The 288,358-nt window shown below is 38.5% G+C and overlaps 6 protein-coding genes and 1 long non-coding RNA gene across 29 annotated transcripts; 4 read left to right on the top strand and 3 right to left on the bottom strand.

Annotated features, from left to right (window-relative positions):
- Positions 1-14,107: 14,107 nt before the first annotated feature.
- PPP2R5C (protein phosphatase 2 regulatory subunit B'gamma) lies at positions 14,108-78,712 on the top strand. 9 transcript variants are annotated; one of them, XM_034418483.3, is made up of 16 exons: positions 14,184-14,663; positions 16,409-16,474; positions 31,447-31,606; positions 49,941-50,140; positions 51,996-52,106; positions 53,618-53,710; positions 53,795-53,925; positions 59,558-59,617; positions 59,983-60,091; positions 62,008-62,061; positions 63,650-63,820; positions 64,420-64,547; positions 69,384-69,485; positions 71,059-71,131; positions 71,761-71,877; positions 75,528-78,425. In XM_034418483.3, exons 1-16 carry the CDS (start codon positions 14,631-14,633, stop codon positions 75,657-75,659), a joined length of 1,740 nt encoding a protein of 579 aa, XP_034274374.1. In that variant the 5' UTR covers positions 14,184-14,630; the 3' UTR covers positions 75,660-78,425. The 9 variants fall into 9 exon arrangements, 8 of the variants coding, with proteins under 8 accessions (XP_034274376.1, XP_034274374.1, XP_034274375.1 ...); XM_034418484.3 differs by lacking the exon at positions 75,528-78,425 and adding an exon at positions 73,043-73,348; XM_034418485.3 differs by lacking the exon at positions 71,761-71,877 and having other exon boundaries at positions 14,108-14,663; positions 75,528-78,712.
- Positions 78,713-87,645: 8,933 nt separating this feature from the next.
- DYNC1H1 (dynein cytoplasmic 1 heavy chain 1) lies at positions 87,646-150,564 on the top strand. Its single transcript, XM_034418488.2, has 78 exons — positions 87,646-88,024; positions 92,501-92,588; positions 93,897-94,070; positions 95,041-95,296; positions 96,023-96,209; positions 96,304-96,575; positions 96,979-97,206; positions 97,594-98,670; positions 99,404-99,583; positions 101,066-101,215; positions 101,841-101,987; positions 102,123-102,263; positions 102,524-102,700; positions 102,960-103,070; positions 103,371-103,490; positions 103,800-104,039; positions 105,734-105,889; positions 106,074-106,187; positions 107,574-107,684; positions 107,769-107,978; positions 108,152-108,298; positions 108,909-109,075; positions 110,108-110,281; positions 110,472-110,637; positions 110,719-110,907; positions 111,008-111,202; positions 111,329-111,611; positions 111,700-111,800; positions 114,891-115,050; positions 115,534-115,777; positions 116,075-116,258; positions 117,442-117,654; positions 117,800-118,038; positions 118,151-118,307; positions 120,450-120,677; positions 120,795-121,025; positions 121,184-121,324; positions 122,696-122,929; positions 123,537-123,743; positions 124,007-124,128; positions 124,934-125,099; positions 125,204-125,367; positions 125,793-125,922; positions 127,141-127,274; positions 127,563-127,677; positions 127,784-127,945; positions 128,193-128,407; positions 128,492-128,696; positions 128,841-129,014; positions 129,138-129,257; positions 129,344-129,464; positions 130,103-130,298; positions 131,003-131,120; positions 131,778-131,993; positions 132,912-133,124; positions 133,531-133,658; positions 134,898-135,051; positions 136,018-136,164; positions 136,249-136,399; positions 137,104-137,357; positions 137,493-137,627; positions 137,722-137,816; positions 138,308-138,482; positions 138,860-138,935; positions 140,278-140,438; positions 140,787-140,898; positions 140,986-141,046; positions 141,156-141,279; positions 141,779-141,892; positions 142,399-142,569; positions 143,087-143,304; positions 143,415-143,518; positions 143,959-144,170; positions 145,140-145,293; positions 146,273-146,415; positions 147,544-147,712; positions 149,642-149,769; positions 149,874-150,564. The coding sequence occupies exons 1-78, from the start codon at positions 87,769-87,771 to the stop codon at positions 150,000-150,002; spliced, it is 13,941 nt and encodes a 4,646-aa protein (XP_034274379.2). The 5' UTR covers positions 87,646-87,768; the 3' UTR covers positions 150,003-150,564.
- A 7,614-nt stretch (positions 150,565-158,178) lies between these two features.
- LOC117665997 (uncharacterized) lies at positions 158,179-174,035 on the bottom strand. Of its 3 annotated transcripts, none has more exons than XM_034418491.3 (7): positions 173,906-174,035; positions 171,097-171,162; positions 169,898-169,948; positions 167,019-167,082; positions 163,391-163,494; positions 160,540-161,077; positions 158,179-158,334 (listed from the first exon to the last, which is right to left on the bottom strand). In XM_034418491.3, the coding sequence occupies exons 2-6, from the start codon at positions 171,148-171,150 to the stop codon at positions 160,541-160,543; spliced, it is 810 nt and encodes a 269-aa protein (XP_034274382.1). In that variant the 5' UTR covers positions 171,151-171,162; positions 173,906-174,035; the 3' UTR covers positions 158,179-158,334; position 160,540. The 3 variants fall into 3 exon arrangements, with proteins under 3 accessions (XP_034274382.1, XP_034274381.1, XP_034274383.1); XM_034418490.3 differs by lacking the exon at positions 173,906-174,035 and adding an exon at positions 171,853-171,958; XM_034418492.3 differs by lacking the exons at positions 171,097-171,162; positions 173,906-174,035 and adding an exon at positions 171,853-171,950.
- Positions 174,036-174,089: 54 nt separating this feature from the next.
- On the bottom strand, positions 174,090-180,604 carry HSP90AA1 (heat shock protein 90 alpha family class A member 1). Its single transcript, XM_034418489.3, has 11 exons — positions 180,523-180,604; positions 179,184-179,342; positions 178,731-179,097; positions 178,241-178,374; positions 177,584-177,892; positions 177,094-177,259; positions 176,513-176,703; positions 176,286-176,433; positions 175,457-175,725; positions 174,887-175,220; positions 174,090-174,792 (listed from the first exon to the last, which is right to left on the bottom strand). The coding sequence occupies exons 2-11, from the start codon at positions 179,340-179,342 to the stop codon at positions 174,683-174,685; spliced, it is 2,187 nt and encodes a 728-aa protein (XP_034274380.1). The 5' UTR covers positions 180,523-180,604; the 3' UTR covers positions 174,090-174,682.
- A 2,648-nt stretch (positions 180,605-183,252) lies between these two features.
- LOC117665998 (uncharacterized) lies at positions 183,253-186,605 on the top strand. Of its 2 annotated transcripts, XR_015731202.1 has the most exons (4): positions 183,253-183,332; positions 183,436-183,496; positions 184,920-184,988; positions 186,515-186,605. It is a non-coding gene; the product is annotated as an uncharacterized LOC117665998 (long non-coding RNA). The 2 variants fall into 2 exon arrangements; XR_004591555.3 differs by lacking the exon at positions 183,253-183,332 and having other exon boundaries at positions 183,411-183,496.
- A 14,630-nt stretch (positions 186,606-201,235) lies between these two features.
- On the top strand, positions 201,236-273,611 carry WDR20 (WD repeat domain 20). Of its 3 annotated transcripts, XM_060687316.2 has the most exons (6): positions 201,236-202,166; positions 248,511-248,693; positions 250,843-252,123; positions 263,072-263,206; positions 272,271-272,327; positions 273,413-273,611. In XM_060687316.2, exons 1-6 carry the CDS (start codon positions 201,903-201,905, stop codon positions 273,431-273,433), a joined length of 1,941 nt encoding a protein of 646 aa, XP_060543299.1. In that variant the 5' UTR covers positions 201,236-201,902; the 3' UTR covers positions 273,434-273,611. The 3 variants fall into 3 exon arrangements, with proteins under 3 accessions (XP_060543299.1, XP_087738249.1, XP_034274388.1); XM_087882123.1 differs by lacking the exon at positions 273,413-273,611 and having other exon boundaries at positions 272,271-272,434; XM_034418497.3 differs by lacking the exons at positions 263,072-263,206; positions 272,271-272,327; positions 273,413-273,611 and adding an exon at positions 260,654-261,996.
- MOK (MOK protein kinase) lies at positions 265,801-285,466 on the bottom strand. Of its 10 annotated transcripts, none has more exons than XM_034418500.2 (12): positions 285,397-285,466; positions 276,353-276,467; positions 275,733-275,822; positions 273,712-273,782; positions 272,615-272,693; positions 272,251-272,299; positions 270,957-271,135; positions 269,934-270,035; positions 268,674-268,847; positions 268,298-268,409; positions 266,865-267,068; positions 265,801-266,779 (listed from the first exon to the last, which is right to left on the bottom strand). In XM_034418500.2, exons 1-12 carry the CDS (start codon positions 285,440-285,442, stop codon positions 266,699-266,701), a joined length of 1,302 nt encoding a protein of 433 aa, XP_034274391.1. In that variant the 5' UTR covers positions 285,443-285,466; the 3' UTR covers positions 265,801-266,698. The 10 variants fall into 10 exon arrangements, 8 of the variants coding, with proteins under 8 accessions (XP_034274391.1, XP_087738264.1, XP_034274392.1 ...); XM_087882138.1 differs by lacking the exon at positions 285,397-285,466 and adding an exon at positions 284,621-285,366; XM_034418501.3 differs by lacking the exon at positions 285,397-285,466 and adding an exon at positions 285,143-285,349.
- Positions 285,467-288,358: the final 2,892 nt, after the last annotated feature.

Raw genomic sequence — 288,358 nt, 5'->3', positions numbered from 1 at the left:
TTCCACACACATTTCCATACATGCCTATCTTGCCTTCCTTTGGAGGTGAGCAATGTTATGCAAATTGCTGGAAGAGAGTAAGAAATAGTAATCTAGAGAAATTACAAGCCTGAACATGAAATATCTTGTCTAACCTAACTTATTATATAATCTGATAAACATCTAATCTAATTTACAACACTGTTCAATATATTTGTCAATATTTTCCTGTCCTGCATACCAGTCATGCTTCCATCAGAGTCTTATGCAAAAGTGCGGCTACCCCAGTCAAATGCTGTGCTTCAATTAATCCCTAACAGAACAAACAATATCACAACCTCTACATACTGTAGTGTAACATTTTTCTGCAAATGTGAATGTGTACTTACTACTGATTGCGTTTTGTTCATTAAATTTCTTAGCACTTTCTTTTGAGGATACCATTGGTTACAATCTTCAATCAAAACTTTCTAAGTTATTGTTCCTTAGGTCCTTTTGACTCCCGAGAGATTTTGTTGGTGCCTTCTCCCTCATTATACCAGGGACATTTTAGCTTTCCCTTAACTTGAGCTCCAGGCAATTCATTCTGTCCATCTAGGATCTTTGCTTCCTCCCCATGGAAATAGGCTTTATTTTCTGTTCCTTGAAGATTTTGTTAGATCTGAATCCCACTCTTCCTCACTTCTAGTCCCAGGGAAATGCAATTTTGCTCCTATATCATGTCTTAAGATAATGTTTTGCTTGTAAGGATAGGTCTTAGGACATCCTATTGGTCAAGCCTGGTTTTAGGACATCCTATTGGTCAAGCCTGGTCTTAGGACATTCTATTGGTCAAACCTGGGGAATCTGCTCCACCTACACCTCCGCCTCCCCCACTCCCACCCCAATCCCAATTTGGGTTTTGCATTCAATATGGATTCTACTCCCTTCCTACTGAAGTCTGGAATTTTGATTAGCTGTCAGGTTGAATCTTATTTATTTCACTTATATATTTCTTCTTCTATGTCCACTCTTTCCCAAGTTCTACTTTTGACAATACCAAAAATGGCCTTTTTCTCTTTCACCATAATTAGTCAAATTAATCATGCTCTTTAATATTCATTTCTTTCTCATCTTACCTTATGAATAGATCCAGGCATAAATTTCAAATTCCAAAGAAAGAGATATTTTTCTAAGAAAATACTGACTGAACAATTACCATTGTCATTCGTTTTGGGGTCCCCAATTGCCTAATTACTTTTTCAGTACAGTAGTCCTTGCTTAACAACCGCCACTTATCAACCAACAACTTCATCCACTAAGCTACTTGGTTGTAAAGTGAAATGTCACATGACCACACCAACTTATATCATCTGTTCCGGCTGTGGTCATTAAGCAAATTGGCCATGGTCTTTAAGCGTAATGCCACATCTCCACTGCTTCCTGCTGGCTTCCTCATTGACTTTGCTTGTGGGAAGCCAGCTGTGTAGGTTGCAAATAGAGATTACATGACTGCAGAATGTTGCAACCATCATAATTGCAAGCCAGCTGCCATTGCCTGAATTGCAATCCAATGACTATGGGACATTGCAACAGTTGCAACTTCAAGGACCAATCATACATCTCCATTTTCAGCATTGTTGCAACTTTGAATACTCACTGAACAGGCATTCGGTAAGCAAGGACTACCTGTACTCTCTTGTCATGTTCCCACCCATCCATTCACATCATCTAACAGAATTTTTCCCCTCAGAATGAAGCACATTTTTGAAGATTTTGCTTCTTTCCTTCTGAGGTGTTAGATGCCACACTACTGCCAATCTATGATGTCATATGTACTCATCATAACTTAGATGACACAGATCAATACTTTTTGATATACAGTTGATTCCTGTCCTCATAGTTAGAGAATTATTATATCCCAAAGGTGCTTTTTCAGGAGGCAACTGGACTTTCTTGTTTTTTCTTTGAAGACATTTTGCTTCTCGTCCAAGAAGCTTCTTCAGCTCTGACAGGATAGTGGGGAATGGAAGAGCTGAAGAAGCTTCCTGGATGAGAAGTGGAATGTCTACAAAGAAAAAACAAGAAAGTCCAGTGACCTCCTGAAAAAACATCTTTGGGACAACAATGACCTGGATGACTGAGAATCTCTACAGACTTTTAGCATTATTATATCTTTTTCCTTTTTTATTTTGTAAACGTGTAACATAGCTATTTTATCTTATTTGTTAAATCATGTTGTTTACCAAGATTCGAAATCAGTTTTCTATAGTATAGAATCATAAAATGTGAGAGTTAACAGCATCTTGATATTCATCTGAACCAACCTGCTGCTCAGTGCTGGGATCCACTACTACATCCCTGAAAAGATGATAATCTAAATTCTATTTAAACATATCCAACCAAGAAAAGTTTATCCATCTACCAAAGGCAGCAGGTTCTATTTTTGAACAGGAATTTTTCCTGATGTCTAACCCCTTCTCAGAGTATGAGTATTCTTCAGTTCACTTTGTTTTGCACTCCCTTGATCTCAGACCATTCAATGTCTTTCTTATTATTATTTTTATTCTATTTTAAATTAAATAGTACAGGTAGTCCTCGACTTACAACCGTTCATTTGGTGACCATTTGAAGGTACAACCACACTGAAAAAAATGACTTATGACCCTTTTCACGCTTACAACCATTGCAGCATCCCCATGATCACGTGATCAAAATTCAGATGCGTGGCAATTAAATAAATAATAAATAAATAATAAATAATTTTATTTCTATACCGCCCTTCTCCCGAAGGACTCAGGGCGGTGTACAGCCAATTTAAAAACACAACACACAACAATAATTAAAAATTAAAATAATTACATAGATTTGGCCGATTTAAAACCCCAAACATTTAAAATACCCCAATTAAAATTATTAAGTTGATAGCCCTGCCTGGCGGAACAACAGGGTCTTCAGTGCGCAACGAAACACTCGGAGGTCGGAGATCTTGCGTATTTCCGGGGGCAGTTCATTCCACAGGGCTGGGGCTCCCACAGAAAAGGCCCTCGCCCTGGGTGTCGCCAGCCGACATAACTTGGCTGATGGCACCCTGAGGAGACCCTCTCTGTGGGAGCGGACTGGTCGGTGGGAGGCTATTGGTGGCAGAAGACGGTCTCGAAGGTACCCGGGTCCTATGCCATGGAGCGCTTTAAAGGTGGTAACCAACACCTTGAATCGCACCCGGAAGACCACTGGGAGCCAGTGCAGCTCGCGCAGGAGGGGTGTCACGCGGGCACAACGAGTTGCGCCCATAACCACCCGCGCGGCCGCATTCTGGACCAGTTGGAGCCTCCGAGTGCTCTTCAAGGGGAGCCCCATGTAGAGAGCATTACAATAGTCCAGCCGGGAGGTGACAAGGGCATGAGTGACCGTGCGCAAGGCGTCCCGGTCCAGAAAGGGCTGCAACTGGCGGATCAGGCGAACCTGATAAAAGGCCCCCCTGGCCACGGCCGTCATATGCTCTTCTAAAGACAGCCGTGCATCCAGGAGGACACCCAGATTGCGAGCCCTCTCTGTGGGGGGCAAAGATTCACCCCCAATAGTCAGCGATGGCACCTGCTGACTATATCGGGACGCCGGCAGCCACAGCCACTCGGTCTTGGACGGGTTGAGTCTGAGCCTGTTCCTCCCCATCCAGACCCGCACGGCCTCCAGGCAGTGAGACATCACATCAAGGGCATCGTTGGGGTGGTCTGGGGTGGAGATGTACAGCTGAGTATCATCAGCGTACAGATGACACTTCACCCCAAAACCACGGATGATCTCACCCAGTGGCTTCACATAAATGTTGAACAGAAGGGGCGAGAGGACCGACCCTTGTGGCACTCCCCATGCGAGATGCCTCGAGGTCGACCTCTGCCCCCCTGCCAACACGAACTGCGAGCGGTCGGAGAGGAAGGAGGAGAACCACCGCAGAACGGTGCCCCCTATTCCTAACCCTCTTAACCGCCGCAGCATGATACCATGGTCGATGGTATCAAAAGCCGCTGAGAGATCTAATAGGACTAGGACAGAGGAGCAACCCCTGTCCCGAGCCCTCCAGAGATCATCCACCAACGCGACCAATGCCGTTTCTGTGCTGTGCCCCTGCCTGAAGCCCGACTGGCACGGGTCTAGATAGATAGCTTCATCCAGGTGCCCGGGCAGTTGTCGTGCCACCACACTCTCAACAACCTTCGCCACAAAACGAAGGTTGGAGACCGGACGGTAGTTAGCTAATTCAGCCGGGTCCAGGGAAGGCTTCTTGAGGAGGGGCCTCACCACCGCCTCTTTCAAGGCGGCGGGAAAGGCACCCTCACTCAGAGAAGCAGTTATAATCCCCTGGAGCCAGCCTCGTGTAACCTCCCGGGAGGCCAGTACCAACCAGGAGGGACACGGGTCCAATAAACATGTGGCGGCACTAATCCTACCCAGAACCCTGTCCACATCCTCGGGAGCCACAGGATCAAACTCCTCCCAGATAATATTCTCAAGGCCTGCCCCTGTCTCCTCCCCTGGACTCATCCAATCGGAGTCCAAGCCATCCCGAATCCGAGCGACTTTATCATGCAGGAATTGCACAAAATCCTCAGCGCGGCCTTGCAAGGGATCTTCCCGCACTCCCCCCCGAAGAAGGGAGTGGGTCACCCTAAACAGGGCGGCTGGGCGGTTCTCTGCAGATGCGATAAGAGCGGAAAAATGGTTAGATTTCGCCGCTTTTATCGCCACTAGGTAGGTCTTGATATAAGACCTCACCTGTGTCCAGTCGGAATCAGATTGACTAGTCCTCCAAATGCTCTCTAGGCGTCTTTTCCGACGCTTCATCTCTCTCAGCTCCTCAGAGAACCAAGGAGCCAATTGAGATCGGCATCGGGTCAGAGGCCGCAAAGGCACGACGCGGTCCAAAGCTCCGGTGGCCGCACTCTCCCAGGCGGCCACCAGCTCTTCAGTCGAGTCGTGTGCCAGAGTCTCAGGAAACGGCCCAAGCTCCGTCAGGAACCTTTCGGGGTCCATCAGGCGCCTGGGACGGAACCATTTGGTCGGTTCCGTCTCCCTGCGGCGGGGGAAAGCGGTAGGAAAGTCCAAGTGAAGGAGCGAATGATCTGTCCATGACAAGGGTTTGATGTCTAGGTCCCCTCTACCAAGATCATTCAACCACTGACCAGAGACAAAAATCAGGTCCAGAGTGTGTCCCCCTATGTGAGTCGGGCCTTGAACTAACTGGGTCAGGTCCATGGCCGTCATGGAAGCCATGAACTCCCGAGCCGCCTCTGACGCCTCACCCGCAGACGGAAGGTTGAAATCCCCCATGACAATAAGTCTGGGGGTGTCAACCGCCACCCCGGCAATGACGTCGAGTAGCTCGGGCAGGGTCGCTGCCACGTGGCAGGGAGCCAGGTACGCAGTCAGCAAACCCATCTGCACCCCACGGCCCCACTTCACAAAGAGGGACTCACATCCGGCTATCTGAGGAACAGTGGTCTCCCTCGGACAAAGACTCTCCCTAATAATCACCGCCACTCCCCCACCCCTCCCCTGGGCCCTTGGCTGATGAAATGCACAGAAACCTGGTGGGCACATTTCAACGAGGGGGAGCCCCCCCTCTTGGCCCAACCAGGTCTCCGTAATACCTGCCAGGTCCGCACCCCCCTCTAAAATAAGATCACAAATGAGGGGGGCTTTATTAACAACCGACCTGGCATTACACAACATCAGCTGCGGACCCTGGGCCTGAGACTCTGCACAACCCAGGACACGAGTCGCGCATTGGGGGCCGGGGTGCGTAATTACTTGTAAACAGCGTGTGCGCACCCCCAGCACATGATATGGCCCCCTGCGCCCGTCATACCTGCCCCTCCCACTCATTGTTTCAATTACACAGCCCTTCCTATCGTCCCCCTGCTCCCCGGTTAAATTTCCTTTCACGACCCCTCTGTTGCAGCCAATCGACCCATCACCCCGCTCAGTTGCTATCTGAACCCCCCCGGGTCCACTTTTACAACCCCCTCCCTTCCTCCCGGGTCCCCTTAAAATTTTGGTTAAAAATTTAGCTAAAAAACCCCTCAACCCCCTTCTCGCACCATGCCACCTCTCGGGGTTCCAAAGCCCGTCATTAAGGTAGGCCCTCGATAGAGTGGAGGGCCAAACCTGCGAGAGGGGGGAGTCTCGCAGTGCACATAGCTCCGCCGCCGAGTACATCAAGTAAAATCAGAATGGGAAGGCAGTTTGGTAGGGTCCACAGAGTCCTAGGACAGAAGGTCTTTTTATAAGCAGCAACCCGGAATCCCCTGCTCTCTCACAGCAGCGGAAGGAGTTGGTTTATACAGTCAGCGGGAGAAAAGTTTTTCCCAGCCACCCTCTCACAGTGGTTGGCCAGATGTCCAAAGGCAAGGAATTTGATGGTATCATCCCTTCTGATAAAAGATGGTTCAAACAGCCAACTTCCCTCAGGGTCCACAAAATACTGTCCAAGTCCCCATCTGCCGGGAGTTTCGATGGAAGTAATTAATATGATTTGATTTGAAGCGGGGTACAAATAAAGCTGCCCAGTAGTTGCCCAGTAATTCCGTAGGAGGATAGATGTATACACAAGGGAGAGGAGAGGGGGAGGGGGGGAGGAAGGCTGACTCCCAGGCCGATAACAGGGCCAGAAAGGGGGGGGAGGAGGGGGAGGAGAGGCCACCCATGGAGGCCCCATCCCAGAGCCATCCACCGGACTCTCCAACCCCAGATCTTTCCATCCCCTCGTCATTTGAGCCATATCATGCCTCCGTTGGCGACCTCCGCTTCGCCTCTCCGCCAGCATCGAATGTCCAACAACCTCCACCTCACCCTTTTTCGCAGCCATTTTTATCCAGCTAAACATCCCCTCCCAATCGCTGCGCAGCGGCTGCCATTGCCGCTGCAACTCTGCAACTCCACCGCCAGTGCCAGAACGCCCTCAGTCCACCATCGGCACCATTGGTCCTGCCACGTCGTCGCCGCTGTTCTGACAGCCGCCGACCAGCGAGCGGGGAAGAAGCCGGCATCGCTGCAGCCAATTTCCCTAATCCTCCTCACGGGGCGCCTCGCGGCGCGCCTCGCAGCGTCTTGCAGCCTCCCGCGGCGTTCTTCTTTGCCTTCCCCTCACCCAAGCATTCCGGAGGGCGAAAAAGCCCTCAACGGGTTGAGGGGAAACTCTCCCGGGCGGGGGTGGGGCTGCCGATGGTACTGACAGCCCCAGGAGACTCCGAAACCCCCAAAATGCTGCCCGTCCTGACAGCGACTCAGGCCGGCATCGCCATGTTGGAGCATGCGCAGATAGTTTCATCTTTATGACGGTTGCAGTATCCTGGGGTTGTGTGATCATCTTTTGAGACTTTCTGACAAGCAAAGTCAATGGGGAAGCCAGATTTACCATATTTTTCAGAGTATAAGACGCACTGGACTATAACGCACACCTACCTTTTTTGGTGAGGAAAAGAAGAAAAAGAAATCTCCCTCTGCCTTTGCCTCTGAGCAATTTTGCCTCATTGCAGCAAACAGCAAACAGCCTCCTTTACTTTCGTTTTCAGCATAGCTTTATTAGCACAATTTACTTCCTTGCAGCAAGCAGCAGAGCCCTGCGCAAAACAGCTGAGAGCAAAACAGCTGAGAGGTCCAATCAACTTGTGCTAATTAGGCTGTGCTGAAGCTGAAAGGAGCTGTTTTTTCTTGCTGTTTGCTGCAAGGAGGTAACTGCTGGGAGGCAGAGGCCAAAGGGTGGGGGCCAGTGGGTGGGCGGGGCTACATTCGGTGTATAAGACACACCTAAATTTTCACCCCCTTTTAGGGGGAAAAAGGTGCGTCTTATACTCCGAAAAATACGGTACTTAACAACTATATTACTAATTTAAGAACTGCAGTGATTCACTTAACAACTATGTCAATAAAAATCGTAAAATAGGGCAAAACTCACTTAACAAATGTCTTGCTCAGCAACAGACATTTTGGGCTCAATTGTGGTCGTAACTTGAGGATTACCTGTAACAGAAGGATTATCTGTAACAGAAAAAGAGAACAAAATAAAGAAAATTATTATGCTAATACATTCATTTTCAAGAAAAAAACATAAAAATAATTTTTAATGAAACAAAGTAGAATGTTATAATAGTTACAATTCCGTATGTATCTTTACCTAATGTAAATATTATTCAAGTAGGTATATATTTATATCCAACTCTTATATACTGTGTCTTAACCAGGGGCAGGTTTCAAAACCCGTCGCTTCCAGTTTGCTCATGGGCACGCTCGCACTTGCATGTGCACGTCCGGACAGGTGGGCGGAGCCTCCCACTGCGGTCACTACCGGTTCGCCCGGTCCGGGGCGGAACCAGTAGCAACCCACCACTGATTTAACAGCTCAATACCTTCTTTAGGTCAGTATGAAATCTCACCGAAGTTGGACTGATTTGTGAATGAAGCTGTCAGATAGTTAATTTTACATGGCCTGCTGTCATAAAGTCAGTTTCATAAGCTAGTTACTTAGAGACAGAAATCTCTGTATCCATTATCTAGAGTTCCCTTGAGGTCTGATTTGCAGATCCAAGAATAAAACAACATCAATAATTCATTTGCAGTTTGCAAACCAAACTCATTTTTTACACAAATCTTTTTGGTTCTACACAGCTGCTTACTCGTTTTTCTCATCTATATACTGTATGTTATGGGTGTTTAATATTTCAAGCATCTTTAAAACAATAACATTACCCATTGCCTGAAAATAAAAATAAATCCTTTGCACAATGTCCTAGCAACAGGTAAAATATCCATTTTCTTTGCATTTCATGCTGTGAATGTATGATCAAGAGTAGAAATAATAAACATGCATTATCATCTTATAACTTCTGCAGAAAAGAAGAGTGGAGAACACACCTTCAACATTAATTGGTTGGCCTGAATAAATTATAATTTATTCAACTGTAATATTCTATTATGTTATTAAAAGTTTCTATGGCGGCTCCACTCTAATACCGTGTTTCTCCGAAAATAAAACCCTGCCTTATATTTTTTTGAACTCTAAAATAAGCGCTTGGCCTTATTTTCAGAGAGGTCTTATTATTTTGGGGCACATGGAGCAAGATGGGGCTCCTCTTGCCGTCTTACCTGATTTCCAGCTCTGTGTTTTAAATATTTTCGGGGAGGGCTTATTTTCAGGGGGAGGCTTATTTTAGCACAAAAGCCCAATTGGACTTATTATCAGGGGATGTCTTTTTTTCAGGGAAACGCGGTATACAGTATGTCCTTTCTATCATCTACTGTTGACCTGGCCAAAATATCAAACAGGATCATTGTCTCTGAGTAATCTTGCTTCCTTATCACTACTGAGAAGGTGTCATAGAATGGGAGTGCTTAGATCCTCTAAGATCCTTAGGATCCTAATAAGATCCTTATTTTTAAATCCAGAGATCTGGATTTAAAAATAAGGATATCAGAACAAATCTTAATTCTTGTTTGTAGAATAAACCACAATTGTCTGGATTGACATAGCGTGCTAAACCAAAGAAGCCATGAAATGGTTATAATAGTGTGAAGTATAAACCACACCTCAGTTGGAACTCAGTTGGAACTTGATAACCTAAGGTCCACTAAGGTTCTCCATTTTTAAAACATTTTAACACCTGTAAACCACCCAGAGTCTCTGGAAATCAGGTGGCATATAAATGTATTATTATAATTATTATTATTAGATAAGTAAAGATTATTCTTCTTGGTTACATGGTATTACTGTTGATTTTCATACTAAAATGGCATGCTTCAACAGATAATGAAGAGATGCATAATATCCCTTCAAACCTCAAACCATTTTAGATGATAAAAGTGTGTGTGTGTGTGTGTGTGTGTGTTTCTAATCTTCAACGTTTTTCTAATCTTCTGCCAATCTTCTGTAGTGTGACTAACAGTTGAATCTAGAATGGCCTTATGCAGAAGGAGGAGGATGGATTATGCCCATACATTAAGGTTTACTTCCTAAGGATGGAATCAGAATTAAGAGAAAGTAGAATTAATCCTATACATCCTTAGTTGTTTGTCCATGTTCCTTGCTGTTTGGTCTCGTCTGTTACATGGTATTGCTGCTTCTATACAAAAATAATATAATTGTTGTATCTGATTTTGAAACCAATGCTATAAGGGTTCAAGACCCATTTTCTACTCCTACATTAAATGTCAATGCTTTATAAAAAATTAGAAATTAGAAGCAAAAAAATGTGACTTGGGTATAGAGTTGATGCATCTTTGATGTCTAGTTGCTTTGAAAATGCGATTGATTTCTCAAAATATGTCTCCTGTTATTTTGCTAAACATCAGATAAATGCACAAATGGATTTTTGTACATTTATACAAGCAGAGGGTCAAGTGATTCACAGGATCAAGTGATTTCTCTCCCTGAAGACTTTTGAATTCACATTGGGATAAATCGTGTTAGAATCTTGAGATCCACCCCAAGGGCAAAATATGTCACAAGATGCATTTAGATTCATGTGTACCATGACCTTAATTTTCTCTGCCAAAGCATACCTTTTAACAACAGGCTACAGTATTTAAAGAGACAATGATTCAGCAATGTTTTGTGCCATATGCTATACCCTGTTAGATCATTATGAGTTGTCATGGAAGAGAGGGATATTTTTGCATTGTTTTTCTCCATTTAACTCAATGGGACAGACATTTCTTGCACCAGCTTTCTCAAACCTGGCACCTTCCTTATATGTGGAGATTATACCGGTAGTAAGACTTTCCAGCCACTGCAGTCCCCCCATAAATAAAGGATATCCAACCGGAGAAGATTGCCTGTTTTGCTATTTTATTTTTCCTGGGGAAATTACAGAATATTACCCACTAGATTGTTCAGGGAATTGCATTGTATTTCATGACAACAGTGGTATATAATTTGTCCCACCACTGTAAAAGAATTGCTGTTGTAGCAATTATATCCCAAATTCTCTCAAGAAGGACTTAATTTCCAAGCATGAACAAATGTCTCTGAACCAAACTACAGAAGATACAGAAGACTTTGAATTCTGGACTTGTTTGGGAGGTTATTTTAAACCTACAAGGGAAAGAAGTTAATTTTCATTTAGATACCTAGCATAGAATTTCCCAAAACTGATAGAAAGCAAATCAGGCTATAGGGCCGTGATGGCGAACCTATGGCACGTATGCCGTCTCTGATGGCACGCAAGCCATCACCCCAGTTCAGCTCTGCTACGCATGCGTGTGCACCTCCTACCGGCCAGCTGGTCTTCGGGTCTCTGCCATGCATGTGGGGGCGCAGGGCAGGGCTGAAATGCTCCCGGTTCAGACCGGATCACCCGATCCGGTAGCGATGGAGGCGGGTGGTTCGGAGAACTGGTAGTAAAAATCCCTGCCCCCCCCCTTTCCCAGCTGAGCCGCACAATCATCAGAAGCTTTTTTTTTTACTTTTAAAAGCATTTTTTCTACAACCTGTTCGGCCAAAAAAATGCTTTTAAAAGTAAAAAAAAAAAAGCCTCTGATGATCACGTGGCTCAGCTGGGATCGTCAAAGGCTTTTAAAAGAAAAAAAAACCTTGGCCTGATCTCTTCCCTTTTTAAATATGTAAATTTTAATCTGTTTTTAAATTATTGGGGTATTTTAATTTGTCTGGGCCAAAAAGTTTAATTTGATTTTATCGGGTTTTTAAATTTTGTGTATTTATGTATTTTATTGTTGGCTGTTCACCGCCCTGAGTCCTTCGGGAGTAGGGCGGTATACAAATCAAATAAACTAAACTAAACTAAACTAAATGCCTCTGACGATCCAAGCTGAGTTGCCTGATCGGCAGAGGCTTTTTTTAAAAAGCTGGGATCATCAGAGCCTTTTGAAAGCATTTTTTTACAACCGCTTCGCCGAAGAGATTGTAGAAAAAATGGTTTTAAAAGTAAAAAAAAAAAAAAGGCCACGCCCACCCAGTCACATTCCCCCCACCACCACGCCCACAGAACCGGTAGTAACAAATTTTAGATTTCACCACTGGCGCAAGGGGGGCGCATGCCAATCTAGGTTTTGTTTAGGAAGATTGATGGGTATATTATCCTGGCCAGAAATCTTTCCAGATTTTACTTTATTTAAAAATCACAATCTCTCCCTTAGACACTGGTTCTCACTGTACAATCTGCTTTGATTTGATGTTACTTGAATTTTCAGTGAAGATATTCAATGCCTTCTCTGAAAAACATATATTCTAAGCAGTTACGCCAGGAAAGGAATACAAAACAGGTAGTCGTCAACTTACAACAATTCATTTAGTGACTGTTCAAAGTTATAATGGCACTGAACAAAGTGACTTATGACCTTTTTTCACACAACTGTTGCAGCATTCCCATGGTCATGTGATCAAAATTCAGATGCTTGGCAACTGACTCACATTTATGACTGTTGCAATGTCCTGGGGTTATGTGATCACATTTTGCAACTTCCTGACAAGCAAAGTCAATGGGAAAGCCAGATTCATTTAACAACCATGTTACTAATTTAACAACTGCAGTGATTCACTATTTATTCATTTATTCATTATTTAATATATGGAAAATACATGGACTTATAGTAGTTCAATTGAAAAAATCAGACATTGGGCCAGTGTAGGCTCTTGATGGACATTCAGACACAATGTGATGGATATTTTGTTGAGGAGCACAAGTGTCACACTGAGGGGTAGAGACAAGACCCCACTTGAACAATGAGTCCTGGCCATGTTAGTGTGTGTTGATGTCAAAGTTGTTAGACAGCTGTTAGAGATTCACTAAACAACTGACAAGAAAGTAAAATGGGGCAAAATTTACTTAACAAATGTTTTACTTAGCAACAAAAATGTTGGGCTCAATTGTGGTCGTAATTCAAGGACTACCTGAAGATGTATGCAAGGAAAATATATGGGCATCTATTTCTGCCTCTTAAAAGCATCCAGAACTGGGAAAACCAATTTCAACAGAAGAGTATTCTCTTCTGTTGAAATTGGTAAGCAGAAGATATGTAATTTTTACTGAATTCCACTAGTGCCAACCTGTTACATGGAAAATTGCAAGAGCCCTGTGATACCTTAAAACATTTACTGCAGATATACAGGTAGTCCTCAATTTACGTCCACAATTGAGCCCAACATTTCTGTTGTTAAGTGAGACATTTGTTAAATGAGTTTTGCCCCATTTAACGACTTTTCCTGCCACAGTTGTTAAGTGAATCACCAAAGTTGTTAAGTTAGTAACATGGTTGTTAAGTGAACCTGGCTTTCCCATTGACTTTGCTGGTCAGAAGGTCTCAAAAGGTGACCACATGACACGGGGACATTGCAATCGTCATAAATATGAGTCAACTGCCAAACGTCTGAATTTTGATCACGTAGCCATGGGGATGCTGCAATGGTCATAAGTGTGAAAATCGGTCATCAGTTTTTTCAATTCCGTTGTAACTTCATTTAATGAACTGTTGTAAATCAAGGGCTACCTGTAATCAAATTACATTATTAAATGCAGATTGCAAGCCAGAGGAAGGCCTGTTGGGTAATCAAATATACCCTTAAATTGTATTTTCCACATATTTCCTACTGCAGCATCCTCCTGTAAAGTATAAGCGTCTGTTTTCAAGGATTACTGTAGCCGGGCCAGGTCTTCACAACAAAATCAAGACATTTTTAAAAACCTAACGAATTGATCTTCGGGTACGTTTCCCAGACTCCACAGGTAGATACGGCGGGCAGTGAAAGAGAAGCATTACATCCACATCCCAGCTTGGCAAGTACTGTTTTCTGGAAGCTAAGATGCCTTTTTATTTTCCCCTGAGAAAGGAGAGAAAGAAGTCTGGAAAACAATGCAGGAACCGCTCAGAAAGGAGAGGACAATTCCCAGTGTGGACAATTAACCAGTGGGAACAGCTTTGCCTTCAGAAGTTGTCGGTGCTTCATCACTGGAGGTTTTTAAGAAAAGACCGGACATCCGCCTATTTGAAAATGGCATAAGGTCTCCTGCTTGAGCAGGGGGTTGGACTAGAAGACCTCCCAGGTCCCTTCCAGCTCTATTCTGCTTGAGAGCGGGAATCCAGCCGGCCGGCTTCCACCCCGCCTCACGCTGGAAACCAAACGTCAACGTCAGTATTTAAACCACGCCCTCCAGAAAGCGGCGGGATGGGCGGGGGAGAAAGGTGTGAGTGGGAGGAGGAAAAAGAACGTTAGAGCCACGTGATGCGGTCAAGCCAATGGAGAGGCGGCCAAGCCAGCCCCGCCGTGAAGCAGGCAGGCTAAGAGGACTCTTGGCGGCGGCTACGTTCTCCTCCTCCTCTTTCTGCCAGCGCTCCCGGTAGTCGGAGAGCAGGGGGCGGGGGAAGAGGGAGACGAGTTCCGCGCGGGGTCTGAAGGAGGGAGCCAGCCAGCCAGCTAGGTAGCAAGCAAGTGCGGGAGGCGGGCGGGAAGGCGAGCCCGGCTGGCTGGCTGGCCGGCCAGCCGGAGGAGTAAGAGACAGCTGAAGAAGAGGGAGAAGGAAGGAGACGGGAGGGAAAGAAGGCAGAGGCAACGGGGCCGGCACCACTGCCACCATCACGCTTCCTCCTCCTCAGCTACCGTCCTTCCCGGGAGGCTGCGACTCCTCGGCCTGGCGGGCCCCCAGACATCCAATCGGTCGGCCATGCCGAATAAAAACAAGAAGGAGAAGAGTCAGGTCAGGCCCGAGAGAGGCAGCGTCGGCCGCGGAGTAGTCCCAGGCAGGAGCAGGCCCTTGGGGGGGGGGAGGGGGCTGGCTGAGATGTTCTACCTAACTGGTTGGGTGGAGGCAGACTGGTGGGCCTGGAGAGCTTGGGGAGGGGGCGCCCGAAGGGAAGGGCTACAATGCTGAGTGGGTGGGTGTGTATATATATATATATGTCCCGATTTATTGGGAATCGGCTAGGTTGGGAAAAGGTTTTGACGCTCCCCTGCACATTAGTGGAAGGTATTACTTGGGAATGAGTCCTTCCCACCTGTAGTACTTTATATGGCACTATTCATGTATGCATACACACACACACATATATACACACACACAGGTATTTCTTGTGTAAAGTCACCGCCCCCCTCCCAGTTCCAGACTTGGGTGGAATGAGGTGTGGGGAAGCAAGAAGCACGTGTTTGTACTCTGCGGAGAACGGGAGTCTCTTGCCTTTTGGAGAGGAAAAGGCTTAGCGCGGCATAAGCTCTAAATCTGACAGTCCTTTTAACCACAAGACTCTTTGCTGCAACAAACTTGACACAAGCTGCCCCCCCCCCGTTTTTGCAAGTGGTGTTTTGGAATGGTTTCTGGATGTCCTAAGTGTTCACTGATGAAAGAGGATGGGCTTATTTTGGAAAGTGACTTAAACTCTAGATGCTTAGTTTTGGGGGGGGGGGCAGTTCTTGCAACAGACTGGCAAACGTGTGGAAAGCACTAACAGAGGTTGATGTAGGGAAATCAGTCTTGTTATAATAAACTCACTTCAGGATTCACTTGTTATTTTTCTGTCTTTCGTTTTGACATGTGTTTATGAAAGTGTCATTGAGCAAGTGTTAAGATTTAAAATACTGTTTTCCTATTGGAGCAGTGTGCAGGCATCATTCTATCTAGGCAATGGCGCAATCCTGTGCTTGTGTACTTTGGAATAAACTTTATTGCTCAATGAGTCTCATTAATTCAAGTATGCATACCAACAGGCTGTATATGCATTAAAGCTGTATACTTTGTCTGGTAACTGGCAAATAGAGATCTAGTATCTTATTGTTTAATATTGAGTGAAACAGGAAGGTTCTCTTGTTAATTAATCCTATAGTGTTGAATTCTATGGTAGCATCTCCATATATGCTCATAAATGCAAATGTTTATTACATGTATTTTATTACTTTTATTAAAGTACTTTATATACACCAGGGCCTTAACTGGTTTGCTACAATTCTGCTTGCCCTTATAAATCTCAAGAATAAATATCTAGGGAAATTTGTCTATTGGCTGAGGGCCTAGGTTCTTGTTGGCACTTGCATTCTGAAGTGTTTTAAACACATATATGAGTACAGCTCATCATTTGGCATAACTTTTTAAATCCTATACATGGAAGCTCCTTGGTAAGATACTTGAACTCATGTGACCTCTCCATATTACAAATTTAATTAGGCCTTACAGAGATTTAGTCTGCCTTTGCTTTTTAAAAACTATTTCATGTTTTCTGTCAATGACAGAATGTGCTTAGCACATTGTAAGCCACCCTGAGTCTCCGGAGAAGGGCGGCATATAAATCAAATTTTTTAAAAAAAATGAACAGTGGTTTCAAAACTACTGTTTTGAAACAGTATTCTGTTTGATGTAATGCCCATTTTTAAATGCCCATTTACTAAATAATGACTTTTTAAACAAAATTATTCTGTGTGCGCTTGAAATTTTCTTATCTCTGTCAATTTTAGGAACCTCCAAAAGCAGGCAAAAGTGGCAAAAGCAGCAAAGATGTACAAGATAATCTGGATATTGAGGTGAGTTTTTAAATACTGGAAAAGTATGCTATGTTCTATAAGATTTGAAAGATTTAGAAGTCCCTTGTTTTGTGACATCTCAATCTGAATTTTCTGAGTAACTTTAAACCATTTCTCGCATTTCCCTAATCATATGGATTCTAGGAATGATTATATTGGCTTACTTAATTGAAAGAATTATTACAATAATATATTATAAGTGTTTTATAAGTTTAAGAAAAATTACTGTATAAAATCTAAGTTTATTATTGAACATCTGGAGTCTCACCATATTTCAGTAGAACTGCTAAAGTATGAGTTAATTCACCTGTTCATATTTTAAATTGTTTATAAGCTTACAAATTGCAGTGACAAAAATTTCTTAATTAAATTAAAATTCTACCAAACAAAACTTTTAGAAATCTAATTGATTTAAAAACTAATATCCTGTTTTAACTAGTCAGTAATTGTCTTACCTGTTTTGTGTTTCTTACATAATGTAGAAACTATTCCTATAACCCTAGGGCTTTTCTATTCCATCATTCATCTCAGAAATACACGAATTTGCTTGTTAATATTAGAGTAACGATGTTATGAAAAGGATCAGGAAGATGATATTTCTGTAATTGATAAAACATTTAAAAGCTTGTTATATTTCATTAAGCAGGAATCCCTTTACTAAAAAGCAAACTATAATCATTCTGAAAGTTAGCCAATGTTAAGAAATGGTCAGTAATTCTAAAGTTCCCTCAATTAGACCTAGCAGCTCCTTGACAAGAGATGAACCTCCCACATTCTTCTTGTAACACTACTGCAAAAAGGATTCTATCTAATTATCAATAAAAATTGCTAGTACTGTAGAGACAAATAAGGGTCCATTCAGCAGGAAATGGCAAATGCTGTGTCAGGGGAACATAATTCTCCATACCACCAGTCATGCCTTAGTTAAACTAACCTTAGTTGTGCATTTTGGGGAAAAAGTGAAAGTTTTATGATAGATGCTAATGTTCATAAGATATGCTATGAGAGCTTGGGGAGTTATTTTTAAGAAATATATTGAATTTGAACTAGACATGGCATTACGGTATTTATTTAACTTAGATGCTGCTCATCTCCCTGCCCCGTGTGACTCTCGGCAGCTTACAGTAACACAACAATTACGAATTAGATATTGAAATTAAATAAGATGCTGTTACTTTATGAATCAAATAAAGTAATGATTCTCTGTTTTAAGATGAAAGTACATTTCCTTTAAGAAAAAATATTATAAATGATAGAAATGTTTTGTATCTTGGATTCAAAACAAAGGATTTAGAGCAGCTGAAGATATGCATGCTGCACCTCTTGGCACCTTAGAAAAACAGTGTCTGTTCCTGGTTTCACCTGATAGCCATACAATCGCATAAAAGTCATATTTGAAGTAAGGAAGAGCCAGTACATTTTTTGGCCTCCTATGTATACAGTATTTTTCTGTAAGAACATAGTTACCATGTGACTTCAGGAAAAGATACATCATCTTTAAGGATGTGCTGACAGATATATTCATGCCCACCTCTGTTCCAAAGCAGTTTTTCTGCTTCAGATTCAAGTGCTATGCATACCTAGTAAGGATGAACACCGTATATAAGTTTATTCTCAATGTTTTCCTTTGTGGAGCTTTCTTGCATTAAACATTATCAAAAATATTTGATAATATTTTCCCTGTTGTTCTACAAGTTAAAAAATAAATAAATAAATAAATAAAAAGTCATAGAAAAATTTTCTCTGTTGCTGGGGAGAGTAGAACTAAGGAGATAGGAGCATGCACAGAGATCTGATTGGATGTATATTTGGATTAGCTTCCATAGCTGCAATTCTTAAAACCACAGAATGGTTAAGAATTGAATGTCATTTAGTATTGCAGGGCATCGTACATGCTGAATTGTGAGAAGCTGATAAAGTGATGATTTAACATTCTAACACAAGTATTTTAAACATGGTACATATTTTATCTTTTGTAGAAGTACATTGTACATATGTACATGGGAATACTAATGGGGAAGCTTGTTGCCCAGTTTGAAATTAAAGTTCTATGAAAATAGAGAAGTTGCATATTCAAATGCAGCTTATCTCTGGATATATATATAGAGAGAGAGACCTTAAGAATCCTTTTCCAAGTAACAGATTTCTAGGCTATACAGTACAAGCATTTGACCAGAGAGTGCTGTTTATAATGGGTGAAGAATAATAGAATTAATTGAATGTATGTATAGATGGGCTGCAGACAGTAGAACTAAATGAGGTAATGATAGGAGAGCTTCTGGATCCAACAAAGGGGCCATTTACTATATTATTGGGTGAACCTTGTGATCAATCAAAAGCATTTGGGAAGCAGTGGTGTACAAAATTCAGATACTCATTTTCCTGAGCTCAAGAAAAGGCACAGCCCTGAAGTTTTCAATAGATATAGCAAAGGTACCTGCATTGAATCGGGTGAAATCTAAAATTTGTTACTACCGGTTTTGTGGGCTTGGTTTGGTGGGGGTGGGGGTAATGTGACTGGGTGGGCGTGGCCAACTTTTTTTTTTTTTACTTTTAAAAGCATTTTTTCTACAACCTTAAGAGGTTGCAGAAAAAAATGCTTTGAAAAGCCTCTGACGATCCCAGCTGAGCCGCGCGATCATCAGAGGCTTTTTTTTTAATTTTTAAAAGCATTTTTTCGGCCAAAGAGATTGTAGAAAAAAATGCTTTGAAAAGTAAAAAAAAAAACAGCCTCTGATGATCCTGCGGCTCAGCTGGGCATGCGGGGGGCAAGCATTTTTGCTACCGATTCTCCAAACCACTCGCCGCTATCGCTACTGGATCAGGCGATCCAGCCGGAACCAGGAGCATTTCACCCCTGCATTGAATCCAAAACTCTTGCCTGCTTCATATCTAAACGCCACACATTTCTAACTGCAAGCAATGTTTTATAGTTGTTCATAATTATAGATACAGTAGGATGTAGTATATAAGAATTGTTACTACCAGCAGTGTCATTAATTTGTTTAGCCTTTTTTTAAAAAACAAACGAACATGTAATTAGGGGTCCTCAAAAATTCTAGGGAGGAGTCACGAGCAATTTAGAATAGAGTTGTTTTTTTAAACTCATCAAGCTCATACAGGCTTTCACTGGGCAATCCTGGAGCACACTTACATAGGTAGAGCAGAGAACAGGGGCATATGCAGAGGGAGAGCAAAAAAGTAAAGATGATAGCTTCAGTTACAAAAAGGTGGGGCTTTGCTCATTTACCCTTAGACACAATGTGGTTGTTTGAACACTCCATAGATGCCACTGGTAGAGAGCAGAGTCTTGATAAGGTTTTGATAGCAATCAAGTTTGCTTGTGCAGACAAAGTAGGATCGTGGTAAAATTCATTCCTGCTGTGCCTGGCCAAACCTGCAGTGGACTCGCAAGGCAAAGCAAGGAGCAAAACCTGGAACAACTTTTTATATATAGCTTTGTATCCCGTCTACCCATCTAAAAATGAACTCACCAGTCATATAGTAGCTTTATTATTTATTAATCTATCAATCCAGGGGATTACAAATTCTTACAGCATATACTGGTAAATTATAATGCCTGAAAATGTAAAGACGTATTGTCTTTCTAAGACACCCCATAAGCCTTTGTGTGGCAATAGGAGTTGAGTTGTTTCATGATCCATTTTACCTTGCCTCCAGTGCTATGATATGCTGTAATTCTGCCTTGTTTAATTTTGTCTAATTTTTGTAAATTCAATCTGAAACCCTTGTCTGAAAATGTACTAGCATATGTTATTTTTTCCCAAGTGTTAGTGAAAAATGCCAGATTATAAAGTCTAAAGATTGTCCGCAATTCAAAGGACAGAAAGAACAAATAATAGTAACTTAATGTATTTTATTTATAAGTATCTTTATAAATGATCACTCTGTTTCAATTTTAACATCACTTTCTAACAATATTTGTGCACTAGTGAAAGAAACTATTTCAGACATCATGCAGTTATATAAACATTAAAATGTAGGTTTCTAAGACCAAAACAAAAGAAGATTTATAGCCAAACTTGCAACTCAATTTGGATGGCGGGGCAGGGGTTGGAACTACATATGATGAGATGTAATCCTGATAGCAGTAAACTTGGTATCATCATCATTTTCTTAACAGTATCTAATAAAACAAAATATAAGGCATCATATGAGATGGTTTCTAATCAGGAGTGACATGCTCCTGTTTCGGACCGGTTCGGCCAAACCGGTAGCGATGGCGGCGCAAACCTCCACCCAGTCGTTACTTCCTGGTTTTAACTTCCTGTTACTTCCTGTTTTTTACCCTCTGCGCATGCGCAGAAAGGTCCAAGCGTGTGTGCACACTTCCGAACAGTAAGTGTGATTTCCCCCCTGTTTCTAATACTTAGTCAGCACTAATTAAGTAAAGCTGAATTGGTATAAACATACATAATACAGTATATATTTTGTCAGATGAGATACAGGACTACAATTTTTGGTAGCAGTTGAGCAGCTACATCTATCCTGGTTTCAGAAAAATTTCTGCATACTTCATGAAATGAGATTGTCATCACTTTGTTTTTTGCATCTAAAGCCAAATCTTCCTGTTATAATGGATACTGTTTTGTTTTATTTAGCATGGTAGTCTCTTAAAACTAGTATATTTTTGGGGAGATTTGACAAACTGTTAGAAATAGAGAATGGTTAATTTTCTTTTTCTCTGCAACTATTATTGCATTATAAACTTGGATCTCCATATAGTACCATTTATTGCCTTGCTTTGGATTCTAATTGAGATCATTCTATCATTTTGGCACTTGTGCACAAGCACTGACTTCAACTGCTGCAGATCTTCTTTGTCTTGTCCAAAGAAAATCTGGTGTTCCTCTGATGTGAATTGACCCAATCCAGGCCTTTTACTTCACTGATTCCCAGAATGCCAATATTCAGCCATGACATTTTTGCTCTGACAGCATCAAGCTTGCTTTGGTTCATATCCTGATATTCCACAGACCAATGACATATATATCTTGGCAGATCTATCTTTTCTTTTGCCTGTGGATATATCAGTAGGTGGACATCTTTTCAGCTGGCCAGCTATCTGGAAATATCTAGATGCCCAATATTAGCTTACACAAAATATAAAACGTGTTATTGTTTTCTGGCATAGCTGAGAAAATGCTTAGGTCTTTTTCTCTGCAATCTTACTTCTCTTGCAGTAGATTTATTAAGAAGAAGCTAGTAATAAGCAAGAGATTAATTCATACATAAGATGTAAATGCCTAATTATTTATGTTAGATTATTTCACAAAATATGCCTTTGCAGAATACTTTCACATCCAAACTGCCAAAGGAGCCATTGAGATCTTGTGCAGAATGAAGAATATTGGGAGACTTCATATTTGTGAGATATTTAGCATTTACAATAAAGCATTTAATGTAGGGTTCTATGGGTTACTTCTGGAGATATTATCTGTATTCTGGCATTTGCAAGCATTAAACCATAAACCTCTGGCTTATAATTGCCATATTTTACATATACATTAGACAAGACCCTAAAAATCTAATATTAAATTCAATATTAAATTAAATTAAATCACTATTTTTATTTCCTTTTCTAGATAAGCAAAGGAGAGAGAAATTTGTAATCATGTACTAAGACTTCAATATTAGAATTGGAATTTCTATTAACATGGATATTAGTATGTCATTATGTCAGGGATGAGGGGACACAGTGGCTCAGTGGCTAAGACAGTCAAAAGGTCGGCAGTTCAGTCGTTCGAATACCTAGGGCCGCATAACGGGGTGAGCTCCCGTTACTTGTCCCAGCTTCTGCCAACCTAGTAGTTCGAAAGCACATAAAAAATGCAAATAGAAAAATAGGACCCCTGTTGGTGGAAAGGTAACAGTGTTCCATGCGCCTTTGGCGTTTAGTCATGTCGGCCACATGACCACGGAGATGTCTTCGGATAGCGCTGGCTCTTCGGCTTTGAAACGGAGATGAGCACCGCCCCCTAGAGTCGGGAACGACTAGCACATATGTGTGAGGGGAACCTTTACCTTTACCTTTACCTTATGTCAGGGATAAATTATGATAGGGAAATAGTTTTCATCTGGAATCTTAGGTTGCCTCCTGCAGTATCTAGCAGGGACTGCAAATTACAGATCTGAATGTTTAAATTGTTCATGACTTACAGTATAGTTATCTAGCCTATTCTTAAAAGCTTTCAGTGATGGAGAACCCACAACCTCCCTAGAGAGATTGTTCCTCTGGAGTACAGATCTTATCAACAAATTATCATCATACTCCCTGAAATTCTACCCCTATACTGAATAGCAATCTGAGAACAGAACAAAAAACTCTTGTTTTTTCTTCTATTTCCACAATCTTGTGTCCACAATATAAGATCACAAGATTCTGTCCTTTCTCTGCACTGTATTCAAAATAATTCAGCAATCCTGCAGTAGGGAAACAAAAGCTCTTACATTTATATTCCGGACACTATTTTTATGAGGGTAATTGTTAAATTACTTTTTAGCTCCTGTAATATCTTACCGTTCAAGAGCTGATAGATGTTTATTTCTGAAGAACTTTTATTCACACCATATCCAGTTCATTTTGAAGTAATATAGTGTATGTTCCATACAGGATGACATTATTTCTGGTGTTTGTATAGGCTGATACGATAAACATACCTTTTTTCTGGATAGCTTTGGTTAGCTAGTGAATATTTTTTGTGAATATTTTTACCATATTTTATATGCCTCTGAACCAGCATATATTTCATTTTTTATACTGAAATGCTTTTTCAATTCTTTCATTCATGATTATAGCATTGCTTTATTCAATTTTTTAGTCTAACGTAAATGTATTTTTTCACAACAAATTGGTCAGAGTTAAGTGTGGTATAAAATTCTAACATGTTATTATTTATTTTGTCCAACTCAAACAATTAGTAATCAGATCTTTTTTAATGCTGATTATTTATTTATTTATTTATTTATTTATTTATTAAATTTATATACCGCCCTATTCCTGAGGGACTCAGGGCGGTGAACAGCGAACGATAAAAATACATGTAATACAAACGTTAATAAAAAAACCAATTAAAATATACTAAACACTCTGGTCCTAGATAATTCAAGACATCCCAGTTTAAAATAAAATCAAAAGCAATATAAAGGGAAAGTTAGGCCAGGCTGGCCTGCTGAAACAGGAATGTTTTGAGGGCACGGCGGAAAGTGCGCAGATCCGGAATCTTCTGTATCTCTGGGGGGAGCTCGTTCCAGATGGTGGGTGCCCTCACAGAAAAGGCTCTCCCCCTGGGGGCCACCAGTCGACACTGTTTGGCTGACGGCACCCTGAGAAGCCCCTCTCTATGGGAGCATACTGGGTGGTGAGAGGCTATTGGTGGCAGAAGGCGGTCTCGTAAGTACCCCGGTCCTAAGCCATGGAGAGCTCTAAAGGTGGTAAATAAGACCTTGAAGCGCACCCGGAAGATCACAGGGAGCCAGTGCAGCTCGCGCAGGAGGGGAGCCACATGGGAGCGCCATGCTGCTCCCATAACTACCCGTGTGGCCGCATTCTGGACCAGCTGGAGCCTCCGGGTGCTCCTCAAGGGGAGCCCCATGTAGAGAGCATTACAGTAGTCCAGGCGTGAAGTGACGAGGGCATGAGTGACCGTATTTAATGAGTCCCGATCCAGAAAGGGACGCAACTGGCGAATCAGGCGAACCTGATAAAAAGACCTCCCGGCCACAGCCGTCAAGTGTTCTTCTAAAGACAGCCGTGAGTCCAAGAGGACGCCTAAGTTGCGAACCCTCTCCGTCGGGGGAAATGACTCATCCCCAATAGTCAGTGATGGCACCAACTGACTATATCGGGACGTCGGAAACCACAGCCACTCAGTCTTGGATGGGTTGAGCCTGAGTCTGTTCCTCCCCATCCAGATCCGTACAGCCTCCAGGCACTGGGACATCACTTTAAGGGCATCATTGGGGTGGTCCGGGGTGGAGATGTATAGCTGAGTATCATCAGCATACTGATGATACTTCACCCCAAAACCACGGATGATCTCACCCAGTGGCTTCACATAAATGTTGAACAGAAGGGGTGAGAGAACCGACCCCTGTGGCACCCCGCATACAAGGGGCCTCGGGGTCAACCTCTGCCCCCCTGTCAACACAGACTGCGACCGATCAGAGAGAAAGGAGGAGAACCACCGCAACACGGTGCCCCCCATCCCTAACTCTTCCAACCGGTGCAGCATGATACCACGGTCGATGGTATCAAAAGCTGCTGAGAGGTCTAATAGGACCAGGACAGAGGAGCAACCCCTGTCCCGGGCCCTCCAGAGATCATCTACCAATGCGACCAGTGCCGTTTCCGTGCTGTATCCAGGCCTGAAGCCCGACTGGAACGGATCTAGATAAGCCGATTCATCCAAGTACTGAGGAAGCTGTCGCGCTACCACACTCTCAACAACCTTCGCAACGAAGCGAAAGTTGGAGACTGGACGGTAATTAGCCAACACTGCTGGGTCCAGGGAAGGCTTCTTGAGGAGAGGCTTCACCACCGCCTCTTTCAAGGCGGCGGGGAAGGCACCCTCTCTCAAGGAAGCATTTATAATCCCCTGGAGCCAGCCTCGTGTAACCTCCCGAGAGGCCAGCACCAGCCAGGAGGGACACGGGTCCAATAAACATGTGGCCGCGCTCAGTCTGCCCAGTATCTTGTCCACGTTTTCCGGAGTCACAGAATCAAACTCTTCCCAGGTAATATTCTCAAGACTTGCCTCCATCCTTCCTCCCGAATCTACCCAGTCAGAGTCCAAATTTTCCCGAGCGATTTTGTCATACAGATATTGTACAAAGTCCTCGGCTCTACCCTCCAAGGGGTCCTCCCGCACTTCCTGGTGGAGCAGGGCGGCCGGGCGATTATCTGATGATGCAATAAGAGCGGAAAAATAGTTACACTTTGCCGCTTTTATTGCCACCAGGTAGGTCTTAATATGAGACCTTACCAGTGTTCGGTCAGATTCAGAACAGCTGGCCCTCCAACTGCTCTCCAGGCGTCTTTTCCGGTGAACCAGGGAGCCAGGTGAGATCGACGCCGGGTTAGAGGCCGCAAAGGTACGACCCGGTCCAAAGCTCCAGCGGCCGCCCTATCCCAGGCAGCCACTAGGTCTTCAGTCGAGCCGTGTGCCAGAGCCTCAGGAAATGGCCCAAGCTCCGTCTGGAACCTATCCGGGTCCATCAGGCCCCTGGGTTGAACCACCTCATCGGTTCCGCCTCCCTGCGGCGGGGTGTGGTGGTTCGAAGGTCAAAGCGAAGGAGGGAGTGATTTGACCATGACAAGGGCTCGATCGCTATATCCCCTATCTCGAGACCACTCAGCCACTGACCAGAGACAAAAACCAGGTCCAGCGTGTTTTCCCCCGTGTGAGTAGGGCCATGAACTAATTGGGTCAGGTCCATGGCCGTCATGGAAGCCAGGAACTCCTGAGCCATCTCAGACGCCTCACCGACGGATGGCAGGTTGAAGTCCCCCATGACCATAAGCCTATGGGTATCAATCGCCACCGCGGCTATAACGTTGAGTAGTTCAGGCAAGGCCGCTGCCACGTGGCAGGGAGCCAGGTACGTAACCAGCAGGCCCATCTGCACCCCATGACCCCACTTCACAAGGAGGGACTCACATCCGGCCGTCTGAGGAACAGTGGCCTCCCTTGGACCAAGACCCTCTTTAATGATAATTGCCACCCCCCCCGCCCCTTCCCTGTGACCTTGGCTGATGAAATGCCCGGAAACCGGGTGGGCACATCTCTACGAGAGGGATTCCCCCCTCCTGGCCCAACCAGGTCTCCGTAATACCCACCAGGTCCGCTCCCCCCTCCTGAACAAGATCACAAATGAGGGGGGCTTTATTTACCACAGACCTGGCATTGCATAGCATCAGCCGAAGGCCCAGGACCTGAGGGTCTGTGCCACCTGGGGAACGAGAAGAGCATTGGGGGCCGGAGCGTGCCACCGCTTGAAGACAGCGAGCGTGCACTCCCGCAACTTGATGTGGCCCCCTATTCCCGCCATATCTGCCCCTCCCACCTACAGTACTGATGTAATGTCTATCAACAGCACAAGCTCTAACCCTCTCCTTGGCCCTGGATTCTGCATCTCCTCCGTCGTGCTCTTCAGATGGACTAGATCCCATCCCTCGCGGGTTAATCCCTGAACCCATACAACCCACCCCCCTCCCGGGAGGCCCCCCAGCCTCATTATTTACATTGGAAACCACCCTTCTCCCAGATCCCCTTAAAATAGAATTTGAAAAACTAACTAAAAAACCCCAAAGCTTCCGGTTCTTAGCATACCACCTCTCGGGGTTCCAAAACCCGTCCTCGAGGGCGGCCCTAGATAACTGGGAGGGCCAAACTTGCGAGAGGGGGGAATCTCGCAGTGCTAGGAGCTCTGTTATTGAATACATCGGAGGTGAGATAGAATTGGAGGCGATGAAAGGCCATTTTCTTCTTAAGGTGTTAAAGATGGTTTAAAACAGATGGTTAAGACAAAAAGGGTAAAGTAGATAATTGTACAAGGAAGCTAATATAATAGAACATCGGAATACCATCTCCCTCTTACAGTGATGGGAAAGTCTTGTGATTATCAAGAAAGAGGGGGAAAGTGTTACCTTCATGTCCAGGATGGAATTTTATATTTTAAATAATCCATTCTATTAATGTAATGTTTTCCATTATGAAAGAAACCAATGTTGTGATCTTTAATTTGCATTATTTCCTGGGCAGCATATATCAGTTTTGACCTTGATAGAGGCAGAATTGCACCTTTTATCTTATGTTTTATAAATAATTTCTCATTGTTATCCTCCAAATTATTCAATATTTGGAACCTTCTCCATTAGTTCCTTAAACTTAGTAACTAGCACAGCTGAAAAAACAATTAGATCAGAGCCATCTTGGAATCTTCACTTTTGCTAAAATGGAGCTGACTTTTTTTTCCTTATTCTTGGTACCAAGTTCTTATACATTTTACCCAATTCAAATCCAGATCCAGATCAAAATAGAGGGGTTATTGTTTCTTCATCCCAGAATGCAAGAAGAAAATTGCAAAGCCACCCATGTTATTACAACTTATTATACTTTAACATGTCAAAGCAGTAGCAATATCTAGCCATCCTTTGCTGATGTCAAAAATATGAAAAGGGGTCAGATCCAGTCAGAACCTGGATGAGAGAATACCAGAGCTTTCCAGAATAAGCTATAGATTAAAGTAGGATATGTGAAAAGAAAATCTGAAATAAGGTAAAATGGTAAAAAAACAAAAAAAATGGTAAAAAAACAAAAAAAAAAACCTATATTCTTGCAAAAAATGCTGTTCCTGGAATTTAAACTTGATTTGAAGGGAGATTTTATGGACTGTTTGTTCTAAAACACTATGGCTATGTGTAATTTCTTGTATCATCTTAATATGGTTTTTAATAATGTTCACTGTCCAGTGTAGAAGTTCTTTTGGGTGTGCCAGTTACATACCCTGTTTCTCTCAAAATAAGACATCCCCTGATAATAAGCCCAATCGGGCTTTTGAGCGCATGGCAATAAGGCCAAGCGCTTATTTCAGGATTCAAAAAAATATAAGACAGGGTCTTATTTTCGGGGAAATATGGTATTGGCAGCTAACTATGAAGTACATTTGAAAAATATAGTATGTTAAATAATGTTAAATAATGGTAGAGTTTTTGTGAGCATTTAGTGTTTCTGTATGTGTCATGATTGCATGTGAGATTAAAAAAAGCGAGCGGGTCTTGTGTGTGCTGTTTTTGAAGCCTTTGTGATATTATAGGAGGCTATAACAAGGGTAAGGTGAAAAACTGCTTTTTTTGAGTGGGCTTTTTGAGTGTTTGATGGTAGATTTATAGGAGTAATGAATGATAATTCAAACTAATCTTGTATAATGAAAACAAATTATCAAGAATGTAGAATCTTGACTAAGATGAGTTCAAATTCATCATTGTCATATTTGTCTTGATATATTTACATTTTTGTATCCATAGTTGTGAATTTAGTTCCACGGTTATGGAAATTAATATTTTAAAGAATTAGACTGAATGGTCAGTACCTGTAGTTTTACTTCTTATAAATAAACACACACATCCTCAGTCTTTAAATTAGAATTTATTTTATTTATTTTTATTTGATTTATTTGATTTATATACCGCCCTACTCCCGAAGGACTCAGGGTGGTGAACAACCAAACAGTAAAAATACATAGATACAAAATTTAAAAACAAAGTAAAATCGAATTAAACAATTTGGCCCAGACAATCCAATCATTTAAAACCAATTAAAATTTGCATAATTAAAAAGAGGGAAAAGATTAGGCCAGGCCCGCCTGGTGGAATAAAAAGGTCTTAAGAGCGCAGTAGAAGGTGCACAGATCCGGGATCCTCCGTATCTTCCAGATAGTAGGTGCCCCCACAGAGAAGGCTCTCCCCCTGGGGGCCGCCAGTCGACATTGTTTGGCCGACAGCACCTGGAGGAGCCCCTCTCTATGAGAGCGTACCAGCCGGTGGGAGGCTATTGGTGGTAGTAGGTGGTCCCGTAAATAACCAGGTCCTAAGCCAGAATTTAAGTAGTTATAAACTTAAGTATCTCTAAGTAGTTTATCACTTAGAGTTTATTACATTTAAGTTATAAACCAAACACCTTTCCTCAAATAGCTGAAGATTAGGAAAGAGGAAATGGTTTGGAGAATAAGTAATTTTTCTCAGCAATTTCCTCAAGATATTCCTTTCTTGAGCACATATACAAAAATCAACTTTGAAGTAGTAATATTATTTTAGCACTTTGCTCTATAGTTTGCAATAACATTGCACATAACATTAGAAAAATTCCCATTTTCGAATATAAAATTCATTGTTTACACTGTTTACAATTATAAACAGTTGTATATGCCAAAATTTAATATATTGTAAATCTAGTTTCCTCCACTGGAGGTTATTCAGTTTTTATGTCCAGAGGGATATCTAGGTTTATTGTGAAAGTAAAGTCATAGTTTTGAAATAAGTACACTAATGCAGGGATCCCAATCCTCTTTGAATCACTGGTGCTTTTGAGAATGTGTTCTGGGCATTCTCTCAAAAATTTCACCTTGGAAGACATGGCCAGTCACAAAATAGGTTGAAGTGATTTAAAGAAAATATAAAAACAAAAAAATAAATCAAAAGGAAGAGATGAAATCTGAATGATAAAACAGAAATTTATGGTTTGTGATCTGCATAATGTTATAGCCAAATGCATTTTGTTCAAGGCTTAAGGATAACACTAGGAATAAAGATGATTCTAGAGCTAGTTAGCAGCAAGAGAGGTGCCTATCAGCACACATTTCAGCACTTACGACTTATTAATGAGAAAGTAATATCTATAGGAAGAAAAATTGTGCAATATACCGTATAAGACACACTTTTGTCCCCCCTAAAAGAGGCTGAAAATTTGGGTGCATCTTATATTCCGAATGTAGCCCCACCCACCCTTCAGCCTCCGCGCATCCTCTTCCTTGCTGCAGAGATTGTCACCGACAATGGCTTAGCCATTTTGGGCGCTGCGTGTCGCGTTTTCAGCCTCCAAACGCTCCGTTTGAGAGCCCTTCTAGGCTGCAGGGATTGCCAAAGCACATCACCACTGATCGCCACCTGAAAACATGACACGTTTGGAGGCTGAAAACACAACGCGCAATGCCCAAAATGGCTACCTGGAACAGCTCCTGCCTTCTCTTACCCTTTCCACGCTTCGCCTGCTTTAGTCACTGGAGGTCCCTCCGATGATCAGCTGTGCTTTTGAAGCTGTTTTTTAGCCCCAACCAGGTGCACGCGCTCAAAATCAGCGAACTAATGTGCTGAAGCTGACCAGGCTAAGGACACTAGCCAGATGAATACCTGGTAGGCAGAAATTTTTTTTCCCTATTTTCCTCCCCAAAAACTAAGATGCCTCTTATACTCCAGTGCGTCTTATACTCTGAAAAATATGGTAAATAGCACATTGAAAGGCTTCTCTGAAAGTTAACATTTTTAAAATACATTTTTCAAAGGAACCCATGAAGGCAAGAGCCTTCACTTTTGTAAGGGGGTAGGGAAGGAATGTCCTGTGATTTCATCCAATTTTCTCTTTGATAACTACTGGTAGGTAATATTGCTGCTGATGATGATGTTACCTAGTTTAGTAATGAAACAATTCAAAGAAAACCATCAAGCTCAGAACACCAAGAACTCCACAGCTATAAGGTTTATTTCTAAACAAAAAGCTTGGGAAAGTGGAATCTTGTTGGAATCTTGCATGAGCAGCAAACCAAGTTCTTGTAGCTTCTGTGTAACCATAATTTTCGCCTTCCTCTAAAGTTGTAATTTTTTTTGAAACTCAGTAAACCAGCTACTATAGATATTAAACACTTCCAGTAACTTTAGTAACTTTCTTGTCTGTTTTTAAAAATTTGAATAAAAGAGAAAAAGAAATCAAAATACATTAAAAGCAGTTTGCAGACATTTAATCTCCAAAGTTTATTTGGATGGTTTATTTTGTAATCCTGAATTGCAAATAGAGAAAGCTTAAAGAAAACCAAACATAGGATCATATTAAAAATACTTCTTTTCTAAAGAAAAATGAACAGTGGACATCACCATCTTTCTCAAGAACCTTTATCTTATGGATTTTGATGATAATATGGCATTTGTTCATTTACATTAAAGCTTCCTCACTCTGCTTCCTATCACTATGTACCATTTCCTTTTAGGCTTAGGCACAAAAGCCAGTTGGGTGATCTTGGGCCAGTCTCTCTCTTGCCTCTAGGAAGATGGGAATGGCAAACCATTACTGAAAAACATTGTTAACAACATTAAGTGAAGTTTGCATCAATAAAATCTGTTGCTGCCTAATTAACATTCTTTTTAAGAAGTCTCATGATGTTTTGCTTTTTAAAAACAGGTCTCATGCAAAAAATCGAATACTGTATCATCTGCAACACAGTTATCTAAAATCAAAGCAACCTCTACACAAGCTGCAGCAAAGAAAGAAAAACGGCAGAGTTCTTCAAAATTTAGTATTACGAGTAATAGAGAACTCCAAAAACTGCCAGCTTTAAAAGGTATTTGCATTTTTTTTCACACAAATCATAATACAGGTGGGGATCCCAAAGGTGTGGGTTCACACAGTTAGTCAAGCCTGTAAAATACGAATTTACTGTGGATTATTTTTTCCTTAGTTGTCTTTTTTTTTCATTTTGCTTTCTTTGTGTTATGTTTATATGTATTTTTTATTACTTCACTAATGTTTTTTACTTGTTCATCACTCAGCATCACTTTGGCATAAGGGGCAGGCATAAAAATTGAAATAAGTAAATGTTGGTTGTAAAAAAATTGGCAATATAATGTATTGTTTAAGCTTTTTTAGCAGAGCTTCTGACCTTTTTCCTTCAAAGATCAGATCTTCACACTGCATCACAGAGCATTAACCAGGTTGTTCATACATTATTGCTAAGGAAATATAGCAAGATTATTGCTTTAGGGCAGAAGCAGCAGAGGATGATCCAAAATTCATATAACATTATGCTGTGATAATGTCCAGAAAAAAATAGCTGAGAATTTATGCTCATCGAGGGGTTAAATTTAAAGTAACATTCATTCAAGCAGTTTATTGTGAATCTGTAGAATTTTAAAGCATACTGTATGCAGGTGTTGAACTTGAGAGCAGAACGTATGATCACACTCCCTTTTGTTATGGAGAACACCTATGAATACATTTTTGATTGACTGCCATCAACTTGTTTTAATAGGAATATTGTAGAATATGCAAAACTCTCAAATTTCCAAAAATCCTTACATAGAGGAAAGCATTACTTGCTATTTCGATGTCTATAAATAATTTTATAACTATGAATTACAAAATTAAAATTTCTAGAAGTTTTAATTTTACATTTCTAGAAAGCATGTTCTCTTTCTGCACAGCATCTTATTTTAAATAAGCTAAAAATTTATTTTGTAATTCTTCAGAAAAAGAGGCACTGCCCTTCCATGAAGCGGCCAGGTTTTTAAACATAGGACTAGCAGCAAATAAACACAAGATAACACTTGACTAGAAACAGCATAGGATCTAATGATATTATATCCTATTTTATAATTAACTATTTTAGAAAGGCTTGATGGTATATGCTAAGAGACTTGTCACTTACAATTTCATGCACAGAATTATGCTTTCTGAATTTCTTTACTATGCTGACATAGCAAGTTTGAGATACACAGATGCCATTATTAGGATTAAAAAGCTTTTATATATTGGGCTGATAATCATGGGATCCTTTCAAACAATGAGAAAAACAAAATTAAATAAGATCTAGTGGAAGCATTTTGTGTAGTTTGTAAGGCATTAATTTCTACAACATGCCAAAGTGAAAAGCAAACATTTGATAATGAATTATACTACCCTGTTTTCCCCAAAATAAAACATCCCCTGATAATAAGCCCAATCGGGCTTTTGAGCACATGGCAATAAGGGCAAGCGCTTATTTCAGGGTTCAAAAAAATATAAGACAGGGTCTTATTTTCGGGGAAACACGGTAATTGCCTGATTTCTAAATTACTAATATTATTATTCATATTCAGTATTCATATTAAATACTTGTAATAATGAGATCTTATTTTGAATGAACCTAAAGTGCTGGGATATACCGGTACTTGCTTTGTGAGGTACTTTCTATACCAGTATTATACATTGCAAATTCCCTCTTGTTCATGACTGCTTATGTGATTTTGAAAGTGGACAACATCATATTACTGATATAATCAATGAACTGTGGTGCTGTTTCTTGATCACGACAAACTTCAATGTGCTGTCTAATGGGTATTTATTTATAAAATATATTTGCCCTTGTCATATTTGCTCAGTAAAAATAATCATGGTTTCTGAGCATGATTGTTGATTTCCTTTTTAAAAAAAACAAGCTTTGATCAGAAAATAACAAATGGGAGAAGGAAGCAAAACCATGGATTACACACAACTTCATAGGAACAGTGAAGTAATCATAATGTATCACTATTCTACAGAATGTTTTCTCTGTATAAGTTTAATACTTCAAATGTTGTGCTTTTTCAGTTAAAATAAAAAATAGGTTTGATTTATCTCCTGAGGCTGTAATTGATATTATCTTGTGGGATGATATTGGTCTGTTGAACCTAAAAACAGTTTTCATTTCTTCATGTTTCAGTAATGCTTGACAAGTAGTACATGTGGCCTTCAGTTTTAATGATATAACATGACTATTTCAGATAGCTTATCTGAAAGAGATAGAGAACAGTGAATACAAAAGGAAGAAAATGTGTCGAAAATATCTTTATAAAATATCTTTATAAATATTCTTGTTTCTTTTGCAAAAATCCTGCATCTGGATTATCATTAACTTTACTCTGTTTTTGGAAAATGGGTGCAGAGAATGAACTGGAGCAACTTTCTTCTAGTTGCTAGTATTTTAGACAATCCAAAAATGTACTGTGCATTTTTTTTCATACAATTTGATGGAATTGCTGCTACGTAACACCAGTTTTGCATGTTGAATAATGGACATATATCTCCTACATTATAAACCCTTATTAAATCAATTTTAATGTTTAATTATTAGAGAGTCCGTTTTAGGACTGATTTTTGCCTTAAAAAAATAAAGGTAATCACCTGGCTCTAAAATGTGTGTTATATATCCTTCAAAGTCCAGCTCACTTTTTTTTCAATTCAGGACTTGAAAAATGGATGCACCTTTCATAGAGGTCAATTTTAAGGTAGGCAGCCATTGAATTGTGCCTCATGGACATAAGCCTATATGTTGATTTTAGCTCTGTATTTTAGCCTTTTTAAGTATAGGCTAACAGTTGAGCTGAGTTATCTGGTGTGTTTTTATTAGAACGGCTGCATGTGACATGCAAATGACTGATAGCCTATTTAATTCATTTTTGTTAGAAAGCCAGCATTGCATGTGCATCAACTCTCTTTTTCATCTGGATAAAAAAAATAATTGGGAAGTGGTGGAGACAAAATGGATATGCACTTTCTAAATTTTGACAAAATGTTCAGTGTACATGATACTGAAATGCTGAGTTTCTTATTTCTATGTGCCTTCATAGAGTTTTGTTATTGCTCAGTTAAATGCTGTTATCTGGAATAATATATAAAACTTGAACCACATTCCAAAAAACTTCTAATATATATAAGGTGTATATTTTTGGTTGTGTGTGGCTTTTGAGACTACTAATATCTTGACAACACTAGCTTTGCTTGATTATGTTTTTAAGCAGTGAACTCTTTAAAAGTCAATGGTATTTTATTTCACTTCAGAACTTTGATAAACAATGAAATTTAATTTGTAATGTAGCATACTTAGGAAGAAAACTCATATTTACTATAAATGGTTTACTAGAAAATAAACTGAAATACAAGGGATATTATTTTAAGTTGCTGCACATTTTCAAGAAGCCTAAGCATAATTTAATTTTTGACCATTGAAAAGCAGATAATGGCTGGATTTTTATATCATGCTAAGCTGTAATAGTGCTAAGGTTTAGCATAATGTGGTTTCAATGTGTGACCCAGATTGCTATTGTTTATTCAATAAACTGTGATTCAAAAATCTGGTTTAACACTGATTACAGGTAATGTTAAATTTAAATTACAGTATTCGTTCTCATTACTCAGATTGTATGAAGTTCCTGATTGATAGCATCGTACCCGCTACAAATCTGAATAGACAAATGTAGTTCTGCAAACATAGCTATCCCTTGCTAAGTCTCCATAAGTGTAGAGTTGTCCATGAACAGATTACAACATTGTTGAAGTATGGATTGTACATTGGAAGAGAATTACATAGAATATTTAGTATTTAGGAATAACACTAAATAGTTTTTAAAGGATTCCTAAGTGCAAAGTGGAATGAAATAGTGGAAATACAACATTCTTGAGGGAGAGTACAGAAATCTAACTTTACATAAGAGCATATTGAAATAATTCAAATTTACTCTGTGTCTCAATGGGCAACAGAAGAAGACTGAATAAACTCTCCCAGCAAAGAATTCCACAGCCTGAATGAAGAGGCTGTCTGCTGTGTACTTATATATAGGTAATCCTTACAGTCATTCATTTAGTGACTCTTACAAGTTACAACAGCACTGCAAAAAGTGACTTATGACTGTTTTTCACACTTACAACCGTTGAGGCATCCCCATGATCATGTGATTAAAATTCATGTGCTTAACAACTGATTCATACTTATGATGGTTGCAGTGTCCCAAGGTCAGGTGATCACCTTTTTGCAACCTTCCAACAAGCAGTCAGTGGAGAAGCCAGATTCACCTAACAATTATGTTACTAATTTAACAACTGCAGTGATTCACTTTACAAATGTGGCAAGAAAGGTCATAAAATAGGGCAAAACTCACTTAACAAATCTCTCGCTTAGCACCATAAATTTTGAGCTCAATTGTGGTCATAAGTCGAGGACTACCTGTATGGTTGGACATACTCTCTAGAACAGGCCTGTCAAACTGGCAGCTCACGGATCGGATACAGTCTGCACAGGCCACACCCACTCTGACTCCGCAAAGGCAAAAAACATTGCAATACGTCACGATCCGGCTTGCAACGCGATCGAGTTTGATACATCGAGTTGGATTGCTGTAACATGCTGTATGTGGGGCTATCCTTGAAGAATATTTGGAAGTTACAACTCGTACAGAACACACTGGCATAGATAGGAGGCCCCTAAGGTGGCATATATAACATCCCTGTTGCTCAAGTTGCACTAGTTGCCAGGTGGCCTGTCCCACTCACACCAAGAGAATAGGCTTTTCATGGATCTCATCTGTCAAGTAATTTCGGCTAGTGGAATCCAGGATAAGAGCCTTTTCTGTTGTGGTCTCCGCCCTTTAGAATATTCTGCCACCAGAATGAGGAGAAATCTAGACCCACCCTCTTGGTCTTCCAGAAGAGGCCTTAAAACCTTGCTCGTCAGGCTGACCTGGGTCTCCACTTTGGGTGCTCTATGTTGGGGATAGCTGACGGGGTAGAGAGAAGATCTCACCCCATGCTGCCCATCCTCTTGATTTTTAGTTTCTGTTTAATACTTGTTAATTTTAATTGCTTTTATATTATCATTTTGTAAGCCTTCCAGAGTTGCTTCAACAGTGATATGGGCAGCATATAAATTTAATACACGAAATAAATGAGGCCTGTGCACGCTTACCTAAATGAATATGAAATTGCACCCTAAACAATAAAATACTAAGAAGGAAACTACCTTGCAAAGTTAAATTAATTCCTAAAAATGATACTTATGATGAAATGTGCCTAATTCTTGAAAGAGTGATTTTTATAAAATTGCTTTTACGAAATTAAAGGGATGTTATAAGCATAGTATTTTTCACCATTTAGATTATTATTGATTTGCTTCTAACATAATATCCTCTTTCCTCCCCACCATCTTCTTAAAATCCCCATCAAGTCCTCATCTCATAATGTATGATATTGTACATGTATACATACATACAAGTAGTCCCTAACCCTCAATAAGCTCTTTGACCTCAGTTAGAATCCTTAGGCCTTGTTGTCTGAAATAAGACCCTAATCAGTTTCACACTGAAGGCTTTCTTTTGCCTCCTAAGCATCCAATGTGCCAGCCCCATGCTAGTGAATTCCTTTTGATGTGTATGCTTACTCTCTTCCCTTGTAATTTCCTTCTTTACTAATTATCCCAGTGCCGGGGTGAGCATGGCAAATGGCAGGAGAGTGGGGGAAAGGTTTGCTCTTTTACTGAGTTCTGGAAACCTTCCCTGCTATTTGGGCTCATCTGGCTGTTTGGGGTTATATCCTTCTGATGCTGTAACTAAATTCAGGAATGATTTGTCAAGATTTACTACCCTCTGGCATCTCCTTTGGTGTTCTTCTTTGGTATCTGTCCTGCAAATTTTAAATTGTCAATGCACAAATTAATCGCAACATATTTTTAAACTGTTGTTACTTTCACTTGCTTATTTACCCCATATCAAGGGAGGGAAAGGAAAAAAAAAACCCAGTTTCCTTCATCTGAAGGCAGTAGCAAAAAGTAAACAAAGGTGAAGTAAAATTGTAAATAGTTGCAGTCACGTGATTTTCATTTAGCAACCACTTTGTTGAACAACTAAGTTGCCAGAGCCAATTGTGATTGCCAAAGGAGGACTACTCATACAGTCTGATTTGCACATTTTGAAAATGATTTTAAAAACTGCTTCAGAATGGAAGTGAATGCAGTGTTTTCCTACTATTTACAGATAGTCATGCAAGTGACGGATGCTTGCGCTCCTGCATGGCCCAGTTCCAAACGATAGTGGGCCACAGCTTGGGGATTGGGCAAATACCACCTCTGGCTGGCCCCAGAGTGGGGTGGGAATGGAGATTTTGCAATATTCTTCCCCCAGGAGTGGAGAGGGAATGGCGATTTTGCAGCATCCTTCCCCTGGAGTGGGGTGGGAATGGAGATTTTGCAGTATCCTTCCCCTTCCATGCCCACCAAGCCACACCATGCCCACCAGGCCACGCCCACAGACCGGTAGTAAAAAAAAATTGGATTTCACCACTGATACAATGAGGCAAAAATGTGTAAAACCATGTGCTACCAAACATGTAATCTAGAGGTAAGATAGATAAACAAAATATTACCTCAGGCCAATAACATTGAGAGCTTTGCAGTAAAACCTATAGCAATCTTATTTTCTCAATCATATGCATACTATCTTATCCATCTGCCCATATTCATGAAAAGAGAGCCCATTTGTACATAAATTATTTTCTTTCTCCCTCTCTCTTTTTAAATTCTGTCTCCTGAGATTTGCATTATTGAAGAAAAAAAATCTCAAATTCAATTAATGAATTGAGTTTTAGTTGCTTTTAAATGCTTGATTGTACTAGTCAACAGTAAAATCAATTGCTCTGTAATAGATAAGCAGAAGACCAACAGCAGAAAGGCAAATGTGATAAAGAAACACAATAATTTTTCTCTATGTCCAGAAAAAGATCAGGTAAAGATTCGTGAAAAAAGAAATGACTTTTCTGCAAACAAACTTTGTGTGCTCCCCATGCCATAATTGTTTTTTTTAGATGTATGAATAAATTCAATGTAACTGTTGCTTTCAGACTTTTCAAAGAAAAGTACAGTACAGTACAGCTTTCAGATACGCTTTAATAATAAAAAAACATAATTAACTAATGCTTTATGTAGATTTTGGCATTTGGTTGGACTTTGTAATCAAGTGGAATATTGTGTCTGTAATCAATTCAAAAGAGCTTCAGATGATTTGGGGAGGCTAACCAGTGAGGACTTTATTTTAGAAGGAAAAGTCAGTTCATGATCGTTCTATCAGATTAATTTCCATTGTGTTCTGGGGGCTTGTTTTTAGTAGGGGCAGAAGAACTCTCTTTACCTTCTTTTATTCTAAACAGATAGATTCTTTAACCTCGGATAACCTCGATCTTCCTATATTGAGTGACTATTGATGCATAATATGTATATTTTGGGGATAGCAGAAAAATTGCATTTTTTTCTGAACGGTGTTATAGAAAATTTTGTTAGCATAATGTTTGTATATTTGATGTAAGTTCATTAGAGAGAAGAAAGAGAAATGTTTAATATTTATGTCAAATGCGACTAAAGTATGAACATATTAATCTTCTGAATGTATGAAAATTCTTTTTCATTCCTACTATACTTAAATAAATATATTTATCATGTTATGCTGCTATACGCTGTCTTTTTTGCTAGCATTTTCAAAGAGTGGTTTAGATTTTCATTTACTAGCGATGAATAGAAGTATGAGCAAGCTGACAATATACACGCTGAATGCACAGTGACAGTCACACAGAGAGCTCTTTTCATTTGCGGCTTTCTAGAGTCATTTTAAGTTGATGTAGATAGCCAATCAGCTTTCTCATCTCTGCTGACATCACTAACTAGCCAGTTCCCTCCAGCTGCAGAGAGCTTCAGTTTCTTTTTTTTTTTAAACTAAAATGGAGGCTGGTTTCTTGCCTTAAGGAGTACACCGCTTTCTCTGCTGAAGCCTAAATGTTGACATGTAATAAAACTGGCAACAGAATGGTGGTAGAAGCAGCCAATTCAAATGGGCCGTTCCAGCCTGTGGCCCTTTTACATATTCGAGGTGAGTTATTTGTGTTTGAATGAATTGTAACCTTCTGTGACTAGCTATTGTGATTCTCGGGTAAGGAAAGCAGGAAGTCTTTTGTGGAAGAATCCATTTTTGTTTTAATGCAGATTTATTAAAGTTGCAAAATTAGATAGCAGGTTTATACCTTATTTTTAAACGATTGAACAATTGGGTGGGCTGCTTGCAATGTTAAACAGGTTTTACTGCTTTCGACCCTAGTGCTCCCCTCCCCTCTTTCAAGCTATGCTGATGTCAAAGGATGTGAAGTCACTATCCCAGAAAGCTGTTTGTGAGGAGTGGATGAAAGAGAAGCCAGGACTCTTAAGTTATATTACAGATTTTCCAGAAAATTGCGGTTCTTTAGGACAGAAATAAATCATAATAAATATTATTTTTGTGCGTGCAGTGACACTTTTATAACCAATAATAGAGTTTGTCAAAGTGCTGAAAGACACTTTCCATTACATTATCAAAGATATGTAAAATACATCCAAAGAAATCTGTTATTTGTGCAATTTGTCATTGATGGTGATTTTGCATTCCCGTCTATTATGCTGATTAGTAAAGGATGAGGATACATGTTGCTATTTTGGAATCTTAGCTACAGAATGCTGCATGTGGCAGAGTTACTAAATTTTCTTGGAATTATTTCCCATGTATTCTATTTAAAATACTTACAAGATTGGTGGTAGCTTTTGAAGATATGAGACGTTATAATAGTTCTCTGTTATAAATGTATACATTTACAGCATTGTTTATAGATTATACTTTGAATTAATTAGAAAAATGTAATTATAGACTGTTACCTTTTTGTTCCTTATATTTTTGATGTATTCTGAAAAGGGAAGCTTTTGAAATGCTGGATTATACTGTGGAGTTTTCAAGAAGTAAATTTACAATTTGAGTTCTGGATATTTTGATCCTATGTTAAATTTTGTATTTCCATAATATGGAATGCAAAAGGCAGTAATATTTCTGATACTCTGATCTTAGATTTTAGTTTTCATAATTCATTTTCATGGAAGAATATACATTTATATGTGATAGTGCTGAAGAAAAGTTGTTATTTATGGTTATTTATTATTAACGAAGTTAATTCCAAATTTTAATGTCGTAGTAGATATTTTTAAAAACCTTTGATGTAGGATTTTTATTTTAAAAACTGCTACACAGCATAAAACATTTTTCTAGAAGATAAAGTATATGTTTGTGCCCCTTCCCTAATTAGTTTCAAATACTTAATTTGAATTCCTCTCATAAACCTATTGACTTAATTCTGTCCACCAAAATATGTACTATATTGTAATATGACTCTACAATTATAGTTAGCTTACTAAATAATTTTCAACATGTAGAATAATTGCTGCTGCACAAGTAGACCCACCCTCTTCTACTTGCAGCACAGAGGTATGACCTCAGATTCTACACTCTAGTGAGTTTGGGAAGATGAGATGGCTACATAACAGTCAGAGAGAGCATGGAAACTGGTTATAGGTAGCACTTTGCAGCAAGTGGATACAATTGGATTTCATCCACAGGTTGAAGTTAGCTGAACTAACCAAAATGCTGATGCTTTGAGATTAAAAAGTTGATCAAATTGTTGCCCAGAGAAACGGCTTCATTTTTATTACCCAAGAATATGCAACTGCAGAGAAATTACTTTTTTTAAAGCAAATAAGCTAAAAGTTTAGGTATTAGAAATATGGTTTGTTGATTCAAAAAATCTTTATTGTTTCCTGTTTCTATTGTACTATGTATTACGTAAATAAAATGTTTAATATAGAAAAGATCTTGTTACAAGGTTGTAACTTGTCACTAACAATTTTGTTCTGTAGTAACAGAATGGTTAACAGACAGAAAAAACGTATTAAAAAATAAGGAATCTTGTAGAATTTTGTGGATTGCTTGAAATGGGTGGCTTGCAATGGTATGTTTTAGGATTTGTAACTTTAGAAACAAAACCTTATCTGCTCTGGATCTATTCTAGATAGATCCAATCCTCATGTAGATTTTCAGTGTGTGTATGTGTGTGTGTATAGAGGGAGAACACAAAATAGTTGAAAATGCCGTTCTTTTAGGAGATAAACATCACTGGTACATTTTTTATGATTTCTCTGATGTTGTTTCTGCCATATTATGATAATATAAATAATGTCTACTGTTATTTAAGATTAATGGGATTTAATATATTGCAAGGACACTTGGGTTATACCTATGTAAATAGGCATAGTTTAGAGAGCTATCAAGCCACTATTGTTATTGCTTGAAAGGAGGAAGAGCTTTGCTCCTAAACTTTCCACTTTGGGTGGGGGGGAAAGTCCTGTAGAAGAAATGTTTATGCGCTCTGGAAAAAAAAAGTACTTATTATTAGGCTGGCATTTAAAGTAGACCCTTGGCAATCCTAGCTACTGAGAATCAAGATGCTTTCATATTCAATATTTTTTTTTAATTCTTCCCCATCAAATGTTTCCTTTTTTTTTTTTGCAGAAAAGCTTTTCATGATTGATTTCAAGTTCACTAATACTATCTTTTTATTTTATATAAAATGCAGTACATTCAGATTCATACACAAACTATTCATATGCTTAATGTTACTGAATTCTGATTTCTGTCAAGCTGTGGTTGTCCAATGCCTCTCCACATTCCAAAGTAACACACGTTTAAACAAAAATACATTTTTGAATTAATGGATATATATATAAAATAAATATAAAAATAAGCATCTGAAATCCATAGTTGACAATAGCTTATATTAGAAAAAATACAAATGTTACAAAAAGGGGTACAGATTATCAAGTTTCTTTGAATGCCTCATGAAATACAAAAGAGTGTGGTAGCTTTATCTCTGTGTAGAGTAGACTCTCTGGAACTAAAATGTGTGCACAGATACAAACACACACAGTCACATTCAACAGTTGAAATGTAAACACATAGTTCAAATTGTATCTTTAACAAGATTGATGAGGATTACTTCATATTATGTATTATATATTATAATTATATATCATATTATATATTATAATTATATATTATTATATATTATATATATTATATTACGGTGCATAAGAGCACCAGCATGCCTACCGTCCCTGTCCTAAGGTTCCCTTTAATTGTATTCATTTTATGTATTCAATTCATGCTTATATTTATATATATTATCTAATACATACATACATACATACTAAATAAATAAATAAATAAATAGGAAGTAGAGTGGGAAAAATGTCTTATTCCTAGTTGCTTATAGAGGATTGATATCAATTAAACTTCTGGTCATTTATCAGTTTGTGGTAACTTCAGCTGTAGGATAGTCTGTATTGAGCTTGCTGACGTGCATTGAAAAGGAGTTTAATAAGCAATGTGTGTGATGTAATATTAATTGGGGAGTAAAGATGAAATTCCCAGCCCAATGCTGAGAAAGATTGAGGGCAAAAGAAGAAAGGGACGACAGAGAATGAGGTGGCTGGATAGAGTCACTGAAGCAGTCGGTGTGAGCTTAAAGGGACTCCGGGGGATGGTAGAGGACAGGAAGGCCTGGAGGAACGTTGTCCATGGGATCGCAATGGGTCAGACACGACTTTGCGACTAACAACAACAAAAAATGAAATTGCATCCCTACAATGATGGCAATTTAAAAATGAAAACTATATGCTACACAAAAAGCGTTCACATGACATTGGAAAATAAAGGATTTAAGTATTAAAAAGATAAATATGAATGCTTCTAAAATTGTTATAAGGTATTAAAATTTGTTTACTATAAATTACAATTTGATATTTTTATAAAATATTGCACAGTACAAGAATTCTTAAGAGATTCAATTTTCGCTTTAAATATCAGGTGTTAAGTTCTATACATGTTTTAATAAAACAATTTATCATGCTCTTTTGAAAATGTCTGTTATAAAATGGGAATAAATCGGCAATGTCCAGACTCTTCCAAATAAACCACAGAACAGTACTTTCCCAACATTTTATTTTATTATGAAATAATGAAGGATTAAGAGGCTTTCTTGGGAGTAAAATCAATGCTGATAAATGTTATATTTTCCTACATATCAGCTTTTCATTTAAAATTAATAATAAAAGTTACTGTTGTACAGAGCTTCCTTTACACAAAGTTGTATACTTTCAGCATTGCTGTAACTTTGTTAAAGAAAAATTTAGAAATCTATGCGATTCCTGTTTTCTCAACTGCCTTCAATAAATTGTGGATAATTTCCATAATGTATTTAGTTTTAATTTAGTGTGCCTGACTCTATCTGAAAGTAAGTTAAGGTGGATACTGTTAAATGCCCATTATTCTTAACCATGTATTGAAACTTGATATTCAGTTCCCAACAATATATGTTCCAATCATTTGGATTTTACAATCATATGGCAGTATGCTTTGAGGTATATGTTTGTGGTATATGTTTCATATTCTGATAGGAATAGAAATTGGTGTCCACAATTCCAAGATAGTGGCCTAAAGTGGAAGTTGAAAAAATATCTTAGAAGAAGGTAATGAAAAATAAATAAAATAAAATAAAATCACATAACTGGAGTTACTTGGAGCTGAACTTGTTGGAATCTTTATTTTTTACTTTTTGCTACACATACAATTCTTTTAAAAGACAGTGCTGGCTCTACCACTGTCTTTTAGTGATTAACCTGCAATCTTTACTTAAAATAGGACAGTGATGATTATTCAATATCATTTATACAGAATTTGATGCAACTGGGGAACCCCGAGCGGGATGGAACCCATTAAATGGCTCATGTGATCTGTCGCTTGGGTGGAGGGTGATTTTATTATATTATACAATTGTTGGAAGAAATGTCCATCTGGGTTCAGTTCCAAGTAGGAAGAAAGACACTGAAAACATGGAGAGTGCTTGGAAAGATGGTTTAATAGTGGATAAGACTACATGGTTTGAGGTCTTGGGCAAAAAAAGAGCACATGGATGAGAGAGAGAGAGAGATTTATACACTCCCTTGGGCCTCGCCTTGGAGCTTCCTGTTCCTGTGTAAGAAATGTACTTTGGTTGTCAGACTCCCATGGGGCCATTCAGGGGTAACTTTGTAGGTTGTCAGACTCCCATGCCTGGTTGAATCTTGCTGGGTGATGATGTAATGAAGGGGCTTTGGGCAATTCCTATTATGGCTTAATGGCTTTGTCCTGGTTTGGATTTTGAGTGGGGGTCCTATCATGTCCTGAAGGCCATGTCTTTTGTTTTGTAGATAAACTGGCCCAGTCTTTGCCTTATAGATAGGTTGGTACCAAAATATCTGCTGGGGGGCAGGGAGCTGAGGCTCTGAATTGGTCTTTAGAAACATGTTTCTCCTTTAGGGAAAATATAATATTCTGCCTTTTTAATATTTCCTAGAATATTTCATTTTCCTAGGAGAGGGGTGGGTGCTAACTTCCTATAATTCCCCCTTTTTGCCAAAATATGTGGGAGGAACACACATGTTATTGGCAAAAGATTAAAAATTGATCAGATTAGGGAGATATCACTTTCTGTGAACTTCCAGTCAGGTTTTAAGCAAGCACAAGTCCCAGAATTCTTCACAGCCATGGTTTTGCTTTAAATTACAGGCTGCCCATTTCCAAGTGTTGGTTACTGAACCTGCCTTAGCTCTTATTTTAGTGCATTGAGGACTTGTGAGTCCAAATTGAGGTTAGCCAGTGTGCAATCCAAGCTATTTAGTATTTTTAAAATTATACACAATGAGCCTTGAGACTACTACTAATGAGACCACCAGTGCAGCATATCCTGCTTTACTGGGCAACTGGGCAACATCATTTGTGAGTCACAGTCAGGGGTTGGGGTTTGGAGATCTTTCTTGCTATTTCTTCAAGTGAGGGAATTGCCTGAGGGGGATGCCCCTTCCCCATGGAATTAGCAGGGAGTGACTGCTTGGGCCTTAGCGCCATAGAGCAAAAAGGAGAAGCTTTGTGAGGAGGTAGGTGAAGGGGATAGTTTCAGTCTGAATGGAGTGTCTCTGTGTGCGTGCATGTCTATGCAGCTACTTCTAGAATACAGGCAATACATGCTGGACAAATTTCCCTCCCACCAGACAAAAGTCCAAGGTGTTCAGAACTTGCTATGGCTTCTCTCCTTGATTAGTTTCCACCCATTGCTTTTTGTCCTGCCCTCAGGTGCTTTGAAGAATAGCTTGACTCCCTCTGCTTTGTGGCAGCTCCTGTAAGCCATCTTGAGTTGCCATGGGTAAATAGGTGGTTATATAAATAAAATAAATAAATAAACTCTTACAATTCATCGAAGAATAGTAAACATTTATTCAATTTCCATCATTCAGTCTGATGTAAGAAGACTATCATCAGTTGTATTTTTATTGTGTATGCTCAGGAATACACTGATTGTTCACACTCTCAAGAAATAGTCACGGGATGGCAAAGCATCAAAGATAAGAAAGAAGCATGACAAAGCAGCCCTTTTGTATGTGTGGTATGATACCAACTTAGCAACTAAGGAGAAATTTCCTGGCAGAACAATTAATTAGTGGACTTAGTTAATTAGTTAACTTGCCTCCAGAAGTTGTAAATGCTCCAACACTGGAAGTTTTTAAGAAGAGATTAGATAACCATTTGTCTGAAGTGGTGTAGGGTTTCCTGCCTAAGCAGGGGGTTGGACTAGAAGACCTCCAAAGTCCCTTCCAACTCTGTTATTCTATTCTATCATATATATAATTGAAAGGGTGGGATTGATGGCCCTACACACAATCACTCACGCCCTCATCACTTCCCAGCTGGATTATTGTAATGCTCTCTACATGGGGCTCCCCTTGAGGAGCACCCAGAGGCTCCAGCTGGTCCAGAATGCAGCTGCGCGAGTAATAATGGGGGCGACTTGTCGCTCCCATGTAACACCCCTCTTGCGCGAGCTGCACTGGCTCCCGGTGGTCTTCCGGGTGCGCTTCAAGGTGTTGGTTACCACCTTTAAAGCGCTCTGTGGCTTAGGACCTGGTTACCTACAGGACCGCATTCTGCCACCGATTGCCTCCCACCGACCAATACGCTCCCAGAGAGAGGGCCTCCTCAGGGTGCCGTCAGCCAAACAGTGTAGGCTGGCGACCCCCAGGGGGAGAGCCTTCTCTGTGGGGGCCCCAGCCCTATGGAATGAACTGTCCCTGGACATACGAAGGATCCCCGAGCTCCGTGCCTTCCGTCGCGCTCTGAAGACCTTATTATTCCAGCAAGCTGGTCTGACAGGATAAAGGTTTTTTAAATTGGGTTTTGATAAGGGGTTTTAAAATGATTTTAGTTGGATATTTTAAATTTGGCCAGATGATTGAATTATTTTAATAAGCTTTTAATTTTTGTTGCATATTGTTTTTACCATGGCTGTTCACCGCCCTGAGTCCCTCAGGAGAAGGGCGGTATATAAATATAAACTAACTAACTAACTAACTAACTATAATGTGTGTTTTTGTCATCCTAGCAAAAGCAGTAAGTCCTGAAAACACTGCTGAGTGGTAATTTTGCCATCCTTTTAGTAGTAGTACAGTTAGTTGTTTAAAGAAAACATTTATTTGTAGAGTGATGTTTTTAATTAATATTAAATTAGACCATCTTGTATAAAGATGCTATACAATAGAAGTTATTCTGGGATTGGGATCAACATAAATTGTATTCATAATAGACAGCCACAAGCACAATAACAAAGCATAATGTATGGTACAGTAAATCTGATCTAATAATTTTCCATGATTATGTTTTATTATTATAATTGACAACATTGCCCTTATAGTTTTTATACTTCCTTAAACTGAATATGCAAACTCAATTTTAGCAATTTATGTTACAAGAATAATATTTGCATTAAACAATGTTAGGAAAGATGTGAAGAACACTCTTTAATTTCATTTTAAATTTCTGTAAAATAAAGTTGATAATTTTGTCTAAACCTAGATTATTTGATCAAAATATATTGAATAAAATCACGGTGGGTTCAAAAAACAAGCTAGGCTAAACCAAATCAACAATACAATTTAAAGTGATGTGTTAACACTAGTTTCTCTTTATATTTAAGGATCTTAGAGCAAGCCAGTTGTCATAAGAATGGTATTCTGTTCATAAATAGCTATCATTTAGCACTTCTCTGTGATTACTAAACTCTTTGCTATCACTGGTCTCCTAGTAACAATGACGAAAGCAGCAACTGAATTTCACTTAGCATTGTATCTCTACTTGTCTGTGCTCCTGTGTTAAGTTAGTCTCGGACATTTTAAGCCACATCAAATATCTAAAATCTGAACACACAGTAGCAAACCCTTTTAATGTAATGTTTAATTGACTTTTAAATGTTTAATCACTTAATATTAATCTTAAAGTCATCAGTTACCCACTACAGTTGTGTCTTCTATTTATGCTTAAAGACGTCAGCGTAGGAAGTATATTTCCTGCAATTTTAAGAAAATATATTCTTTCAAATCTTTTCATTTTAAGCTTGCAAAGCAGAACAGAATCTGCATGTTTACTTCTTATTAATATATTCTTACACAATAATTATCTCTAATGACTTACTTAAAGTCCTACTCAAGACTTTATTTAAAAGTAATGTAAAGGTGTTGGAATAAATTAGTAAATTGCGTTTGTAGACTACATCGATGATGTAATTTCTATAAATGTCCGTTTGAATAAAAATATTTTCCTATCTTTAAAAAAAAAGAAATAGATCAAAAGCCTTAGGAATTCCTTTGAGGAAGTTTTTGCAAATGTATTAGTGGTATAATTGTTTTTTTCTGATCCCCCTTCAAAAAAATATAATGCTATACAACCTATCCTTGTAGTTCCAAGATGCATTAGGAATACTGCCTTACGGCTAGAGAGAGGGTTGGTTTCTATGAATGCCAGAGCATTCATAGAAACCAATTCTAGTCTGAATGTTCTCAAAGACCATTTTAAATCAACTTGGCTTAACAAAATTTTAGATTCCATGTCTTCTACTGGAGACTCTTTGCCCATTACAATTTGAAAATGCCAGGAATTACCTCAAGCAGTATAGCCAGGATATTGATTTCCAAACTAATCTAAGTCTAACATCCCTGTACATCAGTGCCTATTACTATGTAATAGTACAACTCCATGGAGCCCCTGAACCACATATTCTTTTGTTGTTCTTTTTTACAGAGAATGTCAGGTGACATTTTTATTCTAAATAAATACTTGCCAGAGACTACAATACTTACATCTTTTTTCTTCTTCCTCCTCCTCTTTTTCTTCTTCCTTTTCTTTTTCTTCCCTCCTCCCTCCTCCTGATACTTTGCTACTTTAGCTTCATGTCTGAGTAATGTATGGCAATTAAAACAACAGCAACTCCATTTTTCTCCCATGGATATAACAGATCATCATGACTGAGCTCTTCTGTAATATTGCCACAGCATTTTGCAGCTGGTTTCAAAAGTCCTAACATTTTGTTAGGGGGGGAACATGATAGTATCGTGTTTCTCCGAAAATAAGACCCTGTTTTATATTTTTTTGAACCCTGAAATAAGTGTTTGGCCTTATTGCCATGCGCTCAAAAGCCTGATTGGGCTTATAATCAGGGGATGTCTTATTTTGGGGGAAACAGGGTAATATTCTAGTATTTGAGAGGCTGCCACAAAGGGGGGGGTCAATTTATTTTCCAAAGCATCAGAGAGCAGGACAAGAAACAACGGGTGAAAACTAATCAAGGAAAGAAGCAACCTGGAATTGAGAAACTTCTTAACACTGAGGACAATTAGCCAGTGGAATAGGTTGCCTTCAAAAGTTGTGGGTGCTTCATCACTGGAGATTTTTAAGAAGAGCCTGGACAGTCACTTGCTTCAAATGATATAGCAGGAGGCTGGACTAGAAGACCTCCAAGGTCCCTTCCAGCTCTATTCTGATTTATTTGTTTTGCTTTGCTAACTCTGTTGTGTACAGTCCTTTCTGAGGGAACTTTCACATGCTGAGTTTTGAAAGGTACACATAAAACAGTCAGTGCACTATTGACTGTTCTATGTGATGGATATAACAAATATCAACTTTCTAGGTCAGGTAAGAGAATTTTAAATTGGGAGGAAAAATCAAATTTCAGGTTAGGTGATGTATATTGTAAATGATGAATATTTAAACCCAAGGAAAGAGGACTATGATGTATAAGCATTAAACAAAATGTCAACAACTGAATGAGTTTGTCTTCAGTAGATCTTGTTATATTCATTATAATGCAAAGATTTACAAGCAAAAGAAGTATAACAATTTAAAAAATCTTTTCAGATGTTCCCCCCGCTGAGCAAGAAAAGCTTTTTATTCAGAAATTGCGACAATGTTGTGTCCTTTTCGACTTTGTTTCTGATCCACTAAGTGACCTGAAGTGGAAAGAAGTAAAGCGAGCAGCTTTAAGTGAAATGGTAGAGTACATCACGCATAATCGCAATGTAATTACTGAGCCCATTTACCCAGAAGTAGTACATATGGTAAGTTATTTAAACTTAAATAAACATTTTTAAAAACCCTTCCTTTTGACTTATTCTGCTAAAAAGATTTCTCATATGTAACAATAACAGAAGAGGTTTGGCTTTTGGAAGCATATAGTATTGTACAATCAAATACGTACTAAATAATTAACTTCTAATAACAGTTTATGTTCAGTTATTAGTACCAGTATGAAGAGTGGAGTGTTTATTTTGGTCCTATAGATCCTGATGTTAATTTTATTAGAATTTGCATGGTACATAAATACATTCTAAATTTATTATTTAAGTTTAAGCTTATCATTGACCCTGGGGTCTTCTTCAACCCCAGTAGTATTTTAGGAGAAGTTAAGGTTGGGAGACTTGCTTGCAAAATAAACAAATAACATCTGCATTTATTGCAAGGACTATTAGAACACAGCTTTAAAGCTAGCATAGAGTCATTGAGGTCTTACTTCAGATAGTTCTCAGCCCAATTCCATGATAAAGAACAACATTTTAGATGGTGGTTCTTTTTTTGTTGGGAAATGGAGGTTCCCATTCGTTGCAATTAAATTTGTGAAGAGACACTGCAACTTATGTCTGAATAACATACAAATAAGCCTAAATAGGAGGAAATGATGACCAAGAGATGGATCCCAAACTTTGAAAACAGATCCTTGAGTTTCATTTGTCTCCAATAGCAGTCTGACAGGTTATTTTGAATAATTTCTGAACAGTTTTCATAGGCAGTCTCATACAGGGCACTTTTAAAGAACCTGTGTATTACAACAACCAGAAATTATTTTGGTATCACTGTAGACATATGCTCTTTGTCTAGCAAGTGGTGAGGTGTTAACCAGAGCTAGCAGAGAAAGTTTCTCATACTACCACTGCTTGGGCACATTGGATCCAAAACAATTCTCCATCTTCCAGACTGGTTCGTAAGTGAACAACATACCAGTAGTTCAATTCACCCTAAATTATATATTGGGAATAAGCAGCATGCAAACCACATATAGCATTGAGCTTCCAGTTAATGCCCCCTAGAGATCTACTGATCATATTGCCAAAATTTAGCAATCGTGTGACTTTTCTTTGGAGGGTATGACGCTGGAACAAAAAGATGGAATCATTCATTCAATCATTAAAGCTTCAAGATGCTCACTATCTCTTCGGAAGTTGATGTACAGTAGAAAGCCAGTACCAAGACACTGATACACTGCAGTTCAAAACTTAGTACATTTTATTAGGAAGATGATCTGCTAGGGATAATTTTTGAAGATTATGGATCTTCGTCTGCCAGTTTTTATCTAATTATTACCTACAAATTCATATTAAAATGAGATTTTAATCAAAGTCTTCCCATACTTCAACTTTCTTACACCAATAGTTTAGGATGAAGTGCTTCTCTCAATAAGTGTTGTTCTAATGAGCACAAGAATAATTTTTAATATGAATTAACTTTAATGGAGAAAGAGATATTTTGTGCAAGAAAATTTGAAACAGATCATTAACAAAATCTTTTTTTTTTTTGTTAGCAAATCGATGTAGCTGCCCACCTCAAAAAACATAATTGGGTGGTGCACAAACAATGCATCACTTCTATGATAAATTATACTTTTCTTGTAGTTAACTATGTTTTAAATTGACATTTAATTTCATTTTTTCTAAATTGACATTTTCCTCTTAAGATTCTAGGTTGTTTATTTTTCCCCCCTCTTAATAAATTAGAATTTTCTGAGAAACTTCTTAAAAGAAAAGTTTCTGTAATAGAGGAGAAGTTATCATACATTTGTATTTTCTTAGTTGTTTTTAAAAATATTTATGCAAGAACATATTTTTAAAAATACTTTTGCTTAATCAAGTGTGATTTTAGTTTGCAGTTAACATGTTTCGCACACTACCCCCTTCATCCAATCCAACGGGAGCAGAATTTGACCCAGAGGAAGATGAACCAACTTTAGAAGCTGCCTGGCCTCACTTACAGGTAGAACTGAAATACATACTTTCACTCTAACTCAGGAATAGCAAAATTAGTACAAACTGTGGAATGAACATGTACATCTAGATATTGAATTTTTTCATCTGGTTGGGTCTAAAGTCTGCATATTAATGTATTCTAACACTGCTGTTTCATTGTGCAGTTAGATTAATGTTTAAATAAGTAAAATATTAGTATGTTTTAATGCAATGTTGCTGATCTTAATAAGATTATAATTTTGAGATTTAAGCTTTAAACATAGGTAAGATTTGTGGTACTTGTGGTTCATTGAACAGAAGGTATAAATGCAATTGTAAATATTCATATAATTTTAAGTAAAATAGTTTGGGTTTCACATCAAACCCACTGACCCGCTGTGATACTCCATGATTAAAAGGTCAATCTTTTTTCTCTTCCCATCTCATAGTTACTTTTCCAAATTTTCCTAAACTGGCATCTTCCAGATTTGTTGAAATTACAGTTCCATAGGTTTTAAACTTCATAATGGATACCTTTTCTAGCTCTGAATACTAGAATTTCTAATCCCAGTATCTCTGGCATGTGTCAGGTAGTCTTAAATGGTGCAGCAAAGTAGTAAATTCACACCAACTACAATAGCGATTATATTTTTACATAAAATACAATGGGAAATCCATCTAGCTTTTATTTATATATAATTTTTATTTCAGATAATATTTGTTAAAACCAATTCCAGCACATCCCAGATACATGTATTGTCCCTAGTTAAACCTCTGTTGGAGAATGTACATTTTTGCATTCATCTTCCAACATTTTATCTACAATTCAGAGTAGTCACTGCATGTTAATTGGCTCAGAACTGCAAACATAATGAAATTAATATAGTAAATGTTTATTGGGAAATGGAATTGAACAACTTCCTGCCAAGCCTGAGTAAAATGAATGGTTCAAGATGGTTTATGGTCTAAAACAAAACAAAACAAGAAGAACATAGAAAGCTGAAGGAATTAATCTTGCATGTACAGGTAGTCCTCAATTTATGACCACAACTGAGCCCAAAATTTATGTTGCTAAGAGAGAAAATGGTTAAGTAAGTTTTATGACTTTTCTTGCCACATTTGTTAATTGAATTACTGCAGTTGTTAAATTAGTAACATGGTTGTTAAGTGATTCTGGCTTCTCCATTGACTTTGCTTATCAGAAAGTCACGAAAGGGGATCACATAAGCCCAGGACACTACAACTGTCATAAATGTGAGTCAGTTATCAAGCATTCAGATGTAAATCACATGACCATGGGGATGCTGCAATGGTCATAAGTGTGAAAAATGGTCATAAGTCACTTTTTTTAGTGCCGTTGTAACTTCAAACAGTGACTAAATGAACTGTTGTAAGTCGAGGATTACCTGTATTCATCTTGTTATGATTTTGGGTCTGTCTTGGAAAGTGTTTAAAACTTAGTATTGTCTTAACAGCTTTTCAAAATTCAAGTTGATTTACATTGTAAAACTAATTTTTATTTTTGTGGATCTTTTTCAGCTTGTATATGAATTTTTCTTAAGGTTTTTAGAATCTCCAGATTTCCAACCCAATATAGCTAAGAAATATATTGATCAGAAGTTTGTATTGCAGGTGAGGTTAAAAAAGAATATATCTTCAAACAAAGTTCCATTTAATTTGAAATGGATTAAGCAAATAAATGTTCATCTTTTGCAGCTTTTAGAGCTTTTTGACAGTGAGGATCCTCGTGAAAGAGATTTTCTTAAGACTACTCTGCACAGAATATATGGAAAATTCTTAGGCCTAAGAGCTTACATCAGGAAGCAAATTAACAACATATTTTATAGGTATGTCTATATTCTGTGCTGATGCTCAGTAATAGGTAAAGTATTTTAATCATGTTACAACTTTTTTGGTAGAAAACAAAAATGTTCTTAAAATCAAACAAGTATAAAATTCATGAAATGTCTGGTCAATCCCATAGCTAGTAATGTAATTTTCTTTCTAAAAGGCAGGCCAAAGCATTTTTTATTTACTTAAAACTGGAGTTCCATGACTTTTAACAATACTGTATTACCTCATTTTGGTATGTGAATTAATAGCAGGATAATTTTTTTTATGTACAGAAGATATGTAGACAGTATATTGCAGAGTGCTTTACAAATAGTTGTTCATTCAAAGCTGTAGAAGCACTATCTTTTATCATTTTTCTTTTGTACATTTTCCCCATTGTCAAAGTTTTCCCAAAAGAAAACATATGGCAGAACCCCTTTAAAGAAAGTAGTACCAGCTGTGCCACAGCTTTGGCCAATCATCTATAAAACACAGAAGTACCAGCTGCAGATAGATGAGTTAGAAATGGAAATAAGAGTGAAAAAGTGTTATCTGTGTGATCCAGCTTTTGTCTATGTACCAAAGACAGAAGTAAAGATTTCTCCTGAAAGAAGGAATGTCAGTTGCAATTATGACAATAATGCTTGAATGTACAATATCATCCCATCAACGTCCTTGTTTGAAAAAGATTTAAACTGAAATGGGATATATAAATGACTTAATTATTTATAAGGTTTATATTCTAGTTTTCAAGTAAAGATAATAATCACATTATAATTAGGAGGTTAGGTTTTGGAAAACTAATGCTTCAATTATAAGATTTGATTAGGATAAAGATAAATCTTTTCAGGCTTTTACTTTGGAATGGCCTTAACTACCTGTCTGGTTCCATTGTCCTCAAATGAGTACTCTAGTATTTAAAAAGCTACAGAAACAAGGGAAAAATTGACTAAGCCTGAAAATCTTATCACACAAAAATAATTGGGTCCTATTTACAAATTATTAATACAGTCTAACTCAGAAACCAAACAAATTAAATACTGTATTAATAAATCAATGCAGAATGTAAATGTAATAGTATGCAACATTGGTACTTTCAATGGAAGAACATGAAAATTAAATTAAATATCATAGAGAAAACTAACGTTTTATCACTGATATATTGCTCCAATTCTGATTGTTAAAGTAGACCATTTTCTAACAAATATAATGATCAATTCAGATTATTCTTCCATCTTTGGCAACAATGTTCCAGCAATTCTAGAAAATTATATATACTAGAATGAAACAAATGTTAGAAGTTATATTTCTTTTTCAACCTGCAATATTAAATTTTTCCCATATATTCCCACAAAATATTCTGACTTTTAAAACTAACTACTGATTTTTTTTTATATAACTAACCAATGAAACCCTGAAAAGCTTTAATAGCCAACATTATATAAAATAGCCTTTGGCATATGAAAAAAAAATAGTTCTACAATTTTAAAAAATCTTAAATCAAATAGCAACTCCTGTAGTAAAATTTGCCACAGATATATATCAGTATGTTACCACAAATGTTTCCATAAAGAAAACACTATTTTTGTAGCAATAACAGAAAAAACTACTTAGGTTTCAATTTGTTAAAAAAAAAATTCTCTTCTTTGATATTTACAGTTTAGATCTTAACTTTTCATGAAAGAATTAAAATTGTTCAAAATAATGAGAGTACTCAAGATGACTTGGATCAAGAAAAAGATAACTATATTCAGCGACTCAGAGCATACTTATGTACAGTATATTAAAAATTAAATGGAAATAAAAATAAGAAACATTGCCATAGCCATACAAATAAAGAAAAAACCTAAAAGGCTAAAGAAAGCCTCCCAAAAATGACTTGTGAACGAGATTAATTTACAGTATGTTAATTACACTTCATTTTTTCTTTCTCATTGAGCTGCTCAAAAACTATACTTGAATTGTTTGTTAAAAAATGGCAAACAAAAAATGTTACTTATATCATCTAGTGAGTTTTGATGTTTGGGGAGGAAATATGCCTCATCAGGGGAAAACAAACACAACTTCCTTCTATCTTGCCTGTCAGCATAAGCTAACTCCTAGTTTGTGGCTGTTACAAGGCTAGTTCCTGAGAAACCTGCTCCGTCTGAAGAGGCTATTGACTCAGTTGATAGATTATGATTTATATGGTTCACATGCAGCTATTAACTCCAGAGCTTCCATTAGAGGAAGAGAGCCAAGAGAGTTATCAAACATTGAACTATACTTTTAATGCAATCGATAAGCAGAAGTTACAATATAGGTCCTTAACACTGATATACTCCAACAAAAGTTAATTTTCAGTTAAAAGGAAATGAAAAGGCTTCAGAAAAATTCCAATTGAATTTCATGAAAACAGACTTTACAAAAATGGGGAAAAATGCATTCTGAGGAGTTGGCACACTAAAGTGAGCTTATACAGATTCAAGACCATTTATGGAAGAAGCTCAGAGTTTTCTGTCTTCATTATATTGCTGACGAGAAGCTTCTTGTAGACATTGCAAAGAACCATCCCTGTGAATCAATTCCAGCTCTGTTGGAATTAATGCAATATGTCAGGTTTCATCAAGATTTCAACCTTATCATAAGTCCAATTGTAATAAAGTTATTTAGGAGGATCTTAATATCCTGCAGTGCTCTAGAAAATCAAAACTGCTGGAATATACAAGTAAAAACCTAATGATCCTCCCTGATTTGCCTTCCAAAATAGTTAGCAAATATGAAGAATTTAATCATCTTTGTGAGACAGCAAAACAATATTTTTCTTTATCCTATGATTTTTTTTCTTTTGCTTGCCTTTGTTGGAAACCAATCTTAATGTAGCTGCCAAATATTTAAAGATAAGGGTTGAAATGCATTCTGATGCCAAAATGCAATAATAGACCTCCCAGTAATTGTATAAGATTCAAACCCCGCTTCCCCACAATATATTTTAAAGAAGATAATCAGTTCAACAGCAAAGAGAGGTTAAATACGTCTCCAATGCTTGTAGTTTTGGAGGGTATTTTTTTCCCCTTTTTAAGAATTAAAATTGTATTTAAAAAAAAAAAAATGATTTATATGCCACCCTTCTCCAGAGACTCAGGGTGGCTTACAATGCGTTAAGCAATAGCCTTCATACTTTTGTATATTTTATACAAAGTCAGCTTATTGCCCCCACAACCGGGTCCTCATTTTACCTACCTTAGAAAGAATGGAAGGCTGAGTCAACCTTGAGCCTGGTGAGAATTGAACTCACAGTAATTGCAGGCAGCTGGAAGCTAAATACTACCTTTTAACAGTAGCATTAGTCTGCTGCGCCACTTAGGCTAGGAATTTTGAGATTCCTAGAAGGCTTACTTTCCTTAAATCATTGCCCCAAACGTCTTCTTCTAGACCAGTGATGGCTAACCTTTTCTGGACCGGGTATCCAAAGCACGCACGCCTGAACCCCCAAAATGCAATGTGTGTGCGCCCCCATGCATATGCCCCACGCATGGCACGCCCCCCCCACACATGCTCTCCCATGCATGTGTACCCCTGCATGCGCCCTGCCCGGCACGTGTGTGTGCCCCACCCCCTGCACGTGCCCCACCCCTGCACATGTCCCTCCCTGGTGGATGCGCGCACGGCCCCCCACATGCCCCCCGTGCATGTGCGGCAGAGACCCAAAGACCAGCTGGCTGGCAGGAGGCATGCTCGCATGCGTGGCGGAGCTGAACTGGGGTGACGGCTCACATGACCACAGAGAGGGCGTTGTGTGCCACCTCTGGCAGGCGTGCCATAGGTTCGCCATCATGCTTCTAGACCTATATGCAAAAAAAATAGCAGCAGCTATAAAATAGATCCAATCTTGAAATAGTATCTCTGCTTTTCTCTACTTTTCAGTTTATTCTTTTAAAAATGTGATATAGGTCGTTTTCTTTTATTAACATTTTTATTAGATTATAGAATAAAATACAAAGATAAAATACGAAAGCAAATAATAGGACACAGTGGGGACAAAAAGGGGAAAGAAAATGAGGTGGGGAGGGAGACAATAAAATAAAAAAAGCATTGACTTCCAACTCCCTCTGTTGTACTAGAATAAAGCATTAACATCGAACCTCAACTTTTTACTTTTCCAAAATAACATAAACTAGCCATGTCTATAACAACACATCAATCTAATCAATAAAACCCAAAATCAAAGTTTCATTTTTTTTCCACCTCAAGTAGAAAGTCCAAAAGTGGTCTCCATATAGTCCTCGACTTACAACCATTCAAAGTTACAACAGCACTGAAAAAAGTGGCTTATAACAGTTTTTCACATGACCATTGCACCATCCCATGATCATGTGATCAAAATTCAGATGCTTGGCAACTGACTCATATTTATGACCGTTGCAGTGTTTCAGGGTCATGTGATAACTTTTACAACCTTCTGACAAGCAAAGTCAATGGAGAAGCCAGAATCCTTAACAATCTTGTTACTACCTTAACTGCAGTGATTCTTCTCCCACTTAACTGTGGAAAGAAAGGTCATAAAATGGGGCAAAACTCATTTAACAAATGTCTCACTTAACAACAGAAATTTTGGATTCAGTTGTGGTTGTAAGTCGAGGACTACCTGTATCAGCCAGCCAGGTATGCAGCTATTTAGGCTATGTCTGCATTTTAGCACATGCTTTACTTTTGCAAAAAGAATGAGTAGGTAATCCTATTTAAGATACTAATTTTTATTACATTTTGAGTCTTAAAGGTTGAGGCATTACATACACTTGCATATCTTTTTTTTTTTTTGTTCAAAGTAGTAACTCAATTTATATATAACTCAAGCCTGTTTCATCTTTTTTTTTTTTTTTTTTAATTTCCTAATAGGGCCAAATCCATTTTCAATGTCTCTTCCTTGTATTTTTCTAGTGGTGGTATTTCTCACACTGGTTCTGTTCTTGGCTGTCATCATCTGGTGGAATTTGATTGAAATTATTTTGTTTTAATTTCGAGCATTGAAAATAATGCTTACTTTCTTCCACATAGTCTGCATAGTATTCATTATTTCTATTAAAGTTTTTTCATTTTATTTTTTCTAATGCCCTTTGGATGCTCCTCAAAAAACAGCTGGTCCTTCAATTATCTTTTCAAAAATATAACATTTTTATTTACTAGAGCTATATATTCAGCATATGATTTGATAATTGTGTCCATGCACACCAAAATCTATTTCCTTTAATGTTGTGACTATCACAAGTCTTTTATTTCCAATCTAGAAATAGTTTCCATTGTGTTCAGAGTGCTTTATTCAAAGCAAGTACTGGATTATAATCTAACTTCTATTCTCTAATTCCATTATAGTCAGACAAGTTTAAAAATCCAGTTTATTGATATCCCTTGTTTTCCTTGAATTTAAAATAACCTTATGTAACACTGTGTATATTTTTCTGATATCTTTCCCTTTGTTTTCCTAGCTCTCCTCAATTATAATAAAAAAAATTAATACAAAATTCAATTGAATAAAAATTCTGAATCTACAAATATGCACAATATGGTTTTAAATTGATGAAAGTAAGTTGTGCTTGTGCCTTTTATCCAACTAAGCATATTGTTGAATAAATTGCATCATTGATGATAATGAATTTGTTTTCTCAGGTTTATTTATGAAACAGAACATCACAATGGCATAGCAGAATTACTGGAAATATTGGGAAGGTAAACTGCTTAATAGTTATGCTTCATAATAAATACTGCTGCTTAAACTTAAAGCTTTTTGGGTTTTATAAAGAGTAACAATGGATCTTGGACTGAACAAAACAATAAACATTTTGCATAGCTTCTGTCAGTTATAACTGAAAAAGTTATTGGAATTGGTGTAGCAAAATGGGGTCATGCTTTACCATTACAGAAGTCTGGGAAATAATTCCTAAATTGTTGCCTTTATTTGTATTTGTAAGCTATTTGAGAAGTCTAACAAAAGCACTTGAATTAAAACACATGTTTTTCTTTTTTAAAAAATGAAATTGAAATGCAGCAATACAATATATTTTCTGATTCTAAAGCACTTTTTTCTTCTTCAGTATAATCAATGGATTTGCCTTACCATTAAAAGAAGAGCACAAAATTTTCCTTCTCAAGGTATTATTACCTTTGCACAAAGTAAAATCACTCAGTGTCTATCATCCACAGGTAAATAGTTTGATGTGTACTTGTTGTTTTCATATTATTGATGAATTACATAACTGCAAATTTTAAGTAGGAAACTATGAAATAAAGAAAATGATTTTTAATTCTGAAAATGTATGTTTTCTTATGGGATTTATTTTTTTACTTAATTGTTAAATTGCTTTGTTTAAGTTGAAGATTTTTTAATTACAAGCATTTTAAGCTTTCTCAAGAAAACTGCTAAAATAGATGAATATGCACTTCTTGGATAAGTAATAAAATGCTTCTTTGTGGGTATTTATTTGGGTATTTTCTCTGTCCTTGGTCCTTAAAAATAAATAATAAAAGTGGTGCAGTGGTCTAGAGATGAAGATGCTTGCCTCCCACTCGGAATGTTACAGAGTTCAATATTAGGCAGCGACAGATGTTTCTCTATTAGGGCGCAAAGAGAAAATATCTGCTTCAAGCTCCACATAGATGTCAGGAAGAGCATCCGGCCAGTAAACACTCGACTCCATTCAATCATCCTGACTCCATCCCAATAAAAGGGATTAATCTGCAATAACAGGCATGGCATTTTTCTAACAAGAAGTAAAGTGATGTGCATTTTTCTACAGACACAGTTTAACGTTCTAATGATTACCTGTAGAATATAATTGAGATTGTAACCTTCAGTACCGTTTCCTACAGCTTCATTTATTTGAATAACATTGTAAATTACTACTGCTTCATTGGGGAATACACCTCACTTGAAGTGATAGAAGTTCATTATGTGATTATGAAGAAATATGCTTCATCTAGTAGAGTACAGAAATCAGAATCTTTGTATGTTAGTAGCTACAGCTTGGTAGGAGTAGCGTGTGGAGTCTAGTATACAAATGCAGGTAGGATTAATGACCCAAATTGAACTGTTGCTAGTAAGAACATAATTAACAGTACTAATTAATGAACAGTACTATATTTATTTATAGAACAGTAGAGAAAGAAATTGAAATAAATGCCTAGTATTTTTTTTAAATAATTTTATTCTCTACCTGTGGCTTATGTGAGTTCAGACAGGCATGGAAAGTAGCATCTCCTCTGCCATATATATTATTTCCACTTCAGCATCGTTAGATTTGCTCTACCCATATTCTAAGATTTTTGTGTGATTTGCTGTTATGTATGAATGTGCATTGCAGTATAATATAATATCTCATAATCTGATGAAATAGATAAACATAATAATAGAAGACACCCGGAAAGCTACTTTATCTGTATGTGAAAACTAAATTTCTCAATTCGAGCTTTAATTGCCATAGTTAGTGCAACATTGAAATGTCTAGCTCTAGAACCTGGAATATTAAATGAGTTCTGTTGTTGAGGTCTGAAATATACAAACTACTTCATCATATTCAGTCAACAATTTATATATGGGGGTGCATATAGAGTACTTTCAGGATTAATCTGAACTTTGAGTACTAAGCTACACTCACAATCCCAGAAAAATGTATTTGCCATGGCAAATACATGCAATGGCATCCCTACATGAGCAGAAGAAAGTTTCTTACTTGACTATCACCTGAGGCCTCAAAAATGTTACTTTAGAAAAATCTATGCAGTTCTGGTACATGTTATTTGTACATGGCATTGCTTTTTCGATTCTAAGTCGTCTTTTATTTTTTATTTTTGCCAGGCATTTTTAAGAACAATTAAGTGTTTGTGGTTTTAGATTTTTCTCTACTGATGATTTTACTTCTATTTTTCAGATATTCCTTTATTGTTATATTTTTCAAACATTCACTAAAAAATTTTCTCAAATTCAGATGTTTTTTTTTCTTTTGTGGTCTTTTGGGTTTGAAATTCTGTTTTATTTATTCACCCTAGATAAACATTCTATATTAATGTTAGATTTCTATTGAACCACAGCTTAATAACATTATTATCTTCTCTCAATTTAGCTGGCTTACTGCGTAGTTCAGTTTTTAGAAAAGGACAGCACACTTACTGAGCCAGTAAGTCTAGTTTTTCTTCTTCCTTTTAAAAATATCTAATTATTTAAACAGCATATTTTTAAAATTGTGATCTTATTACTTCAGCATCTGCAACAGATAACTTGCACAGTGCACTATTCATATCATATGTTCAGAATGATACAACTTGAACAATTTAAACTGAAAGACAATGTGCTTTTAAAAATTATTTAAAATTGAACAATTTGTGGACTGTTCACAGTTAGAGTTTACAGATTAATATTTGTATATATAGTTCTGGTTTTAATCTACTTCTATAAAAGTGATCACATTAATTAGCAAACATAGACACACATATTTCATTTTTAAATTTCTTTTTCTGGATTGCATTGTCTCAGAAGAAAATGGAAATAATAAAAGATACCAGAATAAAAGAAATTTTATTATTTCATAATACATCCCCACATTTAGTATCTTAGAGAAATTTCACACTATTTTATATCATGAACATAACCTGTTTCCCCGAAAATAAGACATCCCCTGATAATAAGCCCAATCGGGCTTTTGACCGTATGAACTAAAATAAATCTCCCCCCGAAAATAAGCCTCCCAGAAAATATTTAAACGCAGAGCTGGAAATCAGGTAATATGGCAAGAGGAGCCCCATCTTGCTCCATGTGCTCCAAAATAATAAGACCTCCCTGAAAATAAGGCCAAGTGCTTATTTCGGGGTTCAAAAAAATATAAGACAGGGTCTTATTTTCAGGTAAACACGGTATTAACTATAAATGTAATTGTTTTAATCTCTTATTAAGCATTGAAGCTGTAAATGGCAACAACCTAAAGCAGCAATAATGCTTTATTCTTTGGTTTTGTTGTTGTTTCTATTATTACGGGTTTTTACCTCTCTGTTGAGCCAGTTTTTTTCTAATGGTTAAGGCACTAGACTAGAAATCACGAGACCATGCATTCTAGTCCTGCCTTAAGCATGAAAGCTGGCTGGGTGACCTTGGGGCAGTAACTCTCTCTCACTCACAGTTTTGTTGTGGAAAAAATAGGAGGAGGATGGAATATTATATATGTTTGCCACCTTAAGTTATTTGTAAACATAAGAAAGGCAGAATACAAATAAATATACATAGAAATAAGTATTGTATATACAGGCAATAAGCCATTGAGCATTACTTGAAGTATTAGTTATCTATTAATTAATTACTGGTTTTAAATACTGCACTATTTGGAGATTTAAAAAAGAATTAATAATAGACATTTTAATCTCCAGAAGCCCCAATCACTATGCTCGATTTCTCTTAACTGACTTGGGTTTATTTTCTGCACATATACAAAAAAGTTCTAAATAAGAAAATAAGAATTTCTCACTTGAATAAACAGTACTCTTCCTTTGAGATCACTCTTTGTGAAAATTTCAAAACTTTGTTCAGTCATGTTTGCTGAAGTCAGTACCTCAAACTAACTCAGTCAAAAGATCAAAAGTTTCCTTGTAATCCCCTATTTACTGGTTATGTATTATGAATTATGAATATGTATTATATATGGCATTAATGATATATAAGAGTAATATTTGAGGCAAGCAATTAGAAACCTAGATATTTGCATATTTTATTTTCAGGTGGTGATGGCGCTACTCAAATACTGGCCAAAGACTCATAGTCCAAAAGAAGTTATGTTTTTAAATGAATTAGAAGAAATTTTAGATGTTATCGAACCAACTGAATTTGTGAAGGTTATGGAACCTCTTTTCAGGCAGCTAGCAAAGTGCGTCTCAAGTCCACACTTTCAGGTTGGTCATTTTAATACATTTAATTCTGTGGTTTTTTAAAAAAAATTAACATGGCATGCCAATAGTCAGTTATTAGTCACTTTGAATTACAGATAGTCTTTAATGACTACTTGTTCAGTGACTGTTTGAACTTGCAACAGTGCTGGATGAGTGGTTGTTACAACTGGTCCTTGGTGTTCTGGGTGATGTAGCAGGCCTGCCAGTCACATGATTATGATCTGTGTGCTCAGCAACCAGCTCATATTTCTGACCAGAACAACATGCTGCAGCTTTTCAAAGGCAACCTCATGGCAGAAAATGTGTTAAATCGGGTGCTATAAATTGTGAAGGCCTTTTCTGTGACATTAGCAAAAGGATATTGTCAGAATATAGTTCTGGCATTTCTGTGAGCAGTAGATAATTGAGTAGTGGCACTTCTAGCAGCTACCAATCACATACCACCATCTATATACAATAGATGTTGCATGCAGAGAACAGATGAACTGCAAGAAATAGCTCAAATAAGATCAAAGCACAATTGCATCATCAAAAAGAGAATATAGTAGAAATTCTGTGGTTTGTATAACATGCTAAATGGCTAACTATCTCATGTATCTTAGGTGGCAGAACGAGCACTATACTACTGGAATAATGAATATATTATGAGCTTAATCAGTGACAATGCAGCTAAGATTTTACCTATCATGTTTCCATCCTTGTATCGAAATTCAAAGACTCACTGGAACAAGTAAGAATATTTCTGTTTTATATTTCTTGATATATAAAATCTAACACAGCTCAGTTGGAAGACTTTTTATAAATTATGGTAGTGTTTGCGTAGTGCCCTTGAATTTCCCATGAATATAAAGAACATGAGACTTCCTTCAATACAATCGGTTAAGCTATATGTTACATCTTATAAGGGACTGAACAAATGTGCAGCTCTTTCTATGTGAAATTTATTCTGAATTTTCAGGTCATCTTCTTCAAGAGCTGACAAATTAAAACAGACAGATTAACAGAGTTGGAAGGGACCTTGTAGGTCATCTAGTCCAACGCCCCACCCAAGTTTGATATTGGCACAACATACAAAAGACTTAAGTATCAGATTAACATGAGAGCATTTCTACACCACTATCTGCCAAATGCTCAATATACATGGGTAATACAAATGCGTGCTTGTACATCCTTCTCCCCAAATCCACTATTTTAAAAATGTTATTATATTTATTAATTTTATTTATAGGGTTTATAAGCCATTCCATCAATTAACTCTGGCGTACAACCTTTCAAATCCATAATTTGTCTTACAGTATAACAAAGGGATTATTTTTTGGTGGATAATAGGTTATGTGGATAAGAATGTGGGTAGACTTTCAGCCATAAAAGAATGTTTTACGTAGAACAGAGGAAATAAAACTTGTTTCTCCTATAAGCTTCAAATAAACTAAGAATTATCTATAGGGTAACCAAGGATAACAAATAAATCTACCATTAAAAAATACAAAGTAAGTGGTATAATTATTACAGGTTTGCGTTTGGGTCTTTATAAGATTATTTGAACAAAATAATTTAAATTCTCTTAAGTGATTGTAGTCTGACTTTTATATTTGCGATGTCAGTTCCTAAATTGCTATATTAGTTTGATATATGAGTTGTTGAAGCAACCTAATTCTTTTCTCCCAAATATGTTTATAATGGAATATAGACTTTTAGATTGTATAGTTGTGTTCATTGGGAATGTTTATCTTGATTGTATTTGTAATATACTGTATATTTCAGTTAGGTATTTTTGCATTGTCAGTATAATCAAGTTACGCTACAGCTAATTTATTGGGGATGAATATATCTTTTCTGCAAAAGTTGCTATGTGGAATTTTGCTTTATGCAAAATTATGCCAGACTTCAATTCTTAAACTTAACTGTATTCAACGGATACAATTGACTATTGCTTAAAGCATTGTAAGCCGCCCTGAGTCTCCGGAGAAGGGCGGCATATAAATTAAAGCAAAAAAAAAAAAAAAAAAAATAGAACTGCAGAAAAAACAATACTATCAACCTGCCTTCCATTAAGGACCTGTATACTGCAGGAGTCAAAAAGAGGGCTGTGAAAATATCTACAGACTCCTCACATCCTGGATATAAATTGTTTCAACTTCTACCCCCAAAATGACACTATAGGGCAGTGCACACCAGAACAACTAGACACAAGTTTTTTTCCGAATGCCAATCACTCTGCTAAACAACTAATTCCCACAATACTGTTAAATTCATTACTAAGACTGTGTTGGTATTATTCCGCTCATCCTTCCTAGTACCTATCTCTTCCCACTTATAACTATAATCATGTTGCTTGTATCTTTACAATGTATATTGTTTTGTTTCCTAGTACAATTTGATTGCTTATTAGTAACCTATGACAATCACTAAGTGTTGTATCTTATGATTCTTGATGAATATATTTTATTTTTTCTTTATGTACGCTGAGAGCATATGCACCAAAGACAAATTCTTTGTGTGTCCAATCACACTTGGCCAGTAAAGAATTCTATTCTATTCTATTCCATGTTAATATGGGGTTAAAATAGGAGTTTGTTTTACTAATAAAAAGTAATAGTTTGTTTTGTTCTCTGTGATCCACACCAATAGGTTCTGTGTCTGCTCAACCATTTGAACTTCCCAGAGTTTGAACTTGTTGTGGTAGCTTCATCTTCCTGTCCAAATCCATAGAGTAATCATACTTCACATTAATCTTTTCAATTCTTTTTTGTTAGACATAAGACCAATATGTTTCATGCAGTGTTTTTTTTCATACAGTGGATATAAAAAATCTAAACACCCCTGTTAAAATGTTTTTTGAGCTGTAAAAAAAATGAGACCAATTTAAATCACTTCCATTTTTTTTTCTACATTTAATATAACATGTAAGCTGTGCAATTCAATTGAAAAACAAATTGAAATCTTTTAGGGAGGAAAATAATAATAAAAACATACAACAACATAGTTGCATAAGTATGTATACCCTTAAACTAATACTTTGTTAAAGTACCTTTTGATTTTATGTCACATTCCATGTTTTGGGGTAGGAACCTATCAGCCTTGGGAACCCTTGCCCACTTTTCTTTGCAAAAACAGTCCAATCTGTCAGATTGTGAGGACATCTCCTGTGCACAATCCTCTTCAGCTCACAGATTTTCAGTTGGATTCAGGTCTGGTTTGATCTTCTGGTAAAGGCATTATTTTGTTGATTTGGAGCAGTGGTGAAATCCAATTTTTTTTACTACCGGTTTCTGTGGGTGTGGTGTAGTGTGGCTTGGTGGGCGTGGCAGGGGAAGGATACTGCAAAATCCCCATTTCCACCCCACTCTGGGGCCAGCCAGAGGTGGTATTTGCCGGTTCTCCGAACTACTCAAAATTTCTGCTACTGGTTCTCCAGAGCCTATCAGAACCTGCTGGATTTCACCCCTGATTTGGAGGAATGATTTAGGTCATTGCTGTGTTGTGTTTGTCTTCAGCATTCTAGCAGAGGCCTAAAGATTTTGTGCCAGAATTGACTGATATTTGGATCTGATCATAATTCCCTCCATCTTGACTAAAGCCCTAGTTCCATCTGAAAAAAAACAGCCCCAAAACATAATACTGCCACCACCATGCTTCACTGTGGGTATGGTGTACTTTTGGTGATATGCAGTGTTGTTTTTGTGCCAAACATACTTTTTGCAATTATGGCCAACCTTGGTCTCATCAAATAATAACACATTTTTCTACATGCTTTTGTCAGGCTTGCAAAATGTAGCTAGGCTTGGATGTTTTTCTTTGTAAGCAGATTCCGTCTTGCCACCCTACCGCACAGCCCAGACATACAAAGAATATGGGAGATTGTTGTCACATATAGTACACAACCAGTACTTGCCAGAAATCCCTGTAGCTACTTTAATGTTCCTGTAGACCTCTTGGCAGTCTCTCAGACCAGTTTTCTTCTTTTTTCATCAATTATGGAGGGACATCCAGTTCTTGGTAATGTCACTGTTGCATATTTTCTCCACTTGTTCATGTCTGTTTTCACTGTGTCCCATGGTATATCCAATACCCTGGAAATTTTTTTGTCCCCTTCTGACTAACACTTTCCAACAGTGAGATCTCTTTGATGCTTTGTAAAGTCTTTGCAGACTCTGGCTTTTGTACATCTTCTATGTTACACTAAAGATATTTTGATCCTCATGCTTGATATATTCCTCATACGAGAGCCAGTTTATCACTGAATTAAAGTTCACTACAAGATTACAAGTTCTAGTCCTACGTTAGACACAATAGCCAACCTAATGTCTTTGGACCAGTCATTTCCTTTCAGCCCTAGAAAGATGGCATACTATTTCCAAAAAGATTTGCCAGGAAAACTTCATGGACTTGTCTATTTATATGGCAGTAGTCAAGTCTGACTGAAAGAAACACATCCAGAAAAAGGTCCCTCATCTGCTGTTCCTTTTATTAAAAGTGAAAAATGCCAGCTTGACTTTTGTTTCATTAATAATTTTCCTAATGGTGATTGCTGAATGCTACTTCTGTGAAGATGGTAGTTCTATGTTTTCTGGTATATAAGCCAAATTTTTATGAAATTGTTCATATTATTTTCCTTTTTCCTTGCTATTTACCACTTGGAATGTATCTAGAATTTATCCTAGAAAATGTTTTATCATCCAGATGAATAAGTGAGCTCTGTATCTCATGTTCAGACCCATCTTATTTCATCTTTTATAGCAAGCTAATTCTTGAGTCAGAATTTTCTTACAAAGTCAATCTCAAAGTTCCATTTGTTTTAGATAATTATTTGGCCGTCCTTCTTTCCATTCTCAAATCATTATTTTAGAACATCATTCCACATCCTGAATGTCCTTCAAGGATTTGCTTCTAACTTTTAAGAGGTTTCAGCAAGCCTCATGTCCATTCTTTTGTTATTGGGAAGCAGACAAAAGATTACTGTTGCCTCTTTAGATTAGTCATACTTATCATCAAGCTGTGCTATGACATGATGAGGCATATTGGATATAAGAATCTTTGCTCTGAAAGGGAGGTAGAATTTGAAAAAGCAGTTTTTTTCATCTGTACATCTCTGAACCACTTCCCATATTCAGGGATGCAGCTTACTATTCCCCCACTGGTGTGAATTTCAGAGACCATGATGAAGAAGAACTAGTTACTGACCTGAATTGTGGTTCTTCAAGTGGTCTTCTGTGAATTCACACAGCCTACTATCCATCCCTGTTAGGTGCTGTGCATCACTGGTTCTGAGGATATCTCCACAGCAACTAACAGAATCAGCAGAAACCATTCCCAGTGCATATGTAGTGGGCAAGATGGCAGTTTCCTGCCAAACATTCTAACTCTGGGATATGTTCAGCTGCACAGATGCAGAACACATTGGTGTGTATTCACAGAATTCGTAAGTATTATATTCCTCATTGAATCTTTAGTTTCTGTGTGCCACTTTTAGCTAATGGAAACATCCATTTGCTTTGGGGGCTTTTTGTGAATATATGCACTGCAAAGCCTGAATCTGTTTTGAATCTATTGTTTTACTTTATAGGACAATACATGGCTTGATTTACAATGCTCTGAAACTCTTCATGGAAATGAACCAAAAATTGTTTGATGACTGCACTCAGCAATTTAAAGCAGAAAAACTTAAGTGAGTTTCTTTTTAACGTGTTCTCATCTTTATTTATCGTTTTTTAGACCTGTGCAAACATCCTGTTGTATTTGTTATAAATTTTGTATTGCACTTCTGTAGATATAGGTAGTTCTCAACTTATGACCACAATTGAACCCCAAATTTCTGTTGCTAAGCGAGACAGTTGTTAAGTGCTCCATTTTATGACCTTTCTTGCCACAACTGTTAAGTGAATCACTGCAGTTGTTAAGTTAATAACATGGTTGTTACATGAATCTGGCTTCTCCTTTGACTTTACTTGTCAGAAGTTTACAAAAGATGATCACATGACCCTGAAACACTGCAACCATCATAAATATGTGTCAGTTGACAAGCATCTGTATTTTGATCACATGACCACAGGACTGCTGCAATGGTCATAAATGTGAAAAATGCTCATAAATCACTTTTTCAATGCCGTTGTAACTTTAAACGGTCATTAAATTAACTGCTGTAAGTCAAGGACTATCTGTACACACTACTTACTCAGTGGTAAGTGAAACCAGTCTTGATTCAAAATGGAATGACTTTTGAGACAAAATTCTTAAGAAAAGAATTTTAATTAACTTTCAATGTCAACTTTTAATATCCTTAGCTTTTTTAAATCCTATATTTAGTTGTTATATTTTTAACATTTTATTTTTACACCAGAGTCCCTCTGTGAGGAATTAATTGATTGATTGAATTTATATTGCCGCCTATTCGCCCATGGCATAGCAAACAACATAGGTGGTCTCTAAATGTCAAATCAATAAAACAAATAGATAAAAGTCTGAGTTTTTTTCTCATTAAATCCCCCCCCCCCCAAAAAAAAAAAAACATTGTGAGAAAACATCTCATCTGTCACCAGGATTGTCAGGATTCCAGTTTGTCAAACAATCTCATCTGCTTTGTCATGCTTTCCCGTATTAAAAGTAGTAAAACAAGCAATTAGTTTGCAAAAAGTATTACTCTCCTTGGCTTCCAAGTTCAAACATCTTTGGAGAATAAAATTCAAATAATTTCTTATGCTATATGAATAAAAAATTCAGGATCATCAAAGAAAATTTTGAGCAGATCAGAATAGAGTTGTAAACATTTAATTACCGGTACTTAAATATATTTATTCATTATATAACATAATATATTGCTTAAAACTAAAAGTGTTGCTTGAAAGATATAATGACTTGATACTATAATTATCAATTAGACAATAGAATAACAGAGTTGGAAGGGACCTTGGAGGTCTTCTAGTCCAACCCCTTGCTTAGGCAGGAAACCCTATACCACTTCAGACAACAGTTGTTCAAAAGTGTGTGTGTGGGCGGGTGGGTGGGTGGGTGTTTAAATCTCTGCTTCCTGCCCTTTTTTCTCTGGGATTATCGTTTATCCATAATTCTAATATCTATTGTTCCCTTACTGTAAAGGAGTTTGTTCTATTTATAATGTATGCAACATTTTTTTTTAAAAAAAGTGAAAAGTTTCCATATTTCCTATCATTTTAATGTTAATTTAATTCCTTTATGTTTATTAAACATTGCCTAATATGTGTGAATGTTCCTTTTCTCCCTAGGGAAAAGCTAAAAATGAAGGAACGGGAAGAAGCTTGGGTCAAAATAGAAAATCTAGCCAAATCAAATCCTCAGGTAAGGCACTCTGAGGATGAATATTTTAATTTAGAGCTCACTGGAAGAATAAAGGTTATCAAAGTAACATTTATTTACTCTTTTAATGACTTCCATTGACCATAGGAACCATATGATAGCCTAGAATTTCCCCCCCCCAAAAAAAAATCCATAAAAACAACCGATTTCACCATTCTTGCTCTGCAGCATATGGAATTCAGAGTATCATTTGATCCTAGCTGCACATAAATCTATAGCCATGGCAATTCTTAGTTATTTTCCACTATTTCTTTATTGCCCTAATTAGTAATGACCAACAAGATCATTTTCCATTATTAAATAACCTTTTAAAACTATCAAAATTAATGGCCATGACAATATCTCTAATAATGAATTTCCATAAATTAAATGCTCTTTAAATTTCTTCCTTTTAATCTCCCTGAAGCTTTGTCAAATCTCTTGTTTTTAAGAAATCGAGTTACATTTTATTTCTGATTTGAAGCCAAAATGCTTTGTTCATCCAAAAATGGACTAATGTTAACATTTCTGGTAATGAAGTGCCTAAATTGTTGTAGCTTCTAACAATTTTAAGGATCTGAAATTTGCTATAAAAAAAAAACAATCTGACTTAACTTTTTGTATTTGGTTAGTACTCAGTATATAGTGACACCTCTCTAGTGAGCAGTCCTGTTGCAATGGAAACAGATGGGCCTTTAATTGAAGACATGCAGGTGCTGACAAAGGGAGTGAAGGAAGAAGCTTGTCCGGTAAGCATATACAGGTAGTCCTCCAGTTAAGATAGCATTTGGAGCTGGGATTTCTGTAGCTAAGCAATGCACTTGTAAAGTGTGACATCACCTGACCACTTCACTTAGCTATGGCAATCCCTGTATTATTGCCATCATTAAAGGAGGGTTATGCGTCATTCAGTGAATACCTCCCTGTAGCTTCTTACTGCCTTCCAAGAACCAAAGTCTGTGGAAGTTGCAAGTCCGAGGTAGTTTGCAAGAAGGCTAGCAAACAAGTAAGTGGCTGCTGCCGGGTAGGAAAAAGTAGGGGAGGCGTGGTGCAAGCACAGCAGGGTTTGAATGGCTATTGCCAGGTGGGAGAAGATGCAAAGTGAAAGGAGCAGTGGGTATGGGGTGGCTGCTGCCAGATGTGTGCAGGTGGTGGAGGGAGGTGAGGCACGCATGCAGGGCTTGCAGTGGCTGCTGCTGGATGTGTGAGTAGGTGTAGCATGAGCTCAGCAACACTTGGGATGCTGCTGTCAGATAGAGGAAGCTTACCGGTGCATGAGGGTGCATGAATAACTGGGGAGGGTGCCCAAGTGACCAGGGAAGAGGAGTGGAAGTGCAGTAAGGCTCAGGGAGGATGCATGGGTGGGGGAGATTTACCCAAGCAACTTGCGACCTTGCCTGCCAGTTTTCCTACTGACTTTGCATGTGGGGAGGACTGCAGGGAAAGTCGCAAATCGTGATCAGGTGACTACGGGATGCTGCAATCATTATAAGTGCAAACTGGTTGCCATGTGCCCAGATTATGATCAGGTGACTGCAAGGGTGCTCAGATGGCTGGAGCTTTTAGGATCAGTCATAATTACCACTCTTTCAGCACCATTGTAACCTTGAATGGTGACTAAATGAGCGGTTGTTAACTGAGGACTACCTGTAGAGAGAGAGAAAGAGAGAGAAATAGATTACTTCTTCCAAATTTGATTCAGAACTATTTATTCATGAATTGTACAATTTGTCTCTGAAATTGCAAGAAATTGAAATGAGCAGAATAATTTTAGTAATTTTTAAATTATCACTTCATTTGCTTGTTAGCAGAATGGTTTTAATACATGCTAAATTTGGTCCCACTTTTGTATTTGAATTGAATAATTGTATATTTATGCTATATCTTATAAACTAACATGCTACTTCTAATTAGTTTTACCCAAGATCATAAAGAAGAAAAGATGGAAAACAACATCGTAATAGCTGAACTTTTCACTCTTTTGCACAAATAAGTACTAAAATAAATGCTTCTAATGGGTATAGCATTAAAGGCTTGTCAAACAACAAACAAAAAACAGTCAAGAATGCCAGGTCTGGGACCCTGGTAATATTCATGTCTCTTAAAATTCTTAAGAGGAAAAAAAAAAGGTTAATAATACACCCATAACTACTGAAACATTACAGTCATAATGTGTATATGGAGCTATTGAATAAATCATTATTTTAAAGCACTTCAAAACTCTGGTTTGTTTTTCACTTGATGACTGATTGTAACTGTGATATCTGAACAAGAATATGTGGTTTGATTTTCTCAGGAGGCAAGGGGGTGTCATTAGCTTTTGTACTTTGTCAGCACAGGTATATGATGTGTTGCCTGTTTTTCACCATGCTTATTGATTGTTCAAAAACAGAAGAGTTAAGGAGCATGCAACTGAAAACACATTCTTAAATTATGGTTCTTAATTTATAAAACTTTGTAAGTCTTATTGGAGTGCAGTGCTTTATAAGAATATTTAGTGAAGAATATTAAGTATTAAAGAGCCATGGTTCTGCAGTGGTTAAAATGCAGTACTGCAGGCTACTATTGCCGGTTGCCAGCAGTTCGACTCTCACGGGCTCAAGGTTGACTCAGCGTCCCATCCTTCTGAGGTTGGTAAAATGAGGACCCAGATTGTTGGAGGCGATATGTTAACTCTGTAAAGCACTGTGAAGTGGTTTATAAGTCTAAGTGCTATTGCCATTTAAATATTTATTTAACCATTTCATAAATGGTAAATAAAACTTGTGAGTGCAACTTAATACAAGTTACACTTGTATGTAGCCAACAAACTGAATATCAGTGCAGGGCATGAGAATAAAGATTAAGTACAGGAGAGAAGAAACAGATGCTTGTAATCTCTTCTGCTTGGGCACATTGGCTCAAATAGTTCCTATTGAGAGGATCTGATAAACTAACTCCCACCACTTACGTTACCAGACCTTGAATTTGCACTCCCCTGCCCTCTTCATTAATTTCATGTATTTTGTGGTTTTCATAAGACACCAGGAAAAGACCCAGCTGACAGATATAGCAAATGCCTCCATCCTAAACCTGAACTGCTTATACCACTTTGTGACCAAATACTACACAATTCTGGCCATAATATATCTCACTATAGTCCTTCTAGATGTACCAGAGTCATTGGGGGCATCCATTATCTCTTAAAGGTTATTATCACCTACATTATACCAGGTACATACAAGTAGTCCTCGCTTAGCAACCACAGTTGAGGCCAGCAACTTGGGTATAAACTAAATGATAGTCTGTAATTGTATCATGATAATAGTGTAAATGTACCCTGAGGACTTACGTTCATATGGTATAGATTCCTGGATAATATAACCAGGGCTTCATTGAGAAAGGCTTTAAGATCCCTTTGCTTGCAGACCATGCCCTCCATATACCTTGACAGGAAATTTTGCAAACTGCCTGTTGGACATCATCTCTATCCTTATGGTTTTGGTCAAGTAGATGACATTATCCATAATGATAATGATAATCTTATTTAAATGATAATCTCATTTAATCTCACTTAATCTCATTTAAAATGAGATTAAGGCCAAATTACTGACAGCAGGTAAATTCAAGGGACCCAACCTTGGAAAATTCAACTATTTTCTTGCACTGATGTGCAAGTTGTTGTTTTGACAACAACCAAGTTGTTGTCAAAATTTAGTAAGAAATATTTAAATTCCTAATTGTAGCTTTGGCTTTGTTTTGCTGTGACCATTTTACATCTAATACTCTTACTAAACAGTCTTAGTATTTTACTGTTATTTTATTGTATTTTATGACACACTGTATGTTATGACCTGTGGCTACAACATAAGCTTACTTACTCTATATGGTATAGATCCATGATGGCGAACCTGTGGCACGTGTGCCAGAAGTGGCATGCAGAGCCTTCTTTGTGGGCACATGTGCTGTCGCCAGCTGCTATTCTGTTTTCTGGCGCGCGCATGCGCACTGGCCAGCTGGTCTTTGAGTTTCTGGGTCTCCGGCATGCACACGTTCCTGTTTGGGCACTCGGTGCTGAAAAGGTTCGCCATCACTGGAATAGATAGAGCAAATAAACTTTGTACTGAATGGCTTCCTGAAGAATCGGAAACAAACAGAAACAATTTCAGGGGAATGCCATAGAAGGTATGGCAAAATCCAAAAATATTGCTTTTTCATTCTTGTTTAAAACAAAACAAGTCTTAATGTTTGATTTTAATCTTTTATGTTTTAACTTAGATGTAACTGTAAGCCGCCTAGAGCTACCCTATGGTATGGTGGGTGGCCCATAAATTTTATTAATAAATAAATAAATAAAAACCAGGCACTTTTTGGTGTAAGAAATCTTTGTTTTCTTTAAACATTGCTTTTTTGATTTCAGGGACAGACTGAGCAAAAAAGGGAACGTCCTATAGTACGGCGCAAGTCTGAATTGCCTCAGGATATCTATACCATGAAAGCCTTGGAGTCTCATTGCCGAGCTGAGGATCTACTATCACATGATGGGCATTAGACTAGTCAAGTGATATCTTATTTGGAGAAAAACAATTTTTTTCTGGACTCTGTTCCGCAGTAGAGAACTTACCTTTTTTTGTGCCATACTGATCAGTTACACACAAGTCATAACTTTTGTTCAACCCCATTCTGTTAGGCAATAATTTCAATACAGTGTAAACAGCTCAAGATAAGTAGTTCAAACAATGGTGAATTACCTAATTCTGTAATAAGAAACTTGAGTTGATTAGTATTAAAGACATTTTCTTGGTGCTGTTGGCATAGTACCAACCAGTGGGAAGCATGCATTTTCTCCAGTTATTGTTGAGAGGAGAGCAAATTATCAAGCACTGCTGCTGAGCAACCATTCAAATATTTCAGGCCTCTTCAAACATAATTATTTGTTTGTATATTAAAAGCAGCTCTATATAGAAAAAGGCATGAAACGATAATGTCTATCATGTTTCATATCCATACATGTGCTAGTAAATTTAAATCGGTTGCAGTTTCAGGTTTTTGTCCATAATATCCACGTGCATACAATGAAATGCATATGTGACAATCTACACAGAAGTTCCATGTTTTTTCCTATTTCGATCAGCTTATAACAAGGATAAGATGAAGTGATCTTGCATGGCTTTTCTTATGTAAGTCCACTGAAATAATGAAGGTTGCACAAGACCAGTGCCAGATGAACAGAGATTATTTTCTTTCTCTTTCCTCTGTCCATCTCTGCCTGCCATTGGTACCATGGCAATGGTCAAATTTCTCAATTCATATATAACTATTGAGCATTTTATAAATATGGGGAGAAAAATACCTGAAGAGAAAAAAAAATTGCATTACTGCCTTAATATATTCTGGCAGTTTGGAAAGTTATAATTCTTTATTACAGAATGGTAATTTTCATGACAATCTTAATCACGTCTAATTTCTAGAGAAATGGTTGAATCCAAATTTGGTTCCAGATAGAAGACACCGTTGGTTGAGTACTTTGTATGGATTGAAGCCATATTTTCTGGTCCGTTAGCATGAAGTACAAAATTAATATTTTGGAACTGAGCGGGTAGAGAAGTTGTGCTCCTAAAAATAAAAATATATCTGCCTGGGCTAAAAGTAAATAGCATTTTTAAAGTAATTGCATCTATTTTTTGGTTTTAGAATTATTTATCAAAATGGCTTTCCCGTTTGTCTCTTTTTTTTTAACGTTTTTAGTGTATGGAATATGTTACCTGCTAAGAATACTTACAGACATCAGGACATAGATTATTTTGGATACATTTCCCTGGATGTTATTGTTTAGAGGGATGCATCTTGGAAAATTTAGCATTGAAAAATCCCCTCTAATCGCATTCCAACAGTTTCAGATACCTATTTTAAAAGCTGAGAAGTTAGTTATAGTAATTCTGCTGTCAGTATATATTTTGATGAAATAAGTGTCTAGACCATGCACACCTCAAGAAAAAAAGAAAATCCATCTGTGTTACTGTTGATCTTCAAATGCTGCTATGTATTCCAAAACAGCTTGCATGTTACGAGTTTTCTTTTATCTCTTCTAGATGGGAAAGCACAAATAAATTTTCAAAAAAAGTATTGTGCTTTGTCTTTAATATTTGATTGCCCCCAGGATAGCCAGTATTTTAGACCTTAGTATCTCAAGAGCAGTTTCAGATCAATTTGATTTAGAATAAGTTACTTTTTTTTCTTTTCTTATCTCTACTACTAACAAAATTTGCAATTTCTTTAAAATAGTTATTTTAACAAATATATCTTGATCCATAATAAATACTTTACAAAGCAGGCATTTTGGGACCAGGGCCCTGGTTGGTCTCAAATATGAAATGTCCAAGGTATATTGTGAAAATTAAGAATAGATCATATCAGGTGAGAATGATGGGAATTAGTGATAAGAAAAAACTGAATATAAATACCACTCCAAGCTTCAAACAAAATACCTATTTTTTGTGAAAATAATACCTGTTAAACTTGAAAATAAATAATATGCTTTGCCATAATGAAATACAAATAATTAAAAGCAGTTTAAATATGTCTTCTCCATTTTGATGAGGGGAAAGGGTGCTTTTATAATTGCATAAAGCAATGTCTGTATGTATTTTGATATGCCATTGTTTGAACTTCCCATCTTTAGCTGATAATTTATCGAATATCTTCTTTATAATTTGGCTGTTCAGTAGGTTCATGAAAGAGGATTTTGAGAAGATGCAGTCTAATTTTAACCTGGGGAATGGGGGATTGAGAAAATATTGTATATCAATGTTTGGTTGACTGTGTAACGCTCAGCATATAAGATCTTTTCACTGTCTAAATTTTACTTTTGCTCTTTACTGAAGATAAACATTCACCAAAAATCAACTATTCTGGAGCAGGTAGCATTATTGCCATCACAATTTGTTCTAGAAATATCAGGCTAGTTCACAAACTTGCCTAAGCAATACTAAGATTTAGTAGTATTCATTTGTTTGGCTTCCTTCTTACCACCATGTTATGCTCTATACAAGTTATGTATTAAATTATTGTTAAAACAAATACATCCCAAATAAAGTGTATAAATAAAATAAAAAAACAGTTTTGGTGATTGTTACTCTTCATAAAGTTCAGTGTTACCTATCTTCCCATGTTCTCCAGAACCTTATGCCTGTACATCAGGAATGTCAAAAGAATTACAAGTGTCTTCTTTTGTGTGGCTTTAGTATGGCTTCATTTTAATATTGTACATACATTGTACTTTGTTTTATTGTAATGAGTAATAAAAATGTAGACTTCATATTTTGTACAGAATGGTCCTATGTACAGAATAAAACATTCCTAGAAACAGCAAAAAAAAATAGGTAAGTGGCACAATTTTTCTTTATACCTGTATCTTTATGCTTTAGTGGAATGCTATGTTAATGTACCAACATATTTTTAATATTTTGTAATTTGGATTTTTTGTTCAGACATTGTTTATGGAAAAACTTCATACACCTGCCATTTAATATGCTCTTTTATCTAGTTTTTAAATTCTACAAATGGTGTATTCTATGGATTAAATAAAGAAGAAATGGAATTTTACCTGCTCATCATAACACTGCTTTTAGCCCTAATATAGAACATTGTAAAGTGAATGTGGATTACATAAGCGTCTAAGAAATACTGAGAAAACATCCAATTTTATAGAATATCCACTCAAACTTCCATATGTTCTTACAGCAGTGGATGAATCTGTACAGGTGGCAGCCATAAGAAAATTATCCTTATTCTTAGAAAGAAATAAAATATAAACTGAAAGCAAACCGCTCTCCTTACTAACACTGATGATGTTACCTAGTTTGGGTAATAAAACATCTGCAAGAAAACAAGCAAGTCGGAGAGCATCAAGGACCCCTCATTTCAACCCTGAGCTACAAATGTTCTCCTTTATTGGAATATTATTCTTACCCTTTCTTTCCCCATAATAAAGCAAACAAGACAACTTTCCAGACAACTTTCTATCCAGTTTCTCCTCTAGCCCCAGTATTCACTGGAAAAAATACTATAATGGTTATCCTGATCCTACTGAATTGATCCTCTGATAATTCTGGAAGTTGAGGAAATTTGTTCCATCCACTAACAGAAAAATTCTGACTGGCATCCTCTCTGATTAATACTGCTTATCACCATGTAAGCCGTATAAACCATTGTCTGAAAAATATGGAATGCATTTTTCCTCAATTAAACTCAAGATAGCTGACAAATTTTCCTGTCAGGGTTTCAGGCATATCTGAAGAGACAATGATAAATAGAGAATATTGATTGTTGCCTATTGCAATTTTTATTCTTGCCCTTCTCAAATTGTCTGAGGGTTACAGGGTCCGTAGCAGTTGTTCGGTATTTTGGTATAAACATGATCTGTTTATATACTTTAGTTTAAAATATGATCTGTCTTCCACTTCCCAAAACTAGATAAAAAGAACCAAATTAAACAAATGAGTCAAAAATATACACAGCACCACTATCTTGACGACATCAAATTGTAAAAAAACCTAGTAGTAAACCAGTATTCAAATAAATTGACAAATTATTTGTCATATAATATACTTAAGAGACCAAAAATGGCCATCTGTGTTAATGTCTGCAGTGACTTAGATGTATGAAACCTCAGTAATGCAGTGCTTCTACAAAATAGTATATTTTTAATTACCATGTTTTGAAGTATTAAGACAGCATATTCCAGAAGTTTTAGAAAACCTAATATGGGATATGGGGTCATGGATAATATTTTATGAAACTTGCACACATCAAAACTTCAGTTTTTCCCCGTCTTCATACAAAATAGAGGATATGAAGCATCTTCATATCTGCCTTTATAGTCTGTCTTCCTCGGTTAAGAGGAAATGCATGATGAGTTATACCCTCCAGCTTTTGAAATGCAGCATCACTTAATTTTTCCATTCCTATCTTCCCCTCCACCCAAACAAGTTGTCAAAGCTCTAGATTATCTTTACAGAAGAAAGCTGCAGTAGCTGTGAAATAGAGAATAAATAAATACTGGTCCTCTGCCTGAGTGAAGTGCCATTATATGTAACCAATGACCTAAATAGCAAGTGAATTCTCAGGACATTTATTGTCATCAATTGTGCATTTCAGGATAGCAGCATATTTATATTATTGCATGGGTATACTACACCGAAGGCTTATACAGTGACATCTTGGTACTCAACTGCAAATTATTACATTACTTTAAAAGATTCCTCTAAACCAGGGGTGTCAAGTGGATTTCTTTGAGGGCCTGATCAGCATTGTTCTCCGCAGGCCAGCTGGGGTGGGGGGAGACGAGATAGACACCTCCTGCAGCATCCTGCCAGCCAAAACTGTGTTATGCAGGGCAAAAACTGCCATCCAGGCTGAAAATGGAGTGCAGGGGACCGTATGTGACCCCTCTGTGCCCCATTTTGGCTGCTAGAGGCCCCGCGGGCCAGTCCTTTGCTATTTCCAGGCTGGCCCCACGAGCTGGATTCGGCCCATGGGCCCTGAGTTTGACAACTCTGCTCTAAACCAAAGCCAAGGATAGAAGTTCAACATGAACAAGATGGGCCAGTGTCCCACCCCCAAAAAATTAAAAGTGACTGAATTAGAGTCCTATGAAAGAAAAAGTATAAAAACCAATCACACAGTATGGAGAGTTCCCAACTACTGCAATTGTCCAATTGCAAAATCTTGATGGCACAGAACTAAGTTTTAACTTTTAAATGCAAATCAGTTTGGTTACAACTATTGAAAGTCAAATGGTACTCTAGCTTGTAACATACATGAAAAAAAATCTATTTGAAAATATTTTCTATGTGAATTAAAGTGCCTTTCTGAAATCCAGTCTCAACTATTAGTAACAAGCTCTGTACTTTTTCGTACAGTGAGCTTATGCTGCTGTTTTTCCACATATTTTATTAAACCTGTATGCTGCCTGACTCCCAACAACAACAACAAAAAAAACAAAACAATAGCAAGTGTGATAAAAGTAAGGTCTCGTTCACCAAAGGCTGGGTAAAAAGTCAGAACCTCACAATTCGTCTAAATATTTACAATATTTAAATAACAAAACAGTTCGTGTATTCATATTAGTAAAATAATGAAGATTGGGGGGGGGTTCCCTTTCCTTATACTGGCATATATTCAAAGAAAATATAAAGCAAGGCTGGGCAGAACACCTGGATTTAGTATATCTTGTAGATTGGCAAGATTTTTTGACTTCTGCTTATTTACCAATGGTAGCAACAGAATAAATCATAGCATAAATTAAATTGCTAATACCAGTATTAAGGAAACTTTAGAAAAAGCCAATACAGGTAGTCCTCGACTTAACGACCACAATTGATGTCTGTTGTTATGTGAGACATTTAAGTGAATTTTGCCCCATTTTATGACCTTGCCTCAGTTGTTAAGTGAATCACTGCAGTGGTTAAGTTAGTAAGTTAGTTAAGTTAGGGGTGGAGGGGTGGCGGTTATTATAAAGGAGAGTCTTGATCCTAGGGAAGCCACTGTTCCTTAGACAGCCGGATGTGAGTCCCTCCTCGTGAAGTGGGGTCATGGGTTACAGATGGGCCTGCTGATTACGTACCTGGCTCCCTGCCACGTAGCAGCAGCCCTGCCTGATCTCCTCAATGTAATAGCCGGGGTGGCAGTTGAGACTCCTAGGCTTCTTGTCATGGGAGATTTCAATCTGCCGTCCATCGGTGAAACATCTGAAGCAGCTCGGGAGTTCATGGCTTCCATGACGGCCATGGACCTGACCCAGTTAGTTCATGGCCCTACTCACATGGGGGGACACACTCTGGACTTGATTTTTGTATCTGACCAGTGGTTGAATGGCCTAGATATAGGGGATATAGTCATCGAACCCTTGTCATGGTCAGACCATTCTCTCCTTAGGCTTGACTTTCTGTCCGCTACACCCCACCGCAGGGAGGCGGAACCGATTAAATGGTTCCGCCCCAGACGCCTGATGGATCCTGATAGATTCCAGATGGAGCTTGGGCCATTTCCTGAGACTCTAGCTCACAACTCGATTGAAGACCTGGCGGCAACCTGGGATAGGATGGCCGCTGGTGCCTTGGATAGAGTTGTGCCTTTGCGGCCTCTGACCCAGCGTCGAAGTTGCCCGGCTCCATGGTTTTCCGAGGAGTTGAGGGAAATGAAATGCCAGAAAAGACGCTTAGAGAGTAATTGGAGAACCAGTCATTCCGAATCTGACCAAACACTAGTGAGGTCATATATTAAGACCTACTTAGTGGCGATAGCAGCGGCAAAATATAACTATTTTTCCGCTATTATTGCATCGGCAGATAATCGCCCAGCCACCTCGTTTAAGGTAACCCACTCCCTCCTCCATCTGGGAGCACGGGAAGACCCCTTGCAAGGTCGAGCTGAGGATTTTGCACAATATCTACACGATAAAATCGCTCAAATTCGGGAAGACTTGGACTCGGACTGGGTAACTTCAGACAAAGTGATGGAGACGAGTCTTGAGGATGTTATTTGGGATGAGTTTGACCCTGTGACCGCTGAAGACGTGGACAGGTTACTGGGAAAGTTAAACGCAACCACATGTTTATTGGACCCGTGTCCCTCCTGGTTGGTACTGACTTCCCGAGAGGTTACACGAGGCTGGCTCCAGAGGATTATAAACGCTTCTCTGTGTGAGGGTTTCTTGCCTTCCGCCTTGAAAGAGGCGGTGGTGAGACCCCTCCTCAAGAAGCCCTCTCTGGACCCGGCTATTCTAGCAAACTACCGTCCTGTCTCCAACCTTCGCTTTGTGGCAAAGGTTGTTGAGAGTGTGGTGGCACAGCAACTCCCGCAGTACCTGGATGAAACGGTCTACTTAGATCCGTTCCAGTCCGGCTTCAGGCCTGGTTACAGCACTGAAACGGCATTGGTCGCATTGGTTGATGATCTCTGGAGAGCTCGAGATAGGGGTTGCTCCTCTATCCTAGTTCTATTAGATCTCTCAGCGGCTTTTGACACCATTGACCATGGTATCTTGCTGTGCCGGCTGGAGGGGCTGGGAGTGGGAGGCCCTGTTCTACAGTGGTTCTCCTCCTATCTCTCTGACCGGTCGCAGTCTGTGTTGGCAGGAGGGCAGAGGTCGACTTCAAGACAACTTATTTGTGGGGTGCCGCAGGGGTCGGTCCTCTCACCTCTTCTGTTCAACATTTATGTGAAGCCGCTGGGTGAGCTCATCCATGGTTTTGGGGTGCAGTGCCATCTTTACGCTGATGATACTCAGCTGTACATCTCCACCCCAGACCACCCCAATGATGCCCTTGCAGTGATGTCCCAGTGCCTCGAAGCCGTGCGGATCTGGATGGGGAGAAACAGGCTCCGACTCAACCCTTCCAAGACCGAGTGGCTGTGGCTGCCGGCGTCCCGATATAGCCAGCTGATACCATCGCTGACTATTGGGGGCGAGTCATTGGCCCCCACGGAGAGGGCTTGCAACTTGGGTGTCCTCCTGGACACGCGGCTGTCTTTAGAAGAGCATACGACAGCCGTGGCCAGGGGAGCTTTCTATCAGGTTCGTCTGATTCGCCAGTTGCGACCCTTTCTAGATCGGGACTCCTTACGCACAGTCACTCATGCCCTCATCACTTCCCGTCTGGACTACTGTAATGCTCTCTACATGGGGCTCCCCTTGAGGTGCACGCGGAGGCTTCAACTGGTCCAGAATGCAGCTGCGCGGGTGATATTGGGAGCGACATGGCGCTCACATGTAACACCTCTCCTACGCGAGCTGCACTGGCTCCCGGTGGTCTTCTGAGTGCGCTTCAAGGTGTTGGTTCTTACCTTTAAAGTGCTCCATGGCTTAGGACCTGGATACTTAAGAGACCACCTTCTGCAATCAATAACCTCCCACCAACCAGCACGCTCCCACAGGGTGGGCCTCCTCAGGATGCCATCACTAAAGCAATGTCGACTGGTGGTTCCCAGAGAAAGAGCCTTTTCTGTGGGGGCACCTACCCTTTGGAACAGGTTACCCCCAGGGATACGAATGATCCCAGATCTTCGTACTTTCCGTCGTGCATTTAAGACCTTTCTATTTCACCAAGCCGGGCTGGCATAAATCTGTTCTAATTGTTCTAAATCTTTATGCTGCAAATTCTTAACCAATGAACCAAATTGGCTTAATCATCTTATATTCACATTTTATATGTATGTTATTTTAACTGTTCACCGCCCTGAGTCCTTCGGGAGAAGGGCGGTATAGAAATTGAATGAATGAATGAATGAATGAATGAATGAATGAATAAATAAATAATAACCCAGTTTTTAAGTGAACCTGTCTTCCCCATTGACTTTGCTTGCCAGGAGGTCGCAAAAGGGGGTCACATGATCCTGGAACACAGCAACCATCATAACTATGAACCAGTTACCAAGCATCAGAATTTTGATCAGGCAACCCTAGGGTTGTTGCAATGGTTGTAACTGAAAAATGGTCATAAATCACTTTTTTCAGTGCTGTTGTAACTTTGAATGGTCACTAAATGAACTGATGTACAAGTTGAAGACTACCTGTAGTGCATTTTGGTATGACAATTATTTTTTTCTTCACAATTTTTGCACCAAACTCAGGCTGGTGGATTTTAGAATAGTAGTGTGTTTGTTTGTTTGAATAGATTCTACAGATCTGAAGTTTACTCACTCCTGATTTATGGAAAAAATTAAAATTCTGGAACAAAATCCTCTTGTTTTAATTTACTTTTTGGGTTAGTGGTGGAGTTCTCCAGATTAGTGGTTCTGGAATACTTTTATCTGCCTTCCCCAGAAATGCCGTCTAAGGCATGTTGGGAGATCATTGCAACCATGGGCTTATTCCAAGTCATCTAGAGCCCAACTCAGAAGAGTGATTACAATTTGATGTTCCCTTTGTCATGATTGGATCACCCCTTCATTCCTATGGGATTCTCTAGCAACACCACCTGCTACCAGTTCGGAAATGCGCGCGTGCGCGTATGTCACATGCGATTTTGGACTCTCTGTGCATGACAAGAGGGTCAAAAACAGGTTACTTCCTGGTTAAAACCAGGAAGTAATGACGTCTGGGCAGGTGGGCAGAGTCTCGTGCTGCCACCGCTACCGGTTCTCTGAACCACCTGCTGCCGCTACCGATTCACCCGAACCGGTGCAAACTTAGGTTGGCTTCAAATTGTAGTCGGGTATAATAAGGGAAAGATTCGGAGGGATAAGAAGATGGAGTAGCAGTAAAATGGGAACAATGTAGCCAGTGGTGAAATGTAAAATTTGTTACTACCGGTTCTGTGGGCGTGGCTTGTGGGGGGGTTAATGTGACTGGGTGGGCATGGCCAACTTTTTTTTTTATTTTTAAAAGCATTTTTTCGGCAGAAGAGGTAGAAAAAAATGCTTTTAAAAGTAAAAAAAAAGCCTCTGATGATTGCGCGGCTCAGCTGGGCATGGGGGGGGCAGGGATTTTTGCTACCAGTTTTCTGAACCACCCACCGCCATCGCTACCAGATCGGGCGATCCGGTCCAAACCGGGAGCATTTCACTCCTGAATGTAGCCAAATCATTATTTCTCCTCAGTTGGAGATGAAGATATAAGTGGAAAGTCAATTTTTCTTCATTTTCTGATCCCAATTTGACTAACATTATTTTGGCTTTGATTTTTTCTTTGTTTTAATTAAAAATGAAATCTATTTTAAAAATTGAAATTTATTTTTTTTAAAGTGTTTCCATTGTGAAGGAATACTGGTCAAATTGGTCAATAGTCAACCAAGTCTGGGTGTGTGTCATGTAAACAAGCTCAAAATATTCTCCTATTGGGAATAAGTATAATTTGGACATTCTGTGTAGTTATCCTAGAATTTAGAAAGAATTCTGGAATTTAGAAAGAATTCCTTGTCATTTACTTGTAAGCGGTTCCCCAACTTCTATTCAGCTTTCATAGTCGCAATTTCATTCAAAAATACATAGCTCAATTATATAGCTATTTTCTTACTTTATGCTAAGCTATTTTTCATAGTTTGCTGAATAAGCCATAATTGGCGGGAGTCACACATGAAAAGCAAGACAGAAATCATAGCTCAGCACAATGAACAAACTTAGATTTTGTGATTTATAAACCAAAGTTTACAATTTGCATTATTGGATTGATCCAATCAATAGTGGTTTATAGTATTTAGAAAACAATGTTCATTTTGCCTAATGCTGTATAAAAGGCCATTGATGCTCCCAGGTATGAATTAAATGTCACAAATAACTGTGCTACAAGTTAATTCAGAAACAAGTCCCATCTCTTTAATTAAGTTTTATATCAGTGCTTAATTACTACTTGATAGTTGCCAGAATACAGTATCTGGCTCTCTTCGAGCTATTCTGCAATTCAGGAAGAAGCTGAGGCAGCAAGAAAATAAAGGTTTCTCCACATACAGCAAAGACAGTTCCAAAGTTGTTCCTAGCTTGTTAACCTTCACTCCGATATTGAGCAGTTGCTATGAATTCTGGGGCCAGCGATTTGGAATCGTTCCTTCATCTTTGTCAAGATCTCTCAAGGAACACTGCATAAAGATTAGTTCTGTGCTTGGATCTCACATCTGTCCCAACCATAGTGATGCAATTACATTTTTCAGAATCCATTAAGGGTTAACCTTTGCTTTACCCTTTTCAGCATAAGCCTATATGAACTTAACAAACTTATTGTGAGATGTGAATTTGGCTGAAGTTAAAGCTAAGCAGAGGTGGGTTTCAGCAGGTTCTGACTAGTTCTGGAGAACCGGTAGCAGAGATTTTGAGTAGTTTGGAGAACCCCTAGTAAAAATTCTGACTGGCCCCGCCCCCATCTATTCTCTGCCTCCCAAGTCCCAGCTGATTGGGAGGAAATGGGGATTTTGCAGTAACCTTCCCCTGGATTGGGGTGAGAGTGGAGATTTTATAGTGTCCTTCCCCTGCCACGCCCACCAAGCCACACCCACAGAACCGGTAGTAAAAAATTTTGAATCCCACCACTGAAGCTAAGGTTAGAGCTGCCTGATCTACAGGGTGTAAGCGTTTCTTCTTCGACCCAGAGAAAAGTCCAGAATAGAAAAAGAAACAATCGCGGCATAAGTTGAAACCTAAGCGATTCCCACACTCCTATAATTAAAATGCAGACTGAAAAGCTAGCAGACTAAGCATTCATCTTTTCTTCTTATGTACACTGAGAGCGTATGCACCAAGACAAATTCCTTGTGTGTCCAATCACACTTAGCCAATTAAAAATTTTTATTCTATTTTGTGATCTTTCCGTTTAGCATGGTCTTTTCTTATTGGCATCGGAATCAAATAATGCCGCGGGAGAGAATTGATTTTAGGATTTTACAAATCCTAACTGCGATTCGCGTGTCTTCGGGTGACTCACTCGCCAAGGACTCGATGGAACTTCGCCGCAGAGAAAAGCCGCTTTTCCGAGCCGCATAACTCCCGACTACACTTCCCAGGATCCTCCGGGGCGGCGCTGTCGCGAGGAAGGCGTAGTTAAAAGAACGGCGTCGTGGACGAGGCGGGGCTCAGTGCGAAGTTTCAGAACTCCGCTGCAGGGAGGCTCGGGAGTGCTTCGAAGTACGCTCCGTCCCCCCCGACAGCCGAGAAGCCCATCATCAGCCATGTCGGATTCGGGCGGCGGCGGCGAGGACGGCGGCGGCCTGGAAGCGGCCGGCTCGGCGGTGCAAAATGTGGCGGACGTGTCTGTGCTGCAGAAGCACCTGCGCAAGCTGGTGCCGCTCCTGCTGGAAGACGGCGGGGAGGCCCCGGCCGCCCTCGAAGCGGCGCTGGAGGAGAAAGGCGCCGTGGAACAGATGCGGAAGTTCCTCTCGGACCCGCAAGTCCACGCAGTGCTGGTGGAGCGCTCCACCCTCAAGGGTGAGTCACCCGCCGCGGGACGCCCCGGGGTGGCGTTGAGAGGGGCTGCCGAAGGGGAATTGGCGGGGAGCGGAGGAAAAGAGCGACGGGATGGGGAAGAGAGCCGGTCTCGCCCAGCGGTTAAGCCCGCAGCTGCGCGGGGTTGGAAAAGGATGGAGAGGGTGTGGCCGCAAGCAGACAGGCGGCGGCTGTCAAAATGGCGGCCCGGCTTGTTTGCTCCTTTGTCTGCAGGCGGCGGCAGGGGAGCTGCCTCCGCCCGGAGGACTCGATGTCAGCAGCCCCTTCCCTTGAGGAGGGTCCCCGCGTCGCCTTGCTCCCCCTGCAGTAGTGGCCGTCCGGCTTTTTGCAGCCCTCATCCGTTAGCTCTAGAAGAAGCCCGACGTCGCCCTGGCCCGAAAGTGTTGTCTCTCTCTCTGCCTCTCTCCCAACTCCCACCCCGGCCTTGAAAGGATGTGTGTGTCCTTCGTTATATGGCTTTTGTCCCGCTTCGTTCTGGCGAATGCTGGCGGTAATTAAATATTTGCCAGGGCCTTAAAAGGATGGAGCCCCAGCTGACATAATAAAACACGGCTGGCCGAATCGGCCATGTTTGTTTTTATCAATACTGTAAATTATAGAGCCTTGGTAGCACAGTGGTCTAAAGCACCCTGTTATTAACACAGCTGCCTGCAATTACTGCAGGTTCGAATCTTACCAGGCTCAAGGTTGACTCAGCCTTCCATCCTTTCTAAGGTAGGTTAAATGAGGACCCAGTTTGTGGGGGCAATAAGCTGACTTTGTATGAATATACAAAAGAATGAAGGCTATTGCTTAACGCATTGTAAGCCGCCCTGAGTACCCGGAGAAGGGCGGCATATAAATCAATTTTTTTAAAAAAATCAGTATTTCGTTTTTGGAAGCTGATTTACCCGCCAGATTATTTTCACCTCCCAGCGTGGAAGTATTTGCTCTGAATGGTACTAACCTTTTGCTCACAATCCATGGCTGCTTCTATGACTCCTTGTATTGCTTCATACATTGAAGCAGGTTGTTTTCCCTGTAAATTTGGGGCATAGCCATCTGGGAGAGTTCCTTTGATCCGCCAAAGCCTGGGAAGAAGAGATCTGCCCCATCGCTTACTATCACTTTTAGGTGTGTCGAAGGATTCTGCCTTCCTTGAAGGCGGAATGAATGTAACAGTTTGATCAGTGTATGGGTACCGGTAATTAAGATGCAAGAGAAAATTGAAAGTGGACAATGGTACCTATTTTGGAATGAATTTTTAATAAACCACTCAGGATTATACTGCACTCTGGCCTTACAGTGAGAATAGTGTCATCAGATAGCTAGGAAACCAAATAATCTGATTTGCTTTGTCAATCTAGAACAGTGTTTCTCAACCTTGGTAGCTTGAAGATGGGTGGACTTCAACTCCCAGAATCCCCCAGCCAGCAGCGCTGGCTGGGGGATTCCGGGAGTTGAAGTCCACCCATCTTCAAGCTTCCAAGGTTGAGAAACACTGATCTAGAATCAGTCATTGACCCTTTCCACCTTAACGCTGCTTTAACTGATGAGTTGAAATATCTGTATTTTGCACAATAACCTCCGTTACATATTGTTTGTGTGCATTTTCATTGTAAAATATTTAACTATAAGATTAAGAAATGTTTGGGGAAACATACTAATATTATGCATTTCCTAATAAATACAAAAAGGTTCTCAAGATGGAACACCAATAAGGCCCCCATAACATTATTGCAGTTGCATATGCGCAGCAGTTTAAACATATATATTTCCATGGCTTACAGATAAGTGTCTTGCGATTAAAAGTATATTACTATAGCATAAAGGCAAACTTTCTGTAAGTAAAATTCAGTTTCTTTGTCCAAACATTTATTGGTTTTATAAAAGGTTAGAAATGAATATAAATCTAAAATCACACATTATGAAAGGCTTGGTTGAAGAGGGGAATTTTAACCTTTCTAAAAATGAAAATATTAATGGCCAAATACAATTACTAATTGATTAAATTTGATAACTTGGGGATGATAAGGAAGAATACAATCCAAATATCTGCAATTTCTTTAGGCAGGTTTAGAAGTTATTCAGGAAACTTCTAAAAGGAGACAGTTCCTTTGTAAAATCAGAAGTAATCATTTGCAGTATTTAAAATATAGATAGGTATTATTGAAATTTCAGAAAGTAGTTTAGAATGTTTTTGCTTTATATAAAAATACTAATTACTCCAATACAGTAAACACATGCTTTCTTCTAAATGTTCTTTGTGGTTGAAGAATTGTACAACTGTTTGTAAGCATTCTCTATTCAATTCCATGCACTGTTAATATGGTCTTTTACGAATAAAATAATTTTGATAAAGTTATTATTGACTTTGTAACTAGATTTACGGATTTTGTTGGAACTATCTTGTGCACTACATTTTAAATCATGGTAATAATACAATTTATTAAATCACCCTTCTTATTGCCAAATGAACCTGTAATGAAAAGTAAGGAATTTTTAGCTTTCAGTCTTTCTGATAATCTAGGAAGAGCCTTTTTTTTAATGTGTTGTGCAGTAATTGCTAATATCACTTAAATGAGATCAACTAATATTAAATGATAATCAAAATAGTGCATTTGAATGCATTTTAATTCTGTTCATTACATCACTGACAAATGGCTATATCAAAAGTCTAGACTGTGTTTTTGTTGTAATTTAATAGATCCTTTGAAAATGCTGCAGAATGAGTTAAGAATCATATCATGCAAAGCTCTTAAGCTTATCAGGCAAATCTAAATTGTATGTCCCAAATTACTGACTTGAGATATAATACAATTTTGTAAAGTTTAAGCTGCAAGTTCTGGTATTATATTCACTCAGTATTTTATTTTCAAATGAACAGTCATGGTAGCTAACAAATATTTAAAAGGTACAGTTAAAACCTGAAATATTTTGTCAGTGCTTAGAGAATTAGGCCAGTCATGAAACCCATAGTAGTAATTTTCCTAGTCTGGGAGCAATTATAGGAAAAAAGTCTTCTCTTGTAACCCAGATAGATTCAATTCTGATAAAACATTTTAATTAACATTTAACATTTCTACAAAGATTCATAATAGGACATGGTTTCTCAGATAATCAGGCTTAAACCATTTGGGGTGTTAAAAATTAATGACCACACCTTAAATTATGACCAATAAGCGATTGGTATGCAGTGCAGATACTTCACTACAGTAAAGACTCACGTAATCCTTATTACAATAGTTAAACCAGTTTCTGCATTTTGCAGTTTTCTGAGACTTTTCAGGAGTAATCTGATAATCAAGATGGGATTTTTGGAAAATTAATATTATCTGAATGACACCAAAATTTAATTCTCTTCTTTAATAAATTTTGTTTATTTTATTTCATTAAAAATTAAAACTTGATTTAGAATAAGCTATAAAACAGAAATAATACCAAATTATATTGGAGCACTTTAAAGAACAGTCTGTTTTTAGACACAAAGTATGTTGATTTCTGACAAAAAGTTGTGCAGAACAATGGAGCATCTTTACTCCCTGGAAAGGCATCTTGCAGGATTTTTTTTTCTTTCTAAAACACAAAAGTCTAGTAAACATTACTAAAAAGTATTTTAGCTTTTTAATAAAAGAATAAGAACATTTGTCAATTACGTCAACTGAATATTCCTTTGATACTATGAAAAATGCTGAAAGTTCACTTAATATTTTTTTCCTCCAGAGATTTATTGTTCAAGCTCCTTGCTCTTTTCTTTCTGTTTCCCCATTTGGGTGTGTCTCAGAGAGCACGTCACTGTGCTGCATTGCAGTGGTGTCATTACTACAGCATTGTCAGCTAAGAAATTGATAATCGAGTCCCATTTTCCTTAAGCTATGTTATTTTCCTGTATGTTTATAAAGAATCTTCTAATATTTGAGAGAATTATAACTTCTTTTAAGTGTAAATGTTATTTGTATTGAATCTTGATAATACAGAAGAAAACTCTTTATTTGTAAACTGTAAACTGGCATAGTTCAGATGCAAAAATATTTAGTGAAAAGACAATTTATGTAAAATAGTATAAATAATAACAATAAACAATTCTAACTTTAGAATCTTCATTTCTGGAGCCTTGTCCCCCCTCCCCCCCCCAACTTCCCAATCTCTTTAGCACTTTCCTGGCTTTTACACTTTTCTGAATTTAAGCCAGTACAAAGCAAGAAAAAATAATAGTCTTCAGTTTTGAAGAGATCGTATGACCCCAAGTTTGAGGTTTTAAATTACTGAAACATACTTGCTTTCTGTGTATGAGGTAATGGAAAGTGTTCTTTTATGCAGTGTGTGCTTAATGATCTCTTTTTAAAAATCACATGACTTCTTGTATTTTTTAGCTTTCTAATGTTTCCCTTTGTTCATTTTTTTTTATTTTTCATATATCAAAATAAAAATGTATTAGTAGAGAAACTGATGGTAGTAAGGTTTCTTAATTCTTTGCAGAGGATGTTGGTGATGAAGGAGAGGAAGAAAAAGAATTTATTTCTTATGGAATAAGCACTGATATTCATTATGGTATAAAATCAAACAGGTCAGTCAAGATACGTCCTGTAAATATGCTGGTCAATATGAAGTCTGTGCCTTTAAATATGTCTAACATACATGCCTACCTGAAAATGACAGATCAGTATTCGGTGCAGATCATAAACAAAATGGAATTAAATTAAAAAGACAGAATTTCTGTTAGTCAATTAGAAGACAAATTAAAAAGCAGGATTATTCTACTCCTCTCCCCTTTGAAGAGTGAACTTTACAGGTTGGTTGTACTCTCATTATTTAGCCTTAAATTTAGATTTCTCGTGCCAGTATTGTAGTTAGATGATTCACCAATACCAATGAAGCATATCTCACTTTCTGACACAAAAACGTTAAAAGTGCCAATCATGACATATGTCATATGAGTAATGATCTTAATTTCCTATAAGGTCTGAATTGAAAAGAGACCTGGATAAGCATCCTGTAATCAGAGACTACATTTATTTGGCTTTTTTTTTTTTTTTTTTGTCCAAGGCTGTAAAGAATTATATAGGAATTATATAATTATATAGAAAAAATAGGGTCAGGATGCTCAATCCCCTCCTTTTATAATGGGAGTCAATTACTTAGTAAAACTGTTAAGCACATCAAAGGCTTACATAATTATTTAAGGGTTTTATTTTTCTCAAAAATTGAAAATTCTAATAATTTGATGCTGAATTGTGCTATTATCATTTTAGGTTGCAGCACATGATGGTTTGGCAATTCACATTGGGAAAGCTTTCTTGTCTGATCCTGGTTTAAATGCTCTTTTAATAGTTTAATTTTTGTGGTCAGACTACCAGAAAATTCTATGGTTCTAGGCTAGATGGGAAGTCAAAACTTCCCCAGAAGAAGGCAGTGTCAAACCATTTCTATATTATGGCCAAGAAAACTGCATGAACCTGTTCATGGAAGTCAGTAGGATTGAGCATGGATTCAAGGATAATTTACTTCTCAACAGACAAATTGCTGTTATTAGACATGGGGCCTTTCAAGTAATTTGGTAGGATTTTATTGTTTCAGTTTTGTTGAATGCCACCCAATCACTTGCTTGTGAGCTGAGCAGCCATATAAATTAGATGATGATTGATTGACTGACTCAGACAATATAAAATAGGTTCTGTGATATTACAAAAGTATTTAACCAATTTTTAGGTTTTGATATCTTTATTTAGTATTGTTATTAGCTAGTTGAGTACATGTTTGAAATGGAAATAAGATACAAACTTAACAAAAAATAAAACTGCCTAGAACTTGAATGTCTTCAAGTTAAACTGAGTAAATGCTCACTAATTTTTTTTTTTTTTTTTGTAATCTATAGTTTGGCTTTCATTAAGCGGACACCAGTAATTGATGCAGACAAGCCTGTGTCATCCCAGCTCAGAGTTCTCACTCTCAGCGAAGATTCTCCCTATGAAACTTTGCATTCCTTCATTAGCAATGCTGTTGCTCCGTTCTTTAAATCTTACATCAGAGAATCTGGCAAGGCAGACAGGTAACTACTCTAGTTGGTACAATTTGTATTTCTGATATGGATGAGTGAATTAAAAAAGAAGAAATATGAGAAGATATGTGGAAAATTATTGATAGTCAAGATCCTAACTGTTAGAAGACATTTTAAGAGGTGGTGGTTTGTTGTTGTTGTTGTTGTTGTTGTTTTTGAAAGATTAAAGTTTTCAAACTGCATTTGATGCTGCTCCCATGGCTCCTTATAGGAAAGAGGCAACTTTCTCAAGTGTGTGATTCCCTGTGAAAACGTCGTAACAGCGGTTAATTGTGTGGCACATCTCATTCTTTTATCAAGTTTATTTTAAATTGTAGTAATATCTTACCTATGTTAGTGTTGGTGGGCAACATATTCTGGATTCAGTGGTGAAATCTGAACCAGTTTGCTATTGATTTGCTGGTTGCTCATGCGCGCCAAAAGGAGACTTGGGAAGGTAAGTAGAACAGTGCGGGAGGGGGGATCAGCTGTTCCGCACAATTTAGCTTCGCTAGAAAGCAGGATTTCCTGCTTTCTAGCAAAGCTAAACCACGCGGCACAACTGATCCCTTCCCCTTCACTGTTCTACTTACCTTCCCAAGCCACCTTTTGGTGCGTGCTGCCCGCGCGTGCATGCGCAGTACACACCAAAAGGAGGCTTGGGAAGGTAAGTAGAACAGCGAGAAAGGAGGATCAGCTGTGCTGTATGATTTAGCTTTGCTAGAAAGCAGGATTTCCTGCTTTCTAGCAAAGCTAAACCACGCGGCACAACTGATTGTCAGAAATACCGGTTCGACTGAACCGGTAGCTTTTTTTTTACTACCAGTTCACCCGAACCAATAGTTTTTATCACTACCGGTTTGCCTGAACTGGAGCGAACCAGTAGCATTTCACCCCTGTCTGGATTGCATGCATATGTATTGTAAATGTCTTAATTATATATGTAGATTTTTATTTAGCCTGTTTTTGTATTTCTCCTAAGGGATGGGGATAAAATGGCTCCCTCAGTTGAGAAAAAAATTGCAGAACTTGAAATGGGACTTCTGCATTTGCAGCAGAATATTGAAATACCAGAGATTAGTTTACCAATTCATCCAATTATCACTAATGTTGCCAAGCAATGCTATGAACGTGGAGAAAAGCCAAAGGTTACAGATTTTGGTGATAAAGTTGAGGACCCAACTTTTCTCAACCAGCTACAATCTGGAGTTAACCGCTGGATTAGAGAGATCCAAAAGGTAAATTGGGAAATGTATTATTATTCTTATACATGCATAAAAATGTGAAAACGCAGTTGCCATTTCTTTAGCTGGTGTTGATCTCCATACTAATCAACTTTTTTTCCCAAGAACCTAGGGTAGCATAATATATTAGTGTAGTTTATATGCAGATCCAAGCAGTGTGGCCTTTTGTAGGTGACAGAAATTTTGTCAAAATGTATAATTTCTAAATGCCATTCAATATATTTATATGTATAATTTCTAAATACCATTCAATATATTCTGTGCCAATGGACAGATCACTATCTATAGTGATCTGCTATAATATTTCAATTTTCAGACCTTGATACTTTGTGATCTTATCCTATTCTTTGTTTTCTATTCTTCTAAATTCTGCTATTGCCACATTAATTCTCCACATTTTCTAGTTTTCATCCACAGTTAAATCTAATGTGTTAGATTTTATCAGTTTGTATTAATATATCCCACAATATTTTAACCTCATTTTTGACTACTTTTTGAATTTTACCAAATTTTTATTACTTGCATACAATAAGTAAGGAAGGTTTTCTGGTATAATTGATTTTCTGTAGATAAGTTGGTGTTCACAAGTTCATATTGTTCTGTTCACTGTTGATATATATTAAAGCGACTGAAGCAGAATAAGGAAAACAAACACTATACACATCACACAAAATTATGGCTTAATTCATTAAATATGCTTTCTTCATTTTGTTTTTCTAGGTGACCAAATTAGATAGAGATCCTGCATCAGGTACCGCTTTGCAAGAAATCAGCTTCTGGCTAAATTTGGAACGTGCTCTTTACCGTATTCAGGAGAAGCGTGAAAGCCCTGAAGTTCTATTAACATTAGATATTTTGAAACATGGCAAACGTTTTCATGCTACTGTTAGCTTTGATACAGACACAGGTAAGAGCTATCCAGAAACAGAATTTAGCAGAAGTATTTTTTTTTACTGCTTACACTTAAAAAAGCAAATCCATATTCTTTTTTTGACACCCAGGTCTGAAACAGGCATTGGAGACAGTTAATGATTATAATCCATTAATGAAAGACTTCCCTCTAAATGATTTGTTGTCTGCAACTGAACTGGATAAAATACGACATGCATTGGTGGCAATATTCACTCATCTGAGAAAAATCAGAAATACAAAATATCCTATTCAAAGAGCTCTGCGCTTAGTGGAAGCCATTTCAAGAGACTTAAGTTCCCAGTTACTCAAAGTATTGGGGACACGAAAACTGATGCATGTTGCCTATGAAGAATTTGAGAAGGTAAGTCTTGCTTACATAAACGTATGATGAGGGAACAGGCCAAACATTGGGACAGAATATTAGCTTCAGCTCAGAAGACACACAGCTTATTTCCTACTGCACAAAAACCGTAGCATTGAAGCGAATTACTCATATTGACTGTGTGGTGATTCTGCATAACTATTTTAAAGATAGCTTTCTCACAGATTTCAATTTACAACATTCTGAAATTTTGGAGACATAATCAAACGGCCCTGAAATAGTATTTGTTCCATAATGGCTGATTACTAGTTATGTCTCTCTGTAAATCAAGAAGATGGATTTTAAGTAAACTATGTAGTGCATAATAAACTAAACAAAAAAATTAATATATTAATATATATAATTAGGATATATTAATTTCCTTTATTCAATACTATTTCAGGTCATGGTTGCATGCTTTGAAGTCTTCCAATCTTGGGATGATGAATATGAGAAATTGCAGGTCCTACTAAGAGACATTGTGAAAAGAAAGCGAGAAGAGAATCTGAAGATGGTATGGCGTATCAATCCTGCCCACAGAAAGCTGCAGGCTCGACTTGATCAAATGAGGAAGTTTCGGAGACAGCATGAACAGCTAAGAGCAGTCATTGTCAGAGTCCTACGGCCTCAGGTAATACATATTGCCATTTTTGTTAAAATATTGATAGGTTTTTCAAACCTTAAGCATGCATTTAATCTTGCAGGTGTTTGTTTCATAGGCTTCTGTGAAGACTCTTTTTAATTGAAAAGGGTATTATAAACCAGCTTCCCAAAAAATTGTTTGAATGGTGAAAAAACCTCTCCCACAATTGGCAAGTGGGGATAAATATTGCAAAAACATAGTAAAATAGATGGTGAAAACTCATAGCAAGCATGCTGGCATCTTGAATTTAAATGAATAGGTCATGGGTATTTTTTAGAAACCTTGTTGAATATTAAGACCCATTTTTTATTTGAGTATTAAAAGCCTACTTTTCTGAATACTGAATATCCTATTAACTGCTATGACTTTAAATAGGTTACCGCTGTGGCCCAGCAAAATCAGGGAGATGTGCCTGAGCCTCAAGATATGAAAGTAGCAGAAGTGTTGTTCGATGCCGCTGATGCTAATGCAATTGAGGAAGTAAATCTTGCTTATGAGAATGTGAAAGAAGTAGATGGCTTGGATGTTTCCAAAGAAGGTACAGAAGCCTGGGAAGCTGCAATGAAGCGATATGATGAAAGAATTGATAGAGTTGAAACCCGCATTACTGCTCGCCTCAGGGATCAGCTTGGCACAGCCAAGAATGCCAATGAAATGTTCAGAATCTTCTCCAGATTTAATGCTCTATTTGTTCGGCCACATATTAGAGGTGCCATCCGTGAATACCAAACACAGTTAATCCAACGTGTGAAAGACGACATAGAATCACTTCATGACAAATTCAAAGTTCAGTATCCTCAAAGTCAAGCTTGCAAAATGAGTCATGTTCGAGATTTGCCTCCTGTCGCAGGGTCTATAATCTGGGCTAAACAGATTGACAGGCAACTTACAGCTTACATGAAGCGTGTTGAAGATGTTCTTGGGAAGGGATGGGAGAACCATGTAGAAGGACAGAAGCTAAAGCAAGATGGAGACAGCTTCCGTATGAAACTCAACACTCAAGAAATATTTGATGATTGGGCTCGGAAGGTTCAGCAGCGAAACCTTGGTGTCTCTGGTCGCATTTTTACCATTGAGAGCACTCGTGTGAGAGGCAGAACAGGAAATGTCCTCAAGCTAAAAGTTAACTTCCTCCCAGAAATAATTACACTATCCAAAGAAGTCCGTAACCTCAAGTGGCTTGGATTTCGGGTTCCTCTTGCAATAGTCAACAAAGCTCACCAAGCCAATCAGCTCTATCCTTTCGCTATCTCTTTGATTGAGAGTGTTCGTACATACGAACGTACTTGTGAAAAAGTAGAAGAACGAAATACCATTTCTCTCTTGGTTGCGGGTCTTAAAAGGGAAGTGCAGGCTTTGATTGCAGAGGGCATTGCACTGGTGTGGGAATCTTACAAACTTGATCCTTACGTTCAGCGATTGGCAGAGACGGTCTTCAACTTCCAGGAAAAGGTTAGTTTATTTTCATACTATTTTCAAGCCTGGGGTTTTAAATGGATGAGTGATCCAGTAATGTTTCAACGAGAGCAAAATATAAGATTGGGAGCAGGAAATAATCTTTTAAAAAACCTCATTACATCTTCTGTTTCTGAAGGCATTTCTCTAGAGACCAAAGTAATAGACATATCAATTCCTAAATATACTAAAAAGGTGACTATACTAGGTGATTTAGCTGATACAATTTATGCTACCTTTTTTCCCCTTCCTAGTATTTTCCTGCAAGTGCAGGATCCACTTTTTGGATTAACCAAGTGTTGTCACAGAAGTCTGGTGTCATGGGCTGGGAGAGATCCAAAATCATCCAGCCGACTTTCATGCCTAAGGCGGGATTAGAATCACAGTCTCCTGGTTTCTACCCTGGTGCCTTAACCACTAGATCAAACTAGCTCTGTAAATTATGATGATGATGGTATCCATTCAGTCAACTCTTGGCAATTCTATTGGCCAGATCTCTGCACACCTTCTGATCTTGCACTGTGTCTTTGAGTTTTTCTATACTCTAGCTGGCGTCAGCTTGGATCGTGTCCGGCCACCATGTTCTTTGACAGCCTGGTTTCCTTTTACCACTTACTCTTCCAAACATAATTGCTTTGTCCAATGACTATAAAATTGTTACGTAATTACATTTACAAAGTTTGGGGGAGAAAGATTGTTAAGTACTAAAGGCTTATTTTCTATCTTCTAGGTGGATGACTTGCTTATCATTGAAGAGAAAATAGACCTGGAAGTCAGATCCTTGGAAACATGCATGTATGATCACAAAACATTCTCTGAAATTTTAAACAGAGTTCAGAAGGCTGTGGATGATCTGAATCTTCATTCATATTCCAATTTGCCAATTTGGGTGAATAAGTTAGATATGGAGGTAAGCTTCACTGGCTGTATTTCTTCCTAAACTCTCTGAGTTATATCTTGGGGAAAAACATGAATAGGTGATTGAATCCATAGTTCTCTTTATTTCTATTCTAAATTCCAAGTTGATACACTTACCTGAAAATAGCCCACACTGTAACTTAGTAAAGCATATCTGCAAACATACATAATAGTACAATGTTACTTATGCTTAAATCTTTTTAAAATTCAATCTATTTGCTTATGATTGATAATACTATTTTTATTAGTTTTTCTGTTCAGATGATAACATGCATAAATGGATATTGAAGAGTGACTAAATGTTCTATGAGCTAAAAGGCAATAAGAATTGAACAAACAGCCAGTTCTAGAAATATGTTTTTCCTTGGTTATTAAGTAGAAGCTAAAACTATTAAGCTACGTGATCCAATATAGCAGTGGCAAGGGTATATTTTGTGGGTGGTGAATGGAGGTTCCTAAAATTCTTTCAATTTTACTTAGGCACCTTTTCTAAACTGTTCAGACTTATTCAAATCATATTAAGGGTAAAATTTTAAAACTTTCAAATTTTATTCAATAACCCACAAATAATGTTTGGAAATATTATTCTTAACCACATTTTACTTTAAAATTTAAAGGGATTTTCTGTTCTCCAAATTTTTCAGTGGCACAGTTTTCATATAATATTCAGTCATATTGATACTTGTTTTATGTTAAGATAAATGCAAGTAGAAAAATAGGGACCACCTTTGGTGGGAAAGTAACAGCGTTTTGTGCACCTTTGGCATTTAGTCATGCCGGCCACATGACCACGGAGACATCTTCGGACAGCGCTGGTTCTTTGGCTTTGAAACAGAGATGAGCACCGCCCCCTAGAGCGAGAACGACTAGCACATATGTCCGAAGGGAACCTTTACCTTTACCTAGTCCCACTTAATGGCCACAATTGAAACTGGCTATTTGGTCAATAAGCAACAGTCGTTAAGTGAGGCTTCATGCCACTACATAGACTTATAACCTCACTTCAGCTGCAGTTGTTGAGCGAGACACTATGTGACTATGAATTGCAGTTTTACTGTCAGCTTCTCCATTCACTTTGCTTCTTGAATCCGGCTATGTGTGAAGCGCACAAATGACAATCACATGACTGTGGGACACTGCAACTGTTATAAACATCTACTGGTTGCATAGCGCCCAAATCTTGATCACACGACCATGGGGATGCTGCAGTGGTTGTAAATGTGAGGACTGGCTATAGAATTACTTTTTCTGTACCATCATAACTTCTAACAGTTGCTAAAAATGGCAGTCACAGACCTAAGTCATTATGACTCCGTGTATTATGTGAACTGTGTCTAACTAGCCCTTCTGTTGCACATTCTGTAGCCCTTCAATGGAACCAAACAATGCAATGCAAACAAATTTCATTTAAAATATGAATAAAAATAAGCACTGTTGTCAAGTGATACAATTGTTGAACATATTTGCATCCTAGATTGAGAGAATACTAGGAGTTCGTCTGCAAGCTGGGTTGAGAGCATGGACACAAGTACTTCTTGGTCAAGCTGATGACAAAGCCGAAGTAGATATGGATACAGATGCTCCACAAGTCAGTCATAAACCAGGTGGAGAGCCCAAAATCAAAGTAAGTGAAGTTTTCATTTTTAACTATATCTGTGCAGTTTGAATACTATTAGTATCTGTTTATCTGTTGAAGAACCCCAGTAGTAATTCAGTTGAAGTTTATTCATATTTGCACAAATGCAGTAAATATAATTTTTCAGAGAAGCTATCTTCCAGAGTTCTACTAGAAAATTTCTAGCTTCTGTTACCATATTTAAAGTTTGGGGATAAAAGAAAAGTGAGATGCCTGTGTTCTACTACCCTGTATCCCCTAAAGTAAGACATCCCCTGATAATAAGCTCAATCGTTCTTTTGAGTGCATGCACTAAAATAAGCCCCCCCTCCCCCCACTGAAAATAAGCCGGTATTACTAGTCAATAGCTAAAAATTTTAATACTTTCCTTAAACATTCAATCTGGTTTCCAGCATGTGGATTATGTTAATTTCTTTTCATGTACCTCACATTTATTCACTTGTTGTGTTTATCTCACTGAACTTGCTTCAAACAAATGGAGATACAGTTTGAAGTAACATGATCTATCACATTGTAACCTATTCTCCAACTATAACATTGGAAGGTTTTTAAAATGAATATTATGCCTTTTATCTAGTATAGCAAAACTGAACATGGCTTTATACTTTTACAGAATGTTGTACATGAACTACGAATAACCAATCAGGTGATCTATTTGAATCCACCAATTGAAGACTGCAGATACAAACTCTTCCAAGAATTGTTTGCTTGGAAGACAATAATACTCTCACTTCCTAGAATCCAAAGTCAGAGATACCAGGTAAAACATACAGACATGTGCACACACATACATTTGACTCAAAGAATTCTTGAGGCATTCAAGAATTTTGGTGAAATTGCTAATTGTTTTAATTTTTAAAAAAATTGTTCTGTATTTAATTCTGGATTTGATTAGGTTGGTGTGCACTATGAGTTATCAGAAGAAGAAAAGTTTTATCGTAATGCTTTGACACGGATGCCAGATGGTCCTTCAGCTCTGGAGGAAGCTTATTCTGCTGTCAAGGGGATTGTAACAGAGGTGGAGCAATATGTTAAGGTAGGATTATAGTTCGTTTCTTGGGGGTTCATTTTGAGATAATGTATCAGTATTCTGTGTGGTTGATGTTATGATTGATTATTGATGAATGTTCTGCCTTTATGCTCTTACCATGTACATTAATTTTATAGATTGAAGAATTTGTATTTTGTTTTTGGAAGGACTTAAAATTCATAAAAGTAGTTTTCAATTTGTTCAGAAGTGATGACTTCCCTCTTAAAATTGCTTAAGTTTTCTTTCTGTGTGTGCTTGGTTTATAGGTTTGGCTGCAGTACCAGTGTTTATGGGACATGCAAGCTGAAAATATCTATAACAGACTTGGGGAAGACTTAAACAAGTGGCAAGCACTGTTGGTTCAAATCAGAAAAGCCAGAGGAACCTTTGACAATGCGGAAACTAGGAAGGAATTTGGGCCTGTTATCATAGATTATGGAAAGGTAAACATTTCCAAACATGCTATTGAGTAATATTGTTGGTTTGTTAATTTAGTACCTAATCAGATTGTAAAGCAAATTTTGAAAGTCAAAAACATAGATATTGCTGATTTTTTTAGTTACTTTCCCTTAACATATTCAAAAAGAAACAAAGAGCGAGAATGAATGAGGAAATGCAATATAAATATAAAAATAAGGTTTTGTGATAGAGATAATAGATAGAAAGGTATAGAATAAAAGTATCATTATCTTCATTGTGTAGGTTCAATCCAAAGTGAACTTGAAGTATGATTCTTGGCATAAAGAAGTTCTCAGCAAATTTGGTCAAATGCTCGGCCAAAATATGACAGAATTCCATTCTCAGATTTCCAAGGTAAGAATATTCTATAGTAAATGTGATGGTCATTTATTATATTAAGTTATCCTAAACAAAAACAAAAAGAAGAGGTAAATTAATTAATTTATCCTATGTAATACTATACTTACAGATAAGATAAAAGAGTTTTTTTCCATAGTTTTTATTGATTTGGGAATCATAGGGGGAAAAAACATTAGTAACAGCGGCATCTCCTTTCTGACCTATCAATTTTTAGAGCAGGCTTCACTGTTGTAAGTTATTCTGATGTTTCCTGATATAATTATAAAGCTTTGTGCTTTATTCCATTTCTTGTAGTCACGTCAAGAATTGGAGCAACATTCAGTGGATACAGCTAGCACATCTGATGCTGTCACATTTATCACATATGTGCAGTCACTGAAACGCAAAATCAAGCAGTTTGAGAAACAAGTTGAGGTAAGCTTATTTGGCATATTTTTTTAAAAAAAAAGTTTTGAAAAGATAATCCTGATTATAAATTCTTTGTCAATTTTAGACTTTTAAAAAAACATACATCTTATTTTTCTTTAAGAGAAGATGGATTGTTTATATTTTTAAAACTTTTTAAAAAAACATTCACCTTTTCAACTAATAAAATGATTAAGTTCTTCATATTATAGTAGCAGCTGCTAATTTAAAATTCCAGCTTGGGTATCTTTTGATCTTACTATATATCTTCTTCTTCTTCTTCTTCTTCTTCTTTTTTTTTTTTTTTTGACCATATAGCTATATCGTAATGGCCAACGCTTGCTTGAGAAGCAGAGATTCCAGTTTCCTTCATCCTGGTTGTACATTGACAACATTGAAGGAGAATGGGGTGCTTTCAATGATATTATGCGACGAAAGGATTCTGCCATTCAGCAACAAGTAGCAAACTTGCAGATGAAGATTGTTCAAGAAGATCGAGCTGTAGAAACACGCACAGTGGACTTATTGACAGATTGGGAGAAAACAAAGCCTGTAACGGTAAGTTTCCATTAATTCAACCACTTCTTTTTTATCTTTTAGCTTAAATATGCATTTGGAGATCTATTTATTATTTTCACTCCATATTCATGGCTTTAATATTGTTTTGGGGACTCGGTGGCTAAGAAGCTGAGCTTGTCAATAGAAAGGTCGGCAGTTCAGCGGTTCAAATCCCTAGTGCCGCGTAATGGGGTGAGCTCCCGTTACTTGTCCCAACTTCTGCCAACGTAGCAGTTCGAAAGCACGTACAAAATGCAAGTAGAAAAATAGGGACCATCTTTGGTGGGAAGATAACAGCATTCCATGCACCTTTGGCGTTTAGTCATGCCGGCCACATGACCACGGAGACATCTTCGGACAGCACTGGCTCTTTGGCTTTGAAACGGAGATGAGCATTGCCTCCTAGAGTCGGGAACGACAAACACATATGTGCGAGGGGAACCTTTACCTTTACTAATATTGTTTTGGTGACTCTTCTTGATGATACCATAAACCTATAATTAATTTTGGTGCTCTGGTTGAACACAGTGATTGAAACCATAGACCTAATACAATGTTCTTACTACCTGAGAAGTATACATTGTTTCAAATACACATCTCGTTCCCTGGGTAGAATTCCACAATACTTAATAGTTTCTCACTGTACACCTATACAATCACTAGGGCGGTAGCCTACTGGCTAAAAATGACCCAGATGGATGCCAGCAGACTCCCTAAAATATGTCTAGAGGAACAGCAGATTTCAAATCCTCAAAGGTATTCCTGGCTAACCCGGCTGTCAGAAATATTGAACCGATATGGCGTAGGGTTCCCGTTGTGTGACACACTGAACCAAGTTAAACAACGGATTAAAGATATACATGGGCAAATGGACATGGCAACCCTTTCAACTAATCATTCCCTTAAACTGCTGACAGCAGTTAAAACAACTTTCACTCTGGAAAAGTATTTACATTTAGAAATGCCATCAGTGGAGAGACAGTTATTTGTTAAGTTTAGATTCGAACTTCTAGATACCAACGTTAGATTCGGCCGTTATCGGAAAATCCCGTATGACAAAAGAATATGCATATGTGGGGTAAACGTCGTGGAGGACACGGCGCATATAATATTCGAATGTAGTCTCTATCAAGAAGTAAGAAAACAATATCTGTCCCCAATTATAAATAAATTTCCCCACTGGAATATAAGCCAAAAATTAGCATTTCTGTTGAGGGCTGACTCTCCTTCCCTGGTAAGAGCGATCACTCAATACCTTAAAAGAATGACGGCAATACGAGCCAGTTATATCAAAAAAATTTTTTATTGATTGTAAGGAAGATGAGCTCAGTTAGAGAGGAGCTATCCTATTTGGGTTATCCAGACTTGGCAATTTAGCTATTGAAATTTGATATTGTAAAATTTTAATGTCATCTATCAAATATTTTTAGATTGCTATTTTTGTAACTGTTTTATCTTTTTCCCTTTTTCTTTTCTGTTTTGTTTGAAAAGGCCTTCGGGCTATTCAATAAACTATACTACTTAATAGTATCCTCGGAATACATAAGGTATATCCCAAAATTAGTTAAGGGTGTTTTATAGCAGCTGTAAAGTTAAAATATGATAGAAAGTGCCAGGGTCAAATTATTTAATAGTGACTTCTAAAGTAACATATTTTAAATTTTATATTAAAATTTTGTAACTTCTTTCTTAAGGGCAACCTACGTCCAGAGGAGGCTCTCCAAGCACTTACCATCTATGAAGGAAAATTTGGAAGATTGAAAGATGACCGTGAAAAATGTGCAAAGGCCAAAGAAGCTCTGGAGCTTACTGATACAGGACTTCTCAGTGGCAGTGAAGAACGTGTCCAAGTAAGAAAAATCAGTTTGAACTCCAAGAATTGGAACATGAATGTTTTATAGTTATGAGATTCAAATTAGAAACACATATAAACATATGCCCTGCTATAATTACAGTGGTTCTTCAGAAATCATATTTTATCACTGAATCTATGCCTATTTTAATGTATTCAAATTTTTCACTTTTTCATCACAGGTTGCCTTAGAAGAGCTACAGGACCTTAAAGGGGTCTGGTCTGAACTTTCAAAAGTTTGGGAACAGATCGATCAAATGAAGGAACAACCTTGGGTTTCTGTACAACCCAGAAAGGTATTACTTCAGCTATTCATGTGAATGTAGAACTGGGGGGCAGGGGATGTCATCCATTCTTAAATATATAATATATCCTTTTTTATGTCCCTAACTCTTACAATGTAGAAATTTAAAACTTTTTTTTCAGATGTGTGGGAAAACATTCATTAGAACAAATTGGATAATCTCTTAATGAGAAGCCTAGGAACTTTAGTATGCCTGTTAAGAGTCCACAAGGATAAATCACTGAACTTCAATCACTTTTCTTCTATTATTTAACCATATTAGAAACTAAGAACCTCTGGAAATAACCTATTGATGACTGATACTGCATGTCTCCATACTAGTTTCTTTTAAGTTCATACTTCCATCAGAATTGACTTTTTCAGTATAGCATTATACATATTTAATATGAATATTGATTGGGAAGGGTATTTGAACATTGCACCCATTTTTGGTGTTACATCCTTTGATTAACTTTTACTACATTGTTTATTGCCTATTGTTTTATTTTTAATACTTGCCTTACTACAAACTGTTCTGATTTGGCATATCTATGTCAAAATAATGTTTAAACAAGCCCAGGCTGGGGCCAGGACATTGATGGGGTATGGTTTTGTTTGATGTGTTGATAATATTTTTAGGGGCCTTGGCACAGTTTCTTTTGAATTGAATTGCTTTAATTTGGTTGTATTCACTTATCTTCCCAGAGTTGTATGGGTAGTTGAATGGTTATAGTAATTTGTTAAATGAAATAAAAAAATAAATAAATAGAAATGACACTATGGCCAGAGGGAAAAAAGTGGTTTTTAAAAAATGAAGAGCTGCTTTATGAAATGAAACATTTCAGTGATCTAGATTTTTTAGATAAGTTTTCTTTCATTATTTTACTATTTACATATAGTTTATTACAAGAGCATTATTTTGACATCACCTCTGTTTTATTGGTTTGTATCTTAGATAAGACATCAGCTCCTTTTTTTCAAAAAGATTGGAACTGGATGATTTGAGTTAACTTTAACTAAGGGGGGGAAAGCCAGATGCAATTTTAGAGGCTCTTTGAGCTACAACTTTAGTATACACCTAGCCTTGCAAAGTCCCCTAAGACTCCAGAGTAGATTTGGAAAATTGGTTTGGTATATCTACTTTCTATCAGTTTGACAGTAGTAGATAACAATAATGTAAGTAGGGTTAGAATAAAGCCCAAATAAGACTGAGATATTTTACAGTGAATTAATTGATCATTTATATTTGCAAACCATAATAGGTATACAGCTGGTCAGCATCACAGATAAAGATTCCTTTAATTTAAAATATGTTAATAAATATGTAATGAAGTATGAATTCATAGATTCATAAACTTAAAGATTTGCAATTTTTTCCAAATTGTTCTTGTTTTGACAGCTCCGCCAAAGTTTAGATGGCTTACTAAACCAGCTGAAAAATTTTCCTGCTCGGCTACGTCAGTATGCATCCTATGAATATGTTCAGAGACTTCTGAAGGGTTACATGAAGGTAAGGTTGCTTTTGAAAACTACTTCAATGTAGCTGTAGGTTGATTTTAAAAGAATGATTTTATGCTTTTCTTTTTTCTTCCAGATAAATATGTTGGTAATTGAGCTGAAATCAGAAGCTCTTAAGGATCGTCACTGGAAACAATTGATGAAGAGGCTACATGTCAATTGGGTAGTTTCTGAACTAACTCTGGGGCAGATTTGGGATGTTGACTTGCAGAAGAATGAATTGATTGTGAAGGATGTGCTACTTGTGGCACAAGGAGAGATGGCACTGGAAGAATTCTTGAAACAGGTAGCAATTCATTTTTAATTTTTATACCATTTCATAAATTTTCAATATATATTCTAGTGATTTTAACAAAAATATGAATTAATTGTATTTTGTATCAGGTTTTTGTAAAGACGTTTCATAGTCCTTACTACTCTAAGCTCTAGGTCTCTTCCTTTTGTTTGTTTTGTTTAAAGATACGTGAAGTATGGAATACCTATGAATTGGACTTGGTCAACTATCAAAACAAATGCCGTTTGATTCGTGGTTGGGATGACCTCTTCAACAAGGTCAAGGAGCACATCAACAGTGTATCTGCAATGAAGCTTTCTCCATACTACAAGGTAATGACTAGCTATATTTATTTTATCTTCTCCATATCACAGTATTTCTGAACCGTATATGTTAAACCATGCTTCAATTTATTCTTGAAAAAGTTTACAAGCATAAGCACAATGTGCAAGCATACAAAACTATATATATGATCATTGGAAGACCCCTAATAGCAGTAAAATGTGGCAGCTAGGCTACTCACAGTGAATGACAGACAATTGTTTCCAATCACAGCTCACAGCTTGAATGGTTTTATTGCCCAGCTATCTGAATATCTACTTGTGTCACTAGTCTGCCTGTTTTTTAAGATCTGTAAGAGAAACATCATTTGCAGTGCCTGTTTAATGAAATGTAGCAAAAGTACTGCACATTTTGAAAAACAATTAAATTACTTTGGCCGTTTAACATTCTAATTTTTGGCTTGAAATACAATTTTTAAAAGTTTTAATATTTATTATATTTTATTGTATATCACATTGTGGTCTTTATGGAGTTACAATCAATACTTCTACTGAATAAATATTGTTTTATTGTGACTCGTAAATTAATAGATGCCTTTATTAGTAGTTTCAGCCTACTGTGAATTTGTTTCATTAATTGAAGCTTATTATTTATTTTCAGGTATTTGAAGAAGATGCCCTTAGCTGGGAAGACAAACTGAATCGAATTATGGCACTGTTTGATGTCTGGATTGATGTCCAGAGGCGATGGGTTTACTTGGAAGGCATCTTCACAGGTAGTGCTGATATCAAACATCTGCTGCCAATTGAAACTCAGAGGTTCCAAAGGTAATGGTCTGACCCCAATTGTGGATGTAAACATGAGAATGTTAATATTGTATTTAGTTTTGGAGTTTTTATGATACAGTTCAACAGTAATAATTATGTCACCATTGCAACAATCTCTACATATTTCCCTGTAAAGTCCACTTGGAAACTGGAACGGTACAAAATGGTTCCTGGTGTTGGCTACAGGACTATATATAATAATGATATTACAGAAACTGTATTAGCTACCAATAAGTTTCTGAATGCAGTTGAAAATGCTGATTTTGACCTATAAAATCCTAAGTGACTTGATACCTAGTATTTGCAGAACTGTATTCTCATCGTCCTATATAATCCTGTAAACGTTCTATGGAATTATCACAGAAGAGGCTACTAATTGTTCCCGACATCTATGATGGCAGGAGATCCTGTTTTTTTATTATGTGCTAATTTCTATAGACCAGCCTCCCCTTAGATCAGTTGTTAGTGTTCCATCAGGTTTATGTAACAACAGGTAGTCCTCACTTACTGAAAATTCATTCAGTGACTATCTGAATTTACAATGAAAATAGAGATTTATGACTCACCTGATACCAATTCAGACACTTGGCAACCAGTGTACTTTTACGATGGTTACAGTATCTCTGGGTCATGTGATCAACATTTGCAACTTTCAGAACAGGCTTCACCAAGCAAAATCAATGGGGATGCCTTCAGGAAATTGCAAATTGTGATAATGTGACATCACATTTAATGACCACAACCAGAACTGAGGTAGTTAGTGCACTCACTTGACATCACATTTAACGTCCACACCACTTAAGTTGACGGTCCCTATTGCAGTTGGTAAATAAGGACTGCCTGCATTTTTAGATCCAAATATTTTAAATTTTGGTTTATTTACTGTGAATGGTTTAATTTATATTACATCATGATGATCATTTGTTAACTGATCTGAGTCTTTGGTAGTCTAGTGGTATAAAAATATAAGTAAATATAGTGGAAAATATTATACGTCTCGTGCATCAGCATTCTCTCCTCTTGGCTTTTCAGCATCAGCACAGAATTTCTGGCTCTCATGAAAAAGGTATCAAAATCTCCCTTGGTGATGGATGTTCTGAATATTCAGGGGGTACAGAGATCTCTGGAAAGATTAGCAGACTTGCTTGGAAAGATCCAAAAAGCTTTAGGAGAATACCTGGAGAGAGAGAGGGCTTCTTTCCCTCGGTAAGCAATTTAGTTCAGAATTAATTGTCCATCTACATAAGTGTAAATGACTTCTAAATTCAATAAGCAATAGTTTAAGTTTTTCTTTTGCTTTGATTGATCAGTTTGCAATGGAAAATCACAGATGGTTTGAGTCTGAGCTTCATTGTTTTGATGTGTGGATGTTGAAATACTGAACTTTATTCTTAAGGTTCTATTTTGTTGGTGATGAAGATTTGCTTGAAATCATTGGAAACAGCAAAAATGTAGCAAAACTGCAAAAACATTTCAAGAAGATGTTTGCAGGCGTGTCGAGCATTATCCTCAATGAAGACAACACTATTGTTCTAGGAATATCATCACGTGAGGGAGAAGAGGTATAAACGTGTTTTCTGGATCTGGTGGCATAAAACATTTTTCTCTTAAAACCAATAACAAGCTTACAATTCTGTTTCCAGGTGATATTCAAAACTCCTGTGTCAATCACTGAGCATCCCAAGATCAATGAGTGGCTCACACTTGTTGAAAAAGAAATGAGGGTAACACTTGCCAAACTTCTTGCTGAGTCTGAAACAGAAATTGAAATCTTCGGCAAAGCAACTTCAATTGATCCAGCTACTTACATCTCGTGGATTGACAAATATCAGGTATTTATTTATTTTTACTTTCAGCATTATAATAAGATAAAATGCTTTGAGAGAAAGGAAGCCGATAACACTTAGACATTTTTTTAAAAAAATTCTCTAGGCCCAACTCGTCGTCCTTTCAGCTCAGATTGCCTGGTCAGAAAATGTGGAGTCTGCTTTGAACAGCATAGGGGGAGGTGGTGATAGTACCCCTCTGCAATCTGTGCTAACCAATGTTGAAGCGACACTGACTGTGCTTGCAGATTCTGTACTGATGGAGCAGCCTCCTCTCCGCAGAAGAAAACTGGAACACCTGGTAAATCATCATCTTAACTAATTGCCTCTTGGCCAGACATTCATGTTACTTTACATATGCATTTCATGATCTAATAAAGTTTCAATTATGTGCCCATACTAAGATTGATTATTGCTTTTTCAAAAGATCACCGAATTGGTTCACCAAAGAGATGTTACAAGATCATTGGTCAAGAGCAAAATTGACAACTCCAAATCATTTGATTGGTTGAGCCAGATGAGGTTCTACTTTGATCCTAAACAAACTGATGTACTGCAGCAACTATCCATCCAGATGGCCAATGCCAAATTTAACTATGGCTTTGAGTACCTTGGAGTCCAAGATAAACTGGTACAGACTCCTCTCACTGATCGTTGTTACCTGACAATGACACAAGCTTTGGAAGCCAGGCTGGGAGGATCTCCATTTGGTAAATTGTTGCTCATACATTCTTTTCGTGTCAAGATTATGCTGCTATTCTAGAGCAGAAGTAATCTGCCTCTTTTACATCTGAACAGGACCTGCTGGAACTGGTAAAACAGAATCTGTTAAAGCTCTTGGACATCAGCTTGGACGATTTGTTCTTGTTTTCAACTGTGATGAAACATTTGATTTTCAGGTATATCATTTCCATCTATAATTAGATTATTTTAGAAAAGTTTCAAGTTGCATCTCTATCTCAAAAGTGCTAGGTGTTTTTGCATAAGTCTAGAAATACTATAATGTTTACATGATAGGCTAACTGTAAAGCCCTCACTGATTAAGATCAATTGAGTCATCTCTCCACAATTTCCAATCTTGATAATTTGAAAATTAAATTCAACATAACCCACTTTTAGAAAATAAATGAACTCCAAATAATATAATTCGTATTTTTAAGTCACATGGATTGTTGGAAAAGAACAACAATCCCAGCCAGTTTTATTTGTTCATTTTTTGATTTACAGATAGACATCAACCTACAATCATTTGATCAGTGACCATTCCAAGTTATGATGGTGCTTAACGAATGGTGATTGTGACCGGTCCCCAGCACATATGATCATAATCTGGGTACTTAGCAACCTGTTCACATTTATGACTGGTTACCAAGCACCCTACTATCAGGTGATTGTCATTTGTGTCCTTTTCTGCTGGCTTCCCCAGAAAGTCACTGGGAAGCCAGCGGGGAAGATCACAAGTCACTGGATGTGATGGGATGTAGTAGGATAGATTTCCAGAATAGAGGAAGTGCATTAAGAGACAATGTAGTCCAGATATTTTGTGTGAAAGAAAGAAGGTTAAAACAGGCCGCTCCCTGAGAGTTCTCAGAGTATTGTTCAGATAGTAAAGTGCTTCAATTTTGCAAGATTCTATCTTTGGTGTGGAAACGCTAAATAAATCAGCTTGAAAGAATCACCATATGTCATTCTTGGTTTTTCATTGTACAGGGTTAGGATCCCCACCTATATATCCTCCCTAACTTCTCTGCATTTGGACCGTACAGCCACTCATCTACCTCTCAACACCTCAAGCACCTTATCTGGCCCACACAATACCTCTTGCAGCCTCTTGCAAGTCCTCCCTGATTCGCACGTTTCAAGCAGGCCCTGACTCATGCTTCAAATGCACCTCCAAACATGTGCCGTGCCTCAAATGCATCCCCTTGCATCGTCCCTGACAATCTCACACTCCATCACTGTATCCTCTCCAAAATAGGACAGGTAGAGATAAATGGATAATGAGTCCCTTAAATATCCTAGTCCTATACTTTGAAGAGATTTATAGATAGCAACCAATATATTGAATTATATCAAAAATTAGACAGGAACCAATGCAGCTCAAAAATCCACAAAGTAACATTAGGTGTGCTGAAAAAAGTAAAAATTGCATGCCTATAATTGCTTTTTTATTGCATTCTGGTACAATTGCAGCTTTCAGATGATTTTTCAAAGGTGGGGTATATGGGAGGAGAGAGAACATATAGACTTGATTTAGTCCAGCTCTTCTCCCATTCCAAACTGCAACAAGGCATCGACTGAATTGTGCACCAAACCTTAAGAATAGCCCTAAGCAGTCTTTAAAATCCAGTAGGCTCCGCCAAGCACCATGAATATATCAGTGAAATAAATTCTGCCTCCCTGTGGCAAGGAGCAGCTCTGGAACACTCTAGGGTGACCAGAAACTAATCAGTCCATGACAGAATGATGGCAGTATCTGTTAATTCTAAAGCCTGACACTCCAGCTGGAAAACCAAATTCAAAGCATGAGCACCATTGTGATCAGGCCTTCAATGACTTGGGTCAAATCCATACCTGTCATGGTGGCCATGAACAACCACCTTGATTCTTTGCCTGGAAAAGCAGACCATAATCCTGCAGAACACCACCACCAATCAAACCACAGAGTTTTGAAGTTCAGGGAGGAAAAGTGTTATACAGCAGGGAGGCTGGTACAATAACTACAATTCCAATTGTATCCTAGAATCTAAATTAACAGACGGGATCTTGCATCCAGTTATCTGTATCCAGTATCCAGTAATCCATCTGTATCTAGTAATGCTCTCTACATGGGGCTCCCCTTGAGGAGCACCCGGAGGCTCCAACTGGTCCAGAATGCGGCCACGCGGGTGTTATGGGAGCGACGTGGCATTCCCATGTAACACCTCTCCTGCGCGAGCTGCACTGGCTCCCGGTGGTCTTCTGGGTGCGCTTCAAGATTTTGGTTACCCCCTTTAGAGCGCTCCATGGCTTAGGACCTGGGAACTTACGAGACCGCCTTCTGCCACCAGTAGCCTCTCACCGGCCAGAACACTCCCATAGAGAGGGGCTCCTCAGGGTGCCATTGGCCAAACAGTGTCAACTGGCAGCCCCCAGGGGGAGAGCCTTCTCTGGGGGGGCACCTGCCATTTGGAACGAGCTGCCCCCAGAGATACAGAGGGTCCCGGATTTACGCACTTTCCGCCATGCCCTCAAGACCTTTTTATTTCAACAGGCTGGCCTGGCCTAACTTCCTCTTAATTGTTAATTTTAAATTTGTTTTAAAACAATAGGGGTGTTTTAATCTGTATGGGCCAAATTATTTAATGTGTTTTTATATGGTTTTTTAAATTTTCTAGTATGTGTGTTTTATCTTTTGGCTGTCCACCGCCCTGAATCCTCCGGGAGTAGGGTGGTATATAAATCCAAAAATAAAATAAAATTAAAAAATAAAAATAAAATCTATTTTGTGCCTAAATTTTAGTGTAAGGGAAGCTCCTGTATATGTTTATTATTGTTTTATTGTTTCAGATTTCTATACCGCCCTTCTCCTTTCGGACTCAGGGCGGTGAACAGCCAAAATAAAACATTCGTACACAAAAGTTAAAATAGATTTAAAATAATTAAATAAAGTTTGGCCCATAATTTAAAACATTTCAATTAAAATTAATATCAAATTTTAAAACCAACCATAAACCAACCATAAAATCAGGACAGCCCGGCTAACTGAAAAAAATAGGTTTTAAGGGCCCGATGAAAAGGCCGGAGGTCTGGGATCACTCGTATCTCTTAAATATCTCTAATATTTAACAAAAGACTCAGACAATATAGCGATTATGCCTGTTAAAAACCATGGGCAAAATGCCCGATTTTATAGATGATGAGTTACATCTAACATCTTACTGTTCCTTTTCAATTTCATATATGTATATATATATATATATATGTTTCTTTTCTTTTTCTCTCTTTAGGCAATGGGCCGCATCTTTGTGGGCCTCTGTCAAGTAGGTGCCTGGGGCTGCTTTGATGAGTTCAACAGACTTGAAGAGCGAATGCTTTCTGCTGTTTCTCAGCAAGTCCAGTGCATTCAGGAAGCCTTGCGTGAACACTCAAATCCAAACTATGACAAATGTATGTATTTTAAAAAGAAAAGCTATTTTTTGCAATGCTTTAGAAGTTTTTCAAGTATATAGTTTCTGTATTTAAATACTGTTATTATTTTATGAAATATAATTACATTTTTGAAACACCAAAGTTAATATTTTGTTTAAATCCATTGGTTTGTAATATAATATAGCAATAGATGTATTTATAAAACTTTTGTGAAAAGAGGTATTTTATTCAAGAAAAAGTGCTATACAGTGAGAGAAAAAGAAAGGAACCTATTAGACCATCTAGAGGACACAAAAGACAAAAAAAATCTTAGGAAATGGAAAAAGAAAAAAGCCACTACATATACATATACATATACATATACATACACATACCCATACACATACACATACACATACACATGATACCAGTAATCTTCCCAGCCTTTCTGGATTCCTTTTCTGTCAGTTTTGGAAGGTGGAGAGATGAAAAGTGGACTTACTGACAGATGCTTGCTTTCAGCTGCTGCCCCCATTACCTGTGAATTGCTGAACAAACAAGTGAAAGTGAGCCCAGATATGGCAATCTTCATCACAATGAACCCTGGCTATGCTGGTCGATCAAATCTCCCAGACAACTTGAAGAAACTGTTTCGTAGTTTGGCCATGACAAAGCCTGATCGTCAACTGATTGCTCAGGTGATGTTGTATTCCCAAGGATTTCGGACAGCTGAAGTGCTTGCCAACAAGATTGTCCCCTTCTTTAAGTAAGTATCATTGTTAACAGAGGGATGTAGGCATTACCTACAGATGCTGGCATTACCATTCTTATTTTATTATATGTAGATCATATCACATGAAGAAAGTAGTTCAAAATTGCTAATTAATTGTCTACATTGCAATGTATTTTCTAGAGACAGATGAAAAGTATCTGAACTACTTAATAAAACAGCTTGAAACATTGTGAAGTAATGTTCTAGAATGTGATAATAATGTGTCTTCATCTCTAAAGCCAATGTTTTTATTTAAACATAGTGGTGAGAGTGACATCTTTATATCCTTAGACTGTGTGATGAGCAGCTCTCTTCTCAAAGCCATTATGATTTCGGCTTGAGAGCTTTGAAAAGTGTACTGATCAGTGCTGGCAATGTGAAAAGAGAAAGGATTCAGAGAATAAAACGAGAGAAGGAAGAGCGTGGTGAAGTTGTTGATGAAGGAGAAATTGCTGAAAATTTACCAGAACAGGAGGTATGCTCTACAATTTTAATGGGATGGGATGCGGTGGCTAAGACGCTGAGCTTGTCAATCAGAAGGTTGGCAGTTCAGCGGTTTGAATCCCTAGCGCTGCCTAACAGGGTGAGCTCCCGTTACTTGTCCCAGCTTCTGCCAACCTAGCAGTTCGAAAGCACATAAAAATGCAAAAGGAAAAATAGGGACCACTTTGGTGGGAAGGTAACAGCGTTCCATGCACCTTCAGCATTGAGTCATGCTGGCCACATGACCACAGAGATGTCTTCAGACAGCGCTGGGTCTTCAGCTTAGAAACGGAGATGAGCACTGCCCCCTAGAGCCAGAAAACGACTAGCACGCATGTGTGGGGGAACCTTTATAGTTCCCTTTACATAACCTTTACAGTTATGTAAGACGCTGATCCTTAAATGCAAAATGCAAAAACATACAAGAATTTTGAATTAATTTGGATTGCAATTAATATTCAGTACAAGTGTGCATAGCATTTCAGGTTCAATTCATTTTGAATTCAAAGCACCCAGATTGGAGTGCAGAACAACTGTTATGTGTTTGAGGCTTGGTTTTGAGTTTTACACACTTCAAATACAAAGTAGCTGGCCTATGTTTGAAAATTTCTAAAATGATTAGAAGAACCCATTATTGTTTTCCACTTGAAACAGATCCTATTTTTGCATGCACTACTATTTGCATTCTTAATGCTCTGAACTACTATAAATGTTAAGTTAATCAGTTAATAACAGTCACAGTAATTTGTTTAAACAAAATGCATCTGGACCAACCACCACACAAATAGTATTTGATAGTATCTCAAGTTATCTTAAAAAACACAACGAAAATATAATATCCAGTTTAAACTTCAGTATAGTTACAATATCCAGTCTTTGAACTCTGCACTATTAAATAACTACTTTGCTTCTTAGTTTGTATAATAATAATAATAATAATAATAATAATAATAATAATAATAATAATAATAATAATAATAATAATAATAATTTTATTTCTATACCGCCCTTCTCCCGAAGGACTCAGGGCGGTGTACAGCCAATTTAAAAACACAAGACACAACAATAATTAAAAATTAAAATAATTAAATAGATTTGGCCGATTTAAAACCCCAAAAATTAAAATACCCCAATTTAAAATTATTATATTGATAATAAATGTTTTTCCCATGTAGATTCTGATCCAGAGTGTCTGTGAAACTATGGTACCAAAACTGGTTGCAGAAGATATACCACTGCTTTTCAGTCTCTTGTCAGATGTGTTCCCTGGCATTCAGTATCACCGAGGAGAAATGACTGCACTGAGAGAAGAACTTAAGAAAGTCTGTCAGGAAATGTACCTCACATATGGTGATGGAGAAGATATTGGTAGCATGTGGGTGGAAAAGGTATGGCTTTGCAACTGTTATTGACAACATAATATAAAATCTATGAGATTTGGCTGTAAATAGTCCTCTAAAAATTTAAACAAGATTATTGTAACCATTGTCATTCTAAATTAAAGATCATCTCTCATTCTACTCCTTTTTATAGGTTCTTCAGCTCTATCAAATTACCCAGATCAACCATGGCTTGATGATGGTCGGTCCTTCTGGAAGTGGAAAGAGCATGGCTTGGAGAGTACTTCTGAAAGCTCTGGAGAGACTAGAAGGGGTGGAAGGTGTTGCACATATAATTGATCCCAAAGCTATCAGCAAAGACCATCTCTATGGTACTTTGGATCCCAACACCAGAGAGTGGACAGATGGGTTGTTTACCCATGTCTTGAGAAAGTAAGTGTGAAATATATAAGATGTGGTGAAAGTGAATAGAAAGATTCCCAGAGAAGGTGTTTAAACTGATTCAACATTTGCCTAACTTGTCCTACATTCTTATCTTATTTAGAATTATAGATAATGTGAGAGGGGAACTACAAAAACGACAGTGGATTATCTTTGATGGAGATGTTGATCCCGAGTGGGTTGAAAATTTGAATTCTGTTCTGGATGACAACAAGTTGCTGACATTACCAAATGGGGAACGTCTCAGTCTTCCACCAAATGTAAGCCTATCTATAGTAAATTCATATTTAAGGTGGAATTTCCATGCGATTTAATGTAGCTAAATGTGGACAACAGAGTATCGGAATATTGACTCAATTCTTATACAGCAGCATGCTGATGTATTCTGCTTAGAAAAAAAAAATCAAAGTAAAAGCTTTTCTGAATTTCAAATATCAAAGTGCAAAAAAGGGGTAACTTCAGAGTTACCCAACTCATGGGAAAGCCACATTGATAACTTGATTAAAAAGAGAAAAGAAATAAAATGACCCACTCGGATCATAAGATGCTACTAGTCTGCTGCAATTTGCCTTTTTATCGTTCAGCTACAACTTAACAAGGGAAAATGGTGACTTAATATCTATAAAGCTATATTTATGAATACAAGCTGTATGATAAAAGTGAGGAATCTACACTATTCCCCAATTTATATGCAGATGGTCCTCACTTAACGATTATTTGGATGATCAATAATTATTATAATTAATATAATCAATGATCACTTGACCATTTGAAATAGCAGTGGCATTGAACAAAGGGACTTAGAACCCATGCCCAAAGTTAACAGCTGTTGTAGTGCCTCTGTGGGCACATGATTGTAGTCTGGGCACTTGGCAACACATTTGCACTTAATAATTGTTTGCCAAGCATCCTGCGATCATGTGATTGCCATTTGTAATCTTTCCTGCCAGCTCTCCAGAAAGTCAGTAGGGAAACTGGCAGGGAAGATCGCAAGTCACTGCAAGCTGCCAATAGGAATCTCCCTGGTTTATGGAGGCTGGCTATAAAGGGTCCATGACAAAATCCAACCAGTATTTTGGCACAGAGCATTCGCAGCACAGGACATTCACAGTCAGCCCCCAAAGACGATTCCACCTGGTTTCTGGGGGCTGGTTGAAGAAGAGTCAAAAAATTGAGATGGGATTTTCATCCACGAAGGATTTACAGTCTCAGAGCAGGGAGGCAGCGTTGTAAGGCAAGGAGGATGGGAGGCCTCGGTGGTGGCAGAGGCACTGGGAGGCAGGCTTTGCACAAGTATTTACCTGCTCAAGCTTTTAATTTCGACAGAGAGAAACTTTAGCTCATGAGCAGGGAGACACTTGCACATGGCCTGCACCATGCCTCTAAGGGTCTTCCCTGAGGAATTCCACGCACCTTACCTTGGACTCCATCTGCTTAATGACTCATGAAATCACTTAACAACCAGGTGTTAAGACTGCAATTGTTGAGCAAAGAGATCATGTGATATCCTACTTAATGATCACTTCACTCAGTGATCATTCTGGTCCCAATTGTGGTCCTTAAGCGAGGCTTACCTGTAGAGATATGGCACAAGTAATCACACAGATTTAATCAGTACACATATATCAAAATCAATAAAAACTTCAATCTCAAATTCCTGCTTAAAACCTTTACCTACAGAAATAAACAAGGCTCTTGAAAGAGGCATTCCTGTTGCTTCTTTTACCTGAGTTTCTGTAGAAGGTTCAACCAGTTAATTCTGAGGCTGTGGGAAGATATTAAATCTCACTTGTTTCCTATATACTAAAACAGAGAGGGGCTTAGGCAGTGTCTAGCATATATATATATATATATGCATATATATATATATATATATATATATATATATATATATATATATATATCTTTGGTTATTCGGGTTTTCTCCCACGTAAAATTGGAAATGTCTTGGCGATGTTTCGACGAAGTCTCATTCGTCATCTTCAGGCTGGTGTTTTCGGCTTCGTGCTTCTAGGAGCAATGAAGCCGAAAACACCAGCCTGAAGATGACGAATGAGACTTTGTCAAAACGTCGCCAAGACACTTCCAATTTTACAATATTTAGATTCTGTGTCCAGGATGAGTCTGCATTCAGAATGTCTACTCCTTCTAGCATGTACAGTCTGGAGTGCTGTACATGCAGCTTGGCTTCCCAATATCTTGAAACAAAGCTCTCCCACTGAGTTTGCTTTAGTAGCTTTCACTGCCCATGGCAGGAGATTCTTTCTCTGATTCTTTGCTTTTTGCTTACCTTAAACTCAAAAGGAGGAGAGGGTAGTTGAAGAAGGGTATTTTGAACAGAAACCATAAAGAGGTCTGGGTTTAAATGTTTTCAGAAATCACCCTTTTATTTTTTTCCATAGGTGCGCATCATGTTTGAAGTTCAAGATTTGAAATATGCCACTCTGGCCACAGTGTCGCGATGTGGCATGGTTTGGTTCAGTGAAGATGTTTTAAGTACTGACATGATTTTCAATAATTTCTTGGCCCGACTGAGAAGTATTCCTCTGGATGAAGGTGAAGAAGAAGCTCAGCGCAGGAGAAAGGGAAAAGAAGATGAAAGTGATGAAACAGCCTCTCCAATGCTGCAGGTAAACCTAGGAGGTCTAGATTTCCTTTACTTCACTACACAAATTAGTAATTGTCTAGCTCTGTTTTCTGGTATGGTAATTTCTAGCTGTAATGTTACTGAAATGGTTCATTGACAGATTCAAAGAGATGCAGCTACAATTATGCAGCCATACTTCACATCTAATGGATTGGTGACAAAGGCACTTGAACATGCTTTTAAACTGGAGCACATTATGGACCTCACCCGACTACGGTGTCTCGGTTCTCTCTTTTCCATGCTTCACCAAGCGTGCCGCAACGTAGCACAGTATAATGCTAACCACCCAGACTTTCCAATGCAAATAGACCAGCTAGAACGCTACATCCAGGTAATTCTTGTTTGCTGCCCCACCCGCTCACCAAAAGACTATAATCCTGAGGCAATAAAATTATCGGGCTTTTTAAACTCTTGCTGCTGGTTTCCATGTGTTTCTTAAGTACAATCCTGTTTCCTCACATCAACACTGATGATTTACTGTCATTTCAGAGATACCTAGTGTATGCAATCCTGTGGTCGTTCTCGGGAGACAGCCGTCTGAAAATGAGAGCAGAGCTAGGTGAATATATCAGAAGAATTACAACAGTGCCCCTGCCTAGTGCACCAAATATACCCATAATTGATTATGAGGTAAATACAATTATATTCTTATGGTACTTTTTTTAAAACATCAACCTTACTGTGACTGCTGTTCTGATTGCAATGCTTGAAAAAAATGTAGTCAGTACCACAAATCAAATACAAGTAGTCCTCAACCTATGACCATTTGTTCAGCGACCATTTGAAGTTAAGACTGTGCTAAATGAATAGTGGTTTATGACCAATTCTCGGAGTTCAGCCATCCCATCACCTCATGGTCACATGATTGTGATCTTGACTCTTGGCAACCGGTTTGATAGCAATGATCTACAAACAGTGATCCACAAAAAGTCAATGGGGAAGCCAGCAGGGAAGTCTCAGGTCACTGGGAAAGTCTCCCCAACCCCGCAGCCTTTTCCAGCTCATTCATGCCGGTTATTCATAGATCCCTAACTTCACCACACCTACTTTGTACCCTCATGCACACCCTCACATTCTCATACACTCTTCCCAACCCTTGCCATCCGTCCTTCACACAGCCTCCTCAACCTGCAGTGTGCCTCCCATGCATCCCCACAGACCCTCCTTTTCATGCACCCTCTCACAAATCCTCCTTCACATAACTCCCCTACACCCTCAAGCACTCTCCCCAATCTGCGCCTGTCACACAGCTCTGCACACACTCCCTGACTTACGTTGTGCCTCTCCCACACCTTCTTGCATATCCTCCCCAGCCCTCCCCTATTCCCCTCCCATGCTCCCTCTCCCATTCAGCAGCAGCCACTTAACCTGCTTTCAGCAAGGGAGTCACAGCTTCCTTACAAACTTTGGTTGTAGGAAGAACTTTGGTTGTAAAGAAGACAGCAGGAAGTTGCTTCACCTAATGATTGTGGAATTCAATTAACGACAGCAACTGGGACTGTGCCAGTTCCAGAAATGCTTTACAACCATATCACTTAGCGATAGGAATTGCTATCATAAGTCGAGGACTAGATATACCGTATTACAAGTAATTCCAAAGGCCTAGCAAAATATTTGTTACTTAATTTACCATGCACACCTCTATCTTTTGAGATCATGCACTTAATGAAATTAAGTTTTGATACTAATTAGAGTATCAAAAACATATCACTATAAAATGATATATGAGAGTAAGTAATAATTCTAAAATATATATATATCTCGTTGATCATTTTGTGCCTATCTTGATGACATGTCCTCTACATAGAAAATAAAGCCTCCTCAGAACTGGGAGTCGTCCAAGTACATTTTATGTGGAATCATTTTAAAAGCCTTTTCAACTTGTTGATAATTTATTGGTGACATTTCTTAATTTTTGAACAGTTAAAAGTTCAAGTTAGAGTTAAAATCTTTGGCTGCAACAAAAGCAGAAAGTAGCAGATTCTTTTTCTCTTTGTATAGGTCTCCATCACTGGCGAATGGGTGCCTTGGCAGTCAAAGGTCCCACAGATCGAAGTTGAGACTCACAAAGTTGCAGCTCCTGATGTTGTTGTGCCAACACTTGACACTGTCCGCCATGAAGCATTGCTGTATACTTGGCTTGCAGAGCACAAACCACTGGTACTCTGTGGCCCACCAGGATCTGGAAAGACCATGACTCTCTTTAGTGCACTCAGGGCCTTGCCTGACATGGAGGTATTTCCGCATTCTGAATGTTTGAAAATATTTTAGTGAGTTACTCTTCCTTCTAGCAGAACAGGAGAAAAATAATTCTTTAATCAGAAAGTAGTAGTTCCAATAATGATTGAGAGCTTGTTCCAGAGCTCCATTCACTTCATTCCAGAAAATTGGATGCCCTTGATTATCTCAATGGATCGATTTTGAGATGTATTAATCATTAGTCACTTAAGATTTTAAAGTAAAACCAACACACTGAATTAGAATCAAAAAAAGGAAAAATTGCTGATTCAGGACTGTTAAGATCTGTTCTACATGCTCAGTTAACACAATAGAACTACTGGTTATAATTATTATAGCCAAATCATCTTCAAAGGACATTATAAGCTGATGCAGAATACTGCCACAGTATGAATTAATGTGGCCTTGTTATACATAAAATCGATATTGGAACCCATTCTTCAAAAACCAGACTTTTAAAACATACACATAGCTTAAAATATTTATTTTGAAATAGTCAACCATCAACAATAGATTGCAGCATTTTCTAAAACGTTATGCAGGAGAAGGATGTTTTTGGTTCTTATTTTTATTTCCTGTTCTCAAATTGTTTTTGCCTTTCCAGGTGGTTGGCTTGAATTTCTCCAGTGCTACCACTCCAGAACTACTACTGAAAACATTTGATCACTATTGTGAGTACAGGCGTACACCTAATGGTGTGGTACTAGCTCCAGTTCAGCTGGGAAAATGGCTGGTGCTCTTCTGTGATGAAATCAACCTGCCAGATATGGATAAATATGGCACACAGAGGGTCATATCCTTTATCAGACAGGCAAGTATTAATAAGTGAAAAAAAATAGATTTTTTTGTGAATCAGGATTAAATTGCAAAACAAAAGGCAATGTATGGGGTAGAAGCAAAAAATAGAAAAGTGTGAAGAAAAGGTGTAAAGTTTTTACTAAAAGATTTAATTAAAAAAATACTTTGTCTCCATTTTTTCTGCTTTTCTCCATGCTTTGCATATAATGTGTTTCCCAAAAGGGAACAGCATGGTATGTCCATCTCTTTTCTAACCAAGACTCTTAACTTCATCAGATGGTAGAGCATGGAGGTTTCTACCGTACATCAGACCAGACCTGGGTGAAATTGGAACGAATTCAATTTGTTGGTGCCTGCAACCCACCTACAGATCCTGGAAGAAAGCCTCTTTCACATAGGTAATATGCCTATAATACAATATGAATGTTCATGCTAACTTAGTCTGATGGGGTTTGTATGAAACACAACAGTTTTAAACAATGCACATTTTAATGGCACTGAACAGAGGAGTCAATAGCAAATCTAACATCCTCCAACTGCTTTCTCCTACAGCCAAGTTTTTAGTTCTCTATGTAATATTACAGAACCTGTGCCCTGTTGATGCAATATAATACTGCATTCCTGTAGTTTGGACTCTGGAATGATATTTTCATTAGAAAGTCTACTCACAAAGAGAAAGCAACGATAAAATATCTCATCCTGCATGATTCTCAGGACCTTCTGTGAAACAATTTATTGTGGAGTATACTTGTCAATTCTTGGAGTCTATGTAGTCCAGGGGTGTCAAACTGGTGGCTCACAGGCTGGATGCGTCATGCTCAAGTCACACCCACCCTAGCTCTGAATGGGAAAAAGTCACGAAATGTCACATGACAGCAATGTGATGGCGCAAGATTGACACCCATGATGTACATTTTTTGTGTATGTGTGCCTTGAAGTCTGTCTTGATTCCTGGTGCCTGCCTGTACAAGTTCCTGAAGTTTTCTTGGCAAGATTTCAGAGGTGGTTTGCCATTGTCTCCTTCTTTGGATTGAGAGAGAATGACTGCTTCAAGATCATCCAACTGGCTTTGTGCCTAAGGCAGGACTAGAACTCACAATCTCTTGGTTTCTGGTTTGACTGACTACACCAAATTGGCTCTCTAGTCTAATAAAATACTATTAGATAGTTTTCCTAAATTAATCCCTTTGAATATCTTTTCAGATTCTTGCGCCATGTTCCTGTTGTATATGTGGACTACCCTGGACCAGCTTCACTCACTCAGATTTATGGCACTTTCAATCGTGCTATGTTGAGACTTATTCCATCTCTCCGTACATATGCTGAGCCCCTCACTGCTGCAATGGTTGAGTTCTACACAATGTCACAGGTAACAAGGCTGAAGGTTTTTCATAGATTTTAATTAAGTGATTAAGCGGTTGGGGGGGAAATGCTAGTAAGGACTCATCGTATATATATATGTTTTTCACACAGGAAAGGTTTACTCAAGATACTCAGCCACACTATATCTATTCACCTCGTGAAATGACTCGGTGGGTGCGAGGTATCTTTGAAGCTCTGAGACCGCTGGAAACATTGCCTGTTGAAGGACTCATTCGAATTTGGGCACATGAAGCCTTGCGTCTGTTCCAGGACAGGTAAATTTAGGGATGCAAAGTTATATGCTTGTTTTAATTTTATTTGCTAGTATTAGAGTTAAGACGCAATAAGACTTACTGAGGTTGTAGCAAATAAATATTCTGTACTAGACTTCAGTTTAAAAGAATTCCCCCTTTTTTTAAAAAAAATTATAGGCATGTCTTTGTAGATGGATCCTCTAAGAACTGTCCAGAAAGGATAAAATCTAAATATTTTCTAGGAAATGCATGCTGTGAAAACCTTTCCTTTCTTTTTTAAGATTTTTCTAGAATATTTCCTGCAATGTAGTTGGTAGGCAGACGATTGTGAGGATTGTCTCCAGCCTTCTTCCTTCATCTCAGACCTCTATTATGCTGTTATTTCCCTACTTTTATCCTGGTTAAGTCCTGTCTGCTTCCTCTCTCAATCTCCTGTGTTTATCCAGGCTTGTGGAAGATGAGGAGAGACGATGGACTGATGAAAATATTGATATGGTTGCTCTGAAACACTTCCCCAATATAGACAAGGAGAAAGCCATGTGCAGGCCCATTCTGTACAGCAATTGGCTTTCAAAGGTAAGAGAAAAACTTAGCTTCTCTGTGGTTGAGTTGTACAATGTTCAGTTTATGACATAGAGATATTTTAGGATGTGGAGAATCTTTATTGTAAATAGGTATTTTCAACTAAACACAATTAGGTATATTTAAAAGATGTAAAATTACTATCCTGTATCTGCCATTTATACAGAAATTTAAAATTCTGTCTGGAAAATTTTTCACTTATTAAGTTGGTCAAAAAGGATAATAACTACAGTTAATCCATTCTGTTCTGGTTGAGGCTACTAGACGAGCAAAACCAGAACTTTATATTTCCTTGACACCCAAAGCAATAAAAGAGAAGGTAAAAAAGAAGTCTGTTCTTAATAGATACATGCCATGTAAACTTGATTTAGACAGCTTCTTTGGTGAACACATAAAGATCACCTTTTTAGTTTTACTCTGGTATGTTGGTTTGAATATTAGTTGACCAGTTTTACTATGAAATGTTTGCAAAACTGAGCTTGTGTAGCTGAACATGATTCTTGACATGTTAAAATTTAAATTTAATTTAAGTAACTACTTCATTCTTATATCCTTGAGGAAGAAAGTTAACCTAAATGAAAATATGGGTCGAGATTTTATTTTATATTAAAGTGGTTTTATCTTTTTCTTTATATAGAATGATTTTTTTTTTTAATTTGATTTATATGCCGCCCTTCTCCGGAGACTCAGGGCGGCTTACAATGCGTTAAGCAATAGCCTTCATACTTTTGTATATTTATACAAAGTCAGCTTATTGCCCCCACAAACTGGGTCCTCAATTTACCTACCTTAGAAAGAATGGAAGGCTGAGTGAACCTTGAGCCTGGGGAGATTCGAAGTTACAGTAATTGCAGACAGCTGGTGTTAATCACAATGCTATCAATCTGCTGAGCCACCAGGCCCTTTTTTTAAAGGATTGTTTAGAATTTCAATGCTAATTTTTTATTATTGCTTATTATTTTGCATCAGTACTTTTCTTGCAGCATCATGATTTGGAAATAAATGTTACATTCCTGCCAGCTTTGTTTATTTGGGGGGAAAACCCAAGACAATGATTGCTTAATACAAAACAGTTTTTAATGGGGAATCAAACACCTTCACATATGATCATTTTATGCATCTTAAGATACTACCCTAAGCATAGTCAGATTCGGCATTTATGTGTGTGTATATGTACATACAAAAATATTTGCTTGTTCTATTTTTTGTTAGGACTATATCCCAGTTGATCAAGAGGAGTTAAGAGATTATGTGAAAGCAAGACTGAAAGTTTTCTATGAAGAAGAACTAGATGTGCCACTTGTTTTATTCAACGAAGTGTTAGATCATGTGCTACGAATTGATAGGTATGTTTATTACTAAGAAAAATGTATATTAATAAGTTAATCTAATTTTCATTTTAAGAAGTAATGCTATTTAATGTTTTCTTGGATAACTGAATACTAGAGAAGAATCTCCAATAATATTATCTTTTGTAATGGGAAAAGGTTTATAAAATACCATAAGACTATAATTGCGTGTATGTTCATGTGTAGGAAAATTCCATTGAATGTAATGAATAAATAACTCCAACAAAGGGAAATGGGTTATACTGGTAGCCTGCATTATAGTCACTAAATGAAGTATCTTTTCAGGATCTTCCGCCAGCCTCAGGGGCACTTACTTCTCATTGGTGTCAGTGGAGCAGGAAAAACAACTCTGTCTCGATTTGTGGCATGGATGAATGGTCTAAGTGTCTACCAAATTAAGGTTGTTACAACTACTCTTTCAAATAGTAAAACTAAAAGCATTTTATGTTACTTTCCTTTTATAGACGACATAAAAACAAAAATTGACCCACAATTGTGATTCACAGGTACATAGAAAGTACACTGGTGAAGATTTTGATGAAGATCTAAGAACGGTATTGAGGCGGTCTGGCTGCAAGAATGAGAAAATTGCATTCATAATGGATGAATCAAATGTACTTGATTCTGGATTTCTGGAGAGAATGAACACACTACTGGCCAATGGAGAGGTAATTTAATGAAAAGCTTAGGGAAAAGCCCGGATATAGATTTCTGTATTTTAAAAATGGAAAAGGCCGTTGACCCATCAGTTACCATGATTAGTTGAAATTTAATCTCTGATTTGAAGACCAGCCAGTCTGCAGTAAAACAGTTGTATAATTGTATGTATTTGTGTTGCCAGAAACTTGGAATTCAGCCCTTCTCTAACAGTTTTCAGAATCAATTAGATTTCTAATGTGCATTTTCTCAATATAGGTCCCTGGACTGTTTGAAGGAGACGAATATGCCACACTTATGACTCAATGTAAGGAAGGAGCCCAGAAAGAAGGCTTAATGTTGGATTCACATGAAGAACTTTATAAGTGGTTCACTAGTCAAGTGATCCGAAATCTCCACGTAGTCTTTACCATGAATCCATCTTCAGAAGGGTTGAAAGATAGAGCAGCTACATCTCCAGCTCTCTTCAATAGGTAGTGCACCATTAATATACTATGAATGAATAATTTTCATGCATCCATTTCAAAAGGTGATAATATTGTCTTATCCTGTTTTAGGTGTGTTTTGAACTGGTTTGGAGACTGGTCCACTGAGGCACTTTATCAAGTTGGTAAAGAATTCACCAGCAAAATGGATCTTGAGAAACCAAATTACATTGTGCCTGATTACATGCCAGTTGTCTATGACAAGCTGCCACAGCCACCATCACACAGAGAAGCTATTGTAAACAGCTGTGTGTTTGTTCATCAGACACTTCATCAGGTAGGTTCAGCTTTTCATTTTGATACATCTTTTTGTGCTCTATTGGACAATAGGCTGCAATCCTAGAAGAAGACATTGCATTCGTGTTTTGTGGAGGAAATTTTAAAACCTACTGATTTGTACTAACATTTTATTTGATGGCAGGCTAACGCTCGACTAGCAAAACGAGGTGGCAGAACAATGGCCATCACTCCTCGTCATTATTTGGACTTCATCAACCATTATGCAAATTTATTCAATGAAAAGAGAAGTGAACTGGAAGAGCAGCAGATGCATTTGAATGTTGGACTCAGGAAAATCAAGGAAACTGTGGACCAGGTAGAAACCTAAACGAAGGACAATTTTTTTGGGGGGGGATTATTCTTGGCAATTCCTAGAACTTATTACAGCACTTTTCATTAATGCATGTTGACATTGTTGAGAATCTGTTACCTATTCCAGGTAGAAGAACTGCGTCGTGATTTAAGAATAAAAAGCCAGGAGCTTGAAGTAAAGAATGCAGCAGCTAATGATAAGTTAAAAAAGATGGTAAAAGATCAACAAGAAGCAGAGAAGAAAAAGGTGAGGACCGTGATTGGTTTAATAATATGAAAATAACTATTGGGTGCATGGTTGAGATTCTAATAACACTTAATAACTTTCCCTAGGTTATGAGCCAAGAAATTCAAGAACAGTTACACAAACAGCAAGAGGGCATTGCAGATAAGCAGATGAGTGTGAAAGAAGATCTGGATAAAGTAGAGCCTGCAGTTATTGAGGCCCAGAATGGTAGGCAGATATAATAAAAATGGGGTGGGAGTGGAGCAATTATATATCAGCTTGGGTCTGCAGCATGCTCTGCTATCTGCTATTCAACGAACTCTTTCAGTAATTGCTTGGTTTTGGTATATCATCTCTCACAGAAATTTAATTAGAGCAAAGAAAATATTACACTCTAAGCTTAAATTTTTGGGATAATAATTGAAACAAACAGTAATCATGTTCTCCGCTGACTGCACACAAAGCAATAATTGCACAGCTTTTCAGAATACCTGCTCATATTGCCACTTAAGCTGTTGTAGCTATTGATGGCTTTATTATGAGTTAAAAATACAAAATATTACAACGTAAAATGACTTTTTTTTTAAGATGGCCACAGTGAAAGTTACTGGACCATTAAATGGTTTGTGGTAGCTGATGGTATATCTGAAAAGTGAGAAAAGTGATTTTTTCCCCCCTGTGCTTTAGGGGCACTACTAGAGCTAGCAGAAAATCTTACTGATTTTGCCCATAAATTGTTTAAATTAAAATTAATTTGTGTGTGTGTAAAATTAAAATAGTTCAAATCATCTCTGAATTTGCTTTTTGCTGTTTTCTCTTAAATCATTTTCTTTCATGCCTGGCTGATTGGGTTTGTTCCTGCTTAGCTGTTAAATCAATAAAGAAGCAACATCTGGTGGAGGTCCGTTCTATGGCAAACCCACCTGCGGCAGTGAAGCTGGCACTAGAATCGATCTGCCTGCTTTTGGGTGAAAGTACAACTGATTGGAAACAGATACGTTCCATCATAATGAGGGAGAACTTCATCCCAACCATTGTAAACTTTTCTGCTGAGGAGATCAGGTGAATAATTTGGAAATGTATTTTAGCTGCTTCTGGGATCGGAATGAAATTGTTCACAGAGACTTCTGAAAGATGACCATATTACAAATACAAAATATGAGGAACCAATGTAAATAAATCTTTTTGGGGAGAAAGAGTCATTTCTTTACCATATCTCTTTCTTGCCCTGCATCTCTAACCTGTATCTGGTTGAAGAAGGCTGCTTGAGGCCTGTGAGATCCATTAAAATGAAGACTCTTGTTTAGAGCAGGACATGTATTACTACAACAGTGACAAAATTGCAGTCTTTAAACTAAATTTCATTCCAATAAAGGAGAATTTCATTCTCCGTTCCCATCAGCAGCCTGAAGTGTATGTTGCATGCTCAGTGCTTTTTTCCATCCCTTAAAATAGCGGTGAGCTCTATAAAGAAACAGCATCTTATTGAAGTAAGAACCATGGCCAATCCACCTCCTGCAGTAAAACTGGCTTTAGAATCAATCTGTCTCTTGTTGGGTGAGGAGACAAGTGAATGGAAAAAGATCAGGCCAGTTATTCTCAGAGATAATTTCATCAGCAGCATTGTCAACTTTAATATTGAAGATATAAGGTATTTGTAGTTTTAGCTCTACTTAATGTGGTGATGGTGATAGTCGCACAATTGGAACTTGTATATTGAATGACTATTTGCCTGTATGGTTCTTCAAACTCTTTTGCTCTTCTAGTGATGCCATCCGAGAGAAGATGAAGAAGAACTATTTATCAAATCCAAGCTACAATTATGAAATTGTGAACAGAGCTTCTCTGGCTTGTGGACCTATGGTAAAATGGGCTATTGCACAGGTAAATAATCTTTTCAGAAGGATCGTATTTTCAAAATAAAGAGATATAAACTGGGGCTGCAGAGTGATTTTTGGTTCCTGCAAATTGCTAAAACAGTAAGAGGAAAGCAAAATGTTTTGTGGAAAAAGCAGTTTTGGATAAAAAAAAGAAAGAAATGAAAATGTTAAATAGGATAGGACCAAAGAAAGAAAAATGCTACAGTAAAAAAAATGGAAAACAGTACCAAGCAGGTTTTGTAGGACAGAAAGGGAAGTACTTTTTTCATTGTCATTCAGAACTGGTAAACCAGCTCTCTCTGTTCTATTCATTTCAGTTTTTTATAGTCTGATTTAGTGCAGAAGTATATCTTCCTTAAGCATTCCTACTGTCAAAATCAAACAGTGAAGTTGCAGACTTAGATTTGGGGGGGAATTTTCTCCTCCAATTTGTCCTCCCCACAGAAATCCATATCTCTGCATACATCTTCAAAATCCGAAGATACCCCCTGCTGGAATTGGTGTGTTTCTATGGGAGAGGAAGAATTCCTCCCTTTCCATTTCACAAACAGAAAGTATTTCTTCAGTTAAATTAATCCACTGGATTTCACCTTAGCAACTTTCTCACATCAGACTATTGACATGAGGGTTTGAAATTGAATGCCTGGGGTTTTTTTTCTAGTTGAACTATGCTGACATGTTGAAGCGAGTAGAGCCCCTGAGGAATGAGCTGCAGAAACTTGAAGACGATGCCAAAGACAACCAGCAGAAGGCCAATGAAGTTGAGCAGATGATTAGAGACCTGGAGACCAGCATTGCTCGTTACAAGGAGGAGTATGCTGTACTGATTTCTGAAGCTCAGGCTATTAAGGCAGATCTAGCTGCTGTGGAAGCAAAGGTGAGACTGCCACTTGTTAAATGTTTGTTAATATTTGTTGAGTTCTGATTAGACCAAAGTCAAGAGTTTTACTTTTTCTTGTGAGCACTGAATTCCATTTTAAATTACTACCATGAATCTTAGACGCTTGTTTTGACTTCTATACTGTTGAGTCAGTATAGGTAGGCCTCCCTTAACATTCATTCAGCAACCATTCAATGTTAATGACAATGCTGAACAAAAGGACTTCAAAGGTCCTCAAAGTTTTAGCCCCCATGATCATGTGAACAAAATTTGGGCACTTGGCAACCAGTTCACACTTAAAATCAGGTTGCAGTGTCCCACAAACGTGATCACTATTTATGTGATTTTTCCCTGCCAGCTTTCCACAAGCAAATTCAATGAGAAAGCTGACAGGTCACAAATCAGTGAGATAAGTCTCCCCACACCCCTGAGTTTTCTTCGCTCATACCCATTATGTACTCCTTCCCCTCCTTTGCTTGCATACACCACCACCCAACCTCTTACACTCACACCTCTCAGCAGCGCTGCACTTCCCCCAATTTGTGTGTGGCCTGCACCAAGCCTCCCAGACCCTTCCTTCCTACCTTTGCACTCCTGCATTTCTCAACTGGGACTTAACAGCCTACACATATCAGTTACTGATCGGAGGCCTCTTTGAAAAATAGAAAACTAATGGGGAAGTGTAATATTAATGCTAATCACAGTTTATATGTTGCAGAACTTTTTTCAACTATGATTAAAAATTTCTTATCGTTTTTCTGGAGCTCTATACTTCGCTCTTGTTTCTTTCTCACCTCCCATTTCCCACTGATATTGTGTTAAGACTGCATTTTTAATAATAGTGTTTTCCCTGAAATGATATCAAAATTTTTAAGTTTGGTTTTTCTTTGAATATATTCATTGCTTCACTTCCAGGTAAATCGTAGCACAGCTCTTTTGAAGAGCTTATCTGCTGAACGTGAAAGATGGGAGAAAACAAGTGAAACCTTCAAGAATCAGATGTCCACAATTGCAGGAGATTGTTTGCTCTCAGGAGCATTTATTGCTTACGCTGGTTATTTTGACCAGCAGATGCGGCAAAACCTGTTCACAACATGGTCCCATCACTTGCAACAGGCAAATATTCAGGTAAAAAAAAATCCATGGATCATAAAATCATTCACCACCATATATTACCAACAGTTGAGTCACTTATTGTGTTGCATTATGCGCAACAGTTTGGAGCTTGGAACGTCACTTCAGTATCTTGTTTCTTGATCTATAGTAGCCTTAGTATTAACAGCTGAACAGCCTGGATCATTTGAAATATGTTTCTCCAGTACTCCCCCATTTTGATTAAAGATATGCATACTTGGACCCAAATTGCAATCGATGGATAAAGGGTATTGTGAAGTATTAACAATATTTTATGAGGGTAAAACAAATCACAGGGTAGCATAGTTCAGGAGTAGTAGAAAAGGAGCAAATACATTTATTAACCCATGTTTGTCAATTCTTGGCTTCTCTTGAGTAAATCCTAATGCTCATTTTACAGTTCCGTACAGATATTGCTAGAACAGAATACTTGTCGAATGCAGATGAACGTCTTCGCTGGCAAGCAAGTTCTCTCCCTGCAGATGACTTGTGCACAGAAAATGCAATTATGCTCAAGAGATTTAACAGGTACTTTACTCTTCATCAGGCGAATTTTCATCCAAAAAACTGTACAGGAAAATAGTATTTTAACAATTGTGTTAAAACAAGCTATTTCTAGGGGAAAGAACATTAATTTTGCTATATTCCTAGGACAGAATGTTGTATAAATATTCTGATACTGTGGCATTTCCAAGAATCTTCTGATGTAGTATGGAGAGAATGGCTAATAATTGTAAGCATCTTTTCCCCTAAGAATAGCACTGGGAATAATGCATTTATATATCTTATTTCATATATCATGAACGAAAGTCATTCCCAGATAAATATGTTCCAAAAACATAGTGTGCATAGCTATACCACTGTTTTAATAAACCAGTGAACTGGTTTTAGTAAAGAAAAATATGCCATCTAAGTATCTCTTGCATAAAATGAAAATTTCTAAATTCTTGTCCCAAAAGTTACCAGCAATTCTCAGCTATCCCTTCCCATATTATTAATGGTTTCAAAAAAGTTCAAGATAAGATATCAATCAGTTTAAGCACTGTTCAAGAATAATTACAAAATGTCTAGGCTACTTGAAGATTTATAAGAAGATGGACAAAATTATAATAAGTAGTCATTAGGTACAGTGGTGGGTTGCTACCAGTTTGCCCCAGATCGGGCGAACTGGTAGCGGCAGCAGCTGGAGGCTACACACACACACACACACACACACACACACACACACACACACACATACACGGATATCTCTGCATACGCAAGCGCCCATGAGCGAACCAGTACCAGCCGAAATTGAAACCCACTACTGATTAGGTATGTGAAGATTATGTTCTAACAGATTAGACATTAGCATAGTTTAAAATGGAATTTTCAAAGTTATATCTTACATGCTTTGAATAAATATTCACTATTTCTGCTGAAAAACTCCCAAGTGCAGTTAGACGGTGTTTGACTGTAGTATGTCTGTTAGAAGGGCAAGATCCAATAGAATAACAGATTAAATAGAAATTTGGAAGCTCAAAGAAATAAAAACGTAAAGGCAACAGAACTATTTTTGGGGTAAATAATGGATGAGGCTTTTATAGTTCAGTTTCCAGCATACATCATGAATTCAGATTATGAATTTAGTACCGTAGCAATGGCATTGAAAAAATATCTAATACAACAGTGTTAAACTACCTTTTTAAAAATGATTCCAGTGAATATATGGAGTAAAATATCCTTCTGTTAGCTTCGTTAAAAACTTAATAAGAAATTACATTTTAGGTATCCCTTAATTATTGATCCTTCGGGCCAAGCTACAGAATTCATCATGAATGAATACAAGGACCGTAAAATAACTCGTACTAGCTTTTTGGATGATGCGTTCAGAAAGAATTTGGAAAGTGCCCTGCGATTTGGTAATCCTCTGCTTGTCCAGGTTTGTTGCTGTTACATGTTTTAACTTCAAAAACTAAGGATAGTTCATATAATTTTTACTTTTATGAAAATTAACAGCACTTATCTGTAATTCAAATGCAGAAAAAAATGCAAGTACAATTGGTAATATGGAACCCATGTAATATTGAAAATAAAAAAGATCTAGAGTTATCTGAATCTACCTCATGAAACCACTGAATTAAAAAGCACTTAGCAACCAGGACTAATAAAAGACATTGACAAGAATGTCCCCTTTTGTCCTAGGCCATATTACGTCTGAACTTACTTAAAATTAAAATCTTAAAGTTTGTGCTGTTTCTTGTAATTGGTAAGCAAAATTTAGGTTGTAGAATAAATGTATTTTACAATAGTTTCCATCAGTGAACAGTTATTGAAATTATCACATTGGAAAATGTAAGTATGTGAACAAAAATTTTGGGGTCATCAAACCATAAAATTTTGGTTGCAGTTTTGCGATTGGAATCCCCCCTCTTATATTCACACATGCTACAAACAACAAGTCCATTACAAAAGGGGCATAGCTTGGATCATGATGTCACAACCTTCATCATGCCTGTTTTCCTTTCCATGTTTTGAAGACAGTATATTTATATCTACATTTTTAAAAGATTCAGCTTATTCAAATGCTAGATTTCTCTAAAAAAAGATGAGCCTGAATTTAAGACATGTACCTATCTAAATGGAAGACAAGATAAGAAAAACAGTCTTCATTAACTTATTGTCAGCAAATCGGAGTAAATTATTTTGGGGGAAATCTAGTTTTCTTCAAAGTAAATAGAGTATCTGAAGAAAATCTAGGTAATCCTTGATTATTACCACATTTGGGCCCAGAACTTTGGTCACTAAGCAATGCAGTCATTAAGCAAGTCATAGCTTTCTTTCAGAAACTAGTTTAAGATTTCTACTTGATTCCATATATGCCTGATCACTTTGTTATCTTGTCTAGGATGTGGAAAGCTATGACCCTGTTCTGAATCCTGTGCTGAACCGTGAAGTCCGTAGAACTGGTGGTCGAGTTCTTATCACTTTGGGAGACCAAGATATTGATTTATCACCATCGTTTGTAATATTCCTCTCCACCAGAGACCCAACAGTAAGTAATAAACTTGTTTTACAAGGCCAGTAGTTGATGGGAGAGGCTATTTAAAAGTTACCTTGAATGCTTTGTGTTTTATAGGTTGAGTTTCCACCAGATCTCTGTTCTCGTGTGACATTTGTCAACTTCACAGTAACTCGTAGCAGTTTACAGAGTCAGTGCCTGAATGAGGTACTGAAAGCTGAAAGACCAGATGTGGATGAGAAACGTTCTGATCTCCTGAAACTTCAAGGTATAGTCACTGAAAAACTGAATCCCCAACCTTTCTCAGTACCTAGAGAGCGGCAGAAAGAAAGGAATAGAATTTTGTTTCTATTCTATAGCAGGATCAATTTCATTAGCAAATAATTGATAATTATAATTCTGCAAAATTGAGATTCAGTTCTATTGGATATGGCTACCAGAACAGAACTCAAAAAGTCAGATTCTTTGTTTTTTTTTAATTAATTAAGAAACGTACGGGAGCAGATCTCATTCCCTTGTTAGGTCTTTTTTTTAAAAAAAAAAATTTCCTAGACAAACAAACTTCCATAACTAAAAAAAAATCCTTCATTATTAGCATTTATTTGCACAGATACTTATGCTAGAAAAATTAAATTTACTTAGGCAGGATATTTAAATTACTTTGTGTTGTTTAAAATTATTCTTGTAAAATCAACTCAGAGTTCAGATTAAATACAATACAAAATATATATGTATGTACGTATTTTATATGCTTTTCTCACTATCCAAAATGATGCTGGGAGGCACATAAACTTAATAAATATAGGACTTTTACAGCAATTGTCAGCTCAGACTCATAAATTATTCTCATCTCTATTAAAAAGTAAAACTCATTAGTATTGTTTTGCTGTTGCTTTCTGTCCTCTCTATTAAAAGGTAAGCAGGTCAGAATGTGATTCAAGTTTTGTTCAAAGGTCTGTATTATTCTTAAAGGTGAATTCCAGCTGCGTTTGCGGCAACTAGAAAAATCTCTTCTCCAAGCCCTCAATGAAGTAAAAGGACGTATCTTGGATGATGATACCATCATAACCACTTTGGAGAACTTAAAGAGAGAGGCAGCTGAGGTTACTAGAAAAGTGGAAGAAACAGATATTGTCATGCAGGAGGTAGAAACAGTGTCTCAGCAATACCTCCCACTTTCTACTGCATGCAGCAGTATTTACTTCACAATGGAGTCATTGAAGCAGGTACAAGAAGTTTTGATTTAGATTTCCCTTTCTCAGATTTCTTTCTTTTTTTTTTTTAAATACTGCAAGACACCATTTTCATTCAAGTTAACATGTTGCTTTTAACACTCTTATTCCATTTGAATTCTACCTTAGATACACTTCCTATATCAGTATTCTCTTCAGTTTTTCCTGGATATCTATCATAATGTCCTGTATGAGAACCCAAATTTGAAGGGAATTACAGACCATACGCAACGTCTTTCTATTATCACAAAAGATCTGTTCCAGGTTAAGTACTTTGTACTTCAAAACACTTCAGATATTTTTTTTTCCTGTTCACAAACTTTCTACAAAGCTGATCTTCCTAATTTTGTATTTCTAGGTGGCATTCAATAGAGTTGCTCGTGGCATGCTACACCAGGATCACATAACCTTTGCAATGCTGTTGGCTAGAATAAAACTGAAAGGCACTATAGGGTAAGCAAATTCACTTATTAAACAAGTCAGTATTGAAGAGTGAAGTCTTTCGAAAATTTAAGTATTATAGGAATTTCAATGAAAGCAAAACTAAAAGCACTCCAAAAGTTAGACTAAAGTTGTATCCAGCAGTAGCATTTATAGATTTAAAGTTAATTCGTGCAACCTAAGATGACAGAGGGACACAGGGAATTCCATATCTCTGTTCAAATCAATAAAAATAATGTCAGAAAGGCCAATTTAGATATGCTGTAAAAAAAACCTGAATGAAAAGCATGGTTTAACCTTCACCTAAATATCTTGCAAAAGATTATTTGTCAATTTTAAACTGCTATTCATACAACAGACATACATACTTAAGCAGAACTAATGATTTTCCCCGGTTTCTTGTACACATCAGTAAACCAAAGTATTATACTTAGGGAGTAGTTAGGTTTCTTTATCTTTGAGAGAATTGTTCTCAGTGTGATTTTCTTCTGTTTCAATTGAAGGGAGCCTACATATGATGCAGAATTCCAGCATTTCCTAAGAGGGAAAGAAATTGTACTCAGCAATACAATTCTCCCCAAAATTAGTGGCCTGACGTTAGAACAGGCGGAAGCTATGATGAGACTAAGCTGTTTTTCTTCATTTAAGGACCTTGTTTCTAAAATCCAATCTGATGATGTAAGACTACTTTTTAATATGTCTAAACTATTGAATTTTAAAGTGAATTATTAATGCAAATAAGAACATTTCATTCTCTTTAGGTCATTGTATGTATATATATATATATATATATAGCTTATATCTAACTTCATTTCATACACATTGTTACCAATATGGTGGGTTGGATAGCTTATGCTGACTGAGCTGTATATTAATCAGGAAAGTATATCACTATGTATAAAAACATGTTCTTCTCACACAGGGAACATATTCCTTAGGGAAATATGATATCCTTGATTTGTCTTCATGTGAAGAAACTCATTGGTCTTAGATCTATTACAAGATTCTTATGTATTGCTCATAAATAATAATTTTTAATTGAATCTGACCTACAGCAATTCGGCATTTGGCTGGATAGCAGTTCACCAGAGCAGACTGTACCCCATCTTTGGACAGAAGACAAAACTGCAAGTAAGTTCATATATTTCTTCCATCTCTTAGATGTTTGCGGAACACCAGAAGAAATTGTATGAAGAAGACAAACATATAATGTCTGGAAAAAGATAATATCAAATTAATTTGTAAAAAAATAGTTCGTGAAATTGTTGGTTTTGAATATTGAAAAATAGTTCTTTAAAATCGTATATTAGTATTATATCAGCAAGTAATGTCTGATTTTGAAGGTGACATAAAGGGTTCCTTGGCAATGGGAAATATATAATTCAGGACCGTTCAGACTTACTAATAGCCTACAATAAAGCTGTTGTCAATAGAAAGGCAGGTGCATTGTTGTCAGTGCGCTTAAGAGTGAATTCTGATAAAAAAATGGAGTCGACATGGATTGTTAGCCCATGGATTTTGGAACTGGTGAATTTCTGACTCTGAATGGAACAGTATTTTCCTTAGAGGAATAGGTGTGCAGAGTTGGTGTTCTGATTCATCTGTCACTCAAGGGCTGGTGGGTTTAGAAAACATTTAGCCAAACATTAGCTGGCTCACAGGGTGATCTCCTTCTGTGAGGGCATCAATTTGTATTACCTGCTGGTTAGAAGTGGTACAGAGCTGGTGCTAGTGCTTGGAACATCATTCCTAAAGAAATTCCTTGAGTAATAGATAATAGATAACATTGAGGATAGCTCACCATTCAGATCTGCATGTGGGACTGTTGCATACTTTCACTAGCACCGGGTTCTTTCTCCTTTTCCTTTTTTCCCCACTGGAATTCACAAAAGTGTAATCCCACTTGCCCAAGGTCATTTGTAAAGGATCATTTGGTCTTATGGCTATATAACACACATACACACATACACAGTTGTTTAGAATGATAAGAGGAATGAACAAATACAGTTGCTAGAAAGGGTCCTGCATTTGATAGCCTTATACCCGATTATCATAAAGAAGCTCTTAGAATTTTTTTTTTTTTAGTCTTCATGTGAAATGTTATAGAACCTACGTGAAATGTATCGTATTAGATCAGTGCTAGACAATATTTGCAGGATCACAGGCTGTTATGTAGTTTTTGTGGTTTTCTAGAAAGCTGGAGAAGAGCTCTTAGTGACATCAGAAATAGCATGTTTTTGGACCTGACTTTTCTACGGAATGTATGAAATCAAATTGCACAATTTCATGTGGAGGGGAGTTAAGATGGAAGCAGTTTTATTCCTACACCTCCTGTTTCCTTACCCATCCTTATTTTCTTGGAGAGAAAGAAGCAGAAACATATCGGGCGTGTTGCCATCATCTTAATCTTGAATTGCCTGGGTCAATCCAAATACTACATGAACGTTTTAATTTTCCTTTTTCTATATCTCAGCACCCATTGGACAAGCCATTCACCGCTTGCTTTTGATCCAAGCTTTCCGCCCTGATCGTTTATTGGCAATGGCACATCAGTTTGTTTCCACAAATCTTGGAGAAAATTTTATGTCCATTATGGAGCAGCCTTTGGACCTGGCACACATTGTAGATACTGAGGCAAGTAAACATTTTAATTACACACACAAACACACCTGGCTTGGCCCCTAGAATCACAGAATGATGCAGGTGGTGCTTTAAAGTCTCCTATTAAATGCTATTAAATGTTGCATTGAATGTTGATTTTTTAAAAATTTATTAAATGGCAGAGGATCTAACTCATGCTGTCATTCTGTTTTAGCTTTCTGAAATTGAAATTGAAATTGTGGTCCTTTTCTGGCACTTTTGACATTTCAGAGTTGACCTGGAAACTCCTTAGCAAACCTTGAAACAGAGAGAAGAACTGTGTCTTCCTGTAAAGCAAACATACCTGATTTTTCCCTTTTCTTTCCTATTCCTTTATTTTAGGTGAAGCCTAACACACCTGTCTTGATGTGCTCTGTACCCGGCTATGATGCTAGTGGACATGTTGAAGACCTTGCTGCAGAGCAAAATACACAGATCACCTCTATTGCTATTGGTAACATTTTCATATATTTTGTCAGACCAAATGTTGCAGAAGACCAGTAGGTACACATTTTTAAACATGGTAATGTTGTCCTTTTAGGTTCTGCTGAAGGATTTAACCAAGCTGATAAAGCAATTAATACAGCCGTGAAGTCAGGCAGGTGGGTTCTTCTTAATGGTATGATTTGCAATTTATCAATTTTGGGTCTGTATGATAAGAGACTTCTAAAGCATTAATCTCTTTGGGTTTGTCTTTAATATGCTTTTCAGGTGGGTCATGTTGAAGAATGTGCACTTGGCACCTGGATGGCTGATGCAACTGGAAAAGAAGCTGCATTCCCTTCAACCTCATGCATGCTTTAGATTGTTCCTTACAATGGAGATAAATCCAAAAGTAAGCAATGAGAGTTAAAAGAAATAATAACCATCACATTTCTTTTCTAAACTCTGCTATTGTAAAAGAGGTTTATCTTCATCTTATGAGGTTTCTGTCCTGTTATGCATAATTCATTTTCTCTTTATTAAATGAGAGAAATTAGTACTTCTAAGTCAAGTCAATATTAAGTCAAGTGTCTTAATATGGAACCAACCCTAAAATACTATGTTCACTTCTTTAGATGTTTTTGTTGTCTAATTCATGTTAGATCTTGATCTTCCATCAAGTTATGTTATTTTTATTTCTGTTAGTTACTTCATGCTCAGGTGATAAATTAAAAGTTCACAGCGGAATCATTTTAGTTTGTCCAGCAGTACAAGTTTGGGAGCAAAGAGCATTTCCACAAACAAGGGATTATTAAAAGTGCTCCATGGTCATTACTCATGAGATTGGTGACTATATAAATCTGATTAATACATTTCTCACTGTACATTTGGATAATGTATTTTGTGCTCAGGTGCCAGTCAACCTGTTACGTGCTGGAAGAATTTTTGTCTTTGAACCACCACCTGGTGTAAAGGCCAATATGCTGAGAACCTTTAGCAGCATCCCTGTGTCTAGAATGTGCAAAGTAAGTTTTTAAACTAATTACTCAAAATTTCACTAATACGGTTTTACTAAAAAGTGCTAGTGAATGAATCCATTAAGAAGCTTTACTCTAAGCTTTACTCAGAGTACCTGTTGCTAATCTTGCAACAGTTTCCATTTGCTTCATAGATACAAATGCCCCAGCCATTTTATATTCTAACCAGTAAAGATCAGACTGTTTTAAGCTTGGAGAAATAACAAAAGTAAAGTAAAGACCATTTGTTTATTTAACACATGATTTGACTTTTGTGTTATTATCAACTTCTAAAAGCCCTTTCTTCATCTAAATGGGTTTATACATTACATCAAGTACTTTAAAATAAAATACAGCAAGTAAGGAAAAGGGCCGATTCTTTCGTCTGAAATAAAAGATGCAAAATTCGAAAATATACTCAATCTCAAACAAAGTCTTACTGTGTTCTGTTAAATAGGTTGCTCTTTTTTTCATTGAACTCAAAATAAAAACCCATTGGTTTTTCTCCTCTCTAGGCACCAAACGAGCGTGCACGTCTCTATTTCCTTCTTGCATGGTTCCATGCTATTATTCAAGAGCGGCTGCGATATGCTCCTCTTGGTTGGTCAAAAAAGTACGAATTTGGAGAATCTGATTTAAGATCTGCCTGCGATACGATAGATACGTGGCTTGATAATACAGCAAAGGTAAGTGATTTCCCATACTTTGTGTGAAATGATTAGAAAAATTCTACTTCTTAAAAAGGACAAATCCAATAATTATAAGTTAGCCAAATGATATGAACAGTTTTGATTATATCTTACCTTTTATTCAAAAAGCAGAAGGAAATATATATCATTCCTATACTGGACTTAGGATCACCCATATCCATTGGATTTGATTGAAACTGATAGCCAAGGCCTGTTGTAATTCATATATAACCCCCCTCCCCCCCCAAATTTTGGCAGTAAAGTAACTAAGGATCAAGCAAAATAACAGCAAACCAGTAAAAACAATTACCATAACCAAGCTAAGGCAGCCCAAATGTCATTAACATCCAGATACTCTGCAGATTCTGAGAGCATCCCTTATTTCAGAAGACAAAATCTTCTAGTCATGGGTCAGCACTATTTTATTAAACTAGCTCTTGTTTATACCACTGCCCTTGTAGACTTTATAATGCGTTAGCTGTTCCTTTTACCACAAAGATGTCTCCAATCTCAGGGTCGTCAGAACATCCCGCCTGACAAGATTCCATGGTCTGCCCTGAAGACGTTGATGGCTCAGTCAATTTATGGCGGCCGCATTGATAACGAATTTGACCAGCGGTTATTGAACAGTTTCCTGGAGCGACTCTTCACCACATTAAGCTTTGACAGTGAATTCAAATTGGCTTCCAAAGTTGATGGGCATAAAGCTATTCAGATGCCAGATGGAATCCGGTATTAACATTTTCTTTCTAGAACTAAGCGTGGGTTAAATCTGAGTTATTGCATGTATTCCTTGTAGTTAGGAATATCTTGATCATAATGTGGCATTGTTGATTTGACAGACGTGAAGAATTTGTACAGTGGGTGGAATTGCTGCCAGATACACAAACTCCCTCCTGGCTTGGATTACCAAATAATGCTGAGAAAGTTCTTCTCACCACACAAGGTAAACATCTTGCTTCATAAGCAATAAAGCTTACATATATAAAACAATTTTCTGCATGTTGGAATAATGGACCAAGAAGCATCGTGGTATTTTTTTAAACAATTACATACAATGGTGTACATTTGTAAGCCACTTCAATGAGGTATGTATATTGAAAATTTGGATATAAAATGGGTAATCAAACAGGGAATGAATTCTGAAGATCAAGATAATAGCATACAAATCTCATTAGAAAATGCATGGCCAAATACGAACAATATATGGTAAAACAGCTGAAGAGTTTTGCAGTTTGCATTTTAAAAAACTGAATTATGCATTAATTAAACTGAAGTAGTAATACTTAAGACAGAATAGCTATACATATGTTAAAGATCTCTCTAAAATTTTGAAGCATTTTACTGTGACAAAGGGGCACTAATATTTTGTCTTTTTCCTTTCAGGGATTGATATGATCAGTAAAATGCTGAAAATGCAGATGTTGGAGGATGAAGATGATTTAGCCTATGCAGAGACAGAGAAGAAAGCACGAACGGATTCTACATCAGACGGTCGCCCTTCCTGGATGCGAACGCTGCACACGACAGCTTCCAACTGGCTCCATCTCATCCCACAAACCCTCAATCATCTAAAACGAACCGTGGACAACATTAAGGTAAAAGCTCATTATTTATTTTATTGCAACGTTATTCTTTGGAGGATTGTACGAAAGTTTCATTTTAAGAGTGGAACTTCATAAAACATCCCATTTGGAAGACAAAACTGCTTTTTTCAGCATGAAATGGACTATTTCAAACTTGAACCTTTCAGGAGCAAATTTTTTTGCGCATCTGTACTGTAAAAGAACCAGAAGCAATATACAGAAACGCAGGGTGATTCTCCATGCAGGAAGATTTTAACTCTAATTTGCACATCCCCACCTGTTTAAGCAAATTAGAGGTTATTTATTTACAGATACCCTCTTCTATACTACAAGAAAGCAGAGGAGTCAGAGTGCCATGTTTTTTAAAAAACGGAACTGTTAAAATTATCCTCCAAAACAGTCTTACATTTAAGAAACAGATACCTCTCATTACATTTGCCAGGCTTTTCTCAGTAATATAAAATCATCTTTTCAAATTATGTTAAAAGAAAAATCTAAACTACACAACAATTAAACAGTCCATGAAAATAAAAATGCTTAAAACAACAACAGCAACAGCAACAAACAAAAAGAGGGGGGGACCCAAAAAATTACATTACACTTATAGACACTGGTTTACAAAAACTATCATATAATCCTAAATTATAATCAGGTACAAATATTATTTTAAAATATCGTAAAATGTACAACAAAAAACATTTCTCCATCCTTTGATTAGTAGAAAATGGTGCATTTTCCAGAACATATAAGGTACACATTTCCAAAAGCCAAAGATTTAGTCCCAAAGAATTAAACGTTCATGAGTCTTATTATCAAAGCATATTTATATTATATATTATATATTATTATTATTATATTAATATTATATTATATTTATTATATATTACATTACATTACATTACATTACATTACATTACATTACATTACATTACATTATATTATATTATAATAAAATATCTTATTTTTCTTCCTGAAACCAAGGATCCATTATTCAGATTCTTTGAAAGAGAAGTGAAAATGGGAGCAAAACTCCTTCAGGATGTTCGCCAAGATCTTGCAGATGTAGTTCACGTGTGTGAAGGAAAGAAGAAACAGACCAATTATCTTCGGATGCTTATTAATGAATTGGTAAAAGGTAGGCTTTTCCAAATCTTGTACATTAAAGAATTACAGTCCTGCTAGTTATGAAAAGTCTATAAAACCTTGTTTTACACTGAGGGGTAGATTAACCCAAATTCTGGGGTTTTTTTTAAAGTTATGAAACTAAACGATGATTTTTATATATTGTGATGTGATAATTTTTTTTAAAAAGACAGGAAAAAGGCCTGAAAATTATATATATAACTACAACAGAGGGTACCAAATTGTTCAAAAGTCTTCCTTGCTTCTTTATCAACATTTCATTTTATTACATCTTTACAAATAACATGATGGCAATCCAGTGTCTGTTCATCCTTTACATCTTGCATAGTGATGGTTTTTGGCCCAAATTTTGATATAGCCCAAATACAGGGATATAGTTGAGAATATATGCTTTCTTAATCTAGGCTAATAATTCAATGACTTTCAGTCAAAAATGTGGCAATAATAGAACAAGTCCAAGTAGATAAATGCTTACAGCATAACATTTGTAACCAACCTTCTTCAAAGAAATTAATTCCACATTTTAAAAACAACTTTTACTTTACAAGAGATCAATATTCAGAGGTTATGTATAATATCACATTCCACAAACTCATTATAAAACTTAGTTACTGGTTTATATGCCACTGTTAATTATTCTAAGATGTCTAATGATTGTGACACTTTAAAAACAGCAATGGTATGGAGTCCATTGTTCTGATTTTTAGCAAATGTTTTTTACAGCAAGGTTATCCCGTAAAGTGATCTTCTCTTCGGGCAAAATTATTTCTGTAATCCAATATTTCCTGCACCATTAACAATTCTCCCTACAAACAACAATATCAGCACTTACTGAAGTTTCAGTTGGATCAAACTGTAGATTTAAAGTTAAGTTGAAAGAGGAGCTAATTACAAGTTGTAGGGTGTCTGCCTCTGAATTTGAAATTCCAGCCCTTCTGTTTACAAAAAACACACTATATTTTTTCTTTTAGGTATATTGCCTCATAGCTGGTCTCACTATACAGTGCCTGCTGGCATGACAGTCATACAGTGGGTGTCTGACTTCAGTGAACGAATTAAACAGCTGCAGAATATTTCACAGGCCGCAGCTTCAGGTGGTGCAAAGGAACTAAAGGTAGGTTGGAATTGATTTTCTGCTAAGTGCAGTACTGTTCATCCCAAAATGCTACAAAGCAGTAGAACATATCCATTTGAATGTAGTTTTACTATTGGAATTAGTACATTTAGTCCTTGATAGAAAGCTTGAATGAAAGACAAGAAATAAAAATTGTAAGAATCCTTTAAAATGTGCGACTATGACAACAGATCTCCCAATTCTGGCTTCAATTTCTAAAATACATGTATCCTAGAGGCACAGGGCAAGCAATCATACTTAAGCAAAATGCCTTTGAGTTGGGAAGGACAGCCCATCAATTGCATATGCACCCAAAGCCACTTTATTTTTTTTTTCACTCCTAAAACAGTTCTGATCACATTGTCAAAACACTATTTATTTATTTATTTATTAGTTCAATTTATATGCCACCCTTCTCAGGAGACTCAGGGCAGCTTACAATGCGTTAAGCAATAGCATTCATACTTTTGTATATACCTGTTTAGTAGGGCTTTCGCCCCCCCCCCAAAGCAGTGTTCTTTTTTATACAAAGTCAGCTTATTGCCCCCACAAACTGGGTCCTCATTTTACCTACCTCAAAAGGATGGAAGGGTGAGTCAACCTTGAGCCTGGTGAGATTTGAACTTGCAGTAATTGCAGGCAGCTGGTGTTATTTAACAGCACTTTAGTCTGCTGCGCCACCAAGGCTCACTATGTTCTTACAAATTGTGCTGCTTAAACTTAAAATGTTAAGAAAAAAGATTTAAAAAGTTAAAAATTTAAAGGTGGCAGGAGTGTCTTCAGGGCACTAAGTATCCCCAGGATTGCATGCCTCTCTTGGAGTTGGCACCTCACTTCAGGGGGAAGATGTTCCATGGGGGTTGGGGGGCAACAGCAGAGAAGGCTAACTAACCAGTTATTTAATGGACTATTAAAAAAATTACCAGCAAATCTTGATTCTAGCCTAGGATTCCTATGAAGGGGTTAATGAAATTTGGCAAGTGCTCTAAAGAAATTAAACCAAAAAAGAAGGAAATTAGGGTGTATAAAAAAATATGAGAAAATTTCAGATTCTAATTAAAATTGCCTATCGGTATTGATTTCATGCGACATCCATCACGTTAACCTACTTACACGTTTGTTCCACAGAACATCCATGTCTGCCTGGGAGGCCTGTTTGTACCCGAGGCCTACATTACTGCTACAAGGCAATACGTAGCTCAAGCTAACAGCTGGTCCCTGGAAGAACTCTGCCTGGAAGTCAATGTAACCACTACTCAGAATGCAGTATTGGATGCCTGCAGTTTTGGAGTAACTGGTTAGTTGCCCCCGGCTTTTTGTTTGTTTGTTTGTTTGTTTGTTTGTATGTTTGTTTCTCCAGTTAGGAGAAAGCAAACTTGTTAACTTTCTCTTGTTAAGCTGTATGTGCCTTATGTTGGTGGCTGGTTTCAAGGAATATTGAAAGAGGAAACCGGCCTCATTCCCAAGTGGCTGCTAAGAAATCATTTTCTCTTTAGAAGCTTCCTGAGCAAATGATCCAAATTAAGGCACCAAGCTAAAAAGGGGAGCCTGTGAGTTCTGGTCTCGCCTTAGCCAGGAAAGCCAGCTAGGTGACCTTGGGCCAGTCACTCAGTTACAGAGTTTTGGGGGGCAAATGGAGGAAGAAGGTGTGTTGGATATGCTCACTGCCTTAAGTTATTTGTAAAAATAATAAAGGTAGGATCCAAATAAATAAAGGAAAATTATCTGCCAACCACAGATGTTTTCAGTAGGTATAATTTTGGAAAGCAAACTTTTAAAATATCACAATTTACTAAAATATATGTTGACAGCTTCAAGAAGAATTATTGCTTAATGCATTGTAAGCCGCCCTGAGTCTCTAGAGAAGGGCGGCATATAAATCAAATTTAAAAAAAAGAAAGTAAGTTGGCACAGCACTGGAAAAGAGAAACCTTGCAGGGAATATTTCATACGGAAATTGGAGAATATGTTGCCATGGCTGAACTGATTATACCCATAAGAGCCAAATTTAAATAGCAATGGCTCCCTTATATAGAACATATCACACAACAAGACAAAATTAGACATTTGGAATATGGTTTATTGGACTTAAACCGAAATCAGCAATGAACTCTTTATCATTTTATGTATCACTTTGGCCATCAATTGGAGATACATACGGAGGAGACAAGCCAGAAAGGCTTCATAATGCTTTTAATATATATTCAGTAGCTGTTCTTTTGTTCTATCATATTTTCTTTGTTTTTGTTTATATTTCACTATTACAGTATTTTTTTAAAAGAAAGATCAACTACCATAGGGATATTCGGGCAGAGGGCCTTACACATTTTAAAATGTGACAATTACAAGCTGAGAATTTGAGAATCTGTGTATCCTAATGCAGGTAGTCCTCAATTTATGGCCACAATTGAGCCCAACATTTCTGTTGCTAAGTGAAACATTTTAAAGTGAATTTTGCCCCATTTTACAACCTTGCTTCCCACAGTTGATAAGTAAATCGCTGCAGATGTTAAGTTAGTAACACAGTTGTTACATCAATCTGACTTCCCCATTGACTGTGCTTGTCAGAAGGTCATAAAAGGTGATCACACGATCCTGGGACACTGTAACTGTCATGAATATGAACCAGTTGCCAAGCATCCAAATTTTGTTCATATGGCCACGAAGATGCTGCAATGGTTGTCAGTATGAAAACAGTTATAAGTCAGGGTTTTTTAGTGCCATTGTACCTGTGAACGGTCACTTGATGAATTGTTGTAAGTTAAGGACTACCTATAATCAAAGTACCAGACTGAGAGCGATGGAGAACCAAATTGACAGTGGAACTCACTGGGTGTCTGTGGGTTAGTCGCCACCTCTTGATATAAAGTATCTTACAAGATGGTTGTTAATGTAGAATGTGAGGATAATGAATGAACAATGTGCATTGAACTGATTTGAGGAACTGAATAAATATATGAAAGCTATTGCATGCTCTTTTAGTCAATACATTTCAGCCATTTTAAATTGGACAAGGGGAAACTGAACTGAAAATTGCTGTTGTTTGGATGAAATGCTTCGAATGTCATTCTTTGATGTTGGATTAGTTCCTTCCGTTTATTGAAATGAATATGTAACCTATCCATTAACCACACACTTTCAAAGATGAAGTGGTACATTTGAACATTGCAAAGTTTTAGTGTACTTCTGTGCCATTTCAAATAGCATTCTTCTACTTCCTTTGCAGGACTGAAACTTCAAGGAGCCACTTGTAATAACAACAAGTTGTCACTTTCCAATGCTATTTCAACCGTACTGCCCATAACTCAACTTCGCTGGATTAAACAGACAAATGCCGATAAAAAGTCTAATGTGGTAAGAAAAGGGCCTTTTCACTCATGCTTTCCAGCTAGGCATGCTGTTTTCATTCTCCTTGTGTATTTCCATCCTCCTAACCAACTTCTGAACTTATTTTACAGGTGACCCTGCCTGTTTATCTGAACTTTACTCGGGCTGATCTGATCTTCACTGTTGACTTTGAAATTGCTACCAAGGAAGATCCTCGTAGCTTCTATGAGCGTGGTGTGGCTGTCCTGTGCACTGAGTAAAATGGTCCTATATTAATGTTGAATTAATAATTAAATGCAACTTTACAGCATTATTTCTAGTTTGTACTTTCTTGAACAGATCAATTGTAAACGAACAGCTAAGATAATACTAATTAATGACATTCTGTAATGCAAGAAGGCATTCAAACCTGGGTTGATTTCCTATACTAAACAGGAAGGAAGAAATCGCATAACAAAACCTTTTCCTCAGTTCTGTTTCTTGCCTACACCTAGGTTGAGCTTCAGAAAAAAAATATCCTACATTACTTTTAGATTTTATGTATTAAAATTCATTATTTTAAGATATTCATTCATTGCCGTTTGTTTGCTGATACTCTCCAGTAGTTTTATATTCATGTAATAAATGTATAGCAAAAGCTAGGAGCAATAGGGCAAATATAAGACTTGGATCTTAACTTTCTCCATTGGGCCATCTAATCTGGATTTTTCTCTTCCAATAAAAGCCAGCATTATGTTACAGGTTATATTATTCAAGTTTTACTTGATTCTGGGGGTACCTAGAAACGAGTTGCTTATAATAAAAGCTCCTTTTAACTAAAAATGGCTTATGGATTTATGTACTATCCATTAGATTGCAAGGAACTTTTTTTTCTCTCATCCAATTAATTTCTTGCCTACTACTTACTTTTCTCTTACAATCACATATCCATTCTGTCCTTTACATGGTTCCCACTCATAGTGCCATTCAAAAAATGTATATCAACTTTAAGGTAGCTGCTGCTTCCTCTGATTTTTCAATCTTAAGCAGCAAGACAAAATAAGCAATGGTCTAGTATTTGGGGAACAGTGCAGTGGCTCAGTGGTTAAGACACTGGGCTTGCCAGCCGGCAGCCCAGGTTCAAGACGCAAGCGCCATGTGACGCGGTGAGCTCCCATTCTCGCCCCAGCTCCTGCCAACCTAGCAGTTCAAAAGTATGCAAATACAAGTAGATAAATAGGTACCACTTCCGTGAGAAGGTAACAGCACTTTGTGATGTCATGTTGGCCACATGACCACATAAATGTCTTTGGGCAATGCTGGGTCAATGGTCTTGAAACAGAGATGAGCATCGCCCCCTATAGCCAGCAATGGAGTAAAATCTGCAGGGACTCCTAGTATTTGGAGCACTATTGTCCTTTGTATAGAAATAGTACCTGACCAGGTGTCTGGTCAACCTGTTCTTAAAACTCTCTCTCTCGAGAGAGAGAGAGAACTCAAATCTCCCATTGGCAGATATGAAAGTTTTTTTTCTCACATTTAATGAAGATTAGTTAGCTGCAATTTACAGCTTTTTAATGCTTGTTGAGCTTGGTAAAGCCTGCCAACCTTTTTCTTCAATCATCTTTCATCTCTTACCTAAGAATTCTGTGCCTGAGAGATGAATTTGGAGTATCTCTCTTTTGTCAGATACCTTCTTTACTCACAATAATCTGCATATGTCTGATTTATATCAAGAAGGAAGAGCATACAAAGGATCAGGGTCCTCCTTGATTCATTCATACTAATGTAAAAGTTCCTCTTCCTCAGCTTCCAAATATGAATGAGATAAAAGACAGAAATAGTTCTTATATTGACCTGATTGGAAGGCATACTTTCAGAGGAGTGAATTACTTAAAGATTAAAAAACAAAACGAGATGGGTTACATAAATCTAATAAATAAAAGATACTTGAACATTTAAATTTCTACCTTATTTATTTGTGCCACCAGTTTGCCCTTTGCAGTGGAAATATTCAGCAACATAAAATACCTGTTCATCCCTGGCCAAATTCACATTCAGTTATACTAAATTAAGCCATTTGACACCTCAAATCACCCGCAACCTCTTTCTTAATTTTTCTCCAGATTCTGGAGCAGGTCGTCTTTGCTTTTTGTTGCTATTTAACACTTCACATAATTTGTAGTCAGAATCAACTAACATGGGCTGCAATGTATCTTCAGAAGTTGACATTTCAGAATTTGGTGTCACAAACCAGAGTGGTTCTGATTCTGTAGTCTGAAGCAGTTCAGATGAATTTTGCAGCAGATGGTATTTTCTTGCCTGTCCCTCTATGATGGCATCACTAAGAGAAACCACTGGTGAGTTATCAAAATCCAAATCGTAGTCTGAGTTGCTTGAGAGTTCTTCATCGTCTCCATCGTAAGGATCCACAAACTAAAGCAAACAATTGTTATTGCATATTTGGTATGCAACAAATGGTAAACTCTACAAATAGCTAAGTTGCTAATTAACATCCTACATTTTAAAATGCTAATTCAATTTATTCTACACATAATAAAGTAACCATATTGAACTATCACCTCTAAATTTCTCAAACGTCTGCTTGAGTTCATTAGACAAATTTGCATTGGGGGGGTTACAAAATTATCCCATTTAATTAACCCCATTCCTCCAGATAATCAGGCTTTGTGAAAGCATAGCTTGCACAGCCTGCACAATAAGCCCCTGGAAATAATATGAAATAAATGAGGACTGCTTCAGTTCTGGATGAAAAGCCATGGTTGAATGTCCAACCTCAAGTTTTAAGATTGATTTTTTAAAAAAGAGTATACTGGTGAAAACACTTCATCCATTGATCGTCCTACCACAGAAATGTTATATAATAAAATATGATTACTAGGTGGAATCAGAATGGGAAATATAGCCTTTCAGTCCCATGGAGAGGTACATTACATTCACTCATCAATTGGGCAGCTTACCTCTACATTAGCATCAGAGTCAGATCCGGTGCTGGAGTCAACAGAACATTTTTGCTGTGAAAGAGAAGCAAAGGGAATGGGAAATTTTATTTATTTTAAAAGCATGAATCTCATTTCTTAGTCCTAGTTCTTACTACAAAAGGTGATAACAGTATTGCTAAAGTTCCCAATTCAACCCTCTAACATAGTCTTTTTATCTAGATTTAAACAAACCTATTCACTTAAAGCCAAGAATAATCCAGGTGAAATAAATCAATTTTTAACTGGGTTTGTTTTTGAAACATAGCATTTTAAAATGACTTTACCGTGTATCTGTAAGCTAGTCGTTCTATATCAGCAGATTTTTTCTCTGCATTCACTAAATCACATGACACTATTGAAAAAGAATAGAAAAAATGGTTAGAAAAAAATACACTCCTTGATTTAATGGTTAATGGAAAACATTGACCATTTTTATTCAATAACCTCTTGTTATTCTGTAGTCCCAGTTATAACTGATGAGCAACCAAGCTATGAAATAAGAGTTTTCTCTGTTGCCATCTAATGATGGATATCTGCAGGCCATGTATATGTACAGATATGTATACATATGACATATACTGTACATACATATTATAAAGAAGTACTTACTTGCCATTATTTAACTTAAAGCCTAAAACAACAATGTACTTATCCATAAGGCATAAGATACACAAGCGTAACTTCATCTATTAGACAAACTATGGCTCATATTTTTATTTGTCTTAAAATATTCACGTATTGCCTATCATGTAAAAAAGTATAATTTCAAACAATTATAAACAATTATAAAGAGCAAGATTGTAGCTAAATTACTAAATTAGCCTAAATTAGCTCCAAGCATATTTTTTGAAGAACAAACAAAAGAAATACTGTTTCAAAAGAATTGACCGACTCCTAATATACCTATATGTAATAAACATAACATGGGGTTTGAAGCCTTAACATTAAAACAGCTGTGTATTTCTTGTAACTTATTATCAGCCCATAAAAAACAATCTTTAGACCAAGATTAAACTCCTTTAAAACATTACAAGAATAAAAATGGCCATTGGCAAAGTTCATGGTCCTACTTAATTCAGCCTTCCAGGGCTGAAGGCCTCAGCATTGCCTGGCCCAAGTCTAAATAGGCTGAAACCAACAATCCCCAAATTTTTGGAGGGAGCAGGAACGGCCACTGTCCAAGAAAGTTCAGTCACAGAGAGCTCTTTCCCAGACTTAGCTGGAGAACCCAGATTTTGAACTGAGGGTTTTGGATATACATACATACATACATACATACATACATACATACATACATACATCTAAAGGAAGCAGTGTGGTATTGAGCACTTACCTTCCATGAGTTTCCTACTTTTTATCTTCCTTCTCCTTTGTGTCCTTTGCTGCAAGGTTGCCATTTGTCTTTTTTTTTTTCACCTACAGATGTAGCTGCTTCTCAGTCTGCCTAGCCTTCCTGCCTTAAATTATTATCTTAAGTGTCTGCACCTGTGTTTCCTTCCAAAAGCTCTAGAGTTCAAAATGGCCAAATGTAAAGGGAAAAAGAATTTCTTGAAGTTTTTACGTGAACTTCTTTTTTTCATGGGAAGCTGAAAAAAAGTCCCCAGTTCTACTATGAAAAGTTCAGAAACCTTCTAGTCTTCAGTTGAATCCAGATAATTTAATTTCCACCTCTATAGTTAGGAAAACTATGCAGGAGGGAGGAAATGGGTGCTCTTTCTAGCATGCTTCCCTCTACTCTATGACCGCTTGGAACTAGAAACTCATGTTTTTTGTTTGTTTTCTTTCCTTCCTTTGAGATTTCTTTTTTTACTTTGGGTCATGCCAATATCATAACTACAGAACAAAAATTTTCAACCTTGGCCTCTTTAAGATGTGTGGACCTCACTTTCCAGAATGCTGGCTGAGGGATTCTAGGAGTTGAAGTCCATCCATCTTAAAATGGCCAAGGCTTGCTAGCTTGTTTGTTTGTTTGGTCAATCATCGTTTGTTTGTTTAGCATATGTCAATGTTACTTTATCCAGGAAACTATAATGCCAATGCAGAGTACATAGTAGTTTGGCTGTCTAAGATTGGTAGTCCGTTTGGTTCATGCTCGCACACTTTCCAAGGTGCACCCCAGGGGATGAGCTAGCTCCACACCAGAAAGAAAAACAAACAGCGTTCAGGGACCTTCTCCCTCCAACAAAGCCGCCTCACAAATGGACATTGATCCGGGAAGGCCCAGCGCTGGCAGGCTTCTGACCATCCGCACAAAGTGCTGGCTCATCTTCCCACTTAAGTAGTACCTGTTTATCTACTTGCATAAAACATGGTTTCAAACTGATAGGTGGGCAGAAGCTGAGGCAAATGTTGGGAGCTCATCCTACCACACAGTGCTAGGACTCAAACCACAGGAGCACAGCGTTCTCCAGCATCGTTAAGCCACTGAGCCATCATTCCTCTTGGCCAAGGCTGAGAAACACTGTTATAGAAGGTATTCTTTGGCTTAATATATTAACCAAATATCTGTAGCAATTTTTTCACAGCCCCATGCCAATTATGATTCCCATTTCCAATTGACAACAGTTACATTGGACTGATAACCATCTCATCCCTATCATGTCAGCCCATCCCATTTGGCCAGGAAGGGAAGGTAGGGAAGATACGTTATGGACCCCTTTGATTAAAGAAATTTGACTGACAAGAGTCCAGGAATGGGGCCTTCTTTGCTGTGGCTCCCACATCTGGAATACTCTCCCCCCCAGAGGTGGGGCAGGCTCCCTCTGTCCTAGCCTTTTGTAGCAGTTTGAAGGAGTTTGAAAGCCTGGCTCTGCCCACTGGCATGAGGCTTACTTAGCAGCACACAACCCTTGGAGGGGGAGGGGTTGGTGCCTTCCACCCACCTTTTGACTTTCAACCTATTTTATCCCTGCTTTTATCTTTTTAAAGGTATTTTATTTTTATATGGTTTTTATGTTTTAAATGTACACTGTCCAGAGTCACTCTGCGAGATGGACAGTATCTAAATTGAACGAATAATAATGTCTTAGTTTGATTTGTAATAGTTATTCTTTTACGTAGATCAGAATTCTATCAGTAAAGGCATGAAAATGCTCCTCTGCTCTCCTTTCTCCCTCAACTTATTTCTGATATTAATTGAAAGCATTTTAATGACAAATAAATAATTTTCTGACTAACTTCAAAATGGCTGCAATTCCTAGGCAAAAGTATTCATTTTCCATCTTTGTTACTACAAGGAGGAATTTTAGGAGATACAAATTGTCATTTAAAAAAAAAATAGCATGCAAGTCCACCTACCTTAGCCATCCAGATTCCTCCAATGCACCCCAAGCAGAGCAATTGAGCAAATTATAATTCAGCACATCTGGACAGCATCAGATTGGAAAAGATGATAAAAACTCCATACTTGCAAACTACTGCAAACGTTTGTCAAGAGACTCAGAATGATGTTATTTAACGATCATCGTAAATTAGTCAAGAAACTGGGAATTAATCTCCCAAACTAGAAGATGAGAAGAGATATACAGGCAGGGGGTGCTATTCAGCAGGTTCTGACAGGTTCTGGAGTACCGGTAGCGGACATTTTGAGTAGTTCAGAGAACGGGCACATACCACCTCTAGCTGGCCCCAGAGTTAGGAAGGAATGGGAATTTTGCAGTATCCTTCCCCTGGAATGGGGTGGGAATGGAGATTTTGCAATATCCTTCCACCAGGAGTTGGGAAGGAATGGAGATTTTGCAGTATCCTTCCCCTGCCACTCCCACCATGCCACGCCCACCAAGCCACACCACGCCCACCAAGCCACGCCCACAGAACCAGTAGTAAAAAAATTGAATTCCACCACTGTATACAGGTAGCCCTTGATTTATAACCATTCATTCAGTGACCATTCAGAGTTACAGAAGGACTGATGAAAGTGACTTATGACTGGTTTTAAAAAATATAATCATGTAGCATCCCCATTATCACGTAATCAAAATTAAGATGCTTGGCAATTGGCATGTATTTATGACAGTTGCATTGTCCTGGGGTCATGTGATCATCATTTCTAACCTTGCCAGCCGGCTTCTGGCAAGCAAAGTCAATGGGAGAAGCCAGAGTGGCTTAATGACTACATGATCACTTAACTGCACACTTAACAACTGTGGCAAAAAAAGGTCATAAAATGGGGCAGAGTTCTCTTAACAACTGCCTTGCTTAGCAACAAATATTTTGGGCTCAATTGTGGCTCAATAAGTTGAGGACTACTATAATGCTAAGCTTTTTCTAGATGTATAATATCTTGCATTCCAATGATAGTGTTGGTCTTGATTGTTGTTGTTCAGTTACTAAATCGTGTGCGACTCCTCACAACACCATGGACCACAGCAAGCCAGCCCCCCACCCCCACCCCCGTCCTTCACTGTCTCCTGGAGTCTGCCCAAAGTCATCCCCACTTGCACTGATGACACTATCTAACCATCTCATCTGCCGTGCCCTTCTCCAATTGCCTTCAATCTTTCCCAACATCAGGGTCTTTTCCAATGAGTCTGAATCAGAATAGAATCAGAATCAGAATAGAGCTGGAAGGGACCTTGGAGGTCTTCTAGTCCAGCCCCCTGCTGAAGTAGGAGATCCTATACCATTTCAGACAATTGGTTATCCAATCTCTTTTTAAAAACCCTATGATGAAGGACCTACAACTTCAGAGGGCAAGCTGTTCCACTGGTTAATTGTGCTCACTGTTAGCAAGTTTCTCCTTAATTCCAGGTTGCTTCTCTCCTTGATTAGTTTCCATCCATTGTTTCTTGTCCTGCCCTCTGGTGCTTTGGAAAATAATCTGACCCCACTCCTCTTTATGGCAGCCCCTCAAATATTGGAATACTGCTATCATGTCCCTCCTAGTCCTTCTTTTCTCTAGACTAGCCATATCCAGCTCCTGCAACTAATCTTCTTATGTTTTAGTCTCCAGGCCTTTAATCATCCTACTTGTTCTTATTTATTTATTTATTTTATTTGTCAAAAACATATTTGGTAATAAGTATAAGCATGGATTGGATACATAAAATAGGTATAAATAGAAGAAACAGTAGGACAGGGATGGTAGGCATGCTGGTGCTCTTATGCACGCCCCTTACAGACCACTTAGGAATGGGGTGAGGTCAACAGTAGACAGTCTTAGGTTAATCTTCTTTCCATTTTTCACAAAGTCTCAACATCTTTTTTATAATGTGGTGACCAAAACTAGATGCAGTATTCCAGATGTGGCCTTACTAAGGTTTTTATAAAGCAGTACTAATACTTTCTGTGATGTTGATTCTATGCCTCTGTTTATACAACCAAGGATTATATTAGCTTTGTATAGAGTCTCCTGCTTGGGCAGGAGAAGACCTCCAAGGTCTCTTCCAGCTCCATTCTGATTGATTGATTGATATTTAATCTCTTTTTTTCACATACATACACAAAAACTCAGCTATACATTTGTTCCCAATCTTTTGTTTTATTTCACCGCAGCTATTTTAAAACGTGTCTATTTGTGAAGCTGTGAAAATCCATTTATGCTCATCAGAGTTAAGCAATCACAGACAGTAGAAAAGACTCTGAAGGAGCCGTGTGATTCATTTCAACATCACTGCAAAAATGGAAAGTGAGACAATAAGCCATTTTCAGTATTGTTCCATTGTCACAAAATTAAAACTATTAAGAATATGCAGAACTTTGGTGCTTCCTAATAGTAAAACTGCACTCAGTAAGAAAAAATCATAGAAAAAGGCAACTAAATGTAGGATGCATGGAAGAATGTACACAGCATGCTTAACATAACATAACATAACATAACGGGCCTGGTGGCTCAGCAGACTATTTTTATTATTTTTTAATTATTTATTTATATTTTTATACCGCCCTTCTCCCGCAGGACTCAGGGTGGTGCACAGCCAAAATAAAACATAGTATACAAAATTTAAAAACAATTTAAAAACAATTAAATAATTTTGGCCCAAATAATTTAAAACAACCCAATTAAAACCGAATCAATTAAAACTGAGAGGATGGGATCAAGCCAGTCCGGCTAGATGGAATAGGTGTGTTTTCAGGGCCTGACGAAAAGTCCGGAGGTCTGATATCGTGCGTATCTCAGGGGGTAGGTCATTCCAGAGGGCTGGTGCCGCCACAGAGAAGGCTCTCCCCCTCGGGGTCGCCAGCTGGCACTGTCTGGCCGACGGCACCCTGAGGAGGCCCTCTCTGTGCAAGCGAACCGGCCGGTGGGAGGCTATTGGCGGCAGAAGGCAGTCTCGCAACTACCCCGGCCCTAAGCCATGGAGCGCTCTAAAGGTGGTCACCAACACCTTGAAGCGCACCCGGAAGACCACAGGAAGCCAGTGCAGCTCACGCAGGAGAGGACTAAAAGCATTGTGCTTAACACCAGCTGTCTGCAATTACTGTAAATTCAAATCTCACCAGGCTCAAGGTTGACTCAGCCTTCCATCCTTTCTAAGGTAGGTAAAATGAGGACCCAGTTTGTGGGGACAATAAGCTGACTTTGTATAAATATACAAAAGTATGAAGGCTATTGCTTAACGCATTGTAAGCCGCCCTGAGTCTCCGGAGAAGGGCGGCATATAAATCAAATTAAAAAAAAAAAAAAACCGTGTTCATGTTTGCTTATCAGAGGTATGGTTAAAAAAATCCAAAATTGCATCATTTTGAGTTTGCATGACATGGTAAGTCTGAAACCTTGGATAAAATATGTGCTCAGAGGGACTGTGGGTTAAAGATGGAAATGTGCACGTTGTTGTTACACAGACGTTTTCCCTCTGAGGATGCAAACCAGAGGTGGGTTTCAGCAGGTTCTGACCAGTTCTGGAGAACTGGTAGCATAAATTTTGAGTAGTTTGGAGAACTGGTAAATACCACCTCTGACTGGTCCCGTCTCCATCTATTCTCTGCCTCCCAAGTCCCAGCTGATTGGGAGGAAATGGGGATTTTGCAGTAACCTTCCCCTGGAGTGGGGTGGGAATGGAGATTTTACAGTATCCTTCCCCTGCCATGCCCACCAGGCCATGCCCACCAGGCCATGCCACACCCACCAAGCCACACTCACAGAACCGGTAGTAAAAAACAATTGAATCCCACTACTGATGCAAACATAGTCTGGGTCCAATTCAGTATAAATACACAAATAAGAGACTTCTCCTTAACTGTTACACTACTAAAGAAGAAAACATGAACATTCTCATCAGTTGGAATCTCAACATTATTACAACGGCTAACACTTGGCTAACAGTGGCTAATACTTGGGATTTTTTTCTCCTATATTGTTTGGGGGTGGGGAGAGAGAATGGGTTCTAATAACAGTTGCCACCTTGCTAAGTCAGTTTATTGATTCTATGTGGTTGTATAGATATTTTCTCAACAGTCCTCAATCTTCTGCTCTTCAATTACTGTATGTGGGACTGAAACTCCCATCATCTCCAAGCAGGACTAGAATTATTATCCAAGACAGTTGGAACAGTCTGTAGCTCATTCAAAAGTCTTAGGGTAGGGCAGCCAAGGAACTGGGAAGGAGGGCTACTTTTTATTTTCTGTCCTCCAGTAAACTTGGACGGGGCCTGAAAGGAAATGTAGGGGTCTGCCCAGTTACATGTCTGCTATGGAACACACAAAAAAATGGACAAGTTTTCTATTTATAAAAGGACACAGAAAAGAAAACAGTAAGAAAAAAACGAAAGGAACAAAATGTGGGAAAAAAATATTTTTTTTCTTCCATTGCACTACCCACCACATATTGTCACTGTTCTTCTATTCTATGTAATATTAACAAATATCCATTTTCTACCTCAAGCCTGGGTGACACGCAGTTTTTTTTGCCGTAGTGTTTCCCCAACTCGTTCTAGAATTGGTATCCCTTTTGACTTCCTGATCATTGTTTCATCATGCATCACGATGTCACCATCAGATCCTGCGAGCAGGGGCAAAGGAGCCACCGCAGGAGTTGATGTCAGTCCTTCAGATTCTGAAAACTCAACATCCATGAGCAAGGGGTGATCAGGTATCAGTCCTGCTGCATCAGTAAAAGCTCCCAACCCTGTGGAAGGTTCTGCAGTCCTGGAATATCTTTGGGGAAGATTCATCATCTCATTTGCTGTTTGGAGATCACTGGTGGGTTGCATATCAATGTCGTTGGGACTTTCTGTTGAAGGAAGCCGCACTGCAGGCAGTGCAGACAGGGAATTTTGGTCCTCTATTTTCAATTCCTCTATCAGATCAGTGACGGAAACATTGGCATTTTGATGCCTGGAGTACTTAGAAAAGCTTGTGGTATGATCAAGATGAATTGAAAATTCTTCCCAGAATCTGCCACCAGAATCTGAAAGCTGTTAGAACAAAGCACCATTAGGTATTATTATATAAATATTTCAACCAAAAGGATGAAGCACAGGGAGAAAAAGGAATCTAAACCATTCAGGTAATCAGAAGTTCAAATAAAGAGCATGTGGTTCTAATGTATTTTCTGGTATGTATTTAGGAGAAACAGCTCAACAGATCTTTTTTACTCAGTGTTTCTACCATTAACAATATATTCTCCGTGCAGTAGTGATGATATGTAGAATCAGATATTTTATTTCTTTGGTGTATGTTCTTGTGAATATTCCTAACAAAAATGTTTCCGGCTTTCTTTCAATTGGTTGATCTATTATTTTTTCTAACCATTTCTTTATAGTTGTCCAAAATATGCACAAAATTGGAAACAAGAAAAGATACCAACAGACGAAGAAGTGATAGAAAATTTTTTAGAATGTGCCGAGATGGATAAATTAACAAAAGAAATTAAAGAAAAAGAAGAAACAGATTATTATATAATTTGGAATAAATGGTATGAATGGCTTGAGTCTAGAAATAAAGGGTAATATACACAGGGAAGAATTTAAAAGTATAAATTATGTATATGATAAATGTATAGAAATGTAAAAATTAAGGTTATGAGTGTTAGAAAATACAATGTAATCAAAGAAAAAGGGACAATGTAGAAAAGGAAATAGTAATAGAGAGATGGGAGGATAGATACAAAATGGAAAGAAGACCACAAAGAAACACTGTTGAAAAAAAAAGATATATTTATATGTTGTATGTTATGTGATTGTTATATTGTGTCATAATAAAACATTTTTTAAATTTTAAAAAAACAACAACAATATATTCTCCACCAGCCAGTGAATATCTACTAAATCAACCTGTAGGGAAAACCAGTGATGTTACTTGCAACTCTACATGTTGCATTTTTAATGAAAACCAAAAATAGGGCCACAAGTTGCCTATCACTCAATTAGGGCTTGACAAATGTCTATTTGCATGCTAGACTTATCATATTTAGTAGTTGCTATGAATTTTTTTATTCAAAGTCATCTACCGACATACTCCAAGTGACTAATGACAAAGGAGAAGACAAGGGGCATGTGATTCAGTTGAACTTGCTTCTGTTCTCAGGAGAGAGGAGGATAAATACCAAATAATCTTCCATTATAAATCTGGACAATTTGGATACTTAGCAAAAGACAATTGTGCCATCATTTACAGATTGGCATCTGGCAGATATTCTCAAATGGGTCTTTGCTTGTGGTGACACTGTCCTCTGGAATTCTGTTTCCCCTGATAGTTAAGAAGTCTCAATTATTATTTTTCTGTTTTAAAAGTGGGTATGAGCTTCAATGTTTTCTTAGAGGAAGTAATACAAAACTATATCAAGCAGGTTATAACAAACCTACTGGTATTATATAAACCTGCATTATCGTTTTTCCATGTTGCAATATGGCTGAAGTCATAGATGTCTAGTACAAAGCTGCTTTTTCAAGAGGCAACTGGACTTTCTGGTTTTTCTTTGAAGCTGTTTTGCTTCCCATCCAAGAAGCTTCTTCAGCTCTGATGAGCTTCTTGGATGAGAAGCAAAACAGCTTCAAAGAAAATTCCGAAAGCCCAGTTGCCTCTTGAAAAAGCACCTTTGGGACAACCATGACCTGGATGACTGAGACTCTCCATAGCCATGTCCAGTACAACTTGTTCCAACCCTTCAGATGCCCATCAGGAGATTGGGAGGCAATTCTGGAGCTAAAGATGTTTCCTCCAATTTTGTGCTGCCGAGATATGTTGTTCCTAACTTCCATAATACTGAGACAACCCAATCAAGGACTTTCCTCTGGAGGATGACACCACACTGGGGAGATTTATTTAAACAGTTCCAAGTTTGAATTCATTGCTTTAGTTATACATTGATTTTGACTGTAAATATGTGGCTTTTACTTCTGTGTTTTTATGTATACTGAGAGCATATGCACCAAAGACAAATTCCTTGTGTGTCCAATCACATTTGGCCAATAAAGAATTCTGTTCTGTTCTGTTCTGTTCTGTTCTGTTCTGTTCTGTTCTGTTCTGTTCTGTTCTATTCTATTCTATTCTATTCTATTCTATTCTATTCTATTCTATTCTAAGCATTCTGCCTTGGTGTAACAAGGACTTACAACATACCAACCTTGCTGTATTATGATGTGAGCAGAAATGATTTGAAAGAAAACAACATTGGGGAGAGGAGGAGATTTCTGGCACACAAGACTTGTCACTATCTGTATCTTTCAGGTATGACCAGCCTTATACCCTTTTCCCTCTCACCCAGCAAGAGAAAGCCCTTAGGGCACCTTGTGGGTCAAGTTTGTCCTTCTTTTCCGCAGTTTCATGGATCCAGTTGTGGCAATGACATTAAATGCTCCTTTGGTGCAGTTTCTTCTCTTCCACTGTTGATCTGCAAAGAACCAGAAAGGAAATGCTTTGGTCATCATATAGTTATGGTTGTGCAAAGAGATTATCTTTGTCTTTAGCCTTGGAAGTTTTTTAACAAGTGCATTGAGGTAAGAAGTTATTTTATTGTTATTTTAAATGGTCAATGGTTGTAGGCTTTTTTAAAAAAAAAATACAACTAGCTGCTAAATTTTGAAGTAGAGAAGGTCCTTCCAAGCTGGCCATTTCTTCTTGAATGGCTAATCTTTGTTTCGTTGCTTTTGATAGAGAACCCAGGACCCAAGTATGGATTCCTGCAGAGAGGGGGCTTCATGCACTGATAGGAAGATGATTTGGTCTCACATAGCTGTACTTGCAATAGAGTCTCTCTGATCTAGTTATCTAGATCAAGGGTCTCCAACCTTGGCAACTTTAAGACTTGTGGACTGCAACTCCTAGAATTCTAGGAGTTGCAGTCCACAAGTCTTAAAGTTGCCAAGGTTGGAGACCCCTAATCTAGAGGAGTTTAGCAATGAGCATGCTATTGGTGGACAGACATACTTGACATAGCCTTGCTCTCATTTTGGGGGTACAAACTTTGTTAAATAAGGCTTGAGTAGAACTCTTTCCATATGTAAAGCATATGCTAATTATCAAATGTAAAAAATAGTGTTTTATTTATACAGTTTTAGAGCTGTGGTGGCAGAGTGGTTAGAAAGCAGTGTTGCAGACTAATTCTGCCTTCCACTGCCAGGAGTTCGATCCTGACCGGCTCAAGGTTGACTCAGCCTTCCATCCTTCCAAGGTTGGTAAAATGAGGAGCCAGATTGTAGGAGGCAATATGCTGACTCTATAAACTGCTGAGAGAGCGCGCTATAAAGCACTACGAAGCAATATATAAGTCTACACGCTATTGCCATTTGTCCATGTTGCTTTCATCTTGATTTGGACTCAGTTGGGGATATAATGGAATTATGAACAAGAACCGTAAAAGGGCTGTTAAGGCTGATCAGGCTTTTGAATATGTTTTGATTTTGATTCTGTGGTACCACTTTTCAATGATCTATCAAGCGAAGAGTTAGTAATTTCTCCTTCAATAATAGTAAGTGTTTCTTCTGCAAACAATGAGATGAGGATTTGCTCTCATTCAATTTATTTTATTTTATTAAAAAGAAAGAATAGCAAACATAGAGAGAACTTAGGTGCTATTTTACAGATCTCCATTTTACACACCACATTTTATAGTTGGCCAAGGAGATCCATAAATATCAAGCACCATGATACATATTTCAGACTTTCCCATGCTAATGCTCTTCGGTTACAATTTCCAGAGTTCCACTTCATCTAACGTATAGAAACTGATATGTGGCTTCAGCTGTGGAGTACCAGGATAGAAATATTTGATAACAAACTTGTTCCTGGTTCCTAGAATGGGGAATGCTGAAATAATCCCAACTCAAAGAAGATAAAGGCTTTCAACCACCATCCCTTTCTTTTGACAGATCTCAGGAAGCTTGATGGGGCAGGAATCTAGCCTGCTGCCTTTGCCCCATCATCAGAATCTCTTCCGGGTACCAGCAATGGGCAGCAAGGACCTTGGATTGCAAACCTAATTCTAAATTTGAAAACCTACTACATTTGCTTCTGTGTCACATTTCTCATGCTTGGAATTATCCCTTTTTATCTTTTTATAATTTCTTGTTCTGTCACACAACCAAGTATCTTTCTCTGAAAAGTAACTCAATCAACTTGGGCCCAATTAGACTTTGATTTTTCGTTACCTTTCACTACAAAACTAACGGTCCAAACTGGCATCTCGTTTTAAGTACTGTCTTGCATTAAACCAAACTACCATATTCTCAATGCAGTCAAGATTTTCCTAGCAGTAATTCTGACAAAATGCAAGAACGCTATCCAAAATGGCCATTTTTAGAACATCAGCTCTAGTCACTTTCTCCAAGATAGGTCCGGTATCCAGGTCTTTGCAGGAAGAGAACATTGTCAAGGCTTTGTTACCTCACTTGCCACTTCCTCATTGTCCAGGGAGGTAGCAGTGAGCATGTTCTGGCCTTTACAGCCAATCTGTGTGAGGGAGACGGGCGTTGGCAGTAAGTGCAGTCCATGAAGAAGCTCTCTGTTTCTGTGGGTTTTCCTCTCCTCCTTGTCTTTGATGATTAGTAATTGGCATACCATGCAAGCTAACAGGAGGTAGATATTTCTCAATTGATGGAGTTAATTCAATCCTGTGCATAGTTAGGGCTCAATGTAATTCCAGGGTGTGGATCAAACGAGCCTCCCATTGATCCAGATAAGCACTTGTGGGAACAAAGACACAGAATAGCAATAAATGGAACTTGCATTGGAGAAAGGCTCTGTTAAAGAAAACATTTATAAAAAATATTGGAGTGATGGAAGAATTACAGTAATGGTCCAGCATCGTTTTCAAAGCCATTGCAATGTGATACATGCACATATCTGGATCCCAGTCAATGTGCAATAAATCCCATTTTCACATTTTACAATCTGTTTGTTTATAGCGGATAGAAGAACTGGACTGGAAAAGGAGAATTATAAAGGAAGCTTAATATAATTCAGGAGACGGTAAGACTAACGGTCCAGAGGCAAATCAGGCTTTGGGTCTATAGGCCAAACTCATGCTTGATGAGCCACAATTGATGCAGACTGAGACTTTATAACAGGGATGCTCAGGTTTTTTTCTGATTCAAGAGCTATAGTTGCTCTTTAAATAGTACTGTATGTCAGAGGGAGGCCTCTTGTGAATGAAAGTAGAACAAATACTAAATTAGCTTAATTTTGTTTATATTTAAGCTAGAAAAAGATGAATTGGAGTTAATATGATTACCCTCCAGACATACATTTAATATATTTTTTTCCTTTTGTCACATTAAAAATTACAATTTGTTAAGACATTTTATAGATCTATGGTAACCAGCCATTTAGATGTTGACTTGGGACCTAAGAGCTATTCACATTGGAGGTTTCAGAACTGGCAGGCATTTCCTGGCCTTTGCTGCCAAGAAACCCTGATGATGCAGAGAATAAAATGCCTGTAGTTGGTTGCCAACATTCTTGGTGTGAAATCCTCAGATGGAAAACATATGCACTGTCCACCTACATTCTTTGGCAGATGCAATTTGGTAGTTTAGTCCTACATCTTCAATCCTGATTAGAGAATACCTTCTAACCAATTTACTTGCCACAAATGACTCTGTTGTGTTGTACCTATAAATCCAAGATTTGGAAAGTGTGCTGGAAAGGAATTCTAGGAGCTATAGTCTCAACACAAATGGGGAAGAAAGTTTCAGATGGCAAACAAGAATGCAAATTTATATGTATATGTCAAAATCCCAGCTTTGTCCTAATTACTCATGTTAAGAAGGACGAGCACATGGTTACTCATCTCCTGCACTGTTTCAAACACATCCTATGATTATAATACAAGGCTCTAAGCTCCATTCAAGCCTTGGTCCAATTATAAAATTGACAATGATTGAAATATTATATAATAAAGCTGAAAAATATACAAACCTACTTCATGTGCCACATGACCTGTTTTTTCTTGGAGTCCATCTGGAGGCATATGCAGCATAACCTGTTTCACACAAAATTAGTTCATAAAAACTCACAAGAATATTTTAGAGCTATTTTTAAAACTCCGTGATCTGTTCCTGCCTAAAATTACTCTGGAACCTTGCAATAATATACTGTTACATGAATTGCTTGAAAAGGTACCATACAAATAATAGAACTACTGAGCTGAAATGGATCCATTATTTTCCTGTTTTTCAAAAGACTGCAGATCCCATCAAGACATCTCAAATGTGCTTTTTCCCCCCCTTCAAAAGGCAACTGGACTATGTTTTTTTCTTGAGGAAGAAATGTTTTTTTCCCCCTTGAAAAGGGCATTTCGCTTCGCATCCAAGGAGCTTCATCAGTTCTGATGAACAAGGTGAATAAAAGAACTAAAGTATGCATGGGGTGGAGGTGGGATGTCTTATTAGTCTACTAGCCACTTCCAAAATTCCCTGACACGACAGAATGTTCCAAAGGACAGGAGCCAGAGCAGACGTGGCTCTTCTCCTAGATCCTGCCAGCCGCTATTCCTTGGCTGATGGGATCTGGAGCATGTCTCTTCTACCAGACAAAGTAGGGCAAGTCAATGCAATCAAGCTGAGATGGCTCCTCATTCCTAAAAATGCTATTTAAAGGGGCTACTTAAAACCTATGATATGAAACCTGCACAAAAATCTGAATCATTTTTTCAAACAGTTGGAACATTTATATACGTGTGTGTGTGTGTGTGTGTGTGTGTGTGTGTTTTCTGAGGTTTTCGCGGGTGTTTGTATGTAGGTCTTTGGTTATTTGGGTTTTCTCCCACGTAAAACAATTTTACGCGGGAGAAAACCCGAATAAACAAAGACCTACATACATACACACACACACACACACACACACACACTGCTCAAAAAAATAAAGGGAACACAAGCAGAAGACAGCCGAGATCTGAATGAATGAAATAGCCTTATTAAATAAGTTGTTTGTTACATACAGTAGTTTTGTGTTCCCTTTAGTTGTGTGAGCAGTGTATAAAACAGATTTGAAATAGTAATGGAAGTAGTAACTGCAGTTGCTGCAGAAGACCCCTTGCATAAGCCTGATGATGGCAGATGAGATTCTCCTGAAATGTTGCCAAAGTGCTCTCAATCTTACACGGGAGAAGACCAGAATACACCAAGACTTGCACACCTGTACCCGTGAAAATCTACGAAAACAAATATATATATACATATATACATACACATATATATATATATACATACATATACATAAACGTTCCAGAGATCATGATGTCTATCGCCTCTTCTACATACATACATACATACACACATACATACATACATATATATATATATATGTGTGTGATATTTTTGCAATCAGGGTTTTTTCCTATGTTGAAAGATGTTAAATGGCCATGGTGGGATGAAATCTCTATTCATCGCTTTCAGGCCTGTCAGACATTTTATGTTGTTTCTTCTGAGACTTATGGGAGACTGGGATAGCACTATTTCGGCCTTCTTGGACCTCTTCAGCCAGACACACCCATATTTTATGACTCCTCCCTGTAGAGGTCAAATATTTATTTCTTTTAATTCATAGGTATAACATCTTTATACCTATAACATTTAACATCTTTCAACATAGGAAAAAACCCTGATTGCAAAAATATCACACATTTATACCTATGAATTAATATATATATATTTGTTTTCGCGGGTGTTTGTATGTAGGTCTTTGGTTATTCGGGTCTTCTCCCACGTAAAATTGGAAGTGTCTTGGCGACGTTTCGACGAAGTCTCATTCGTCATCTTCAGGCTGGTGTTCTCGGCTTCGTGCTTCCAGGAACAATTGAGAAGCCGAGAACACCAGCCTGAAGATGACGAATGAGACTTCGTCGAAACGTCGCCAAGACACTTCCAATTTTACGTGGGAGAAGACCCGAATAACCAAAGATATATATATATATATATATATATATATATATATATATATATATATATATAATTTATAATTATATGTGTATATATATATATATAATTTATAATTATATATATATATAATTTATTTATTTAATTTCTATAGTCATCCAGCTCAACCAAGGTGACAGTTTTAACCAATTAAACCATGTAATTCTTGTTAATTTCTTTTGCATTTTTTTTGCATTTGTTAATAACAACAAAGCATAAATCAGGGGTGGGCAACTATGGCCCTTTTATGACTTGTGGACTTCAACTCCCAGAATTCCTGAGCCAGCCATGTTAGCCCACCTCTGGCATAAATAGTGATGGTGATACATACATTGCCAAAGATGAAAAAGGGAACCCATAAAAAGTGTTTTAAACAAAAAATCTGATATATGACAAAGAAAAAAAAATATTAGTAACAATTCTGTATATATTTGCCTAATGCAAATATTATTCAAACACACATATATATATCTAATACAGGGGTGTCAAACTGGCGGCCCGCGGGCTGGATGCTTCATGCGCAAGCCACATCCACCCAGCTCTGCAAAGGGGGAAAACGTCACGATATGTCATGTGACGGCAATGTGACACGAGTTTGACACCCGTGGTCTAATACATATAGATACAAACCATATAATTCTTATTATAAAAGAATATCATAAAATTTATCACCATAATTTTTACAATTGTCCCATTTGCATGTTACTTCAGAGTAGGTAGATACTCTGAACTTTACTTCCTTTTAGATTAATAACTCTGATAACAAAATATTGGGTGGGCTTGAAAATCTCACTGTGGAACTTTCAAAGCAAAGACTTTCCCCTCTCCTTCCTCCAACCTTCAGGGCCAGGAAGGGTTGTAGTTAGAAGCAGCATTCTGTACCTTAAAATTGGCTTCACAATTTGGTCTTGTCCTAGATTCCACTGTACATTTCTAATTTGGAGAAAAGAACCAATAACTTGGTTAATGGCTAATAACTTTATTAAAATACTGTTTTTAAAATAAGTTTATTACGATATATTTCTAACAGTGCATAACTATTGTTACTTTTGATTACAAGAAAGTAACAGATTTTTAAAAATATTTCCACCACTTGGTATTCAGAAAGTGATCTTCCAGAATGTAAGCTACGTATAAATACCATATTGGTTGACCGAGTTCTTTTCCATGAATTTCTATACTCTGTTTTTAATGTATTATGTTGTAATATCTTAATGTTACAAATGTTTTTAATGTTTTTTATCTTAATTCAGGAGAGGTTCATTATACTATTGGAGTCCAGTTCCCATCAATCTTGGACACCATAAACCATGGTCAAGATAACAAAATTGGACAACTACGGTCTGTTCATTGTATCTGCCCTATAAAGCTGGAAAATGGTATATACTTTCTATAGCTGTTGGTAGCCAGTTCTACCCATTAACTAGCTGTGAAATGAAGTCCTCTTTTCTTTTGCCTGGACTATATCTACTCTACTGGTCGACATAGGCCAAATTAGATAGTATGGCAAACAAATATACATGTCCCAGGACAATGTTGCAGGATCCAATCTGGATGGATTACTGGGGCTAGAGGTTTAGTCTTCCAAGTTTTCAGATTTAGGAGGGCTTGATTTATTACCAGTTTATCAAGTATTTAGGAGGCAAGAGCTTGGCAACACAAGGAAACAACAGTTAATGACTTAATAGCTGGCCAACAATAACTCAATCAATAACTCCAGATCAATAACTAAAAAGCCACACACAACCAGGCACTGTATACATGCCACATACAGAATAGCACATACTCTGCTAGAGAGAAGTTCCTTGAAGATGGGTTCCAGCATGAGTCCAAAAGCTTGAAAGACTAAACCTCTGGTCCCTAGAATTCGGTCTCCCGATTTCTAGCTTGGTGTCTTAATCACTATACTAAACTGGGTCTCTGCCAGATAATACAAAATATTATTGTACTTCAGTATGTAACACTGAATGTAAAGAAATATGATTTGTTTTATAAATTTTGAGGAGTATTATATGTTTCATATATTACCAAATATGTTAACTTAAGGGGGAAATTTAAGGACAGGAAAATGAACTATTTACCATGAATCTGTCTCCGAGTCCCTCCATATAGTCTGGAAACTTGGTAAAATCCATTAGAGTTGACGTCTAAACAAAATTAGGGAGGGGAAAAACCTTGCTGAAGGATGACCTTCTACCAGATTCCCATATCCCAAGTGATGGTGATTTCTATAGCCTTGTCATGTTTTCATCCATTATTGCACATAGCTGGAAGTTAACCACTGAAAACCAATGGCCTTATTGTCTACTTGTGCCTTTCTTACACCAAAGAGGGGTTTGGAGAAGCCAAATACCTGAAAGAGGTTTTAATGTTACTCCCACACATTGTGGCTACAGAATCGGCCCAAAATAGCTTGTAGGTCCTAAACAGGTCATGTTTTGTAATTGTGTAGAGGGGATAAAAGCAGAAAAGCTTTTCCTCTCAAGTTTTCATGGAGCCTGATCATACTCAGGAAAGAAAGTAACTGGCAACAGGTGTAGTGAGAAAGACACGAAAAACAAGTTGGAGCAGAATTGCAGGAGTTGGAGGGAAAGACAAGCACTTTCCTGCTGTGGCTTCTATACTTCAATTTTATGCTCTTCCAAAACTTTTTTTGGGTGTGTGAAAAAGGAGCTGGCTATTAGTAACACCTAGTTTACACTAACACTCCATTTTTTTGCAGAGAATGAAGCAAATTGTCTCCCAGATGAGTTAACCTAACTCCTATCTATCTACTAAACTGTGAATGGTAAACTAATGTATTCATATCAGAATCATTCCAACTAGAATGAGCCTACCTTTCAGTTAACTTTATGACACTCCAAACTCAAGACAATGTATCTAACTTGCAAGACAATCAGGCATCTAAATGCAAGCAAGGTATCTAACAAGACAATCATTCCATGTCATGTTATAGTTGTTGCTATAACAGCATATGCTATGGAATATTCTCTATTATGACATCACTCATCAATATGAAGTTACCCTCCTAAGAATATCAGTATTTTGTAAGAAAATCATTTGAAAACTACTAACAAAAATATGAAGCATGTTATCAGGGCAAGGAGTTGTAATTATGGCCTCTGAATACAGTATTTCCCATTTTCCCTAATCACTTCACTAAGGGTTTACAATAGAAATGTAAAAGTAATACATGCTGCATTCTTAAACTGGGCCAAATTCCTTAGCTTTCTGGTCAAGGTGCACTAACAATTTTCAATATTATATATGCACTTCAGCCATTTTAGAAGACACTTTTGCATTGATTTAATAATATAAGATTTATTCTGATGTTTTACTTAACTCAACCCTGTTAAAGTATCACTTTGATAACTTTGAGCAGTGATTTATACAGTTGCAAATTCCTGTCATGTAGCAATGAAGCCATTTGGGAACAGTCCCCATTAGGACCACAATGAAATGTTAATATTGAACATTATTTAATAATATATTTGATTTCTGGTCAGGGACTGGCTTGGTTTAAACCATTTCAAATTTTAACTGCCAGAAAAGTAGAATGCATGAAAGGACTTGGCATGGTAGATTTGTGAAAAAGCATAGTACAAATGCATATGATGCAATGAATTTAAATGAAACCATATTATTTTTTTCTATTAGGATTTATAGCCAATTAGAAAAGACCCGTAAGATTAGATTTGGAAAAGCAAAGCTACTTTTTGTGCAAAGCTGGAAAAACAGCTTTATTATCCACAATGGACTATGACAAAACCAGCAAAAACAAAAATAGGATGTTTGATCATGGATACAACTGTGTGTTGGGTTACCTTTATGGACATTTACTGAAATTGGGAAAAATGGCTTGGTATCTGGAATGGTTGACTGAAAAGGGTTGAATATGGGAAATGAACTGTGATGCTGGGGAAGGAGTGACATGTAAACTGCTATAACATTTTATCTATCATACTTTTTCTCAATTTTCTTTTTTATTTTTCATGCTAAACTTTTTGTTAAAAATTCTATGGTAGTAAAATATAATACTGTCATCACGCATAGCCAGCAGTTGCACTAGTGCTACCAGCTTTCATGTAAACTATCAGAAAGGAATTTAGGTCCCCTTATCCTGCCAATAACCAGTTCTGTTGGCTGCTTTGCCAAGGTTTGTACAGTAGGTAAATGAACTACATGAAGCACATTTTAGAATTGTTATTAATCTATGATGGCAAAAAAAGTCAGGAATCTGTTAAGAATTATAGATTCACTATAAGGTACTAAGTAAAATTCATTTTATTTTGGAAAATAAAGCACAGCAACTTATTCTCACTAGCTACTGCAAGGTTGAAGATTTGAGTCCAGGACAAAAAAAATAAGGGGGGGGGGGAATCACACAATATTTCTTACATGGATCAATAACTTAAGATCATTGAATTATTGGAACTTTGTAATGCCACTTGGAATACTGATCTAGTTTTGGTTGCCACAATATAAAAAGAACAGTAAGGGAACTGGAGGCTAAAACATGAATGGTTGCAGGAATCGGGTAAGCCTAGTCTTCTGAAAAGGAAAACTAGCAGTATTCCAAAATCTTAAGGGGCTGCCACAAAGAAGAACCTCTTCTCCAAAGCACCTGAAGGCAGGACAAGCAATGGATGGAAACTAATCAAGGAGAAGTGCAACCTAAGAACTAAGAAGAAACTTTCTGACAGAACAATTAATCAGTGGAACAACTTGCTTTCAGAAGTTGTGGGTACTAAATCACTGGAGGTTTTGAAGAGACCGGACAGCCATTTGTCTGAAATGGTGTTGGGATTTCCTACTTGAGCAGGAGGTTGGACTAGAAGACTCCAAAGGTCCCTTCCAACTCAGTTACTCTTAAATAATAAATAAATTTACCTATGTCTGTTTTGAGGTACCAGAAGTATTTTTAGAATATTTTCCTGACTTTTTTAGGAAGCAAATTCTGGATTCCTTTACAAGGTATTATCTTCCACTCTTATTTTAAATGAGATGCAGTTAGTTAGACCTAATAAAAAAGCACTAGTTATTAAATACATAAATAATAGTCATTTGTCTCAAGTTCATTTTGAACATTTTTATTTCTACTAGATAGTTCCAGAGTAGAACCATACATGCAAAACTGCATTAGACACAATAGATTTACAGTAGATTCTATTCTATGTTAAGTGTGGAATTTAGAATCTTTTTTTTACAGTATAAAAAACTAAACATCAACAGATTGGAATTCTGATTTTAAATATTCCACAATATTCAGTTCCAAATACCTAGTTACCAGGTACTGTATGATACAGGTGTTCAATTGTGTAACTTCAGAGACTTAACCATAACATTTGCAGAACTGGATTTCCCACTTACTCCCTTTTTCTGTCCACTAGCACAAAATCCTGCCATAAACTACCCAAATATTTATTTGCCAATGTACAGAGTTATATATCAAGAAAGGACATTCCCTCAATGGCATCCCACATTACCTAAAAAAGCAAATGTAACAAAAATAAAAGAATAACATCTTCAAAAAAATAAATATAAAGAGGGAATGCAGACAAGTGTCATGAATTTTTCAGCAGGTTAACATTCATAATATACAAAACATAACTTATTCAAAGCCAAGGACAAAGGGAATATCCACATTTCTTTCAGGTAATTGGGTATTTAATCCACTTCTTCCATACGTGAAGTGTCATCATCTCCTTCCAGTGGTGGCATTTCTTCGGTTACTGCTGGGCTTGCTTCCTCGGTAGTAGCATCATCTTCATCTATGCCTGTATAAAGTGAACATAATTATTAACCTTTCCCCATGGAAGTATCTCCCAGCACACTCGTAAGACATCCTAATTTTTACTAATATTAACTTACCGAGACCAAGTTTTATCATTCTATAGATACGGTTGGCATGTGTCTGTGGGTCCTCTAGACTGAAGCCAGAAGACAAAAGTGCTGTCTCGTACAGAAGAATGACCAGATCCTTCACCGACTTGTCATTCTTGTCTGCTTCTGCCTTCTGTCTCAGTGTTTCAATGATAGAGTGGTCAGGATTTATCTCCAAATGTTTCTTTGCAGCCATGTAACCCATTGTGGAGTTGTCCCTGAGAGCCTGGGCTTTCATGATCCTCTCCATGTTTGCAGTCCAGCCATATGTACTGGTTACAATGCAGCATGGAGAAGTAACCAGTCGGTTGGAAACTACAACCTACAAGAATTAAGAGTATTTAAATCAGAGAAAAGCCCAACCACTATAGAAAGAAACAATTAGTTCACTTCCTTTAAAAAAAAAAAAAAAACTATTTCAATTTTGAAAAAAACCTGAGTTGCTTCTTGACTAATCCATATAGCATACTGAATTTGTCAAAGATAGCATGTTGTTTTATAAAGGGGCTGTCAGCAAAAACTTCTATTCACTTACAGCGGGGACTTAAATATACATACCTTCTCTACTTTCTTTTCAAGTATATCTTTCATGATCTTGCAGAGACTTTCAAATTTGGCTTTCTTCTCCTCCTGTTTCTTTTTCTCTTCTTCGTCTTCAGGAAGCTCCAGACCTTCTTTTGTTACTGACACCAAAGTCTTCCCCTCAAATTCTTTCAACTGTTGTACACAATATTCATCAATAGGTTCAATCATATAAATTACTTCCAAGCCATGTTTACGAAGTCGCTCCACAAATGCAGAATTAGCCACCTGATCTTTTGTTTCACCTAAAAGAAAAATTTACCTTCAGCAAAGTTCAACAGAATAACTAATTTATGTATCAACTTTTAATGTGAATCTGCCCAACAACTATGATCATGATAACCTAAGTGGAGACACTTACAGTCAAAAATAAAGCTCTACAAGAGCTATGGCGGTGCAGTGGTTAGAATGCAGTATTGCAGGCTAACTCTGCTCACTGCCAGGAGTTTGATTCTCATAAACTCAAGGTTGACTCAGCCTTTCATCCTTCTGAGGTGAGTAAAGTGAGGACCAAAATGTTGGGGGCAATAGGCCAACTCTGTAAACCACTTTTACCTACCGAAGAGGGCTGTAAAGCAGTATAGAAGTCTAAGTTCTAGTGCTATTCCTCATTTAGCAACCATAAGCGTAGTTGCTAAGCATGACTGTTCATGATCTTACTTCAAGTTTCCTTTGCTTTAGATTTGCAAACGTTATTTTTTCATTGTAATGACAAATAGTTGCTAAAAGAGGACTACCTGTAAACAATATGATCCAAGTTAAACTCCAATCAGAAGTAGAAATGAGATGATCTGAAGGTACTCACCAGTAATATAATACACATGCTTCTGATTTTCCTTCATCCGAGTGCAGTAATCCTTTAGTGATACCATCTCATCCCCAGAGGCAGAAGTGTAGTATCTTAATAACTCTGACAATTTCTTGCGGTTTTGGGAATCTTCATGAATGCCAAGCTACAAGAAAGTTCCATTTTTGTAAGCTGCATGCAAACATTTATGGCAAAATTTAAGTAAATATTCCAAACCAACAAACCTTAATATTTTTGGAAAACTGCTCATAGAATTTTTTGTAGTTTTCTTTATCTTCTGCCAGCTCAGTGAAGAGTTCTAAACATTTCTTGACCAAATTCTTTCGAATCACTTTCAGGATTTTGCTCTGCTGAAGCATTTCACGTGAGATATTCAGAGGCAAGTCTTCTGAATCAACAACACCTCTCATGAAGTCTGTAAATAAGATTAAATTATAACCATGTTTTTATTTCTCAGGGTAGCTTAGAAAACCTCTTAAGATACACAGGTTTGTAAGGTAAACTTGAAAAACTCACTTAGGATATTAAAGTGGAACAAGTTTTCCATTATAATAAAATGCAAACTTCCCTTTCAGAAAATTTCCTGCCTTCATTCCATTATCTTGTCAATAGTGTTATGCTTTCCCCTTCTAGAAAGAGAATACTGACTCAATTTAAGTTTTATGTTTGTGCTGATTTTTTCAAATAGCTGCTGCATTTAACTAGATTAACTATGACCTGACAGGCCCTCTACTTTAAGCACGAAGAGTAACTATTTTTGACCTTGTAGCAACCTGCAACTTTTAACAGATAACAAACTACTTACTCAAATATTCAGGGATTAACTCTTCACAATTATCCATGATAAACACTCTGCGTACATATAACTTGATGTTATTCTTTTTCTTTCTGTTTTCAAATAAGTCAAAAGGTGCACGCCTTGGGACAAACAAGAGTGCTCTAAATTCAAGCTGTCCTTCCACAGAGAAGTGCTGCAACATAAAGGAAATTAATTAGCAAAAATCTTTGGCATAAAATATCAAATACTGTTATAAAATAAAATTTACATCAAAGGAATCAATTATTTGAATTTTACAGTAATAGTATCAGATGGAAAAGGTTCTTCTAAATTTATGTTTAAACAATGGGGACTATTTCCATATTATTTTAAAGTGTTTACTTAGAAAAAGGGTCAATATATTTTAAACACAAGCCACTTTATATTTTGATATACCACCAGTTTTGTCAGTTTGAGTTTCACCTAAAATTCATATAAAGAACAAATAGCCCATTCCCAAAAGAATAAATAATCTTACTTTGACTGCTAAGTGATCTTCCCAGTCATTAGTCAGGCTCTTGTAGAATTCACCATATTCCTCATTAGTAATATCATCTGGGTTTCTGGTCCAAATTGGTTTGGTCTTGTTCAGCTCTTCTTGGTCAATGTACTTCTCCCTGATTTTCTTCTTCTTTTTCTTGTCTCCATCCTTCTTTTCTTCTTCCTCATCAGAACCAACATCTTCAATCTCTGGTTTATCTTCAGGCTTTTCTTCTTTTTCTTCTTTCTCTTCCTCTTTTTCTTCTGCCTCATCATCACTCACCTCTTTGTCACGCTCTTTTTCTACCTATATTACGCATATAAAAACAGAAAAAGGTGAGCCTGATAGAGCAAATCGAATAAACTATTTTCTGAAAGTTAATCTACTGATAAATATAAACAGGCAAAATTATGCATAAACTCCAGGAAAATCCTTTGTTCATATTAAATGCTTACTATATCACATTATGAATTTAATTTGCTTCTAGTATTGCTAATGTAACCTAAATGTAGGACAGTTGTCAAATTGCTCCAATTAAGTACATTAGCCTCTATGCAGTTAAATTTAAAACTATCATGATCACCTTCAGAGCAATTCTTCATTTAGGTAAATACAAAGGTTCAGATACTATTTTATTGCGAACAAGTTACTCACAAACAGTGTTATTGGATAGCCAATGAACTGGGAATGTTTCTTGACTATTTCCTTAATTCGTCTTTCTTCCAAGTATTCAGTCTGGTCTTCTTTCAGATGCAGAATAACCTTTGTACCACGACCTAGAGGCTCACCTGTAAAATAAATTATTCTTAATCACCGTTTCACCAAAAGATCCATAAAACAAGGGATCAATTAAAAAAAAAAAAAGAATATTACTGGTTCAAGACATACACTAATCTAGATTATGGCAATAGCAAAAATATCTGGTTTTTAATGCTGCATTATTCATAACACTATTCTTTTGATGTATACAGTAAGGTTTCCTATTAGATTTAAGCAATTATTATAGGATATAAATTTAGTAACAAATTATTTTGTTTCCCCATTACTTCTCTCAATGCTTTCAAACCTGACCCGACAGCTGCAGTTTGGATTTCCCCCCTTAATGTTAATCCTTAAATTACATTTATTGTAATTGGACTCTTACCATTGTCCAATCTGACGGTGAATGATCCACCAGCTGAAGATTCCCAGGCATACTGTTCATCATCATTGTGCTTGGCAATCACTGTCACTTTTTCAGCCACCAAGTATGCAGAATAGAAGCCAACACCAAATTGGCCAATCATAGAAATATCTGCTCCAGCCTGCAAAGCCTCCATAAAAGCCTTGGTGCCAGACTTGGCAATGGTACCCAGGTTATTTATTAAGTCAGCTTTGGTCATCCCAATGCCAGTATCCACAAGAGTTAAAGTACGGTCCTGTTTGTTAGGAGTAAGACTTATCTTCAATTCCTTTCCAGAATCCAATTTGCTTGGGTCTGTCAAACTTTCATACCTGATTTTGTCAAGAGCCTGCAAAACATCAGACAGCCATTGAAAATAATAATGATGATGATGATGATGATAGTATTTTCTAGATCTTTAGAAATTGTACTTACATCAGAGGAATTAGAAATCAGCTCCCTGAGAAAAATTTCCTTGTTGGAGTAAAAGGTATTGATAATCAGAGACATCAACTGAGCAATTTCTGCCTGGAAGGCAAAGGTCTCCACCTCCTCCTCCATTGGTTGATCCTGTGTCTGTACTTCCTCTGGCATCTATCAAAAAAGGAAAGCAAAAATTGCTTTTTTAACAAGTTAACATATTGCATTGCATAACATAGAAATATTATTTCTCACATAGAATTAAAAGCAGTTAAAATAGTTTGGACAGTGGGGAAAAATGTAGTTTCAGTATCCGCTTCGATAAAAATGAAGCACGTGGGTTGAGAGCATACTATTAGGCTTATGGCTGTTGAACTGAAACATTTGGGTAGCCTGTTGAACTGAAACATTTGGGTAGACAAGACCTGGAACAAGTTCCATTTTACAAGTTATTGGCAAGATGGGAGCGTTTACGCTGGAAACGGCACAAAAACGAAAGGAAAAATGACTTGCTTCATATGCCAGTCAGTATAAAGAAATGTCCGGTCCCTTGGTTTAACCCACCCACAAAGTAAACTGAAGGCTCAGGCGAGAAGCCTCGAGGATTCCACAGCCAACCTCTGCGCCACCTGCTGGCGGCCGAACCAAACGAGTAAGAATTCTAGAAATTGCTAGAGTCTTCTTGCTCCCACACATCCGTTTGCCCCCCCCCACACTCCCTCCCTCTCCAGCCCCCCCCGCCATACGCCGCCAGGAGCCAATTCTCTCGTCGACGCGGAGGCTGGTAGGTCGCGCGCCGCCAAACTCAGGAGAGCGGCTCCTCTCGCTCTCTCGTCAGCCTTCCCTCTCCCCCACGACAGCCGCTTTCCTGGCGGAGAACATTCGTGGTCCTCCCCTCTCCTCCCCACTCCAGGCGGCCATGCAAGCTCTTCCATTCATTCCTCCGTCCCACATTGCTTCTCCTTGTTCACCCGACCCCCTTTCGCTTCCTTTGTAAGCAAACCTTGTCGGGAAAGCAGCAAGGTCGCTCCTCATGCCCGTGTCCCCCACCTTCTTTTTTAAATAAAGTAACTTGTCTTAAGTCTTCCCCGCATAGCGACCGCCTCGTTCCCGTTCTCCCCAACCCATCGTCGGTCGGTCGGTCGGTCCCGTGAGGGCCAAAGCGGCCACTCCGTCTGGCTTTTTTAGGTCTCGCTGTTCGGGTTCCCTCAGCTGTTTTAAGGCCCAAAGTAAACCCGGCGTCCTTGGGACTCTCGCCGCCTCTAGCCTTTCCCCCCGGCCTTCTTGAGGGAAAGGCAGCTCTACTTTATGAGGGGGGTGGGGTGGGGGAAACCCTGGGCTTGAGCGTCCTCACCTTAACGGTGTGAAATCACCAAGCTGCACGACCGTTCGCCGAAAGAATCCGCACCTCCCTAACTCTTCACCAGCTGCACTGCGCGAAGCCCCCGCCTCCCGCGCGCCTTATATACCCGCGCCGCCGCCTCTTTCCAGAACCATCGGGAACCTTCACTGACAGGGAAGGGAGGGGGGGGCGGAGAGAAGGGCGGGCCTTCTTCCGAACTTTCTCCAGCGAAAGAAGGGGGAGGAGCCAAACGAAAGAGTGGGTGGGAAAAGGGGCCTCGGTGACAGCCTACGTACAACGTCAATTCAATTTCTTAGTCTTTATGCGCGAGGGAGCTCGCGCTCCCTGTACTGGACAGTCCGGAGCTTTCTCCACCTGACGATTTAAGTATGCACCGGTTTACCCCCTCCCGCGATCTGGCAGTGCGAGTGCTTTTTTTTTTTTTTCCCCTCGCTGCCGTTCTTAGGGAAAAAAACAGCGCATGCGTGAATGCTAACCGCTTGCGTTCTCTATGCCGGCTCCCTGGCCATTGATTGGCGCCTATTCAAGGCGGGAGGCTTGGCAAGGGAAGGAAACTCGGCAAGATGACATAATGACATCATCATCACCGCTGCTCAGATCAATCTCGCTGGCCCCGCCCACTTGGACCCTGGTGGGCGGGGGAGGAAGGATTAAACTTTCCGTTTTTTTCCAGAATGACCTTCCCTGCTTAGAAGGGATTGACGTTTCCTTTCTCCCCACCCACCCTTCGGATCCCTCTAGAATTTTCTAGACCAGGGGTCTCCAACCTTGGCAACTTTAAGCCTGACGGACTTCAACTCCCAGAATTTCCCAGCCAGGTTGCTAAGGTTGAAGACCTCTAGTCTAGATTAGCTTTTTTTTTTTTAATTTGATTTATATGCCGCCCTTCTCCGGAGACTCAGGGCGGCTTACAATGCGCTAAGCAATAGCCTTCATACTTTTGTATATTTATATAAAGTCAGCTTATTGCCCCCACAAACTGGGTCCTCATTTCACCTACCTTAGAAAGGATGGAAGGCTGAGTCAACCTTGAGCCTTGGAGAGATTCGAACCAGCAGTAAATTGCAGGCAGCTGTGTTAATAACAGGGTATTTGAAGCCGTGGTGGCGTTTTTTTCCAGCAACTTGAAAATTAGCCTTTTCTTTTAGATGTCTGGCTTCGGTGGGACTTTCTCCAGCCCAATCGATTGCCCTAAACTTCAATCATTTACTTAGGAAAGAGTACAGCTAGTCCTCGACTTACAGCAGTTCATTTAGTGACCGTTCAAAGTTACAAGGTGCTGAAAAAAACAATGACTTATGACCTGTAAGAAGAAATATCCTTCTGGGTTCAACTCCAAGTGGGGAAAAAGACCCTGGAAACATGGAGACTGCTTGGAAAGATGGTTTAATGGTGGACAGGATCACATGGTTTGAGTTCCTGAACAGAAAAGGGGCGAGATGCTGCGAGTCCCCGGGTTTTATGCCCTCTCTGGCTTTGGACTTCCTGGGGCCCAGAAAAAGTATCCTGATTGGTTGTCAGACTCTCAGGGGGTGGGGGTCTTAGCTGGCCTTGCTGGCTGATGTAATCTTCCCAGGTGCCATGTGGTGAGTTTCTGTTGCTAGATGGGTCCTATTGTGTTGCAGATGATGGTCCATTGACAAAGATTGAGTTTCTGCCTCTGGCCCATTGACAAAGGGTGAGGGTAGGAAGATGGGAGCTGCTTCGTCTTTAAAACATGCTTCTCCATTTCTCATACAGGGAAACATAATATTCTGCCTTTTTAATATTTCCTAAAATATTTCATTCTTCTAGGAAAGGGGTGGATGCTAACTTCCTACAGACCATTTTTCACACTTACAACCAGTGGTGGGTTGCTACCAGTTTGCCCTGGATTGCGCGCGTCCACAAGCGAACCAGTAGCGACAGGATTTGAATCCCACTACTGCTTACAACCTTTGTGGCAGCCCCATGGTCACGTGATTTATATACAAATACTTGACAAGTGGTTCATATTTATGACGGTTGCGGTGTCCCGGGGTCATGTGATCACCTTTTGTGACCTGACAAGAGAAGTCAATGGGAAAGCCAGGTTTGCTTAACAACGGTTTACTAATTTAACAACTACAGTGATTCACTTAACAAAGTGGCAAGAAAAGTCGTAAAATCGGGCAAAGCTCACTTAACAAATTTCTCACTTAGCAACCTAAATTCTGGGCTCAGTTGTGGTCGTAAGTCGAGGACTACCTGTATTGTATGCTTTTGTCCAAACTGGCTAGAGAAACAAATTAAGAAAAGCTACTCTAGGGACTTTTCTTAACCTGGCATGGTGGGAGTTCTTACCTGGCCTTTAAGGCTTCATTATTAACTTTTTAATACAGGTGATATTAGCATTTTTTAGCAAGGCATCTGTGGTTTGTTTTGAAGTTTAGGAAACCAGGATTTTATTAGTCAAAACCATTTCCTTTGATGTGCAAAAACTAACCTATTTATATAGGGAATATATTCTGGAGTCTTTTAGGGTTGCAAGTGTTAAAAGAAACATGTTTGGATTGGAAAAGAGTAAATGCAATATATTTTAAAGGTATTTGTTTTTTCTCATATCTAATCAATGTCTTTTGTTACTTAATTTGTTGCTTTGACACATTCTATTCACACAGACTGAGTTCAAGCTAGATTAGACCTGGCCAGTTTATAATTCAGTGTGTTGTTGAACCTCAATTTAGGAAAAACAATGCTAATCAACTAGTGAATGGATGATGTAGCTGCTCCTTTCAACACCCAGGTACTGCATCACTGAGAAAATTCAAGTAAGAAGTGAGGTACCTGTTTACAATTTCTAAGCAGCACCATAGGCTCACTTTTGGTCACAGAGAGGATAATCAGGAGAGGAACATCTGTTGCTTTTCTTTCATGACTCCTCAGGGAAGGACTATTAAGACCATCTGCAGAATGGGGATTCCAAGGAGCTTCCTGGCTAGAAATGGTATTTCCTTCATGTTGTTCAAATATTTATTGCAAAATAAGGGACTGAAGGAGAGATTACTGTTTATTGTTTTATGATATACCAGACAAAAACTAGAAAAGAACATGTCACCCTTATCAAATGCAATAAGCATAAAAAAAAATGAAAATTGTACTTGAGATATCTTTTTTTCTAAAATATTGTGCAATTCTCTTGTTCCCCTTCAAAAACAAATTGTGTTGAATTTAAAGTGGCTTACTTCATTGGCAAATAAATATAGATTTGTAGGCTTACTACTCCATTTGCCCTACCAAAAATTTTATTTTACATAGGAAACCATCAGAATAAACCGAAAGAATTATTCCTTTTTCCTTTTTTAACTGAATACTAAATTTAGAAAGGTATTAATAAACTGTCTTATAGAAATTTTGAATTTTGATTCACCTACAATGGATGGTAGTAACTCTTCAGGATTTCATAATGTTAGCAAAATTCCTAGGCTCATGCCTCAGCATTCATAGTTTCCAATGAAACAGACCAAGACAGGAAGATCATTTTATTACTATTTATTCAGAATGTTCTGATTAAAAAGGATTCCTCTCATTCAGAGGGAACTTGATCCTCAGCTCTCAGTTCTTCTTATAGTTAACACATCAAAGAAAATGCAAGAGAAACATTGATTGGACAGGACAAAAGTAACCTCTCCTTTGTATAGTAAATAAGCTACACAGAGTCAAACAGGAATTAAATATATTACATATGAAAAACAATATGTCAATTTAAATGAGATCTGACAAAAGGGTGTTAAATTTAAGATGCTAATGAAGAAAAACAATTATAAGTTTGTTTGGAGTTCACTGAGAGACAAACCAGATGCCAATTATTGCTGACAAACTTTCTTTTATCAGAAGTCAGACTCCAGAAATCCCGTCCTATCCTGACCTGAGGGACAAACACTGTTTTTTGATGTTTAGAAATGTTAGAAGCTATCAATCAAACTATTAACATCTTTTTAAAAGAGAGAAAAATAAGTCACATAAAATACAAAATAACTATGTTAGCAAGTACAACAATACTACAAAGTCCATGTTGTTGATACTACAAATTATCTCTTGGGTGGCCCTCTAGAGAGACTTCCACCACCCACCACCCACCACTTCTATCTGGAGATGCCAAAAATTACATATGAGATCATTTGTATGCAATGTTCACCTCTGAGTAGTCTGTCTTTGCTCTTAGGGATTCCAATCCTAACAAGAAATGGGATATGAAACTACATTAGTGCAACCGTGTTGGCTTTTCCTAATAATTTATATCCCTAATTCTCATTGTAAGAGATCTACATGTGGATTTCAAAGACAATTCACTGTATGTAGAATTTCAAGCACACCTTATGTGTATATGTTATGTGTGACTCTTATTTTATTCTACATATGTATTATAGGAAATCAGCAATCTGTTAAACTTCCCGATGCATGAATACGGATGAATGCTTGTTTGGAACATATCCTGTGTATGTATACTGCTACGTGGAGATACTATATAAAACTTACATAAATCAACCCCAAAGAATCAGCCCCAACAGAAAGGGAACTGAAAAAAGTACAGTATGTTCTTGAAATTGCTGCACTGCTTTGAAATTCATTCAGACTCAGCATTATTTGCTATATCTAAAGCTGCCAGACAAAAACATCAGAAATAATGAGATGTGTGGAGCCAAAGTGTCTAGAACAATATATATATATATATATATGTATGTGTGTGTGTGTGTGCGTATAATTTATATATATAAAAGCCACAGATCTTCTAATGAATGTTTTCCTGGGTAGGGAATGGCAGCAGTGATAAAACTTGAAACCCTTTTTAGCTGATGTGATGTGTTAGGGGAGAATTAGATGGGATGCAAAACTGCCATGGATATGTTTGGTATCAAAATCTGGTTCCTACCGTTCCTATAACATATAAATAAATAATATGCATGCCTTGTCTCATTTGGCCCAACTGGCAGAGTATTGTCGCAAAAAGAATTAAAAAGTAATAGGGAAGCAAAGCCAAAGTTTGTATAGGGTAGTTATTTTAACTAGTCACCTCTAGGCAAGATGGGCAGCATATACAGTAAGTCTACTAAATAAATAAATTTGCAGGCGTGCCTAATTTTTGATAGTATGGTAGATTAGATCACTATTTTTCAACCTTGTCAGCTTTAAGATGCATGGATTTCAATTCCTAGAATTCTCCAATCAGCTAGCTGGATTAGGGTTAGACAATATCAATATGAGCTACTATTTTGTTGGGGTGAAGGTGTTGGATTAGGTGGGGATATCCAGGTCCATGGAAATGTACTTGGTTGTGGGGTCAGTTCACTTTTTCTCAGCCAGCATTACTGTTTTGGGCATCTAAGGTAAAGGATCTCCTGCACATGTGTGCTAATTGTTTCCGGCTCTAGGGGTGGTGCTCATCTCCATTTCAAAGCTGAAGAGCCAGCGCTGTCCGAAGATATGTCCGTGGTCATGTGGCCGGCATGACTAAACGCTGAAGGTGCATGGAGCGCTGTTACCTTCTGATCAAAATGGTCCCTATTTTTCTACTTGCACTTTTTTACGTGCTTTTGAACTGCTAGGCTGGAAGAAGCTGGGACAAGTAATGTCACTCTGTTATGCCGCGCTAGGGATTCGAACCACTGAACTGCCAACCTTCTGATCGACGAGCTCAGCGTCTTAGCCTCTGAGCCACCGCGTCCCGTTTGGGCATCTAGAAGCCCTCAAACTATACATCTTTATTCAAAAGGAAACTTGAATAGCTACATAATTGCAAGCCTTTAAATAGTTATTGAAGACATGCATTTTCTTGGTAAATATATGCTGGTAGTGTTAATTGATCTAGTTTTAAATTATTTCATTAGCTGAAATTATACTGGACTATTAGAAATTGGTACTTTGTCTTTTCTATCCTTTGTCTTTCATATACTTCTATTATTTTGCTCTTTTAACTCTGTTTAATGGTTTTTGGTATTTATTGTGCTTTCTTTTTATACAACAGAGTCTTGTGAATCTTGAGTCACAAATCCATAATATAACCTTTTTGGAGAAGTGGATCTGAACTGATTTCTGCACAGCCCTTTGAGAATTGTACAAATGGATAAAAATGGTGATGAGTGGTGTAAGGCCAGAAAATACACACACGTTCTCACTCCTATACTTTTCTCTCCCTCCCCAATCCAAAGTAGCTATTTGGGCATCATAGTTTCATATTATTATTCACTCTCCCACACATACTGTATTTCTAATACTCTCAGATTCTCACTCATATAAAAAACATACTGTCTCACATCATGCCATCAGTATGCTGATCAATATGGTTGTTTCCCACTGCTAATAATAGAAAACAACAATGTTTTTTGAAGCTTTCTTATAATCATAAAATATAAGGGTTTGTAAGATATTTTGGAGATGATTTAGTACAATACTGTGCCCGGAATATGGATTGTATGCTATGGAATCTGGATAGATAACCATCTGGTTATTGTCTAAACATCTACCGCAAAGGAGCGTTTACTAGTTCTCTTTCAGATTTCCAGATAAAATTTGTTTCCTTGTATTTTAAGTCCATTATTTTTATCTTCTGGATGAACTCTAGTCTGTGTTCCACATGACAGCCCTCAGGTGACTTTAACTATATATCCAGGGTTGAAATTCAGCTGGTTCTATCCAGCCCAGGTGAACTGGTAGCGGCAGTTGTGGGAGGCTCCGCCCTCCCGTGCAGATATCATGAAGTTGCTTTTTTGCAACAATTTTAAGCTTCTGCGCATTCACAGAAGGCTTTGCGCATGCACGGATGACGGATGTGCAGTGTGCGCACATTTGCAAACGGGTAGGGAAGGTAAGTGAATTTCACCACTGAATTATACCCAGTATTCAACTATACCCCAGCAATCCAACTAATGCAGAATACAGGATCAATCTTTCTCTTGGATTTGACCCTACTGCTGTTGATACAGTGTAGGATTGCATTTGCTTTTTTTTGCCACTGTACCATATTGTAAACTCATGTTTACTTTGTGATGTTTGATTGGAAAATGGATATGAAATATCCCATAATATTATAAACTTGTAATAATGTACTAGAATTTTTAGTTGCACATTTTAGATTTGTTGGCTGTCTAAGTGTTGATGCTTTTTAATCAGGACAATCTGGTTCCGCTTTCGCCTTTCAGCCTCAATCCAGGAGCTTTTGCAGGCAGTCGCTTTCATGACAAACTATTTTTTGTGTTAAATTTATATTTACCAACAAATAAATAAAGGGGAGACTGGTATAGATCTCTATTTAGCTCTTATCAGCTAGCCATACGCTTCTGGGATTCAAACCTGGGCTGCTTACATATTAGGCAGATGTATTAACCTCTAAGCCACAGGCTCTCCTAGCTTTGTTAGCTATACTAGGGGAGAGATTAAATATTTTTTGCTTTTATCAGGGCAACCTGGTCTACCCAAATATGGGACAGAGCATACTGCTTCTGCTTGGCTGTCTAAGTTTTAGTATTTATTTACATATATTAACTATTTTTATATTCGTTTACATTTGTTTACATTTTCTTTTTCAGTTTATATGACAACAATAATAATTGATGGATGCTTTCAATACTCTTCACAGGAGTCCTGTGGCTGTTCCTCAGGCCTCTCCTTATCTAAGAAGGACCAGGTCATCTGGAACAGGTCTACTGGCCAACTGCCTCTGGGCAAAATAAGAGCAGGAAATTATTTTGTAAATACTTTTATTACCACAGGGTAACCCTTAATAAAGGATCTTACCCTTGGTTTATTACATTTGTTCTCCATTTCCTTCCAGCAATGCTGTAGTAATACCTTCTGCCACTTTTTCTCCTATACTATCACTTCTGAGAACCAAGACCTTCCTAAAATCTACTAGCAGAGTGAATCTGCAAAGAGAATACTGATAGGAATGACAGAAATGAAACTTTTCGCTTCTCCCACAATCCCGATGTAGGAAAGAGCATTAGTAATCAAGATCGTATTGGCAGTTTTCCTACTATTGAGAATAATGTGGAAAAGTGATCTGTTTCCTAATAAACTAACTGATGCTTTATCAGTTGAAGAGTGGGGTGAGTATAACTTTAGAGGCTGTATAAAAGATCTGCACAGTCCACAATTATGTCCTAAAATATTGTGAACTAATGAAGAACAGTTCCAGCCAGAGAACTCATTTGATGCCTAGTGGCAGAGAGACAAAAGGAGGAGGCAGAGAGAGATAAAAAGGGGGAAAAAAGAGGGCCAGCTGGTTTAACCTGCTCTTAGGTCTCTCCACCATTGTCTCAGCTTCCAATAGGCTTTTCTTGAGGATGATCAAGCCATCTGAGGAAAAAAATAATCTTACCTGTGCCAAGTCAAACTCTTCAGCAAAATGAAAAAGTCATTATAACACTCCCAGACACACAGTAGAAAAGCGAACTGACTGAATTGAATCCTGAAAATTAAATTGTAGATCGAAAGCAGAGCAATACAAATAAGGGTACATTTGGATGTTAGTTTGTTCATTTCTTCATGGCAGGGGTGAAATGCTCCCGGTTCGGACCGGATCACCTGATCCGGTAGCAATGGCAGCAGGTAGTTCAGAGAACCGGTAGCAAAAAATCCCTGCGCCCCCCCCCACCATGCCCAGCTGAGCCGCATGATCATGAGAGACTTTTTTAAAAAAAACTTTTAAAAGCATTTTTTCTACAACCTCTTTTGACGAAAAAATGCTTTTAAAAGTAAAAAAAAAGTCTCTGATGATCGCACGGCTCAGCTGGGATTGTCAGAGGCTTTTCAAAGCATTTTTTTCTGCAACCTCTTGGCCGAAGAGGTGGTAAAAAAAATGCTTTGAAAAGTCTCTGACGATCCCAGCTGAGTTGCCTGATTGGCAGAGGCTTTTCAAAGCATTAGAAAAAATGCTTTGAAAAGTTTTTTTTTTTAAAAGTTCGCCACGCCCACCCAGTCACATTACCTCCCCCCAAGCCATGCCCACAGAACTGGTAGTAACAAATTTTACATTTCACCCCTTGGGTTTGGGGCTAATCTGCAAACTCTCTTCCAAGATAGAAGTCTAAAAATAAGTCCTTTAATTTGGTCTAAAGCACTAAGCCAGTGCCTCTTATTCCCTCTCTGTGAATCTCTCTGAGCTATCTGAAAGGAGCCATGGCATATTTCACATCTTCTTATAATCCCCAGCTATCCAATAGCAATTCCAAGTGTTGGCATAAAGAGTTTCCATAATTTTATAAAAAATATTTCTTATTTTAATCCTGATCAAATAAGTCAACTTTATAGTCCTTTCTTTTGCTTCTAACAACCTTGATCTTTAATTCATGAAGTTCCTGTCATAGGATTGAATCTCCATTGAAACGTTGTTTCTTCCATCTCAAAGATTACTTCAAGGCTTTGGAAACCCTCTTTTGTAAATCATAAGTCATTTTATTCATAATCCCTCTATTTGCTCCTCAACAACAACCCAGTGAAGTGAGTTGGGCTGAGAGAGAATGACTGGCCAAAGTCATCCAGCAGGCTTTCCTACCTGAGAGGAGTAGAACTCATGGTCTTCTGATTACTAGCCTGATGCCTTAACCACCAGACCAAAGTGCTATTTTCAGCATTCTCCTATCTAAAAGTTACAGTTCTGTTTGAAAGAGCTACAAAGAAGTAGACAAAAGGAAATGAGAGACAGCATGACTAGTTCATGTCCGTTCATTGATATGGCCTAGATCCAATCCAGTATTACCCATCAAAGTCCAAGGCTATCAGTTGGAGCACCTCCCTTCAGTTCTGCAACATCAGATGTTGCAAGCGCAGATAACAATTTTTGAGGTAACTGATGCATATCTGCAAATATTTGCAATTAATAGATCCTGCCGTGATCTATCGTAGGCTAGAGTCACAAATTCAGGATTATATGTCCACTTGTGAGTCAGATGATGTAGAAGTTCATTGAAGAAGTTGACAAAATGTACTGCCGAGATAATTAAAAATGACAAGCAGACTAAGACAGATATCAATGGTAAAGTTCATCACTTTTTTGAAAGCATAAACAAATACGCCCATGTAGGAGAAAAGCCACTTCCTTAATGTCCTTGTAAAACTACACAGTGGGCACATAAATACCATATTATGCAGTAAACCTATACATCAAAGTCTGCTCTACACCACAACCACTTTGTTCAGACCCACTTGAGGGAGCGGCTCAACTGATGGAATTAAACTAGGCATTCAGAAGACAGAACAACCCATCCAACAAAATCAATCAATACAGCCTGATCAATTCCCAGGGAGAGTTGATTAAAAGATAGACTATAAATATAAAACAATGGAACACCACTAGTTGTCACCTACAACTCACAGCTCAATCCATTCCAATAAATTATTAATAAACGGTCCATGCTAGACAATGACACTGCATTTTTTCAGGCAATCGGTGTCAGGCCTGTACCGTATTTGAATCCACAGAACCACTCAGTCTGAAGAAAATTCTCATAAATATTAAGAAAGAACAAGGCAATGCTGGAGACCTGATCCTGCAACTAACTTAGATGTACTTCTGGGTACAGCATTAAAATTGGTTGTCTGAATGGTAGGACATAGATGGAAGTAATGCAGTATCCTTTGTGCTCTTTGATCCACTTTGCTGCCTACAGTGGCAAGGAATTGAAGGTAAGTTTAATTTGTGAGGTATTCTTGCCTAAGAAACTCAGGCACCAGAGAATGGTGTGGAGCTAGAAAGAATTCAGTCCTTGAATGTGGGAGAGAAACATTACATCTATGTAGTCTCTCTCTCTGTGTCCCTCTCTCACCCCCCTCTCTCTCTCACCCACACAGAACTTTAGGCAAAGCAAAAAGCAAGAGTGTTTCAAATCTTTATATAGGGTACAGAAACAAATGCACATGCATATGTGATATGGCAGAAAAAAACAAATCAATAAAGGACATTGATTAGACCGAGAAAAGACACTCTTAAAACATGTTACATCTTCCACTTTCCCACCTGGGTTTTTTTCTGTAACATTTGCAACACTCAGGACTTTAGAATACAACCATATTTACTTTCTGAATAGGCTACTTTTTGAACATCAAAAGAAAGGCTTTGGCTAAACAGAAAGACGTGTTTCCTAAACTTCAAAAGGGGCACAGATGACATGCTAAAATACTAGCATCGCCTTTATTAAAAAGCTGACAATGAAGCCTAAAATTCCAGAATGCAAATCCCCCACTTGGTTTGTAACCTATTAATTGTTTACTGAATCACTCTTATATTTAGTAAGCAAGTGAGAAATTAACATCTGAAATTGCATGGGAGTGTTCCTTGGGGCAGAACTAAGAGAATAATGGCAACACTGCCTTGCAGATATTGAAGGGACACATTGAAGAAGACAGCATCCCGGCAGGCTACAGGCAATCTTAGCCATTTCCACAAGCAGTAGATATTTCATTCATCCCAATCTGTCAACTATGCCCCAAGTGTTTTCGTTTTCTTGAAAGGTTTCCCTGTTTCTTACCAGAGTAGAAACAATTTTAGCTAATTTCTGTTGCTGGGTAACGAAGCCTTCATGAAACATACAGCAGCTTTGATTCATGTACATATAGACCACACCTCCTTGTTCCACTAGGCCAGCCTATTTTGCAGTACTACATCTTTCAGAAAAAGGATTTCATCCTGAAATAGCTCATGGCTTTTTTCGGTGTCATTTAGAAAGCTTCAAAAGCTATAGACAGATTTGCAACAAATTCACCCAACTCATGAACGCCTTTATAGTTCATAGCAACTCCAACAGCTGTAAATATTGCCCTCCAAATTTATTTTCTTCTGTGTAACTGCATTCCAGGAGCTGTCCATGTTCAATAATTATGTCTAAATTATCATTTAATTTCTTCTGGTGGGACCGGATGAATCTCTCCTGGCCATAGACAAGATATTGTACAAATTCCTTGTCAGAACTTTGGTAGAGTTTTAAAACCATGAATGCTGCAAGTCCACCAAAATCCATCAGGTAATCTGATGCCGTCAGGTTTATATGCCAAGGTCTGAACATTATTCAAAGCAGAAGTGCAATTTTGAATACTGTAGCTATTTGCCCCTTGCAGGTTTGCATTCTATCATCCCAAGCTGTTTAATCATTAGCTGGATCATTACAAAGATGACAGAAACACCACGTGTATATTCACTATGTAATCACTGTATCATGATGAGATAATTTCCATCATTCAAGACTTGCTGTGTGAAATGATGCATATGGTTTTGCTAATCCAGCAAAAAAATATACGGCTTCTTTATCATTTAATTGTGTCCCCATTTAATTCTGTTGCATATTTATAGACCTGGAAAAAGAGGGAGAGGAAGGTGAGACATGGAAAAGCAGAAAAAGAGAAGAACTTGCCTCTTATTTCTGTCAATACTGTACTGTAGCGTAATTTCTTTTAAAAATAAAGAGACGTTAATGTCTTGCAGTTTGACACAGATTCAGCAGAGGGAGCCAAAACAGTACATTCAGATTCTGAGGGGAAAATTCCCCCCTGCCCATCTCCACCATTAACATTATATACTCCTTGCGGTTTAGATATATTTAACCCAGACGGTGCATATATAAGCATTCCTTCTCATCTAGTTGGTTTAATAGTCATAGCACAAGCACAAAGCAGCCAATCATATTTAGGCTATCATATTATACAAATCCAAGCTGAATGGAAGAACTTTCAAGAAAACTGCATTGAAGAATGCAGAAACTGAGTTTATCTTTACCCTTTATTTTGTAATGGTGACCCAGAATGTTAGATTACTTGAGTAAATCATGGGTAAGCATGTGGTATGAGTTGTGCACATACTGTTCCCAATAATTTTATTTTAATGTATAGTTTGCTCTCGAGCTAAACTCATGACACATTTTTTTCTATGGGAATAGTCTGAAAGTACTGTATATATTGGCCTTCACTCTTGCTTTACAGGCCAAGAAACTAAGGTGGGTTCCTTCTGAGATTGTGTGCCACGCCCACATTCCTGTTGCAGGATAAGCTGCCTCTTACCAGACAATTGCCCTGGTCCCACCAGAAGAAATTAAATGATAATTTAGACATAATTATTGAACATGGACAGCTCCTGGAATGCAGTTACACAGAAGAAAATAAATTTGGAGGGCAATATTTACAGCTGTTTGAGTTGCTATGAACTATAAAGGTGTTCATGAGTTGGCTGAATTTGTTGCAAATCTGTTTATAGCTTTTGAAGCTTTGTAAATGACACTGAAAAAAGCCATGAGCTATTTCAGGATGAAATCCTTTTTCTGAAAGATGTAGTACTGCAAAATAGGCTGGCCGTAGAGTTGTTATGAGTGGAACAAGGGGGTGGGGTACCAACCTGGAAAGAGCAAACTCTAGGTTCCCTCCCTTAAATGTTGCCATCTGTGGAATGAAGGAAGGGTGCCTTTTCCATAGCAACTCTTACCTGATGGAATTCTCTTCCCTTAGTATTCCCTTAGAATACTCTTCCCTTCAGCAGGTCCCAGTCTCTTGGCCTTCTGGAAGGCTGCTAAAGGCTACTCCTTCCCCCTAGTGAGGTTGGAACCTGTAGATAGTGGTGCTAGCTGCATTGGAGAAGATTGGTTGTGACTCCAAGTTTTTCTTGTTGCCATTATTGCTTTTTTTTATTATCTTTTATCATTTTTTTCTATGACAGTTTGGTTGTACAATTGCTATGAGCCACCCAGAGTTGCAGCTGAAGATGGGCAGCCATCTAGGTCTTATGAATAAATAAAACAATTGTCTTGTAGTAGCAGTGTAATAACTAGTCAAGTTATTATGGTGTAGATTCCGTGGAGAAAAGTCCTCATCATTATACAATTTGAGGGAAGATACTTATAGATGGCTACAAAATGTAAAAAGTGCCATTTGTAACAATAGCAGTGAAAATGCAAAAATGAAGCTACCGGGTTAGACAATACAAAACAAGGCTCCCCTTGAAGACCAGCCAGAAGCTACAGCTGGTTCAAAAGGCAGTGGTGCCAGCAGTAACAGGCACTTCTCCCTCTACGCATATGTCACCCTGCTATGTGAGCTGTATCAGTTGGCTTCTGGATGTCATTCAAGGTGCAGGTTTTCACAGCTATGATTTGCTGGAAATATTTCTAAAGATGACTGATCAAACTAAATTCAGACAAATTGCTTATATACTGATCTATAAGGGTCTGCAGATGATTTTCTATCATTTTTCATATGGCATTCAGGGCATTATAATCTACAGCAGGGGTGTCAAATTCACGACGACACGCTGTTGTCACGTGACGTAGGGCAACTTTCCCCCCTTTGCTAAACTGGGCGTGGGCATGGACAACGCGTAATGCTCTGGCCCGCAGGCCGCGAGTTTGACACCCCTGATCTATAGCACAGAATAGCTAGCTAGGCTTATAGGCTCATCCACACATTGGCATTTTTTTCCAATTCTTGAGATGAGAAGAAAATATACTGATATAAAAACCATTTGTCTCACAAGATATTTTCCATAAGGGCTCAGTAAGAAGTCTGATACAGATAATTTTTGACTTACAGACCATTCATTTAACAATGGTTTGCAGTTGCAATGGCCTCCGAAAAAGTTACTAATGACCTATCTTCAAAGTTATGACTTGCACTACCTTCCCCAGTCATGTGACTACAATTTGGGTGCTTGGAAACCAGATCACTTTTGCAATGGCCCCTGCTTGGCTCACACATTCTCACACTGTGCAAAATAGATTACAACAATGACTACAACCCCACAGCAGTCCCGCCTGGACTACTGTAATGTTCTCTACATGGGGCTCCCCTTGAGGAGTACCCGGAGGCTCCAACTGGCCCAGAATGCGGCCGCGCGGGTGGTTATGTGAGCAACATGGCGCTCCCATGTAACACCTCTCCTGCGCGAGCTGCACTGGCTCCTGGTGGTCTTCCGGGTGCACTTCAAGGTACTGATTACCATCTTTAGAGCACTCCATGGCTCAGGATCTGGTTATTTATGAGCCCGCCTTCTGCCACCGGTAGCCTCTCACCAACCAGTATGCTCCCACAGAGAGGGGCTTCTCAGGGTGCCGTTGGCCAAACAGTGTCGACTGGCGGCCCCCAGGGGGAGAGCCTTCTCTGTGGGGGCACCTGCCCTTTGGAACGAGCTCCCCCCAGAGATACGGTGGATCCCGGATCTGCGCACTTTCCGCCGAGCCCTTAAGACCTTTTTATTCCATCAAGCGGGGCTGGCCTAACCCTTTTTAATTGTTTAATTTTAATTCAGATCTGTTCTTAAAAATAGGGGTATTTTAATTAGTGGGCCAAATCTATTTAATATGTCTTTTAACTTGTTTTTAAATTTTATATTATATTTGTTTTATTTATGGCTGTTCATTGCCCTGAGTCCTTCGGGAGTAGGGCGGTATATAAATTTAAATAAACTGAAACTGAAACAGGAAATAATTTGGCCACATGTGTCTTCTACATTGGTGCCCAAATGGAAGACATGGTGTACAGATGTGGCTGCTCTTCCCAACTGGTGCTGCTTTCTACTTATCTACTACTTATCAATGGAAATATTGCTCTTCTTGAAGACCCATGACCCAAATTCAACTTTGCACTAGGTCAGTGATGGCAAACATATGGCACGCATGCCACAGGTGGCACGTGTAGCCATATCAGTGGGCACGCCAGCTCAGATCTGGTGCGCATGCACGCACTGGCCAGCTGATTTTCAGGCCTTCTGGAGGCTCTGGAGGCTAGGGACAGCAAAAAACATCACTTCCTGTCTCACCGGGAATTGGGAAATGGGCCATTTCAGGCCTCTGGAGGGCCTCCGACAGAGTGGGGAAGACTGTTTTCGCCCTCCCCAGATGCATAGAGAGGATCTGGTGCCAGGTGAGAAAGAAAAACGGGCCTACCAGGCCATCACAAGCCAGGATCGGGGAGGAGGGGGGGTTGTGCGCGCATGTGCAGGGCGGGGCGCATAGAATTATGGTTGTGGGCATGCCTTCCTGGCATGCGATGGCAAAAAGGTTAGCCATCACTGCACTAGGTTGACATTTGCCTGACCAAACAACCCAACAAAAAAGAAAATGGCTCATTACCAAAATGTTCTGGCGCAAAGAGCCATGGAGGCATAGCAAATGGTTAGGTAAGTGGGACATTTTTCTACCACAATAAATGGGCTGTTTGGGGAAGTTCAAACAGAATATTATGTTTATACACCAGATCTTGAAGGTAACATTTCACAATGCTAAAAATAAGTGATATTGAAACTGAATTGAGAGAGATTGTTTTATTGTTGTGGTTTGGAGGCTCTAGGAAAGGAAGACCCACTAATGGTTTTTCCAATTTTTTGGAAAGTAGTTTGTTACATAGTTCCTTATTACTGTTGGGGAAGACTTTTTGACATCACAGTATTTGCATTCTTAAATGAATTAGCAACATACAACCTGAGTATATTTACATATCTAGTTCTGTAGCTTAGGATGTAACATGCAAAATATTATGGAGATCAGATGTATCTGATTGCAAAGTGCAGTACTGTACTAAAGTCTGTACCCATTTCTAAAATCTCAGGCATTATATACTGTATGTACATGACTACCATATGTGGATTGCAAATCCAGAAAAATACAAATAATCACCACATGGAAGCAGATACAAACAGTTCTTTATCCTTTGTTTTCATCTGGTGATTGCTTTATTTTTTTTTCAGTTCAGATATGGCAGCCTTTATATACACTCACTTGCTTATATCTCTCTCTGCATTTAATGAAGTTGGCTGTCTTATGCCATACTGTAATAATTTTCCAAGTCTTTAAGATACAATTTTAATGCAAATGTGTATCTGGAAAATAACTAAAAGGAATTGTTGCAAGGTAGAATAAATAAGGAAAGTCTACATACCCCCCTTAAATTGCCCGATTCTTGAGAGGTAAAAAAAATCTGACCAAGATAATCATTTCAGCATTCTTTCTACCTTTAATATAACATACAGTATAAGCTGTACAGTTCAATTGAAAAACAAACTGAAAACTTTTAGGGGGGAAATAATAAAAAATCTTATAATAATATGGTTGCAAAAGGATAAAGGTGAAAGTAAAGATTCCCTTCACACATATGTGCTAGTTGTTTCTGGCTCTAGGGGGCGGTGCACATCTCAGTTTTAAAGCTGACGAGCTAGCACTGTCTGAAGACGTCTCTATGGTCATGTGGCTGGCATGACTAAAATCCAAAGGCGCACAGAACGCTGTTACCTTCCCACCAAAGGTGGTCCCTATTTTTCTACTTGCATTTTTTACGTGCTTTCGAACTGCTAGGGTGGCAGAAGCTGGGACAAGTAACAGGAGCTCACCCCGTTACGCAGCACTAGGGATTTGAACTGCTGAACTGTCGACCTTTTGATCGACAAGCTCAGCGTCTTAGTCACTGAGCCACCACATCCCTTTGCATAAGGATAAACTAATAGTTCATTGATTTTTATAACAGCATTCACTCTTTTGGGGTAAGAACCTATCAGCATGGCACATCTTGCCTTGGGAATCTTTGACCGCTTTTATTTGAAAAAGTGCTCTAAATCAGCCCGATTGTGAGGGCATCTCCTGTGCACAGACTTCTTCAGTTCACCTCACAGATTTTCAAATGGTTTCAGCCCAGGCTCTAGCTGGTCCATTCCAAAACTTTGATCTTCTGGTAAAGCCATTCTTTCCTTGACATGGGGAGTATGTTTTGGGTCGTTATTGTGTTGAAACGTGAAATTCCTCTTCCTCTTCAGCATTTTAGCAGAGGCCTGAAGATTTTGTGCCAAAAGTGACTGGTTTTTGGAATTGTTCATAATTCCCTGCATCTTGATTAAAGCCACAGTTCCAGCTGAAAAAAAGCAGCCCTAAAGCCTAATGCTGCCACCACCATGCATGTATGGGCAGTGGTGAAATCTGAACCGGTATGCTACCCGTTTGCTGGCTGCACATGCGCGCTGTGTGTCAAGCGCGCACTGCGCTTGCGCATGCATGTTTTGCACCAAATGTGCGCTGCACGTGCATGCGCACTATACACCAAAAGGAGGCTTGGGTAGGTAAGTAGAAGAGCTGGGGAGGGGCAGAATCAGCTGTGGCGTGCGATCTTGGGAACCTTTTTAAAAACTTTTTAAAAGCATTTTTTACTACTGGTTCAGGCGAATAGGTAGTAAAAAATGCTTTTAAAAAAGGAAAAAAAAGGATTCCGACGATCACAGCTATGCCACGCTAACGTTGGAACCTCTTTTTTTTTTTACTTTTTAAAAGCATTTCTTTACTACCTATTTGCCTGAACCGGTAGTAAAAAAATGCTTAAAAAGTTAAAAAAAAAGTTCCAACGATCAGCTGAGCGATGTGCGGTTTTTTTTTTTTTTTACTTTTTAAAGCATTTTTAACTGCTTAAAGCATTTTAAAAATGCTTAAAAAGTAAAAAAAAAAAGTTCCCACGATTGTGCGTTGCTCAGCTGATCATTGGAACTTGTTTTTTACATTTTTTTACTACTGGTTCAGCAAACCAGTAGCATTTTTTACTACCGGTTCAGGTGAACCAGCCCGAACCGGTAGCATTTCACCCCTGGGTATGGGTATGGTGCACTTTTGGTGATGTGCAGTATTGTTTTTGCACCAAACATACTTTTTGGACTTATGACCAATCTTGGGTCTCATCAAAGCATAACACATTTTTCCACATGCTTTGGTCAGACTTGATGTAGTTTTTACATGAAGGTTTAGGGTTAGGGTGGACATTTTTCCTTGTAAGAAAAATTTCCATTTTGCCACCCTACCCCAGATATATGAAAAATACAGGAGATTGTTGCCAATGTAATACACAACCGGTATTTGCTAGAAATTCCTACAGCTTCTTTAACATTGCTGTAAGTCTCTTGGCAACCTCTTGAACCAGTTTTCTTCTAATTTTTTCTTCAATTTTGAAGGGGCATCTAATTCTTGGTAATATCACTGTTGTGCCATATTTGTCAAAGTGACAGTCTGTTGATAATAATTGTGTTGCATATAGTGGTAGGATTCAGCCGGTTTGCATTGGTTCAGTAGAATCGGTAGCTAAATTTTTCTGGAGTTCGGCAAACCGGCTGAAGTGAGGGGCAGGAAGCCCTGCCATGCTCAGTGAGGGGGAAAGAAGAGACAGCAAGAGGAGCCCCGTCTCGCTCCACGCACCCCAATGAAAGGCAGTGGCACCCCGGCTGCTTCTCTTCCCCGCCTTCTCTGGTGCTGGAAGCCAACTGTCAGCAACACACGCAGTGGCCCATTCATCCCTCACTCTTTCTTTCTTTCTCTCTCTCTCTCCTTGTGTGGCTCACCCAGTGCCATAGTCCACCATGCAGGCTGGGAACCGCTCTGCCATCCCCCATTGTTTGTGACGCTGCTGAGGAAAGGTGCTGATGACCCCGCGGGCCTCTCTCTCTCTCTCTCTCCTCCTTCCACCACCGCCCAGATGCCCTCACTTCCCCCAAGAATTCGGGCATGGGAGGGAGCAAGCGACAGAAGAGGCAGAGTGGGTGGGTACGACAAACCAGAGGCCTTTAGGAGAAGCACACTGTTCAAGGGCAGACGAGACATGGGCGGGTGCTGCTCTCGCGTTTCTTCTTTCACTTTGTTGGGGCTGGAGGTGCTTGCTGCCTTGAGTTGTCCTCCTCGCTTTATCCAGTGACACAGATGGCATCTTAGGAAGCCATAGTTTAATTATGACATTCAGCATGTGATGGAATCCTCTTTCTTTGACCACCTTTCTTGGGGGAAGCGAGGGCATCCAGGCGATAATGGATGGGCTAAGAGCCGCAGCACTGCAATGGAGAAACGGACAAAGGAGCGGCTGGTGTGAGGGTAGGAGGGGGCCACTTTCCCTCTCCCTGCTCCTCCTCCTTCCCTCATGCCGGCCGCTCCATTTCCCATTTCTCCATTGTAGAGCAGTGTCCAGGATCCACTGTAATAGCGTGCGTGCGTGTGTGTGTGTGTGTGTGTGTGTGTGTGTGTGTAATTTAACAACCAGTTCACCCAGGGTCAAGTTGGCTGTCGCGGGAGGTTCATCCCACATGTGCAGTGGAGCTGGAGGTTGCGGATGAGCCACGCCTCCCATGATGGCCAACCTGACCCTGGGTGAACCGGTTGTTAAATTTGAATGCCACCACTGGTTTCATGGTATATCCAATGCCTTGGGAAATTTTTATATCCTTCTCCTGATACTTTCTCACAGTAAGATCATTTTGATGCTTTGTAAGCTGTTTTTAGACCATGGCTTTTGATGGAAAAGGCAATTGCGTAAATGTCAGAAAAATCATATTACAACAGCTGAACCAATGGTGGGTTGCCCCCGGTTCACACCGGTTCTATAGAACCAATAGTAAAACCGGCGGGAGGCTCCGCCCACCGATCCTGATGTCATCAAAAAGCTTCTGCGCTTGCGCGCAGGCGAAGCAAACACCCGCAGCCCTGCTGCGAACCAGTAGTAAAGGTAAGTAGAACCCACCCCTGAGCTGAACTTTATATGGGCTTGATCAGTGTCACTTTAATTGATGACAGGTATTACTTAACATCAGTTTGAACATGATTAATTCTGAACACAGCCACATTCCTACTTTTAAGAGGCTATGAACACTTATGCAGCCCCATTCTAATTTATTTTCCCCCTAAAAGATTTGTTTTTCAATTGAATTGTACACCTTATGTGTATACTAAGTATGGAAAAAATTCCAAAGATCTTAATCTTTTTTTTTTTTTTACATTTACAAAACACTGACATTTTAACAGGGGTGTGGTAACGTTCCATTGTATTCATAAATACATTTATACAGAAAATCCTCCCCGTTCTTAGGTGGCAAGAAGCAACAAAGGTATGTTATTTATCTGTGAAGATTGAGTGAGTAACCAAAAGTTGAATCACTGGATTTAACAGCTGTTATACAATCGCAGTAATACAAATGAAGAATATAGTACGAATTCAGCAACGAAAAAGGTGTGCAGTATAGTTTCCAAATACACACCCGCAGTTAATCTGCATTATTTTCGTACAGAAGTACCTACGGAGCGTTTGCTGCAACTTTTCCTCTACCAAATACAAAATTGCAACGCAAAAAGCACCGGGAAGTAGTTTCCCGGTTCGGCGCATGCTCACTCCGAAAGCTCCTCTCTTAATCTTTCCATCGCTTCCTTCATTCTGAAAACTCGCCGCTTTTCATCTTTTCCACCTCATCCCGTTGCACCAGGCCGAACTGACGCATGCGCAGCATCGCGGTAAACAGGGAAAAGGCTTCGCCCCTCCTACTTCATGGCACGAACGTTTCGCCAGCTTCCCTTCATGCGCTTTCAGACGGGAGAAACAGTTTCCCTCTTCGCTGCGTCTGCGCGCTGGCCTTTCATCCGGGTACTGGAAGACGATGAATGCTCCTTTCCAAGATGGCGGCGGAGGGAGGAGGGAAGGAGATGAACGAGATTAAGACCCAGTTTACCACCCGCGAGGGGCTCTACAAGCTCCTGAGCCACTCGGAGTACAGCCGGCCCAACCGGGTGCCTTTCAATTCGCAGGGCTCCAATCCCGTTCGCGTCTCCTTCGTCAACGTCAACGACCAGAGTGGCAATGGGGACCGGCTCTGCTTCAATGTGGGCCGGGAGCTTTACTTCTACATTTACAAGGGGGTCCGCAAGGTAACGCGCCGAAGAGGAGGGAGGGGAGCGCCGTTTGTCAGCACTGCTGGGGGTGGTGGGCGGGTGGGTGGGTGAGAAGGAGGCACAAGGGGGACGGGTCTTCCGGCTCTTTGCTCATCCCTAGTAAAGGGGTCGGCCGGGTGGTGTAGCAAACTCAGGCACACCGTGGTTGTCAACAAGGCGTTTCCTCGCCGGTTTATTCCCCCCCTCCTCCCGTTGATACAGGATCCTACTCCCTTGTCGTTTCCGAATGGAAGTGATTTACCTCAGAAATAGGAGGCAAAATCTTGATTTTGCGGTGGCAAAGTTGTTACCGTTTAGCTCAGCCGGGCACATTACGCGGGATTCTAAAAGCTTAAAGGACGGGTCGGATTTGCTTTTGTTTTGTTTTTATTTTATTTTAAAGGTGGGGAGTACTTTGCAAAGTTTTGATCTCATTTCCCTAAAACAGCGCAGATGCTCTTTGAGCTTTGTGAAGGCAGGTATCCTCTAAAATAAATGTTGGATTATGCTTCTGAGGGCAATGATGGAACTCACGGTTTTTTAAATTTTTTTAAAAAAAAAGATTAGCTAAAATTGTACTTAGTCTAGTGCTCTGTGAATGTTGAAGCCGCAAGAAGAATATCTTTCAAATTAAAGAGAGAGTTGATCTGTGAACACCTTTTCTACTTCTCAAAAAAGCCTGGATTTGTGTGTTTGTTTTCCCTTGTGCAAAGTGTTAGATTTGATAAGGAATAATTTTCAGAGGTTGGAATAGTCCTTTAAGTACATGTATCTGTCAGAACTAGGTGTTTTACTGTTTGAACTTGGCATGTGTTGTTAAAGACCCAGGTTAAATAGCCATTCAATCACCAAACTTAGTAGTAGTTCTGGTCCTACAATGTACTTCATAGCATTGTGAAATTATCGGAGAAGGGAGTGCTGTATATGCTGCTTGAGCCTTTCAGAGAAAAAGCTTCAAATATGAATGTAATATGTTTAAAAGTACCTTAGTTACAGGGAGAAAAAGTATTTTGTCAGATAGTGAAATAGAAACAGGAGCAGACCTTTTAATAACTTTAATAATGTGATTATTATTTAGCTTTTTGATAATATACTTTATGAAGCCTTTACTTTGTAAAAGTGTGATAGATATATTTTGAGTCTTTGACCTAAGGTAGTTAACAAAATATTAAATTCTTCCTTTAAATGCATATTATATGAAGTAAATGTAACAGTTCATGTACATACTGAAACATGCAATATAGATATTATTTAGTTAATACATTGATTTTAGTTCTGATTAGTTTGAACACAATATGTCTTAGTGGTTTACCTAACGTGTTAGCACTGAATTCAGATGTGCTGCAGTAGTCAAGCTGTATATTTTACTAAATTATTGAATGTAATAGCTAAACCAAAGATAAAGGATTTAGATATACGCAGATAGATGCATTTGATGCTAAGGAATTTGTCCTAAGTATTTTAGCAGGTCAAGGGAAAATATTGAGAAATAGTGAATATTGAATGTATATTTGTTTAATAGTGAAGATGTTACACAGTGTTCAGAAAAGGCTAAATTAAATTCACAGTTCTGTGTCTTCCAATATGTTGGACAATATCTTCCATCATTAATAGGCAGCATGGCAATGCTCTTGTTAGCTTGTGACAGATGCCATAGTTAAGCGTGAGCTGTCAGATTGGAAAAAGTTGATGTAAAATATTCTGTAATAAATGATACATAGTCAAGCATTTGTGGAAATGTCACACTTCTACTATACTTGCTACTTTTCTGCTGTTGAAAGTAGATGTGCTCAGTCTTTTCAGTGGAAAATAATGTCTGCTCACACTTTATTTATGAGTGCCCTGGATTTCAAAGTGATATGTGTCATAAAATATGGGTAGGAAATAGGAATCTTTGTTAAAGTTGATGCATACATAGCAACAAAGTCTTAACTTTTATATGTGCGTTGTACATCTTATGTAACAATTGGTGACTTTTAAATTAAAAGATTAAAAATGAATGTTCATACTCTGTGACAACAGGATAGATACTGAATGGTGAATTCTTGTTTAAGAAGAGCCTTTCAAATCATACTGGATGTATCTGGAGTCCATCAGGTTGGTTAAGGTATCATATAGTCCAATAATGAATAAAAACTGGTAAGTTTACTACAAACTTGGTAGTGGAACATAGTCTATCTGATAAGTATACCAAATTACTAATTGCTTCTAGAATAAAAGTTTCATTAAAAAAAGTTTAAAACAATGCATCCAGATGCATCTGGTTTATGCCAGATTTTTTAATTGTTTATTCTAATAGTATGTTAGGATTAGGATTAATACAATTTAAATCATACAAGTTTTCTGACCTTCATTTAGACAAAATGATTTAACTATTTTGGCTTTCTCTACATATGATAATATACTTCAAATGAAGTAAGCTTCTAATAAGATACTTTTGGAATCAGAGGCAGATGTTCTACAATTTGAAATTATGTCCATCTGCCTCAGTCTTGAAAGAAACCCAGACTGCAGTTAAAATAACTAACAGAAATATATAGGTTCTCTGACTTTTACAGTTTTAAACTTCATATTTTTCTGCTCTTTCATTGTAATGATTATTATTTCACAGTCCTGTTAACATTCTGTTGGAAAACACATTTATGATCTTGTCTTATTAGTTTTTGTATTGCAAAGCTGAAATCATAATAGAGCTGGAAGGGACCTTGGAGGTCTTCTAGTCCAACCCCTTGATCAAACAAGAGACCCTATACAATTTGAGCAAGTGGCCCTCCAGTGTCGTCTTAAAAACCTCCAGTGATGAAGCACCCTCAACTTCTGAAGGCAGGCTGTTCCACTGGTTAATTGTCCTCACTGTTAGGAAGTTTCTCCTTAATTCCAGGTTGCTTCTCTCCTTGATTAGTTTCCATCCATTATCTTGCCTTCTGGTGCTTTAGAAAATAAGTTGACCCCCCTCTTCTTTGTGGCAGTCCCTCAAATACTGGAATACTGCTATCATGTCTCCCTTAGTCCTTTTTTTCTCTAGTTTATTTGTATAAATGTCTTGTGGTATGACTGTGTGTGTGCATACTCAAAATTCTATTCAGGATTACTTAATATGTAAATATAAATACATTTTCTTAATTTGTTACAGAAAATACCTGAAAAAGTTATGTTGCATAGTAGTTAACATAAATGTCAGTTTATGGGGCACTATTCAGGGAGTCTTTGACTTATAATCATTGGTTTGGTGACCATTAGAAGTTAAATGCACTGAAAAAAATGACTTAGAACCAGTTTTCACACAATGGTTGCTGTATCTCAGTGGTCCTGTGATCAAAATTCGGATGCTTGGCAACTGGCATGTATATATGGTTGTAGTGTCCAGTGGTCATGTGATCACCTATTGTGACGACCTGACAACCAAAGTCAAGGTTCTGGTTGAAGCCAGATTCACTTAACAACCATGGTGCTAAGTTAACAGCCATAGTGATTCACTTAACAACTGTGGTAAGAAAGGTTGTAAAATGGACCAAAATGCTTAACAACAGAAATGTCATGCTTAGCAACAGACATTTTGGGCTCAATTTGTGGCTCCAAGTTGAAGACTGCCTGTAGTATATTGTGTATGGGACTGCCTTTGAATATTGCTTGAAAGGTATAATTGATGACAACTGTATTGCTTCAAACTGTTTTCAAATTTCGGAATACCACCCCCTTCCTCATCCTATTTGGGAGCTTCAATATGTTTCCTCCCTTGTGCCAAAAGAAGAAAGTGTCAAACAATTTCAATATTGTTGCCAACAGTATTAACAATATTGTCTCTAAGAAAATTCCTGGAATCAAGCTTAACTTGAAAACGCCTTTTTCATGGGTTTGATGTATTATTATTAATTTCTAAAAAATTCCTACATCCACAGTGGAGGGTTTATCAGTGGTGCTTGCCTTTGTCTGGCCTCTCTAGAAAGTCCCAAGATTTTTTTTTATATGCCAGAGTTTGTTTTTGGATAGCAAATATTTTAATAGAACGATTTGTTCTGTTTCTTAATTTGTTTCTTTAGTTGCTTTTTGTGTTTTATTGTTTTATTTTCTTTCAGTAGAAATGATTTAAATATTATTTCAGCTGTGAATACATTTGGCAAGCCCTATCCAAAACCAGAACCTTCTATGGATAGTTAGTTTGGTAGGATTATAATAAGGATGCTTGACAGTGTATTTTTTCTGAAATGATTTGCTTACCAATGGTATTCTGTATTTCCTTTGCATGTCAATCAACTGTTTAGCCATTATGAATTTTTATTTTCTTAACTGACTTGAAAGAACTGTCTGATAGAGAGGGTTTTTTTTAGTATGTTTTATATTCTGAAAATAGGTTCTGTAAATTTGAATCTATTTCTGTATATCTGGACAATATATAGAACAATTTACCAGGTTTTTTTGCTCTATCCCAAATTTGTTCTTTTGCTTTCTTACACTTGTACTGTATCATTCTGCATATTATCTTAAATTGTTTCCCATAATATGCTGGATATCTATCTCACAGCTGTTATACTTTATATAGATAAAATGCTGCAGTTTGGTTTGATTTGTCCATTGCTGTAATTAAATAGCCTAATGACTTGATACTATATTCTTGTCTCCTTGTCTTAAACACATTCCTTTTCTGTACTGTGAACTTTCAAAATTAGTGGTTTTCTGAGATTTTTAGCTAAATTGATTTGTGTCAGTGGTGAAAGGTTTTAGCTGAAATATACAGATATCTCTCTCTATATATATATATACTTTATATATATAAAAATATATAAAGTATATATATACTTTGATCTCTTCCCTTTGTATTTCTTGATCATTTTCACAATTATGGAATTTATTTTAAAGCATAGATTAAATTCTTCTTTGTTTCCTGAGTAATCTCTTAGCAGTTTATATTGTTGTTATGGTACAGATGATACCTTGCCACAAAAGAGAAAGGTGTAGTGTGGTTGAAATTGACAGTCACTCTTGCAGGTACTTCACTTGGATTGCCAGGTGGAAATCCCTTGTTAGGAAAAGCAAGTGCCATGGCACTTTTCCTAGTAAGGGAACAAGTAGGACAGTTTGCAGCTCTGTTCACTGGTTCCCTACTTTATTTGCATGAACTTTTGAGTTCATCTTATATGTCCAAAGCATTATTTTCTGTCCATGAGAGAAAATAGAGAATGGTGGCTCCTGATCATGGAGGTGAGAAGTGTGCTACCAGAGGGTCTGGTTTCCATTTGTTTAAGTTGTCCCAACATCATCTAGTCTGCCTGGGTAGGTGGAGAAACTGATCTGAACTCTGAACTGTTATCAGATTCCTCAGCCTGATTTATGAGGGTTCTGCAGAAATTATGTAGAAAAATAATCCAGAAAATTGGCTGAGGTAGTGTTGCTTTCTAGATCTATAACTATGTACAAGGAGCATGTTTATTTATTTTTCACACATTATACTAATATGACATTTCTTAGCGATATATACAATTTGACATGGACAGAGACTTTATTTTCTGCACAATAGGATAACTGCATTTGACTTCAGCTTTATTCCTTATCTTGTTTATATCTATAGGCAAGAGTTCATTGGTTCCTTGAATCATGTCTCCAGAGATATTACAAGGAAATGGCTGTTCCTGCAGTAAACATGTTTCTTGTTGTAGTTAGTACAACTGTACATTTCTTTTATGGGAACAGTACATATAGTATGTTTTTTATAAAAAATGTGGAAGATTTTGAGATAATCAGAAAAACAATTCTTCTATATTTTTTATCACTTAACCAATGTCTTTGTCTTAGCAATATTAATATCATGTATGTATATTCTATGGAAAATGAGAACTAGAATATTGCTCATGATTGCAGAACAGTGTGGTGACTCTAGTTGGATCCTGTTTCTTTTTTGAGCAGCGTCCCAGGACTAAAGTGCTGTTGTATCTGGGAACCTTTGTTGTCTGGATATCACCATTGTCAAGGCACCAGGAACAGAATCTCAGATGTTTACTATATACAGAAGTGGATAAAGAAGAAACCTTTCTTCAGAGTATCCCATCCCAAGCTGTTCAGGAGTTTAAAAGTTTATAATGGAACTCTTACATTGAGCCCACTGATTATGGGGAAACAGACTGAATATAAGAATAATATAATTTGATGAATCAATCCATGCCAATAATCTGCATTTTCTGTCTGAATAGCAATGTACTATGTATAGAAGATGCCATTTTGAGAAAATGTAAATGCTTTTCTGCGCTCCTAATATTTAGAAACCAAACTTCTAAATGTTACTTGACCAGATTAACTAGTTTCCTTTTTTTGTTTCATAATCAAGGCTAATTACTTTACATTTGTTTTAATACTGGATTACTTCTTTTGTGGTTCTAGTTTTTTTCTAGAAAAAGCCCAAAATAGAAATTATTTTAGTAGATCTGTCAAAATTGAATTGCAGGCTCATTGATGATCTTATTCATGGGCTTTGACTTATTTTCTGCCTCCCTGCTTATAGAATCTTCTCCATTTTAAGGAAGTTAAAACATTTTTCCATACATTTAAAAAACCCCAAAATAAATTGGATAGCAGAAATGTGCAGTGTTTCGGATTTAATTCAGAATAGGTACTTTGGCACATATGTGAGTACAGACATAACACCTGACTGCAATTCATTAAAGCAGTGAGCAGCCACAGATCCTGTAGAAAGACCCAGCTGCCTTAACACATTGCCGACAGCTGATGTATTCTTAGGGTTCCAAAGCATTTCTTCCTAACACAGTGCAAAACATTTTGCAGCTGCTACTAACTTGCAGCCTTTATAATTGTTGCCTGTTATTTAGCTTAGTCATTTGGGAAAGTTGATATTTGTAAGGTCAATAAAGGAGAAGGAATGATTGCAACAGATTTTCAACTTTGTAGCTGAATTCTATCACCTAGTTAAGATTTCTCCTTCCTAGTTATCATTGATGCTTTATTGTTGCTACTCCCTTCATGATTATATAATTGCCCTTGATTTATCTATCATCTTACTACCTTGTTTCCTGTTTGGAGAAAGGCAGCACAATGATCAAAGCTGACTATCCAAAAGAAGGAAAATACACTACTAGATTGTAGTAACAGCTTATCTCCTGAATACTGCTGAAAAAAGATTATGGAAGCTTGCATGTGTAATGCCATCTATGCTGGGAAAGGAAGAGAACGATCAGAACTATATTTATCAGTGTGTAAAAGTAGAATGAGGGACTATCTTATTGTTATGGTGGAGACCCTCTGCAAATTGAAAACTCTTGATTCAGTCCTAATATTACTATAAAACCAGAGGTTCATCAATAACATGATATTGATTTAAAATAGGCATGTGATTTTAATTCAGGATATAGTTTGATATGGTCAAATTCAGAGGCCAATCAATTTGTCAGGGTCATACTGAAACCAAAACTTTGTATTTCCCATTAATTATAATGAAAAATCCACAAGTATGCACAATTATTTACTTTTAAATATACATCAGGACAAATTGAAAATTTAGGAGACTTTGTTACCAGGAGGAAGCCAAGATGCAGCAAATAGTTACAGGAGTTTGGATGATGGAGCTCTATAAATTATTTACATACAAAGATGCTACAATTTTACTTTTGCAGGCACATAGGTTCTTATTTGGAGATACATTTTACCAAATTTGAAATCGTTGTGATACAGTATAGTTTTGGTTTGATTTTTGGTTTTGAAAGATGTATAGGATCTTGAACCACACAGATATGACTCTTATTTTGTTTGGCAGGCAGTTTGTATGAAAAGAATACCTATTGTAACACTTACCCCTTAATTAAAAGTTGAATGGTGGGTAAGTGTAGAGATTTATTAGATACATAAGGAAGGAAAATTGAGGGGGCATATTTCTAAAAAGTGTTAATACAGAACCCTTATTAAAAGAACCCTTGTGTTATAATCCTGTCAGCAAGGCTGGAGAAAGAGGTAGCTTTAGGTGAATGAATAGAAAACAACATTGGATTGATACCAGGTTCTCATGCTATATATTGCAGTGCCTGTTACTCAATGACTGCAGTTCCATCACTCCTTCCTGGATTAAATACTTCAGAATGTGGTCTTCAGTGTTAGATATCATGAATGAGGTAATCACGGTAGCCATCTATGCAGCTGCAAGCCAAACAATTGCTACAGTGGTTAGATCATTGCTCCTCACTCTGAAGATCATTTGTTATGAGTTACTCGGGCTAAGAAGAGAGAGTGAAAGGAGCAGCATGCTGGCTAGCAGGTAGATACTTAAGTAGACGACCAGGACAGTAGACAGGACAAGGGTGCCAGAAAGAAATCCTTTTCTCTTTGAAATGGGGACTACTTGACTCCATAGTGTGACATTATCTAAAATGCATTTCTGGAATCCTTCAAGATAATCAAATAATATGAGATGCTTCAAGAAAATCTACATCCTGTTCTGTAAGCTGTGAAGGCAGTCACTCTTCATTTGTAAAGACATATAGCAGTGATGGCGAACCTTTTCGGCACCGAGTGCCCAAACCAGAACGTGTGCATGCCAGAAACCCGAAGCCCAGTCTGATTCAGTTTGGGATTCAGCAAAATTCAGTGTGTATTTCTGGTTTACATATTCTGTATTTCCTACTCTATCCTCTTACCCATGCATCCCGAACACCCATCATGTATTATTGAACCTGAGCTGGTTAATTGCTTTCCAAGATAATATGTTGTTTTAAAAAGATCACAGATGTTATCTGTTATACATTATCTATAAACCTGTCCATTTCTATAGCAGTTGAGATACAGGAACAAGATAGGGATGCTACTGTTGCAGCACCCTCCCATCTGCACAGTGGCATCCTGGCCTGAGCTGTCAGTCTTACCTTAGGGTAATGATTGATATACCAAAGCTGTTTATCCTGTGTGGTTTCAGCACTTCATCCCTGGGGTAGTTCTGAGGAGTTTAGGATTTCATGGCTTCCATGGGAACAGTGGACTTGTCTAGGTCATCAGGTGCCTATGTGTGTGGTGGGGGGGCATCCTGTCATATCTGATTTCTATTGCAGAGTACTTAATCTGTCAGAAGAGAAAATAAATTGTAAATAGCTCAATTTTGGTTGCTTTGATTTCTAGAATGGGCCTAGTTAGATAGATGCTTAAGCCCTCCTCGAGAGAGTACATATACAGCCTGGGGGCATCTGACAGCCTAGGTCTAGGCAATTGTGAATGCTTTTCTATTGGGGGGAAGGTACCAACATTTATTAAGAGGCACTGATACATCTCTTTAATGTTTAGGTCCAGCTATTAATACTGATAAAACTCTTGCATCCATTAGATACTTAGTAACCTTCAATTGGGTATCATAGGACAAAACCTTTTCAACAAATGTAGCAGAAATAAATTAGCTTACAGAATGCTCAGGCCCTGTACTCCTGAGGAGATGAATTTTTGGCTGCTTTAGCACCATTGTGCTGCTGGTGGTCATTGCTGGTCAGCCACAGTCACATGATCCTCATTTTCAACATTCCTTGACAGCTTCCCACAAGTTGATGGGGAACCTGAAAAGAATGGATATGATTGCTGTTGCTTCTTGCCATATTCCTACTAGGAAAGTTTTTGCTTGTGAGAGCTTTCAGGGAGAAGGTCAATGGAGAAATGCTGCACCTTCTACACCCAGTCCCTCTATACTTGCACTGCACCAACTACTCATGTACGCCCTCATTCCCTCACTCATCCAGCTGCAGTTATTTGCCTGCCAGCTGGCAAGGGAAAGAAGGAAGATTTCCGATGCTCAGAGCCAGCTTTCTATAAGGAAGCTCAATGGGGAAGCCATTGAAGTCAGTCGCTTCTGCTCCCACTGATTTTTTTTTTCTTGCCTACCTTGGTCATTCTGTCTGTGTTTAGGTAAAGAAATATTTCTGAAAATAAATAAGGAAATATTAATGAAATAATGAGCCAATGGGTCATGGATTGTCTAGTATTAATTAATATTACCTTAGTCTTCAAGCTTTCCCTCCTTGTTCAGGAGGTGGAGGGCTGGCAACTAAGATTCTGGAAGAAGTGATTATCTTAACCTTTACAGGTCCTGCCAAGTGATGAAAAATGGTCAATCTCACCAGGGACCCATGGAAGGGCTTGGGTAAGGAGAATGCAACTCTACTTGTCTTGTTCAACCTTTCAGTGGTTAATGATGGAATCCTTTTGTAATTTTTCCAAGAATTGGAAGTTGGGGGTACTCATAATAATTCTCTTTCCTACAGTAGGTGGCCAGTTCAGTCAGTGTATGTGTTGGGGCAGAGAGATTAAGCCCTAAGGCCCTTCAGTATGTACTGACCTGGGGGGAGTCAACCATCTTTTCATCTAATTGAAGCTGTTATTCAATGGCTTGGGATATGGTGTTATCAGTATGCAAATAATACTCAATTATACATCTCCAGACCAGTCAAGAGATAGAGTAGAAGTCATGACTTGATCTGAAGGTTATAAAGGTCTGGATGAGAAGGACCTACTAGGACCTAACTCTACCAAGACAGAGTGACTATTGGTTCAGAAGTCAAAGCTGGCTCTTGCTAAGATTGTGCTACAACAGAATTGGTGTGGAATTAAGGCCAGAGTTTCTCCCTGCTGTCCAGCAGAAATGAGAGTCCAGGAGAACCTTTGCATATAGTTAATGCACCAATTATAAGTAATCTTCAACTTATGATGGTTATTGAGCCCAAAATTACAGTTGTAAGTCATTGCAGTCATTAATAGAGGCATCACAAACTAGACCTGATTTTTTTTTTACATTTTTTTGTAGTGGCTGCTAAATTAATTTCCCCCAATGGGTATTTTTTGCTGGAAATCGAAGTAAACGTAGGAAATCAGCAAAAAAGTCACAAATCATGTTCATATGAATGTAGGGCCCTGCAAACAGCCGTAAAGCTGAGCCAGTTGCTAAGTGCCCCAAATGCGATCCATGACTATGGGGTGTGTGGCTGTCATAACTTTGAAAATGGGTTGTAAGTAGCTTTGGGAGAGTCCGTCATAACTTTGAATGGTCGCTAAGCAGCAAGTTGTTGAGAAATGCCTGTATGGTATTTTTATGGAACAGAAAACCAGCAGTAATTAGTTATGCACTTGTCACATCAAGGTTGCCCTTGAAGATTATCCATAACATATTTAACGCAGAATGTGGTGAGCTGCATGTTACCTAGTGGTGTGTATTTATTTATTTAAAATTATATCTTGCATTTATTATTTTTATAAACATCTCAAGGCAGCAAACATGCTTAATAACCTTCCTCCTTTTTTCCTCCACAACAACTCTGTGAGATGGCTCGGGCTGAGAGAGGCCGACAGGCCCAAAGTCACCAGTTGCTTTCATGCCTAAAACAGGACTAGAACAACCAAGCTCAGAGAGCACCAAGGACCACATAATATATGTTCCATTGACTATATATCATGTTTATTACAGGGACCAAGCAGGGTGGATTTGATTTAAATCAAACTGATTTAAATCAAGATTTAAATCACGATTTAAATCACTAGTCAGTAAGGCTTGATTTAAATCATAGTTTTCTACATAAAGACTAATTCTTCCTGGTATAACTTTAATATGCAAGTAGATGAAGATTTTTAGAATAACAACTTTTCATATTAGTTTTTTTATCCCCAGTTTAATAGGTTCATCATTCATATTTGGACAACTTTTCTGTTGTACCGTATTTTCCAGCGTATAAGACACACGAACACATGAAAATCTTCTCAAAAGTCGGGGGTCGTCTTATACGCCAGGTGTCGTTCTCCTGTAACCAGGCAGACCAGCCCGAAAGGCTCTGACGAGCCTTAAATAGCTCTGGCGATCCAAGCTCTGACGATCCCAACTTTGCCTGCTAATCAGGCAACTCAGCTGGGATAGCCAGAGCCATGTAGAAGGAAAAAACTTTTTTCCTTTCACATGGCTGTGGCGATCCAAGCTCTGACGATCTGCTAATCAGGCAACTCAGCTGGGATCGCCAGAGCCATGTAAAAGGAAAAAAGTTTTCCCCCTCCAGCTTGCTTAGCTTAGCTGCTAGTCGCAACGCTTGCCTTGCTTCACTTGCCTGAATCCATTCCATCAGCAAGCAACTCCCTGCCTGCAATCAAGCAGGCAGGGAGTTGTGGACTTCAACTCCCAGAATTCCTCAGCCAGCAAAACAAAGCTGGCTGAGGAATTCTGGGAGTTGAAGTCTACAAGTCTTAAAGTTGCCAAGGTTGGAGACCCTTGTTCTATTGGGTAAGTTTTTTTCCCCTTTGGGAGCTTTAAAAAAAAAAGTTTTTTTTAGTTGTTCTTTTTTAGACCTAGCCATTTAAAGTTTAGGAAGTTTTAAATTTAGCTTTCATATAAAAATAAAAATAAAATAAAATAAAATAATATTTGTGCAGCTTTCTGAGATTTACTGTGTTTTTGTAGTGTTTCACTCTAACTATACAAACACACAAAATCTCACAAAGCTGTATGTTGAATTTTGTGTGTGTAAAGTGTGAAAGTTGTTTTTTTGGGCTTTTTGTGGCTGTGTGAGGTTCCTGCTTGTTGCAGGGGCCATTTTGGGTCTAGCACAGTTGATTTTACATTGTGGGTGAGCCAGTTGTGTTGTGTTGTGTGTGTGTAAAGTGTGAAAGTTGGTTTTTTTGGGGCTTTTTGTGGCTGTGTGAGGTTCCTGCTTGTTGCAGGGGCCATTTTGGGTCTAGCACAGCTGCTTTTACATTGTGGGTGAGCCAGTTGATGTTTTTTAATTTTTATTTGGTATGTGTTGGAAGAGGGGTAGTCTTATATGGCGAGTATTTCCCAAACCCTATATTTTAACAGGAAAATTTGGGGGTCTTCTTATACGCCCAGTCATCTTATACGCCGGAAAATACGGTACTTAGGAAGGAGAAAAATAATCATTACCTTAATAATAACAATTTAAATAGATTTATTCAACTGAAACAATAACATTACAGCATATGTTATTTGCTTAAACAAACATCCATGTTTGTTAACTAATTTGGCTAAACAAAATATATATATATTTTAAGAAACTTAGACTGTCAGCCCAGCCTACATATGAAAAACTTAAATACTGTCCTCTGTAGCTCACTCGTCATCGTCATCATCTTCTTTGTTCATAATCTGGAAAAGAAAAACAAGCTTTCCTGCTTTATCGGGTCCCAAACGATTTCTCAATTTAGAATGAATGAGTCCAAAGGAAGAGAATATTCTTTCAACGCCTGATAGGTTCCAGATGGAGCTTGGGCCATTTCCTGAGACTCTGGCTCATGACTCGACTGAGGACCTGGTGGCCGCCTGGGATAGTGCGGCTGCCGGGGCCTTGGACCGTGTCGTGCCTTTGCGGCCTCTGACCCGGCACCGAACTCACCTAGCTCCTTGGTTCTCCGAGGAGCTCAGGGAGATGAAGCGCCGGAAAAGACGCCTGGAGAGTAGTTGGAGGACCAGTTGCTCCGAATCCGACCGAACACTGGTGAGGTCTCATATTAAGACCTACCTAGTGGCGATAAAAGCGGCGAAATCTAGTTATTTTGCCGCTCTTATCGCGTCATCAGATAATCGCCCGGCCGCCCTGTTTAGGGTGACCCGCTCCCTCCTCCATCTGGAAGCGCGGGATGACCCCTTGCAGGGCCGAGCCGAGGACTTTGTGCAGTATCTGTATGACAAAATCGCTCAGATTCGGGAAGGACTGGCCTCTGACTGGGTATGTCCGGACGGGATGACTGAGGCAGGTCTTGAGAGTGTTATCTGGGGGGAGCTCGATCCTGTGGCTCCCGAGGACATGGACAGGGTCCTGGGACGGCTGAACGCGACCACATGTTTATTGGACCCGTGTCCCTCCTGGTTGGTACTGGCTTCCCGGGAGGTGACACGAGGCTGGCTCCAGAAGATTGTTAACGCTTCTTTGAGTGAGGGGGTCCTGCCGGCCGCTTTGAAAGAAGCGGTTGTGAGGCCCCTCCTCAAGAAGCCCTCTCTGGATCCGGCTGTTTTGGCTAACTATCGTCCAGTCTCCAACCTTCGCTTTGTTGAGAAGGTTGTTGAGAGTGTGGTGGCGCAACAGCTTCCCCGGTACCTGGATGAAGCTGTCTATCTAGACCCGCTCCAGTCCGGCTTCCGGCCTGGGCACAGCACGGAAACGGCATTGGTCGCGTTGGTGGATGATCTCTGGAGGGCTCGGGATAGGGGTTGCTCCTCTATCCTGGTCCTGTTAGACCTCTCAGCGGCTTTTGATACCATCGACCATGGTATCGTTGCACCGGTTGGCGGGGTTGGGGGTGGGGGGCACCGTTCTGCGGTGGTTCTCCTCCTACCTCTCTGACCGGTCGCAATTTGTGTTGACGGGGGGGCAGCGGTCGACCCCGAGGCACCTTGCTTGTGGGGTGCCACAAGGGTCGGTCCTCTCGCCCCTTCTGTTCAACATTTATGTAAAGCCGCTGGGTGAGATCATCCGTGGCTTTGGGGTGGAGTTCCATCAGTACGCTGATGACACCCAGCTGTACATCTCCACCCCAGGCCACCCCAACGATGCCCTTGAAGTGATGTCCCAGTGTCTGGAGGCCGTGCGGGCCTGGATGGGGAGAAACAGGCTCCGACTCAACCCCTCCAAGACCGAGTGGCTGTGGCTTCCAGCGTCCCGATATAGCCAGCTGACGCCATCGCTGGCTATTGGGGGCGAATCACTCGCCCCCACGGAGAGGGCTCGCAACTTGGGCGTCCTCCTGGACGCACGGCTGTCTTTAGAAGATCATTTGACGGCCGTGGCCAGGGGGGCTTTTTATCAGGTTCGCCTGATACGCCAGCTGCGCCCCTTTCTAGATCGGGACTCTCTACGCACAGTCACTCAGGCACTAGTCATTTCCCGCCTGGACTACTGCAACGCTCTCTACATGGGGCTCCCCCTGGGGTGCACCCGGAGGCTCCAGCTGGTCCAGAACGCGGCCGCGCGGGGGATTATGGGGGCGACGAGGCGCTCCCATGTGACACCTCTCCTGCGCGAGCTGCACTGGCTCCCAGTGGTCTTCCGGGTGCGCTTCAAGGTGTTGGTGACCACCTTTAAAGCGCTCCATGGCTTAGGGCCGGGGTATTTACGAGACCACCTTCTGCCACCAATAGCCTCCCACCGGCCAGTACGCTCGCACAGAGTGGGCCTCCTCAGGGTGCCGTCCGCCAGACAATGTCGGCTGGCGACCCCCAGGGGGAGAGCCTTCTCTGTGACGGCGCCGACCCTCTGGAACAACCTTCCCCCAGAGTTACGTATAATAACAGACCTCCGGATTTTTCGTCGGGCCCTGAAAACCTATTTATTTCAACAAGCTGGGCTGGCCTGAGTTAAATTTTAAATTGATTTTAAATTGGGTTATCTTAATTTCGGCCAAAATATTTAATTATTTTAATACTGTTCTTAAATTTTGTATGCTTTGTTTTTATCTTGGCTGTGCACCGCCCTGAGTCCTATTGGAGAAGGGCGGTATAGAAATTTAATAAATAAATAAATAAATAAATAATAAAAACGCCTGAAGAAGAAGCTACTGCTGTTAAAAGTGAAATCATTACTTGAACAGTCTCTAAATCCAAGTGCTTAAGTGACTTCCACCAGTTCACTGGTGTGACTTTCTTTAAAATATCTTCAGCAAACATATATTTCTTGAATGGTTCCCCCTTAGCTTTGAAGTTTATTATAGTTGGCATTACAGATGGATGATTGCTGGATACCAGTGTCATAGCTAACTCCTCTTCCTCAGCACTTAAGTTTTGACCCTGATACTGGATATTGACAATATTTGCCAAAAAATGAGCTGGAGACAGTACTTGTCCCATTCGTTTTTTTAATGCTTGTAATTTAATTCTGTCCATGTGTAGTTCTGTTTTTAAGTGTTCACTCAGTTCCTTCCAAATTTCAACAGCATCAGCAATAAAACAGCTATTTTTCTTTATTTTGTTTAAAGCTTCAGAGATGGGTTTCAGGATGCTCAGCATATGTTCAACATTTCTCTTAAGCCCAATGTTGAGGATTTTGGCTGTGACAGTGCCATCTATTTTATCTCGATTTTCTTCACAAACTGTCATCAGAATAGGCCAGTTCTTGATATACTGCTCAAAACAGTCCACCACAGAGTTCCATCTAACATCTTGTGGGAGCGTTAGCTTGGTTCCACCCATCCTTTTCAGAGCTGCTGCAGCAAAATGATTGTTACGGAAGTATTTAACAATTTCAACAACATTAGTCTTTATTTCTGGAACACTTAAGTCTTTGGCTAAGAGGTGCAGCAAACGAGTACTGCAACCATATGTTATTAGCTTTGTATTCCTTTCCTGCTCTTCTAAATTTCTTCTCATCTTGGATACATTTGCAGCATTGTCTGTGACCAAACTGCGTACTAGACATTTCAATTTTTGTTCACATGTTATAGCTTTTACTGCCACTTCTTGTAAGTATTCTTCTGTGTGTGCATTTCCTGATGTATCAATTGTTTGTGCAAGGAAGACTTTCCCTTCTTCTGTTGTTATACAAGCACATACATAGGATCATTGTGGACATTACTCCACCCATCAATACTTAGGTTAACAATTCTACCCTCCAGAGCTGTTGCACATTGCTCCATTTCTCTATCATACACTTTATCCAGCAATTTCCCTGCAACATCTGCTCTGCTGGGTGGACTGTATCTTGGTCTCAGTGACTGAACCATATTAATGAAACGTGGGTTCTCAGTCAGACGGAAAGAAGAGTTCGTTGCATAAACAAACTGGGCAATTTTTTCATCAATTAACTCTTTTTCTAATCTGCTAGTTTTTATCACAAATTTATCTATAGTGGTTCCAGGAGGGAAGGGTTTTTTCTTTCTTTTAGGTGATAGTGATATGTGGCTGTGGGTGTCTGATGATGATGATGCTAATGAAGCACTATCCTGGATGGATAACTCTGAAACTGTAGAACAGGAGGATGGTGATCTTGAAGATGGATAGTTTCCAGAATCCATGAATTCCCCTAAACAAAAAAGTCAATGCTGTTATTTTATTGTTTATACAATTTCTGCTTATTGTACACAGCACTGCCCCAACAGGAATATTTGCTTTGCTTCATAACTGTACCAAATGACAGTAATATGCAGTCATGTTTGAGCAAAATTATATTTCTTATTATTACTGCATAATAAGAAATATAATTTTGCTCAAACATGACAGTTCAAGGCAGTCTTTAGAAATATGATTCAATAAAAATGTTTACCAACCTGAAGATCCTGCCTGTTCAAATGTGTTTCTTTGGTCATCTTCATCACAGCACTTCTCATGATGTTGCCTCATTCGGGCCACCAGGCCTTGCATTTCTTTGTTGCAGTGTTTGCAGTTTGCACGCATGCCTGCCTTACCTATAGGTAAAGGAACTTCATTAAAATATTGCCAAACTTGGGTCTCTTTTACGGCCTGCTGCCATTATAGGTTTTTTCCTCCAAGGAAAGAATGTAATAAACCTCAGGTCATACACACAAAAAGATCCAAAGACTTGTCTGTCTGTGGCTGTGCAGTATTGTGCTCAGAAAGTTTCACTTTCAGTTTGTACTGCTTGCTTGCCCCTTCCTCCTCACACTTAGTTTCACTTTCTTCTTGTGCAGATCTATTCCACTCCAAACAATCAGAAAAATATTGTTTCTATTCTATTCACTGAACTTCTTGAAACTTAGCACTTAACGGGTTGATTCTGTATTCATAGATTTGTAGAACAATAGGATTAAGGTCTTTTTCTCAACTCTGTTCATGTTATAACATTTTTGCTGTGAAGAAGAGGCATGTGATCTCTGCTGAGTCAAATTCAGCTTTGAGAACTGCAAAAGTAAACCAAGCATCTGTGATAATATCTTGTAGGCAGAGAAACTGCCCAATAATTTTACAAAAACCTCTGGAAGAGCATGACATTGTGAATGGATTAATGGAATTTATTTACCAAAAAAATTATACATATACAGCCTTATTCTACATAATTAAAAAACTAATCTTTATTTCATGATGGAATAACCTTTGGATGGTAATATATTTTCCTCAAAAAGCATTTTATTTAAAAAAATCCGATTTAAATAAAAAAAATCTGATTTAAATAAAAAAAATCTGATTTTTTTTGATTTTTTTTAAAAAATCATTGATTTTTATCCACCCTGGGACCAAGTCTTTTGGAGCATTAATTCCCTTATATCTTCCCCTTGATTTATGGGATGGGAAGACATTAGTTTAACCTTGGCAAGAGTCCAACTATATTTTAATGTGGAAATATTTTTAGTGTAAGGTAAAATACTTTTGCATTTTTTTTCCAAACTATACTGAGGTACAAGATACTTCAGATGTTGCTTTTGCAAATCTTGGTGGGTGATGTCTAAAAGTATCTTTTGTTCAATTTGAGCATTTGCTGAGGAATAATCTAAACCTGATAAGCTTGTCAAATTAATACCTATTAGTTGCATGTTTCTTGTCCAGGATTGGTGTAATCATCTGAAAGGTCTAGTGCCAGTAGGCCAGCAGATATTATAAAATACACTTTCCACTGTAATTTACTAATGGCTAACTATAGGCTAAAATTGAAGGAGAACATACCATATTTTTCGGAGTATAAGACACCCCCCCCCAAAAGAGGATGGAAATGTTGGTGCGTCTTATACACCAAATACAGCCCTTTCTACTGGAGCGTGGGGCCAGCAGTCATGAATGGGTTAATAGCGACTTCCATCCTGGACTGAGTCTGCAATTTGTGAAGCTCCTCCTCTTCCTCTTGCTTCCAGATTTCAGACTCAGTCAATCTGAATGGACTGTTTTTTGCTGAGCTGCCCATTCTTGACTGTTTTTTTCACAGAAATTTGACTATTTTTTGAATTGCTCTGTTACCTAAGGGTTTGCAGGGCTCCCAGAGACCTGGTAGAGCCCTGCCCTTTCCAGCGAGAAGGGCTCACGCCCGATACCGCTGAAGACTGCATCAGCAGTTTGGGCGGGCTCTCCCGGCTTGTCTGGTTGAGGGCTGCCCATCCCAGCGAGAATGGCCTCGGTCGGAGCCCACTAAAGGCTGCTCCTCATAGCAGTGGGTCTGCCGGCTGGCAGACCCTGGATCAGCGTCCCTGGGTTTCTCACCCACATGCTCCTTTGCAGCAGTGGCGTTTTCCACAGCAATTCCCGCAGAACTGCCAGAGCGCCACACGGAGGGCACTGGGACAGACGGTTTCCCCTGCAGCATCACCTTTTTGGTAAGCCTATTCCGATAGCTCCTGCTCCTGGGAGTGTGCTTCTGGCGGAGCCGGTTTTCCTCTCGGCTACCTCTGACGGCCGCCTTTTATTTGATCCCTCGTGCGGCTGCCATTTTGAAGAGCCCTTGTGCCGGCTGTCATCTTGATCGAGCCCTTGTGTGGCCGCCATTTTGAACGAGCCCTCGTGCAGCCGCCATTTTGAATGAGCCCTCGTGCCAGCCACCATTTTGTTGTCACTAAAAATTCTACCAGCGGCCGAATTTATTGCATAATATGGGCCGATTGCAGGCACTTCTAGCGACCTTGATGGCATCCAGGTCTTCAGCTCGCCTCTCCAAGAGGGCGTCGGCTAGCCAGTCGTCTTCGGAGCAAGCAGGGCCCTCTGATCCAGGACCATCTAAATGGGGCAGGGCTGCTGCCTCCAAGCCTCCCACTTCCCATAAGGCTTCTAAAGCCTGGGAAAAAGCTGAATCCCAGAGGCACAAGACCCTCGAACGGGTCATTGAGAAGGCCATAAAAGAGGCCACCAGGAAAGAATTCCATTATTCCCCCTCTGCCATGGTCCCAGCTGCTGAACCTGCTGTGCTCCAGGAGAAGCCTGTTACTCCTACAATCAGCCTGCCCCTGCAGCCTGGTCCCCAGATGGGGATCTTGCCCATTCTTATTCTGCACAGGCTGAGGCCAGCGCTCATTTATTTGGGGCCATTCATTCTTCACCAACTGTTCAAGTCCAAGGGGCTTCTCCTTCCCAGGCGGCCCCTCCTGCCCCATTGTTGCCTCAGGATCAAGGGGATTCCCAGTCACCTCCTGAGGATCTTACTAGTGGATGCATCCCAGTCTGCAGCTGGGGTCCTCCCCAATCAGTCCCCTGACTTAGCAGCTCTTATCCAAGAAGCAGTACAGCAAGGCATAACTGCAGAAATGCAACATAAAACAAGTTCTTGGGTTTCAGACCAAGCCAGGTCCCAGGGGACCTTTCAATCTCAGGATTCTGCAGATCTAGATCAGGTTCAGGACCAGATTTATACTAGGGCCTCCACCAGTCAGGGGTCTGCAGTAGGAGATGACCTAGGGCCGTGAGGGCGAACCTATGGCATGCGTGCCACACGTGGCACGCATAGCCATATCAGTGGGCACGCCAGCTGAGCTCTGGCATGCATGCACGCGCTGGCCAGCTGATTTTTGAGCCTTCTGGGCCAACCAGAAGTAGGGAAACAGGCTGTTTCCTGCCTCCGGAGAGGCTGGGGGTGGGTGGGGAAGGCCTGTTTTTCTTTCTTACTCCAGATCCTCTCTGTGCATCTGCAGAGGGCGAAAACAGCCTTTCCCACTCCCTCGGAGGCCCTCCAAAGGTCTGAAATGGCCCATTTCCCAACTCCCGGTGGGACAGGAAGTGATGTTTTTTGCTGTCCCCAGCCTCCAGAGACTCCTAGAGAGGCAAAAAACGTCACTTCCTGTCCCACTGGGAGTTGGAAATGGGCCGTTTCAGGCCTTTGGAGGGCCTCTGAGGGAGTGAGAAAGGCTGTTTTCGCCCTTCCCAGATAAATAGAGAGGATCTAGAACCAGGTAAGAAAGAAAAACGGGCCTACCAGGCCATTGCATGCCAGGAGCAGGAGGGGGGGGTTGCGTGTGCATGCGCAGGGCAGGGCGCATTGAATTATCAGTTTGGGCACACACGCGCGACCCTCCCCCGCCCCCCCTCTCCTGGCACGCGATGGCAAAAAGGTTAGCCATCACTGACCTAGGGGAACCTAGTTTGTCTGATGATGAGGACCTTTCCCCAGATCAGCCTTCCTTCATTGGCCTGTTCAAACCTCAGGTCTTCAGGTCCCTCCTCCACAAGGCCAAGCTCACCACCAGACTAGGTCTCCCTTTGCCCAGAACTACCTCCTCAGGTGATGGGAGTGGGCCCTCTTCGTCCTTGTTTGAGGAACCTACCTTTGAGGCTGAGGAAATTCCCGGCCCCAAGATGTTCAAGGATGTGGTCACTCGCCAATGGTCAGCCTCTGTCTCGGGCCCTAATCCAAATACACTGGACAGACGTCTATATAACCTGGCTTCTGAAATTTCTTCCATTTTGCAGGTTCCTTCAGTGGACCCCCCAGTTGTCGCTTTATCGACTCCTTCTGTCCTTACAGGCCCACCGGAGAAGGGTCTTCGGCCCGAGGACAAACACCTGGAGCATTCCTTGACAAAAGCTCACCAGGCAGCAGCTTGGGCCATTAAGGCATCGTCAGCTGCTTTTTTCTTTAACAGAGCTACCCTAATGTGGGTCAAGCAATTGCAGGATCGCTTACCAGTTGCAGATACCAGGGCTCACCAGGATGTGAACAAGATTCTGGCTGCCCTGGAGTACTCGGCAGATGCCACCTTAAACGCTTCGAGGTTTGCCGCCAAGGCCATTGGCTCCAGTGTCACCTCCTGCCACCTTCTTTGGCTTCGCCAGTGGCAGGCAGACGCCAAAAATAAATGGCGTCTGGCGTCTTTCCCGTACTCGGGGGACAAGCTCTTTGGTCCTCTCCTTGAGCCCTTGCTTACTGAATCCAAGGACAAACGAAAAATTCTTTCCAATTTATCCCGAAGGATGGACACTCGTCCTCCTCCTTCCTTTCGGGGAACAACATTCGGCTTTTCTTCTTCCAGAATTCAGAGGTTTTCCTTCCCTAGTCAGGACAGGTTCCAGGACAGGCAATCCAGTCCAGGTCATAGAGGCCAAGGCTGCAAGCCCTTTCATGGGGGAAGGGGGCCCCCCTCCCGCAGATATCTCTGACAGCTTGTTTGACCCTCCCATTGGATGCTGCCTGGCGCTTTTCGTCAGCCAGTGGGAGGCGTCGACCTTGGATGCCTGGGTCAGGAAGACGGTCACCCACGGCCTCTCCCTGGAGTTCCTCTTCACCCCCCCCGACCAGATTTCTCCGATGCCCACTGTCAAGGGATCCGTTGCAGAGACTCCTGGTGGAATCAGCAATAGATCATCTTTTACATATTCAGGCTATAGAGCTGGTTCCGCAGGAACAACTCGGACAGGGCTTTTACTCCCGCCTGTTCATCATCCAGAAGTCTTCGGGGGGTTGGAGAGCAATTCTCAACCTAAAATCATTGAACCGTCGGATCATATACCGGCGGTTCAAGATGCAATCCCTGCAAACCATCCTGGAATCCATCAGGGCGGGGGATGTCCTCACGTCAATTGACCTGACGGAGGCCTATCTCCACGTCCCCATTCATCTGGCCTACCACAAATTCCTTCGCTTCTGCCATGCGACTTGTCACTACCAGTACAGAGCTCTCCCTTTCGGTCTATCCTCGGCACCCTGAGTGTTTACCAAATTGATGGGTGCGCTGGCGGGCCACCTCCGAACTCTTCCGATAAGGATTCAGTTCTACCTGGACGATCTTCTGATCCAGTCCAGTTCGAAGCGGCTAGCTTGACAGGACTGGGACACCACCATTTGGGTTCTGCAGAGCCGCAGGTTTTCCATCAACGAGGCCAAGAGCCATCTGGTACCGACGACCCGCATTCAGCATCTCGGAGCAGTGATAGACACTATACAGGGCAAGGTCTATCTTTCCCAGGAGCGCCTGACCAACTTGCGGTCACTGGTCAGGAAGGTTTCAACGGGACTGCCCGTTTCCATACGGCTGCTGTCTCAGCTCCTTGGGAAGATGGTGTCATGCATAGGCATTATGCCGTGGGCACATCTCCCTTGCAGGGTTCTGCAGTGGTTTCTCCTCCCGTACCAGCAAGCTCACAGGAGCTCTTCTGCCCGTCTGATTCGGTTTCCTCCCGAGGTTTCCCTCTCTCTCCGCTGGTGGTCCTCTCCAGCTCTGACCAAGGGTCAGTTTTTCAGGGATCCTCCTTGCCTAGTTGTCACGACGGATGCCAGCCTCTTCGACTGGGGAGCTCACCTGGGCTCCCACTTCACCCAGGGCTGGTGGACCCCGGCCGACCTGACCAACGGCATCAACTCGCTGGAGCTTCGGGCCATTCACCTGGTCCTCCGGGCCTTCCAGGACAAGGTGCAGGACCGTCATGTCCTAGTCAGGACAGACAATGTGGCCGCAAAAGCTCACGGGAACTGCCTGGGGCGAACCCACTCCCATCGCCTGATGCGGGAGGCCGAACGCCTGGGGCTTTAGGCGGAAAGACACCTGAGGTCCATCAAAGCCACCCACGTTTCCGGGTGGGCAAACGTGTGAGCGGACCTTCTCAGCAGGACCATGGGGGACCAAGGCAAGTGGCATCTTCTTCCATCCATCTTCCAAGATGTCATCCTACGGTTCGGCAATCTGGCGGTCGATCTCTTCGCCTCCAACACCAACAACCAGATGAGCAGGTTCTTCTCTCTGTTCCCAACTCAGGGGGCGGAGGGCTTGGACGCTCTGCGGAGTCCGTGGCCTCCAGGCCTACTTTATGCCTTCCCGCCTCTGGCGATAATTGCCAAAATCATCCAGAAGATGCTGGACGAAGAGACCGAGTTGATTCTGATCGCGCCTCATTGGCCTCGTCATCCCTGGTTCGCGGACCTGGTGGCCCTGTTGGTGGCCCCTCCTTGGCGGCTTCCCCTAGACCAGCGGGCCCTCAGCCAGGGGCCCTGGCTCCACCCAGACATCGGTTGGCTCAAGTTAACCGCATGGAGATTGAGCGGCAAATCCTAAGGGCCTGCAACCTCTCCTCTGAGATCATAGCCACTCTTCAAGCTTCGAGGTGGCCTTCCATCAACCGGATCTACTACTCCACCTGGACTTCCTTCTGCCGCTGGTGTGATCGTCTTAACTTCGTAGCTACTGAGGTGTCGACGGAACAAGACTTGGAGTGCCTTCAGACTGATCTGACATCAGGTTTGTCACCCAACACTCTGTGGAGACAGGTAGCTGCCCTTTCATCTGTTCTGTCATCTGGGTCCTCAGTACCCCTCACCAGCCACCCTCTGATCAGGCAGTTCCTCTGGGGGGCTACTAACCTTCGCCCTCCCACTCTGCATAGGTACCCTACCTGGGACCTTCCCAAGGTGCTCACCGCCCTGACCAGAGGCTCCTTTGAACCCCTGTGGGAGGTGGGTTTACGTTTCCTCTCTTATAAGGTTTCCTTTTTAGTGGCCATCACCTCGGCCTGCCGGGTCTCAGAGCTTGCTGCTCTCTCTACGAGACCTGACCTCTGTATCTTCCATATGGACTGGTGGTTCTTTGCTTGGACCCTTCATTTATCCTGAAGGTTAATTCCACTTTCCATAGAGCCCAAGAATTGGTCCTCCCTAATTTCTGTCCCTCCCCGTCCCATCATCTAGAACTGACCTGGCATACCTTGGACGTCCGTTGGGCTCTCCAAATTTACCTTAAAAGGACTGCCGCTATCAGGCGATCAGAGAGTCTCTTCGTGTCCTTCCAACCATCCTCCTTGGGCCAAAAGGTTTCTTCTTCCACAGTTGGCCGTTGGCTTCGGGCAACTATTGCCACGGCTTACGAGGCTCAAGCCTTGCCAGCCCCATGCCGTATCACAGCTCACTCGACCTGTAGCGCCTCTACTTCCGCGGCCTGGTCCACTCAGGCCTCATTGGAGGACATCTACCGGGCGGCCACCTGGTCATCACCCTCCCCATTCATCCGCCACTATAAATTGGATGCGTATGCATTTGGCCATCGGGTTTTACAACAAGTCGTTACAGGGGTGGCGGCTTCGGACCGGTCTACTCCCACTGAGGGGTCTGCTTTGGCAAGTCCCATTCATGACTACTGGCCCCGCGCTCCAGTAGAATGGACGTTGTCTTACCTGAACGTCCTTTCTGCTGAGCAGCGGGGTCAGCAGTCATCCCCACCCTGGTTCTACTGGTCCTTGCTCGCGGCTGGGGCTGCTTCTAATCTTGTTTGTGTCAGCTCAGCTCTCCAGTCTGCAGCATCTCCTTCGTCAGAAATCTGGGAAGCAAGAGGAAGAGGAGGAGCTTCACAATGCTTATCCCATTTTTGCAAAAAACGGGCCCGTTTTTGTGAAAAATGGGATGCGCAGAGGGTTTGGGAACCCTGCAGACTGCTCCTGGTGGCCGGGGAGGGCAAAAACACCCCCATTTTTGCAAAAAATGGGGCACCCAGAGGGTTTGGGATGCCTGCAGAGTGCTCCTGGGGGCCAGGGAGGGCAAAAAACTTTTTTTTCTTACTTACCTCTTCGAAATCTTGGTGCGTCTTATACACTGGTGCGTCTTATAGTCCGAAAAATATGGTAAATCTGTTTCAAGTAACAAGACATACTGAGGACAGAATTTGGGACATGAGGTCCAAGGGTTCTGAAAATTTTTGCCATCACATCTCCCTTTAGTGTAACCTTAACATACATACCTCCCCTAAAAGTCCAAATGCCAAAATGAACACAATTGAGCAATACAACAATACATTGAAATTTTGGTAATGATGGATTTATTGTAAGAATGGTTTAGTGGTTAAGGCATCAGGCTAGAAACAACTAGACTTTGAGTTGTAGTCGAAATTGTAGTCCTGCCTCAAGGCATGTTGTGGGAAAAATAGGGAATATTGTGTGTGTTTGCCGCTTTGAATTATTCATGAAAATAATAATGGAGGAGTATTAAATAAATAAATATCTTATAGGTTTGGGAAACCCATCCCTAGACCCTCTTGCATATATAAGACAACCAAATACCCTCTTTCTTTCTTTCTTTTTTTTTTTTTTTAAATTTTTAATTTGATTTATATGCCGCCCTTCTCCGAAGACTCAGGGCGGCTTACAATGTGCTCAGCAATGTGCTCAGCAATGTGCTCAGCTCTCTTTATTAGTCAGACCACTAAGTGCTGTTTGGTCATAAACGTTCTTAGTTGTGCAGAAAATCGATATATGTAGAAACCTATTTATAAAAATAGTGATATACCAAATAAATTTTAATTAAAAACTAAACCTTTGAAAAGTCATTGTATCACATACACCAGGGCTGTCAAACTCCCAGCCCACGGGCCAGATGCATCACATGATGGCCACGCCCACACCTAGTTTAGCGATGGGGGGGAAAGTCCCGATACATCTTGTGACGCCGCTGTAATGACGTGAGTTTGACACCCCTGACATAGACTCTTTTACATTGTAACTTTTACATTGTAAATCCTTACGATTTATATTATTTGCTAGTATGATTTGATTGCTTATTTGTACCCTATGACTATCATTAAGTGTTGTACCTTATGATTCTTAACGAATGTATCTTTTCTTTTTATGTACACTGTGAGCATATGCACCAAAGACAAATTCCTTGTGTGTCCAATCACACTTGGCCAATAAAGAATAAAGAAAGATAAAGATAACTAATGTATGTTGGAAGCATACAAATACATGTCATACTTATCAGGTCTTTGTAAGGTATTCTTGTGTGACTTCTGTTTTGCCTTGGTGTTGTATTAATTCAACTTCTTCATGTCACCTTGATTATGAATATGTGCCATCAAGCCTTTTTCGACTCCTGGGCCACATAGGTAAATTTTTTCCATGACAATTTATCCCTAATTTGTTCTTTCAAGTCTCTCAATGGTGCACTCATTGGCATTGTCACTGAGATTATCTACCTTGCTGCTGGTCTTCTTATCTTTTCCAACTTTCCCAGCATTAGAGCCTTTTTCAGACAGCCGAATCTTAATGTGCCGAGAACAAGGTAATCTGGACCAGGTCATTTGTGCCTCAAGTGAGAACTCTTCTTTTTTGCTCATCCATTCATTTATTTCTTCTAAAAAATTTAATTACCATATTTTTCAGACTATAAGACGCACCTAAATTTAGAAGAGGAAATCAACAAAAAGAGTTTTTGACATACGTGCTCCCCACTTTCGGGCCTTTTTTCAGGCCTTTTCCAGCCTTTTTTCAGCCCATTTTTGAGGCTTTTTTTCTGAAAAAAGTGGGCAAAAAAAGCCTAGAAAATGGGCCAAAAAAAGTCTTGAAAACGGGCTGAAAAAAAGCCAGAAAAAATGGGCCGAAAAAAGTCTCAAAAACAGGCTGTGCGGAGGCAAAAACAAACAGCCGGTGGGTGGGCAGGGCTTCGGCAATATTCAGTCTATAAGATGCACAAACATTTTCACCCCCTAAGACAAAAAGTGCATCTTATAGTCAGAAATATACGGTAGTATGTTCAACATTGTCAGAAAGAATGAAAGAATTTTGAAATTGATGTGAAGGCAGTTTTATCTTTTAACTATGAAGCAGATAGTTATGTTGATTCAAGTAACAGTACAGAACTTTCAAATCATCATACATGTATAAACCATTTTAGAATTTAAGCAATTTCTTAAAATGACATTTTGTTTATATATACTTTATAATTAAGATGTTTAAGAATTTCTTACATATAGTACATCAAAACAATTTTCCTTCCTTTGTAGATGTGTTTTTGTAATCTACAGTAGAAAATTATTCAAACATTTCCCAATTCTCACTTATTTTTATTGACAAATATGAATTTAAACATGACATCCATCAAGTGTGGCATGTGTGATCGGCATTACAGAAATTTTATAAATAAATAAAAATAAATAAAATAATTGAATCCAATTTGTGATAAAAACAAGAACAAAAATAGGTAAACTAATTTCACCATGTTGGAATGTTTCCATAACGATACAAAATAACATCTGAACAACTTGCATTTCTGAGAACATTCCCATTTAAGTAAACTTTGATCCAAGTTAATTTTTGTAATGAGCACATTCTTTGACAGAATAAACCCTTGCAAACAGATTCTTGTAGACTGAATTTTATTGCAATTATATTCTGTAGGAGCTCAAGCAGTATTCACGATTTTCCTATATTTAATTGCCATTATTGGCAGGAGTGAAAAAAGTGTGGTATTCCACATTGGTTGAATCATATTATCCAGCATTTTACATATTGGCCATCTGTTTGAAGCTGTAGTTGTAACATTTGGATGGTTATAGATTCTTTATTTCTGTTATATTGAATTCATATAATTATAAAAAATGTTAACTCTCTGGAATTTCATTAAAATTTTATGCATGTACTCATTTCCGATATATTTAGATATTTCCACTTGAGAAACAAACCTTAGCAGTTTAAGAGCTGAAATACAGCTTTAAAAATAAAAATCAATATTGGGATGGGACACTTGGAATAATAGAAATGCCTAATTCTTCTGGCAGCTAACTTTCCTTCAATATAGCCTTCTCTCTTTAAAACTTGTGGAAGGATGGGGTTGGTTGAGAAGGTCAGCAAGTAGTTGAAGCATTATATTCCTGCTGTTACTCTACCTTCAATACCTTCATCTTGAGGCTGCTTTTGATGTTTTTGTAAGATTCATTAAAAGTCTTGTAAGTTTCATAAAATTCATAACTATGTATAGTGTTTACTTTTTTCTCAAATCCAGCTAGTCTGACAAGAGAAAAACAAATCAGTTGTAATAGCTTAACAAATTTTTGTACCAAACAAAAGAACGAAGACCTTTATGCATTCATGTAGCACAATTACATGATGCATTGTGTTTAGTTGCTATCTGAACAATGTAAGACAGAAGATAAAAGTTGATGTAATATATAATAGACAGTGGCGTTATGCAGATTGAATGAATGTTTTAGATTATGACCCCAGTCTTCAACTCCATTTGTCTAAAGTTATACACATTTTGGTAACATAAAGTTGTGTTAAGAAACGTTCATCATATTTGGATCTATGGCTTAAATAAATATGCAGAGAATTTTTAAAAAGAGGGGATGGTCTGGGGTGGAGATGTACAGCTGAGTGTCATCAGTGTACAGATGGCACCGCACCCCAAATCCATGGATGATCTCACCCAGCGGCTTCACATAAATGTTGAACAGGAGAGGCGAGAGGACTGACCCTTGTGGCACCCCATAAACAAGGTGCCTTGAGGTCGACCTCTGCTCCCCAGCCAACACGGACTGCGACCGGTCGGAGAGATAGGAGGAGAACCACCGTAGGACGGTGCCTCCCACTCCCAACCCTTCCAGCCGGCGCATCATGATACCATGGTCGATGGTATCAAAAGCCGCTGAAAGATCTAATAGGACCAGAACAGAGGAACATCCCCTGTCCCGAGCCCTCCAGAGATCATCAACCAAAGCGACCAATGCCGTTTCCGTGCTGTACCCAGGCCTGAGGCCGGACTGGAACAGATCCAGATAGACAGTTTCATCCAGGTACTGTGGGAGCTGTCGCGCAACCACACTCTCAACAACCTTCGCCACAAAGCGAAGGTTGGAGACAGGACGGTAATTTGCCAAAACAGCCGGATCCAGAGAAGGCTTCTTGAGGAAGGGCCTCACCACCGCCTCTCTCAAGGTGGGAGGTAAGAAACCCTCAGTCAGAGAAGCGTTTATAAACCTCTGGAGCCAACCTCGTGTAACCTCCCGGGTAGCCAGCACCAGTCAGGAGGGACACGGATCCAATAAACGTGGTTGTGTTCAACCTCCCCAGCATCCTGTCCATGTCCTCTGGAGTCATAGGAGCAAACTCCTCCCAGATAACATTCTCAAGACCTGCCTCGGACACCTCGCCTGAACCCACACAGTCAGAGTCCAGGCCGTCCCGAATTTGAGCGATTTAATGGTGCAGATAATGCGCAAAATCCTCAGCACGCCCTTGCAAGGGGTCTTCCTGCGCTCCCAGGTGGAGAAGGGAGTGGGTCACCCTGAACAGGGCAGCTGGGCAATTATCTGCCGACGCGATAAGAGCGGAAAAGTAGTTACACTTTGCCGCTTTTATCGCCACTAAGTAGGTCTTGATATAAGACCTCACTAGTGCTCGGTCAGATCCAGAATGACTAGCCCTCCAACTACTCTTTAGGCGTCTTTTCTGGCGCTTCATCTCCCTCAGCTCCTCGGAGAACCAAGGAGCTGGGCCGATTCGGCGCCGGGTCAGAGGCTGCAAAGGCACGACCCGATCTAAAGCACCAGCAACAGGGATGAGCTCCGATCCTTGCCCCAGCTTCTGCCAACCTAGCAGTCCGAAAGCATGTAAATAGAAGTAGATAAATAGGTACCACTTCAATAGGAAGATAACAGTGCTCCATGACATTATGCTGGCCACATGACCACAGAAATGTCTTCGGACAGTGCTGGCTCAATGGCCTTGAAACAGAGAAGAGCACCTCCAAAGCTATAGTTGGCAATGAAAGCAGATTAAAATCCATAGGGACCACTTTATGAAAACATATTTATCTGTCTGAAATAGATTTCAGTGTATTAATTTAGACAATTTAAATAAAGAGATGTATAGTTTGTTACTGTCAGCTCTCTTCTGCTGCTCTATTTTTGCTTATTAACAGAATAACAGAGTTGGAAGGGATATTTATTTATTTATTTATTTATTTATTTATTTATTTATTTATTTATTTATTTATTTATTTATTTATTTATTTTTATATGCCGCCCTTCTCCGGAGACTCAGGGCGGCTTACAATGCGTTAAGCAATAGCCTTCATACTTTTGTATATTTTATACAAAGTCAGCTTATTGCCCCCACAAACTGGGTCTTCATTTTACCCACCTTAGAAAGGATGGAAGGCTGAGTCCACCTTGAGCCTGGTGAGAATTGAACTCGCAGTAATTGCAGGCAGCTGGATGTTAAATGCTGCCTTAGTAGGAGGCGTTAGCCTCCTACGCCACTCAGGCTCCTCTTGGAGGTCTTCTAGTCCAACCCCTGCTCAGGCAGAAATCCCTATACCATTTCAGACAAATAGTTGTCCAATCTCTTAAAAACTTACAGTTTTGGATGAAGAAAAATTCTATTCTAAGAGCAAATCCAGTAATGTCCGGGAAAAAGAATTCTTTCCAGTTCCAAAATTACAGATATTTCTCTTCTGAGCACGCAGATTAAATACATTTCTGCCCACATGATTGCACTGTTTATCCTTTGACAACTATCTGGGTTAACAGAAAAATTGTAGTAGAACTATCAAATTTTACAAATGCAAAGAAGATTCAGTTCATAAAGAACTGGATTCTTCTTATGTGAAAACAGCAATACTCTCTGGAGACAATAATGCAGCTTTATCTTGTATGTAGTGTTCTCAGTGGAGGGGTTATAATGATTCTGTGAAGAAAAGAGTTTCTGCGGCAGTTTTTACCAGTATGGATTTGATTCAAATATATTTAATTAAACCATGAACTATTCACTATTCAGCAATAATCTATAATCAGATTTTCTAGTAAAAATACAATTTAGTTTGATGTAAACTAAATACATGTTGTTTAGCTCTTAGAGACCAAGATTTCTTTTTGAGATGATGCATCAGATTTTTTTTTTCAGTTTAATTTTAATCTCAAATGGAAATAAAGGCTTTAATATAATATTTTGATAGCTCCTTGATGAGGGCATTGTTTTTTGCTTGCTTGTTTGCCTGGAGCTAATCCCTGCTTATCTGGGTGCTGGTTACTGGAGAAACTGTATTTTGGTCTTTTTCCTACTCGCCGTTCAGACACTCCTCAGTCTGGGTTATGATCACTCCTATTTGCACAGCTGAGTGTCAATCAAATCCCTCTGGAGCTGCATCCACCTCACTTCCTGCTTCCTCCTCAGACTTTTTCACTCAGCCATTGCAATAGCATCGAGTGTCTGTCTTTCAGTTTAAATTTATTCTTTATTTTACTTTTCCCTTTAGTAATTTGGCTTAATATCCTTCATTTATTACTGGAAAGTGCTGCGCTTCGACTGCCTTCACCTGGTGAGGTTTAAAGCGCATATCGGTGGTTCGGGGCTCCAGCCGCCGCTAGCGGCTTGGTTTGACTGGCGGTTTATTTCTAATTCATTGTTACCGCCATTTGCCGCCATTTGCAGCCATTTTGTTACTAGTCACTGTGCGAGGCTGTGGATTGATTTAGCGGCCATCGAATATATCGGCTTGAGTCCCTGCCGGCTGGCATACTCATTAGCCGTTTTGGGAGATTGTGACTGCTCCGTTCAGCTGCAGCTTCAGTCCGGCCGTAGGCGCTGTGTTTCGCCTGGCTTAGGACTCGTGGAAATTCGCCTCGCGGGCCGCCATTTTGGGCCCTGACCATCGCCGCTGTTTTTGGCTGCTCCGAGGGCATAGTGACCTGGGCTTTGGTTTCCAGGGTCGCTAGGTTGCCGGCAGGTGGGGACGCTGTCCTGATCGTACCTGCAATTTACAACTATCTGCAGAAGGGTGCCTGAAAGTATCCAGGGAAGTACATATTGCTTAATTTTATTTACATTTATTATTATTTAAAAAAAAAAAAAAACCAATATCAGATATACATATATTAAAATTCATATTACTAATATTTAATTTTATATATAGAATTGATAAGTTTCTATTTACAATTAATTAATCAATAAATATTAATTCATTGGGGTGATTGATTATGGCTGACAGGGAGGAAGTTGCTCTTTCTTCTGATATGGACAGGTCCCTCTCCCTCCCCAGTACCTTCCCCTAAACAGCTCAGGGGGAAGAAATCTAAGGCTTCCAGGCAGGTGAAGGCCTCCAAATCTGCCACAGCAGATAAAGATGCCCAAAGGAGGCATAAGGCATTAGAAAAGCAGTTTGCTAAGGCTAGGCAACGGGCCCAGGACCCTGGTCAAGGACCAATTCCTGAAGGCTTGAGCCACGAGGTGACCTGTGAGCCCTCGGCCTCTCATACTGTAGATTTGTTGGCCAGTGGTCTGAGGGAGGATGGACCATCGACCTCTCAGGAGGTTCCAGTTTCGGTGACTAATCAGTCAAGGGCTAGTGTCAGGTCCCGCTCTTCGAGTTTTGCAAGCCATTTTTCTCAAGCTTCTAGGTCAGGCCCTGAAGCTACCTTTACACCCACTGCAGCCGGCCTCCGTCCTGAAGCGGGCCCAGGGGTCCCTCAGCCTGTGGATTTTCAGTCCTTTTTTTCTCAGGCCATGTCCCATATGTATCAAATGGGATTGCAACAAGCCACTGGGGCCTTTCCTGCTCCTACGTGCCCTACTACTTCTGCCTTTTCCATGCATCCCCCTGGTGCACAACTTCAACAGCAATCTGTTGCCTGTAGCCTTGTGCCTGAATCAGCCCGGGAGGACGATTTCCTAGATGACTTTGAGATGTCAGAGGATGAGGAAGAGATTCAGGACAAGCCGGCCTTTCCGGGTCTATTTAAGCCTTCTTTGTTTCGCTCTCTCCTACGCAAGGCAAAAGCTGCCACTAATATGGATTCCTCGCCTCTTCAGGGTTCCTCTTCATCTATTCCATCTGGTCCCAATAGTAATTTGTTCAATCTACCTCAACCTGATGAGGACTTTGTTCCCTGTCCGGATCTTTTCTGCCAGGTTGTTCAAAAGCCTTGGGACCGCCCCGCCTCGTTGTCGGGTCCGAATTCTTTTGATCGAAAGCTCTATGCTTCGGCTCCTGCGTTGGATGCCCTCCTGCAGTTACCTACAATTGATGATCCAGTGGCGAGTCTCACATCGTCTTCCGTCCTGGTAGGTGAGGCTGGGGATGGCCTCAAGTTTGAGGACAAACGAGCCGAAATGGGATTTCGTAAAACACATCAAGCGGCAGCTTGGGCCATTCGTGCTGCAACCTCCTCATCATTTTTTAATCGGGCATCACTGGTGTGGTTGCGTCAATTGAAGGAAAGACTTCCCCCGGAGGATGCACGATTACAGCAGGACCTGGCCAAACTGGTCGCAGCTGCGGAATATTCGGCCGACGCGTCCTTGGACGCAGCCAAGTTCGCTTCCAGGGCATTAGCTTCGACGGTATCTTCAAGACGTCTCTTGTGGCTCCGTAACTGGAGAGCTGACGCCAAGTCCAAATGGCGCTTGACTGCTGCCCCTTACAAGGGCTCTGCCTTATTTGGCTCATCCCTGGACTCTGTGTTGGTCGAGAATAGGGATAAGAAGAAGGTGTTACCCACGTCTTTCCGACGTCAGGACAGGCGCTATGTACCTTATAATCGACAGCCCTTTCGACAAGACCAAGGCGCCGGGGGCGCCTCTTACTACAGATCTTCGCAGTCTCAGTACCAGTCAACTTCGGACAGGGCTCCCTTTCGTGACCGCGGTCGCCGACAATCCAACTTCAGGCGACCTTTCAGACAGTCGGCGGGCCGTTTTTCCAGGCGCGGTAAGTGACTCACCGCCTCTGGTCCCAATCGGGGGCAGGCTCCAGGCATTCTCTCACCTGTGGCCATCTACCACCTCGGATGCCTGGATTGTCCAAACTGTCACCGAAGGGTTACGTTTGGAATTCACCACCATGCCTCAGGACTTTTATCTTCACTGCCCTTGGCCACTTCAGCCAGAGAAGCGATCTCTTCTGTTGCTCGAGATTCACCATCTGCTGCAAATCCAGGCCATAGAACAGGTTCCATTGCATCAACTCAAGACCGGCTTTTATTCAACACTATTCCTGGTACCGAAATCCTCGGGCGATTGGAGAGGCATTTTGAACCTACGACGACTCAATCAACACATCTTGTACCGTCGGTTCAAAATGCACTCCCTCAAGTCTCTGCTAGGCTGCATTCGTCGGGGAGATCTGATGCAATCTGTGGATCTAAAAGAAGCGTACCTGCACGTCCCCATCCATCAGTCGCACAGGAAGTACCTCCGGTTTGCGTTTGGCGACCATTACTTTCAATATCGGGCTATGCCATTCGGCCTCTCGTCCGCTCCGAGGACCTTTACGAAGTTGCTGGCGGCGGTGGCGGCGTCGCTCAGAGAAATTCCTGTTCGTCTGGCATGCTACCTCGACGACATTTTGATCCTGTCGTCTTCTCCCGAACGGGCGACCCAGGACCGGGAGCTAGTACTTCAGTCCCTTCAAGACCACGGGTTCACTTTGAATCTTGCCAAAAGCCATCTGGTTCCCACAACGCGTATCCTGCATCTCGGAGCAATAAAAGATTCGACACGGTGTGTGGTTTCCCTGTCTCCCGACAGACAAGCCAGCATTCGGGAACTGACATCTCAAGTCTTACTACGCAGGACTGTAACCTTACTGTCTCTCTCCCAACTTCTGGGAAAGTTGATATCAAGCATAGACATTGTTCCGTGGGCGCGGTTTCATCTTCGGCGCCTCCAATGGTTCCTGCTCCCTTACCAGAGACAAGGTCAAGCAGAGTCTCTTCTCAAGGTAAAGGTTCCAGCTCCCGTTCGTCTTTCCCTGAGGTGGTGGCTGTCTCCGGCTCTCGACAAAGGTTCCCCCTTCCTGGAACCAATTCGACTAGTGTTGACCACGGACGCAAGTCTGCGAGGCTGGGGAGCTCACCTCAACCGTCAGCTAGCCCAAGGTGCCTGGTCGTCGACGGAAAAGCTGCACAATATAAATTGGCTAGAGCTCAGGGCGGTCCGACTCGCCCTGATACACTTCAAACACCTTGTCTATCGCCAGGACCTTCTAATTCTAACCGACAATGTGGCCACCAAGGCCCATATCAACAAACAAGGGGGAACCCGCTCCTGGACACTAATGCAGGAAGCGGAGCGTCTTCTGTCATGGGCGGAACTCCACCTCTCGTCGATAAAAGCCGAACACATTTCGGGGACTCTCAATCGAGAAGCAGATTGGCTCAGCAGAGACCAAATAGATCACGCCGAGTGGAGATTGGACCCCGGCCTGTTCCAGGAACTGTCCAGGAGGTTCGCCCTTCCCCTAGTGGATCTGTTTGCGACGGCTCGGAACACCCAATTGCCGAGATTCTTTTCTCGCTACCCGTCTCCAGCAGCAGAGGGGCTGGATGCTCTTCGAAGTCCGTGGCCCCGAGGGCTCCTTTACGCCTTCCCTCCCCTCCCTGTCATCTCCAAGATCGTGAGGAAGGTCATTCAAGAACGGGCGAACCTTCTACTGGTAGCGCCGTATTGGCCCCGTCGAGAGTGGTTCGCCGACCTCAAGAACTTATCGGTCGAACCACCGTGGAGGATTCCACCAGACAAGATAATACTGACTCAAGGAGCCATCCGTCATCCGGAACCAGAATGGCTTCGATTAGCCGTGTGGCATTTGAGCGCATAAAGCTCATCAAGGACAATTTGTCTGACGATGTTATCTCCATCATTCAGGCAGCTCGAAGACCATCAACAATTCGTATTTATAACGCCTCATGGACTGCCTTCACGAGATGGTGCGGGGATCACCACGTAGACCCCACAACTGCTTCGGTTCCGGACATTCTGTGTTTTCTGCATGCGGGTTTCTCCAAGGGCTTGGCTCCCGCGACTCTACGCCGACAGGTGGCGGCTCTGGCCACTGTCCTGTCAGGAGAAGCTCGTGTTCCTTTGTCTCAGGACCCCAGGATCCGTTCCTTCCTCCAAGGGGTCTCAAACTTGCGGCCTCCGCCGATTCACCGCTACCCCACTTGGGACCTTACCTTGGTGTTGCAGGCCTTGACGGGTCCACCGTTCGAACCCATCGCTTCGTCCAGTCTACGCTACTTGTCTTTAAAGATGGCCTTTTTGTTGGCAATAACTTCGGCGCGCAGAGTATCCGAAATTGCTGCCTTGTCCATGAGAAGTGATCTCTGCATCTTCTATCCTGACCGGGTTGTTCTACGCCTCGACCCGGCTTTTGTTCCCAAAGTGAATACTCGTTTTCATTGAGCCCAAGAACTCGTCTTGCCTAACTTTTGCCCGAACCCGCGTCATCCTGCTGAGAAGCGGTGGCATACTTTAGATGTGCGACGGGCATTGAGAAGATATCTTAAAAGGACTGCCCCTTTTCGAAAGACTGAGGCTCTGTTAGTGTCCTTCCTTCCCTCTTCCCTGGGTCAGAAGGTTTCTTCAACTACAGTAGGAAGGTGGCTCAAAGCCTGTATATCTAAGGCATATGACTTAAGAGAGGCCCCTGTCCCGGGTGGTATACTGCCCCATTCTACTCGTAGCGCCGCAACCTCTGCGGCTTGGGCTACCCAGGCTTCGGTAGATGATATTTGCCGGGCGGCCACATGGTCTTCCCTTTCATCCTTTGTAAGTCACTATAGGCTGGATAAGTTTGCTTCTGCAGATGCTGCCTTTGGCAGAAGGGTATTACAGGCTGTAATCTCTCCACAAGGCCAGTCTACGGCTTAATTCCCTCCCTTTTCTTTTCTAACTTGGGTATGTCCCAGACTGAGGAGTGTCTGAACGGCGAGTAGGAAAATGGTCGTTGCTTACCTGAACGACCCTTTTATACTCGACGTTCAGACACTCCGTCCCTCCCTTTTTCTTGGCCGTGCCTGGCTTTGGTGGAGGTCTGCTTTTTCTCCCTCTGTAGCTGTCTGCTTCCTGTGTGTCTACCTGATGGAGTTTCTAATGGTCGATCCTGCTGCTATTGAACCAAGTTGTCTTCGTGAAAAGTCTGAGGAGGAAGCAGGAAGTGAGGTGGATGCAGCTCCAGAGGGATTTGATTGACACTCAGCTGTGCAAATAGGAATGATCATAACCCAGACTGAGGAGTGTCTGAACGTCGAGTATAAAAGGGTCGTTCAGGTAAGCAACGACCATTTTATTTCTTCCTTAGCTTTTTTATTGCCTCTTTTGAAGAAGAAAACTGTATTTGCACCCATTACTAGTTGAGTAATGGAACATCTGCAAGCAAACCACCAAGCTCAGAGATCATTGAGATTCCATAGTTGAACTCTGAGATATATATATTTATTCCCTTCTATTGGAAGTAATGAATTGAATTCCAGTTCAAATATAGTTGTGGATGTTTGGGAAAATATTTTGCCATAATAACCTGGGAGAAAAGCCATTATCCACTTTTATTATTAATCTGGCTAGTTTTCTCAAATGACAATTTTTGAACCAAAATGTCCAAACATCCATTTCAATGAAAAACCAGCAATTTAAATCAAGTCAGAAGAGGATGGCAAATTCAGCTTTCATCTTTTGCTTTATGCAGATGCTGAAAAATAAATAGGATTCCCAGGATTTTCTCTCCCTGGCTGAAAAAAACTACTGCTGCTAAAAGTTGAATTAGTGCAACAAGTATTTCTGGATCCCACTATTTAAACTAGGTATTTCTATCAAAGTGAATTTCTTTAAACAGTCATTAGCAGGCACACATGGATTACCTTTCCCCCTGAAATGTATTAGTTGACATTGTAAGAGGATGATTGCTCAATGCTTATATCAAAGCTTGTTCAGCTTTTCCTTAGTTAAAAAGTCTTATCCTGGTACTATTGAAAATATTGGCTAGAAAATGAACTTAGTCCAGTACGTACTTACTCCATTATTGGAGCTTGTCTGTTTCTATTTATTACAGTAAGTTCCTTTCAATAAATTTGTTATTTCTCTTCATTTATTCAACGTAATAAAACTAGACTTTAATGTATGTGATGTTTTCTTTAGCCCCATAAAAGAACTTTGGTCCTTATTTCTTTATTATTTTGTTCACAAATTGCTGTCACAATAAGCAGTCTTTAACAGACTGTTTCAAACCATCCATTAATATGTTCCAGATATCTTGTGAGAAAATTAATTTGGTTCCCCCTGCTTTCTTCAGCGTAGCTGTTGCAGAGTGTTTATTGTGAAAATATGTAGCAGTATATATTACAGTGGCCTTTGTTGTTTTGAACACTGACGTCTTTTGTTGAGAGATATATTAAATGAATATTGCAACCATACGCTGTGAGTTTGGTAACTGTTTTACTTTCTCTTAAATTTCTTCTTGACATGGATATATTTATAATATTATTTGAGAAAACTTGCATAGAAATGTCATTATTGTAGCTGATTGCTACTGTTTGTAAATATTTAGTAGTGTGTTCATTTTAGCTGTTTTTAGTAAGGAAGGCTGTCCTGTCATGGATTAATAATGCTCTAACCAGCTGGTACCAAGGGTTACATTTTTCCAGTCTAGATTATTTGTACACACCTGAATCTTCCTGATATTCTTCATCCAATAACATTCCCTTGCAATATCAGATGTGTTGGCTAGACCAGGGGTCCCCAGCCCCCGGTCCTTGGACCGGCACCAGTCCACGACATACCAGAAACCGGTCCGTGCCAACAAGGGAAGCAGGATGCAGGCACCACACGAAACCACACCCCCTCCGGTCCATGGAAAAACCTCTTTCCACGGAACTGGTTCCTGGTGACCAAAAGGTTGGGGGCCACTGGGCTAGATTCTATCCTGGTCAAACCTGATTAAAGTATATTGGTGAAGTCTGTGTTTTCATCCAAAACAGAAAGAGTTTATTGCATAAATAAAACCAAACATTTTTTATCAATTATTTTTTTTGCTGGTGTTTATTGTGAAGTTCTTTATATCTATTTCAACAATATATATATATATATATATATATATATATATATATATATATATATATATATATATATATATATTTTGTGTGTGTGTGTGTGTGTTCTGAGGTTTTCGCAGGTATTTGTATGTAGGTCTTTGGTTATTCGGGTTTTCTCCGATGTAAAATTGGAAGTGTCTTGGTGTCTTGACGACGTTTCAACGAAGTCTCATTCGTCATCTTCAGGCTGGTGTTTTGCTCCTAGAAGCACAAAACCGAAAACACCAGCCTGAAGATGACAAATGAGACTTTGTCGAAACATCGCCAAGACACTTCCAATTTTACGCAGGAGAAAACCCGAATAACCAAAGACCTACGTATGTATGTATGTATGTATGTATGTATGTATGTATGTATGTATTTCTCTTTAGCCAGGTTCTTCCTACGTAAACCAAGATTTTTCTGCAGCCCTAGTTCAGTGAAATCCCAGTCCACTTGTTTCTAGGCTTTTTTTCTCCAGCAGCCAGCAAGCTCCCTGCTGCCCATTGGGAGACTAAGGAGACTAAGATAGATCTATTTCAGGTTTATAAGCCCTCATATATATATATAGTGTCAGTATATAGCCACTATATATATATAGTCAGTATATAGCCACTATATATATATATATAGTGTTAGGAAAGTTGCTATAAAATCCTTTTGAAATGGTAGATGCTGATGATACGGAAGATGGTACAAATGGAAAGCATTAAGATTTTATATTTTGAGGATTGATTCACATAATTCATGGGGTTAATGCAGTTAATGTACCTACTGTTTGTGACTAATTACATCCACGGAGAGAATTGTAAGAGTAAAAGGAATATCTGACGCCTAACTGAATTAATTGCCATAATCTAATAACATATACTTAAGTTCATACAAGACAATTCTAGTGGTAACTTGAGAAACTATGATTGAAAGTTATGACCAAATACTAGAGACCTCCTTAAAAAAAAGAACGTAATTAATGTTATAAGAATATTTATCAACATCCAACTTTCATGTTCAGTCATGCTTCTTTTAACATCTTCAGAGCAGACACAATATTCATTCAGGCAACCAAGACCTATATTTTTACCACATCATTTGCATTGCTTGACTATCTCATTCACAGCTATAAGAACATCATTAAAAGATTCCCAAATGAGATATTCTTTACAGCCCACTGCTGTGATATAGAACCAGAAATAAATTCCTCAGATCTTCATAATTGTAGAAATCTGTGCATGTTCTCATTTTCATTCTCTTTCAACCAGTAGAATATGAGAAATTAAATTATGTAAAGGAAATGGGGACTTTGTCACCTCACTGGGATGATAATTATCTGAAAGTTCAACAGAATGGGATCAGATTTGTACTGGAAGGCGAGCTTGCAAAAGGAGTTTAAAATTGAGCCAATTAGGCTAGACTTCCAAAGGAAAAAATCCCAAAATTTTCCCTAATATGTTTTAATGAGACCATTGGACAGCAGCTTCAAATGTTGGTAACTGCACCATGTTAATTCTCTCACCCCATTTTGATATGATTCTATGCTGCCCAATCCATGTCTCTCAGTGCACATGTACACTCATACTGGTTAAGAAGAGTCATCAAGTTTGTGAGGACAGAAGGACGTAACCTAAGAAATACCAGTTGAGAGAAAAGGGCATTTTAGAAAAAGAAAAAAGAAAACATTGTTTCAAAATACCACTTGTTTAGGGCCATCCTTTGTATGGGGTGGCAAAGATGGCCAGTCAAGACAGATTGTACATTCTGGGACAATTGTGGCTCTCCAGAGGGCATGGACCATGGAGTGATTGCTTGTTGCAGAATACTGGCTGATTTGCTCATTAGAAGATAAACAGAAAGAAATAGCAATCAATAGTGAGGAGGAGGCCCTAAAAAGTGAATGAAATTTGGCAAGAAGGGAGAAAATAATACAAGCAGTTCCATTAAATCACATAGAAGAGAGCATTTGTGGCTCAGTGTTGAATTGTGGAGTCCTTGGTTAGTTTGGTTGTTTTATTTCAGATGTTTCATTACCCAACTGGATAACATACTCAGTGCTAGAAGGTAGTGGCATTTGCTCTCTGTTTATATATGGTGGTTTGCCCTGTCAATGTTGATGGGAGTGGGGTTTTTTTTTGGTTGTTCCTTGATTAGGCTGTTGTATACTGTTTTATTTTTTTGACTGAATTGGTAGTTTTTTGATTGGGGTATTGTTTACTGCTTGATTGTTGATCTGGTATTAATTCTGATGTTAATCCCTGCTTATCCACTAAATCAGTTTGGAGGCAAGTTAAGATTAGAGGTACCACCACTGGATTTGCCATTACCCTAGCCATTGGCATTGGAAGACTAAATCGGTGTGGAAGAGGATGGACTGTGCTGGCATCAGTTTTGTGCTGTAAGAAATACCAGAACTCTTGAAAGTGTGACATATTTCTCCATAGTGTAGAAATGGGTGGTGCCAGGCTGGGTTATTCTATTCTCTAGCTCTATGAACTGAATTGAAACTCTTGAAGGTCCGCCTCCCTGGTCCCTGGGCTAAGTTCATGATTTACTAATGGCTGCTGCATACCTTCTCCAGCGACAGCACTGTGATCCACTACTTTCCACACCCTGGGTAAAAAGTACTGTAGAGAGAAGATTGCCTCCCCTAGTGGTGAGAACTTAGGTTTTCCTCGCTTCATGGCATTACAATGATTAAACAAAGGAGCCTGGGTGGAGAAATTAAAATGATGTTAGAAAGCAAGAAGTAACAGACTTTAATTGGAGGATTGTAGGGATGTGTGATGTAGTGAGAGAGGGAACTATGTGGAGTAGCCCTCACCACTTTGCTGACTGGGGTGCCTGGGAGGGAAACTGACTTGGCTATTAGTGACCCTCATATAGTTTTTTTTAGCCTGTAGTCAGATGGTAAGTTATATACATGGAGATCTTAAGATGGGGAAATCAGTATTCATTTATGATACAATGGGAAAATATGACGGGATATTTTGAAAGACCTGCAGTTTGTTACCTGTCTCAACTTCTGTCTACCTGCCTCACTCCTGGATTTGGCAGACTGGATCTTTAAAGCCACGTGTAGCTTGTATTTCAGACATTTTCAGGGCCAGCACCACCAAGTGTAACTTTCTGTGGGATACAGACCATTTCTTTATGATGGTTTCCACACTGGAATGGCCTCGCAACAGAATCAAGCTGCTATCTTTCTGAAATGCAATAAACTTTGGTAGGACCTTTGAATTATAATTTCTTGCTGTGTAAACTAGGGTTAGTGCCATGACTATAATTGCTTCTGTTCTATTAGTCAAGTCAATAATTCTTGTTTTTATCAATTTTATGTTTAAATTTGATTTTATTGTTTTTTGAGTTTTATTTGTACAGCATAAGTACCACAGGTAAATTTGATTTGATGGTAAGTAAATATAATTAATAAAAGGATTGAAAGAATTCTAGAACCCATTACATTCTAAGCTTTCCCTACCTTTTAAAAACATTTTTTCTCTTCCTCAACTCCTGCATTTATATTTAGCCTCTCTTGGTTCAGAGCTGTCCAGTCACATCAGGTTTTCTATTCAATGACCTTTATTCTTGCACGTTACTACAATGTTTATTGCAATAAATATTCTACAGTTCTATTGTATTGTAATATTCCCTGGCATAGTAAATTCCAGGATCTAGTCTAGTAAAAGCTTCTTGAAGAGCGGGTACTTTTCAGCCTCATTCAAGGCCAAAGGGACTGCCTCTTCACTGAAGAAAGCCAACCCCACCACATGAACCCAACCATCATTTATCTTCTGTACGGCTTTAACCATCAAAGATAGACATGAATCTAATAAGCAGCTGACCAGGATACCGGATGTGAAAACCCTATCAACTTCCTCAGGAATCACAGAGTCAAACTTACTACAGATAATCCCTTAAATCCATGAAGCAGGCATCTCAATCCAAATCTGACAAGATGTCAGTTTTTGCAAAATAAATATAATATTCTTCCCAGCGATATGCTGATGTCCTGAGCCCTATCTTTCCCCACAAGGACCAGGTCACCTTAAAAAGGGCTGCCAGATAATTATTGGCAAGCCCTCCCAAGTCCAGAGGAGAGGTTCCCTAGAAGGTTATAGTGAATAATAGAGCCAGGTTTCCTCTAAGGTTGCCAGATCCAGACAGAGGCAGATATTAGCCAGTCAACCAAACATTGTGGTAATAGACAAACACCAGAAGATCGCAATGGTGATATATGTAGCAGTGCCAAGTGACAACAACATCAGGAAGGAGGAGTATGGAGAAGGATCAAGGCCTGAAGGAAGAATTGGAGAGGATGTGGAAAGTACAGGTCAAAATGGTCCCAGTGGTGGTAGGAACATTTGGGGCTGTGACTACTAAGCTGGGAGACAACCCAGGAATGAGGTCAGAGCTCTCTGTCCATAAGAGTGCAGTGCCGGGGAACAGCTAAGAGACCACAGAGAACCCTCAAACTCTGAGGCCTCTGGTAGAGAACCCGAGATTGAGGAAAATACTTATCACTCAAAGGCATGAGCAGGGAATTTGTGTGTGTATTTCAGATGTTGAGTTGAATATGTAATAAGAGAGAGGCAGGGGAATTATCTGATCCTCACTTTTCAAAAAGAATTTGTAATACTATTAGTACTTACTTGAAGCAACATTGAAGTATATACAGGTAGTCCTCATTTAGTGACCACACTTTGAAGTTACCATGACATTGAGGAGTCCTCAGAGTTGTAGTTCCGGTGTCTCCATGGTCATGTAATTGCAATTCAGGAGCTTGTCACCCAGTTTACAATTACAATAGTCACAATTTCATGTGGTGATGGCCTCACCATTTGTGACCTTCATTTTCTGGCTTCTGATAAGCAAAGTCAATGGTTTGCAAATGACGAGCATGCGACATGCCTAAGCACTGCACAGGATTTGACTAATGACAGCAATTGGAACTAACATAGTAAGTTGGCACAGTCACATAACAGGATAACAGCGTTGGAAGTGACCTTGGAGGTATTTTGCTTTATAGCTGCATCTCTTGGCAATAGAATTCTTGGTCCCAATTACTATCGTGTTTTTTTTTTTTGTTTTTTTTTTGCTTTAATCTATATGCCGCCCTTCTCCGGAGACTCAGGGCGGCTTACAATGCGTTAAGCAATAGCCTTCATACTTTTGTATATTTATACAAAGTCAGCTTATTGCCCCCACAATCTGGGTCCTCATTTTACCTACCTTTGAAAGGATGGAAGGCTGAGTCAACCTTGAGCCTGGTGAGATTTGAACTTGCAGTAATTGCAAGAGCAGATGTTAATAACAGTGCTTTAGTCCACTGTACTACAGGCTCTTAAGTAGTTTGAGGACTACTGGTACTACTGCAGTAAATATTTCTTGATACATACTTGACATATTTAGATTTTAGGATTTTCAAATGTTCTGATATTACAAAGAATTTTCCATGTGAAATACTGATGAAGTAGTAATAACAACAGTCCAGTATTATTTGTTTTGTCCTTGATTTCTGCAACTTGGCATTAGTTTGTAGGAAATTGTTTTGCATTTTGAAATAATTAACATAACTAACTCCAATCTTAGAAATAATACTTGAATTCAAATATTTATCTTATAATTGAATCTTATACTAGTTTTGTGCATGTTTAATATTCGTAGGTATATTTTATCCATCAGTGCATTGTTTTGTTCCATATTTCTTTAATGTTTCAATTGAGTTTCACTTTAAAGTTGGAGTTGATGTGAAGATGAACCATTTATATGCTCCTTCCACGTAAAATTCCAGTCTGATTGGCTGCTCTTTGTTGTTGAATGACAAAAATCTACAGCCTTTCTATCTAGAACAGGGATGTCAAACTTACAGCCCATGGGCCACACCCACCCCGTTTTAGCGAAGGGGGGAAAAGTTGAAATATGTCACGAGACAACATGTTGTCGCAAGTTTGACACCCATGATCTAGAACCTTTATCTGAGCAGATTGTGGCTTTTATGTGCACATTCCTTTTGTTTAATGAAGAGACTCACTCTAACTCAGACTAACATTTGAGAGCATACTTGGATTTGCCCCAATGCTTCTTATGTTCAGTTTTCAGTGAATGCTTTCCTAGGCTTTGTTAGCTATCCACATAGCCCTTAACAGTTCACCTATAACTTCCTTCTTCATCCTTCCTCTGTCCTTAAACAAGGGTAGAGTCACATGTATGTTTATCTATATTAAACTGTCAATATGGAGTTAAGATGCATCATTATGTTTTAAAAATAAAATAGATACAAGAGTGTGAAATTTAGTAGATTTATAGTGGATACTGAGGGTTGCATATCCTATATCCAAAACATTTTTTCTGCACCGTAATAATTGAGAATCTCTTCTGGGAAGTTTACTGATGCCCCACTCAATACAGAGATTTAATTCTTGAAATGTTTGCTTTAATTGGTTAATCAAACATGACCATCTGCCAGGAATTGCATTTGTCATCTAGATTCAGTAACAAATGCTTATAAAGGCATGGTAAAAAGTTCATTGTTTGTATTTGTAGTGAAAAATATTATAAAGAGTAAAATTACCTCTTGTACTTTATATGCATAATCTGTGTCCATATTTTTTATGAATCTATGTTTCATCTGCAAAATGCAGATAGTATCTACTTTAATTACAGAACATGACTATTAACAGTTTGTGGCAGAAATACATCAACTCCCCGATGAGAGTTAAGAAAACAGTAATCCCTAATTATACAAAAATTTGGCAAATTTTAATACATGGTTGAATAAGGACACGACTGGTTTCTTAAAAAGTTCTGCTTTTTAAATCTGCCTTGGTCGCTATAAATAGTTGATTTGCTTTTTCTCTTAGCAAAGAGTCAAGAGTTAGCATTTTAGACTGAAGTATTAACCATTGCTAATCCCAATTTCAATCTTTCTTGCAGGCTGCTGATTTGAGTAAACCAATAGATAAAAGAATATACAAAGGAACGCAACCTACATGTCATGACTTCAATCACTTAACAGCCACAGCAGAAAGTGTTTCTCTTCTAGTGGGCTTCTCTGCAGGACAGGTGCAGCTAATAGATCCTATTAAAAAAGAAACTAGCAAGTTATTTAACGAAGAAGTAAGTGAATGTTAATCTTGGTGCATGCAAATGTGCTTGCATTCTTTACAACATTTTCTTCATGTGTGGCATAATTATTTTTTACTTGGAAACAATTTTCCCTGGTGAATATTGAATACGACAATGTATATTTATAGTACTATTGCAAAATGGATATATTGGCTTTTTCTTCCAGATATTTCTCCAACTTCCTATCCTTACAATAAAAAATGCAAGAGTACAATGCTAAGGTAGATAAGGGTATACTGCATTTCAATTGTAGTCAGTTTTATACCAGTGACAATTATTTCTCTATCTTAAAGCTGTGTGTTCCCCAGTTTAAATTAGCATTTCATATGCTTCATTGAAGTTGCTAAAATAGTTCGTAATCATGGTTAGAAATATATTGCAGACTAAATAATAATAAAATAAATATGTGCAGAAAGCTTGCATGAATGAGTGTTTTTAGGAACTTTTTTTGCTTTTTTTAATGCTATGAAAAATGAGCCTTGGTATGAACAATGTTTTTCATGTACATTTGTTCAGATAAAAATAGGGTAGGTTTAGCTATTAGATTCTTGTTCAGCTATGGCATCCTGTCAGTGAAAGGTAATCTTCTGATAGACAATTCTTCTCATCCAAACTATTTCTCAATTATTACAAATCCATCAAAACAGATAGGGTATAAGCTGGGGGGAGGAAGCTTGCAGTGAGAGGAGAAGAGAAATTGAAAGGATGAAAATCAATGTATGTTTTCCGAGAAATTACAAGTTATGCTAGCTTTCATAGCACAAAACCCCATACAATTTTGTTTAAACACCCTCTTCTCCCCTCTATCACCATTATCTATTCACTGATTTAATCTTTTATTCAAAGCAATTTATAGCAGGGACTTTTGCAGCTTCTATATCAGTTTATCTGCTGGACTATAATTCAAGACTGTTCTTCCCAAAAGTTTTGGTACAGTTTTCCTTTAACTCACAATCAGCACCAAAAATTGTAGCTCCTGACGAGGAGAAACTAGCATTTTTGCCACCTACTTACTCATCTATAAATATAGCCTATTTAGCTCCAGTTGTACAATAAAACACAACACACTCATGGTGTCTATTCTAAATAAAAAATAATGGAAGAAAAAAAATGCCAAGATGGAATTATTCTATTTCATGCTTCTCTAAATATTATAACAGCTATGTAAATTAATCCAAGTATATCATAACTTGAATAATTGGGGGCAGTACTTTTATTGGGGCCAGCTTAAGTTATATTAAATCATTTCAGGATTTTTAATTTCAAAACCTTTTCATAACGGAAGTTGGTTAAAATTAAAATGGTAGGTGGATGATTTTGGAGCTATAATTATATTAATTTACATTGTTAGGTGTAATGGGGAGCTTCAGAGTTACAGATTTTTGATTATAATTAAAATTTTCTATCCTAATTGGTGAGAAAATGGCACAAGGATATGTTTTCCAATTCTTTATTTTTAATTTTATTTTTAATTATTTCTTCACTTTATTCTTCAGTCATCTTACGATAAAGAGATCTTAAAGCTCAAGTGTTGGTAATATTGTAATTTTGTACAACTTCAGAGCATTGCTTCAGTGAATTTTGGGATTTTTTTCCCATGGAAGAAGGCTTTGTTGCTTTCACAGGACGAGAATAAACTTATTTTGTTTTTATAAGTAGATAACAAGAATCCTGATGGGTTGTCCACTATGACACCTGTTTGTTAAGAGCTCCAGAATACATCTATGAAATTTATATCCCAGTTAAAACCAATATTATACTTTTTTGGAGAAAGAAGCAATTTTGTTATTTTTAGCTGCCTTTAAAAATTGTTAACACTTATATGACTTGAAATGAACAATGAATTGAATACTGTAATAGTTTTAAAAATATTGGAAAATAAGTCAGAATTTAGTAGATTAGTATTTTTTTCTTTGGAATATGTGTAATTTTCTGAGCCTGATTTTATACTAAAAATGTTAATGACAAATCTGGCTGGTTATTATATTCATATTTATAAGAAAGATATTCTTTTAACTTCAGTACCATTCAAAGTCATAATGAGTTAGTTGTCTTCAAGAAGAAATATGTATTTTTGATAAAGAATTATTACATGAACAATGCAGAACTCTGTTAACTATATTTTTCTTTTGTTTTTCAGAGACTAATAGACAAGTCCAGAGTAACTTGTGTAAAATGGGTGCCTGGTTCAGAAAGTCTCTTCCTAGTAGCTCATTCCAGTGGCAATATGTACTTATATAATGTGGAACACAACTGTGGTACCACAGCTCCACACTATCAGCTACTTAAACAAGGAGAAAGTTTTGCAGTCCATACATGCAAAAGTAAATCTACACGAAATCCTTTACTTAAATGGACAGTAGGTGAAGGTGCTCTAAATGAATTTGGTTTTTCTCCAGATGGAAAATTCTTGGCATGTGTAAGTCAGGATGGCTTTCTTCGTGTATTTAACTTTGATTCAGTTGAGTTGCATGGTACAATGAAAAGCTACTTTGGAGGACTGCTGTGTGCATGTTGGAGCCCAGATGGAAAATATATTGTAACAGGTGGAGAGGATGATTTGGTGACTGTCTGGTCTTTTGTGGACTGTCGAGTGATAGCTAGAGGCCATGGGCACAAATCATGGGTCAGTGTTGTGGCCTTTGATCCATATACAACCAGTGTAGAAGAAAATGATCCAATGGAATTCAGCGGCAGCGACGAGGACTTCCAAGACCTCCTCCATTTTGGACGAGATCGAGCAAATAGCACGCAGTCAAGATTATCAAAAAGGAACTCTACAGAGAGTCGCCCAGTAAGTGTAACGTATAGGTTTGGCTCAGTAGGTCAGGACACGCAGCTATGTTTATGGGACCTAACAGAAGACATCCTCTTCCCACACCAGCCCCTCTCAAGAGCAAGGACACATACAAATGTCATGACTGCCACAAGTCCTCCCACAGGAAGTGGTGGAGCTAACCCAGGAAGTAATGGAAATAGCATCACAACACCTGGAAACTCTGTACCACCTCCTCTTCCACGTTCCAATAGCCTTCCACATTCTGCAGTTTCCAATTCTGGCAGCAAAAGCAGTGTCATGGATGGTGCCATTGCCTCTGGTGTTAGTAAGTTTGCAACCTTATCATTACATGACCGGAAGGAAAAACACCATGAAAAAGATCATAAGCGAAATCATAGTATGGGACATATATCTAGTAAGAGCAGTGACAAACTGAATCTAGTTACTAAAACCAAAACAGACCCAGCAAAAACTTTGGGAACGCCTCTGTGCCCCAGAATGGAAGATGTTCCTTTGTTAGAGCCTCTTATCTGTAAAAAGATAGCACATGAAAGACTGACTGTGTTAATTTTTCTTGAAGACTGTATAGTCACTGCTTGTCAGGAGGGATTTATTTGCACATGGGCAAGGCCTGGTAAAGTGGTAAGTTTTAATCCTTAATGCTGCATCAAAGAAATAGAACTTGAATAGGTAGTTTTTTTTCTCAAAACATAAGTGAATGTTGAATATAAACAATCTTTACGCTTAATGTAAAAATTATTTCCTCAGAGCCATACTTTTGGATACTGCATGCCGTATTTCTGAACAATTTGAAGTGTCTGGCCTAGGTGAAGTCCTTTTGAAATACAGTTGCCTTCCAGCCAGAGATATGTTGTGTATCCAAAGTGTCAGTGATAGGTTTCTTATATTTTCAAAACTATTTTTATATGAACATAATTGAAACAAATCTAAATTACTGAGGGTAAAGTTGCAAGGGCATTCAGGAATATAGCTTACTAGACTGTAATTTGACCTAGTGTGACATTTTGGAAAGCTGAATTTCAAATAGTTAACTGATAGGAGTCAATAAACAGAATATATTCTCACCTTTTTCGAAAGCTATTCATAGTGATGGGTTTTTAATTCTACAGTGATAATTTATAGTGTCTCCATTTAAAATTTGAATGAACTGATATTAAATATGCATTGTAATATTCTTGACTTTTAATATTGACTTCTTCAAGTATTTTTGTGTGTAAAATCACAAAAGTCCCTTAGCAGAATGTATCCCCATCCCATAATTTTCCTTGTCACTTCAGATTATTTTCATGTTAACACTATTTTTAACTCAAGCATTGTTCATTAAATCCATAGGCTTAAATCTGGCAGCGGTAATCTCTTATTTCATATTTAACAAAATTAGCTATTTAAATTTTTTAGCACTTTATGCTGATAAAGGTTGACTTCAATGTTTATTGGCAATTTGAAGGCTGTAGCTAAGATTAAAAAAAAAACTTGAGGTGATTTCTGTGCACTCACTTGGCCATCCTGGGCTCAGCCTCGACAAACTATGATTCCTTATGTAGCCACATATAAGGCTTTGGGGAAATCTTTTGTTATATAGTCCAACACAATAGAGCTAGAGCTAGAATCAGAACTAGCACAATCTCATTTGTTATTGGGCAAGCTAGAGAAAATGATATCTGAAATGGCTGATGGTTGACTTTTTTTAGAGATGTAGCATTGGGCGCTTTTAAAACATCTTCCAGAGAATAAGCCATGAAGTACTTGACAGTTGTCAATTCCTGGAGTGAACAGACTTCAGAAAATTATTGCAAGTAGAGTTCTTCCAATAGAAATCAAAGCCTATTGGGATTTACAGTTTCATTGTTGCTCTGTAATGTGTAATAAATTTTATTCGTTAAATTCTCAACAAACATGCTCTGATATGTGGTCTTTCCTGTATGCCTTATCTTGGATAGACAATCTAAAAATGTGACATTATTTTCATGTGGGTGAGAGAAACAAATTACGCGGATAAAATCTCACACTTCATTCATTTCCGTTAAGATAATTTCCATCTTAGTCTATGCAGGGGCCAAAGAAAGCTGATAGTGATTTTGCAGATGTGTGTTGATGAAATTGGAAATTATTGCCCCTCTGTTTAATGTACCAGAGATTCCAAAGTAATTTAACACTGGCTCTTAGGTTGCTTCCATTTTTATTAGATTGAGATTCTTAAAGGAGCTGAAGTGAACTAATTAATACAACTTGCATTTAGCAACAGTTTAATTTGGAGGACATTTCAAATATTTCAGAGATAGAGTATGCAGTATCAAAAGCTAGGATTTCTATATTTGGCAAATGCAGAAATCTTTAAGGTAAGTTTCATGCTGATAGTATTCATGAGGTCTCTGAAAACTAATATTGCACACTGTTGTAAATGCCATTTTATTTAGGATGCGTTTACTTAGGATGGGTTTCTTATTGCTGTTGTTGTTATTCTTTATTTTGCAGTTGGTGAGCTTACTTAGCTGGCCTAAACTAGCAAATTAGGTGATATGTTTACAGGGTTCTGGCCAGGGTGGTCATTGTAACAGAAACCTTGCTTTTTGTTTTATAGGAGAGCACTTAATTAAACTCTATGCCTATTTAATTAATCTTCAAAACAATGGTAACATATTTCTTCCCCCGGGTTAAACACTGCCTACATTTATCTTATCCTAGGTTTACTCTCTTTAGCTTCATTTTAAAGCCTTTAAAGCTGCTGTGTTCCTGCACTGTTATTTGTTCACAATGATCCTAGCATATAGTTTCCACTCATCCATTTTCTGCTGCTAAAATTGTTTTCTGCCTTTGTCAGAAGATTTCAGTTGGATAAAAGGGTCACAAACCTCCAGGTTGAGGAAAACCAATTTTGCAATTTGAATCTTCATTGCTACTGAGCCAGCCTTTTCTGTCTTCCCGACCGTCCCCCTTTGCCAGACTGGTGCAGCAAGCTTAGCAGAAGAACAGGTTAAAATATTTATTCATTAGAATAAACTCCTTTGGTCTGGCTGCTCTCTGCCTTGGCTGAAGTATCTAATTATGGTTTCAGTATCAGGAACCCATAGGTTAGAAAGAAACACTTTCAGATTGGAGTAAGAAGATTTACACTACAGCCTTAGGTTTTCTTACTCTGCATTCCCATGTTTTGAGCTTCCTTGTGTCCTTTCTTTTTCAAAATACAGTTTAGACACATGTTAAAATGTAACATTGTGTTCAATAAAAACACACAGTAAAGTCATTTTGCACATAAAAGCAACATTTTAGAACTGTGCTGATTTATGGGAAAGCTGCCTATTCTACTGGCATGAAAGTTTTTCAGTAATGCTTTGTAAAAAAAATTGTTGCATCACTAAGAAAGTTAAGTTGCTCATGAATCTTTTGACCAATTCCTTGCTTGCTAGTCTGGTAGAAACAGCAAGAAAGTTCTTGGATTTCTTTTGGGATGCTAGTCACACCTAGATTTCTATCAGGTATTGCCTTCATTGACAGATTTTATCCAACGTGATAATTAACCACTTGTAATTTTCAGAAAACTTGCAGCTATTTATCTTTGCATATTCTTAGTATGATTTGACTAACTATAAAGGTTGAATTGAATGAACTGGCAGCATATACCCTGGCAGAGTAAATGTGTTACCAATTTGTATAATAAAATCCACATTAAATTTACAACATTTATTTGAACCATGTTGTACAAGAAAAAAAATTAGATCTAAATTGTAGAACATTTTCCAATAAGCAGCAACTGTAGTTCAGCATCATTATTTAACTTAGTTCTGTGCTAAAATATTGTACAGATATTTTGTGATGCTATATTGGAGTGTGATCAATTGCATTTGAAATGAAATTTTCATTGGCAAAATGGTTTCATTGAATGGAAATATAAAATGCTGTGGAAAGTGCTAGCTATGATTGGCGTAATGCTAGATTTAATGATTTAAACAGGATCTGGGGATTCCTTGAAAAGTTTTTACACATAATTGTTGGGATGAATTAATATGAGTTAATGATACCCAGTCAAAAATTAGCCAGTTCCTTCTGTGAAGCCAAAAAAGAATAATTGTCTCCACATGGTTATCCAAATTAGAAAGAAAAGAGTCATGCTAAAATATTTCAGAAATGCTTCATTTTTTGGAACTAAGTAATGTACTTGAACAGACCATGTATGTTTCCCTTCCATCACTTTAAAGCTACTAAAGAATAATTGCTGGCCTGCATTATGTTGAAAGAAAGAAAACCAGCTAATTTATTGTCATATAACTTGTATAAAGTTTAAAAGCAAGATTTTTCCCTGCATTTATGAAATCTGTATACATGAATTTGTTAAGACTGACACGTTAGGTTATACTGTACAAAATTGTAATGATATAGTGAAAATCAACAGTAAATTCATATGTATTTTCTTTATAAACGTCCATCTGATTTCTTGGCAATTTAAATAAATTTCATAAGAGCCTTTCTAACATAAATTGTTAATCTAAATTGACTGTTGCAATAATAATGAAGCTTTAATAAGTATTGTTCATATATTTATAATTTTTAAAAATCATGTTTGTTTCATACTGCTTATTTTTTAGCATTTTATGTCACTGTTTCAGCTGAAGAACCCTACTAAATACTTGACGTTACAACTTACCGGGGTTGTCCTCTGTATACTGACATTAAATAAAAAATGAGACTGAATTGTAAAATATAGTTAACTGTCAGTAGTGCTTCTCATGCCTGAAGTTGCAATGTTGTTTTGCCACAGCTGATACTTCACTAAATGCAACAGGCGGCTTTCTGAAAAACTGGCCACTGTAACTGCTGCTTCTGTAATTGCGGTTTTTATAAATGAGCCTAAATGAATGATACAATTTCTTGAGTATTTCATACCCATCTCAAATATTGGTTTGAATTCTTTTATCATATTAATATATCATAAGTATATCCTGTTCAGTTATTATTAATTGAAGGTGCACCTGATACATTGGTATTTCCAGTTTGAATGACAAAACCATGGGATGAAGAAGGTTATCTAAATCTAAAGAGCTATTGAAATGAAAACATGATATCTTCTGGATTCTATAGGAGCTCTTTTATTTATCAGCTGTGTTAGTTAAACACTATGAGTTGCTTATCAGAATTAGGTGCATAAACAAGCAGTCCAGAACTTAATTTGGCAGAATCCTAAGTACATATCAATTTTCATATGGATTGCTGACATTGCTAGATGTTGCTGACCAATTTTAGCTTTCGTTGGATTGCTTTAATCATTTTGGAAAATAAGGTGTGTTTTCAAGATGGTACTTTCAAAATGAAGTTCCAAAGCACACCCCTCCCCCCCCAAGTTTTTCATCTAACACATTCACTTTACTAATAATTTATTTTTGGGAAGTACGTAATTCTCTTCACTATTTTGTTACGGTATAAAAACTACAAAGCACTATTTAAAAGTCACAGGTGAATAAAACAATTTCTTCCTACTGACATAGAACACTAATACTAGTTGGGACATTGTTTTATCTTATCACAATAGTAAAAATTATCTTGTCCTTAGATTCTAACTATATCTTTCATATATAAGGCCATAGAGATGGTTTATGAAGATTATTTAGATTAATATTAAAATAGATTGGTTTGTTTGAAAATTAAGAAAGGCATAGAGTTTTCAGAGGTGACAAGCAATGGGAAAAAATGCACACTTTGTAAATACTGTGACTGCCCCCTGGGAGTATACTGCATTGTCCTAAATTAAATGCTATGTGGTGATACCCTGTGTGTAGAGATAAATTGTATTTAACATATAAGTGTGATTGCCGTGATATTATAAAACACAGGTCTAGTCATATGGGATTAGACCTTCTTTTAAAAGTTACCCAACAGTTACCCGACTTATGAATTAAGCATATGCAGTTAATTACTTTTAGGAATGGAATTTTTATGCAGAACCTGATGTTTTGTTTAACGTTAAATAAAATGAGTCCCCCTAATGTTAAACAAAATGAATCCCCTAATTTTAGAGCAAATTAATCTTGTTCTTTTGTTCTTATATGTTGTCAGACTTCATCTATATCCTTATTTGTGTGTGTAGAGAGTGACCTACCTTATTTCTTTTGTCTAAATCTTGCTTCTTCAACTGGAATATTTATTTGACCAAGAAAATTACTTGATTTATTCATGACACTGCATGCATGCTTTTATTTGTTAATCAACTTATACTTGGTTTTTAAAAAATATGCTTGATTAAAAAAATAATATTGAATTGTAACATTCTTTTTATGAAGATAAATTATGAAAAGTGCTTTGATAAAGTATATATGAAAAAATAGATTCAGTAAACATTATCTCTTAAAATTAGTTCCATCCTCAAGAGAATGTGCCCTTCCCTTTCACAGATAAAAAAGCATCTTATTTTCCCTCTGCCGTGCATAAAAATGAAGTCATTTAAGAAGAGAAAATTGTACTAATGAAAAGTATTTATTTATGTTCCCTCTGGTAAGGAACTCAAAAACATTTTAGTGTATTTAGCATGCATAGTAAATACTAAATTCATTTCTGATCTGTATTTTAAGCATGCCAGCCCACTGTATGCTCACTTACAGCCCACCTATGTGCACCAGGAAAAGCTCAGCTGGAAAAAAAAATTAAGCTAATTTTAGCTGAAGTAGTTATCAAGGAGAATGTGATGATTCACATTTCTGTATTGTTGGTCCTTTTTCAGTAAGCTAGAGGAGGGGATACTTTTTACTTTAAAAAGTTGTTTTCTGACCAGTTACAACCAAATTTCTGGGCCTAACAATGCCAGAATGTGAGTAATGCTGGTATTGCTGCACAAGAGAACTTTATTTAAATGAAATGGCAGCACCTTACAATTGTAGCATCTTCATTGTCAATCAAGTGGTTTACTTAACAACCATTTGGCTTCTAATTTAAAGAACAAGTAGCAGTCACTAAACAAGGAGAAGGTGTATTAGCATCTGTTGATAGCTGAATGGTGAATAATACGTTTGAAACAAGAAATCTAAAACTGATGATGAACTAAGATTTCTTCTGGCTTGTTTGGAACTTCTTAATGATCTTTTAATTTTTTTAAAAAAACATATTTTACAATAAATAGTCTTATACTCTGACAAAACATAAGATTTTAAACAAATCTAGGCAAACAACCAAAAAGACTATAGGTATTTGCACAGTGTTTGCAGAAATATATGTGTAGAAAATTTAAAACTAGGGAAAAGGAAATAGGGAAATAATACAATTACATTATTACTATATCTGAGATCAGGAAATTTGGAGAGAAATTTCTTAATTGCACAGTAATGTCTATTTCTCACAAGACTGGATTGTCTGTTAGCACTGATTTTACTTTGGGGAGGGAGCTTGGAGAAATTGCTGTCATTAAAGTACTTAGCAGATTAACAGATTGCATCTGATTTCACATTTGCTTATTTTTCATTTCTTCTATTGAATTCTTATTCATGCTATACTTTTTTTAAAAAGTGGGTTCATTCTTACTGATACCTTTTCCCGAGTTTAAATATTAGTACTGTATTGAGACTAAAGTTCCATGCTGAATTTCTAATGTACTAGGCAAAGTAATATTGTATATTACAAAGGATGCCTAGCAGAATAATTATTTACTTCTGGCTTTAAAACATATAGGGTGCTCTAAATCAGGGTTTGATTGTTTTTTTGCTGGCTTCTACCAGAAATAGCATCTTAGCTAAAAAATAGGTGCTAGATCTTTGGTGTATATGAAAGTGTTGAAACAGATTCTGTTGGCTTACCTTGTTTAGGGCAAGAGTTCATTGTAGAACTTTCTGGGTACAAAAACATGCTTGTTTCTTAGCATTTTATCATTATTGGGAAAAAGTAAGAAAGAGCTCCTGTAGATTCCAAAGATGTAATTAATTCTATATTAGAAGTGGACTTTAAACTTGAGTGTGACCAACTGTAGCTGTGTGATACAAACTAAGAAAAATATCTGGAAAGTCTGTATTTTAGAGTATGAAGGATTCCATCCCCAAACATTTAAAGCTTTTATTGATGTTATACTGTTTGCAGAATTGTGAAATGTCAGAGGTTTGAGTGCATATCAGAAATTTATCTCTTGCTCATATTTTTAAACCTCTGTTGTCAACTTCAAGAATCAGTTTCTGATCACAAAAACTATGGCTTATTAAACCATAAACTAAAGACAAAATCAACTGTTAGAGGAAAATATGACACGTTAGTTGCTTAAAAATTAGTGGACTGCAACTACAGTTCACATCAAATTTGGGGCAGAGTTGCTCATTATGTTTCATTCATGGAGGGACATTCTTCAGTAAAATGGCTCATATCCTAGAGATTTTCCATGTAATGTCTGAATGAATTACATATCTGCTGAAGAAAAACAGAACATCTGTCAGGTGAACAGACAAAGCCAGAAATGTTTACCTTCCTCATCTAACAAAAAAATTAAATAGATTGAAGCATCTGTTTCTGTCCAAAGAGTACATAAATTGGCTGAGAATCTTCAAATTGCTATTTCAGGCATCAGATTGAAAACCCATTCATTAATAAAAATCTCAGTCTGGTAAAAATTGCTTTTGAGTAATCGTATTTTATGAGTACAAACTATAAACTGTAAGGAGTATAAATAACCTGAAAGGCAAATTACATCAGCAAATAACTAATTTTTCCCAGCAAAGGGCTCATAATTCAGACACATTTGTAGTTCATTTCCTTTTCTTAATATTATAAATAACAAACTATTCTGTGCAGCTTTATCACATTTTCTGCATAAAGAAACCCAAGTGTTCTATGATTCTGATAAACTCAACATCTGATATAGCATGAAATCTCTATTGTAAGAGTTTCCTGTGAGATGTATGAGGATATTTCTGAAGCCAGTTTGGGAAAACTTGCAGAACAAGACTTCTTGTTTGTCATACCAGACTACAACTTGTTATTGCCTTGATCTTCTTTTCATATCCTAAATCTTGGAACTTGTTTTGTTATATCCAAGTAGTATATATTCACTAACATTTTTGAACAATATGATCTAAAATTATAAATTGAGTATGCAAATATTCTGCAAGAAAAATCTGCAAACATAAGTGTTTAGCAAAGTAAATGTTGCATTCTCTTGCTGGATTAATGTAAACTGCTTTGTTTGCAGGGTGTTTTGCCATCCCAAAACCAGGCCAATTCTCCAAGTGGAACTGTAGTATAGCCATCACACTCCTCCTAGCAAACCTTTGAACACAGAACAAGAAGTAATGACAATGGAACCAGGAGCTGCTGTTCAGCCAGAAAGCATCACAAATTCTTAAAAGGCAGAGTGTTATGTGAATCACATAGTGTTTTACAAAATAATTCTGTAATGAGTTATATTTTTACATCTAATACTTTGAGGCTGCTCACCTAAGGAAGAATTTTGCTTAAAAATGCTTCTTTTGGTGCTACAATTAAAAATCACAATTGCTTTATATTTCTCAATGTAATTTAATCACATACCTACATTCACACACATCTACACGTGTAAAATAAAATGTTTCTTAAATCCAAGTAAGTTTAATGGTGTTATAAATTAGAATACTACTGTTGCGTTTTTTTCTTTGCACTGCTTTTTTTAAAATCAGAGATGGTTAACCTGAAAAGCTCTCATGGGAAATTAAAGTCATTACTTTCTGGCTCCACAAATGTAATTCAGGAAGATGGATGCTACAATCATAGGTTTTTCTAAAAAAGATTGTTTGCACTTAAATAGCATAATGCTAGTGGATAATTACTTTTAAAATGGGTGTTTGGGCACCCTCTAAAGTTATGTTATAAAGAAACAAATCCTTTGTATCAAACATTTTATTTTAATAATGTTTCAACTACAGTCAATCTGTATTATATATGTAAATAATGTAATTCAGTGATTGGGGAAATCATTACACTAGTAATTTTAATCATTTAAGGAAGTGATATTTCTAATTCAGAAAATACATATTAAACTATCTTGAATATGCAGTTTTGTTTACTTTCTGTTTAAATCACCTTTGATGTAACTTTTTGAATGTAATATTTTTGGTATGGACATGATTTAAATTCTTGTAGAAGATGTTATTTCTGAAAACACTCAGGTCAGATTTAGGAGCTATGAACTGGGCTTTTTATTAGTAGGTGTTATTTTCCTGCACTTTATTCTAAATGGCTTTTCCTCAGTACGGTTTAGAACACTACGAAATTCTTAAGCCTAGTTTTTAAAATATATGTTAATTAACAGTGGTAGTCACCATTTTCATGCATTGGGAAACTATAATTTAATATCTGTTAATGTGATTAGTAACACTAAATGTTTATTTAAAATTATTGTAACAACAATAGGTTGCCACTGTAGAATAATGTGCCAAAGTACATAGTTCTCCTGTTTCAATGAAAAATGGATGCCTTGTTGGAGGATAAATATGAGAGTCTGCGTAATTAAATTGCTGCTTGGTTAGTTCTATTAAACTAATTTTGAACACACTAAAATCTGAAGAATTCCCTTCAGTTTTTTTTTTCTTGAAGAAAATGCTGTCTGCTTGATAGTGGAATTATGCGCCTGAGGATTCCTCTCTGGAGATCAGATCAAGAGGCAGAACTTCCCATATTCTTGTCAAAGTAGTATCAGCATTTCAGCCATTGTGAAGCAATCCCTGCCCCTTTCTTGTAGGCCTGGAGCCTCAGGATGCACATAGAAAAAGACGCAGAACTTGCATTGCAACCATCCACTGCTGCTTTCTTCACATCCTTCCCGCCCCCTGCCCATCCCCAGCTCTATCAAAAACCCTGATGTTTGGAAGGGTTTTTTTTCTTGGACTGAGATGTTGCAGAGGTATTTTCCTCTTTATCCCCATGCCAATCTTACATTTGATGGCGGTTCTGAAGCAGAACAATGGGGGAAGCAAAGAGCTTATTTGAATACTTGCGGTTGCCACGTAGTCTCCTCACTTTCTGGCTATGGAAAAAAATGCTGAGTGCTAAAGACTACAATTCCTAGACCACTTTTTGATAAATAATGTTTCAAGGTTGTAGATTTTATGTATATGAATGTTTGTGCAGATAATCCTGCTATTTGCTGGATTTCCACAGTTCCATATTTTTAACACTGCCCCGCACACTCTTTGAAACAGAGTTTCAGTAGTGTCTTTGATGCATTACTATTCATTGGACTGCATATAAGTCCTTTTGACATACTTAAAAGTGTGTTTGGGCTTATAGTAAATACTTTCAAAATTAGTTCGAAATAATTAAATAGTGCCAGGCTATTTTTGATTGCATAATACAAACTGCTAGTGAAAGCAAAATAAAAGTGCCATTTTAACTACTGTACATTGGCAGGTTTAAGATCTTAGGCAAGACATTTTTTATGCCTTAAGAACAAACCGTAGCTTGCTTCACACTTTGATAAGCCTTAAACATGAATTATATATTATAATGGCTGGACTCATACATCATGCTAAGCCAAAACTACATAAGCCATATTATGGCTCAGCACAGTGTGTGAACCAGCTGCTTAAAACCCAAAATTTGGATTTAACTGTGAACACAATGTTTCTCTCCACAGAAGGCATTTCATCCTGTGGAGGCAGAAGGGGCTGCTTTTGCTGAGTCTGTCTCTGCAAAAATGTATTTGGGGGAGGGCAGTCATCACAGAATTGCTTCTTCCCTTTCTGCCGCTGTGAGTCAACTCTGGAAATCGGTATGTATAATTATACTTTTAGAAGCAAGAAACACTAAGTGGTTCAACCAAACCATCTTCTTTAGAAATAATAATAATAAAAAATAATTTAAAAAATCACAATTCTGTAGTAAAAGTGCTGTAGAACTAGAAAGCAGAAAAAAAAAACAGGCTTTAAAAACAGTTCATAATCCTGTGATCTAAGGAACACAAAGTGCAGAGAATCCGTTTTTTTAGTCTAAACCTGTGTCAAGTAATCCCTCCGAAAAATTTTATGTATGGAGAGAGCGGAAGTCCCTTGTCTGTGCTTACCTTTGCCTAATTCTGAAAAAGTCCTCACTTTTGGAAAACAAGTACAAAATTACAGCTTTTATAAAATAGAATAGTCTAGCTTGTCAAGTATCAGGGTAGACTTCTAGATCGTGCTATGCTAAAGCATTAAAAAGCTGAACAGGAACATTCGGGGAAACTTGTCTTTTCTCACTATGCATGACACTCAAGCAGTTGTGCAGGTCTTTGTGCTACCATTTCTTGATTAGAAAGTTACATGCAGCCATCCTTCTGCTTACCTTTGCAATTATAAAATCTACAAGCTTTAAAAAAAATATTCCAAAGCTGAAATTGACCAACATTCTATTATTCTATTCTATTGAATAACATTCTATTGACCAACATTAACTATTTTTAGTGTTTGATCTCATGCAATTCAAAAGCACTTACATTGTACTGTATTACAAATTATTAATTCAACATATGAACAGAGGTTGCCTTATTGTCAAATATCTAAGCATACCTAAAAGCAATATATGTTCTGAATTTTCCTTTTGTTTCCAAAATTGTCAAGTAATTTGTCCTCAACATTATGTTAATGGGAGATGAATCTCAGATTTAGTTTCCAATGAAATATAATGTGCTTCTGATTATGCATATATGTAGAGAATAATGTGAGAATATAATGTACAAGGGTTTTTATTATTGTTTAAGGGATGAAATCATAAAGTATATTATTCTATCAAATCAGACTTCTTCATATTGGGTGTATTTAGCCTGGTATTGCCTCTTTGGGATATTAAACAGAAAGATTTTGTCATCAACTGTGGGAGATTGCACATGACTGTCAACAGGCAAAATCCGTTCTTGAGCACTTCCTTCTTGAGTGCTCTTAAGAGTAAACATCTCCATTTTTTTGGCTACTTGAAGAGAGTTTCAGACATCTAAAGGCAAAGTAGCTGCTTAATACATAATCTGAATCATTATTTTAGAAGTTTGTAAATTGACTAGAGATTCTATAGTATTTCAACTCTTTAATCAAAACACAATGCACTTTATTCAATACTGTAGATGCCTTGTTTTAAATTACAAGATCCTAGAATAAACTTCTAATGTTTTGGATATGACTAAAGCCAGTAACTATATGAAATAATGCTTATGCATTATGAACATAAACATTTTTAAAGGATATTTTTCCATCCTTGTTTAGCACAGTATCATGGCTTGTTCGGAACCAGGCCGTGCAAGCACTGGGCGAGTGTGTATGTGAAGCTCCACCTGCATGAGTGGTGGGTGTTCACACACGTGAATGCACACAAAAAGCTCCATTTGTGCGAGTGGTAGGCACACGCACATGCCTGCTGCTGGCCCAGAATCATCTCCTCTTCCCCCACAAGTCTGCCATGCTGGAAAGGTTGGGAATCGCTGCTTTAATATTTATAGGTTGAGATCCAGATTACATTTGAGAATTTTACTCAGAATTTCCTGCTGGAGAGTTTTTTGGGAGGGGGAATGAATAATAGAGTTGGAAGGGACCTTGGTGATCTTGTCCAACCCCCTGCTCAAGCACAAAACCCTATACCATTTCAGACAAATGGTTGCCCAGTCTCTTCTTAAAAACGTCCAGTGTTAAACGTTTTCAACTTCTGAAGGCAAGTGGTTCCACTGATTAATTGTTCTGTCAGGAAATTTTTCATTCGTTCTAGGTTGCTTCTCTCCTTTATTAGTTCCATCTATTGCTGCTTGTCCTGCCTTCAGATACTTTGTGGAAGCTCCTTAAATATTGGAACACTGCTATCATGTTACCCCTAGTCCTTCTTTTCATTAAATTATACATACTCAATTCCTGCAACCATTCTTCAAATGGTTTAGCATCCAGTCCCCTCAGCATCTTTATTGCTCTTCTCTGCACTCTTTTCAGAGTCTCAACATCATTTTATATCATGACAACTAAAACTAGATACAATATTCATCCAGTTACAAAAATGCAGATGCAAAAAATAATGCTCCTCAAATTCTAAATTTTAAATTAAGTTCCTATCCTTCCCAAAAGAAAACCTTATCCTAAAAACTTGAATGATTCTGTGAAATAATATGAAAATTCTTCAAAATAAATCTCAATCCTTCCATAGTTTGGTTTGTACAGAAATAATGGCAAGATTACATTCAACCAATTTATTATGACTACTGAATCCTCAAGCAAATGATTGCCTTCATATAGGAAGAAAAATACAGCAGTTTTAGGACTTGCTTTATGTTTTATATTTCATTTGTGTTCTTTTTGTGATTTTTCAGCAAACTTTACCATTGTGGTTTTCCTCCTCAAAGATACAGTCCAGTCTTAGTTATCTTTTTGCCACTTTATTGAAGCACTGCTATTTGGCTGTTATTTAAGGTGCACCTGTTATACAGTATCAATATTTTTTACTCTAGTGCAGTACATCATTTTTTTCTTGTTACAGAGTAATGGTATTTGACAGTTCTTTGTGAGAGGACATGGTACTTGATCTCATAATCTATAAAAATCTTAGTCCTTTAATAAATTTATTTTTACTGATACTTCTATAAAAGCTAACTTAAATGCCCTTTAGACTGGATTATTTCCTCCAGCACAAGAGTTTCAAACATCATGGCCTTTTCAAAACAAATGTGTAACATTCTACATTGAACTATGCCAATATGCCAATATACATCTACCAAAAGCTTACTTATAGTTTTCCATACAAGAGAATATTGAGTAATGACTGATCTTTTTCATCCACCATCCATACAAAGACCTGCTAATTTATATTACTTATTTCAGAACACAAATTTTTATACTAGGTTATATTTAAATTTTGTACTTTCTAAATGATAAAGAAGATTGGCTCTGATTATCCTTATGGTCACATGTACAACCCCCTCCCCCAGAAATTCACTTTTATTATTTATATTTATATATATATAAACACAATGTAGCATTTAATATAAAAGTTGGAATAATTCACTCCTGCCAATACAACACCGTTAAATATATGATCACCATAGAAGAAAACTTAAAAAAAATAGGAACTCCTTTAAAAAAATCAAAGTGCATTCTGAGCTATAAAAATGGTGGTTACATTGTTGACTTGTAAAAAAAAAGGGTAAGTCCCAAAGAACAATTGTTGTAGCTTCTTGCTGCAGCATTTGAGGTGATAAGGCACTATTGCCATTTGTGTACTGTTTCAAAAAATCCAGACAGCTCATGAGTGTTTTGATCCATCAAAATCTTCCACCTCGTCTTTCCAGAGCAGGCAGGTGGTACTGTTTCATAGGAGATTTAAATTCCTTCTGTTTTTCAGACTGTTGATGAGACAATAGAAGTTAAAATGGGCTATAATCTACTTGTACAAAATAGCATGTAATCTAATAAGCAAGGCAGAATTACCTTGCGATGTGTCCCAAAATATGTTATAGGCTGCAAAATCTGGACTTGTCTGTTGGATGCTGGGAGGGTAAAAACTGACTGAAATGAAGGATTAGGGTAAGAAGTCAGGTTGGTTACAGCAGGAACTGTCAGTTTTGGCAACTCAACTGCATTGGGAAGTCCATGATGTCCCAGTGGATTCTCCTGGGCTTGCCTAAAAAAGTTCTTTTAAAATAAAAATAAAAGTTCAATTTTTAAAAATAATGTTATGTAGGCTAAATGTGTTTGATCACCTCCCATATGCTTTAAGATGGTTTAGATATTGCCACCTGTGCAGTTACTCCCAAATATATGTAAAGTTCTATGCAAATGTTTCTTAGGCAAGATTGTAGTTTGCCTTTGGAATGATCTCATCATATGGAAGCATGGTGTCAGTGGAAGCCTTTATATAGTTAGTATAATAAAGGGGAAGAGGATTAAATGATAGCAATTACATTCTATATATTTTTAAAAGAGTAACCAAAGGTTAACATTCCAGTATTTTCAGACTTTCAAAGGTGTATATGTTGAAAGTCGATATTTGTTTGGAAAATTTGCTTACAGACTTTGATGGTTTATTTGTAAAATTGATCCTTAGAAATGTCTTCTTGGAACCTATCCTTAGAAGATATCTAAGCCTTAGAATGACACAATTTCCTTCTTTCTTATTCTTCTATTGGCATAAAAAATTATCCTTGAGTGTGGAAACAAGGCAAGGAACATCCACCAGATTTTACAAAGAATTAGATAAACCCTAGAAACTTTGTACTGCTAGCTTAGATCTGGTGTGTCTAGAGTTCTGCAACAAAATACAAGAATGTACTATAATTAATTTTTGTTCTCCAATTATGATTCTGGTTTTTTTGGAGGGGGAGATGAGGGTAGAGAATGAGTTAAAATAAACTTTGGGAATTATTGGACAGATTTGTTGATACCCTTAATATTCCCAGAATAACTGGGAAGTTGGCAGAATCAAACACTCCATAATTATTATATATTGATTGCATGAACCTAGATATAAATTGGATAGTTTCCAGAAAAAGCATATGACTAGTTAATTCCAGCACTATTTTGAATGTCCTCAAAGAATTACTACAAAATATCAGGAGCCATATATAGCACCTAAAACTAAACTATCATACTATTCCATGCATTGCATGCATAAGAGATAATGGTATAAATTTTAAAAAGCCTTTCTAAACCTGTAAATCACAATTAGGTGTCCAATAGTTAAAATAGCAAAAATTCATTAAAAATGCTAGAATCTTTTGCTACCAGAATTTTGAAACATGTTTCAAAATGTTTCTAGAATCATTAATTAAAGCACAAAATTGACATAGAGCTGTTCTGTATGTGTGAACAAAAATGGCAGTAATTGAATAGGTTTATTACTCAGTCTTTGATTTAAAGATTACCTGCCTTTGATCCTCCTTTGAAACACGCCGCAAGCCAAGAGAATCCCTTTCTAATGGATTTTCTACTAATCTCATTTTTCGGTGTATGGTTAAAGCTTGTTTCTCTGCCAACCTGTTTAGAGTAAGTCAGATAAAATACCATATATGACCTTTGAAATACTTTCCCATCAATTAGACAATCAAACCACTCACTTCACTCCTTTAGACATATTAAACAATGACTTGAAATGCAAATACTAAATACTCAAACCTAAGTATTAACTAAAATTATTAGCTTAATTGATCAAGAATTATCAAGCTTAATTATTTTAAATCTTAGCTGGCTAGATACATTTTCAATTGAATATTGATTCAAAATCATTTCACATTCCCTTACCTTAATTCTCTGAAATAAGGGTGTTGCAGTGCTTCATGAGCACAGATTCTCTCATCGGGATCATACTGTATCATTGCATACATAAGTGTCAGGCTCTTATTGGACAGGTTAGGGATAAATGGAGAGATTCCTTTTCCTTTTCTGATGGGGAAATCAAAACTCATCACTCTTGACCTGCGTAAATCCAGTGAAAGAAAATGCATTTCTGTCAAGAATCAGCCTTATTGTTCTTGAGAGAATATAAAAGAAATTGAAATAGAATTTTCAGTTTCAAAGCATTCTTTGTCCCTGTAGTCAGCCATATAGGGCAAATTACTATATTTGACTATATCATGAAATGATTACAATTTAATGCTTCTCAAATTTAGAATACAAATATGATTGAGCAGACTTGTATTATGGATCCATAACATCACAGTGGTTTTCTTTAAATCCATTTGATACTACTCTCACTTGGACATGGGAAGTCAAAAGTAATTTTAAAATTTGACTTCCAGTTCATCCAGGTGATAACTGTTGAACTGGAATAAAAGGAGCATTTAATAATAAACATCCCTTAAAAAATTATTCAATAAAGCTAGTTAAGTCTATATAGCAGTAGTAATAGTAGACCCTGGCTATATGCTGGTTACCACCTTTAAAGCGCTCCATGGCATAGGACCCGGGTACCTTCGAGACCGTCTTCTGCCACCAATAGCCTCCCACCGACCAGTCCGCTCCCACAGAGAGGGTCTCCTCAGGGTGCCATCGGCCAAGTTATGTCGGCTGGCGACACCCAGGGGGAGGGCCTTCTCTGTGGGAGCCCCAGCCCTGTGGAATGAACTGCCCCTGGAAATACGTAAGATCTCCGACCTCTGGGTGTTTCGCTGCGCACTGAAGACCCTGTTGTTCCGCCAGGCCGGGCTATCAACATAATACTTTTAAATTGGGGTATTTTAAATTTCTGGGGTTTTAAATTGAGCCAAATCTATTTAATCATTTTAAATTTTAATCGCTGTTTTGTCTTGTGTTTTTAAATAGGCTGTACACTGCCCTGAGTCCTTTGGGAGAAGGGCGGTGTAGAAATAAATTTATTTATTTATTTATTTATTTATTTATTTATTTATTTATTTATTTATTTATTTATTTATTTATTTATATGCTTTGTAAGATTTGACTATAGTCAGCTGTAAGGGTAATAAACACACTCTTCTAATGTAATTTTAGGCAACTTTACTTAAATAAAATGCAGTAATGAATATCAAGGGAAGCTACACTTACTGTTTGAACTTATGAAGAATCTTCTTAGGAGGGGTACCTATGATATCGTGGATTTTTGATATTTGGTCCAATTCATTTGATCCAGGAAAAAGCGGGTGGAAACTGGGAACAATAAAGAATTGAAATGTGATGAATCCCAACCTCTGTGACAAGCTTATGTTTTTATTATGAGAAAGCTGTTCATCCTCAGTACTAAATAATATTGTTGGTATTAAATAATAACATTAGAGCAGATAGTATTTTTAATCCCATTTCCCACCTGTGTATTATATAACATCTTTCAAAATAAAAAGGGAAAAAGCATCAGAGACAAGTGCTATGAAAAACGTTATCTGTACAATTCAGCCGGTAGGTACCTAAGAACATAAATATTTCATCAGCTAGAAATAAAGTATTTGTTGCTAAAGCCTATAATCCCCAAAATTCAATATAATATGCACATGGCATGGCTTTGCCTCAAGGGTCCTACTTAGAGACATGTTTACTATTGTCTGCAGCTAGATAACATAGCCACTCTTGAAGCCTGGATATCACATTAGGACTCTCAGCTAAACTTCAAATTATTTTTCTTTTATTCATTAAGCTGCTGATGTTCATTTTTCTAACCATTGACTAAATCCAGATATACAGCAGCAAGGTTGCTGTACTATACACTTTTATGTTAAGATGAACCACAAACCCGTCAGTTAAAACCATTAAGTTCTACACCAGATAAGAACACAATGATTAACAAACAGTGACAAATACCCAAATCTTTTTTTATTGAGATAGATTTAAGTCTACCTTCAAAGTGTTAAATGACTTTCCCTGTGCCATTATGCAATTCATCCACTAGCCGTGCAAACATTTGAACTGGAATTTTCTCCAAGTGTGCTTCACTGTTGAACTTCAAATCTTCCCCAATGTTAGATTTGTATTTTTTCCATAATACAGCCTATTACTATCTCATATCTGCACAGGCCTATACTTCAGAAGAGTTTATTCTTTTTAATTTAGCCATTTTTCTTCTGATAAGTAACCTACCTTGCAATTTCATAAAACACACAGCCAGCACTCCAGATGTCCATTTTATAACTGTAGTAACCATCTGTAAGAAGACATTCAGGTGCCCTATACCAGCGGGTAGAGATATATTCTGTATATGGCTGCTTAGAATGTATGCTCCTACAGGATCCAAAATCTCCAAGCTTGAGAAGGTCTTGCTACAATAAGACAATTTGTGCATCTCAAATGATCAAGCATTAAAATGATATTTACAAATAATGAACTACTAATAATACGTCAAGATTAGACTAATTTTTTTAATGGTCTAAATTGGCTGCAATTTATTTTTGAATCCTTGGCCACAAAGCAGTCTTTGGAATAAATGTGAAAATAACGTATAGGTAGTTCCAAAGATGCTTTTCCAAAAGGCAACCGGACTTTATTTTTTTCTTTGAAAATGTTTCCCTTCTCATCCAAGGAGTTTCTTCAGTTCTGTATGAGAAAGGAAACATTTTTAAAGAAAAAAAAAACCCCAAGAAAGTCCAGTTGCCTTTTGGAAAAGCACCTTTGGAACAACCATAATCTGGATGACTGAGAATCTCCATAAACATACATACAATTCTTTGTTAAAGACTATTTATTCAGCAACCATTTGAAGTTGCAATGATTCTGAACAAATGGTACTTATGACTGTATTTCAGCAACACATTACCTCCATGGCATGTGATTATATCCATGCACGTGGCTGCACCACATCCATAGTACTCACCTGCCCTCCAGCCTGCTTGCAAGCTGCCTGGAACTTGCAACTTTCAGTCTGCTTCCTCATTGACTCTGCCTGTGGAAACTGGCAGGAAGTTGCAAGTCATGGTCACATGAAATCCTCACTTAATGATAGCCAAAGGGAATGCTAGGATGCTGTTGCTAAATGATGCAGTCGTTGTGGCATGTTTCATAACTGCAGCATTTAGCGATGGAAATTCTGGTCTCAATTACCATCAAACCTTTGAACATTAAGTCTTCAGAGAATTGCTAGCACAAGTTACTTAAGAAAAATCAAATTTGATTTTTTTACAGCCTGTTTCAAAAATGACTGACTGATCTAAAAACATATTTTTTCCATGAGTAATAAAAAAAATCTGATGCTAAAAAGCAAGAAAATATTAAATCTAAAGCAAGTATGTGACAGTTAATCATCAGAAAGTTGAAATGCACTTTTTCCAAAGACATAGGATGCATATTCAAATACCAGTTCTAGAACAAACATTTTGAAACATAAGAATTTTGATACATTCATATTGCTCCTGTTTTAAAATTATCAAAGACAACCTACCTTTATTAATATGTTTTCAGGTTTCACATCTCTGTGAAATATTCCATTTCTGCATCAAGATAAAAATCAAAGGAAAGGTGAGTATTTTTATATTAAGGCTCTGATGCAGAAAGCTACACATCCCTTGGGAGTACTCAAGCCTACTCCTTAGTTTCAGTATAAGTTGTTGCACCCATCCCACAAAAAATATCCATAAAGTTCTAAAGATATTCCAGAGAACAGATGACAACTAGAAAAGAAAAGCTAGTCAAAGCCCATGGCAACTTTATATACGCTAGATACATGAATGAAAGTCTACAGATTCCAGCCCATTTACATAGCCAAACTGTAATTTTGCAAGCAAATAAGTAAAAAAGCTTCCTACCTGTGTATATGATCAAGAGATTTGCATAACTGGTACATATAATTCGTTATTTTCTTTTCAGGCAATGGTTTTTTCCTTCCTGGAATTTGGAAATCAAGTTTAGTAGGTTTTTTTTTTTCAAAATAAAGATCGCTTGAATATAAAAACAGCTTGCAATGATTTTGGCTAATTAACTGATCTTTAAATCTAGTTATGAAATTACCTATGACCTATAACCATGTCCCCTAACTTAGCCAGGATATTCAAAGCTCTTCTGTTCAGAGCACCTTGTGCACCTTCAGGGGGTGCACCATTGGTATGTTTTCCTAAAAAGACAGACCTGGCTACTGGACTCATATCTGAATCACTGTTAAGATTAGATTCCTACAATGTGTCCTCTATAAGGCTACCTTTAAAAAGGATTTGCAAATTGCAAGTGCTATGAAACACAGTGGGCTAGGATGCCTTTTAGACTATATTCTACTATCAGTTGCAATGGTTTTCTATTGTAATCTGAAAAATTTAGAACAGGACTCAAGCTTTTATATTTCATGCAGTTATTCATTTTGAATCATGAGTATTTGGAAGCAGAATAAACCCTCATTTTATATATAACTGCTATAACAGAGATAGCAATTTTATATCACAATGAAGTAGTTTTCCAGTTGTTGACATACAATTGTCATCTTTGACTGATTATCCATGCTGCCTTGGCTTTGGTTGATGGTAAGGGTGGGGGCATAGATTTAACAATTCTTAATATAGCAAATACATGCAGTGATTAATGAACTATGTTCTCCTTCTTAAATTTTCTTGCAGACTGGCCCTTCTTTAGGATAGCATTCTCTTTCAATATATGTAATTATGGAGATACTTTCCCATATTCCAAAACCTCTCTCTGCCTTAACTTATTCTGAAGGAGATCAACTGCCACCAGAAAGAGATTCTATGTACATCCACGCTAATCTGAAGGTTTTTCCATAACTGCAAGTAAAACACATCTTTTTTCAACATGCAACAGAGTCTTACTTAATATTTGGTTAAACTAAACATGCATCTGTCTCACTTGTGAAAAAAATTGCTTGAGACGTTTTTCAGATATTGTATACGCTACATACCTTTGATCAATTCATAAATATTCATGTCCATAAGTTCACATATTAATGCAACAGCACCAGCTTTCTTGTCACTAAAAAGTTAATTTTAATGGAATTGTATGAAAGGAAGAAGAATAAGTTGTATAAGCACTTAAAAAATGGGACGGATTTTTCAATTTTTTAAAAGTGGTTTTACTATTATTAGTTTTCTGTATTTTCCATTAGCTTTTACATGCACGAAAAAAACACTGTATGTTAAATAGAGCAGTTATATGCCACTCTGGAGATGAGCAAGCTTTTTATCATTATGCATACTGACTCAAAATTGCTGAAGAACAAAAGGAAAATCAAGTTCATTTCGCCATCTCATCTTTCATGATTCTGAAAAAGATATCTGAGAAGGCTTATGAGGATGACTCTCTTTAAAAATCATCTTCCTCATCAAAATTGTTTACCAACTTCCCCAGCATTTTTTTTACAGAAAATCAGAAATCAAATGTTCTAGGAAACAAGGGTTTCCAGGAGATTCATATTCATGCACCTTTGCTACTCTGCTGAATCAGTTTCTCAATAATAAAAAAAAGTCTAATAAGTGGACTACTGAATGACAATTGTGAGGAGGAAAATCATCCCTCTTTATCAGCATGATAGTAATAGTGGGGGTATGAAAGAGAAGAGGAAGAACCTATAGCAGAGGACAAACCTTTGATAATCTCATGTGACTTACAAATTGCTCATCCTTATGTACAAGATAATCAAAAGTAAATCCATGCTGTACATATATTTTATTTAATTAGAACCAACATTATTTAAAAAGCAAAAAAGAAATGCTTTTGATGTTAAGATTTTTTTGCCTGCCACAATCAACTATAGTTAGATTTTAATTAAGCAACAGAATAACTTATGAACACACAAATATGCCTTATAACTCATCTTGACCAATTCTGTGGTCACACGTGGGGATCTTTCTGAGCCCTGGAACTTGACAAATAACTGTAACTGGACAAGTCAAAATTAAACTTGATACAATTCTACATGCTGTTACTGAAGTACAATTTTCTGCAATAGGAGAGGAAATTGCCTTGCTCTATGAAAGACTTTCTCCCTGAGAACTGGATATAGACATCTGCAAGATTCTGCTGCTTATATGAAATTGATGAAAGCAGTACTGTTCCACAAGATCTGCTCTTTTTGAAAATGCATGCAACAATATGACACATATACAAAAGGGCCAAGGGTTTGTTTCAATGTTGTTTTTGTTCTTCCCCCACCTCTTGGTGCCCCAGAAGCCACTGAACCTTGATATTTATTATGTGCCTTCAAAAATTTATCTTTTTTAAAATAAAAATATTTATATTATATTATCTCTTTTCAGAAATGGTTAAATAGAACAGTTGTCTGGCAAAAATGTGTAGTGAGGATTTTTGAGGATTGTGAGATTTTTCTTTCATGGTATCAAAATACATTAGCATGTTCAGAATATTCTTTATTGTCAACTGATCATCTCCATTAGGCAGGTGACCAGATATGATTTTTCATATGACACAATGAACAGAATCTAATGACACATATCTTCAAGTAATCCCCCACTGCAAAATCTCAAATCAGCACCTACGGGAATGAGATTGGATTCTACACATTGCCCTTTAAACACTTGTTAAGAGGCCAATTATGAACATAGAATAAAACTAATGTGATTTTTAAAGTCTTTATAGATTGCCAGATCAATCCTGAGAGCCTATGTCACATACTGTCAATAGAACAGAATGATGGTTCAATGACTACAGAAAGATATATTATTCAACTCATATTAAGTTCCAAGGTTAAGTAGTCCACACAACCTACTCCCTACTTGCTGTCATCTTGAGAAAAGGTGCAAGAAATGACAAAATCTGATCATCCTACAATGAAAAATTCCTCTCTCAAAATAATTTTAATCAGAATGAGATTTGTTTGAGAAATAATAATTGAACATGTCTATAAAATATCTGATCAATATGAATGGTACAGAATGTGAATCAACAAAAGCATGCATCACTTACAAAATCACTTCATGCAATGTAAGGATATTTGGATGTGGATTCAATCGTCTTAATGCTTGAATTTCTCTCAGGTTATTCACATGGTCAATGCTGATAGAAAAGATTAGATGAAAAATAAACAACTGTCTTTTACACATTGTTGCATATATTTTCCTGAATCACACAAAGCATAGGCTGTAATAGTCTTTTGTAGCATGTTGCCAACTTGCCTGGGTGCAGTGTGACATTTCATGGGTCTATTCTGTATGAGTATTGTATGAGATACTACTTGCAAAGTGCCATGTTTTCTTATATGGTGGCATAGAAAACGGTAGAGTACACACTTCCCTGTCTTTCAATTATTATGAGCTCTTGAGAAGGAAATCTCAAATTTGTGCAATGCTGTATTTACTGTGCACTGTAGGGTATGCTAGGATGAAGAATTACTAGTTTGAACACACATTATTTAAGGCCAATAAGACATGTCAGAAAAAACAATCTTGATCTCTAAAGGCAGAGAGATTTTACATATGCATTTACAAAAAATATTTGTTTTAAAACCAACTTTTGACAATGGAGATTTAAACATTTATATACTGAAGCTAAACAAGAAATTAAAATGGAAAAGAATCAGACTTTACCTTTCAAAATGCTGTTTCATTTGTTTACAAGCATAGCAACGTCCATTGTTTAGACTCTGTACCTTCAGAACATCAGAAAATGTCCCCTCTCCAATTTTACCAATTGTTTTGTATTCTAAAAAGATTATATTGGAACAATAAACCAGAAGGTAAATTTATATATTTAAATTCTGCTTTACCAAACATGTTCATAATTGTGGTTTACTTATTCTAAGAGCACACTTGTTTCCTCCCCAGATATACTGTGTCTTCCCGATAATTTCCATATTATCACTATAGTTGTTTAAAATTAAGGTTCACATCTCTGCACTGGGAAATAAATAATATCAGTACCATCATTAAAATGGACTGTTTTTATACTTACATACAATTTGCCATTTCTTAGGGCATTATCAATAATCATGTAATAATGTTCCAAGCATGTAAATTTGAAGAGCTTAATTCTAATGTTATTCTATATGAACAAGAATAACTTATGAATCAAACTAATCTATGTGTTATAGGCCCACAAACAATATTTGTCCAGATACATTGATCCTCACCCATTCATTTTTTTTAAACTTCTCTGCTGAGTTATACATATGGAAACTCACTCAATTCTGACTATTTTTTGTATATACCTTTCTGCTCTAAAATTTGGTTTAGTCTTCTCCCATACATATCACTGCTACAGCACTTCCTATAATTCTCCATTGCCTAACTTCTGTGAGAATTAACTTCTTCAGACTGCATCTAGCTGTAAAGAGAAGCATTTCCAATATAATTGTACTAGTAGCTCATCATATTTAATAAGACTTTCCCCTAACTATTGCCATGTTTCATGTTTTTTAAAAGTATCATATTCTACAGTGAAGGAAACTTCCATTTATGGTTTGTTTATAGTATCATATAATCAAAGGGTTGGAAGCAACCTTGGAAGTTTTCTAGTCCAACCTGCAACTTACTTTATATAAAACATCCAATGTTTATTATTTGAATTCCTCATTTTTATTCAAACACAATCTTTGTCTATGATAAAGTCAGCTATTGTATAATAGAAAGGAATTTGTTTTGTTGATACAATTTTTTCCTATATGAAGAGTTAAAATGTAAAGGAAGAAAAATCAAAAGACTGTGTCCATAGTACACAGTTACATACTCATATGTACGATCATGTGAAAAAGAAAGTACACCCTTTTTGAGTTGTATGGTTTTATGTATCAGGACATAGTAAAAATCATCTGGTCCTTAGCAGTTCTTCAAAGTAGGTAAATACAACCTCAGATGAACAACAGCACATGACATATTACATTATGTCATTCATTTTACAGCCAGAATAGAGAAGCTATGTGTGAAAAACTAATTACAGGTAGTCCTCAACTTACAACAGTTCACTTAGGGACCGTTCAAAGTTACGACGACACTGAAAAAAGTGATTTATGACCATTTTCCACACTTAGGACCTTTGCAGAATCCCCATCGTCCCGTGATTTACATTTGGATGTGACAACTGATTTACATTTATGACAGTTGCAGTGTCCTGAGGGCATATGATCACTTTTTGTGACCTTCTGACAAGCAAAGTCAATGGGGAAAACAGATTCGCTTAGCAATAGTGTTACTAATTTCACAACTACAGTGATTCACTTAACAAATGTGGCAAGAAAAGTTGTAAAATGTGACAAACTCACTTAACAAATGTTTCACTTAGCAACATAAATTTTAGGCTCAGTTGTGATCATAACTTGAGGACTACTTCCACAGGTATGAAGAGGCTAAGTAGCAGCCAGGTGCTGCTAATCAAGCGCTCTTGATCAATTGATCATCAGCAAGTGTGACTACCTCTATAAAAAACAATGTTTTAAAACAGGGGTGTCAAACTTGCATCGACACGGTGGCATTGTGTGACGTATCGGGACTTTTTCCCCCTTCGTTTGCGGGCATGGCCAGCAAATGATGCATCCGGCCAGCAGAGTGGGAGTTTTGTTTTAGGAGTTTTACTAGTCTCCAGCATTGAGGTGTGTGTTAACACAATGCCAAAGAGGAAAGACATCAGCAACGATTTTAGAGAAGCAATTGTTGCTGCCCATCAATCTGGGGAAGACTATACGGCCATTTCCAAACAATTTAAAGCCCATCATTCTACAACGAGGAAGATTATTCGCAAGTGGAAAACATTCAAGGTCGTTGCCAATCTTCCCAGGAGTGAATGCCCCAGTAAATTCACCCCAAGGTCAAACTGTGCAATGTTCAGAAAAACTGCAAAACACTCAAGAGTTACATATCAGACTATAGGTTTTAGTTAGCATGTTAAATGTTAAAAGTTCATGACAGTACAATTAGAAAAGACTGAACAAGTATGGTTTCTTTGGAAGAGTTGCCAGGAGAAAGCCTTTCTCTCTAAAAAGAACATGGTAGCATGGCTTAGGTTTCCAAAGTTGCATCTGAACACATCATAAGATTTCTGGAACATTGTCCTTTGGACAGACAAGATCAAAATGGAGATATCTGGTCATAATGCACAGTGCCATGTTTCATGAAAATCAAATACAGTGTATCAACACAAACATCTCATGCCATCCGTCAAGCACAATGGTGAAGGTTTGGGCTTGTTTTACAGCCTCAGGACCTGGGCTCCTCACAGTTATTGAGTCAACCATGAAGTCCTCTGTATACCAAAGTATTCTAGAGTCAAACGTGAGGCCACCTGTCTGATAGCTAAAGGTTGGTTGACACTGGGTCATGCAACAGGACAATGGTCTCAAGCACACCAGTGAATCTACAACAGAATGGCTGAAAAAGAAAAGAATCATGGTGTTGCAATGGCCCAGTCAAGTCTGGATCTCAACCCAACTGAAATGCTGTGGTAGGATCTCAAGAGAGATGGGCATAAACAAGTGCCTATAAACATAAATGAATTGAAGCAATGTTGTAAATAAGAGTGGGGCAAAATTCCTCCACAATGATGTGAGACTGATACAGTCATACAGGAAACAATTATTTCCAGTTATTGATGATTTTTACTATGTCCTGATATGTAAAACCATAGAACTCAAATATAAACACACACATACATACACACAGAGAGAGAGTCCTAAAACCAGATAAAGGGAACCCAATTAAACAAATGAGTCAAAAACATTATACTTGTTCATTTATTTATTGAAAGAAATTATCCAAAATTATATATTTGTGTGTGGCAAAAGTATGTGAAACTTTGCTTTTGGTAACTGGTGTGCCTGCTTGGGGCAGAAATAATAATTGTTGATTAGTCTTGGAGGGTTTTTAGGCCATTCCTCTTTATACATCTTCAACTCAGGGAGATTGGTGGGTTTCCTTGCATGAGATGTCTGCTTCAGCCCTTCCACCATATTTTTTATAGGATTAAAGTCACATTTTTCTTGCCCATTCCAAACTTTTGCTTCAACTATTTTATATATTTGGAGTTGTCTTGCTATATGACCTACAGTGGATATAGAAAGTCTACATACCCCTGTTAAAACATTCAGGCCTCTGCTAAAATGTGAAGATTTCACCTTTTAATTCAATGACCCAAAGCATACCTCCAAATCAGCGGTGAAATCCACTTACCTTTGCTACCGGTTTGGGAATGGGAGCATGTGGGAACCTCTTCTGCACATGCGCGGATGGTATAAAAATGGGATGTAATGACGTCCCGGTGGGTGGGCAGAGCCTCCTGCCACCGGCGCTATTGGTTCGGCGAACCGGATAGAAGCGGGGGGGCGGGATTTCACCGCTGCTCCAACAAAAGAAAGGCTTCACCATAAGAAGATCTAAGTTTTGGAATGGCCCAACCGGAGTCCGGATCTCAATCGAAGTGAAAATCCATAGGGTGACCTGAAGAGGGCTGTGCACAGGAGATGCCCTCACAATCTGACAGATTTGGAGCACTTTTGCAAGGAAGAGTAGGCAAAGATCCCCAAGGCAAGATTTGCCATGCTGATAGGCTCCTACCCCAAAAGACTGAATGCTGACATAAAAATCAAAAGGTGCTTTAACAAAGTGTTATTTTAAGGGTGTGCATCTTTATGCAATCATGTCATTATAATTTATTGTGATTTCCCCCACAAAAAAGATTCAGTTTTTTTCAACTGAATTGTACAGCTTACATCTTATATGATATTAAAGGTGGAAAGAATCTGAAGTGATTTCTCTTGGTCTGATTTTTTTAAATTTTAGAAACCTGGCATTTTAACAGGGTTATAGAGACTTTCTATATATGTATTTTTTCTTGAGCTTCAGTTTACAGATACCCTGACCTTTTCCTGTAGAATTTGCTGGTGTAATTCAAAATGCATAGTTCCATCAATGATGGCAAGCTGCCCTGGTCCAGAGACAGCAAAGCAAGGCCAAAATATATTGCCACCACCATCTCTCACAGATGAAATGGTCTTATGCTGAAATGTAGTATTTGCCTTTCAGCAAATATACTTTTCATTCAAGCCCTTTGCTTCGTTGCGAAGGTTGTTGAGAGTGTGGTGGCGTGGCAGCTTCCCCAGTACCTGGATGAAGCTGTCTATATAGACCCGCTCCAGTCCGGCTTCCGGCCTGGGCACAGCACGGAAACGGCATTGGTCGCATTGGTGGATGATCTCTGAAGGGCTCGGGATAGGGGTTGTTCCTCTATCCTGGTCCTGTTAGATCACTCAGCGGCTTTTGATACCATCGACCATGGTATCATGTTGCGCCGGTTGAAGGGGCTGGGGGTGGGGGGCACCGTTCTGCGGTGGTTCTCCTACTACCTCTCTGACCGGTCGCAATCTGTGTTGACAGGGAGGCAGCGGTCAACCCCGAGGCGCCTTGCTTGTGGGGTGCCACAAGGGTCGGTCCTCTCGCCCCTTCTGTTCAACATTTATGTAAAGCCACTGGGTGAGATCATGCGTGGCTTTGGGGTGGAGTTCCATCAGTACGCTGACAACACTCAGCTGTACATCTCCACCCCAGGCCACCCCAACGATGCCCTTGAAGTGATGTCCCAGTGCCTGGCGGCCGTGCGGGCCTGGATGGGGAGAAACAGGCTCCGACTCAATCCTTCCAAGACCGAGTGGCTGTGGCTTCTGGCGTCCGGATATAGCCAGCTGGTGCCATCACTGGCTATTGGGGGCGAATCACTGTCTTATGAATGCTGGCATTCACCAATACAAGAGAAGCCTTAGATGTTTTCCTGGGGCTGAGACCTCATGGAGGATTATACACCTTGCTCTAGCTTGTCAATCACTTCTGGGGAAGGTAACAATGGTGTTGAATTTCTAAACTATCTATTTAACAATGATTGGTAAAGTCCAAACTTTTTGGAAATAGTTATATAACCTTTTCCAGCCTGGTGAGTATGAGCACCCATTTTTCAGAGGTCCTCGGAAATTTCCTTTGTTTGAGCCATGACACACTTCTACATACCTGAGTTGTGAGTTCAGACTTTGACAATGAATAGCAAAAATTCTGTTCTTTAAAGAGAGGCATGATTTTCCACATTTGCATCTGATTATCATCCCACTGATTGAAACACTATGATTATAATTACCACTTCAAATCAACTGATAATCTTAGAGGTTTATATACTTGTACCATGTGCAAATATGTAGCTTTGGATCAATTTTTCCTCAATGTTTTTGATTCATTTGTTTAACTGGATTTTTTATCTAGTTTTAGGATTTGTGAGAACAGATCATATTTCAGATCGTATTTATGCAGACATGTTGAAAATTTGAAAGGATTCATAAACTTTCCAGTATTACCGTGTATCAAAGAAGTGGATGGAGCCATACTTTCTACATTTTTCAGGCTTTGGGCAGTTACTACATGTTTTTATTTGTGTACACACACAAACATTCATAGGTGAAGTCTTACTCCAATTTTGTTTGTTTCCTATCTCAACATAACTTGGAAATTAAAGATGCTGATTTTCACGATTGAGATCAGAAGCAATCCTATAAATTTCAAGGAGGTGCCTATGGACCTATGATCTTAGATTAGATTATAATAACTTTATTGTCACTTTGAACATACACTAATTGGCATACATTAAAATGAAATTTCATAACTTGCCTATACACCTCTATCATTCCAGGCACTGAATCTAGTTCTTACAAGCGATATACAGCACTATCATGTGACCTTTACTATCTCTCCTATGGTAATATAAACCTTCTGTTTTTTCCTATTTCAGCAAAATGATTTATGATTGGAACTGGGAACTTAGTTTTATGAGAGACTGAGGGAATTGGATATGTTTAGTTTTGAGAAAAGACAATCGGGAATATGAAAGTAATTTCTGACTATCAGGAGCTTATTACAGAAGAAGCTCAAGAACCAATTATTAAAAAAAAGGTTGATCTTTATTGAATATCAAATTGCAGGCTGGGCAACTATCTGTCAGGAAATGCACTACACAAGAAGTAGACTCGGCCTAAACAGATTATTCCAATGGAGCCTATGATTTATATGTGTATAATTTTATCCTTTATTTTATTCAATTTATATAAATATAAATTATTTTATTTATAGATTATACAAATTATGACTAAAAAAAGATTACTCTATCCCTTATTTCTACATCGCTGTCTTAACATTTGCTTAGTTAGTTTACTTTACTTTGGCATTGTACCTTGTACAACAACATTAAATGTCATCGTCAGTGTACATCATACATAAAAAATAAAACAAAAACACACACCCTTCACATTCTATATAATTGAATTGAAAAAACCCTGATATTGCATTAATATTGCACTATACAGTAGAATTCAATATAGTTACTGCTCGGGATAGAAGCTATTTTTCAGCCTATTTGTCCTTGTTTTTATTGTCCTGTACCGTCTGCCAGATGGTAATAGTTCAAAAAAACTGCCGGGTTGAGCTGGATCTTTAAGAATGTTTTGAACTTTCTTAAGGCAGCGGAAACTATAAAGCTTTCCAGAGAGGGGAGAAGGCAACCAATGATCCCCCGGGCAATGATGTTAACCCTCTAGAGTGCTGTCCTATCTGCCACTCTGCAATTGGCAAACCATACACAGGTGCAGTAAGTTAAAATACACTCTATGGTGCAGCGGTAGAAGGTCATCAACAGTTTTTCATTCAGTTGTTGTTTCCTGAGAAGTCTCAGGTAGTATAATCTGCTGGGCCCTTTTGACCACTGCTGCAATGTGAGCACCCCAGATCAGGTCCTCTTTTATGATAACACCCAGAAACTTAAAACTAGCCACTTGCTCCACTTGGTCTCCATTGATAACCAAGGGCTGGATGTCTGATCTTAACATCTACCAGTATGCATGTGATCATTTTCACATTAGTGTATGTATATGTATGAGGGACCATTAATCACCTGCCCAACAGATTTAAAGCAGAGATTTTTCCTAGGCAGGCTATTTCAAATTCTATAATAGGATATTGAAAACTGTTGCTGAAATTTGTACACAGCATACAGAAACATGTACTTGAACTGATAGGATTCCTCTAAAGTTGCTAGCTTTTACTTGTTTTTACAGATATGGATAAACTATTAGAGCAAGAAAGGACAACCTGTGGCCTCCAAAACCATTTTAATGTTTGTGGGGAAAACAGGAGACCATCTTGAGCTAATATACATACATAGATTGACAAGACAGAGATACTGGCAGGATAAAAACTATAAAAGCCCCTTACTGCAGTTACTGAAAACTGATGGTGCATTTTTGAGACAAGAAATGAAAACTTAAAATAGATTTTTTGCATCTAATAAACAAGAACCCATCAAGACACCTCCTGAAATCTCATATCCACCAAAAAGCTATATATTTCCCATTTTAAGATTATCATTCTATCTGCCTTAGTCCTTACTTCCTCTAAACAGCCTCCAGCCCTCAAAGGATTTCCTTGTTCAGCTTTAAGGAATGGATTCTAACAACCAAGTGCTTCCTTTTCATTTCTGAGTTCAGTGAAAACTATGCCCAAAGAAGAAGCTTGCAAAAACAAGCTTCTTCTAGGCTAGCCTAGAACAGTCTAGGCTAGTATCACAGGAAGAGTGCTTAGGGTGGAATACAGCCTGCTCATTTACTGAGGTTTGATCTTTCATGGACCATTTCATCGAGTTCACGGTGTTGTCCAAAATGTCTTGGAGCAGAGTTAATAAAAGTAATACGGTATCCATTCAAGCTTGGCTTGGGAAAGGCTGAAGGACACTGTACACTCCTACTTTTGTTATCCCTTTTAGGGATAGGTAAGCTGTATTTGTGTCAAGAACTGAAAGAAAAATGCAGAACCACTAGAAAAACACACCGACACACTTCTTACTGTTGGAGCCAGATAGGAGCCCCTATCAGGGTGGTTGGAGCGGATCAGCCCCGGTTCTGGAGACTCGTTTTTGCACCCGCTCAGGGGGTTCCACGCTATTATCCCAAGACCCGCCGGGGGCCACTCTGCCATACTTGGCGGCCTCCCTGAAACCCCTCCCGCCGGGTGCAATAGCGGTAGGAGAGGGCGAGTTCGTAACGCTTCTGTCCAACCACGGCCCCCAACCCCCGTGGCCTCGACTGCGGGTCCTTGTTAGCCCCAATCCCAACAGGACGCCCTGGTGGAAGCTCCGGACAGTAAACGAATATGCCAAGTGCTAAAGGCTGCTTCTCTCTTTCTCTCTCCGAGTTAGACGCCCAATTTATGAGAAAGGAAAGGGTTGCGGCGTCTCCCCCCCCCGCCCCGCTCTTTTCCTCCACACCAATTCTACGCACGCCCCCCTCCCCAAGCCGTCTCGCCGAGCGCTGTTTCCGACCTATTTCCACCACGTGCCGCGAACCACCACTGCGCCTCCTCCCTTACTGTTCATCCTCCGAGCCCGCCTCTCCCGCAGGTTCCCGCCAGGTCAAGGGGTGGGGAGGGGAGGGGTCGAGGACACGGGTCCTCTCTGAACCGCCAGACCCCCTCCCCACGACAGAACTTGTCAGCGCGCCATGTTGTATTCCCGTCACCCTGGCAACCCCAGAGCATCAACCACCTCAACCCGGGAAAACGACCTAGCCCCACCCTCGCAGCGGTGCGGCCTCTGACAGAGTGGCGCAAGCGCAGTTACTAACCTCCGCCCTCCCCTATTGACTGCGGCAGGCGAAGGGCAGGATTCATGTTTGCGGGCTTTCAGGATTGCGCATGCGGAGTGTTCAATTTACTCCTCGCCCGCCGGCTCCCAGCCCCTCTCGGCTTTGCGCATCCTCAGTCGTTACGACTGTCTCGGGAGGGTCTCTCACAGTCGTCCCTCCCGTGCCGAGTGCGGGTATGCGGTACGGGTTTTTGTCTTAGGGCGAAATCCGCCATTGGTATTAGTTGAGGAGGCAACAGAGTTGAATATGTTTTTCCTGGGAATAAGCCCTGTTCCAGCCGCCCATTAAATAGTGAACTATGAACTAAAACTATGTTTTAGTGTAGCGTGGCATGGAAATCGACCAAGCTCCATTTTAGTCCATCATTGGGTGGTTGGCAATGGTCAAAGAGATGCGAGTGGGGTGGGGCAGAATGAAATGGCGTGGAGACATAACTCTCCTGCAGGTGTACTTCTGCATTTGGTACTTGCAGACCTAGTGCAGCATATGGTACTAGGAACCCAATAAATTGGGTTAACTGTACAGTCCTATTTTGTTATCCCTTTGGAGGTAAACTCTATTATGTAAATGTATTATGTATATGTATTATGACAAAGGCAGGAGGAAAAGCAGATTAAAGCAAAGCGCAATCTAGTTCACACCAACACCGCTCCATACCCTTCCATCCTTGCAAATTATCCTTGACCCACTGTCCATACACTTCATATATTACCTGTTGAACCTCTTTGAGGATTTCATCAATTCTATCCAGTCAAGTTTTTTTTCCAGTTGTCCTCTTCCAGTCTTTACCCATTCACTTTTCCTTTAAACTTTCAATTTGCTATTCAGTCCTCATTCATTCTCTCTATAAGAAAATATTTCTTTTGTATTGACTGCTGTCTTTTGTATTTGACTTATGTTCATTCAGAATCCATTCATTCTGGACCCTACTGGTTCTTGTTTTACCATTCAAATAACCCATTAAATAACCAACTCCAGTTGCATTCACCTTTTGGGACAATTGTCACTGAGTAGATAAAACCATGCTCTTACATAGATAGATAACCTTTATTGTCATTTTTGGGGTCATTTTTTACTGTGGGCATACTGGCACACATTAAAAATGAAATTCTGTTGCCTACTTACAAAAGTGTACACATAAGATACTGGTAACAAACATATACAGATGCTACCGTATTTCCCTGAAAATAAGACCCAATCTTATTTTGGGGGGCTCCAAAAGACCCATTAAAGCTTATTATATATCTACACCCATACATATAAATACATACATACATACATACATACATACATATTTATTAATCACTGTCTATCTTGAATACATTCTGAATTCCTCAGAAAGAGGAAGCTTGAGAATTCACAATGTTCACATACAGCCATTTAAATTTTTTCAACAAACATTTCTTACAACAAATCACGGGCTGTTCATTTACCTTTCTACCAGCATTTATAAATCTTAAAAACCCACTCTCTTTTTCTCCATTTTTATAAACATTCTACACTATCAACATACACAAATTTATGATTACTCTCAGTTTTCACCATTTGTGCATTATTTACAATTGTTCACTCCGTTTTACCTGTCAAACAGCTATCTTGGTCTTTGATACATTAATTTACAAATCCATACTCCTGGTTGCATTGTATAATCTGTTCTAACATTCATTGCAACTCTTTTGGATTCTCAGGTAACCACACAGAATTATCAGCATACAAAAGTGTATGAATTAGTATCTCTAACTTCATCTAATTTCTTATACATTTATTCCTACCAGTATATACATGAAACAAGCAAAAGGATATCATGCCTCCTTGCCTTAGTCCCTGCTGACTAGTGAATCATTCTCTAAGCATTACATTTATTTTCTTTCATGTTTTGCTTCTATCATATCTGTGAATGATTCAAAGCATATTCTAAATAAATTGGATCTCATTCCGCAAGAGATAAAACCTGGCTTATCTGAATGAAATGAAAAGGGGAAACAGGACTGGCCCACTTATTACTGTACTCTGATGGAAGATCATCAGGGCATTAGTGTAAAATGAGAAGTGAAAAATATCAAAAATACTGCCAAAGCATTACTATAATGCTTTGAAGAAAATTGCATGCTTCTGCCTAAGTAGTTATCAGGAATTGTACTTTACTCCATGGTGTCCACAATTCCCTGGATTTGCTACAGATAGTCATCAATTTATGAGCACAATTGGGACCAGAATTTACATTGCTAAGCAAAATGGTTAAGTGAATCACATCTGAATCACACCTGATGTTTGTTTGTTTTTTTGCTGTGGTTGTTAAGCAAATCACTGCAGTTGTTAAGTAAATCACACACAAATCCAATTCCCCCCATTGACATTGGTTGTTGGAAACTGGCTGGGACGGTTACAAATGTTGATCATGTGACCCTGGGATGCTGCAACTATCATAAATATAATGCCAAGCATCCAAATTTTGATCATATGACTGGGAATGCTGCAATGGCATAAGTGTGATGAATGGTCCTAAGTCACTTTTTACCTGGCAGGGGAGTTGTAGCTCTGAAAGAGTGGTTGTAGGTCAAGGAGATCGTGAAACTGACATTATAAACTAGGACAGACTAAAAGAAATCTCAAAGAATTCCTTGAGATTTAGTAATAAGTAAATGTGCTTAAGAGAACACTGCTTATTTAAATTCTGACTGAAATAACAGAGTGGGTTTGATATATTTATCAGATGAAATAACACTAATTATTACTAGCACTAACTATGTGATGCTACTAATAGGTTATTTCATTGTAGAACCAGGACTGAAGGGATATTAACTTTAATGTATTGTTGTTGATTCACTTTGCTTCATATGCTCCACATATTGAAAAAAATGTGTGAATGGAAATTTGAAAATTCAAACTTTGAAGCTGTGTACTGCTGCAAAAAAACTCGTTTGTGAAGAAATTAGCTATG

This window comes from Pantherophis guttatus, chromosome 1 (genome assembly GCF_059756535.1).
Source record: "Pantherophis guttatus breed Tessera chromosome 1, ASM5975653v1, whole genome shotgun sequence".
Taxonomy (NCBI): Eukaryota; Metazoa; Chordata; class Lepidosauria; order Squamata; family Colubridae; genus Pantherophis; species Pantherophis guttatus.
The sequence above is the reverse complement of the archived record's forward strand: the minus strand, read 5'-3'. Positions and strand labels throughout refer to the sequence as shown.

What these genes read in the sequence shown, in the direction of transcription:
- PPP2R5C (XM_034418483.3), top strand. Translation starts at nt 14,631, where the DNA reads ATGCCGAATAAAAACAAGAAGGAGAAGAGTCAG. An exon ending in ATTAACAACATATTTTATAG is followed by an intron (nt 53,926 to 59,557) that starts GTATGTCTATAT and finishes TTGTTTTCTCAG; the next exon opens with GTTTATTTATGAAACAGAAC. An exon ending in TCAAAGACTCACTGGAACAA is followed by an intron (nt 64,548 to 69,383) that starts GTAAGAATATTT and finishes TTTACTTTATAG; the next exon opens with GACAATACATGGCTTGATTT.
- DYNC1H1 (XM_034418488.2), top strand. Translation starts at nt 87,769, where the DNA reads ATGTCGGATTCGGGCGGCGGCGGCGAGGACGGCGGCGGCCTGGAAGCG. An exon ending in TAAGTGTCTACCAAATTAAG is followed by an intron (nt 127,678 to 127,783) that starts GTTGTTACAACT and finishes TGTGATTCACAG; the next exon opens with GTACATAGAAAGTACACTGG. An exon ending in CTGCAGTTTTGGAGTAACTG is followed by an intron (nt 147,713 to 149,641) that starts GTTAGTTGCCCC and finishes CTTCCTTTGCAG; the next exon opens with GACTGAAACTTCAAGGAGCC.
- LOC117665997 (XM_034418491.3), bottom strand. Translation starts at nt 171,150, where the DNA reads ATGGATTTTACCAAGTTTCCAGACTATATGGAGGGACTCGGAGACAGA. An exon ending in GACTCGGAGACAGATTCATG is followed by an intron (nt 169,949 to 171,096) that starts GTAAATAGTTCA and finishes TCTCCAAATTAG; the next exon opens with AAATGTACAGTGGAATCTAG. An exon ending in ATTGTGAAGCCAATTTTAAG is followed by an intron (nt 167,083 to 169,897) that starts GTACAGAATGCT and finishes TGTGTGAAACAG; the next exon opens with GTTATGCTGCATATGCCTCC.
- HSP90AA1 (XM_034418489.3), bottom strand. Translation starts at nt 179,342, where the DNA reads ATGCCAGAGGAAGTACAGACACAGGATCAACCAATGGAGGAGGAGGTG. An exon ending in AGTTTTCCAAAAATATTAAG is followed by an intron (nt 176,434 to 176,512) that starts GTTTGTTGGTTT and finishes ACTTTCTTGTAG; the next exon opens with CTTGGCATTCATGAAGATTC. An exon ending in GCATGTGTATTATATTACTG is followed by an intron (nt 175,726 to 176,285) that starts GTGAGTACCTTC and finishes TTTTTCTTTTAG; the next exon opens with GTGAAACAAAAGATCAGGTG.
- WDR20 (XM_087882123.1), top strand. Translation starts at nt 201,903, where the DNA reads ATGCTCCTTTCCAAGATGGCGGCGGAGGGAGGAGGGAAGGAGATGAAC. An exon ending in TTTACAAGGGGGTCCGCAAG is followed by an intron (nt 202,167 to 248,510) that starts GTAACGCGCCGA and finishes TCTTTCTTGCAG; the next exon opens with GCTGCTGATTTGAGTAAACC. An exon ending in GCAAGTTATTTAACGAAGAA is followed by an intron (nt 248,694 to 250,842) that starts GTAAGTGAATGT and finishes TTTGTTTTTCAG; the next exon opens with AGACTAATAGACAAGTCCAG.
- MOK (XM_034418499.3), bottom strand. Translation starts at nt 277,045, where the DNA reads ATGGAGAATTATAGGAAGTGCTGTAGCAGTGATATGTATGGGAGAAGA. An exon ending in ACATTGCATGAAGTGATTTT is followed by an intron (nt 273,783 to 275,732) that starts GTAAGTGATGCA and finishes TTAACTTTTTAG; the next exon opens with TGACAAGAAAGCTGGTGCTG. An exon ending in TATTTATGAATTGATCAAAG is followed by an intron (nt 272,694 to 273,711) that starts GTATGTAGCGTA and finishes TCCAAATTCCAG; the next exon opens with GAAGGAAAAAACCATTGCCT.